Source organism: Vulpes vulpes, chromosome 13 (assembly GCF_048418805.1).
Source record: "Vulpes vulpes isolate BD-2025 chromosome 13, VulVul3, whole genome shotgun sequence".
Lineage (NCBI taxonomy): Eukaryota > Metazoa > Chordata > Mammalia > Carnivora > Canidae > Vulpes > Vulpes vulpes.
The window spans coordinates 82,758,334-83,046,691 of NC_132792.1; the positions used below are offsets into that span (position 1 = coordinate 82,758,334).

A 288,358-nucleotide genomic window follows, 5' to 3' on the forward strand; every position below is an offset into this window, starting at 1 on the left:
TCAGTTTTAATTGTTCCTCAAAAAATGGTGTTTTATTTTGTTTTGTTTTTTGTTAAGTATTATATGGGTTAGTATACATGTGTTTGGCAGTTTTGTGTTTGCTACTATTATTAATGACTGACTTATTCGTGTACCCTGAAGTGATCAGCATATTGCTTGGCACGTAATAGGTGTTTAATAATTATGTGTTAATCATTCAATATTGAAATCAGCTTTGTCTAACAGATCATCCAAGTTTCTCATGCTTTACTGACAATCCTCCATGGAAACAACATAGTTCTTCACCATGATGACCTGTATGCTAGTCTGGTTGTTATCTCTTTCAGAGGCCCTGGGAAATCACGTTTGCTTTGGTAAGCCCCTAGAATACAGTGTTCTGTCTTGAAAAACTACTTCTTCACTGTCCCATATACCCCACCCTGAGGGTACAGCCTCAGTGGGCACTCTGGTCACCAGGAGGTGGAATGTAAGGTGACTGCACAGGGGGCCAAAGAAGAGAGGGTGGGGTCGGAGGCAGTGAGAAGGTAGAAGGGCATTAAGGACAGATTGTTTCCTTTTTGCCTTGCCCTTTATATCCTTATTAATCTGGGAGTCCCTTCTCATGTCCTTTCTGGAAAAAGCAAAGTCTAAATAAATTGTCAACAAAGTTTTTCTATTCTACCCACTTTTCTAGCTTCCCAGATTACCCTGAAATCTGATCTTATTCTCCAGGGCCAAGACTCACTGATTGGGACATTTGAAGAGCTTTGTTGTTTCATCTCATCTGAATCCCTATAAGTAGGCCCCAGGTAACATTTGACCATTCTTAGCCTCAGGTGTGGAAAGTTGGTCTTATGGGCTGAATTCTGTTGCCCTTAAAGTTCATATGTTGAAGTCCTAACTTCTAGACCTCAGAATGTGACTGTAACCAGAGATAGAGCCTTTAAATAGGTAATTATGCTAAAATGAGGTTCTTAGGGTGAGCCTTAATCGAATATGACTGATGTCTTTTTAAGAAAAGGGAATTTGGGGGTGCCTGGGTGACTCAGCTGAGCGTCTGACTTGGTTTTGGCTCAGATCATGATCTCAGGGTCATGAGATGGAGCCTCAGGGCTCAGTGCTCAGTGGGCAGTCTATTTGAGATTCTCTCCCTCCCCTCTCCTCTTGTGCACACACACTCTCTCTCAAATAAATAAATCTTAAAAAAGAAAGAAAAAGAGAAAAGGAATTTGGGCACACGCATAAAGAGGGAGAAGGTCAGCTACAAGGAAAGAAGAGAGGCCTCACAGGAAACCAAACTTTTGGACACCTTGACCTTTGATTTCTTGCCTCCAGAACTGTGAGAAAATACATTTCTGTTTTTAAGCCACCCGGTCTGGGGTACTTTATCATAGCAGCTTTGGCAAACTGCTACAGTTGGGAGCCAAAGAGGGTTGCCTGTGCATCACTACACTTAGGGTTATAAGGAGCTTTTCTCAGCTAAGAGGCCTTGTAGCAGGCAGTAGGGAGCCTGGGTCTCCAGGATGGAACAACAGAGCCAACCCTTCTGCCCACCACCCAGCTCCCTGCCAAGCTGTGTGTGGGGGGGGGAGGGGGATCAATTATGCAATAATCAGAGTCAGACATCACCACATTCTCACTAAATTAAGTCAGACAGGTGATTACCAAAAAATGCTCTGTATTTAAAGATCACCCAACAAACAACAATTCTAGGAGTCCTTGCAAAGCTCTGCTCCAGTGGAATTCTCTATAAAAAAATTCTCCAAAGGTTATTTCTCCTCATTTACTTCCACTGTAAAACTAGAGATGCTTTTTCCTACTCTGGAAAAACCTCCCAAGTCGTTATTCTCATTGAGGAAGGGGTTAATGCAAAGTGGTGGGCATTATGCCTCCTGCTGAGTATGACCTTGTACCAGATAATTCCCTAGAATTCACCTGGTGTGCTTTCAGAATTTTTTTAAAAGATTTTATTTATTTATTCATGAGAGATGCTGAGAGAGAGAGAGAGAGAGAGAGAGAGAGAGAAGCAGAGAGAGACACAGGCAGAGGGAGAAGCAGGCTCCTCTCAGGGAGTATGATGAGGGACTGAGAGACATCCGGGACCCTGGGATCACGCCCTGAACCAAAGACAAGAGGCTCAACCGCTGAGCCACCCAGGCATCCCTGGCATTAGGAATTTTTCAAAGTTCTCCTGGGACTCTATTTCTTTTTTCCTATTTTCTTCACTCACTGCTTACCTGGATTCTATGTCTGTGGATTCCACCATCGTAGATCCTGGAGACAATGAAATTATACTTCAATCATTGATGATTCATTCTGTTAACCTAACCTGCAAGATCTCAGTCCTGTAAAATAAATTCCCAATATTTCTAGTCCCATGCATCAGAAATTCTTCATGAGGAAGGTCATGAAATTAATGATACTAGCAGAGCAGAGCATATTTTGCAATCCATAGACTCTGAGGTACTACTTGCAACTCTCTCTATTTCCCCATAACTGGATTCTCTTTCTAGCTTCCCCTCCTGCCAGTGGCAGAAAACTTCCTTCTAGGACAACTCAGATGTGTCAGTGAGTTTTCAGACTTTTCAGGTTCAAAATTCAATTAATTTGGCTTTGGGTTGTCGCCCTTTTCCCTAGGTAGGTCCAATCAAAGGGAGCTCAGCCCGGGGGAAGACACCTGCCCCTTGAACCTTGGTCTGTCTTATACCTGCAGGATGCTGACGTGGGACCTGCCCCGTCCAGGCCACTATGGTCATTCCTTCCTTTGACAGCCTTGGCCATCCTGATATGGAGTACTAATAGGCCCTGCTGGCTTTCACCTTAACCCCTAGGCCCCTTCGGGGCTCAGGCACCCCCTCTCTGGGGCACTGCAGATAGTGAATGCTCCCCAGGGGAGGTTCCCAGCCTGGTCTTTCAAGCTTGGGCGTTTTCTCCTTTGCTGGCTCACCCTCCCCCAAGCTGGTGTCCTATGGAAGGAAATCAGGTCGTGCTTGCTTCCCAGGTCCTGCCAGGAAGAGGCCCAAGCTTCCTAAAGTTTTCCAGGAAAAGACCTCCTCTCCAACTACCCCCAGCTCCGCCTTTCTGCAGGAGGGGGCAGAGTGGGTGGCCTTAAAACATTAACTCTTTCTTTACAGCGCTCCTCCCCCATCTCCATCTACTGGGCTTGGGAGGGACACAGCCTTGGCCTTATCATATCTTTTTCAAAATTTTTATTTATTTTTTGTCCTCACTGACCAAATGGGTAAGCTTTGTTCTGAGCTCTCCTGAGAGTACCCCCCACCCTTGGCTTAGGGTAATTCACCCTCAGATCTCACTGCTGGATGGGGGAGGAGGTTCTTGGGGTTGAAAATGAATGGAGAGGAGACCTTACTAAAAACTCTTCCATCTGCCTATATTTTAAAACTGGATTGTTTTCAGGGAAACGTTTCTCTGCCTTTTTATTGAAAGCTTATGTTCCATTTGCAAAGTTTTTTTTTTAGACCTAAGAAAGCATTGTTACATTATGGTGGAGAAAGTTTGTTTGTTGGTTCACACAAAATGCTACAAAGTTATTAATAGCATTTGAGAGGAAGATACAGTGAGATTCTGCTGCCTTTAATTCAATTATTGAGACACTTGACATTTTGAAGTGGATGGAACAATGACCAGCCCCGAATGAAGGAAATTCATCTTGAAGCTTTATGTCTTCATTACACAGATAGTGGCTTTTGAAAGTGTTGATACTTGCACTTTCTTTTTCAGGTTGTTTTGATAACTGCAGAAAGGGGGAAGTCAATGAATGTGCTCAGTCCTCCCAGACCTTTCTTCACCTGACAGTTCTCCATTTTTTCACATATCCTTCTTTGTTTATTTTTAAAAAAGATTTTATTTATTTACTCCTGAGAGACACAGAGACATAGGCAGAGGGAGAAGCAGGCTCCCCGTGGGGAGCCTGAGCAGGACTGGATCCCAGGACCCCAGGATCACGACCTGAGCGAAAGGCAGAGGCTCAACCATGAGCCACCCAGGTGCCCCTTCTTCTTCGTTTAAAATACTCCCTCTTTAGTCCTAATAGTCTGCATCAACTCCCATCCTTAGAGTTAAGTAAACAATAAACAAACAAGCTTCCTGAACCAGCTCTGTTGCAGGAGCCCTTTAAGAAGTTCACAAGCCTTTGGAAACCAGATGATGGAGTTTCTGGCAATTATCAAAATCAGTCATGTTTTCATTAAGGCAATGTTTTATTTTAAGCTTTAAGAAATCTATTCGGAGAAAAAGAAGTCTATTTGGAACTTAAACATAGAAAGCACTTTTTAGTATAGATACATATATGTGTGTGTTTATATGTGTTTGTGTATACACACATGAAGACAGAGAGAGCACATCACCTTTGGGGAATAATATATAGCTAACAGAAGAAAGCTAGCTAATATAGCATTGCAGGGATCCCTGGGTGGCGCAGTGGTTTGGCGCCTGCCTTTGGCCCAGCGCGCGATCCTGGAGACCCGGGATCGAATCCCACATCAGCCTCCCAGTGCATGGAGCCTGCTTGTGTCTCTGCCCCTCTCTCTCTCTGTGACTATCATAAATAAATAAAAATTTTAAAAAAAGAATTTCCATTTCTAAGGCAGCCACTGCTACTAAACTAGAATATTTTTAACCTGGAAGGATGAATATGGGATCTAAATAAGACACATGCATTCTACTTGTCTGTCACAAAAAGGAAATTTTTTGATCAGCATTAACATTTGAATCTTTTCTGCCAAGAGAGGAAACCAATTTAAGGGGGAAGCAAAACAAAGGTAAATTTCATATTTTTCCGTGGATTTATTCTCATATACATTTGTTTATTCATCCATGCATTCATTTATTCAACAGGCATTTCTGCATTGCGTATGGGCTCTTGAGGGTTGGGGCAACGAGAAGAGAGGGTGATTTAGGGTTCTGTATTACCAGTTATTTCAGTTGGTGGCCTTGCACATGGAAGGCAGCACATGGAAGGTTCTAGACTCCCTAGACCGGGGGTCTAGAACAGACTGAGGGTCTAGAACTGAGTTGGGAATGTCTTTACATGGGGGAAAATACATTAAGGAGGGTTCAAGAGAAACAGGATGGCAGGACTGGTGGATGAATGTAGCAACAGATTGTCATTAGATTGTCTTTGGAACTTGGTTTGTAGCATCAGACAAAAATCCAGGAGGCAGATGCAGAATTGAATCAGCTGTCATTGTCACTGTCAATCAGTGAGAGCTGTGGTCCCAGCAATAGGAAGAATGTGAAAATGATGCAGAATTCCATCAGGTTCAAAAGCCTGAAGTGGACACCTTGTCTTCCTGGAGTTGGGTTGAGAATTGTTCCTCAGTGGATGAACATCTATTAGCTGTAGCAGGATGTAGAATCAAGTGAAGAAATACTCAAGAGAACCAAACTCCTAACAGCAGTATCTCCATACTAAGGGATTATCTGTGAATATGAGTGTATTGTATGCATAAATGTAATCTAATATGACTAAATGCACTTAATAAAACAACAATATTATAATAAAAAGCTCTTTTAAAAGTGTTTAAATTTGCTAAACAGAAAATGAATTATGCTGAACTAGAAACTTCATAATAAATATTAATTCTTAGGACCAAAGCCACCCCTTTCATCTGCACAAATACCATCCTCAAGGACACTAAAGAATTCACTGACTCATATGATTCTCTCTTCCAAGCATATTTCTCTTGGAGGTGGTGATGGTTGTGGGAGGACCATCACTGAGACCAGACACAGAAAACAAAGTAAAACAAAGGGATCCCTGGGTGGTGCAGCGGTTTAGCGCCTGCCTTTGGCCCAGGGCGCGATCCTGGAGACTGGGGATCGAATCCCACATCGGGCTCCCGGTGCATGGAGCCTGCTTCTCCCTCTGCTTGTGTCTCTGCGCCTCTCTCTCTCTCTCTGTGACTATCATAAATAAAGGAACTTTAAAAAATACAACTATTAAAAAAATAAATCTTCGAAAAAAATAAACATTTCTAAATATAATACTCCTCTCCCCACTGTGCAGAAAAAAATATGCAAACATGAACAGATGATTAGAAACATTTGTTTTCAACAGATTTTCAAAATTAAAAGATTTGTGAAGACACTATCAAAAACATAGATTCTAATTAGCTTAAAATGATAAAAAAGAATTCAAATAAGAAATTTTATTTTATTTTATTTTTATTTATTTATGATAGTCACAGAGAGAGAGAGAGAGGCAGAGACACAGGCGGAGGGAGAAGCAGGTTCCATGCACCGGGAGCCTGATGTGGGATTCGATCCCGGGTCTCCAGGATCGCGCCCTGGGCCAAAGGCAGGCGCCAAACCGCTGCGCCACCCAGGGATCCCCAAATAAGAAATTTTAAAAATAATGCAGCATTATTCACAATAGTGCATGAATAACCTAAGCGCTATTGATAGATGAATGGATAAAGAAAATGTCATATATATATATATATATATATATATATATATATATATAGCCACACACAGAATGGAATATTGTTCAGCTTTTAAAATGAAGGAAATCCTGTCATTTCTGATAACACGGATGAACCTGGAGGGTATTATGCTAAGTGAAATAAGCCAGAAAGAGAAAGCATGGTATCACTTATATGAGGAATCTAAAAAATAAAGTTGAACTCATAGAAACAGAGAGTGATAAAGTGGTGCCAGGGGACTGGGGGTTGGGAGAAATAGAGCGACGTTGGTAAAAGGTTACAAGCTTTCAGCTATAAAATGAATAAGATCAGAGGATCTAATATATAAGGTGGTGAATATAGCTAATGAGACTATATTATAGGAATGAAGTTTGTTAAGGGGTGCCTGGGTTCAGTTGGTTGAGCATCTGACTTTTTTTTTTTTAAAGATTTTATTTATTTATTTATGAGAGGCACAGAGAGAGAGAGGCAGAGACACAGGCAGAGGGAGAAGCAGGCCCCATGCAGGGAATCCGATGTGGGACTTGATCCCTGGACTGGAGATCAGGCCCTGAGTCGAAGGCAGAAGCTCAACTGCTGATCCACCCAGGTGTCCCTGAGCATCTGACTCTTGATCTCAGCTCTGATCATGAGTTCAAGCCCCATGTTAGGCTCTACACTGGCCATGAAGCCTACTTAAAAAAAAAAAAAAGAAAAAGAAAAAAGAAAAAAGAAAAAGAAAGAAAGAAATGAAGTTTGTTAAGAGAGTAAAATTTCAATTTTCTCACCAAAAAAAAGGAATGGGACAAGTATATGAGGTGATGTATGTGTTAATTAACTCAATGAGAGGAACTCTTTCACAATGTGTACATGTATCAAACTATCACGTTGTATCCTCTAAATATCCTACAATTTTGTCAATTATACCTCAGTAAACTGAAAAAAAAAATATTAGATGATACATTGTCCAGCAGTGATTTTTTTGTGTAAATGAAATTACCGTTTTGGATTAACTAGTTTTTAACCAAAGTATTCTGGATCAAATGGTGTGCTGCGCAAAATGCAGATGAAGGAAGTATACAAAGCAAGGATAGAGGATAGGATCAGATTTTTTATGAAAGTGTGATCTCAACCTTGCCCTAAGGCTAATGGGACTTCAGGTGGGTTTGCTTACTGTCAGGAGAGGAAGGCAAGAAAGGAAGGTAAATGGGACAGCAGGGTCAACTCAGACTTGCTTATCAACTTCCAGGTACTCAAATCATGATCCAGGCTCTTCATGGCACAAGAGACCCTTTGAGTGATTCCTAGCTCCCCTCAGTGCAGGCAGCTTGTCTTTCTGTTCAGTTGTTGCCACATTGTCTCTGTGGAAAAGGCTGAGGCAGGGAGAGAAAGATTTGCTCAGTACTCAGAACACGGCAGCAGCAAAAATGGTTCATAGCTTCCCTACCTTCTAAGATCACTAAGAATCAAATGTCTTTAGAAGAAATACCCTGTGACGCCTGGGAGGGGGAAGAGAACATAAAGAATCTTTCTAGAGATGTGATTTATCCAGCAAACAGTATTGTTCCTCTTAGAGTGATTCAGGATGTTGACAAATTGGATATGAATGTGATAAATTATTCTAAAACTTCAAAGTATTTGGTTGGGGCTTGGGTAACTTCTCTTTAGTATGTTTGTTCTTAGGTAGAGCAATTAGTGGTAAAAATGGTGCATGTCCATATGAAAGGAAGACAAGGGCGTGGACGAGGTGGTTTGTGTCTGAGCTCCTCACGGTCAGTACTGTCCAAGGCTTAGAGCAGCCCTGAGAGCAAAAACACAGTAGAAGGCTGTTTGCTTTCTGCACTTTGAGCCCATCCTCCTTTCTCACCCCCCACCCCCCATTGCTGATAGGGTACCAGGCTCCCCATACCCACTCCTCTGTTAGATCCCTGGCCCCAACACACACACACTCAACATCTTCACAGAAAGCTCTCCCTCTCTCTTCTGGTCCCAAATGGAACCTGGCTGTCTCTAGCAATAAAGCACCCCTTCTGGAACATCTTCTATATCCCTAGGGCCTGAGGCATGTGAGGATGGAGGGATGGGAGTGGGGAGAAGGAGTTAGTGTTCCCTCATCCCTTCACATTTCACACCTCACTCTTCTGACTTCAGGCCAGACCCCAACTCCTGGGAGATCTTTGCCACACAGCAACTTCACCAACCTTGGAGTGTTCACTTCACTGTCCTCAGAGTCTGTCTCCAGGATGACAGTCATTTAACCCCACCTCTACCTTTCCCAGTTCTCTAGATTTTGCCAACCTTTATTTTTTTTTTACCATTTTATTTATTTATTCATGAGAGACACACACAGAGAGAGACAGAGAGAGGCAGAGAGAGAAGCAGGCTCCCTGTGGGGAGCCTGATGTGGGACTAGATCCTGGGACCCCGGGATCACGCCCTGAGCCAAAGGCAGACCCTCAACTGCTGAGCCACCCAGGTGCCCTGATTTTGTTAATCTTTAAAGAATGACTGCACACCCTAGACTCAGAGGTTCTTGATGTCCTGCCTCCAATGTGTTTTACTGCCCATCCCACCCAGCTCCCCAGGCTCCCGCGCATGCCATCTTGGCCTGGCTCTTAGGCCCCTCTGCAATCCATTCCCATATTCCACTCCCTGTCTCAACTGTCCATACTTCTTTCTCTCCTGCACCTGTTCACACTGCCTTAACTGTCCCGATACCTCCAGGAGTGGAAGACTGGAAAGGATATGACTTTAGACCAACCTGAGTTCAAATTCCAGGTGTGCCACTGGCTAGGACATCAGGGTAGGCTTTTCTTTACCTGACAACCTAACCTCTTTCAGTCTTCACTTGGTCATCTATAAAGTGGATATCATACCAACTTCAGAAGGCAGTCTTGAGAAGTAAATGAAGTAATGTCTAAAAGACCTGGCACATAGTAGGTGCTCAGTAAGTGTTGGCTGCTCCTTTGCATTTCCTCAACATCGGTGTTGCTCAGCAGTGCTTTTCCTCACCCACTTCACTGACATTTCCAAACCTTCTCTGCTCTCTGTTCAAATGCCCTATTGTCTATGTCACTAAGAGGTAATTCACCCTGGTGACACACGACACTCTTCTCCTGTACCTATTCCCTCCTGAGTCAAAGGAAGAGGCACCTCTCCTCTGTTTCCTCCCTGCTGTGCTCTGGACCCGCTCCCTCCATCCTCCCTCTGGATCTCACCTCATCAATTACCTCCTCTGGTATGTTTACTCCCAACATCATTTCCACTGACCATCTCTTGTTTCTTGCCCACCCCAGAGACATCTGATGTCTGTGTCTTCTTCAATGTCTTCTGTTGGCTGTGCACCCTTTCCGGTCACCACTTGAACGTCACCAGTGCCCTCCTGAGTCCCGCATATAAGATACTGCATTTAATCCTTTTCCTACTTCAATTCTCAACAGCATTTCACTCTGGGGGCTACGTCTCCTTGGGACGCTCTTCTCCTTGTTTCCAGGACCTCTGTATCTGCTGGTATGTTTTTTGCATAACTCTGACTACAACTTTTTCAGTCTCCTTTGAAAACTCGTGGTTCCTCTTGTCTAGGTCCACTCTCTCCAGCATTTACTGGGTGCCTGCTGACTGCAAGACCTGTGTGGATGGAGGTGTTGCTGAGAGACCAAGACAAAGAAGCATGTGTGTAGTTCAGAAGTGGTGCAGTGACAGGGCTCACTGTCAATAAGGCAAGAGCGTGGTCTCGGAAGGCTTCACAGAGAGGTAAGAGGAAAAGTAAGTGTCCATAAATAGGAAAGGGGAGAAAGGTTATTTCAGGCAGAGGAAGCATTACTAGGGCAATGCCAAAAAGGTAGGCAGAAGGAGATTTACACAAGTAAGATTCTGAGCTACTTGTGTCTCAAGAGGACTTATGTTCCTCCTTCTCGGTGTTCTCAACAGTGTGATTTGGGCCTTCAGGGGACATCTGGCAAAGTCTGGGAACAGGTTTGGTTGTCACAATGTGGGGAGTGCTACCAGGATCTAGCAGATAGGGGCCAAGGATACTGCCCATGATGCACAAGACAGCACCCCCCGCCCCCCAACAAAGAATTTTCCAGCCCAAAATGTTAATAATGCTGAGGCTGAGAAATCATGTTTTATTTTAACTTTAGTCTGAGGAGTCTGGCTCTGGGCCAAACTTCTATTGCGATTTTTCAGACGAGACCAGAGGCAATTACAAAGGCATACCTGGCAGGTCTCTCGAGGGGTGGGCTCTGTGCCCCGTGTGCTAGACCTGGTGCTCCGCCAGGGCACTGCAGAGTCCATGGAGCACGGAGGGACTCAGAGGTAAGCTCTCCCACCTCCAGCCATGCTCCCAGGTACATCTGCAAGCCTGGCCTAAGCACCTCCACCTCCATTCCCTGGCCTCCTTTTGTGGGGGAGGTGCTTCCGATGAGGCCTTTCTCAGGACGCTGCCAAGACCACCTGGTCTGGGGGGCCTTGAAGACACTTCTCTCCACTGGACTCAGCATTCAGTACTTTCCCACTCTTAGCCTTGCCTGTTTTCCCTCCCCACGGAACCAGGTCCTGGCAGCTCAAGTCTCTCTGCGCTGGCAGTAGACCTAGTCACATTACGAAAATGTTTGGCTTTTTTTGTCTTTGAATCCAGTAGGCACTTAATGATTTTAGAACTGAATGAACAATGGCAAACCTAAGAGAGGCAATTCACAGCAGATGATAGAAAAAGGCTTCAAGGAATTTCATGGACAGCTTGGCAAAGGAAAGTTTAACTGAGACCAGAAATAGAAACTCCTCTATTTAGGTCTCAAATTGTAACTGCAAATGTGGAGTGAGAGCCTAGGGTCACCTAGCGGCTGGAGGGACAGCATGTGGGAGTGTGAGGCTTTCCTGATGTTTAGAGCCTTGCACGTTAGCATCCAATTATACTCTGGCTGAGTAGGTCATCCAGGAGAATCTTGTGCAGTTTTTGGCATGCTCTAAAAGGTTTTCTGCTGAAATTCACTATTAAAGGCATTTCAGTGTGCAGCCAGGCATGTACAGGACACAAAAACTTCATGAACGCAGGTACTAACAGCTCTCCTTTCGTCGGGGGCACCTGCCTCCCACTTTCCTTCTCCAAAGGCAAGTACTGTTTACACGCCGTTCTTTAGAAGGGTTATGACAAACCTAAATATGTCCAAGGAACCAATTGGGTAAATTCAGGATGCTTATCTTGGGGAAAGAAAAACTTTTCAACATGGTGGAGAATAAGGTGACGTGAAGAATCCTCAAGAAAAGAGAACAGAAGTGTATTTGCTATGGCTCCTTTGGGACAGAAGCTCCTGGGCTTCTTGCACTGGCTTCTCTGAAGCCTTCAACCTAATATCATGTGCATAGTTGTTAGTCTTTTTTCCTGAAAGAGAGCTCCCCTCAGCCCCTAAATTGAACAAGATTAGCTCCACTAATTCTGGATCCACCCCTGAACTAGAATTAGTCTAATGTGATTCCTTGGGACAAAACTAGGATTAATAGTAGAAAGTTACAGTGAGGCAAACATTGCTCAAGATCTGGAAATTCTCCCAGTTAGAGCTATTAAAAATTGGGATGGGCTGCAGAAAGCCAGAGAGTGCGTCACTGGATGCTTTGGGTAGAGGTGAATGAGGCAGGAGTGTTGTAAGCCGGGCTGATGATCTCTTCCAATTCTAGGAATCAAAATCTCTGAGATAAGCTACTGAGCACTGAGAAAGCATTTGTTTGGCTGTGTATTAATAGCAGGTATCCCAAGTCCAGACACGTATTCGTTTGCTAGCTTTAAGTCGCTGTATTATAATAAAGTAATAAAAATATTCAAAAGCATTCAGTATTTCAGGATGGACTTTCTCAAACATATTCAAACCAGGAAAGGTTACTGAATTTAGTTTGCAATAGACTCCTAATCTATGGCTCCTAGTCTCCGGCTCCTCTAGCCATGCTCTCAGATCCTGGATTCCTTGTTCAGAATCAGCTAGAAACATGGTCATCTTCTTTTTGAAAGCTCTCCAGTGCAGAGAGAAGTAGCAAGCACCTCGCCATCCCAATAATGTTTGTTGCTGCTGAACATTCAAGTGCAGTGGCCCCTGGTCCTTCAAGGCACATCAGTAGACACTCCTCACAATGAACCACTGGCCATAATTTCACTAATAGTGACACCACCACGTGCTGTGGCTTACTAGTGTCCCATTTTCATCAGGAAAAAGCTTGGCACTGCATTCCAAGCCAAACACATCTGTATCAATCCCAATTCTGGTCTTTAAAATTCTGTTTTCTTGGACCCCCCACACCCAGTATGATCATGGTTCTCAGAACAACAGACGCAACCCTAGGCATTTCAGTAGGAAGAACCGAATGCAAGAAATTGGCTAAACAGGTGAAAAGGCAAAAACAAAACTGTTTAGTCAGCAAAGATAGTAGGGGCAGGAAGCAGCGCCCAACCTTAGGGCTAGTTAGGGAAACAAGGCAGAGGCTGGGATGGGCTGGAACCTGCCAGCTGGGAGGAGTGCCCTGGGGCTGGGAGCTGGGCCTCCTCAGAAGGCTGCTAAGCAGGCAGGACAGAGGCTTCGACAAGGAGCCTTGAGGCAGGGCTGCTGCTTAGTGGTGCTGCCCCTCTGCAGGATGGCCTGGTGTGGGGTCTGGAAGAAAGCTGGGAGTTTGCCAGTGTGATGGTGACAAGAATAGCAGGTGAGCAGGTGCCCTTTGCCTCCTCCAGCCTCCCAGTTTCCTCTCCGCACTCCCACTGGTAGATCCTACTGGGAGCCAGCTGGCAAAGGGAAATGTATTTGAAGAGGCTTCGCTTTGGCATCTAAGTGCAGAGCAGAGAAGGGTGGTGCTGAGCCAGGAGGCAATAGCTTAATAACCAGCACCCCCTCCCCTACCTGCAGGAGAGCACCCAGACCCTCATCAACCGGCCCGCTGGGCAGACCTGCCTTCTCTCTGGCTCCTTCCCACCCTGACGCAGGGTTGCTGTCCCTCCTGGCCATTTCTCCGGGAGAACCGTTGAGGCCCACCTCCCTTATGCTCCACTGTACCTGCCCAGGTCATTGAGAAAGCCCTCGGAACGCCTCCCATGTATTGGTCAACATGCCTGATTCTCCCTATTAAAATTCCTGAGCCCCTTGATGGAAAAGGATGAGTTTTCATTATTGCATCTCCAAAGCCAAAGCTATGGTTGGCACAAGGTTGGTACTTTAAAAACATTTGTTGAGTCAATGACTAGGTCTCAGATGTTTGCCTAATCGTGGCATGGATATTCTAATTGGAAGAGGTCATATACAACATTAATATACAGATTGGAAGTCTTTGAAGGAAAGGGAAGCATACTGGACTTTAAAAATCATTTTTAAATTTTTCTTAGCTTATAGAAAACTCTAATATAACGTCCATTTAGTAATTACATGTATTAGGTAGCTTTTCAGGAGCCTCTAAAACTCTAATATAACTTCTTTTAGTAATCAAACGTATTAGGAGCTTTTTGGAAAGCGTTTAAAATCCTTCATCTCTGCATGAGATGGGTAACACACATGGACAATACTTGTGGTCTGAGGTGTTTTCATATATGGTGTTTTTTTCTTTTTCCATCTTCTTTGGGAAAAATGGTTGGTTATTCTTTTACGGAAGACGGTAGAAACAGCAAAACAATCCTAAATTTCCTCCCAGGAAAGCACATTGGCCCTAGGAGGAGCTTCTGGGTTCTGAGGCCTGCGACAGTCCCGCAGGGTCCCCACCCCAGAAGGAGGGGCACCATCGGCCAGGTGACAGCTTTGGAGGCTCAAATAACGCTGACAATAACTCATTAATCAGGGAGCACCGACACTTTCAAGTGTCCAGTAAGAGGAAGTAAAGGCCCTGGAGCTCAGAATCAGACCCACAGGCCCCCCAGCCGGTCCTTGCCATGCGTGATGGGGGGGGACGGGATGCGGGGGGAGGGGTGTGGGGGGAGGGGTGCGGGAGGTGGTGGGGGCGGGGGAGGGAGATGTGGGGGGGAAGGGGATGTGGGGGGGAGGCGTGGGGGATGGGGGGAGGTGTGTGTTGGGGGAAGAGGTGTGTGGGAGGTGGTGTGGGGGGGAGGGGGGCCCAGCCGGCTCAGCCTATTCTCTGGGCTGTGATTCCCAGGTGGGCCCCATCCACCTCTGGTGACAGTTATAGCCACAGAAGAGTGACAGGGACAGCCCCGTGAGATTTCCATTCAACTAAGTGTATTTCGTGTGAAAAAATTGTCTTTGGCCCAAGTCAAGTCCTTTCTGCATTTGGGTGTTAAAATGTCGTTTCTGTTATAAAATGTTGTGATGGGAAATGGCAGGGTTTTATTTCTGCTTTTCCTTCTCACTTGGCCACATAAATGACTGACTGATCTATGTAGGTCACCAAAAAAAATTTTTTTTGAGACATTGCTGGTGTGGAATCTAGGAGTCTGGGAACCATAATAAAAGGCATGCCCCCCCCCTCCAGCGGCACCCCCTCCCCCTCATGAGTCTTAACCAAGAGGGGAAGAGTTGGGGGCAGGGGGTTTCAACAGGGTGGCTCCTGGAAGAGCAGAGAAATAAATCCTTGGTAAGAATACCCAAAACTGGGACACCTGGGTGGCTCAGTGGTTGAGCGTCTGCCTTTGGCTCAGGACATGATCCTGGAGACCTGGGATCAAGTCCCACATCGGGCTCCTTGCATGGAGGCTGCTTCTCCTCTCTCTGCCTGTGTCTCTGCCTTTCTTTCTGTGTCTCTCATGAATAAATAAATAAAATCTTTACAAAAAAAAAAAAAAACCTAAAACTTCCCAGGCTGAGAAGTACCAAATAGGAATCTCTCTTTCTCTCTTTCTTTCTCTCTCTCCTCTCCCTCCCTTCCTCTCTCTCTGGCTTTCTCTATCTTTCACAAAATGCCCTTTCAGGGAAAAAATAAAATAAAGATAGCCCACTGGAAAACACCATTGTTATATAAATATTCCAAAAATTGTATTAATCTGAGGAAAAAAATCATGTGATTGTTAGGAGAAAAGAGACTTGTCCTTCTCTGTGGCATGGGCAACTGCATGTCTTCTCCTTTTCTAAACTGTGGTAGAGCTGTCAGGTGAGTTGTTTGATGGGGAGGTAGCATTATTCTTCAAAAAGAAAAGAAGAATGTGTTTTTTATCAATAATGAACTAAAATCATAAAATTGAAAACTAAATGTTCTTCAAACTTTACCGTCTGTGGATAAGTCTTGCTCAGCTATTCACCTAATAATGTTACAAAGTCAAAAGACAACTTTTCCTTGTTTTTTAATCAATGCTCAATTTGTATATAAATTTGACAGATTAAATCCCCTAGGGGCACCTGGGGGGCTCAGTGGTTGAGTGGCTGCCTTCGGCTCAGGGGGTGATCCCAGGGTCCCGGGATCGAGTTCTGCATGCATGGAGCCTGCTTCTCCCTCTGCCTGTGTCTCTGCCTATCTGTGTATCTCATGGATAAATAAATAAATAAATAAATAAATAAATAAAATATTTGATATAAATAAATAAGTAAATTCCCCTAAACAACAGCATTTCCAAACTTGACTAAATTATCTTAGTTCAAGTTATAATTATGAATATAATATCTAATTCGTTCAACCACTTCAACTGAGAGTTTTTATATTTCTCAGGGGCAAAAATCACCCTGCGTACTTAAGTGTGCTCGTCCATCTAATAAATCAGACTTCAGAACCCTATAAATCAGGTTCCCTAACCCTATAAAACATCCTAACCGCAGTCTAAGTACAAGTAAAATAGTGTCATGATTCCCAAACTTACTACTGCAAGTGTATAAACACCACTTAAACAAGTCCCATATAATATGGGCTTGATTTCCTTCTTTATCCCAGTTAAAAATATGCTTCTCAGCTAAGGGATGGGATCCCATATCCCAGGCAGGAGAATAGGTGTGAGGTCTCAGGACCAGAGCAGAGGCCCAGCGAGTCGGGCTGCTACCCTCACTCCCAAGGACCCCCGTGCCACCTGGTAATTCGTTTCTTTGCCTTTATGGATTTTTTTTTACTCTGAATGTTTTTTCCTCTGATTACAGTTAACCCCTGCCTGGTCCCTACCACCTTCTCCCTCATCCCCTGTCCCCTCACCCCCATCAGAGGAGCCCAGAGTCAGTCCTGCACCTGCAGATCGACTCTCCATGCCTTGATTCACACGGCCTGATATTAGCTGTCAAACAAAATACAAACCTGGTATATAATTAGGGGTTATCAATACATACCATTTTCTGAACCTGGTATTAGAAATGTACATACAGCTTTCCTGAAGCACACCACATACTGTTTGCTTCTTTTGAGGTCGCAGTGGGCTCATGGTTTTTTACAGAATGATCATTTTCTTTAATTTTTTTTTAAGATTTTTATTTATTCATGACAGATAAAGGGAGGCAGAGACACAGATAGAGGGAGAAGCGAGCTCCCGGGAGCTGGATGTGGGACTCCATCCCTGGAACCTGGATCACACCCTGAGCCAAAGGCAGACACTCAACCACTGAGCCACCCAGGCGACCTGATCATTTTCTTTTTAATGCTCAAATTGTCACACTGTAGCCCACGGGAGCCCCTTATTTAAACCGGCTCCTTGGTTGTCTTGAAATCCCCTGTATCTTTGAGAGCAAGCAAGTTGTGTCGGGTGGGGTTTTATTTTCCCTCTCTCACAACAGAGTCAGCTGCTCTGAGTGAAAGCAGCTGTGGAGCCCTGGGGAAATGACACTGATTTAGGCCACTTTAGTAAATGTCATGAGTTCACATTTTGTTTCTAATTTTACCACCATCTTTACTGAGTTCTCTTTTTATTTAAAGCATTCTGAGGTAAAATAGTATTTTCAATGTGTCCTTCCCTGAGCCACCCACTTCTCTCATCTGACATATCCTTATCCTCTCGCCCACTTTTTTTTTCTTAAAGTAGGCTCCATGGTAAGTGTGGAGCTCAAAACAGGGCTTGAAGTCACGACCCTGAGATCAAGACGCTGAGATCAAGACCTGAGCTGAGATCAAGAGCCTGACACTCAACAGACTGAATCACCCAGGCTTTGCTCCTCTTGCTTCTCTTGCCAACTTTAATGCATCATACTATAAGTTATTTTCCCCCACCACTTGATTAAATCACACCATCTAACCTTTCTGTTACACAAATGTGTACCTATTTAGATCCTGGAGCCCTTTTGTGGACTGCTTGCTCTTTTAAAATCCTGCTCTATCTCCTTGGCCATTGTTCTGGATTTGTTAGACAATCACCATACTCTATTTGGAGCCAGAGCCCAGGAGGTTAGAGATAGAAGACTGAGATGTAAATATGCTTTAATATCTCTCCCAACATCAAAACCAGTAAGATGCTTTGTGACTATCAGGCATTGATATTAAACTGTTTACAAATGAACGACTCATATTTATATACCAAACTACACTTTGATTTTTTAAAGGTTTTTTTTTTAAGATTTTATTTATTTATTCATGAGACACACACACACACACACACACAGAGAGAGAGAGAGAGAGAGAGGCAGAGACACAGGCAGAGGGAGAAGCAGGCTCCATGCAGGGAGCCCGACGTGGGATTCGATCCCAGGTCTCCAGGATCATGCCCTGGGCCGAAGGCCCACGGAGCCACCCGGGGCTGCTCTTTTTTAAAGGTTTTATTTATTTATTCCTGAGAGACACAGAGAGAGAGAGAGAGGCAGAGACACACACACACAGAGGCAGAGACACAGGCAGAGGGAGAAGCAGGCTCCGTGTGGGGAGCCCCATGCGGGACTTGATCCTAGGACCCTTGGATCATGCCCTGAGCCGAACCGAAGGCAGTCAACCACTGAGCCACCCAGGCATCCCCACACTTCGATTTTTGACTGCATTTTGTTACCTTAGTGTCTGTGCCTGGGAGTGGCAGAAGCAGAGAAAAGAGAGGGGACAGGCTCTTTCAGTTACTTTGGGCTCAGTTCACTTACAAATATTAATCCAACAAGCATGTGATTTCCTACTATGTGCGGTACCCTGTTCTAAGTCCCAGGATCCCTGCCTTTGTGGGAATTACATTCTATTACCAGCAAATTCTCTATATTGAGTAAAGCATATTTGCTTTTGAAACCTGATTTAAGCATGCTATGACTCCCAACATATGCTCTCTCTAATTGAAGTGCTATAGCATGGAACGTTTTTAACAGAGAACAATGCCTTCTGACTACAAGGCAGGAATCTGGGACACAGTTACATTTTGAGTCCCTGAATTGCTAGGAATGATTTTCCATTGAAATATAAATGTTAGGGATGATGCCTGGGTGTCTCAGCGGTTGAGTGTCTGCCTTGCTCAGGGTGTGATCCCGGGGTCCTGGGGTCCAGTCCTGAATCCGGCTCCCTGCAGGGAGCCTGCTTCTCCCTCTGCCTGTGTCTTTGCCTCTCTCTGTGTCTTTCATGAATAAATAAATACATCTTAAAAAAATATATAAATGTTAACATTCCAGCCATCGCTGGCTTCGTGGAGAGATTAGAAAGTAGGAATGTACTGAGAATGTGCACACAGGAGGACTTCAAGATTGAGAGAAGGCAGACAACAAAGAGGAGGGGCAGAGGGGGCCAGGAGCTGGTCTGTGTCCAAACACATCTAGATAGCTTCCCAAGTACACACAGGCCTGAGGGACAAGGTGGTCTGTGCTCTGCTCTTTGCCTACAGATTTTATTTGTTTTTTAAAACCTTTTTATTGAGGTATATGTATATATATTCAAAAAATACATCTCTCTTAAACATAGAACTCACTGAATTTTCACCCACTGAACATACCTTTGCAACCAGCTGCATTTAAAAAGTAAGGTTTTATTTTAATAATATAAACAATTTTGCAGATGAATAAAATTCCAAAGATCAAAAGGGATATGTAGGAAATGAGCCTCCCTCCCACCCCAGTTCTCCTTCCTAGAGAAAAAGCATTGTTAGTAGTTTCTTATCAATGCTTTTTGTCTATCTTTAAAACATTTTAATTCCATCTGAAAAAAAAATAAAACATTTTAATTCCAGTATAGTTAACATACAGTATTATATTAGTTGCAGGTGTACAATATAACGATTCAATAATTCTATATATTGCCCAGTGCTCATCCTAAGTGTCCTCTTAATCACCTTCACCAATTTCACACATTTACACCCCCCCCCATCTCTCCTCTGACAACCATCAGTATGTTCTCTATAGTTAAGAGTCTGTTTTTATGAGTTTTGGGTTTTTTTTCTTTAGTATTTTATGTATTTGAGAGAAAGTATGAGAGTATGAGCAGGGAGGAGGGGCAGAGGGAGAGGAAGGAGCAGTCTTCCCACTGAGCAGGGAGCTCCACCAGCCAGGACACTAGGATCATGATCTGAGTGGAAGGCAGAGGCTTAACCCACTGAACTACCCTAACCAATGAGTTTTCAATCAGACTTTCTGACGTCTGTATGATGGCTGGGTGGGGGGAGGGAGGGAGAGGTGCTGGAAGGTTCTGTATGTGAGCCAAAAAAGGCCCCTAACCCTGTCTGGCCTTCCCCCTGGCCTAGGCTGCCCCGGTTCAGTAGCCAGGGAGAAGGGTCCAGACCCCAGGTTCAAGCCAGCGGCCACACTAAAGCCCGCACCCCTACTCCCTGCATGACAGGTTGGGGGAAGGGGAGCCCAGGAGCCAGAGGGTGGGGTGGGGAACCTGAGACGCAAGTCTTATGGGCCCTCAGCTACCAAGAGGAAGCCTCCAGGCGGATCCCGGCACAGAGGAGGGCAGAGGGCCATTGGCAGTCCTGGGCAAGGGTGCAGCAGGGAGGCCGAGGGGGGACCTTTCCTTGAGGTGAACACGGAAGGAAGGCAGCGGCGAGAGAGCAGGGGGTGGGGTGGGGGGGGGTGGGCACCAACGCTGGGGGGGGTTCTGGGGGCGATCCCGGGGTTCAGGAACGGTGCTCTTCCAGGGTGCCTGGGGACGGTCCTCCCTCCGGGGCCTGGGGCGATCCTCCCTCCGAGGCTGGGGACGGTCTTCCCGCTGGCCAGGCCAGGCCAGGCTGCAGCACCGAGGCGGAGGCGGAGGCGGCAGGACAGGCCCAGAGACACTTTTAGTTGGGGATCTCCAGGAGGGATTTTTAAAAATAGCCTGGCTGACAGGTGAAGTGTGAAGAGACTCTGGAGAGTGCTGAGTGCCTCCCCAGGCTAGCCTGAGGCCTGAGCCGAGGAAGAGGAGGAGGAGGAGGAGGAGGAGGAAGGGGAGGAGAGGGGAGGAGGCAGGTGCTGGCCTCAGGATCCTGTGGCTGCGCAGGGGACTGTCCCTCCACAGCCCGGCGCTGCGCTTCCTGTGCCTGACCCTGAGTGAACGCATTCTCATTTTCGAGATAACAGGGAAAGCAGAATTTTCATAAAAGAATTGTCATAAACGGATTTTTCTCTCTTGAGGAGGGTACACTTACTGAGTCATCCTTAGGCCTTCTCTTTCTCAATGAAGCAACCATCTCTTTCCCGAATTCCTGTGGGTGCTGACCACAGAGTCTACTCAGGATTCGTTCTTCTCCGTGTGGCTTCCTTCGCGCAGAGTGTGAGACTCCGGGTCCACTCGGCACAGCTGTAGTTCATGCCTTGTCGCTGCTATTTAGGAGCACTCCATCGAGGCACACGCCACCATGGTCTCCAAACACTGCTGGTAGACTTTCAGGTCGTGCTATTTTATGATGCTGTTGTGAATATTCTTTTTTTAACAAAGATTTTATTTATTTATTCATGAGACACACACACACACACACACACACACACACACACAGAGGCAGAGACACAGGCAGAGGGAGAAGCAGGCTCCATGCAGGAAGCCGGATGCGGGACTCGATCCCAGGACCCCTGGACCATGCCCTGGGCCAAAGGCAGACAGCCGCTGAGCCATCCAGGTGCTCTTTTGTGAATATTCTTGCACGTGCGTTTTGATGCCTCATGTACGTATGTGTGTCCTAGAAGTGGACTTGTGTGATAGGGTGTGTTATCTAGTCAACTTTAGTAGATCATTCACATGGTTTTCCAGAATGGTTGTACCAGTGACACACCCACCAGCAGAAGCGCAATGGGAATTCTCTTTCTGGACATTGTAACCAATTTTCCATATATCAAACTTTAAAATTTTAGTGATTCTGGTGTATGTGTGGTGGTATCCTATTGTATACATCATCTACATGACATATTACCCTCAAATTTGGTGGCTTAAAAAGTTCATCACCTCCTGTTTCTGTGGGTCACTGTTTCTTTGGGAGTTACTTAGAGGGCAGGCTAAGGGCCTTTAGTCAGGCTAGAGGCCCCAGTTCCTCAGCACTTTGGCCTCTCTAGGGCTCTTTGAGCAACCAGCCCCCTGACATGAAGCCAGTTGCCCCCTCTGAATGATTCATGAGGGGGTAAGGGGGAAGCCACACACTTCCATCTGCTTTATTCTCTCTGTTGGAAACCAGTGTTTACTCCTACACTGCCCTCAAGAGAACTAGTCCCAGTGTCTTGAAGGGAGAGGTAGCAAAGAATCTGTGGACTTGTTTTAAAACCCTCACACATGTCCATGGTTTTAATTTACGGGTGGTTACCAGCAAAATTGAAACTGTCCATTTGAGTATCCTCTTTGGTAAAATGTCTGTTCACATCTGTTGCTCATTTTCCCCTTTATTGTTTTTTAAAATTGATTTGTAGGAGTTCTTCATATAATCTGGACACAAGCTCCTGTTGGAAGCATGTGTTGCCAGTATCTACTCAGTCATGGGAAATTCCTCTTTTATTGTCTTTCAGTGTTTTCAAATTCTTGTGGGACACATGCATTACTTTTATATTTTAAAATATCTTTAGGGGATCCCTGGGTTTAGCATGTGCCTTCAGCCCAGGGCGTGATCCTGGAGTCCCGGGATTGAATCCCACATCGGGCTCTCTCCAGGGAGCCTGCTTCCCCTCTGCCTGTGTCTCTGCCTCTCTCTCTCTCTATGTGTATCTCTCATGAATAAATAAAATCTTTAAAATAAATAAATAAATAATAAATAAATAAAATATCTTTAAAAAGTAAAGTCCTAGTGGCAGATGGACAGGGAAGCAGATTGTGGGGAGTTAAAATATCAGTGGATGTGAGGGAATGAAGGCAGTAGGTGCTGGCAGGACAGCTATTCACTGGAAATTAGTCACTGACCTGAACATTCCAAACCCTTGTTTCTTTGGAAACATGTGAGGGCAGATATTTAAGAAGCCTTAATTAATGAAATTCTGTTTTTCGGTCCCAGATTTTTGAAGGTGATTCCAAGGATAACATACTATGTTTCCTGCCTTCCCAAAGAGGGTTACCTTGTCCCCAGGGATGCAAATGTTTTCAGTTCTGTTTGCTTGCTCACAAAAAAATGCATAGCCCTGAGCTCCAAATGTGAGCAAAAACACTGTATTTATTTGTAAGAAACTAGTGAAGCAGCAGAAACATTGGCTGATCTCAACAATCTCTAATCAACGTCCCCTTTCCCAAAGTTTCCTTGGGAATTGACTTATCTTTAATTTGTTATGGGAAAACCATCTCCTTTATAAGCTCTTCATCATAATACAAATATTTTCAGGTATCATAATTCTTAGTACTTTGTTGTCCTTTGGCCCTTAATGTAAAACTCTGTCCTGAAATAATTCTTAACTATTCAGAGCCTAAAATGATATGAATGGAACAAAAGTATTTGTGAGGTCATTGCGTGGTTTTAAGCAGTTTAACAAGAGAAATAAAATTAAAAGCCTCCAGATTTTGTCTTCCCTACTTAGTGTCTCTTGGGATCCTGCGGACTGATTTCTTTCCCAACCCAGCTCCTCCCCTGGTTTGGGATAATCTGCTGTTTGAAAATCATCATATGAAGAAGAAACCTACTTTAATAATAGATGAATCACCAGGAGGTGTCTCATCACAGCAGAGGGCCGCTTGCGCCACCTGCTGGGGACAGCCATAGTTCCTGTATTCCCTCCTGAGGCCAGTTAGTTCACAGCCTGGCTACTTTTAGTATTTCCAACTGGCAAGTATTTGTCTTGTGACCCTCTGTCTTTAAGATTATGTTTCAGAGAAAACTAGAATATAATTTACCCTAGAGATAAAAATAAATGTAAACTAAAATATGTAGAGTTATCCAAGCCATTATTTGCTCTTACCTCAAAGGATGTTCTTTTTTTTTTTTTTTTTTTAAAGATTTTATTTATTCATTCATGAGAGACACACAGAGAGAGGCAGAGACACAAGCAGAGGGAGGAGCAGGCTCCTTCTCGCAGGGAGCCTGATGGGGGACTCAATCCCAGGCCCGGGTCAACCTTTGGACCAGAGCCAAAGGTAGACACTCAACCACTAGCCAAAGAGGTGCCCCCCACAAAGGATGCTTTAAAGAAGGGTAAGGTAATAGGTACAGCCAGAATATAGCTAATTTTTTTTTAGGGCAATCGCAGTGGTGTGTGTGTGTGTGTGTGTGTGTGTGTGTGCGTGTGCGCGTGTGCGCATGCGCATGTGTTTGAGCCCATGCGTATGTATGTTCCCCCAAACTGATGTCCCTCCATCTCTTCCTTTCCTTCCTTTCTTTTTCATTTTTCTTTCTCTCTTTTCTTTACCTCTTTCCTTCCTTTGACCCTTCCACCCATATTCATCTTCTTCCTCCTTTTTTCTCTCCCTCTCTCTCCCTCTCTACTAAACAAAAATGGTTTATTGAGAATCTAGTATGCATTCAGAACAAGAACCGCAAATGAAATAGCTTCAAAGTCCTGCGGAATTCTGTGCTGTGCACTGAGGAAACTGGCCCAATGCTCAGTGTTTGTGTGCTTCTTGGGCACTGCACTCAGAATACCCTGTCACTAACCAGTCTGTTGGGGCCTCTGTTCACTAAAGAGACAAGAAAGAGTGCAATCAAAGACTTGGGCTTGGAGGTTCAAAACTTGGCCCTCATGATTTGTGAGTATCAATTGCTTCTTTGACCACCATCTAGTCTGCAGAAATGCTGAGTCCCTGAACTCTCTACCATCTGCTGGATTCCTACCACCTCATCCCTCCCCTTTGCTCCACACCTGCACTCCGCTCTGCCTCCCACCCCTGTCCTGGGAGAATCCCTACTCTGTGATGGTCTGGACTCCTGGCCTTCTTAGCCTGGTCTTCCTTGCTCCCACTCTTGGGTCCCAGCCAGACTTCATGAGCTCAGGACTCCTCTAGGAAGGATTTAACAATGAGTTGATTCCTTGTGAATGCCTGGTCCACTGCTTTCTTTGCTTGGTTACAACTGGTTGCTATTTCGCACTCCATCCAGCTGATCCAGCTGTGATACCTTAAGGCCTTATTTTCCTCTGAATGTAACGACTATTTTTCCACATTGATGATTCTAGTAGGTTTTACTTACAGAGATTTAAGAAAATTGGTTTGTCTAATATGAATTGGAAACCCAGTGAACTAATTCCATAAGCTCTGGTTCTTTATCAGATGGGATAGAATGAGTCATTGGAGATGATGGGTCTTGGGGTCATAAGTAGGATTTATTTGTACTTACTTTGTGCTCACAGAGCAGTCTAAAACTTGTATTACTTTTTCTTTTTATTGTTACAGAATTTTGGGGGAGTGTAAGCATGTCTACTCTTGACAGGTGTTTGAGATAATTGGTATTCGAACATCTCTATGTTAGAATAAAAAGCAGTCTCTTTTTGTCTTATATTTCTTTTGTAAAGTTATGAAAATTATTTTAAATACTATCTTCTGAGACAATTATGTCTTCAGAGAATATTGTTCAGATTTTCTCAAAAGTCTGCACTTTATTCTTCTCTCCCATCTTTCAGAATGATACCTACTATTGTGCGAGTCAAGGGTTTTGGCAGGCAGTTTTGCTCATTTCATTTGTGAAGCTATAGATAGCACCAGAGCTAACCTCCATCACACTCAATTTTTAAAACTGTAAATAATTAACATAACAAATTAAATAAGCTAAAGCTTTAAAAGTGTCACAAAACAATGGAGTACTTTCTTATGGACTGGTGATGGGAATAGTCAAGAAAATGTAAAGAATCTTGGAGACTCTCAAATTATCTAATTTGATAATGGGATTTCATTGTTGACATAGTCAATAATACACACTGAAGCAAAGGCTGGGTAGCATTTTAGTGAAAAGATTAGAAGTCCCAGCCCTCACTCTGATTAGCTGGTGACCTTGGATAGGTTACTTACCCTTTCTAAGCTTTAGTTTCCACACCTGTAAAGAGAGAGAGAGGGGGAGAGAGAAAGAGAGATAATAATAGGGTTCATCTCAGAGGATTGTTCTCATTTAATTCTTTTAAATGAGTTACCAGTATTTAGTATGGGGCAAGGTATGTAGTAAGTGCTCAATAAATGTTGCCTAAAGAAGCAGATTAGTTTCAGGTTCCTTTTGGTAATATGTGCTATGGTAACCAGCCTCTTGATTGGTGCCTTTGTAGAATTCTTGTCCGTGTTGTACCAGAGGTAGTCTGTGGACCAATAGAACATGGGAGAAGCCAGTGTGCATTGCTTCTGTGATCGGCCTATTACAGGCTGTGGCTTCCTTTCCCCATCTTGGACTCTCCTCGCTCCAGGGCAGACACTCAGGCTGCTGACAGTTTGGCCACTTAGTAAGGAACCGGCGTATTTGGCCAACAGCCAGGGAGGAACTGAAAGCTTCCAACAAACATGTGAGTGAGCCTGGAGGTGGATTCTCTAGCCCCAGAAGATGGCAGTCCCGGCTGATAGCTAAACTGCAAATCTCACGAGAGACCCTGCACCAGATCCCCAGAGCCTTAAGGTGCATCTCACAGTTGACGATGTCTCAGATTTCAAGAAATATTCTCATTTCTCTAAATCATATATCATAGTTACATGATAAATCTTTTTTTCAATCTTCTTTTCCCCCTCCGAATCATACTTCTTAAACTGCCACAATCTTTATTTTTGGAATAAATGAGGATATCTGAAACAAAGGTGCCTGGGCACATTTGCCATCTAGAGGGATTTGGGCAATTATTGACCAGCTGTGAAACTAACTTATCATTATGCAATTGTTTTACATTAAAGGTGCTGCTCTGGGTGTTGGCAGGAGTTAAGAGGAGCTGATGACTTAGAAACCTATAAAGATATTCTCGGCAGGCACCTAGAGAAAAACTGTTGATTGTGAATCACTTAGGGATGTGGAGACTTTATTCTGTGGCTTATCAGTCTTGCCCACAAGTCACTGGTAAGTTGGTCATTGATATCATGCGATAGGATGAAGCCGGGGGGGGGGGGGGGGGGGGGGGGGGGGGAGGGCAGCAGGGAGGGTGTCTCACATCCACATTAGCCAGTGTTGGAAGTAGTGTGAGATGAGGGGAGGGAGGGGGAGGTAAGGAATACAAATGAGGTGCTTCAGAATTTCTCCATGGTAACAAGAAGGTAGTTTGTCAGCAGAAGAAATTTAGGTCCCTAGGTTTAGATTCTTAAGTGTTTATTCAAAACTAACGTAGGTAGATTGCTGACATTCTCATAATGCATTTACTAGGTCATCAGAGAACTGATGTATTAATTGTATTAATTGTAGGGCATGATCTAACAGAACTATCATAAGCTTCATATTTGTTACATAAGTATTATTTCTGCTTTGTCAATGCCCTGCAGACTCCTTGCTTTCTATTTTCTCTCCATCACCTAATACAGTACTTGGGCTGTAATCTTTTGCTAACCCTCGGTCCATGCACCAAAATGCTAGCACATTGAGTTTCCTAAAGTACCACAGTGCTCGCAAAGTGCAATAGATGCTGTGATCAGTGGAATAACGCCCCCTCCTCTGCCTAAGATGTTCACATTCTCGTCCCTAGAACCTGTGAATATGTTACCTTATGTGGCAAAGGGGAATTAAAGTTGCTGTGGTAAGAGCAGAAAGATTTTTGGTCTTTGCCCCTAGTTCCTGAAACAGAGCTTCTAAAGCCCTTAGAATTTCTAGAGTGATGAGGTGTCCCAGTGACATGACTCTTGCTATCCTAGATAGCATCAGAATAGGGGCCAGTTGCCAGAAAGGTCAAGAGTTGATTAGAATCTTGGAATTTTCAGCTTTACCCACCCCAACCTCTGGGGAGGGGGGAAGAGCTGGAGACTGAGTTCATTGCCAATGGCCACAATCATGCTTACCTAATGAAACTTCCATAAAACACCTAAATGACGGCATTTGAAGAGATTCTGAGTTGGCAAATACACCCATGTGCTGGGAGGGAGGCACACCTCCATTCCATAAGTTGGAGGCTCCTGCACTTGGGGCACTTCTGGTCCTTGCCCTATGTACTTCTTCATCTGCGTGTATTTGTATCCTTTAAAATAAACTCTAATAGCAAGTACAGCACTTTCCTCAGTTCTTTGAGTCATTGTAGTAATAGTTGAATGTTGGTGGGGGTGTGTGTGGGAACCTGAGACTTTCCAAGTCAAAGAGAAGTGAAGCTATCCTGGGGACCCGATGGAACTGGTGTATGAAATGAGGACAGTCTTGTGGGACCAACACTTAAACCTGTGGAATTTGACAATAACTATGGGTAGTTACTGTTAGAACTGAATTGATTTATAAGACACCCAGTTGGTACTAGAAAGTTGGTGAAGTAGTTTTGGGAAAGACACTGTATTTGGTGTCAGGAGGAATGAAGTTCCTCAACTGTCAATTAGTTGACCTTGAAAAAGGGAAATTGTTCTGGATCATCCAAGTAGGTCCAATATAATCATATGCAATCCTTAAAAGTAGACAGGGAGGTGGAAAAGGAAGTCAGTAGTGTCATGGGAAAAGGATTTGATCCATCATTGCTGGCTTTAAAGATAGAAGAAATGGGCAGCCCTGGTGGCGCAGCGGTTTAGCGCCACCTGCAGCCCAGGGTGTGATCCTGGAGACCTGGGATCGGGTCCCACGTCGCGCTCCCTGCATGGAGCCTGCTTCTCCCTCTGCCTGTGTCTCTGCCTCTCTCTCTCTCTCTCTCTGTGCCTCTCATGAATAAATAAATAAAATCTTAAAAAAAAAATGGAAGAAGTGACCATGAGCCAAAGAATATGGATGGCCTCTTGATGCTGAAAAGGCAAAGAGAGGGATTCCTCCCTAGAGCCTTCAGAGTCTTGCTGACATCTTGATTTTAGCCCAGTGAGACTCAGGTAGGGCTCATAACCTACAGAACTGTAAAATAATAAATCTGCTTTTTAAGCCACTGTATATGTTGAGAATTTGTTGCCGTAGTAATAGGAAACTGATACAGATACTATTTCAATCTTGGTCTTAGGTTGCTCTAGACAGTACCCTGCTTCCTCTCTATCTTAACCAAAGTCTACCTACCTTAACACTTAAATTGTTTGTTTTTGTCTTTCTTTAGAGCTAGAGTTAACATTTCTTGAACATGTATTTATAATTGATCTTCATTATCCATGGATTCTGTGTTTGTGAATTTGCTTACTTCCTAAAGTTTATCTGTAAACCCCAACATTATTCACAGAAGCATGAGAGTGACAAAAAAGGTGACTTTCCTAACATGCCTGTTTCCAGTTGAGGTCCAGCAAGACCCTCTCTGCAGCCTTGTCTCAGCTCTCATGCTGTAAACAAGTATCCTTTTACATTCTATTTAGTGCCATGCATTTTGGATTTTGGTGCTTTGTGTTGACTATTTTGTTTATAATCCCACCAAATGTAATGCTGAAGTGTGGCCCAGTGTCCCTAAGCTTAGCAAGAAGGCTGTGATGTGCCTTGGGGAGAAAGTGCCTGTGTTAGATAAGCTTTGTTCAGCATGAGTTGTAGGCTGTGATTTCAAGGATAATGAATCACCGGTATGTATTAAAGAAGGTGTCTTAAAACAGAAACACACATCAAACAATTTGTGACCAGTGGCCTGCAGGAACCTGACCTAGCATTTCTTTGAGGAACAATGGCTCAGTGCTCACTAACTCAGTAATAACTCAGGAAAAGAGAAATGATTGTATTCATTCATACAAGCTAACACATTATTATTATTATTATTGTTTTAAGATTTTATTTATTTATTCATGAGAGACATACAGAGAGAGGCAGAGACACAGGCAGAGGGAGAAGCAGGCTCCATGCAGGGAGCCCGATGTGGGACTCAATCCCGGAACCCCGGGATCATGCCCCGAGCCAAAGGCAGCCGCCCAACCATGGAACCACCCAGTCATCCCTAAGATAACACATTATTTTTTTTTTAAGTAATCTCTATGCCCAACACGGGCCTCAAACTCATGAGAGATCAACAGTATCGTGAACCTTCTCTACCTACTGAGCCAGCCAGGTGCCTCAAACATTATTGTCAAATAAAAGGCACTTAATAACTGCCTGCTGACTGATTGTGGGAGGGAAACAGAGCAGATAACTTTTTGTGTAGTGAAGTTGTCTTATGTGTTTTTGTAGTTTGCGTGGTACATTTTGATTTATTTTAAATTAAAAAAGATTTTACTTACCTAATTGAGAGATTGAGAGAGAGCAGGAACTGGGGGAGGCAGATGGAGGGGGAGAAGCAGACCCCCACTGAGCAGGGATCCCAATGTGGGACTCCATCCCAGGACCCTGAGATCATGACCTGAGCCCAAGGCAGACACTTACCTGACTGAGCCACCCAGGCGCCCTCACATTTTTATTTGTTATTTTTATTTTATTTGTTGTATATAAATATCTTTCCATGTCTGGCTCAACTAAGTCTGGGAATGCAGTATTCCCAAATATGTCATTGTTCCCTAATAATTGTATAGTTTATATAAGCTGTATTTGTGTGAATAAAACTAGAACATGTCTATGTTAAAAGTTCAAGGGCTCAACCTTCTCATTTTGAGTGGGGAAGATATTTCTTCTCATCTAGCTCAGTAACTTTCAGCTTTTCAAATGTCTAACCTTAAAGGAATTTTGAAAAAATGTGTACCCTTTCACCCACAGTAAGTGAATATTTTCTTCACAGGTTTAAATAGTTGCAAAGGATTTACTTGCTAGTCTAATATAAATTATCAACACATTTAAATGAAACTGTTACATCTGTCTTTTAAATGTATCCAAGGGAATATAAATGCCATAGTGATTTATATCTACCTCTATGCATTTAAAAATAATGAACAAGCTCTTTTAAAGTCTTTGAGGAACAATGGCTCAGTGCTCACTAACTCAGTAATAACTCAGGAAAAGGGAAATTATTGTATTCATTCATACAAGCTAACACATTATTATTATTATTATTGTTTTAAGATTTTATTTATTTATTCATGAGAGACATACAGAGAGAGGCAGAGACACAGGCAGAGGGAGAAGCAGGCTCCATGCAGGGAGCCTGATGTGGGACTTGATCCTGGGACTCCAGGATTACGCCCTGGGCTGAAGGCAGACGTTCAACCACTAAGAATGGAATGTTGGGATGGGTTAAGAGTATAGAGTAAAGGCTGATGGCTGCTCTAAAGGATATGTCCATTGGTGTGTTTGCTTGTGTGTGGGTACTAACAGGAGCACTGGGGAGATGCTTGTGCTTAGCATTTGCTAGAAGCTGAGTGGGGTGATGGGTGTGGAGGGGCCAGGGTCACAGGAATGGTGGTCTACAGTTGGCCTGCTCCCGACCTTCCCCTACCCCTTGCCCCACCACAGAAGTTTGCTCTCTAGCTCTGGAGAGTAGAGGCACACGCAGACAAGGTTGGCCTCCATGCCATTATTCGCACAGCGTGGGACACCCACACCAGTTTATGGTCATCTCAGCTAATGCCAACTGAGCACTTACCATGTGCCAGGTACTATTCTAACATTTTATATCTAGTAAAGTGTGTAATCCTCACAGGAATATTGTGAAGTACTTATTGTTATCACTCTCACTTCATAGATGCAGAATTTGTGAAGACCACACAGTTAATGAGTGGTAGAGTTGGGACTTAAATCCAGGAAGTTCGTCCCACAGTTGGAATGTCTAACTACTACACCTTACAGAAGGTTACCTAGAGTCATAGCCATGCACCCAGTTATATCCAGTTCAAAGTCGTCACATGGCACCTGTTTCAGGTCATTTTAAGAACTTTGTAAGCTCCAGGCTCATTTCAAATTAAAAGCTCCACTGCACATATTAAGCATTAAAATTCACCCACATCCATATTAAAAACTATATGTATTTCTGTTTTTGCTGTGAAGCAGTTGAAAGGATTTCAAAAGGAACGATTTTGCTTTTGACATGATTTAATCTTGAATAATATTTTGTATTATTTTGTATTCTATTCATTTCATTTTTTTTAAAGATTTTATTTATTTATTCATGAGAGACACAGAGAGAGACAGAGCCACAGGCAGAGGGAGAAGCAGGCTCCATGCCGGAAGCCCGATGTGGGACTCAATCCGGGGACCCCGGGATCACGCCCTGAGCTGAAGGCAGATGCTCCACCACGGAGCCACCCAGGCTTCCCTGTAATTAGTATCTTTATTAAGGTTCAAACATCTTGAGTTTTGACCTGAGCCTTTCCAGGTTGCCTTTAAATCCTTTAGACATCACTCTAGTAATCTTGGCTAGGCTTTTTCAGGGACAGAGTTAGGAAATAAACAAAGACACACAAATGCACACAGGCACACGTGTGCACACACATGACAAAAAATACCTCATAAATTAATACTTCTAATTGAGTATTCCAGGGCTTTTAATTTCACCTTTTTAATGTTACATGTATATCCAGTGGTGCGTTGATATATCCTTGATAACTTAAAATCCAAAGCCCTGATCCAAATCCAAAGCTCTTATAAATTTAGGAGAAGAAAAAACTTCCTCTGCTCTCTTATGTTTAGTGACGGGGCATGTGAATTAAAGTCACAAAAGATGGATTAACAAGAGAAAAAGTTTATTTTGCATGTGTACAGAGACTTCTCAGAAAAGAAGAGAAACCCAGGAGGTGCAGTTGGTCTGAGGATTTTATTTGCCATTTTAAAAAGGATGATGAATTGAGAAGAAGAAACTAGGCAAAGGAAAAGGGGAATTAGTAAATTGTTGGAAAGTGAATAGAAAATTATGGTAAATAGAGGTTGTTTTATAAGGTTTTTATGCAGTTTCAAGTCATCCCAGGTGAGGAGATTGTCTCTGTAGTTCTCTTGTTCTGCGCACAGGAGAGGGAGACACCTTTGCAAGTGGAAATTTCCTTGAAAAATTGAAGGCCACCTAAGTTAGGCTTGTACAGGGTATGAGCAATCAGGCATTTAATGACAGTCATTTCTAAGGAAACAATATAAAATCCAAAAAATAATGGTTCTAGTAAGTAGACCATATACCACCAGTTCAGAAGGCTGTCAGTTGAGGTTTCTAGGTGTTGGGTTTGAAGCATCTTTAGATGGTAGAGTGAGGACTGCAGTGAGAATGATGACTTTCCTGCCTCTGTGGCATAAGAATTTCTTGATCTGAAGTAAAAAAAAAAGAAAGAATAAACATAGGAGGAGCTTTCTCCCCCCCCCATCTGCCTAAAATAGTGACATACTTTGGGGTGACGTATGCTGATCTCCTTTCTTTTCTCCATCTGAAACTTTACACAAAGTCTCACACATTGAAAGTTGCATTGGTAGTTGTGGAGAGAGGTTTAGGTCAGTAAGGCAAGAGATCTGCACAAAAAGAATATAGACTGAAACAAGAATAAGGAGAAAAGAACAAATCTAAGGATATCGCCCCATATCTCGTTGAATCAGTCTCTCAGTCTGGGGAAGAGTTCAGTCCAGTTAAACAGTCATGTCTCATTTCAGGACGGGTGGTACAGATGGGAGTAGGGCACCCACCTAAGTCAGGCTTGTAGAGAGTGTGAGCAATCAGGCATTTGATGAGGGTCATGTCTATGGAAACAAAAGAAAAGCAAGAAGTAATGATTAGAGCAGACATACACATGCTTTCTGAATTCAGAGGGATGTCAGTTGAGAAGGTTTCTAGATGGTAGGCTTGAAGCATCTTTAGCTGGTGGAGTAAAGGCCGGCAGGGCAGGGGCAGTCTGATTTTCCTGGTTTGCAGTTTGAACATCTTTGGTGATGGTACAGATTCAGTGTCACAGCATAGTTATTTCTCTAGTGGATCATTGAAACATTCAGCTTCAGATTGCAGGGCTTCTTTACATAGTCCCAGTTAGGATCTGGGTTGTCAGGTTTCACTTCTCAGAGGCACCAAGTCAGGAGGATGAGAGGAAAAAATGGAAGCACTGATCACTGAGAAAATGCATAATATAGCAGCATCCAGTTTACAAAGGAATAAAAAATAACTTAAAGACAATGAACACTCACAAGGGTGGGTTATAGTTTCCCAATGAAACACAAACTTTCTCAGGACAATCATGCCCATTTCTGTCAAAGATAAAGCAAGACTACTGTGGTTGCAAAATAAGTCTAGTCTCATTAAATGTAGCTTGATTATTCATGTAAATGCAGTAAGAGTAGTAAGTGACCTTATGGATCTTTTAAAGTTTGTTTTACTAGAATTTTTTGTAAAAAGATTTTATTTATTTGTTTATTTATTTAAAGAGCATGAGCTGGGGGGGGGAGGGGCAGAAAGAGGGGGAGAGAGCATCTCAAGCAGACTCCATGCTGAACACAGAGTTGGATGGTGAAGGGGCCCTTGATCTCATAACCCTGAGATCATGACCTGAGCTGAAATCAAGAGTCAGACATTCAACCGGCTGAGCCACCCAGGTGCCCCTTGTTGGAAGTGTTATAAGGAATCTCAAATTAGACTTTTAAAAGGATCTGGAGGCTAAGATGCCAAGTCAAGAACTCACCGACAGACTTTTCCTGCAACACCTATAGATTTGGGTAAATCTCTTTCTTGAGGCCCCCCCAAATCCTGAGTTTCCTGGGTCTGCCAGGAAGGGACCTTCCTTACTCACTCATAAGATTAGGAACCACATAAACCAGATTCCAGGCTGATTTTTCTAAGGATCTTTATAAACATTGGTTCCATAAAGTCAACCTTAGTTCCTTGACTCTCTGGAATATTTGATTCTATGCACAGCATCCTCAAATATGACATTCCAGTCAAAGCCTTTGTAATATAATCAGTCTTTCCAGTTGTGTCCTGTTAGGAGACAGATTCACTGAACTTCTGCAAATAACTATCTTGCCATAAAATAAGAATATTTCATAAGAATTAATTCTGGAGGTGTCAGGTAAGGAGAAAAATAAATGTTTTGTTTCTGTTTAAAAGAAGCATAACCTACCAAGTTGCTATAAGTTATGCATAGCTTAAAAGAAAACATTTCCCTGAATCTGGAAAATAAAACCTTAAAGAATCAGTCATATCCTGGTCAAAGCCATGAAAAAAATCATAATAATTTTTTTATAGTTCATTCAGTTCCATGTAATTCTTCTTCTTCTTTTTTAAAATATTTTATTTATTTATTCATGAGAGACGCAGATTGAGGCAGAGACACAGGCAGAGGGAGAAGTAGGCTCCCTGCGGGGAGCCCCATGTGGGACTTGATCCCTGCACCGGGGATCATGCCCTGAACCAAAGGCAGATGCTGAACTGCTGAGCCACCCAGGCATCCCCATGTACTTAATTCTTGTTTTGCTTGATCTTGAGTTAACAGTTTCATGAGCTTATCAGCTTCTCTGCTAAAGTTTTAGAATTCCCTTTTTATTTTTTAGGATGAAGTACTCCAAATTCATTAAAGGAAGAACTCCAGTTTCTCCCTTTCTCCCTCTGTCCCTCCCTCTCTCTCTTTCTTTCCCCCCACTCCAAGCCTGCTGTGTGGCCCCATGTACACACCCTGCTGTATTTTCCATGACTTATGAGTAATAAAACTTGTTTTCTCAAAGTTCTCTAATGGTTGTTGCTGAGGTGAGTCTTGTGCTCATGGTAACAAAAACTGGTCTAGCCACAACGCTGGCTCTGAAAGGGAAAATGTCTGTGGGGGCTGCCACAAGTGGGACGGCCCAGGTGAGTGCCCCTAGGCATTCTAGCCAAAACCATCTCTGCGGATAGGCTGAGCCCAGCTCAAAGAACACCATTTTATAATTTTTATTTTTTTTAAGATTTATTCATTTATGAGAGAGAACTATATACCTCGATAAAACCATACCTCAATAAAAAAAGAAAAGAGTGTTTGAGCAAAAGTCTACTCAGACAGGTTAGTGCCAAACCGGAAGTGGTTAGAAGTGCTCTAGGGACAGGAGCTTAGGGAACCACTCAGGGGAGGTGTGGAAGCCAAGTGAGAAAATTATTGTCTACAGCTTAAAGCCTAGGTGGCTGTTTGTGTTTGGTTGCCCTTGGGTTTCAGTTTCACCACCTTGAGGTATTTATAGGCTTTGGTTTTGATTTGCTTGGGTAGGCTGCCAAGAGCATTAGAGCCACTTGAATGTGATGGCTTCTTGTTTAATTAATTCAACAGTCTTCAATGTCTAGTAGAAATAACAGAAGCTTTTTTGAGTGGTAAACCCACGTAGAATAAAAATGGCATGTCTGCATTATCCTAAATGCTGGCAACTTTGAAGATATATCTGTTTTTATTAAACCAGCAATATTATTATTTTTTAAATTTTCATTATTTTTTAAAAGATTTTATTTATTTATGATAGACCTAGAGAGAGAGAGAGAGAGAGAGAGAGAGAGGCAGAGACACAGGCAGAGGGAGAGGCAGGCTCCATGCCGGGAGCCTGATGTGGGACTCCATTCCGGGGTCTGGGCCAAAGGCAGGTACCAAACCGCTGAGCCACCCAGGGATTCCCTAAACCAGCAATATTAAATTAGTTTTATTTACCAAAGATTATTTCAGCTCATGTGAATTTGAAAGCTGCTTAGATGAGTTCCTGAAAGTTTTAGAAGTAATCATTTTATATATGTGCTTGTGTTTTTCTAAACCAATTAGAATAGATCCTATTTTTTCATAAAGAGGTAGATTTTTTAAAAAGATTTATTTATTTATTCATTCATTCATTCATTCAAGACACGGAGGGAGAGAGAGAGAGATAGAGAGAGGGGCAGAGACACAGGCAGAGGGAAAAGCAGGCTCCATACAAGGAGCCCAATGTGGGACTCGATCCGGGGTCTCCAGGATCACACCATGGGCCGAAGGCAGGCGCTTAACCACTGAGCCACCCAGGGATCCCCCAAGAAGCAGATTTTAAAGATTTTATTTTTCAGATATATATATAGAGAGACAGAGGGAGAGGGAGGGGGAGAGTGGGGGGAGGAGCAGAGGGAGAGGGACAAGCAGATTCTGTGATGAACACAGAGCCTGACATAGGGCTCAATCCCACAACCCTGAGATCATGACCTGAGCCAAAATCTAAAGTTGGACACTTAAGCAACTGAGCCACTCAGGGGCCCCCAAATGGATCTCTTACATGGGATTTTCTGGATTAATTCTGGCAATGCTATCTGGAGGAATTAAACACCACATATACATATCCTAAAATACCAACATACAAACATGCAGCCAGACACAAACAAGAATCTTAAAGCTTCCATCCTAAAAGTTTAGCCCTGTGTCAGGCAAACATGGAATTCAAACCCCACAAATTTATATGAAACAGTTGGATTCAAATTGTGTTTCTGGCAGATGGAACAGGTTTAGGCTACCTACTCAGTTTTACGAATATTTGTGGAGAAGACTTTTAAGATTTTCCTTCGCTCCGATATGTAATGTTATAGAGGTACGGATTGAATTTTGGGCAAGAGACCTTTTGGAAACACCAACAGGGGGTCCGAGGATATGAAAAACTCCTATGAATGGATAAAACCTCCAGTTCATTTTCACAAAGTTTGAGAAGATGCCCTTCAGTTGGGGAAGTTCCACCTCCTTGGAAGTTTGCATTTCAAAGAAAGGACAGTTCCTATTATCAGACGCTTGGGGCAATTAATATTTTTAAATTTCCTTTTTTCCCCGTAAGTGCTACATCCTGCTGTTTACAGCATCTGCCAGGCTTGTCAGATGAACAAGGGACACGTGAGAATGGGTAAGAAGGATGGGTGGGCTTTGAGTTACTTCTAGGGTCTCAGTTTCTGTCTTTGTAAAGATTCAATTAGTAAGATAGGGACAGTTGTTTTTACTTTTGACCTCAAACAATTTGGTCACCTCAATGATAATATCAAGGGGCTGACTCACCTGTCCAACAACATTGTCTTGAATTTGTTTCTTGGGGCACCTGGGTAGTTCAGTGTTTGAGCACCTGCCTTCAGCTCAGAGCATGATCCTGGGGTCCTGGGATCGAGTCCTGTATCAGGCTCCCCGCAGGGAGCCTGCTTCTCCCTCTGCCTGAGTCTCTGCCTCTCTCTGTGTCTCTCATGAGTAAATAAAAAAAACCTTAAAAAAAAAAAAAGAATTTGTTTATTTCAGGAAGATTTTCAACTAAGATGAAAATCTAAGGATTCCTAAATCGTGGATTTAGGTATGTGCCTTTGGGATGTTTTTTTTTATGTCATTGCACAAAGGCTTGAGTTTGTGCTAGGAAAGGGTTTCTTTCCCTCTGAGTACATAGTTCCATTTTAGCCCAATTACTTATAGGTGAGGGGCCTTAAAAACAGCTCCTGGGATCCCTGGGTGGCGCAGCGGTTTGGCGCCTGCCTTTGGCCCAGGGCACGATCCTGGAGACCCGGGATCGAATCCCACGTCGGGCTCCCAGTGCATGGAGCCTGCTTCTCCCTCTGCCTGTGTCTCTGCTTCTCTATCTCTCTGTGACTATCATAAATAAATAAAAATTAAAAAAAAAAAAACAGCTCCTCTCAGGCCCTAAATGCTGGCTTCCAGTTGGGCAACTTCTGACCATAGAGGTCTTTTTAAAAAATCCTTTCGAATGTATCATTATCAGGTTTAGTAAGACAAGCAGTGAATTCTCCTGGCAGTATTAAACCTCTCACTCTTTTTCTTTCCAAAGGTATAACTACTACAAATGTGACTCAAAACCCAAATCAATAAGCCTTTGTATAGCTTAACAGGGACGCAAGAGGCATTTCCTGAGAGGGTGCAAAAGATGCAGCGTCCATGCTCTAGAGCCACTCCCAAAGAAGCCAAAAGAAAGACTTAAGTGAACTTCCTGAGGGCTGGCAACAGTCAGTAGGGTGTCAGCATCAGTGGGGTGCAACCCCCATCTCTGTCTGGTCAACGACAATTTCTTGGGGCTCCCCACCCTGAAGGTTGGCTGCCTGCAGATGCAGGTCCTGCATCTGACACAAGATGAGACAGGAAGGAAAGCAATGACTGTCCCTGGGAGATCAAGGATCAGTCACCAATGAGTTCTCAAACCAAGAGTCACTCAAAAGTAATACCCAAAGAACCAGTTCTTCCAAGTGTTTCCTCCTGCTAATCTACATTTAGATTATTTGATCAGAAGCTGGAGAAGCTGACTTGGTATGAATTTTTACTTTTTCCAGGTTTGTCGAACATCCTGAGTTCTCAGCTACAACCTCCAAAATGATTGAGGGGCACACCTGTCCTTTTGTGAGAGTCAAAACTCTAATGGAGTAAAAATGCCACATATTTTCCTCTACTCTCTGAGGTTCTGTGCCTGGGGCCTGTGAATTAAAGCCAGAGAGACAAATTAACAGAAGAAAAGGTTTATTTTGCATGCACACAGAGCCTTCTTGGAAAAGAAGAAAAAACTCAGAGAAGGAGTTAGGTTTCGGGCTTACATACCATTTTAAAAAAGGATGATGATTGCGGAGAAGAAGCCAGACAAAGGAAACTGGGGATTTGGTAAATTGTGGAAAGGCGACTAGGAAATGTATGGTAAACAAGGGTTATTTAGTAAGGTTTGTTAGGCAGTCTCAGGTGCTACGAGACTTGTCTCCTTAGTTCTCTTTTCAATACAGGACAGGGGGACATCTTGACAAATAGAAATTTCCATTACAAATGGAAGCAAAGGTATTTTCTGCTTTTAGTCAAATGGTTGGGGGCTGGTGGTGCAGAGAGGTCTTGCTGTGTTTGTTGTTCCTCAGTGCCTTCAGATCAAGATAATCATTATGCCAAAGTGGGTACAGGTCCACTTAAAATGTACCCTTTGGCATGTGGGGTACCTTGACCTGAAGGCAACGGAGACCCTGTAAGCTCAAGGGAAACTTTGCTCCTCACTTTTTAAAAAATTTTATTTATTTATTCCTGAGAGACACACAGAGAGAAGCAGAGACACAGGCAGAGGGAGAAGCAGGCTCCCTGCGGGGAGCCTGATGTAGCACTCGATCGCGGGACCCTGGGATCATACCCTGGGCCAAAGGCAGATGCTCAACCGCTGAGCCACCCAGGCGTCCCTGTCCCTCCCTTAACTACACAGAAAAATCTAAGCTGGGTGGGGGGGTGGGGGTGGAGGCTTTCTGAGAATAAGAATAATTACCAGAGAAACATTTTATAGTGGCCGGTCTGTATGGTGGGGCAAACATCTAACTACTGAACATCTGTGCTTCCCCCGATGGGCCTGTGGATTGCACTCCTTCCCTCCGAAGTCCCAGGCCCCACCACCTGCTTCTTCGGTGGGGATGACATATATACCTCATTCTGCCCGCTGTCTTTGGAATTTCCATGTCTGTGTGGATCCCCCAAATGTACGACATTAAGTTTGATTTTCTTTTGTTGACGTGTTTCAGGTCAATTTGAGTCTTAGTCCAGCCGGAGAGACCTTGAAGGGCGCAGAATCTTCTTGCTGCCTGACAACAGTGTACACACCCCCGGCAAGGCTGATTTCAAGACATGTTACCAGTGTGATGCCACTGCTGGTGGGTTTGGGTGCACACAACAAAGAATGCTGCTACCAATATGCTTACTGTTCTCTCATTGTGCTCGCCATCCTTCTCCCATTAAAAACAAGAAAAAGGGGCACCTGAGGGGCTCAGAGGTTGAGTGTCTGCCTTTGGCTCAGGGTGTGACCCCAGGGTCCTGGGATCGAGTCCTGTGTTGGGCTCCCCGCAGGAAGCATGCTTCTCCCTCTGCCTCTCTCTCTCTGTGTGTCTCTCATGAATAAATAAATAAAATCTTTAAAAAAATTTTAAAAATGAGAATAAGTTGTACTACGCCTATTTTGTCAGGGTGTCTAGCTATTACATACCACATGCTCTCTTTTAAGGCGAACTTGGTCTGAGTTCAAAAGAATCTGCATCTCTGATGTTCACCACTGGTCTTTATATCAATGTCTCTTCCTGGTCGTTTTGACTGTCTGAAGCTTGTTTTCTGGAAGAAATCATGGGAACTCAATTCTCAGAATTCCGTATGTTAATATGTTAACAGTTGTCTACCACCCTTACCCTCGAAATTCACTTCTGTTGCATATAAAATGGTCCCATCGCATTTTCTTTCCTCATGAAATCCTAAGTATGTGTACTGTTTTCTTTGGGCGTAAAGCCTACTGTCTGAGTCTGATGATAATCTTGTCTGGGAGCAAGATTCCTGTCCCCATCAAGATCTTTCTAGCTGGACTGAAAACCAAATTGACATGAGACAGATTAACAGGAGAGAATCAGATTTAACAGCATCCTTACACGGAATCCACATAGACATGGAAATTCCAAAGACAGTCGGAGGGAATGAGGTGTACGTGGATCCTGAACTAAGGGGAAGTGGGTAGTGGTCTGGGGCTTCGAAGAGAAGGAATACAATCAGGAAAAATGAAAAAGAGTGAATGTCTGGTAAACAACTGTTCACTGGCTACTCAGAAGCCATGGGGCATAGAGAACTTGGGTCAAGCAGACCTCACTAGGTTCCTGCCTGTCCACCGCACAGAGTATCATGTGGTGAGCCAGGGTGATAGCTCCCTTCCCAGCTGGGTCCTCTATCTGAACTCTTTTTAGGCAGCTGTAGGGTAGACAAAGAGCTTTTCCTGCATCTACTGAGTTTGGATTTTTGTTTTTGAGTTGATTTTTTTTTTTTAAGATTGTATTTATTTATTTGACAGAGAGAGCAAGGGAGCACACACGGGGCAGGGCAGAGGGAGAGGGAGAGGCAGGCTCCCTGCGGAGCAGAGCCTGACAAGGGGCTCCATCAGGATCTCGGGATCATGACCTGAGCTGAAGGCAGATGCTTCATTGACCGAGCCACTCACTGGGTGTCTCCTTCTTAAAAATTAATTAATTAATCGAGTTTTTGGATTTTTTTTAAAGATTTTATTTATTTATTCATGAGAGAGAGAGAGAGAGAGAGAGAGAGAGAGAGGCAGAGACACAGGCAGAGGGAGAAGCAGGCTCCACGCAGAGAGCCCGACATGGGACTCGATTCCAGGTCTCCAGGATCATGTTCTGGGCTGAAGACGGCGCTAAACCGCTGAGCCACCCGGGCTGCCCTGGATGGTTTTTTTTTTTAAACTCAAAACAATTTTCATGCCAAAGTGGCCCATCTTGTGGCAGCCTGCCCTGGGCTCCTACAATCTCAATCTCACTCCCTCATAAATCACTTTGTGTTCTCTTTGCCTAGATGCCTGAATATATGTTCTTTACATTTTTCTTTAAAGTCTCATTATTTTACTGGAATATGGCTTAATGCTCAGCATTCCAAATTGATATTCTGAGGAATGTAGGGTGTGCTTTCAATATGTTTCAAACATGTGAATTTTTTTTTTTTTATTTCAGAAGAGTTTTCTTGAAGTACAGGTTTTAGAATTGTTCTCTCCTATTACTTTCCATCTCCAGGGACTCCTATTATCTGTATGATATTCTCATGTTCTCTTCATTTCTCATTGATTTTAAGGTGTCATTGGTTGTTTATTTTCTCTCACAGTCATTTCAATTCAGTTTCTATTTCTCACATTTTCTTCTCTTATTTCTAATTCTTTCCTGAGTTGTCACTCCATTTTTGAGTTTCCCTTATTCTGATTTTGTCTTCCCTCATTCTCTTGATGTCTCTAGCTTGTTTTGAAATAATGGGTTCCAGCTTGGCAGTTTGGCAGGCATGACTTTGTAGCATAACATTCCTCCACACTTTCGTTGCCTGTAGAAATGTTACTCTACTTGTTCTTTTTTTTTTTGGACAGTAACTTTGATAGCTTTCAATCACAATTCTTTTCTTTTTTTTAAGTTTTTATTTGTTTATTTGAGAGAGAAAGAGAGAGCATAATCAAGGAAAGGGCAGAGGGAAAAGCAGGCTCCCCACTGAGCAGAGAGCCTTGACAACTCTGGGAGGATCCCAGGACTCTGGGATCATGACCTGAGCTGAAAGCAGATGTTAAACCCACTGAGCCACCCAGGCCTCACAGTCACAATTCTTTTCTAATGCTCACTCTTACTTGCATTTACTTCTGAGCATCCAAAGGGAGTGGAGTTCAGGAGCAGTTTTACAAGTTCACTTAGCAATGCTTTTTCTTTTTTAAAAAATATTTTATCTATTTATTTGAGAGAGCAAGAGAGAGCGAGTGAGAGAACACAAGCAAGGCAGAGGGAGAAGCAGACTCCCCATTGAGCAGGGAGCCTGATGCAGGGCTCAATCCTAGGACCCTGGGATCATGACCTGAGCAGAAGTCAGATGTTAGAGAGAGCCCCCTAAGCCGCCCTGCCTTTTATTTTTTTTTCTGCCTTTTATTTTTTATGAGTGTAATAAACTATGCAAGTTTGCCTTCTGAAATTTCTCCTTTCCCACTCTTATATGTTCTTTCTTTTCCCCACATTTCTCTTGCCCAGGTCCTGCAAAATTCTTATTCTATCCTGGGAGTTTCTTCTCCTCTGTGCAGGGTCTCATCTTTATCCGTGGGGGGAGAAAGGGTTGTAGCCCTGGTCTATAAACAGGCTCCTGGTACTTGCTGCTATTGGCTGGATGACCTTCCTGTTTTCTGCTGATGTTCTCTCCTTCTTTCCTGGGGAAACTCAAGGCTGTTTCCCCAGCGCTTCCCTGTTTCTATCTGCACATATGCTGATAGCACCACGTTTAGCAGCTATCTGTAGTCAGCCTCACTGCCTTTACATTTTGGGGTGTGTGGGGATACCTCATCAACTAGCTTTGTCCCAAGCATTGTCCAGAAGTTTTGGTTTTGTTATCTATTTAGATAGATAGACTCAGTTTATAGCACCTAATAGATAAATGGCCCCTGATCCATATTAAAGAAGAGAGGAAAATTTTAATGAATCAGTCTAAATAATTTGCACTCAGGACTCTGACTTGAAATAAATCAATGCAGAAAAAAAATCAAAGTAACCTTCTCAGGAAAGCCCTAATCAAGCTTTTAAAAGCAATTATCCTTAAAAGTAAATAAATGGACACCTGGGTGGCTCAGCGGTTGGGCACCTGCCTTCGGCTCAGGGTGTGATCCTGGGATCTGGGATCGAGTCCTACATCGGGCTCCCTGCGAGGAGCCTGCTTCTCCCTCTGCCTGTGTCTCTGCCTCTATCTGTCTCAGTCTGTGTCTCTCATGAGTAAATAAATAAATCTTAAAAAAAAAAAAGTAAAGTTCCCTAAACTAGAATCTCTGACAATAACTTAACATGTCTTATTAAATGTTTTCAATTTATCCAATATACGGTAGTCTCCCCTTATCTCAGCTTTGCTTTCCATAGTTTCCGTTACTTGTGGTCAATAGTCAACCACTGTTGGGAAGCTAACAATTCTCCTTCTGATGTATGATCAGATCAGAAGGTCAGTAGAAGCCTCATGCTACATCACAACACTAACTGTAGTGACTCACCTTCCTTCATCTCATCACGTAAGCATTTATCACCTCACTAGGAGAAAGATGAGTATAGTACAACTAGATATTTTGAGAGAGAGAGAGAGAGACATTCACATAACTTTTATTACAGTTTATCATTATAAATGTCCTGTTTTATCATTAGTTATTGCTATTAATCTCTTACCATGGCTAAATTTAGAAATTAAACTTTGTTATATGTATGTACGTAGAGGAAAAAACAGTACATCTAGGGCACAGGACTATCTGCCATTTCAGGCATTCCCTGGGGGTCTTGAATGTGAATTAGGGCACTGCTATATACTTTTTTTTTTATTAGGAATCAATTCTGTATTGTGTATTCTATTAGAAGCTATTCTGGATATGAATAGGTATGAAGTGTAGCCTTTCTCCTCACGGAGATTTTAATTTAGTTGGGATTATACTGGATACATGAAATAGGAAGGTAGTCTGTAAACTGCAATGATATTAAACTCTACCAATTATTTAGCCTCTTGCTGTAGGTGGACCATAATGTCTCATGTAAAAACTTGCCTTTTTAACAATGAAAAAGAACAATCTTTGCAATTTATTAAGATCACACTGCAGGCACTACTTGGAGGGAAGGCAAATGGATACATTAGCTTTTTTGTTTGTTTGTTTCTTACCTTAGACATCAAAATCTAAATCAGGACACTGAAAGGGAGTAGATTCTGTGACCCCAAGATGTCTTTTTTGGAGTTAAAGGCAATTGAAACCCATCAGATTCAGGAAAAGCACTTTTCTGCTTCCCCAATTGCCTAAACTTACCTTGGGAAGGCAGCCTGGATCCAAGAGTTATTATAGATTTACCTTTTTACCTAAGAAACTTTTCTGTATCACAGGGTGACCTTTTTTCCCCAAACATCTTCTCTTGCTTTCCCATGAATGGCTTTCCTTCCCTTTGCAACTCCAGAACCCTACTCCTTTCTTTAGCTCAGGGTGCTATATAAGCCTCAGTAACCAGGCTGCCCTTCAGATCTTATATTTTTATGGGGCTCTTGTACATACTGTTAAAAAGAAAACCACAAGCCTCAAATGGAGTCACTTGTGCTAGACCGTGTCACAAACCAGGGCTTAATACCTAACCTAATGGGGCACCTGGGTAGTTGAGCATCTGCCTTGGCTCAGGTCATCGTCCTGGGGTCCTGGGATCGAGCCCCACATCGGGTTCCCTGCTCAGTGGGGAGCCTGCTTCTCCCTCTCCCTCTGCTACTCCCCCTGTTTGTGCACTCTCTCTGTCAAATAAATAAATAAAATCTTTACAAAAATAAAAATAAATACCTAATCTATCCTGGTTGCAGCCTTCCCCAGAAAGGTAGTCTTAACTGAGCAGTCAGGAATTTTCTGGTAGCACCAATAAGATCGCCTGTCACATAGGCCCTCTCCATCCCCTAAAGGAAGATGAGAAACTCCACCTAGTAAGAGCCTTTTGTCCCCAAATTAAGGTGACCTCACTTGAAATAATTTTTTTTTCTGTTTATGACTTTCTTGTCCTGCTTTCAAAACTTTCCCTTTCTGTAGCTCCCTTCTTGCTAGATGGGATACTGATTCACAAATTGATTAATAAAGCCAATTAAATTTTAAAAATTTACTCAGTTAAATTTTTGTTATTTAACAGTATGAATTTTTTTTTAAGTAGGCTTCATACCCAATGTGGGGCCAGAACTCATGACCCTAAGATCAAGAGTTGCATGTTCCACCAAATGAGCCAGCCAGGAACCCTGAAATTTGTTTGATTCTATCTATTAATTTGTTCTTATCAATTTAATTAGACCAATGAAAGAACCTACAATAGAAGAAGGGAAAATGTTTCCATCTTCTCAATAGAGAGGATGTTTACCTTAAGAAAATTAAATTGCAATGGTTAAAGAAGTAAATCTAAATTGCAAATGAATAACTGAGGTAGGAAATGGCTCCTTTAGGTTCTTTCACTATCTTAAGAAAGAACTCAGTGTGTCAAATTAAGATTTATAAACCAGATAAATTGAGGATAGTAATTTACATTAAAACAATTCTCTGATTTGTAAGATTGTTAGTGAGCTCTCATTCTGCTTTTGTATTTGATTTGTCTTTTTTTTTTCCGTTTGCATAATTACACCCCCGCTCCACCCCCCCACCCCACTCTCACCCCTGCCCCCCTTCACAGCTTGGTTTGATGTCTTGTTAGCTTTTCTGGTGATTGTCTATAGAATCCAGTACACTGTACAGCTGAGTCAGGAGCCCACTCTGTCAGAGACCCTGGGACCCCTGGACTTTGGCTCTTCTCCTGAAATGAGGGTGGAATACCACATGTGGTAGATAGAATACTGCATTGTCCCTAACATGTATGTATGTCTCCCAGTGTATACACCTTGTCGAGTGCTCCCTTGGAGTGAAGATGGGACCTATGAATATGGCGGGATATCACTCCTGTGAGTAGGGTATGGTATATGGCAAAAGTGAAAGAATATTGTAAAGGTATTTAGTTTTTTTTTTTTTTTAAGATTTTATTTATTTATTCATGAGAGACACACACACACACACACACAGAGGCAGAGACACAGGCAGAGGGAGAAGCAGGCTTCTTGCAGGGAGCCTGATGTGGGACTCCATCTGATCCCGGGACTCCAGGATCACGCCCTGGGCCAAAGGCAGGTGCTAAACCGCTGAGCCACCCAGGGATCCCCTGTAAAGGTGTTTAGGGTCTCTAATAAGTTGACATTAAGTTTATCAAAACAGAGATGATTTTAGGTGGATCTGATTTATCTAGATCTTAAGGTCTAGAGAAGAAACAGAAGAAGTCAGGATAAATGTTTTCCCATCTCTTCACTTATTAATTACACTCTTAATGAGATTTAGATTTGAACCAACAGCAGCAGATGTTCTCTGGTTGGCATTGAGGGAGTGACTGCCAGGTTGTGGGGAAGGCCTTGCATGGCGGGGCACGAGCGGGAGCCCCTGAGAGCTGAGGGCTCAGTCTACAATCACATGGAACTGATTTCTGCCAACAACCATGAGCCAGAAGAGGACTGGGAGCAGAATGTCATAAATTACAAAGTTTGTGGTAATTTGCTACCCAGCATAGAAAGTTAATACATTGTCCTCACAAAAGTCCTTCTCCTGAATGTCAGGATTCCTACTCTCTCTTTCCCCAGCTTCATTCCTATCTCATGGCACAATCCCTAGAATGATCTTTGAAGACTTAGCTTAGGACCAAAGTCTCAGTGCATATCTCCTGAGTGAATGAAGTAAAAAACGCAAACATCTGGATACTCTGGAGTATTCTGCTTCACATATTTCACTTCACTCCGGTGTGTTCATGAATAGGATGCGGCTAAATGTTTTTCTATGGGGCAATTATGGTTAAAATGCAAATGAGTGCTAAACTTTGTCTCTGAGGCTGTCTGGTCCTGGACTTTTATGTGTTGGGAGTTTTGTGATTACTGATTCAGGTTCATTGCTGTTAACTGATCTGTTTAAAATTCTTATGTCTTCCTGACTCAGTTTTGGGAGGTTATTATGTTCCTGGGAGTTTATCCATTTCTTCTAGGTTGTCCAATTTGTTGGCATATAATTTATCATAATATACTCTTAAAATCCTTTGTATTTCTGGGGTGTTGGTTGTTATTCATTCCTAATTTTGTTTGAGTCCTTTTTTTTTTTTTTTTGAAAAAGGTTTATCAGTTTTGTTCATCTTTCCAAAGAACCAGCTCCTGGTTTCACTTATCTGTTCTACTGCTGTTTTTGGTTTCTATTTGATTTATTTTTGCTCTAAACTTTATTATTTCCTTCCACTGGTTTCATTTTTCACTTTTCTTCTTTTTCTAGTCCTGGCAGGTATAAGGTTAGGTTGTTTCTTTGAGATTTTTCTTAATTCTTGAGGTAGGTCTGTTGTGCTATAAATTTCCCCCTTAAAATAGTTTTTGCTGCACCCCAAAGATTTTGGACCATTGTGTTTTCATTTTCATTTGTCTCCATATATTGTTTGGTTTCCTTGGTATTAAAGTCTCCTGCTATCATTGTATTACTACCAATTACTTCCTTTATGTTTGTTATTAGCTGCTTTATGTATTTGGGTGCTTCCATATTGGGTGCATAAATATTTACAATTGTTCTATCTTCTTGTTGCATTATTCCTTTATGATTATATAGTGTCTTTGTCTCCTGTTACAGTCTTTGTTTTATTTTTTAAGCCTTTAAAATTTTGTAAAAAAGGTTTTATTTATTTGAGAGAGAGCATGAGAGAGAGAGAGAGCACGAGCAGGGGGGAGGAGTCGACCGACAGAGAGGGAGGAGCAGACTCCCCACTGAGTAGGGAGCCCCATGTGGGACTTGATCCCAGAGCCCCGGGATCATGACCTAAGCCAAAGGCATATGCTCAACCACTGAGCTACCCAGGTGTCACAGTCTTTATTTTATTTTTTAAAGATTTTCTTTCTCCTTCCTTTCTTTCTTTCTCTTTCTTTCTTTCTTTCTTTCTTTTCTCTTTCTTTCTTTCTTTCTTTCTTTCTTTTTCTTTCTTTCTTTCTTTTTTTCTTTCTTTCTTCTTTCTTTTCTTTCTTTCTTTCTTTCTTTTCTCTTTCTTTCTTTCTTTCTTTCTTTCTTTCTTTCTTTCTTTCTTTTTTCTTTCTTTCTTTTTTTAAAGATTTTATTTATTCATGAGAGACACAGAGAGAGGCAGAGACACAGGCAGAAGGAGGAAAAGCAGGCTCCATGCAAGGAGCCCGATGCTGGACTGGATCTGGGGCATACGGGATCACGCCCTGAGCCAAAGGCAAACGCTCAAGTGCTGACCCACCCAGGCGCCCCTACAATCTTTGTTTTAAAGTCTATTTTGTCCAAAATAAGTATTGCTATCTTGGCTTTCTTGTCACTTCCATTTGCATGATAAATGTTTTCCCATCCCTTCACTTATTAATTATACTCTTAATGAGACGCTTTAAGAGGACATCATATCACATAGTTCTTTTTCAAGTTAAAATGCATTATAATTTTGTTAGGTTAGATTCTGTTATTTTTTTAAATTTTTTAAAAGATTTATTTATTTATTTATTTATTTATTTATTTATTTATCATAGACATAGAGAGAGGCAGAGACACAGGCAGAGGGAGAAGCAGGCTCCATGCCGGGAGCCCGATGTGGGACTCGATCCCGGGACTCCAGGATCGCGCCCTGGGCCAAAGGCAGGTGCCAAACAGCTGAGCCACCAAGGGATCCCAGTTAGACTCTGTTATGCTTCAGGTATAAATGAAGTACTTCTAAAATGTATTTCTTAGGTGTTATGGACTTAACATGACAACAAGTTTTAACTATACACAAAAGTGGAGAGAAATACAATGAATGGTTGTGTGGATTTTGTATTGCTGCTGCAACATATCACCATCAATTTAGTGACTTAAGCCAACACAAATTTGTTATTGTTCTATAGGTCAGTAATTTCACTGCACTAAAATCAAGGTGGTTCCTTGTCTTTTCCAGCTTCTAGGAGCCACCTGCCCACATTCCTTGCTTGTGTCCCCTTTCTCCATCTTCAACATCATTAACAGCAGGTAGAGTCCTTGTCAGGCTACAGCTCTCTGACCCTCTGCTTTGGACAGAATGCTCATGTCCCTTCAAAATTTTTATGTTGACATACTAATGACTGATGTGATGGTGCTTGAAGATGAGGCTTTTGGGAGGTGTCAAGTGGAGCCTTTACAAATGGGATCAGTGTTCTTATAAGAGAGACTTCTTGGGGCTCCCTCACCCCTTCCACCATGCAAAGACCCCGGGAGAAGATGCGGTGATGAGCTAGGAAGGTGGCTCTCATTTACCCTCTCAGCAACCATGCTGATCGTGTACTTCCAGCCTCCACAGGTTTGAGAAATACATTTGTGTTGTTTCTAAGCCACCCAATGGGTAATGTTTTGTTATAGCTGCTTGAATGGACTGACCCATCCCTGTGTTATCTACCCCTGTCATACAGCGTGGAAAGGTTCTCCACATGTAAGGACCAGTGATTAGATTGGATTCAGTGGGATAACCCAGGAGAAACTCCCATCTCAAGTCCTTAACCTTAATCACACCTGCAAAGTCCCATTTGCCACATAAGGTAGCAATCACAGGTCCAGAGATTGGGCTGTGGATGTCTTGAGGGGGCGGGGGGCGTTGTTTCTTCCAATTGCTATGCTATACACCTATTTCCTTGCTTCAACATAATTAACATCTTGCCAATATTATTTTTTCTCCTACTTCCCTGTTTTCTTATTTCCTGGAATATTAAAGCAAATTCCAGAAATCATACAATTTGGCTGTCAATACTTTCATTTCTCTAATCTTAAAAAAAAAAACCCACAATAGTATTATTACACCAAAATCACCAACAATTCTTTAGGGGCACCTAACATCCATTCTATTTCCAAGTTTCCCAATCTTTAAATATATATTTTTAAAAGCTAGTTTGTCCTGATTATGACCCACACAAAAGCCCACGAACTAGCATTTGGCCAATGTGTCTCTCAAGCCGGTTTTGTAACAAATCTCCCTCTCCTCCTCTTTTTTTTTTTTCTGATGTTATTTGTTAAATAAAGAAGTTAGGTCATGTGGTCTGTAGATCTCCCCATTCTGGATCCAGCTGGCTGCTTCCTGGTGATGGAATTTATCTTGTTCATGGGTCTCTATATTTCCTTAAGCTTGGAGTTAATTACAGGCTATCTTGGATTCAATTTTTTTTTTTTCCTTTCTAGTTAGCAAGAATAGAGACGATGCTGCGTACTTACCACTGCATCGTATTGGTGTGCATATAGGGTAGGTTGTCCCAGTTTTCGTGATGGTAAAATTGTTCATCCAGACATATTCGAAAATATTACAATGCTCTTAATTAATAATAATGTTGCCATTTACTGCTTGCTTATCAGATGCCAGGCATTGTGCTGGTCGCTTTCTATATGATTTCTATTATATCTCTGTATTAACTACACTCACAGATTTGCAAATATATGCTAGAATTGCTTGGTTGGAAGACTTCGTGTGCCATCGCTTCGAGCTTTCGTTTACTTCTTGTAACGCAGGGTAATGATTCTGATTCTTGATTTATAAGCTTATCTTGAGGATTATTTGAAATAATGGATGGGAAAGCCCTTTGAAGAGTAGAGCATGCGGCGCTATACTGTTATAAGTAACGTTAGTTCAAAAAAAAGGGAAAGAAAAAGGAAGCCCCCAGTAATAGTCGCCCCAGTGGTCTCGTGCGCTCATCACACAGCCCTCGAAGGCAACGGGCCACGTCCCGCAGCCCAAGGCGCGGGAGGCCCCGCGTGGGGCCCACCCCGAGCGCCCGGCGGCGAGGGAGGCAGCCAGTGGGCACGGCGCCACCTGCCGGCGGCGCGCGGAGGCCCGGCCACTCGGCTGCCCGCCGCCGGGGCCCGCGGACACGGCTCCGAGCCGCGGCGGAGCAGACGGGGGGCCAGCTCCAGGCCGCCCCGACCCGCACCGGCCCGCGCTGCGGGGGCCCGCGGCTGCGGCGGCAGCAGACGTCGTTCCGGGGGCCCGGCGGGGACTGAGGACTCGAGCGGAGAAGAGAGCTAGGAGACACTGAGGACGACACGCACCCAGTCGTTGAGGAAGAGGCGGCCAAGCGTAGGGCTTTGCTTCTTTGCACCTGCTGTTTGGGGCTGCTAGTGGAGCCCAGGGGTCCCCGGCCGGCGCGGGCGGGGGCGCACCTGGGGGCGGGCCGGGGGCGTGGCCTCCTCGCGGCCCCTCGGCGCTTCTGGGCCGGCCGCACACGGACGGGCTGACGGTGGCCCGCTGGGCCCAGTGCGCGGAGGCGGAAGCGCGGGGACGCTCGGCGGCTGGAGCGCAGGTGAAGGGACCGGGCCGGGCTCCCCGGGAGGCTGAGCGCTCCGCCCCGCTCCGCCCCGCTCCGCCCGGCTCCGCCCCGCCCCGCCCCGCCCCGCTTGCTGCCGGCCGCCCGCCGCGAGCACGATGCTCCGCGTACTCTCAGGGCCGTGCTCTAGGAATTAGGCTTCCGGGTCCATTGCCGTCTCTTGTTCCTGCAAACCGGGACCTTCTTGCTTTCTAAGGATTGCAAGTTAGCTTATTGAAGAAACGGTATTCTGGGCATTAGCCGTTTATTTGCGGGAGAATCACGATTAGTTAAGGCCCATGTATTAAATCGTAGGGGCCTCTCACTTTCTAGTGTACTGATGTAGATTGACCGAAAAAATCTGCCTTACTCAAAAATACCATTTAAGGTGGAACATGTAACATTTGAATAGCCATTGATGACACTGTGTTGATATATTTAAGGTAATGGACAAGTAAGAAAAAAACACAGGTCAGTGCATATTAGACATTTTTGATGCTGTTTTTGGGTGGAGGGAGTTTAGATATTTTAATGATAGCTTTGAAGTAACAAATCAGTAAGTGGATAAAATGTTTTGTTCCCAGTTTTGGATTGTAGCTGCTATTTTTACATATTAGGCAATAGGGAACCATGTGCCGTGCATGTATTATGCTAATATGTTATGCTATAATTTAAGAGGGCTGTTCTTGAGTAATAACATGGCAATCGTTTTTCTTTAGCTGTTTGTTTTCTATGCTCGAAACACCCCTCAGTTTCCTTCTCTATGTGTCACAGGGCAGCGGCTGCTGTGCCCTCTAGGAACTGATGCGTTAATCACTTTAATAAATAGCCAAAGGAAACATTCTTCAGCAACAGCACACACATTTTGCTTTATAAAGGTGATCTGATTTGGGGAACACAAGCCAGCTTAGAGCCTTCCTACCAGTCTCATCTACCAGTAGTGTCCTTAAAAAGGTGAGGTGACTCAGTGATGTTTCCCTAAACCCAGGCTCCCAAAACTTCTTTTTATATATACAGGTGGTATATTTAGATCCAAAAGGAAGCTCTTGCCAGAGGACATCATTAGCTTGCTAGGGTCCTGTGTGTGTGTTGTGTGATTGTGTGCTTCTTCCTTTTTGAAGAAAATTGTGGCAAAACCTGCATAACATAAAATTTAATTAACATTTTGACCATTTTAAGGTTACAGTTCAGTGATGTTAAGTACATTCACATTATTCTTCAGCCATCACCACTATCCATTTCCAGAATTACTAACAGTACACAAGCATTCCAACTTATCCACATCCTCATCAGTGCTTGTTATTTTGTTTTGCTTTTTATAATAACCATCTTGTTTCTCTCCCTTCCCCTCTTTTTTTTTTTTTTTTCCGAGCGACTTGCCTAAGATCACATACTAGGAAAGAGCACAACTGAGATATAGACTTCCCCAGTTGCCTGGATCATGCCAGCCCCAGGGCTTAGGAGAGAACCCAGGAGCTACCAGGCATTTTCATGTACTCCCCTTTTAGAAAGAAGGCTGTTTCTCCAAAACATCTCAGGAAAGACTGTCAGTACTTTCCTCTCATCAGAGGGCCACCCAAGCTTTTCCTTTGTAAGGGTTCCACACAGGGGCTGGTGAGAAAATGTGTTCTGTGCACCTGTTTGGCCGTCTTTAAATCCCTGCCTGGCACTCTGACCAAGGGGAACAGGACATCTTCTCGATCTGTTCTTTCTATGACTGGAGACTGTGAAGTGTTTAAAGACCAAAAGAGTGATAATCTATGTTTGTAATTCTAAAATGTTTGGGGACAATAAGATTACGTGTAGGCCATTGACTCCACAGATGCTTCTTGAGCACTTACTATTCACAGGCTCAAGATGCTTCTTGAGCATTTACTATTCACAGGCACCATTCTGAGCACCAGCAGAGGAGGGCTGTGTGGATGGACAAGGCGAGGTCCCTGACTTAGGGAGCTACAAACCACTGCAGTAGGAAATACATTTTATATTATGACCAGGATACACAGATCCATGTATATAAGGTGGAAACAAGAGTTTAATAAAATTGACAAATTCACCTTGGAGGGGGGAGAAAACAGTAACATTTTAGTAATTTTGCTTTTTGAACCCAAATCTGCTAATGTAAAGGGAAGCATGTAATGTGGATGGAATTCTTCACATGAGCATATTGTCTTTATTGAAGCCACTGATGGCCTAGTTTTACATCTTATGAAATAAGGTGGATAAACACATTTTTTCCACATGTCTTTCTTGAGTAGGTGTGTATGGCTGTGGAGATTTTAAGTCATTGACTTACTATGATTGAACTACAAGGTCAGGTTTACATTTAGTGAAGAAAAGGCATAGGGACTTTGCATGTCAAGTATTAGAAAGTCCAACTCGGTAAATGAGTGGAGAAAGATGGCCACAGCTTCCAGATTGTCTCTGATGTCTCCCCTTATTCTCTGCTGGGTTTCCTTCTCCCTCAGCTGACTATGGCTATCTGAATCAAGTTCCACTTCTTTGAGCCTGTCAGAATTCACCAGATTGGAAGGCTTACTCTCTAATCTAATCCTGACATGCCTGCCTCATGGAAAGATTTACTGTTTAAAAAAAGGGCACATTTGTGAACATTATTTCTATCAATCTCATGACATCAGTGGAGGTAGGTACTGTGACCCCCCCCCTCCCATTATGAGGCTTGGAAAGGGTAGGTGGCTTGCCCAAGGTCACATAACAGAGCTGTGGGTGGGATTTTTACCAGTTCAGCATTGCTGTTTTTTGCTGGTGGGTATTCAGAACCTTGGATAAGATAGTGGAAGAGGAACAAGTGGCTGCTGGTTCCCCCTTGGAGCTTTTTGGTTTTCCTCTGCCTGCTAAGAAGGGTAGCTGTGTGTGCCCCTGTGGTGGAAGTGTCTGTCCTTCCCAATCCCTTAGTGCTCAGCATGCTTGTTTCACAGGTTGGCCGTGTCAGGAAATGAAGCAGTGCTGTCCCTGAGGTCGGCTTAAGTGCGAATTGGCGTGAGCACAAAGAGGAGGTCACGGTATCCCATCTGGAAGCAGCAGTAAGGTAGGAGTGGCATCTCATTACCTGGTGTGCGCCCGGTGTGCTGGCCTTGTTGTGCTATTTCTAGGGGGAGGACAGATCCCAGCCCCGACCCCCATCAGCCCTACAGAGTACTCTGTTCACGTCAGGAGGTCAAAGGGGATGTACTTTGGCCGCAATGTGGGAGACAACACTCGGAGATACTGATTTGATGAGTAATACAATGAGTTTGGATAGAGAAAGAAGTTTTCCAAGATTTGAGCAAAAGGGAATTTGGTTAAGGATTTGTTGTCAGAAGTTGTCAAAAAATGGTTTCCATTCTGAGGAGGAGCTCTTGTTCTTAAAAAGGATCACATTTTACTGGAGAGCGGATTCACATGGTGCTAGGGTTTTCACGAGAAGATGTGTAACAGGATGTGGGAGCTGGGTCGGCAGAGCCAGTGCCGCCCACCCCTGAGTGCAAACCTGGGCCTCATCTCTGTGTCCTGTCGTGCTCCCGTCGGTCAAGGGAAGCCGGGGCCCTTGGTCACCACCGAAACTGGCTTCTTGGATGAAGGCAAGTGGGTGTAGAGCTGTCGTTCTGGTTTTCATTTCGGGGAACTTGGAGCCTTTAAAGAGCAACAGTGTGCAAGGTAGGAGAACCTGGAGGCTGGGCTCCTTCCTCTCAGCTCACCCTCCAACAACTGAGGAAACATGAAGGTTTTAGGAAGTCTCAGCTGCTATCATGAGGATTTCAGAAGACTCTGAGGCCTTCTGAAAGAAAGTGAGATAGTAAGACGGAATGGTTGCTTCTGATACATTTGACTGACTCGAACCAAGGGAAGGTAGATGGTAGTAAGAAATACATTCATGATTCCTTAGAGGCTCTCTCTCTCTCTCCTATGAGCAGCCCCCAGATAGAGGCTCCATGCCTAGTCTCACTGGTGAGTGGCTACTAGCAGCATTTTTACCTCATTCTGGAGTTTGATTGCTGATACGTGGATGACAGCAGGAGCCTCCTTACGTTCTCCTCGTTCTCCTCGACTGCATCAGACTGAGAGTAGCCTCATGGGTGGAGTCAGGCAGCCACACGCCCTGAGTGGCCTGATTTGCACCATGGCCCCGTTCTTATTATCCTCAGTGGCACATTGCACCTCATAGGTGTCTCCTGTTGGAAGAGAAGGTTTATGGTGATTCTAGTTATGTGGCATTCGTGGCTCATCCTTAGATGAACAAGATGGCAGGTGGTTCTAAGTGCCAGGACAGGGTATGGCCGTCAGTCAGTGGTGGTTGGACTGCCTGATATATTCTTTAAATTTTTTATTTATTCAGAGGCAGAGAGAGAGAGAGAGAGAGAGGCAGGCAGAGAGGCAGAGACACAGGCAGAGGGAGAAGCAGGCTCCATGCAGGGAGCCCGATGTGGGACTTGATCCCGGGTCTCCAGGATCACACCCCAGGCTGCAGGCTGTGCCACCAGGGCTGCCCCCGGACTGCCTGATAAAGACAGTGTGGATGCTCAGAGTAGAATTCCAGGCGGAGCAGTAGGTCGCAGATTGCATGCTTTGCCACCTTTGACCTCGGTATGAAAGGACGCATTTAAGCCTGGCATTGGCATCCTGTTCTCTCTTCAATCAAGTATTTACCTAGATGAGGCCATTCGGGAGCAGAGAGAAGGTGAACCCTTGGGTGCAGAGCTAGTCCTGCCCTTCCAATCTTCTCATGTCTCCTTTTCTGAAGAGACACAGACAGGAGTGAGGAGGACTTAGTACAGCAAACAGTTTCCAGAGCTCTGTTTGGAGGAGCATGAAAGGTATCCATCATTTCCGAAGGCTTTCTTTCTTTCTTTCTTTCTTTCTTTCTTTCTTTCTTTCTTTTCTTTCTTTCTTTCTTTCTTTCTTCCTTTCCTTTCCTTTCCTTTCCTTTCCTTTCCTTTCCTTTCCTTTCCTTTCCTTTCCTTTTTCCTTCCTTCCTTCCTTCCTTCCTTCCTTCCTTCCTTCCTTCCTCTTTCTTTCTTTCTTTCTTTCTTTCTTTCTTTCTTTCTTTCTTCCTTTCTTTTCTTTTCTTTTCTTTTCTTTTCTTTTCTTTTCCTTTCTTTTCTTTTCTTTTCTTTTCTTTTTTCTTTTCTTTTCTTCTTTCTTTTTCTTCTTTCCTTTCTTCTTATTCCTGAGAGACACAAAGAGAGAGGCAGAAGACACAGGCAGAGGGAGAAGCAGGCTCCCTGTGGGGAGCCCAGTGTGGGACTCCATCCCAGGACCCCGGGGTCACACCCTGAGCAAAGGCAGATGCTCAACCATGGAGCCCCTCGCCCAGTGAAGGCACTTTCAGTTCTGAGGCTATGTGTTAGCCTCAAACTTTCGATAATGGCTCAAAATGCATGTTTGTCCCCATTTATTTTTCTTTAGGTAAGATTTACAAAATGTAAATCCGTATCTTAATGGTTGGTTGTTAAATAGAATGCCACCATGCAGGAAGCAGGGACTTTTATGGGATTTAGGCTGATGTGCAAATGTGAACAGTTTTGGAAACTGAATTTTGCAGAGATGATCTTAGACCCTATAAGAGTAAGAATGTTCTTGACTCCTTGTTTATCCACCATATGAAGGTTCCTGGATTCATCTCAGAAAATCACCCCCTCAGAAAGGGATTTTCTGTATTTATTGGCTCAGTGGGATCAGTGGTCAGTGGCCCCCAAGCCTCCACCGCGAGACTTCTGGAGTTTCTCCTGTATCTGAGTTCTCTGCAGCCATCATATCACTACCCTTTAAGATCTTTATCTTGAGGGATTCCTGGGTGGCTCAGTGGTTGAGCGTCTGCCTTCGGCTCAGGTCATGATCCTGGGGTTCTGGATGGAGTCCCACATCAGGCTCCCTGCTCAGTGGGGAGCCTGCTTCTCCCTCTTCCTCTGCCCCTCCTCCCTGCTTGTCCTCTCTCTCTTTCTCTCTCTCCCCTTCTCTCAAATAAATAAATAAAACCTTAAAAAAATAGATCCTCATCTTGAGTGTAAGGTGAGGAACTTTAGTAGCATGTCACTTCTTAAAGCCCCATATCAGGTCATCCCTGTACCAGCCTTTCTCTTCAGATGTGTCAAAAGTGGATGCTTTTTTATTTTAAAAAATAAATAGGATACAGACTTCATTTATGGTTCAGGAGAATCCATAAAGATTTTAAAGTTTTCCATAGAGAAACCACTGCACATAAATGTCTCCTAACAGAAGACCATCCAGAATTTTAAGGCTAGTTTGTGGGTGAAAATCCGTATTTGTGAAAACATATGCTGCAAATGCTGTGTTGACAGATGGGTCGCTCTGTGAGACCCTGGCCTCTGAGCGCAGAGTGAAATGTATCGCTCGCATCCCTGAAGTACATTGTCCATGAATATTCACTTCCTTTGTGGAAAAGCGATGTGGAAAAGTGATAAATTCACAGCAGAGGCAACACGATAGGGGCCTTCTGGCCTATTGATTTGTAAAGTCCAGGAGGGGTCGCAAATCCTTTTGGGAGTCAAGTTGCACTTAATATTTATTGACTGTTCCATTATGTCTCCTATCTTAACATCCCCTGGATAGATTCTCGTTTAATGATTTCCAAGATGTTAGTAAAACTTCATCATGTAATTGCGAAGATTATTCTTGTAGCATAATCCAGTGAATTATCCTTGTATGAGTACCGGACACTTCATTTATTCGGGAACATAGGTAGGATTCTGTAACTTAGTTGTTCTTAATGGAAGGAGCTAGTAGTGTTCGTGGCATTACCAAGAAACGCAAACCAGTCCTTTCTCTTCCCCCATAGGTACATGGCTAAGCCCTGGACACCTGCTGTGCCTTACCCAGGATTCCATGGTCTGTCGTGGTGAATTCTTGATGCATTCACTCTTGGATGCTGGTGACTCCCAGGCAGGAGACATGGCTCTGGTCAGGCTGGGGTTTGGAAGGCAGCATCTTTGTCTGTTAAAGAGAAGTTTCCTGCTGTTGAAACTCACCGCTGTCATCTTTGCCGTGCTTCTGTTTTGTGAATTTTTAATCTATTACTTAGTGATCTTTCGGTGTGATTGGCCTGAGGTGAAAACTGCAGCCCATGGCAGTGGACAGAAGACTCTGAAAGCCATGTTTTTGGCTGACACTCACTTGCTTGGGGAAGTACGAGGCCATTGGCTAGACAAATTACGAAGGTAGGAGCTATAATCAGGAATCTTGCTGAAATTCTTCTGGCAAGAAGGTAGATCCTTCTCCCTGTAGGTCAGGGTAGTCATTAGTTACTTTCCTCTCAGAGACACGTGGGGCATTTGACTTTTCCTTGAATGTACTGTTTACAGAGCATCTGTTATGTGTAAGGACCCAGGATTTGGGAGGCAGGTCTGGGATTGAGTCTTAGGACTATGGACAAGCTAACGAGGGCCCCTCCAAACCTGTCTCTGCCTCCTTGTCTGTAATTGGTTGACACCAGAGACTTCACAGGCTGTGCGAGGGAAATGCCCACAGCAAGGTCTGGCACCTGGGTGTGGTTGGCTGAGGTTCCCCTTTGCCCCAGGCAGGGGAGGAAGCAGACCAGGGCTGGGGGGTCCCTTCTCACAGTCACTGGTGTGGAGTTTCGGGCAGGTTTTTGGCTGCTCTGGGTGGCAGGAGCAGAGCCGATCAGTGGCTGTCACCCTGGGGAGATGACCAGGGCCGTCTCTCCAACTTGGACCTGCTAAGTTGTCCACTGGCTTTTCTGTCAGAAGGCTTTTTAGAAACTCTAATTGTGGTAAAACACACAACGTCAAAGTTAATCTTAAGCAATTTTAAGTGTATATTTCAGTCCCATCAAGTACGTTCACACTGTTATGCAACCGTCACCACCAGCCACCTCTAGGACTTTTTCAGATTCCCAAACTGAAACTTGGTCCTCGTTAAAGACCAACTCCCCACTGTTCCTTCTTCCTGCCCCTGCACCCACCGTTCTGCTTTCTGTATCTATGGATTTGACTCCCCGAAGGTCCCTCATGTAAGTGGAGTCATGCAGGATTTGTCCTTTTGTGTCTGGCTTATTTCACTGAGCATCACGTCCTTGTGTCCATCCGTGTTGCGACACGGGTCAGAATTTCCTCTCTCTTTTTTTTTTTTTTTTAAGATTTTATTTATTTATTCATGAGAGACACACAGAGAGAGGCAGAGACACAGGCAGAGGGATAAAGAGGCTCCCTGCGGGGAGCCTGATGTGGGACTTGATCCTCAGAATGGGATTATGCCCTGGGCCAAGGCAGATGCTCACCGCTGAACCACCCAGGTGTCCTGGAATTTGCTTCCTTTGTAAGGCTGGATGATATTGCATTGTATATTTAGACCATATTTTGTTTCTCTGTTCCTCGTTTGATGGCTACTTCCACCTTCTGGCTATTGTGATAATGCCCACCACATGGTGACTGATGGGGCCTTCACCCACCAGGGTAGGCAGCAGAGCCTTCTTCTTGCCCCTGGTCACCCTATACCCTGACTTCTTTTCCTCATCATGACCGCATGGTGCCTGTCTAAATAGATCTTTAGCCTTGCAAGCAGGAATATCATTGGAGTACTCTGGATTTGGATGAACCTTATGTTGAGTGGGAGGGTAAGATGTGTAAGATTTCTAGGGGTGAGGGAAGAAGGCAAGACAAAAGAAGGAAAGATGGGGGGGCTGCCATCCTTTACTCAGAGGGTTTTATTTTTTAAGATTTTATTTATTTATTCATGAGATACACAGAGAGAGAGAGGCAGAGACATAGGCAGAGGGAGGAGCAGGCTCCCTATGGGGAGCCCCATGTGGGACTGGATCCCGGATCCTGGATCTCGGGATCACACCCTGAGCTGAAGGCAGACACTCAACCGCTGAGCCACCCAGGTGCCCCTACTCAAAGTTTTAAACCACATGAGGCATGAGATAAAGAAGGGCCAGGGTGAGATTTCCTTTGGCCTTCCTTGGTCCTTACCATTTGGGCTTTCTTCCCAGCCCTCTTGCTACTGCTGTTTCTAGATGCTTTCTCCTCCAGGGTGAATAATATTCTATCAAGAAAAACTGAGAAATGAATTTTAGAAGGTGTCTTGAGTGAAGATGTGCACCGTGCAGCAGTTTACATGGGGCCTGGATGGTCTTCACTGACCCCAAATTTATGTCTTCCCCTATTTATATGCCGTGGGATGTCACAATTCTCTTTGGTAGGGGAGAAACAGCCCAGAGGATGCCTTAAAAGGGAGGGAAGAATTGGAGTCCTTAGGAAAATGCCACAAGTCATAGCTGTTTGGGGAGAGGGGAGGGTGGTTCCAGAAATCACTGACATGTTTGAGCATCTCCTGTGTGTTGGTGCCGTGCTGGGTATTTTACAAATGCTCTCTCATTTAATTCCATAACTGCCCTGTGAGAGTAGGTTTTATTTTTCCCATTTACTAATGAAGAATAGGAACCAGAGAGAGAAGGCGACCTTCTCAAGGCCAGACAGGTCAGACGACTGGTTATGGGTGGAGCTGGGGTGTTAAGCCATTGCCTGTCAGGTTCTAGATCTCAGGTGTTTTTTTTTTTTTTTTAAGATTTATTTATTTGAGAGAGAGTGAGCAAGAGAGAGAGCATGAGTGGGGATGGGAGGGGCAAGGGGCAAAGGGAGAGCAGGGAGCTCGACTTGGGGCTTCATCCCAGGACCCTGGGATTACAACCTGAGCCAAAGGCAGATGCTTGACCGCCTGAGCCCCCCAGGAGCCCCCCAGGAGCCCCCCAGGCTCTTTTCATTCACTTGTCTTACCTGTGGATGATTACTTGGATGTCTGAAGTACACAGGATCTACAGTTTTGATATCAACTAGTCTGACTCCCATTATTGTCCCCAATCCCAAAGGCACGCAGGAAGTTGAGGTCATTCAAGAAGAAGTGAAACTTCAGCCAGACACTGTCATCTCCTTGATGTGGTCACAGCCCACACCGGGCATCTTTGGGAGCTGCATTGAGCTCTCCCTGACCTCTGTCTGGGGCTATCATGACTGAGGGATGGCTTCCTGGGTGCAGTGTCAGGTCTGATCTGTGCCACTGAGGGGAAGTCAGCTCTTAAGATGTGTGGGCGGGGCAGCCCTACCCTCGCTGGGGCCATTGTTCCCCATATTTACTCCTATGTGGACTCTGAGCCTTGTAAGCATGGAGAAGAATGCAGGCATGGGGCTGTGGAAGGAGAATGGGACCATTCAGTTCAGTTTTTAAATGACCCAGAAGATGGATCTAGGCTCTACGTAGGAAATAGACTAATGCTGTACTTCTTCCTGTTGACCTCAAGGGAGTGGCAAATGGAGAGAGCTTTCCAGACAGCTCTGTGGTTGTTGCAGCCAGAAGTCGTCTTCATTCTAGGGGACATCTTTGATGAAGGGAAGTGGAGCTCCTCCCAGGTAGGACCCTGTGACTCAGGCACCCTCGTCCTGCTTTGGGGGTCCAGGGCAGGCAGTCCAGAAAATCCATGAAGCAGTATCCATGAGGGTGGGAAGTTTTGCTGAGCGCCAATGTTAAAAATATATAGTTTACCTGGAAGATTAATAGGATCTGTATCTCATGCCAGTCTTGAGATAGGCAAGCTAATTATAAACAGTTACCCCTTGCACAATACCGGGTTAGGGATGCTGACCTTGTGCAGTTAAAAATCTGGGTATAACTCTTGATTCTCCCCATACATACCTACTAATAGCCCACTATGGACTGAAAGCCTTGCTGATAACACAGTTAACACCTATTTTGTATGTTATGTATAATCTATTCTGTATTCTTACAATAAAATCAGCTAGAGAAAAGAAAATGCTGCTAAGAAAATCATAAGGACCTTGACGGTACTGTGCTGTCTTTATAAAAAAGGGCCATGTATAAGTTGACCTATGCAGTTCCAACTCTTGGTCAACTGTCAACTGTATTTGTTTATGTAGGAAGTAGATAAGTCAGAACTCATTTTGTAGGAATGCACATTCTCATGAGCCTCTTGGGAAAGGGAAAAAAGGAAAGGAAAAAAGAGGCAAGGTGCATACAATTTCACTTGGCACCAGAATTACAGAATATATAATGAAATATTCTTTGATTTTATATTTGTTTATTTAACCATGAAATTATGAGAATTGTGCTATAAGAGTTACTTGCTACTTCCTTTTTTTAAAGATTTTTTTATTTATTTGAGAGAGAGTTGGAGGAGGAGCAGAGGGAGAGAGAAACTCAAGCAGACTCTGTGCTGAGTGCAGAGCCCAATGTGGGGCTCGATCTCACTACCCTGAGATCATGACCTGAGCTGAAATCAAGGGTTGGACACTTAACCAACCCAGGCACCACTCCTCTTATTTTTTTCTTCTGAGGGAGAGGTGCAGAAGGAGCCATGAGGGGGCCTGGAATGAGGTTCCTGTGCCTTCAGGAGCCTCTGTTTGGGTGTTGAGGGGACATAAGCTTTTCCATAACCAAAGAGATAGGCTATTCTCACCTTAGCTGTCAAAATATTTTGCTTATTACATTCCTGGAATTAATGGAAAAAAATACCTGTTTTGCTGTTTAGTTAAAAATATTTGGTCATGAATGGTTTTTAGGAGGGATTTTGCAGTATAGGATATATTTTTAAAATTTAAATTCAATTTAATTAACATATAGTGTATTATTAGTTTCAGAGGTAGAATTTAGTAATTCATCAATTGCATATAACACCCAGGGCTCATTCCATCATGTGCCCTGCTTAATGCCCATCACCCTGTTACCCTATCCACCCCCCACTCACCTCCCTTCCAGTGACCCTCAGTTTGTTTCCTATAGTTAAGAGTCTCTTATGGTTTATCTCCCTCTCTGTTTTTGTCTTATTTTATTTTTTCTTCTCTTCTCCTATGTTCATCTGTTTTGTTTCTTAAATTATACAGATAAGCGAAATCAAAGGGTATTTTTCTTTCTTTGACTGACTTATTTTACTTAGCATAATACATACCATCTAGTCCCATCCATGTCATTGCAAATGGGAAGATTTCATTCCTTTTGGTGGCCGAGTAATATTCCAGTGTGTGTGTGTATCACATTTTTATCCATTCATCTGTCGATGGACATCTGGGCTCTTTCCATAGTTTGGCTATTGTGGACATTGCTGCTATAAAAATTGGGGTGCATGTGTCCCTTCAAATCTCTATGTTTGTATCCTTTGGATAAATACCTAGTAGTGCAAATGCTGGATCATAAGGTAGCTCTATTTTTAATTGAACCTCCATACTGTTTTCCAGAGTGGCTGTACCAGTTTGTACTGGGGTGGGATATTTTTTTAAAAAGCCATTGGCATTTCCCAGGATAATCCAAAAAGCTTTACAAAGAAAGTCTTGGTCCAGATCTGGTTAGAAACCCCCTGTTTATGGGGTTTTTATGTTTGTTATAATCTAGTCCATAATTAAATATGAGATAAGTGGAAATTCTATATGTAATAATTAGCTAGTTATAAAATGATGCTGGAGGTATATGTTGCTTTTGCAAATTAAGGGCAGCATTTTATGTTTTTGTTTCTTTTTAAAAAGATTTTATTTATTTGAGATAGAGAAGTCACAAACAGGGGAGGAGAGGCAGAGGGAGAGGGAGAAGTAGACTCCCCACTGAGGAGGAATTCCCAACACGGATAGTGGGGGCTCGATCCCAGGACCCTGAGATCTTGACCTGAGCCAAAAGCAGACGCTTAACCAACTAAGCCACCCAGGTGCCCGTTTCTGTTTTTCTAATTTTATGTTATTCTGATTTTATCTTATCCTAACTTTAAATATTATTTGTTAAAGTGAAGTCTTTGTAAATGTATTGAAGGACTCTCCAGCATATTTCTCTAGCTTGGGCCTATTTAAAACTTTTAGGATAAAGTTGGTTATTATCCAACTAAGTATTGTCTTCCCTCATGTTTGTCCAGTTGATGTTTTTAGACTTAATAAGAGACAGAATGATAGAAACATAATCCTCAAGCTTTAATAGTTAAAGCATATGTCAAAATAATGTTGAAATATTGATTGGATTTTATCTTTCTTTTGCCCACATCTTATCCATTCTCATTCTTATTGTAGCCACAGGGAAATGCTAAGATTAGGGATATGCTCATCCCTGTCTTGGTTAGGAGACACGAATTTACTTGACATTCCTAAGAGCCTCTTCTTATAATGTGTCCAAATCTGAAGTGCTTATCAGACCCCAGGGGGGGTCCATGCTCGGGCTTCAGGGGATCTTCTCAGGGAATCTTAAAATGGGTACATGAATCAAATATTTTGGGGACTGCCATCTAATGTTTTAATATGGGGGAATATCATTTAATTAAAAGTTGACATCAAATTAAATAATTAAAATATTAAGTCTTGGTAAAAGAAGTATGACACAGAATTGGAAATTCTAAGTTCTACATTAACTCTGTGAGCACCTGATTTGGACGGGGAAGTGAACTTCTCATTATCTGAGTAGGGAGCATGTTTTTTTAGCCACAGGGAAGAGAGGGTTCTCTGGATCTCAGCAGCGACTCATTTTTCCCACAGGGCTGGGCAGATGATGTGAGGCGATTTGAGAAAATATTCAGACACCCTCAGCACGTGCAGCTAAAGGTGGTTGCTGGCAACCATGACATTGGCTTCCATTATCAGTAAGTAGTTCAGTGAAGTTGCACCCTGAGAGCGCTCGCTAACTATGACTCGAAACCTGCCACCATTCAGGTGAAAGCCTTATTTGTGCTGTGTGTGGGATATCTGTTGTCCTTGAACGATATAAGCCCTGGAACATAAAGTCCACAAGGGCAAAGACTTTTGTTTTGGCACATTGTACACCCTTAACAAATCCCTGTTGAATAAATGACTTGTATGTGCTCTTGTGTGATTCTAACTTGAAACTTCATTTAATAACCAATTATTTTCTTGGGGACGCAGAAAACAAGACCATTTAGCTTTTTGTAAATAGTTTTTACATAGTACTGATGAGATGCCAGCCTGTTTTGAGCACTTCATTGTTTTTTTTTCTCCTTAATGCCCATCCCCCATCTAGCCCGTTCCACACCCCCCCCCCCCCCCATCAAGCCTCAGTTTGTTCTCTATAGTTAAGAGTCTCTTATGGTTTGCTTTCCTCTTTCTCTCTCTTTCCCCCCTTCCCCTATATTCATCTGTTTTGTTTCCTAAATTCCACAGAGGGGTGACAGCATATAGTATTTGTCTTTCTCTGACTTATTTTGCTCAGCATAATACCCCCTAGCTCTATCCATGTCATTGCAAATGGCAAGATTTAATTCTGAGTAATATTCCATGCATACACACATCACATCTTTTTGATCCATTTATCAGTTGATGGGCTCTTTCCATAGTTTGGTTATTGTAGATGATGCTGCTATACAGTGGGACTAAGCACTTTACTTCCATATTTCAACTCATTTAATCTTTCCGACGGTCCTATTTTAACCACTGTGCCAGTGAGGAAACTGAGGGTCTAAGGGGTACTGAGTCCTTATAGTCACTCTGGTAGAGCTGAGATTTCCCCTGATAGCCCGGGCAGCTGGAGCTCTCACCTCACAGAGCTAGTCCGGGACTCCAGTCCTGAGGTATTTCCTGTGTTTATGCTAACTCCTAAGAGGTCCTAAAATGACTTGCTCTGAAAAATGTTTCTTTTTGCAACTGAATACAGGATGAGCACATACAAAATAAAACGATTTGAGAAAGTTTTCAACCCCGAAAGGCTGTTTTCTTGGAAAGGAATTAAGTGAGTATTATTTGTGAATTCTTATGAAGCCCCTTCCGTCCTCAACTTCATTTTCTTTCTTTTTTTCTTTTTTTAAGATTTTATTTATTTATTCGTGAGAGACACACAGAGGCAGAGACACAGGCAGAGGGAGAAGCAGGCTCCTCGCAGGGAGCCCAATGTGGGACTCGATCCACTGACCCGGGATCACGCCCTTGCGCCAAAGGCAGATGCTCAATCACTGAGCCATACAGGCGTCCCTGAACTTCATTTTCTAAGGAAGCTATTGTCCTGAGTCAGAGCCACGCTCTGTGTGGCTTGTTGTACAGTTTCTGATGAAGGCATGCAGGCCTCATCCTCCCTGATGGCCACTGTCAGGGTCACCAGCCTGGTGTTCCTTAACAACCTGCAAGTGGACCAGCCAGTTGATGACTTTGCCTGGCCTGTCTGCAGTGTCTCTGGGTGATAGAGGTTTCATCAGTCCACTTTGTAAGGGAGTGAATTTTTATTTGTTCAAAATGTACTTAACTTGCTCTTGTGGGTATGTGTCCCAGGATTTGGGGGCAGGTATGTTCACCATGCTCTGTAGCTGTGTGCCATCCCCACTCCCATCAGCCTTGATTTGTAGCCCAAAGCATCCCAACCCTTTCGTCTGACCACGTATACCAGTTCCCCTGCTGCATGGCCATTTTCATGCTGTCTCCGGACCCTCTCTGGTCTGTGTGTGCATTTGCAGTGTGGTGGACAAGACCATAGACGTTTTTTTAGTTGCAGACCTAGTGCAGAGAGAAAAGGTGGGAGAGGAAGGCTCTTCCTCTTTAGACCAGGGCCCCTGTGGGTGTCTAGGACTCATGGCTTTGGCTGTGGCAGGTCACCGGATCTGTCACAAGAGATGACCTATGACACTCCCAGAGACCAGGTCAGGGCTTCTCCACAAATGCTCACTCTTTTCCTCTCTTTGCCTGTAGGACTGAGTCTCTGGTAGCTTCCTTCCCTGCGTCATATGAAGACTTGATATAGTTTTATGTCTTCTTTTTCCTTAGGCATAGAGTTTAAGAAACTTGAAACACACCGATCATATTTCAGATCAGTTGGTTAGTCAGCTCCTTATCGCTAAAATTCTTTACATTTCAAGCAGTCTTTACTGATAGGTGCCCTCTTTATGCCCAGTTGACAGGTGTGTAGGAAATCCAAACATATTTGAAATGGGAGTCTGTAACAATATAATTAAGGTAAATAAAGGGCCACCACCAGTGACTATCATCATCCTGATTTGGGATCATGTGCACCAGTTAGCTCTGCCCAGCAACTCCCCCTCACCCCCGCCCTGCCTTGTCTGCTGCGTGTGCGGATGTTAGTGACTGTTGCCCGTGGTTCACTATATGATGATCACAGTATGTCATACATCCTGAGTACTTCCTAGTGGCAGGCGTGGTCGTAGTCTCCCATTCAGCCCTCATGGGTCAGTGGCATGGATGTACTGCACTACCCCCATCTTTCCAGATGAGGCACAGAAGACACATGGTGAGATACTGGGCTCAATGGTGCTGTGACCTCAGAGCTTCTGTAATCTGGGATTTCTCACAAATTCGAGGTTAAAAATCCTTTGACTGCCTCTTAGACCCTCTCCCCCTATAATGCTGTTATTGTGCTTTCTTTGTATCAACTCCTACCTAAGACAGATGAGTCGAGCTGAGGTTTAAAGCCGTTCTGGGGCATGTTTCCTCACACGGTGGGTGCCCGGCTTCTGGCTCAGGGAGCAGGGTCAGGAGACCTACGGGAAGCCAGTGGCCCTCACTCTGTTGCTCCCTCTGCTTCAGTTTCGTGCTGGTCAACAGTGTGGCCCTGGAAGGGGACGGCTGCCACCTCTGCTCTGAGGCGGAAAGGGAACTCATCGAGATTTCTCACAAACTGAACTGCTCCCGAGAGGTAGGAGGGCATCTGAATGTACAGGTGCTCCCGTTCTGGTATCTTCTGTGGGGACGGGCCCTGCACTTCGCGTTGTGTCCATCTGTCAGCTCCCCCTTCCTTTCCTACTGCTCGGGGAGTGCTGGCTTTGCTGGCTTAACTCATCTCTTGCCGGCAGGAACCTGGCTCCAGCCTGTGCAGAGGCCTGCAGCCGCTGCCAGGGTCAGCCCCAGTGCTCCTCCAGGTGAGCCAGGCCCCTCCAGGTGAGTGGGGCCCTCCAGGTGAGTGGGGGCCTCCAGGTGAGCAGGGCCCTCCAGGTGAGCGGGGGGGGGGGGGGGGGCCTCCAGGTGAGTGAGGCCCTCCAGGTGAGCGGGCCCCCTCCGGGTAAGCAGGTGGGTACAGCTCCAGGGACCCTGCTCACACCTGGGCCTCTCTAACCACCCTCCCCCCGCCCCCTCAGCATTTCCCGCTTTACCGGAGCAGCGATGCCAACTGTTCTGGGGAGGACGCTGCACCTCTGGAAGAGCGGGGCATCCCCTTTAAGGAGAGATACGATGTGCTTTCCCAGGAGGCCTCACAGAAGGTTTGCAGTAGGGCGGGAGGCCTGCCCAGGGACAGCCAGACAGATGGCTGTCACAGCCTCCTGAGGGTGGAGGGCAGACTTGGGCAACATTTCAGATTTCCATGCCATCCTTTGATCCTCCCCCTCCCAGCTGTAATTCTGTTTCCTAATACCGAGTTAATGATCTCCTCAGCTCCTCTTTATTCAGAGTTTTTTCACTAACTTAAATGTATTTGAAAATGTGAATGGAACCTAAGAGGTAATTTTGGGGGCAACCCTCTCAGGTCCCCTCCCTCTTCAGGAGCTTTGTACTATCACTTTACTATCACTCAATACCCAGGACTTTGTATTATTGATTTTACTATTGCTCAGTAAACTTTGCTTTGCTGTCCACCCAAAAAAAAAAAGTTAATTTTGAGGGACTTAAGATGTGCTTATTTATATAGGTTTATAGAATGTTTATATTCTATAAATACATATTTGTATAATTATGATATACAATATAATAAAATATAAATATATTTATAAATTTATACAAATATTTCTAAAAATATAAAATCTGAGATAAGAAGGATAGATTCCCCCTAAAAGCCTGAACTTACTTTTGATAATAGGGTCTAAACAAACCAAAGGATCTTAAGAAAAAAATAAAGCCCCCTACCAAGTAGGGATTTTCTATTTTACTTAATGGAATAAGTGAGTGGCCTGGCTCTGGGTCCCGAAGGGGTTCTGTCCAAGCACTGACCCCCTGTTGCTTCCTCCCCTCGGTGTGGTAGCTGCTCTGGTGGCTCCGGCCCCGCCTCATCCTGAGTGGCCACACACACAGTGCCTGCGAGGTGCTCCACGGGGCGGGAGTCCCCGAGATCAGCGTGCCGTCTTTCAGCTGGAGGAACAGAAACAACCCCAGTTTCATCATGGTAATGTGAACGTTTATTTTCATCTGAAAGCTTTCATAGAAGTATTGAAATCAACACAGTAATCAACTATTTAATTGCTGCAACCTGTAAAAAATGTACAGAAGCTGTAAATACAAACTTCCCCTGCTCTGCACGCACACTTAGTTGGATACACTGACCCCTGTCTGAACACCTCTTTGGGGACAGATGAACGTGGCATTACCCCTGGAAGGGGCCAGGGAGGGGTGACTTACGGAGTGCTTCATCTCCACGGATGCCACTGCCCTCAGATAGTAGGCTCTAGGTTTTTAATTTTCTAAGGACACAGGGTCATGTCTTAGCTGTACTCGAATATCTTGTCTTATTTCCAAATGGGCCCATTTGCTCTGACAGGAAAATGCCACGGCTCTTGCGAGTTGCCTGGAGATGTTTCAGTTAGTGGCCACCTGATGTTTTTTTTAAAACCATTTTGTAATGGTTTTATGTAAGGTACTTTTACTTCATGAAAAGTTGGAGAAATCCTCACGTTTTCAAAGTAAATGAAACCATTCCTCAGTGTCATTCCAACATAGCAAAAACAGCTACAAAACAAGCCCACTGAGGTGCCTCTGGCACATGCATTTCTGCATAACAGGTTCCTTATTTTAGCATCAGATGGCATGAGAAATGGCCTTGTACTCCTTGTTTCTCAGTGACCACTGATGTAAATCTCCATGCCTCTTGCATCTGTCATGTGTCCCCACTGCATTTTAGCACACCTGCTGTGCTAGTTTCAATGGAGAGGTCAGATCCACTCAGCATGCTGGGAGCCTTCACTTCGTGTCTCCAGCCAGTGCTTGTGGTTGGTGGGTGGTGACCTGTGGGGGACGAAGGCTGTGCCCCTTAGTCTCAGGAGAAGAGCCACTTCCTGGCCTTACCCGAGTCAACCAAGAAGGCTGCCTTTCTTCCTCTGTCATGTCTAAGACTGTTGTGTGGCGCCGTGGGAAGGCTCTCACTGCAGCATTAATGTTCTCATTTCCTTTTCAGGGCAGTATGACGCCCACAGAGTATGCCCTGGCCAAGTGCTACCTGCCCTATGAGGACACCGTTCTGGTCACGTACTGTGTTGCAGCCGGGTTCCTGGTGGTCCTCATGTTAGTTCACTCTGGGCTTCTAGTCTCACCTTTTCTTTTTGGTTGGAACCTGCTCAGAAAATTTAAGACAACATAAAGAGCAGGAGACTTTTGTATGCTGTAATAAATAAGAAAGCCAAAGAAACTGAACTTGGGGCAGTACTCCTGTGAGATGAGGTCACCAGAGGCTGGCTTTACACGTGTCACAGAAACTATATATCACTGCTGCGAGTTCCTGCAGAATAAATAGTTGATTGTACTGTTCTCATGCTATAAAAATGGGACATGTACTCTACAACAAGTCTTTTTTCTCATTTTATCAAATATATGTATAATCAAAGATCATGTCTGTACAATATGTAAAAGCTATTAAAGTCATCACTTGCATGCACTAGACTGTCCTGCCTTCCCCCAGATGGAGCTGGATGCCTGGGAACACACTTGGGATTGTGTGTGCAAAAACACTGGCTTTGCTTCTATCCCCCTACGAAGTGGTCCTCAAACCCCTATCTATTATAAAGCTGTACACTTAAAATAATAAAAGTACAGATGCCACAAGCAGGAATGGATTGTTCTCACAGACTTTTGTACTTCTGTGCTAATAATGGAATCAGATTTTTAGAGAAGTGTAATTTTCTCTAGCAGACCAGGCTTTTAAATCTGAATTTAATGCCTGTCCACGATCAAAGAAACTGGAAAAAAAGACTGGGAAGTGGCCTTTGACATTTAAAAATACATATGTTTTGATGATTCTAAGCCAGATAAAATATGTTCTTTCTGTGTATTTTCTATGGGTCTAGCCCTGTCTCTGAATAGGAAGCTTAGCTGCGGGGGAACTGCTGAGTGATAACGTACAGAACAGCATACAACTGCACTTTTGTGCACGTGTGGGGGTGTAGCTCTGCCGTTCTTCATGTTGTATGTTGAAAGTGTGATGGAAAGAAAAATAATTTCTACTTTATATGTCTCATTTCAAATCAGAGCTTTATGCAGCAGGGATGAGAGGCACAGGGATTTAGTGATTCTGACATAAATCATGTGTTTATCACACCAATCGTCTATAAAGCTGTCATCCTTTCTTTCTTGGAAAAGTCATATTTAAATCTGGATGCATTTATGAAGGATCATAAAATGCTGCCTTATAGAGTAAACTTTAAAATAGTAAAGACTAAAAGGAAATGAATTAGCGTCAGCCAGGCTGTCACTTCTGGATTCCTATTGTTGAACTATAACTTTGGACATCTTTGCAGATTGTCCTGGACCTAAGAAAACTACCCTCAAAGCCGTGGCTGTGTATAGAATATGAAGCATCGCTGCTGTAGTGATTCTCACTTTCTAGATGTCGTACCATACTATAACTTTTCAGGCTGCATTTGGAAATCTTTCACATGGGAAAAACAGCAGTGTATTTTGACTTTGCATTTCAAATAAAGGTTTTGTAATATTTCTTCTTCAAGAGGCAAATGGAGATGCCATCCTTTGATTCTCTTGGGCCAAACACCGACACCCATCTGTCTTCTTGCTGTTTGTTTACAATGGAAACTGCGGTCAAGTGAGTGATTCAAAAGCTCTGACTAAGGGGATGGTTGACCTGTTTCCCCTCAGAGAACTTGTAAAAGTCTTTAGATTGCAAAATAATCAAAAGACATATTGTCAAAAGGGAAAAAATCCTTGGTTTCTAAAAGAAGCTTGTGATGTGGGTACAAATTATTTGTAAGATGTGAATGATTAATGTGTATAATTTATATATATATATGTGTGTGTGTGTGTGTGTGTGTGTGTGTGTGTGTGTATTTAATCAAGGATATTTTCAAAAGTACTAACCTGATAAAATATCCTAAATTCTACAGATACCATTCTCTTTTCTAGAGCAAGCAGTAGGTAATGTTGACATTTAGCTGTTCAGCACAATAAACACATTACTTTTACAGATATAGCCATAATCAAGGCACAAAGATCTACAAGGATTTTTTTAAGTAGTTATATAAAATAATATTACATCTTGTGGTCTGTACAGTTATAATAAACCAGCAAAAAAAAAAAAAAACAATATATGGAAGGAGACTCTTGTCCAAGCATAGTCAAAGTCTAGAGGATCATTTTTAGACAGGACACACTTTGCAGAGGTGCATGTGGTAGGTTTCTGCCTAAATGTAAAAGGCTCAAAGTAGGTCTAATTTTATGTGTGAGGTTGGTAGCGACTCAAATAGGACTGAGAAAGGGTTTCTCTCCACTCTGTGACTTGAGGTCTATCCCAGCTCTTGGGCCAATGCAGCTCAGAAGGGGCGGCCACTTGTCCGCCCGCAGCTTCATAAAACTAGCAGCGCCAAGCATGTGGCTTACCCCCTGTACCCCTGCCTCTACGATCATGCTTGGTAATTCAGAAAAATGTGCCATTTCTCCCCCATTTATCAAGTTCCTGCTGGATTACTAAAGCACTGAGTGGATAAAGAAAAGGGGCCCCCACCCAGAGAGACCACTGAGGTACCACCCATGTGAGAGAGTGTGGTGGTTTGCAGTGACACAAATTGGTGGGCGTGGGGCTGCAGAAGATTGTGCTCAGTGAAAACAAAAGCTACAAACCAAACCTGAGGGGAACAGAGGTAGCCAGCGGCTTGGTGGTCACACAGGAGCCAACAGAAAACAGGACAGGTGGCAGCCGGATGAAACTGGGAGCTCCCTACCATGGCTTGGGGCTGACAGATGGTCCTGAAATAAATGTTCCACCTGGCAGGGTGGCCAAGGGAGGAGAGGCAGGCGGAGAGAGGTGTGAGAAGGCGCGCCCACCTCCTCCAGGGCTGCCTCACAAGAGTTCGTACTGTTTGAGGTGCATCCTCTGGATGATGTCACGGCAGTCGTTGAACACCCTGCGAATGTTCTCGGTGTCCACGGCACAGGTGAAGTGTGGATAGCAGTAATGTTTGCCATCCCCTGTCGCTGTGCTGATCCTCTGCAAAAAAAAAAAAAAAAAAAAAAAGAAAAGAAAAAAAAGTTGTCTGTGCTGTGGGGTCCTGGCCACCACAGGGTGGGAACGCTGCTGCCACCCCACTCATCCTTGGAGAAGAATTTAGGCAACACTTTGATCAAGGAGGAGGATCTAGTGTTGTGGTTCGTTTGACACAGGAACACTTAGCTGTCGGGGCTGTTTAAATACTGAGCACCGCTGGAAAGTCAGTCTCACACTTACCTCTGCCCACAGCAGCTTAGGGTTCAGCTGAGATAGGACATACATAGCCACTTAGAGAAATGAGGGTAGAATTTTCCAGAAATGAATGTCAGTCCTAAACCAGTGCTATCAAATGGAACTTTCTGCAATAATGGAAATGTTCTATATTCGCCCTGCCAATAGGGGAGCCACTATCACTAGCTGATGCAATGGAGATGGACTTTTAATTTGAATATTAAATTTAAGTATCCACATATGACAGTCGTTCTATGTGGATCGCACATCAGCCATACTGCCTCCTTCTCCACACAGAACATGAGTGTTCTCTGGAGATGTCCTCTGGTTAGCACCGGGAGGTTTGTGGCTTTTCTCCCAGAGGAGAAAAAGCATGATTGGTCATGATTCATAAGGCCATGTTGGAGTGACATGCTCATGTGCACCGGGAAGCTAAGGAGGGCAATGTGGAGAGAGGCTGTCATGGGCCAGACTGTGTCCTCCCCACACCAATTCATATGTTGAAGTCCTAACCCCCAGTGCCTCTGAATGTGACTATTTGGGGGTGGGATCTCTTTTGAAAGAATTAAGTGAAAACGTGGTCATGTGGGTAGCCCTGAACCCAGTAAGTTAGGTGTCCTCACAGGCCAGGAGGAGATTGGGACACACACACAGAGGGAAGGGCACGTGGAGACACAGCGTGAAGGCAGAAGGAGAAGGTGAACACTGACAAGCCAAAGAGAGAGGCCTCAGGAGAAGCCAACCCTGCTGACACCCTGACCTCACCTTCTAGCCTCCAGAACTGTCAGCCTCCACCCCAGCCTGTGGCGCTTTGTTATGGCTGCCCCCTACTGCAGATGCAGAGGTCACGTGGAACTTTCTTCACAGATGCCCACGGGGGTCCCTGGATGTCCTCCTCGTCCCCTTCACCCAACCCCTTTCCCTGCAAAGCATCTTGAGAATCAGCTGTTGGAGAGAAACCGAGACAGACCCCTGCCTCTCTGTCTAAAGATGTTCATCAGGTTAGGAAACTCCTCCCGGCAGGACAGACTCAGTTTTGGCAATAGTTCAGCTTCTCCTGAGCAATTACAAGTTTTAAAAGACTCATGGACATGGGAACGGGCAGGTCAGGTATCTGTAGCCCTAAGCACTGGGTGGAATAACTGGCACACAGGGAGGAAGTGCATCGTGGGTAAGCATTAGGCTTTCTTCTGGAACCATCTGGCCAGTGTGTCCCTGCCTGGAGCAACAAGAACGTAAGGCAGAGTCATTACAAAGGTTGTTGCAGTTTGCTTGTCTTTAAGCACACGAGACATTTTCTACCATTTCTAAACGTTTTCATTTTAAATGACAGAAATAAGCTCGTCGAGGGAAACGCCCGTTTCAGACTAGCTCACGGGGCCGCTGCCCGTCTCTGAGGCTCTCTCTGAGATGATGTTCAAGGTAAAAGAGAATGGAGGGGGTGCTCGTAAAATACCGGGATGAGAAGCCCAGTGAAAACATACAGGCTTCGGTCAGATGCCAGGGCATCAAGACACCGGGTGCCCACCTCCTGCTCTGCTGCTTAAACCTGCTGCTGTGAACGGTCTGGTGACGCTGCCCCGGAGGCCCCTTGGCCGGCTGACGGCCTGGCCCCCTCCTGCTGGCCCCTGGCTCCCTCCATCCTGGGTTCCTCCCGCTCTGGGAATGAGCTGGGGCTCTCCGACGTGGGAGGAAGTGACCCTGACTCGGCGGGCCTGGTGCTCAGTGTCCTCCTCATGTGAGGACAGTCAAGGAGACTGCTCACACAGTCTGTGGCCCTTCCTTACCCGGCGGCTCTTCCCATTACCCCTACCCCTCTCGGCCCAAGCCCCCCTCCACTTCCGGCCAGGCGCCCCCACATCCCCCCCTCTCCATTTACAGCCTTTAATCCCCACCCCATCTCGGGGCCCTCTGTCAGTAAAGATATCTGCTCCTGTCCAGATTCAATACTGATCAATAAGCATTGACCAATATCAGTTACTGATCAAGAACCCACCCTGCTGCCTTCTGAGTCTGGGGTGTGGGGTTCCAGCTCAGAACTCCTCAGACGACACACTGACCCGGGCAAATTCCACCATGAACAATGTAAGGCAGTAACCCCTGACTTGCAAACTGAATATAAACCAGATTTCGTCCACTGTCAGAGCGTAAAAGGTCTCTCCCAGCACCCAAATGGGGGTGGCAGGGCCACTCATTTTGGGAGGGGCAGCTCCGTTTCTGATCTTTAAATACCTAATGTGCACACTTAATTAACTTTCAGTTGTCATTAGAACAGCATTTTTCTGGAACACTTTTTATGTGTTTTTCTATTTTTATGGTTTTGCAAGATGCTCCTCAAAAAAGGAACCTGTTATCACAGGCTAATCTAGACAGGTTCTAGATAGTCGGACAACAGAGAAACCTGCCTCAGTTTACACAGCATTTCCCGGACTTCCTCGCTGCAGAGCCCTTCCCCCTGCTACTGGGTAAACTCCAGGGAAGCGCTGCTCCTCAGAACTCACTCGAGCACTTGATTTTTGTCCCCCTTTAACTTCCTCACTCAGTATAGGATTCAGGCGGCAACCAATAGGGGCCGTGGTAGGAAGAGGGTAGAGAAAGAGGTTCCCCAGCGGAGTCAGGCTGGCACCTGATCCCCATGGAAATGCCTGGCACACTGTGGACCATCCCCACTGCAGATGGGGCTGTCACCTCTCCAGAAGCCCGCAGTCCACGGGTCCCGTGCTGTTTGGGCATTCCTGGGAAAATGCCCTTAGGTGTTGTGGTGTTGTGGCATCGACTAGTTTCAAGCTAGTAAAAACTCACAGTTTTCAAGAGAATATTCTCTTAAAAGGATGGTTATTCAAGAGAAAATGGACGGATGGATTGGTGGATAGATAAAGAAAATTTGGCAAAATTTTACTAACTGGCCAATTTGGGTGAAGAGTATCTGGGAGTTAATTGTATAGGTCTTTCACTCTATGTAAGTTTGAAATCATCTTGAAATAAAAAGTAAAGAGAGATCTGAATTTGTCTAAAGTCTGAATTAGCCTCCTAGTGGTGAATAAAGGGAAAGGTCTGTTCAAAGTCTCTTGGAAAATGCAACAAGTGAATACAGTCTGGCTCATCTCAGCGCCATTCTCAGGGGCCCTGTGCCCAGTGGGAAGAGTGCTGTGCTCCCAGCTTGGAAGCTGTGTGACCTGAGGCGAGAAGCCTAAACTCTCTGAACCTCAGTATGCTCAGCGGTGAGAGGAAGCAACAACACCTTCCCTCATCTCTCGTAATTTGGGGGAGATTAAATGAGATCTCGAAAAGTTAAGTAATATGTAAATTGCAAAGAACAATATAACTCTAAGGTGGTAGAGAAACAAAGAATGAAATTGCTTACCAAAAATAGGTCTCGGATAAAGAATTTAGCTCGGGTAACTTTGGGATCTTCTCCTGCATCTGGTGTTGCTGTAAAAAGTCCAAGTGGAATTTAGTTTAAATAATGTGCAACAAACATACAACTCTATGGAAAATATAAGAGGAATGACAAAGTTGGGATGCCGTACACCCACAGCACTTTATTTCTCTCATTTAGCTCTAATAAAAGTTTTGTTTTTGTTTCTGGTGGTGGAGGATGACTCCCACTCAAATAAAATGAAAGCATGCCCCGGAACTGACCAAGCTCACAGCTGCCATCCCCTTCAGAGCTCTGGTGAGGGAGAAGTTCCAAGAGGCTGTTTTGACACTGGTTGTGCTCATCTGGTCTGCATTCTCTCTACTTAGCCTTGTTCTAGGAGGACCTCCCCTTCATGTTCCTACCACTGACTTGGACATTTGGAGTCCTTACATGAAATCAACTGCAGTGACCTGATTGTCCCATGCAGATTCTAAGTTCATGAGGTCCTTCAATATTTTCTGTGATCCCTGAAATCTACTTTCTTAAAATCTAAGCTTCACTGCATGTTCTTATTACTCTCTTCCTCCTCTGTTGCAACTACTCTGATTATATCATTACTCATGGCTTAGCAGGTGATGGGGATTGCTACAGGTGATGAATGAGGCTTGACCTGGAGACCTGCCATGCTTGGCCCAGGCAGGTGCCTGGGTGGGCTCAGTGCATGGGGAAGGAGGAGCCAGGGGGGAGAGGAGCACAGGATCCACAGAGGGTGTGTGTGGGAAGAGCACAGGATCGATGGAGGGTTATGGTGGGGGAACCTAATTTGTAGTATTTCCTGGTCAGGCAGGTATGGCCTCAGCTTGTGGTGGGATTAAGTCCCTGTTGGTAGAGATCATACCTAGGGTTGTGGTTGTATTTCAGAAAGATTTTGGCAGAAATTCAGAGAATGTTTTGGAACATTGAGGGAGCAGAGTAAGGGAGTCCAAGCAGGGCGCTATCTTGGCCAGATCCAGAGCTGAGAAGAGGGGAACAAGTGCCAGGACCCAGATGGAGAAGGAAAGAAGGACGAACATGTCACAGTGGACACTTGAGTGTTGACTGTCCAGGGTATGGGGCACGGGGGCCTAGCTGGCAGGAAAACAAAGAAGGTCCAGCTCGCTGGAGGCCACAGTCCAGGGAAGAGAGGGCAAGGCAAGTTGAGCATTGCTGACTCCTCTTAGGCTGGGGGCAGGCCACCAGGCTGGCTGAGGTTAGCACGAGGATCACTATGAATTTTCTTCACTTCTTATCTGAGTTTTCCTGAGTTTCTAAGGAAATTCCCTTTCTTTCTACTTTATCTAATTGGAGGTTCAAAATTTAAGAAGTAGTATCATTTTGTTACAAATAAATCCCTCCTATAAGGTGGCCCAGCATGTGCTGAGAACTGAAGAGCAGCAGTTGGAAATGAGGTCTGCCTGGGGCGGGGCCTTCCAGGATTTAGCACTGAGAGCACCCCTCCTCCAGGCTCCCTGAACCTTGGAGATGCTTGGCCACCCTGATGGTAGCCCAAGTCATCGCTAGGGACGAGAGGTAGGCATGGTGGCTGAAAGTGTGGGCCCAAGGGGTTCAGAGGCTGCCTTGTCCTGGCAAGCTCTACCTGAGTGATCTCAAACAAGTGACTACCTCTCTCAGCTCACTTTCCACAGGAAAACATGCAAATAACAGAAAGGTAGTTATTGTTAGGGTTATGGTAAGGGTCAAGGTCGATGTAAAGGGCTGACACAGTGCCCAGTTCACAATAGACCCAACCAAAGCACCAAGAGACACAACTTAATTCAGCCAGTGACCTACTCACACCCAAAAGTGCCCTGTCACCTACTGCTTGAATGGAAGTTTGAATGGAAAGTCAAACCTTGACATTTCTACAAATGGAATCCTAAGTAGGACATTTTAATACTCCCATATTCTAAGGTGGGGCAGTAGACCAGACGGTTGATTCAAATTAACTGAATTCCCTAAAATCATCAGAACTGTTTGAACTATAGTAACAGGCCTATTATAATACAAAATCAATTCTTTTCCTTTATCAGGAAAAACTAGTTCTGAAATCTTACCATCTTCAGGAACAGTATAATTTGCATACTCTGGGAAATAATCTTCAATTTTTGATTTCCCTGCCAAGACTTTTTCTGCCAGCATATCCTGTTTGTTCAAGAACAAGATGATAGAAATGGTCCGTAACCACCTGAAAGGAGAAATAAACATACAAACTTCACATTTGCCGCTACGTGAAAGTACCTGTAACATAGGAGTTACCTGGTGAAAACCACAACATTGACATTTTCCTAAAGTGCATAAGATTTAGAATTATTTGATATACCAATCTCCTGGATACCCACTCCAGTTGCAAGCAAGACATAAGTAAACTTTTTTAAATTTAAATTTTTTAATTTTTAAAAAGATTTTTCTGTTTATTTATTCATGAGAGACACAGAGAGGGAGAGAGAGAGAGAGAGAGAGGGAGAGAGAGAGAGGCAGAGGCACAGGCAGAGGAAGAAGCAGGCTCCATGCAGGGAGCCCGATGTGGGACTCGATCCCGGGTTTCCAGGACCACGACCTGGGCCGAAGGCGGCGCTAAACTGCTGAGCCACCCAGGTGTCCCTATAGTTCAGTATTTTCTAATCTATCTTTGTTGGGAATGCAATTTTACTGGTACCAAAACTAAGATTTATTTATGTAATAAATCACCTGGATTTTTGCAGTGCAGTTTACTAACGAAGGCTGGGAAAACTTGAAGTTAAAGTGTTAATAATAACAACAACAAAACACGAGTCACCAGCTAATCATACAGAATGTCATCTGTAGCTGGTTTGGTTTTTCCTGTGCTGAATCTGAACAGGGTGAGGTTCTCTGGAGTTGGAGCGGGATGTAAATGAGACATGGATCAAGACCACTGTATTGGATACTAAGAAGAGGTGCTCAAGTACAGGGAAAGTGAAGGATGGGAAGCTTCTCTCTCCGTTTTACTAAACAGACACTAAGAATTGGCTTAAGATGAACTCAGGAGGTTGGGATCCCTGGGTGGCTCAGCGGTTTGGCGCCTGCCTTTGGCCCAGGGCATGATCCTGGAGTCCCGGGATCGAGTCCCGCGACGGGCTCCCGGCATGGAGCCTGCTTCTCCCTCTGCCTGTCTCTGCCTCTCTCTCTCTGTCATAAATTAAAAAAAAAAAAAAAAGATGAACTCAGGAGGTACATTGGCAAAGCCTTTGTAAATTCTATTTCAAATGAATCAAGCTGATGATTAGTGCACAGGAATCTTACTATCAAGTAGAAATATAATCCATTCTTCCTTCAAATGGACATAGCTTTAAAAAATATAGAATCTGGGATGCCTGGGTGGCTCAGTGGTTGAGTGTCTGCCTTTGGCTCAGGGCGTGATCCTGGGGTCCTGAGATTGAGTCTCACATTGAGCTCCCTACAGAGAGCCTGCTTCTCTCTCTGCCTCCCTCTCTGTGTTGCGCTCGAATAAATAAATAAAATATTTAAAAATATATAGAATCCTGGTAAAAATGAATTTTTAATCATAGAAAATTTAAATGTAGGAAAAAATCAAATGTAATCACACCCAGAGGCAACTATTAGAACTGTTATGTTTTTACATCCAGGTTTTTTCCTATCCTCAGACATATTTATAAAACCAGATCATGGTGTTTTTAAATCTGCTTTTTCATTTAACAATATTGTGCTCATTTTCTCATGTAACTGTGCTTGTGTTTACATACATATATAAATTTATATATATAGATTTATATGTGTATATTTAAACATATAAAAATTTTAATGACTCTAAAGTGTTCCTCCTATAACCAATATTTCCTGACTCTTTTTCTTTCTCATTAATTGTCTTAGTACTATGTGCCACTGAGAACAGTTGTTAAACACTTACTTGATAGCGAAATACTTTTCTGGTAATCCAAATGTTTTGCAAGGTCAGCTTATGTTTCCTGTCCTCCTTGGTGATATTTCTTATTAAACAGTTCAGAAAACACTTTGATTATTAACTACATATGTGTGTACTGTATGTGTGCTTCTCCTGGATCTTTCTTTCTAAAATAATCACCCCTTTTGCAATAGTAGCTGTTTCAAACATGATTATGCTGTGTTTTCTGACCTGTAAGGGATCTTCTAGAGATCATCTAGTTATTTGTGGATGGTACTTTGTAAATTTTAAAAACCAAACAAGGGGCACTTCGGTGGCTCAGTCAGTTAAGCATCTGCCTTCGGCTCAGGTCATGATCCTGGGGTCCTGGGATCAAGTCATGTGTTGGGCTCCCTGCTCAGTGAGGGGGTCTCCCTCTCTCTCTGCCTCCTCCCCCCCTGCTCATTCTCTCTCTCAAATAAATAAAAAAAAATCCTAAAAAAGATAAAAATAAAAAATAAATTTGAATCCTAGATATAATCTTGAGCTCTTAAAACAGATATTTAAATTTTCTTGACAAAGCACTATCAAAGCTTCATCAAAGAATACTCCCCATATTAAGTGTGTCTATACAGGAGATGACCAAAAGAGATCCTGCTAATGGTTCTGGATTTATCAGTACAGAAAGAATGAATTTATCTGGAGAATAAAAACGAAAGTGAGTTGAGTGGCATTTTTAGTGAAAAAAAATTTGCAATCCAGAGGTGCAAGTGAATTTATTTTTGTAACCTGTTGTTCCAGATGCTTTCGAAAAGGTCCAGGGACTCTCTGAGCCTGTTGGTGTTGTTATCTTCCCGAATCACCATGTTGTAGCTGCTGCAGGCTGCGACATAAATGATAGCTGTGACGTCTGTGTGGGAGAAGAGAGACAAAGGGAAGCACCTCCGTTAGACAGGCAGCCACTGTGCGGGTATGATAACGTCCGCACGCAACTGCTACTCATTTTCCTCCCGTGATTATGAGAATGACTGAAGGAAGCACTGTGCGTGTAACTGGTCCTTTCACTCATGTACCCATACAAGCCAATGATAAATGTAAATTTGGGATGGTTCAGTTCATGATGAGATTCAGATTCACATTTAAGGCATGGAATAGACGATCTCATCCAAAGCTACTTCAGCACATTAGCGGGAATGAGCGTGAGAATTCATCTCTGTTCTTGAGAAAGCATAGGAATCACCGTTAAAGCACTGGATCCATTTTCTTCTTTCATCCCTCTGGCCTCCGACATCAAACATGCTGTGGAGGAGCAAGAGGACACAGTCATTTGAGGCGAGACCCCCTGTACTTCCCTCCTCTGCTCTGGCTCCCGGCCTGCAGCACTGCTCCCTGCACAGCCTGGGCAGACAGCTCCACCGGCTCTGAGATTCTGCACCACTGCCTGGCCCAGGAATCCACACCCAGTTGTTCCTTGGGTCACAGTCCTCACCCTGCAGTCACCAGGTTGGCCTGGGGCCCACCTCTTGGGCAGCCTGCATGGACCATGCACCTGCTTGAGCGGCTGCTCTGTACCTACCCAAATGCCGCTGGATATTTCTCACCTTCTCAGGTGGCTTTGGCTCCCACCTTCCTCCCCGCCCTAAACTTACTGCATGCCCTTTAGGGCTACAGAATCTGTATGGGCTTATTCACAAGGGCAGTGAGGTACATTTGGGATGACAGAACCCCCAGGACCCACAGGTGGACGGCTGGATCCCCAATCCCATTAGGACCCCAGCAGCCAGCCAGGGGGGCATCCTGCCCTGTCTCTGCAGGCCTGCTCTCAACAACTTACTGAAAGTTTACTTTGTCCACTTGGAATCGGGTCTCAAAAATCCCTGATGTCAGTACTCTGCATCTGAGAAGGTCCTGAGAAGAAGACAAACCAAGTGGCATCATTGTTGTCCTTCAGAAGGAGAGCCCTGAATGCAACCACAATAACCCAGTTTTTCAAATAACCATTTTTTCTAAATTGTAAGAGAGACAATAATAGTTAAAAAGTCAGACAAATGCTCTGCCCTCCACCTCCTCCCCCCAAGCAGAAAGTCACAATTAACGTACTGGTTTGGTCTTAGAGACTTAATACCTGTGCTTATATTTTCTTTCGGATTTTTCTTTCTTTCTTTTTTTTTTTTAATCACATCTGCACATGTCCGAGTGCTTCCTATCACAGGTGTGCCTGACACGAGACCCTGGAGAGCCGCCTGCTCTGGGTGCAGACCGTTTGGGTGAGAAGTTAAAGGGTCAATTGCTGTTGGGTAATTTCGAGCTCTTGGGGCCAGTCTCATAGAGAGATGGATTGCAGGGGAGAGAGGACCTCAGGCTTCCAGGGGACGCAAAGAAGAGAGAGCTGCCAGGAGGGGCCCATAGCCAAGGCCCTCCAGGGACACATACACTGGGGGAGTCTTGGAAAGGCAGTTGAGAACGGAGCCCCTAGCTTCCAAGGAGTTCAGTAGCTCTAGAGGTGTCTGGGGGGCTTCTAAGCCGAGCAGTTCAGGGTGATCCAAGTCTCTCCAGATGCCTGATGGCCAAGGTTCCAGGGACATAGGAGGTCCCTCTCTGCTACTTACAAATGTGCAGTGGGGGCGCTTATATCCAGCTCAGCCCACAGGCCACACTTGGAGAGTGTGTCCGTGATGTGGGACCCACACCAGGGCCCAAAGCAGAATGCGCAGAATGCACGAAGCTGGAGAAGCAAAGGTGGGGTTTTCTGTGGACGCCTCTAAGAGGAATGGGAATTGCATGTTCCTATTCCACAGATAAGATTATTTTGGTGTTGGCAGTTCAGAAATCTAGCACATTTTAGCGAGCCACGTCAGGGAGCAAATCACAGGGTATGGTAAACATGCCACATGCCCCTGCAGGGACAGTGGAAACAATTTGCAAGAAGTAGCTATTTATGGATAAATAAAAATTCCCCCCCCCCCATTAAAAATATCATTGAATAAAACCGGCAATTCCTCGAATCTCGCCAAATTCCAACAGGTGGCTGGGGCTCTCTCTAGCTTCACATACCTGGTCTGTGGGTGTGTAGTCCACCAAACTGACACTGTCGATTCTCTCCAGGAAGCTGAAAAGAGACCCACAAATGCTCAGGGGTGCTCTCTGACGGCTTTCTCCTGGGCTGTGGGCACGGGGGTGGGACAGTCGCCCGAGCAGGGCAGGGAAGCTGGGCCAATTCTGCCTTAGGCTAAAGCTGCATTTTCTATCCCCCCCCTGCACCCCCCTAGCACCCCCCCTCGGCCTTCCGTCCCCCTCCTTCTGGGTGGAGCCTGGAGCAGAAGGCCACGTTGCAGTGTAAACACGGCGTGGGAGGCCAGAGGTGGTCCTTCGGGCCAGGGCCCCTCGGGACACCTGCGCGCTGCGGGCCTCGCCGGCTGCGCACCTGCCGCCACGTGCGCTCCCGGGCGGGGCGGGGCGGGGCGGGAGCACGAGGTATCAGCCCTGCGCGGAGGACCACGTGGCGGCTGCGCCGGTTCCTCGGCCCGCGGAGGCCGCCTTGTCGGCCTGAGCTAGAGCGGCGCCTTCCCCTCTCCCTGCCACCCCGGCTTTCCTTTCCCGCAGGCGTTCGCCGGGCCTGCCCCCGTCCACGTTTATTTGTTTACATTCATTATCCCTTTCTTCCCCCAGGGGCGGGGCAGGCCTCGTGTCGCTGGCCCGGAGCCCGAGCAGGTGGCACAGGCCCGGCCCCCAGATCTTTGTTGGAGGAACGAATGTCCGCCCCCCTCCTCCCGCAGCCGGCAGAGGTCTGAGAGGCCCGGCCCACAGTGACACTGCGGAGGTTTTCAAGACACAGGGGACACGGGCCTGGTTACCCGGTGAGCGAGGACTCCTGGCGAGGGGGGCGGGCAGCGAGGCTTCAGAGGGAAGGACACAGACACGGCGACTTTCTTGCCTGTCCAGCTCTGCTGTGGTGGGGGTTCCTTTACCGAAGTAAAGCAATGATGGGCCTTCCTCTAGTGCTCTCGTGCTTGTGGGCATTTTGCACAGTGCAGGACGGGTGTCACCACCCCATCCCTACAAACTCCCTCCACCAGCCTGCATGGCAGGCCCATGAGATGCTTCTTAGCATGGACAAGACAGAGGCCGAAGGTACATGAAGACCACTTAATGCCCTTGGCCATTGTTATCTCCTTCCTACTGGAGAGGTAAAAGTAGTCCTCAGTGGTCCAGGATGGTGGCCTGGTGCTGGGGGGACATATTGGCAGCCCCTCATCCGTGCACCCTCGTGGACAAGGGCCAGCAGCTCCACAAACAAGACCTGCCTTAGAGGCGCCCTTGCCACAGGTAGGTCACAGGTGGAATGTAGGAAGGGGCAAGAATGGGTCCGCTGGTGGAAGGGATTTCCTTTCAGAGACAGGAAGTGGCAGGAGGGCAGCATCAGGAATGAACTCATTTTGGCTAGAAGATAGGGCCGGTCCTACCCCTGGATGGCAACTGTGGTAGCAGTGGGTGGGAGAGCCACCTGCTCCTGGAGAAGGACAACAGAATGATGGCCAGGTGACAAGGCTTCAGAGAAGCCAAAGGGACTGTGATCTGCCCAGGGCCTCTCTGGAGTGGGCAGTGCGGGCCCTGGGAGGTGCTGCTATGTGCCTAACCCGAAGGTGGGAGAACTGCTGGGGCAGAGCTAGTTCCCAAGGGGGAGAGGCTTGGACAGAGTACAGACAGCCCTGCAAGTGCCACAGGAGGAGCTACGGGGAGCTAGGGAAACATGGGAGGTGCCAGGAGGGGCCTGGCTGGCTTGGGGCCTGGTTTGAGAGCCACAGTGTTGTGTGGCTCAGTCCTTGCTGGCTCAAATTTGGTGGAGTGGACAGTCCTGCTGAAGTACACAGTGAATTCCCAATCACCTAGCAGGTAAGGGGCAGAAAGACTCTGTGATGGAGAGTCTTCAGCTCCTGGAAAGGGGGTTCTGGTCTCTCACCCAGACAACTGGGTGGGTCTGAGGGTGGGGTGGGGGCAGATGGGCTGCTGCCCTCACACTGTGTAAAGCTATAATAATTTGATTCAGAGATGGTCTGTCCTCTTGGCAGGAGACATATAATACTAAACATGTGTTACAGAAACCAATCATCTCTGATTAAAGGGGCTAGGAAATGAACCTAAATATGGAGCCTATGGCTATAGTTAGAGTTTAGGAAGCAACTAATTTCAAACAGGATGCAAATAAAGTAGAGGTAGGTGGGAGAATTTATTCAGATGGTAATGACTAGTATAAGTAGAAACGATGAAATGTTAAAAAATACATCAAAAGTTCTTGATAGGTGTGATTAAAGACTGCCTTCCAAAGGAAGCAGTGGGAGTACCTTACTGAGCCCCATTAAAACTAAGTGGTTCGGAGATGCCAGTGACAAAGGCAAAGATGTCAAGCTCGTTCCCATCCCTAATCTCCACGATGGAATTCAAAGTTCCTTCCAGCTCTGATACTTAATGATCTGAGACCCGAAAGGCATCAATAAACATTTCCAAGAGTATCTTCTGTATTGTTACTGATGCTGAATGGTATTGTCAGTTCATACATTTCAAAATTGTGCAATGAAAATGTGAAAATTCCCCCCCTGAATGTGAATGTGTCCCCCAATTCTTTGAAAGACCCTCGAAGGCATAAAGGAATGAAAGAGAAATCTGTAGTAGTAGATTTCTGCCAACCTTAGTCTGGTTCAGTCAATATATTTTCCAGCATGTTGTAGAAACGCTTCAAATTGGAGCTCCTAAGATAGTATCTATAGAGAAATGAGTTTTAAAAGGGTCTTCTAAATCATACATGGAATTTTGTATGACTACATTTTAAAGGGTTAGTAAAATTGTCTTCTTAAATATGCCACTGCCTCTTAAGTGCAAAAATTAACCAGATTTAAGAGCCATTCATTCACACTAGATATAGAGTTGCAAGACAATACCAAACTACGATTATAAAAAGTCACCATGGTGATATGCACTCTCTAAAGAAGTAATTAAAAAGCAATTTACTTTGATTTTTTTTTCACATTATTTCCTGCTAAAGCTGAGGATATTCATGTTTGCAGAAACATTTTCTTGTCATGTATATTCCCCCTCTTGCTTAATACTGGCACCAAATAGCAGCTCATTGTCTGTTTCTCACCCGCTGTTTGCTACCCCAGTAAAATAACTCAGAAGTCACAGAGTTCTTATGAATGCGGAGTTTATCATGAAGAGGGATGAGGGATCACGAAAAGATGAAAACTGTTGTTAAATACCTTTAAACAATGAGATCTGAGAAAAAGCACCAACTAAATTTAATGAGAGTATTCATAATTATTTTGTTTGTGAAAAATGTAGCAAGTTGGAACTCTGCCAAAGGTTGGTAAGAAATTTCTCTCAGTTACAGAAATTTACTTCGTGATGCTAACGTACGTGATATAAAAACACTGTGGAAGAGAACAAGATTACCTACACGGTGACAAGGTACCAGGTGGTTCCCATGTGCAGCAGGTTGAGATCCATGCTACTTAAAAGGTGGTCCTCAGACCAGCAGCAGCAGCAGCCGCAGCAGCCGCAGCAGCACCTGCAGACCTTGGGGATGAGGACTTGCAGCTGAGCCATATCCCAGGTGGTTCTGATGCGTAGTAGCCCCGGGGATTCAGTGACCCCTGTGCACATCACAGTCTGTGGAACGCTTTTTCCTCTCTGTTTTTACTGCCATACTGCTCTAGGCTCTCTCACTTCAATGGGACAATAGTTTTTTTTTTTTTTTTTTAAGATTTTATTTATTCATGGAAGACACACAGAGAGAGACAGAGAGGGGCAGACACAGGCAGAGGGAGGAGCAGGCTCCATGCAGGGAGCCTGATGTGGGACTTGATCCTGGGTCTCCAGGATCACACCCTGGGCTGAAGGCGGCGCTAAACCGCTGAGCCACCTGAGCTGCCCGATACAGTTTTTGATGACTCACACTCCTGCTCCTTTCCTCAGCGTAAAGTCCACATGTTCAGTCAGCCTGGCCTTCGAGCCCCTCCCAGTCTGTCCAGTCTCTTCACTCCTTTTGACGTCTTGACATGGACATCGAATGAACCCTCCACTCCTTTCAAATCCCCGTAAGGCTTTGAGCCTCAGACCTTTGGGTAATTCCCGCTTCCTTTTCTTGCTAGTTCCAGATTCAACCCTACCCAGAGGCAGTTCTAACCACTACCAACATTGTGATTACATTCTCTGCATACTTCATGTTCATGATTTGATTAGCACAGACTACAGCCTTATACTATGACTTACTGCTTTTTTCAAAGTCAAGGTGTAAAACACATAATGTGTGTCAAGTGCACTGATCTTAAGTGTTCATCTTGATGACTTAACATTTTTTAAGATTCTATTTATTTATTCCTGAGAGACACAGAGAGAGAGGCAGAGACACAGGCAGAGGGAGAAGCAGGCTCCCTGCAGGTAGCCTGATGCAGGACTCGATCCCAGGACCCCGGGATCATGACCTGAGCCACAGATGCTCAGCCACTAAGCAACCCAGGTGCCCTGATGACTTAACATTTGTATACACTCATGTCCATTTTTCTCTTTATGTGTATGCTTTGCCTAACTGTACTGAAGACTGTTTAAGGCAGAAGTGGCATTTTTTTTTTCTCTAGAAAGAAGCCCCAAATAACCAACATCTGATATACTTTGGTCTCAATCTTTTATTATATGCAGTCATTCTAAATAAACGCTGCTGAACTGTCTGTCCTGCTACTATTTGAGAGGGAGGGATGATGTATAAACTGTGAAGAGCAGGAACAAACACTGGAATTTGGGGACATGCTTCTGAGGAGACACACGAGGGCTCTGGCCGAGTGCCCACTGCACCCCCTTTATACACTATATTCGTTGTCATTAGAGAGCTCCTGGACGTGATCACAGGTGAGAGCCCTGAGTGAGCCATGCATTCATGCTAGGAACTACTACCAGGTGCCAACTGAGCTGCGTTCCACACCAGGCCCAGTGATTGTGACCAAGACAGACAGTGTCTTATCATCTTGTAGAAAAACAAATCTAGGTAAACCAGGCAGGTATTTTTGCTAATGCCATTTGGTTGATTAAAAGAAAAAGAAATTACAAGTGCCTGTTCATCAGTTTATTTATTTATTATTATTATTATTTTTTAAGATTTTACTTATTTATTCATGAAAGACACAGAGGAGAGAGAGGCAGAGACACAGGCAGAGGGAGAAGCAGGCTCCATGCAGGGAGCCCGATGTGAGACTTGATCCTGGGACCCTAGGATTATGCCCTGGGCCAAAGGCAGGTGCTAAACCACCGAGCCCCTCAGGGATTCCCTGTTCATCAATTTATTCGATGTCCCCTGGCTTGTGGCTTTTTGCCATTAGTATCAAAGACCTTGAACTTTGGATTTTGGCTACAGAAATGCCTCCTAGAGAATGGTGTGCATGATGTGCGTATGAGAGGAAGCATCCAGAACAGAGGTCCCTTACTTCTGCTTTATAATGTGACGTTTATTTGGCTAACCGGAGACCATGTTCAGTTAATAAGGTTATTAGACTGGTGCTTATTTTAGGCGGCTCTTTTCCAAATCAAGGACACAGGTTAGGCACGTAGTGTGTAAGATTCATAGCATGCCTCCGTCTGAAAGGCACACGTACACATGAACACTTCCAGGAGAAACAGGTTTATTAAGAGTTCTCCAAGTGCATATGTATCATTAAACTGAAATAAACTAAATAGTTCATAAAAGTATATTCTAAGTCCATGTTAGAAACTGTGCACTTGGGGGCACCCAGGTGGCTTCTCCCTCTGCCTGTGTCTCTCATGAATAAATAAAATCTTAAAAACAAAACACAAACACACACACACACACACACGTCTGTGCATTTTGAAGGCAGGAAGTAAGAAAGGAGAAATAAGCATAAAAACTGTATTAGTGGCTGTCTGAAAGATTAACTGCATCCTTGGTGTGTTGAGCCTTTTGTAAGTCATACCTATCATTAGCTCACTTAAGTTTCAAGATGAGGAAGAATCTTGTTGCCATGAAGAAACTATTAAAGAAGTAATAGCTAGGGTTTCTAGAAGTATACATGGAAATTCCATGTCAACAAAACAAATTAAGGTAGTAAGGGAGAGTCTAGAAAAATACCATGCTTTTTGAACCAAATCTACCTCTGAATTCTTACTTCGTACATGGTTTTTTAAACAGGATGCGCACTCACATGCAGTAACATGCAGTTTAAAATGATTTATTTGACAAACTTCTGTGGCTTACATTTTAGCATTTCATCAACTGCAAAAGTGAGGAAATAATTCATGGGCCTGGTATGCTTTTGAAAATATTTATGGTTCATAAAAATGTACATTCATATAGTTTGAAATGAACATATTTTAAGAAAGTTCAAGCATATACAAGCATTGTTTAATCTCACAAAATATATTAATTTTGTTGGGAATATTTGCACTATAAAAGGGTCTTTAATTTACCAAAGGATTTGACACTGAGCTTTACTTTAAGTTGTAATTATTTTTTCCAGTCTAAAGAGGGGTACGACTCATGCTATACTCACATAGCTGCTTCTGTGCAACCATATGGATGAGAAGAGACACCAAAAGGGTAAAGTCTTAGTTAGAAAGAAGATGCAGGACAGACAACCGACAGGTGTCCCTTAAGGAAGACTTTGGAACAATATCCAGTCAGATATAAAGACACTTAAATATGAGGGTCAGTCCTCATCTGCATATACCTGTTCTTTTTTTTTTTTTTTTTTCCTTTAACACACTCATTCATACTGGAAAACGTAATGGTGACTATTTGGTCATGAATCTTTCAAAGGGCTTCGAAGAATCCCTAGAAGTATCTTCTGAAACACTGAATTCTTTTATGGGGAAATCTACCAGAGGAGGAAGGGGGGAATTTCAAACATCCTTAAATATTTGACTTCGATTAATATACTCGCCAAGGCAAAAGCAAATTGCTGCTCTCCATGTTTGGAGGCTATGAGAAAGTGGTGGCTACAGGCTTCACTTTGCAGACAGAGAATACAAACTGCTGTCCCAGAAAGAAGAAATGCAGCAAATATGGGCTCTAGCCTTAGAGGGTCAAGCCTGCTGTCCCATTCTGCATCTTTCCTTCTCAGACTTCCAGATGGCTGCATTTAGATTTAAGTTATTTGCATGGCTAAATAAAATATTCCAATTTATATTTCTAAGGTTTTTCAACAAGTTGTTGCTTTAAAGGAAAACAATAAATGCAAATAATTAGAACTTGAAAAGCAGTTCTAATTTTATACCTATTTTTGGTTATTAACATCAAACAAAATCTACAAACACACCACCCCATGGTTTTCTCAAAACTAATCAACAGTTCTTTGGCAATGTTAGAGTAATCATGACTGCCATGCTAGTTAACATACTTTATGACACGTTTAATTGAAGTGTTGAAATAGGAAAAGAACTATAAATGTGTTCAAGATGTTCATATGAAACTGTCATGTTAAACCGTGTCTTTTGAAAAGCTCTTTAGTAAAAGAAAATATAAATGAGTGAACAATTTTTCCTTATAATAAATTATGTGGCATTTTCTCCAGTTATAAAAGGATAACTACCACACAGAAAAATCTGGGGGAACAAAGAGTAAGACAACATTATGCAGAATGTCCTACCATAATTTTAGTGTAAGTTACCAGAACAGATCAATAAAACAGTAGTCTGGATGTGATGGCAAAGGAAAAAAAACAACAACACAGAAATAGACTGTCCATTAAGTCGAATGAGGTGTTGATAGCCCTGTAACCAATCTAAATAATCATTTTCCTTTCTTTAATTTTTATGCACCGCCAATTGAATATCTATGCAATTCTAGATATTACCAATTACACTAAATTTTAAAAAGTTCAATTTTGAGAATTCAGACAGAAAACTGAATATACGGAACGAGAGTTTCGACCAAACTTTTGAGAAAGATTCATACACACCAAATACCTAAGAAGCAGCTATAAAAATACACATCACAAGCTATACGGAACTTTAAAATCCAGTTAAGATGGAGGAAGCCTGGAATTTCTTAGTGTATCTGGAGAGCACTGTAAACCCAAAGATAGAAGCATCTTAAGTAAAGAGCATTTCAGCATTCTGGCATGTTGAGTCCCTACAGTAGAGGATCTCACTAATATACAGAACATTTCGGAAGGCGGCCACGGCCAGGAAACCTCAGGGGGGTTCCGCTGTCACACCTGATCCCGCAGGCGGGCCAGTCTCTGGGACAGTTCATCCTGCTCGGCGGAGGCCACGCTGGTGCCCACGGAGCCGGTCTGGCCCTGCGGCAGCTCCATGTTGAGGTCTAGGCCAGCCTCGTCTGCCATTTCCTGGAGCAGCATATCCACTTGGTTCTGGGGAGTGGTCAGCGTAGTCGTGCTGCTCATCGTGTCTTCCATTTGCTGCGTCTGGACGTCCAGCGTTTCAAACTGGTGCTCAAATTTGTCCATCAAAGCAGAGATCTTCTCCAGATTCATGGTCTTCAACGTTGCGTCCATCGACTTCACCACACCGGCCATCGACTTGGTCACCTTGCCCATCGTCACCGCCGTCTGCACTCTGGCAGCCACCGCATCGACCCGCGCACTCATTCTCAGGAAATTCACCGCCTGGTTCTTCTGGCGAATGGCGTTTTCGGCGTGTATCCTCGCCACTTCCATGTTGCCCTTCTGAATGGCCTTTTTAATCTTGGCCTTTTCGGCCTTTTCTTCCTTGTCGCATTTTTTGGCACTCCTGCTGAGTTCTTTGGCGGCGAACTTTAGGTTGAACAGGTGTTTCTCCATGTTGGACATAGTCGGGCGCCTCCTTGGGGTCGGGGGCCAGGGCCGAAATGAGCTCGAAAGAGAGAGAAAGAGGCAGGTCCGCTCCCGGCCGCCGCTCCTTTGTTTTGGTCCCACTTCCTGTTTCTACCGCGCGCGGCGCAGAGGGTGACGTCAGAGCCCGGCGCCGGGGCGGGGCCCGCGGGACCGGGGGCGGGGCGCCGCGGGACCCAGGGGGCCGGACCACGCAGACGCGGGCGGGGTTTCGCTGGACGCTGCTGGTGTAGGTTGCGGCGCTCTCTCTCTGCGCCCAGTTTAGAAGTATTTAAGCCTCAGAAAGCTCCACGCACACTCGGGAACACAGCTATCGAAGCAGGCAGGCTGTGTCTACAACTACACGTAGAAAAACCTCCGGACTCCCAAACTGGCAGGCCTTCAGCCGGCGGACCGTCAGCTGGGTCTGCAGACCGCAGCTTGCTTTATATGCATGGGTGCCGCTTCCTCAGGGGCACCTGAAACCGTGGGTCATCAGTTCGTGGACAAAACGCGAGGTGCATCGTTGACTTGCCTGGAGTGTTGTGATACCCTCTGGCTGCAGTGGTGAAAAGACCTTCACAACGTGCACCACCGTATTCGTGCCGTAGCTTTAAGTTCAGCCTATAGTGTGTCGCCAGCAACTATCATCCGAAAACCCTTGTGTTTTAGCAATATAAGGACCCATCTTTTGCTGACACAATTCTATCTATTTGATGTTTTATAAATATCCAAGGAACTTCACTCACATTCAAGTTTGACAGGCTACATTGTCATTTTAAATTATGCAGGCAGAGAACGGTGAAGTATTGGGACTCACATCCACTGGCATACATCAAGACTGTCACCATGTATCACACCCTTAAAAAACTCAGGCTTTCAAATGGCAGCAATATGGGCTACGGTTTTTCTGTTTTAGAAAGATTCCCTAGATACAGACAATAACAAAATATCAGAAGGCCCAACCTGCCCTAATGAGCTAGGTTGAGAATAATACTGAGAGTTAATTCTGTTTAGAGAGAATTTTAACCTGGCATCTTGCCATCCCTTTCAGTTACCTGTACCAGTAACTTACAGTCTTGAGCCACAAAGTAAAGGTGTCACATGCATCTTCCTAAAACACTGCTTTGATTATATCACTCATTTGCTCCTAAACCCAGGCATAAACACTGAACTTCTCTAGGAGGCATACTGGGTCCCCATTGTCTTTTCTGCCCTTGCCCTATGTGCCCGTCAAACTGGACTGAAGCTTGGGTGTCTAGGATCTAGTGGAGAATGAGGTACACTCAGTGCTCCTCCCTCTGTGTATACTGTCCCTGCTGCCTGGGCTTACACACCCCATGCATCTCTGCCTCTTGATATCCTACCCCTTCTCAGAAGCCACCCTCTCCATGAAGCCTCCCAGAAGCCCCCTCCTCTGTGCTGACCCTGTACTCTGTACCTCTGCTCTACCACACAGGGCACACCTCCTGATTCATGTTCTGTGGGCTCAGGGCACCGTACTGGATTATGAACTGTGGAAGCAGAAAACAGTCTTATTCCTTTCCCCCTGAGGAACCCAGCCATCTCTCTGCACATAGTAGGCACTGAGTCCAAGAAGGCTTTGCTGACTTGAACTGTGGTTGAGAGGAGCTAGAACATTATCCTATTTAGTAGCTTAGCCAAGGTTACTTTTTTTTTTTTTAATATTTTATTTGTTTATTCATGGAGAGAGGCAGGGATACAGGCAGAGGGAGGAGAAGCAGGCTCCATGAAGGGAACCTGATGTAGGACTGGATCCTGGGACTCCAAGATCACGCCCTGAGCCAAAGGCAGACGCCCAACCACTGAGCCACCCAGGCATTCCCCAAAGTTACTATTTTTTTTCTAAAGTAGTAGAACACTTTCTTCACATGAGACACTTCTAGAAATGATAAGCAAATAAAAGGAAAAAAACCTGTTTGAAGTGAGGATAGAGGGCCCACAACTCCTTCTCTCCCCCCCCCTGCCCCCCAATCCACCCTCCCTTTCTTTTGGGTTCCTCGACATATTCCATAGTTTGCCTAATGACAAACTCTAATTAGGTGAGAGTTTGGAATATAATCACGAGAAACTTTGATAGATGAAGAGGATGATGACAACTAACGTTTATTAAGTGCTGATGTGCCAGGCATTGTTCCAGGCACTTTACATGAATTAGCTCATCTCATCTGCACAAACCCTATGCAGTAATACTACTAACACCTCCAATTTACAGGTCAGGAAACAGAAGCACAGAGAGCTAAGCAACTGGCCCGAGACCACACATCTGCTAAGCGTTAGAAATAAGATTCTATGGATACAGCGAGACCAGTAGAAGAGCAGGGTGGAGTCCAATCAGTTAACAAGAATAAAAGACTGATCATCTTTGGCTTAAAAGAAGAAGGTGACTTAGCTGTTCTTTTGAGCAGACTGAGGACTTGCATTGACTGTAAGGTTAGTGTGACCTAAGTAAGATGCTAAAAGCAATTAACATGCCTTGACACTATAGTCATTAACTGATGGCAAGTCTCCTCTCTGGGCTGTGCAAACAGTCTAGAGCATGGGGTGGAGTTCCAGAAGCCAGATTTTCAGATTATTGGGACAGCCTGGAACACAGAAGAGGACAACCTTGCCCTTGGCCAGTACTCCTCCACCCACCCACCCCCAGGAGCTCGGTAGTAGCAGTCCTCAGGCCCCATCCTCTTCTCTCCTCTATCAATACCCCAGCCATCCCCATTGTGTTCAGATGATCCACAGCTCACATTCTCGCTTTTACATTTCTAGAGCAAATTTTACTTCCAAGCTCCTGTATCCCTGTCTCCTGATACTGGAGAATCTGGGGTGCCAGACGGTTTGGCACCTCCTCCAACTGACTGAATTCCCAGTCCTAACCCCCAAAGCTGATCATCCTACTTATTAAATGTCACCTCTGTTCATCCAGTTATTCAAGCCACATTCTTAGGAATAATCCTGGACAACTCCCTTCACTGCATCTACATTCTATTGGTAAGTTTTTCCATTCTTTACATTCCATCAAGGGTGAAAACCTCCAGGCTCTGTTTCTGACTAGCATGTTTTCTTTTTCATGTATCTAGTGAAGGAGAGATTATCTTGAGTGTATGAAAGATCACCAAGGGAAATTTTGGTCCTGTGGAAATTCTGACTGCACGTGAGAATCTTCTGGACTTAATTCATGGTGCAAAGAAAGAATACAGGCCTTTCTTGATTTACAATATGCTATATCTCAAAAAACCCATTCTTTTTATTTATTTATTTATGATAGTCACACACACACACACAGAGAGAGAGAGAGAGAGAGAGAGAGAGGGAGAGAGAGGCAGAGACATAGGCAGAGGAAGAAGCAGGCTCCATGCACCGGGAGCCCGACGTGGGATTCGATCCCGGGTCTCCAGGATCGCGCCCTGGGCCAAAGGCAGGCGCTAAACCACTGTGCCACTCAGGGATCCAAAAAAACCCATTGTTAAGTTGGAAATATCCTAATCTGAAAGTGCACTGAATACATCTAACCTATTGCCACCATAGCTGAGCTAGCCCACCTTAAACATGCTCAGAACACTTCATTAGCCTACAGCTGGGCCAAATCATCTCACACAAAGCCTGTTTTATGATCAAGCATTGACTGTCTCAAGCATTTACTATCTCATGTAATTGAATGTATGGAAAGTGACAAACACAATAGAAGTACAAAATGGTTGTATGTGTACTATCCTTGTGATCCCGTAGCTGCCTGGGAGCTATGTCACTGCTGCTGCCAGCATTTCTGGAGAGGAACTTACTGAACATTGCTAATCTGGGATAAGATCCAAATTTCAAATTTCAAGTATGATTTCTACTGAATCTGTATTGTTTCCACACCATTATAAAGTTGAAAAGTTGTAGGTAAAATATTGTAAGTACGGTACCCTCTATATACAGTTTACAATCAAGGGGCCAGTCAGAAATTCTGTAGTTATGACACTACTTTATAACACCCATAGCCAAAGTAGAAACTTTCTTCTTAGGGACTGTAAGAAAATTTTGATTAGAGTACAGACATTTCTAGTCAAGCCAGTCAGTTATTTTTATCATAAAATCAGGAAGGAAAATATGTTTTAATTTGGCTTAATATGGCCTAGTCTTTCTTCCTCTGAACCAATACAAATGTTTAAACGTGAGATATTTAAGCAGGATATATGGCTTGATTTCACTGGAGAAGGATCATTTGCTAAATCTGAAGACCTTTCAAAATAAAAGAGGCAACTAAATATATATGAAACACAGTTTTATTATGTGTGTTAAATTATTACTGGCTTCTCACAGGTAGTTTTCCAGTATTTTTGAAATGTTATGCCTTGAATTCTCTTTCAGAGCTCCTCCTTACTCACCACAATTTGTATCTATGTTATATATTTGTGATTTGCTCAGTAGCAGTCTGTTCTTTTAGATCTTTCCATGGTGACAGTTCGGTTCTTGACCTTACACCTGGTACTGATCAAACTCAGACACACAGATATTTAATAAATTTCTGCTGAATGTATGAATGCATCCAAAGGAAATGGCATTGGAGATATATTCACTTGGTGACCATTTCAAGGACTACATCACATACATATATATTACTGGATATATCACATATATAATTGTTTCTATCAACTTTTTATTTCAGAACAAAACTCCAAGAGTCCTCAAACCATGGGAAATGGCAAAGTCATCGTACCTCACATTATGTTAACATGATGTTAAGGTTTTAAAAATGAGAAGGAGAGGGCAGCCTGGGTGGCTCAGCAGTTTAGTGCCTGCCTTCAGCCCAGGGCGTGATCCTGGAGACCCAGGATCGAGTCCCATGTTGGGCTCCCTGCATGGAGCCTGCTTCTCTCTCTGCCTCTCTCTCTCTCTCTCTCTCTCTCTCTCTCTCTGTCTCTCATGAATGGATAAATAAAATCTTTAAAAAAATAAAAATGAGAACAAGAAAGAGTTAGAAACAGTAAAGTTGCATTTGAGTAGGCTTCCACATTGCTGTGTGTGCAGGCTGGTAATGTCTGGGTTCCTAGATCTCATGGTGGTGTAGGGAGTATATGAATTCCCGATGTCCTGACGGTCTAATTCAGCATCTACAACTCCACTAACATAGGGATTTCCCTGTTCCTTTTCTGTACTGAATAATTTACCAATCTGATAACAAGCTGAAAATTAAATCTAGATACTCCTGGCCCTTAAGGACAGTCCAGGGTTTCTTTTGGTGCTGAGTAAAGAAATGATCACTTTGTCCTAGATGTTCACAGAACTGGGGGCTCCATATTCCTTCCTAGTCCTCCTTGTAACAAAGAAAGTTCTGGATTTAGAAAAAAGTCAATGGCAATCATTTTTTTTTTTTTTAAGAAGTCTCGAAATATTACTTTTCCCGCTTGGGGTTTGCTAAAGCATAACTCTAGATTCACTTTAGCTCAGTCTTAGTTTGAGACAATTTGGACTTTCCTGTTACAGGAAGCAGCGTGAAAACAGAGGGAGTGGGTACAGTGTGGTCTTGACGGATGTAGCGCACCGGGCTCTTCTTTTCTGTCCTGGGCAAAGCTGTGTGATTACTTGTGTGACCAAGGCCAAGATAGCTCCTTGCTGGGCATCGTTTCTTCATTTATAAACCTGGAAATGCATCATATGAAACTATGATCTAACATTGGGTAATAATGCCTTCAGCAGGCCTTGGCACTGGGAAGGACTGTTTAAAATCATTAAATCAAAAGAAGTTCCTCAGAATAATTAAGGCAAAGTCCCGAAACAGTGTGTTTTGGCAAAGATGTGAGGCAACAAAGACTCTCATACACTACTAGTGAGAAGGTCAGTAGACACCATTTCTTTGAGAAAAAATTAGCATTATCTAGTAAAGTTAAAATATGCATCCCCTTTGAGCACCAGTTCCATGTCTATTATCCACCCTAGAGAAACTCTTGCACATGTATATCGGGTTACAGAACAAAATGAGCATCGTTATTTGTCACAGCCAAAACCTGGAAGCAACCCAACCGTCCATGAACAGAACGAAAAAATAAATTGTGGTGTATTTTTACAATTGGATACTATGTAGTAATGAAAATAAATAGCTGTAACCATACTCAACACATGAATAAATCTTAAAAACTTAATTTGAGCTAAAAAGACCCCAGACCAAAACGGTATACACTGCATAATTTCATTTGAAGAAACCCTGAGACAATATGAACAGATTTACTATAAAACTTACTATGAGAAAATGTGTATTATCTAAATTGCCCTCTTCCCAGCAATTTGTGATGGATGTTTGCAGATCTCACAGGGAACATATGGAGTAGATTAGGTGAAAAAGAGAAGGCGGACTGTGTATATTTCTATGAGATGCCTCCATTTACAGAATGTTCTATAGAAAGAAAACCTACTCCTTTGATGGGGTTCCTGCCTCAGAGGGAGAGAAAAATATGAGCAGAAAGTAAACTACAGAAGGAAAACAAACACATCAAATAAGCTTATTTCCCTGCATAGAAACATTGGCAGTATCTCACGCTGTCTGGCTGTCTAACGGACATTGGTGGGGCATCCTGCAGACGCAGAGAGCGATTTCACGGCTACAGATCTGGGGCAGATGAGTAGGACTGCACATGGGCTTGTCCAGGCTGCATGTGGGGCAGGGCTACTCTGTGGAACCGGGGAGCTGGCTTGTTCTCACATCACCCTTTTTTTGTTGTTGTTAAAGATTTCATTTATTTATTCATGAGAGACACACACACACACAGAGGCAAAGACACAGGCAGAGGGAGAAGCAGACTTCTGCAGGGAGCCTGATGTGGGCCTCGATCTCAGGACCCCGGGGTCACGCCCTGAGCCAAAGGCAGACACTCAATCGCTGCGCCACCCAGGTGCCACTCACATCACTTCTTTTTTTTATTTTTTTATTTTTTTTTGTTTTTTTAAATTTTTTTTTGTTTTTTTTTTTCACTTTTTTTTCACTTCTTTTTTTTAAACTGGAACATTAAGCTTACAACTTGCGAGTTTAAAAAATTGTTAATGTGCACACAAGACAGTAAATTTCACTGCATATGAGAACCTTTTCTCGTCCTCCTGTTGGTGTACCTTGTGTGTATAATGAAATCAGATGGTCAGAACCTGGAAGCTTCCTCAGGGCTAGTGTGGATAGAGTCCTGGGAGGTGGCAATGGGGGTGGGGGTGTCCTACTGCTGCTCCTGGGAACCTGTGTGAGCTGCTGATGCTCTCATATCCCTAATCAATGCTGCATATGACCTGCCATGAGACACAGCTTATAAGTCACATCATCTCACAGTTAAATTAAGCTTAAGTCAAGTGATTTCAAATACTCATGACCAAAGAATAGAGTGTACTAGTTCTAACGACTGCATATTCTGAGAACCATTAAAAAGTCCTTTCAGTTCTGGTTTAATCCCTACTATGTATAGAAGGGAAGAAGTCATTGACCATTAGTGTTCATGCAAGTCTAAGCATGGTAATCACTCTTGGTCAAGGAAGAGCTGCAATTAAGCTTTTGAGCCTGAACATAAAAATTTGTTAGTTTAAGGTGGTATCTTTAGTTAAGAAGCAAAACCATGTTAGAAACCAAATACAACTTAATTTAGTGAGACTTACTAAAAATTATTTATTTATTTAAAGATTTATCCATTCATTTTAGAGAGAGAGAAAGAGAATGAAAGTGCATGCATGAGCGAGGGGTGGGGAAAGGCCGAGGGAGAGGGAGAGACTCTCAAGCAGACTCAGCGCTGAGTGTGGAGCCCTATAAGGGGCTTGATCCCAGGACTCTGAGATCATGACCTGAGCTGAAACCAAGAGTCAGACACCTAACTGACTGAGCCACCTAGGTGCCCCCAAATAATTTGTTTTAACGCTTCTATTTAGAATGTAAAAAGCCCTGTAACAAAGCAGAATATTTCTTGTCACTTTTATAATGTATTGTAATGTTTTATGATGTAAGATTCAGTTTTCTTTGAGACAGTGAACACTGGTGGCTTAAAGGAGGCCAAAAATCAATATATATATTTTTAAAATGTTAACTTTAAAATGGTTTTGAACTAACTCATCAGGTGCAAGATACTTCAACTAAAATATAGTGGATATGTATTCTTGTTCTATCATCTTTGATGGGGGAGGCTAGAATCTTCCAGTTCATGCCCGTATTCCACAAATATTTACTGAGTTCACAGCTCTGGGATGATAGATAAGTAACGCACAAATGTGATGCTTGTATAATGTTCCATAAAGCAGAGGTATTTAGTTCCCCCAGTGTTTCTTCTCATGGAAGGTTCTGCACAACTGGGGCATCGAGGTGCTGGCTGAGCTTTCCTGATAAATTCATCACTAGGCTGCCTCAGAACATGATTAACCATGTCCTAAATATAGTAAGTCCCAGCCAAGATTAACATCTGCAAAACAATACTTAATGGTGAATCTTAGCATATGACAGAAAAAAGGAATATGTATTTTTTTGAGTAGCGTAGGGGTTAAAGGAGAACTCAAAGATAAATGAATTTCTACTTAAACTACAGCGTGAAACTGTGAATTCTTTGATGTCCTTACATGAAATAGAATAAGGAAACCACCACAAACTGCATTCAACATGGTTCCTGCTCACTAGAAGCATCCTGGCGTTTCCTTTCTGCCACTGGCCCATGACAGTGTCCTACTTGATCTTTACAGACTCTAGGTCTGTACGAGGAAGTCGACCTTTTGATTTGAATTGTGGAAGCATGTGGTTGACCAAGGGTGGAGAAAGAAGTTGTAGGGACTTCTGGATGAGGAGAGCCTTCTGAGGAGGGGTGCCCCCGGGGCTCTCTATTTTCACAGACCAATTATGCAGATTTGTTCAGATCACACCACGTGTCAGAGGAAGAACCAGAAAAAGAAACAGACCTTCCAATCTCCATTTACTTCACGCTGTTTCTTATCTTAAAAGAGATCTGAGATCTCATTAAACATGTCCAGTTGAGGGTAATACAAAATTTTCTTTTTTGCAAAAACGACTTATTAAGTCTCATAGATTTTAGAAGGTATGTCACTGTGTGGATCTTCGCAGACTATAGCAAAGCGATTTCTTTCTTAGCAGTTACCACCTGCCTCAGATAGCTGGTACGAAGATTCTTTCATTCCTTCCTCATAGAAATAATGCATAACATTCATCTTAATGCAAAATATTAATTCCAGATTCACAGTAATATAAAATAGATTGAGAAGCAAGGCATATCATGCACTTCACTGTGGTCATATGAATAAAAGTGCTAGTGAGCAAATGGAAATTCTAATTGTACTTAGATTTCCTTAATCTAAAAACAATAAAAGAATAAACTTGTATTTGAAAGGTGGCTTTTCATTCATCTCACAGATTCTAATTATGTGATCAGTGTGGTCTGGTGTAAGAAAGATAGGTAACTTAGGGCGGCCGGGTGGCCCAGCGGTTTAGCGCCGCCTTCAGCCCAGGGCATAATCCTGGAGACCTGGGATCGAGTCCCGCGTCGGGTTCCCTGCATGGAACCTGCGTCTCCCTCTGCCTGTGTCTGTGTCTCTCTCTGTGTCTCTCTCTGTCTCTGTGTCTCTCATGAATAAATAAATAAAATATTTAAAAAATAAAAATAAACTATGATTCCCATGTGGGAAATATGTCTCAGTATCTCTAAAAAATAATCATCATGGAAGTTAGCGGGTAAATTTATAAGAAGCTATTTCCATGGCATTTTGAGTTCCTCCTCTCCAGGCAGGGCCTGACGTTGTTGACAACTCATTCAATATTTGTTGAATGAGTAATAACCCTAATTAAGTTTTACAACTTTACAGCAAAATTCTGTGTACATGAGAATGGTAGATGATGAATGGTAGAGAACACAGAGAAACAAAAGTTATAAAAGCCCATCCCATTTAACAACTATTTTTTGAACACCTACTATGAGGCAGGCATGGTTTTGGATGCAGCGGTAAGCAGTAATTCCATGCAAGCAGCCAACAATGACTTGTGAACCAACCACTGAAACTATGATTCCCAGGGAACCCAGGAATCATAGTTTAAATCAGTGTTTTCGCTTTTGCATTTCCTTTCTTCTCTTTTCTCTCTTGATTTAGAAAGGAAGAACGTGCAAAATGTGAAATGTTATGTGTCTTCTACTGAATACCTTCCACAGCACAACTACTGTCCCTGCACTCAGATTGTGCACACAGGTGAGCCAGAATGCACTGTATAGGGTAAGGAATAGGAACTTCTATTGAGCAATTGTTCACCCCTTTGGAATAGCATCTCTCCCCCTGCCCTAAAATTAGGAAATCCCAATGATCAGCAGTCTCCAAATTAATTTTACTGAGGTGTCCAAGATCCAACAAGCTAGTTACAACAGGGGATCTCAATTTAAAGTGCATCTGAAGGGCACCATCCAATGGTGGTTTGCTTATTCAGAGCTGCACAGCCGTCTCCATAATCACTGTCAGGACATTTTCATCACTCTGGAAGGAAACCTTGTACCCATTAGGCAGTTGCCCCTCATCTGCCCCCCTCACGCTCCCTCAGCCCAGTGCAACCCCATCTACTTTCTGCCTTTGTACATCTGTGCTGGGCATTCCATAGAAATGGAATCACACAACATGTAGCCTTCTGTGTCTGCCTTCTTTCACTCAGCATCATGTTTTCAGGGTTCTTCCATGTTGTAGCTTATATCAGTGCTTCTTTCCTTTTTATAGCTAGATAATAGTCCATTGTATAGACAGACTACATTTTGGGTATCCATTCAGCAACTGAGGGGCATTGGGTTGTTTCCACTTTTCAACTCTTAGGAATACTGCTACTGTTAATATTTGTCTTGAAGTTTTGGTGTGGATGTGTGTTTTCAATTCTCGTGAATGTATATCTGGGAGTGGAATTGCTGGGTCACATGGTAATTCTGTGATTAACTTTTTGTGGAACTGCCAGACTGTGTTCTGAAGCAGCTGTACCATTCTACATTCCCACCAATAATATATGAGGGTTCCAGTTTCTTCACATGCTTGCCAACATTTGTTCTTATTTGACTTTTCTTATTTATTTATTTATTTATTTGACAAAGAGAGAAAGAACAAGCAGGGGGAGTGGCAGGTAGAGGGAGAGGGAGAAGCAGATTTCCCATTGAGCAGGGAGCCCGACATGAGGCTTCAGCTCAGGACCCTGGGATCATGACCTGAGCTGAAGCCTAACTGAGTTACCCAAGTGCCCTTGACTTTTTGATTATAGCCATCCTAGTGGTTGTGAAGTGGTATCTCATTATGGTTTTGATTTGTGTTTCCCAGTGACTAATGCTGTTGAGCATCTTCTCATGAGTTTATTGGCCATTTAAATATGTAAATTCATACCTTATTGGGGAAATGTCATCTATTCTGATCCTCTGTTCACTCTAAAATTGATAAAAGCATTAATATTGAACTTATTTAACCTTTTATTATTGAGCTGTAGGAGTTATTTATATAATCAGGATCCAAGCCCCTTATAAGATACATGATATGTAAATATTTGCCCCCTTTTGTGAGTTTTTTCACTTTCTTGAACCGTGAGGACCTCTATAAAAAAAAAAAAAATCTATCCTGGCTTTTATTTATTTATTTATTTATTTATTTATTTATTTTATTTTTTTAAAGATTTTCTTTATTTATTCACGAGAGACACAGAGAGAGGCAGAGACACAGGCAGAGGGAGAAGCAGGCTCCCTGTAAGGAGCCTGATGTGGGTCCTGATCCCAGGACCCCGGGACCATGACTTGATCTGAAGGCAGACGCTCAACCACTCAACCACTGAGCCACCCAGGCACCCCATCCTGGCTTTCACCTGCGAACTATGCTTACGATATGAATTGGACAGAAATGGAAGGTAGATGAGAGTGACTTCAGAATCTGAGAAAATGGGTGCCCTTGTGAAAATCCATGTATTTATAAGTGTAAGGCCATGCCTTATCATCTTTACAATCTAGCATCTGGCAGTGCCTGGCACACATTTGAAGCTCATATAATGTTTGTTATAAATCATGTAGTAATATGGCACGGTATAGTCCTTGTAATCTTAGGTGATTTTGTTTCCTCCTCTTTGGGTTAGTGTGAGGATTAATTTGTTAACTTGTGTAATGTGCACAGAAGAGTGCCTCACCTGGTAAGTTTTTACAACTATGAACTATTTTGCAGCTACACTTGGAAGCTTAGAAATACGAGACACACCTGTAAGTCTTTCTGAAACCGTATCCTTTGTTTTTACAAGTATTTAGTGGTTTTCAATCTGAGGTCCTTGGGGTCCTTGGAAATTTTTAGAAGAATTCAGCAAGCACTTCAGAGAATTGTAATAAAAACGCTCCTACAGGCAAATGTCTTATGCGGCATATTATCATTTGTGGAGAACCACTGATGTGTTACCTTGTGCTGCTATGTAACTTATTTTTCTGTAGACTTTTGATCACATCTGTACACATGTATATTCCCCTCCGTACATTTTACTATGAAACATTTCAGACACACAACCTGAAATAATTTTTTGGTGGATACTTGAATACCTATCTAGATTTTGCCATTACCATTTTACCGTACTTTAAAAAAAGGTCACATATCTCTCTAGCTGCCTTATTTTTGATGCATTTCAAAGAAATGGAGATACCAGTTCACTTCCTCCTAAATACTTAAATAAATATTTGTTCACGATATTTTTTGTTGAAGTAAAATTTAAGTCCAAAGAAACAAATCTTGACTGTACACTTGCTGTTTTGACACACGTGAATACCTGTGTACCCCAAACTCCTATCAAGCTGTTATGCACAGATTTTCAACTTCTTGCAGTTGTGCTGCTGTTTGGAAAGAAGGCTGTAAGAGCGCGCTGGCTCCTGTCCAGATGGCACAACACCTGACCAGCAAGCAGTATAGCCTGCTGCATTGAGGCCTGTCCTGGGGGTGAGCCCAGGCTCTCATCACAGAGGAACTGCCACGTCACTACTGGTGAAAATGTGGCACAGAGACTATCTTTGTGCATTTAAAAGTTAAAAATCTGGGGATTCCTGGGTGGCTCAGAGGTTTAGCGCCTGCCATTGGCTCAGGGCGTAATCCTGGAGTCGGGGATTGAGTTCCGCATCGGGCTCCCTGCATGGAGCCTGCTTCTCCCTCTGCCTGTGTCTCTGCCTCTCTCTGTGTCTCTCATGAATAAATAAATAAAATTTTAAAAATAAATAAATAAAAGTTAAAAAGTGAAAAACTTTAAGTGTCTATCAGACTTTGTGTGTATGTTTAGAAATGTGAGGAGGTTGGTTAGGAGTCCAACTTGGAAGAAAATTTCTTACTCTTGTCCTTTTCACATTCTGCATAATTTATCTTAAAATGTTTCTTGTGATTACAAAGCAAATTAAAACAATAACAACAACCCTGTTTTTGCTACTCTTTGCTGTTACTGATATACATAAACCAGAGTATTCCCAAACACCTTCTCCCAGCAGGAAGGAACCAGATGTTGAGCCCCAGTGAAAGGCTCAATGTCATCTGTGAGCACTGAGTTTCAATTCTGTTTTTATGAAAATGGCCACACAGATCTCATAAGTAAATGTGATTCGTGTGACCATCTAAAATAAATCTCTCTCTAATAAAATGTTACTTTGGTTTGATGTATTTATTCTAGTAAAATAGGACTATGGTTTGGTATTTAGTGCAAACTGAATTTGGGCCTGCTACTACAACTTTGGAAACTGGACTTGGTCTCTAAAATGGGCCCCATGGTGCACTCCTTGGCACCAACTGAGCCTCCATAAGGAGCATGGGCCAGGCTAATGGTGACACGCAGGGCTCCTCACTGCTGCTGACCCCTCCTCACTACTGGGGCCCCACACAGGACACTGTTTGACAAGGGTTCTAAGAAATAATTGGGGAACTACAGCTCTAAGGCAGCAAAAACATTATTATTATTTATTATTATAATTCAGAGGCTTGATTTTCACAGCCTTCAGAATGAATCTAACTATATCTAGGGAATGGGAAACAGCAGAAAGTAGTGTCATGTGCTGGAAGGGACAGGACTTGCAGCCCCATCTCAGCATCCTCTCTTTGTAGGAAGCCTGAGGATTCACTGAGGTGATGTATGAGAACCCACCAGGATCCTCCACTCAAGGGAGTCGTTTTCTGAAAGATTTAAAAATTTTGCTTACACATTTGAGATATAGGGGGGAAAATGCCTATTGGTCTCTGATCCTGATTCCTGGCACAGAGCTTCTGAAACCCTTGTAAATTCCTAGGTGGGAAGAGCACTAGGAGCATCTTTTGTTCTAATATTTTGACTTTGACTGCCATTCCTTACACCAAGCTCCTAAATAAATCCCTGTACCTTCCTGTGTGATAGGAGTGTCTCTTATTTTAATGAGGTGACTCTGGGTGGGCTCCTGGATGGGTCTGGTCACTGCAAGGACCAGATCATGATTAGAAGCTTAGAACTTTCAGCTCCATTCCACCCCATCCTCCAGAAAAGGGAGTGGGGCTGGAGTTAAGGACAGATCATGCCTACTAATGAAGCCTCCACAAGCTCTTTGGAGAGCTTCCAGGTTGGTGAACACATGCACCACCAGGAGGCTGACACAGCTCAACTCCATGGGGACAGAAGCTCCTGTGCTCGAGACCTTCCCCGACCTTGCCCACATCTCTTCATGTGGCTGCTTCTCGGTATCCTTTATCATTTCCTTTAATAAGCCAGTAAATGTAAGTGTCCCTGAGTTCTGTGAGTTGTCAACAGTGGGACAGAAGCTGTAGAAAACCTGCAGACCGGGCAGCCCTGGTGGCGCAGCAGTTTGGCGCCGCCTGCAGCCCGGGGTGTGATCCTGGAGACCCGGGATCGAGTCCCGCATCGGGCTTCCTGCGTGGAGCCTGCTTCTCCCTCTGCCTGTGTCTCTGCCTCTCTCTCGCTCTCTCTGAATGAATAAATAAATAAATCTTAAAAAAAAAAAAAAGAAAAGAAAACTTGCAGACCTATTGCTTGAGACTGGCTTCTGAAGTGGAGGCAATCTTGTAGGATTGAGCCCTTAGCCTGTGGCATCGGACATGGTCTCCAGGTAGACCCCCAGAATTGAGTTAAATTGGAGGACACCCAGCTGGTGTGATAGAGAGTTGCTTGGTGTGGGAAAACACCTGAGACACCTGGGGTCAGAAGTGCTGTATGGTCGTAGGTGAGCGTGGACACGGAAGCATCTGTGTTAAGCCAGCCCTCTCAATAAAAATTCCATCTCAGGGCAGGGTTTCCAAATGGGTGTGGAAGAAATGGATATAACCAGGGGCTGACGGGCTTATTCTGAGATATGTGGCCTACCTACCTTACCCTGCCACTAAATTTATTCTTCATACCTAAACAAACTGGACTGTACTGCCCATAAACGGAACATTTTTGATTCTTCAGACCAAGAAAAGTAATCTGACAATAAATTTGGCTAGAAATGAAGATCAAAATGAGATCTTCATTTACGTGCACCCAAGTGGTTGATTATATACTTAATGAATTCAATGTTATATAGTAACATTCACGTTTTAAAATACAGTTTCTTTGATTTTAAAATGACCTGGAAAGAAAACAACTTTGAAGTTGAGACTTAATTTTTGCTAATAATTTCCCAATTGTCCCGAAAGCTTAGATTCAAGGATTTGGGAGCCATGAGAACCTAATAGTGCTGGAGAGTAAATGATAGCAATGTGGTCATCAAGACTCCTGACAGATGGTCAAAGGCAGACAGGGACGCAGCAGAAAAAACACTGTACCTTTCTCGAGACTCTTTTCTCTCTTTTGGCACATTCCCTCTCTTTGAGAGCATTCTAAAGCCAATTATTCAAACCGAAGCACTCTTAGAAGTGCTTATCCTGTAAACAACTGTACAAAGCCTAAGAACCTACTCTGTGAGCAGTAGGGTTTCAAGTTACATTAAGCAAAGTCTGATTTTATAAATCTGTTCTAAAGATCCAATTTTCTCTGATTTTCTTTCTCCCAAAATAGCTGTTTCCATGGCTACATAATCACTTATTATTAGGACTTAAAGGAAATGCATTTTGGGGGATAATGTGGTAGAGACTGTCTCTTAATTTTCACAATGGGAACTGGGCAATTCTGGATAAAATATAATCGCTGGTTATTTGCACAGGCACTCCTTTTTACTCAAAGTACAATACTTAACGCTCAGTTACAGCCCTTGGCCAGGGTGGTCAGTCCTGGCTGGCCCACTTCGCCGCACCCTCTGCTGTGGTGGTGGCCCTTGGCTGAGCCCGCGGGCCCCAGGGACAGCAGGTAAGGCCGTGGCCACATGCAGGCTGCCGGCCTTTAGCAAAACTGATCTGTTTCCTCTGGGATCAGGCCTGCAGATTTCAGCGTGGGCCTGCCTTCAGGATCCAGGGATGAGAAGAGCAGACAAGGAAAGCAAAGTTGAAATGCCCAGAGGGTGGGAACAAAAGAGCTGGTCCTCACAGTGCCTTTGCCTCAATAGTGGTTTTCCAAAGAGACTCAGAACAAATTCCCCTTTTCTTGAAGTAGCCTGAGCAAGTTTCCACTCCTCACATGCCAAATATCATAATAAAGGTCACCACAGCTTGCTTTTCATTTTTATGCCATGGGTGCTTTATAATTTGGGGGCTTCCATTTGTTTGTACATGTTTGCAGAACTAGAGTGGCATGTATTTGTGAGTGATGGAGGCCTTATGAAAAGCAAAAGCAGGCCTTGTAAATGCATGTATAGACTTTCACCTGTGGTTGACAAGAGGTCTCCAGGCTCAGTGAGGAGACTGCCCCCCTGGCCAATCTTGACGAGTGTTCCCATTGTTTTTCCTGCCCTGAATCCCTCCCTCCTCCATAATCTTTTTTTTTTAAGATTGAGATATAATTCACATAACATATTTCACAAAACAAAATTCACCAACCCTGTGATTTTTAGTATAGTCTGTACTATCCTGTTCCAGAATATTCCCATTATCCCCTAGAGAAATCCTACACCCATTAGCAGTCACTCTCCATTTCCCCTGCCCCCAGGCCCCTGGCAATTAGTAATCTATTTTCCATTTCTGTGGATTTGCCGATCCTGGACGTTTCATAAAAACTGGATCATATGATAGGTGGCCTTTTGTGTCTGGCTTCTTTCACTTATTATAATGTTTTTAAGGTACATTTATGTGGTAGCATGAATCAGCGCTTCATTCCTTTTTATTCCAAATAATATTCCATTTGTGTTGGATCCTGTTTTGTGTATCCACTCATCATTTGATGGACATTTGGGTTGTTTGCACTCTTTGGCTCTTGTAAATAATGCTGCCATGAACATTCATGTACGAGATTTTGTGTGGATGTATGTTTTTAATTCTCTTGAGCAAATATCCAGGAGTGGAACTCCCAGGTACCTCTGTAAGCTTTTAAGGAACTGCCAGATGTTCCCAGGCTCTTCACCAGCAGTTCTGCTTTAACAGAATTTCAGCATCACTGAGAAGCACCTCTTCCCCAAAATATTCCCCTGATTTCTGCCATGGAAGGAATTACTTTAATGGAGCTTAGAATTGTTCCCTTCATAATAAGCATTAAGGTTCAAAATGCAAAACCATGGAGCAAGGTAACATAGTGACTAAATTCACACCAAGATGTAAGTCAGGTCTTTTCTCAGAACAATTTTGATGGGAGGAAAAAAGAAAATGTGTCAGAGCACTGGCGACCTACAAGGGGGAAGGAGGAGGCCACAGAGCCTGAATCTAGGGTAGGGTGTGCACTTTTAAAGGGATTTTTATCAGTACCATAGTGAATACCAGGCTCCTGTTTTGCTAGAATTAGCATTTATTTCAAATAGCACCTACGGAGCACCGACTTCATGAAAAAACATTCACCTGAACATTTAAGAAGGAATAAGACATATTTCCTGAGGAATTAAAAATTGAGTGTGTTGGACAAAATGGCCTGAGTATCATGGTCTTAGGGCTTTCCTCTGAGATCATGTCCCTTCATTGGTTTGATGCTGAAACGTCCTTTCTTTTATTGGAGGGATGGTGATGGCTGATGGAGGCAGCTTCTATTTCTTTAACATCTAATTTGGCAACATACACCTTGGTAGCCCTGTGTTAGTCTAACAACTGTTACTGAAATAGTCTTTGTTTTTTAGATCCCTCGACTCCATCTCAAAATCTGAGTTTAGAGGAAAAACAACAGTTATTAAGAGACTAAGATTATTGATCCAACTAGATTCCCACATGTATTAAAATGGATAAAGAAAGCAATGCTGTAGAAGCTAGGATTGACCTAGACAGTGAGGTCTAGGCGGGGAACTGCTTTCTGTGATTCTGCTGGGCCCAGAGTTAAGAAAGTATAACTGAAGCTCTGGTGTCTCATTCCTTCCAAGTCTGGGAGGGAGTCTTGACCTCACACGAGGCAGCTTGTGCCCATGGCTGTCAGTAACCTGAGAGGATGGAACCAAAGGAATGCCAGATCTTGGCTCTGTGCCGTCTACTTTTGTGGGAAACTATGATCTTACGTGCCTTAGTTTACCTCTCTGGACCTCAGCTTCCACACTGGTGACATAACAGCATGAGTTCATCTAGGGGTCACAGGCACTATTCTGAGGACTTTGGAGATATGCTTATTTAATCCTCTGAGAACCGTATGAGAATGGGACCCATAACTGTCCTCATGAGTTTGCCCAGACTCTCACATGACTGTTGGTGACAGAGCCGAGATCTGAATCCTAACTGCCTGTTGCCAAGGCTCATACCACTTCTTTTTCAAACATTTGTATTTGCGTATTCTATGTTAAATTAAGAGTGGTGCTAGATTCTTCTTAAGAAGGAGAAATTCCTAATTCGACACTGAGTAGCACTGTGACGCTCCCTCATGACGTCCCTGCTCAAGAAATACTGGGAAAGGACAATAAAGCACGTATTCACATCAACATTTAAAGATGTCAATGTAGGGATCCCTGGGTGGCTCAGAGGTTTAGCATCTGCCCTCAGCCCAGGGCCTGATCCTGGAGTCTGGGGATCGAGTCTTGCATCGGGCTCCCTGCACGGAGCCTGCTTCTCCCTCTGCCTGTGTCTCTCATGAATAAATAAATAAAATATTTTAAAATAAAAAATAATAAATTCACTTACATTGACATCTTTATTTTTAAAAACTTTTTAAAATTTATTTATTCATGAAAGACACAGAGAGAGGGGCAGAGACATAGGCAAAGCAAAGGGAGAAGGAGGCTCTCTGCGGGGGAACATGATGCGAGACTCAATAATCCCAGGACCCTGGGGTCATGTCCTGAGCCGAAGGCAGACACTTAACCACTGAGCTACCCAGGCGTCCCAATGTAAGTGAATTTAATATTATTATGAGCTGTGCTTGAAATTTCCATTGCTAGCATTAACTTAGGATATTCTTTCAATCTCTACAGCACCACTGGGACATTGAAATAACTGAGATGATATGTTCGAGAAAGAGCTAGTGAGAGCCAGAAAGAAAGATGAAGGCCCTTTGGGAAGTGGTGTGCCTCCTGAGACCTTCCAAGGTGCATCTGAGCTCCCCTGGGAAGCTCGCCCCACTCCACATCCAAATCTAAACCTGCCTGGCTCTTGTGGAAGCAAGTAAGTATGTGTACCAAACGACACGAGACACGAGAGTAATGACTGTAATAGATTCACAAATGTAAATTCCAGGGCATGCTAATTTAAAAAGGGAATATTGATTTCAGGTAAGCCTTGAAGGAATGGTTAAGCATGGCAGGAAATGAGAAATTTAAAATACTTTTCTAGTTTATAAAAATTTTTAAGTAGTAAATAGTTTTTTTCACATATACGGTGGAGGGCCATTAATGCTTTTGGTGCTCATTTCAGGGTGTATGCAGCAGGTGGGTGCTGTCTCTGTTACACTAGCCTGGTCACACCAAAACCGCTTGCTAGACATACCTGCTGCAGACCAGATGCTTGCGGACCAAGTGCTCATGGACTGGGGGGAGGATGAGCCAGTTTTTGCTCATCATCCTAAGGAGGTTAAGTGAATCTTCTTAATATCATCAATCCTCCCTCATCTCAACCCTGAGATCTTCTTCCCTGTTCTGAAGGACCCCCTCTCCACCTACTTCTCAGATACAGTTTTAGGTTTCTCCTCCTCCTGAAACCAACCTCTGAGGGTTGAACTTCCTTTTCCAGGACCATCTCCTCTGTATATCCTGCCAGTCTCAATTCTGAACTCCTACAACCAGCCGTCTGCTTCATCTCTCCCCTTGGGTATCCCTGTAGGTGTTTCAAACTTAACTTCTCCAAATCGGAGTTTGATATTGTCCCCTGTCCTCCCCTACACAATATCTCCCAGGGTCCTCCCTCTCAATGAATGGCACTGTGACCTTCTCTGTTGTCCTCTTGATCCCCACTTTCTTCCACCTCTGGTATTCCAATTCACTGCCTAATTCTGCCCCTTTGGGTCCCAGGGCTCACCTCCATGGCTGCCATCTGACCTGGGCCATCCCGCTAGGACCCTGGTTCCCTTCTTTTAATTCTCCACATGGCAGCCAGGTGACCCTGACAATTTTACTCATTGAGCTGACAGTCATTCACTGCATTTGGAAGAAAATCTAAGGTCCCTGGCAGGACCTTTGGTGCTCAGGAGGGCCTGGCCCCATTGACCTCTCTCTTCTGTTTATGGCCACTCTTCCATTACCCAGCTGGCTTCCTGTCACTGCTGGGGACACATCCAGCACCCCCTCCTCAGGCCCTTGCCCTTGGTTTCTCTCAGTGGCTGTCACAAGACATAGGTGCCTGAACTCCTCTGGATGAGAAAGGGCTGGGTGGCCATGCTACTCTCTCCTTGAAATCAGTATTCTCAGTGTAGCTCCACCAGCGGGTTCCAAATATTGGGAATTCCCAGACATGGGAATGCTTATGGAATCTCTTCTGCAGGTATGAGTTTTTACAGTTTATAGACTTAAAATGAAAAAGTACTCACTTCTTGCTGCCTCAAGAGATCTTTAAAAAAACCTTAAATATAGTTTTTATCATCAAAATAGCAAGCATATCTATAAGTTCTTGATTAACGTTTTTCTTGGGCCCACTTTATCTGAGAGTTATAGAATGAATTGAAAACAGCAAAAGAAAATAGGAAAATGAGCATTTCAGGGAAAAATCATGAGCCAGCCAAGGCACCAGAGTCCTTTCCTTATTTCATATTTCTCTTCATTACATTGTTTTCATCAAAGCTTTACTTATTATATTAATTACTATCTACTTTTAAGGTTCTGGTCTACTTCTAACATTATAGGATGATAACTTATTACTTTAAGTAAGAGATTGGGTTCAATTGCTGATGTTGATAATATTTAAAATTTAATATGGGGGCCTTGCTCCAAAGTCAAAATATAATAATGACTATCTAAAAACATTCTAATTTATGGATATGCCTGTAATTTTATGGAAAGCGAAAAAAAAATGGAACAGGAAACAATGATCATGCTAAAATGAATACACCTGCTTCTGGTTCTTCAAAACACTGAATCCTATTGGATTTTTACTTTTTGTCTATGAAACATGTGACATTTTAAAAGTTGGTTTCTGTAGTAAGATGTCAAAACTTTGTTCCTTGAATTCAAGTGACTTCAGTGACCCTGGGAAGGCAGCATAACTGTGGGTGCAAGGGTAGCTTCAGAGAGGTCAGGCCTCGCTCAGAAGCTGACTTACTATTGTGCGCAGTCAATCAGCTGGTACTCATTGGACCTCTCAAAGCACGCCTTCACGCCTTCATCATCCCAGAGCTTCTTCACATGGTCGAAGAACTCCTAAAATTTGAAAAGAGTTAGAAATAAGAAAGCACATGTTATAATCTTTTAAAAAGTTAAAAGTATAAAGAAATTGCCAAAAAAAATTTGCAGGTAGCACATGAGTTGTTTTCCCTGTAGGAGTCGACTTCACAGTAAAACGCACAGGACTTGAGATCAGCAGAATGAAAAATGGATGCACCTGTGTTATCATCGCTGAATTCAATTTGTCACTCTTGTCATTCCAGAAAGTTCTCCCAAATGAAAATTACTAGTCAAAGATAATTTTGTGGCATTCATCAACTATATATACAACTGCTATTTTAACAATAATTTCATTTTTTTAGATTTTATTTATTCATGAGAGACACAGAGAGAGACAGAGACAGAGACACAGACAGAGGGAGAAACAGGCTCCATGCATGGAGCCTGTTAAATTACCCAGGCGCCCTTAACAATAATTTTAAAGCTCTTAGTATGCAATCACCTGCCTAGTGGTACTGCCCCTTCAGCAATGAAAAGCATGCATATTACAATGGTAAGTTCTGTTTTAGCTATTGTCTTTTAAAGTTTCTGTGAGCCATGATTATGAATAGCCATGATTGAGCAGATGGGTTCAATCTGGCCCAGAAGCATTAGGTACATCAGAAAGAAATTTTTAGGGGAGCCCCGGTGGCTCAGCAGTTTAGCGCCGCCTTCGGCCCAGGGTGTGATCCTGGAGGCCCAGGATGAAGTCCCATGCTGGGCTCCCTGCATGGAGTCTGCTTGTGTCTCTCCCTCTCTCTCTCTCTCTCTCTCTCTGTGTCATCCATGAATAAATAAATAAATAAAATCTTTTTTAAAAAAGGAAACCTTTAAAATTTCCCTCTTTGGGGAATACTAATTCACTTTTTTTTTTGACATTTTTTAAAACTACAAGTGACATGTGAACAGTGATTTTTGGTTCCCTCAAACCCATGCCGCTACAGAGCTCAATTTCATCCATTATGGCAGGCAGCACCCTCCAAACCAAGCCCTTGCCTTCTCTCAAAGAGCTGCCTTTATGAATTCGTATTTCCAAAATTACCCAAATTAAATTAACAGTGCTATGGAAGCAAATGACAACACATCAGTTGCTAAATATAAAAGAAGTTATGTAAATTTTCAGAAACCTGTTCATTAGAGTATTTCTATCTCTTCCCACATCAATCATCTGCCTGACAGCAGCCTCAGGAAATACCCATTCCCATCTCTGATCTGCACCAAAGGGTCTGGGGCTTCCAACACCTGATGTTCACCATGGCTGCCATGCTCCCTAAGAATCAGCATCAATTTTTTGGAGAAAAAAAAAATAAAGGGCTGGTTCTTTTCTTGAAGCTTCACAATTCCATACAAGGGTGGATCTGAGTACTGTGGGGCCCTCTTTGAAAAAAGAAAAATAAAATCATGAGTACACAATTAGGCACAAAGCCTTAGAAGGGACAGTGGGAGCAAGGCACCCAGAGTGTAGCTTCATGAGGTTCCAACATCCTAGCATCACGGATAATCCTTAAAGGCCTGCCATGTCCTGCACCATGTCGGTCTGGCTGCCCATGTCACCCATTGTCACCAACAAATCCAAATTACCACAGCTGACAGTGAAGGAAACTCTCGATATGAGGGAGAGTAGCTGAACCTCCCAGTTTTTGTCCTGCTAGATTTATGGTTCCCTTTTTTTTTTTTTTTTTTAGATTTATGGTTCCTTCTGGAATCTCCCATTGCTGCTCTTGTCACTCCGGTACGAGAGTTTTTATAGGCTTCCTTAAAATTTTTTTTCTCTTAAGAGCCATATGAAGACACACACACTCCCCAAATAAGAAATACTATTTTCTACTGTCAAGATGGTCTTGAAAGACAGTGATAACCTCTGTGTCACGGTGATATTTGGAGTCGAGCCCCATCTCTCTCCCTTCCTGCAAACCCTCAGTGTAGTAGTTTCTTGCATAAAGTTCCTTCCTGTCTTTATCAGGTGTCAGAGTCATTTTTTATCTTCAGCAGTCTGAGCTGAAGCCTCTGAGACAGAATTAGAGAGGAGGGCTTGCATCAAGAGCCAAGATGCATGATTCCGGGGTCAGTGTTGATAGCCATAGTAAAACAGGAATCGTGGGCGCTGTGTTTTTAAAGCAGATGCTTTGGCCAACACCAAAGGAGCACACAAGCAGCAACAATCTCTGCTTCGGCTTTGTGGCTGGTGAACAAAGATGGTGGACCTGGTTAGGTCCCCAGGACTCCCCATGTTTACTTTTAAGGGGTTCTAAACACCTCATGGAAAACTTCAGAGCTGCCACTGCTGGTGCTTCTGCCTTTTATTAGGGGAAATTTCAAACTTACAAAAGTAGAGAGAATTCCCCAGGCCACTCATTACTCAGCTCCACGTTTATCAACACACAGCCAATTCTCTCTCTCCACCTCTCTCTTTTTTTAATAACTCATGCCTTCCCCCACATTTATTATTTTGTGGCAAATCTCTTATATCATTTTATTTCATTGTTATTTCTAAAAGATAAAGGCTCTTAAAAGTCACAGCCCCCATACCACCATCTCAACAAGAAAAATAACAACAAAGAAATGATTCTGTAAAATCATTAACTATTCAGTTAGTCAATGCAGCCTCTGCAGCTGTACTTAACCAGTTGTCCAGACCAGCCTAGAATTCTCAAGCATTTGGTAAACCAACTGGGAGATAAAGATGAGGAGTAATTTTGGTATGCCTCCATTAGCAACTAAGATGAATAATATTAAATAAAACTAATTTTAGTGTAGTGTGTGTGTGTGTGTGTGTGCCTGAAAAAAAAGGATGATTTACAGAGAAATGTAACTTGCTTTTGAAAAGTGAGATATGTAGAAATTGACAGTATGAAAAGAAAATGACATTTCTTAGTTTTTTTCTGTATTACTGAACAAGAATTGCCCTCTGGTCTTAATGTGTTTAGCAACTGAAATACGTAAACATTTCATTTGTTACTCTTATTTAAAGGGCTTTGACATAGGGAGCGCTGGGGTGGCTCAGTGCCTTTGGCTCAGACAGATCATGACCCTGGGGTCCTGGGATTGGCCAGATTTGGGCTCCCTGCCCCAGTCAGACTCCCTTGCTGCCCCACGGGGAATCTGCTTCTCCCTTCCCCATGCCTGTCTGGCACTTTGCCTACCTGTGCACCTGTGCACACACTCCCTCTCTCTCTGTCATATAAATAAATACAATCTAAAAAAGAGAGAAAAAAATAAAGAGTTTTGACATAGCATAACCTATAAATTTACCAAGTAACTGAGCTGTACAGTTATTACACATCGTGTATTAACTCAAATTAAAAAATAATAATAAAAAGAAAGTTTGAGTTGTGTTATAGAAAGTAAAAATTATAATATCAAATTTAAACTTGCTTTTAAAAAGGCAAGGCTTTAACATATTTGTAGGATCATTCTTATTCAATCAAAATTTAAATTAAAATAATAAATAAATGCAACTATCTAACTCCTCCTTTCGTGTTACATTTCCTCTGCCATCTACATCTCCCTTTCCACATGAAGTACAAAGCTAACCTGGGATTCTCAGATGCATAAGTTTTTTCTTTTTCTTTTAAATTCCTCATAACTGCTCTACAATGGAAATCATACAATAGGAAATGTTAAGAATACAATATCCCTGCTGATACAACTTTTCGGTTATATTTTTCATTTTTTGAAAGGCTTTATTTATTAATTTGAAAGGGAGAGCAAGAGAGAGCTTGAGGAGGAGGGAAGAGCAAGGGAGAAGGAGAAGCAGGCTCCCTGCTGAGCAGGGAGCCTGACGTGGGGCTCAATCTCAGAACCCTGAGGTCAAGACCTGAGCTGAAGGCAGACGCTTAACCCACTGATCCACCCAGGTGCCCCTTTTCACTTTTGAAATAAGAACGAAAAGCATATTTCTTGTCTCCTGAAGGGAATGTTGGGCAGTGGTTTGGAGCCAACGCTCTTGATATACACGCAGGTCTTGGGAAGAACTGCTTTCACACGTGGTGCAGGTGGAAGTTCTCACTAGGTTGAGTGTAAAAACATTCTTCCTCATGCTCATTACCTGATATTCCTCCTAAGGTGGCTTATGGAAAATACCTAAAATTTTAGTATCAGGAATACTTTTTTTTTGCATTTCTTAAGCAACTGCTTTTTATATTTTATTGTTATTTTTTAATCTTTGGAGCCCTATGGCTCTTCTACTGTTTTTATTCACATCACTGAGTTGACTGCAGGCAAGCTGACAGGTCCCGTTTTGGAGTCAGTTCTCCTGTGTGTGTAGGGCATGGCCTACACTCCGGATGCTAATTTTACTTCTGGTTCCATATAACTTATCTTCTGTTCCTAATCTCGTTCTGCTGTATTTTCAGTTATTTTATTACTTTGTATTATAACTTTGTGAGCAGCAATAAATCCTTTTTGGAATAAACTGAAGCATAAATAAATGTTTGATAGAACTTTTTTTTGTTAAAGATTTTATTTATTTACTCATGAGAGACACACAGAGAGACAGGCAGAGACACAGGCAGAGGGAGAAGCAGGCTCTACACAGGGAGCCCAATGGTGGGACTCGATCCCAGGACCCTGGGATCACACCCTGAGCCAAAGGCAGACGCTCAACCACTGAGCCACCCAGATGCCCCACTGACGGAACTTTTTATGGGAACGTCGTGGATAACGTCCACCGCCACAATCAAATGCACCTTAAAAACAGTTTCAGGTCAGAAGGCATTTATTTACATGGCATTTTCTAAAGCTCAAGTCTAGGTCTGAACATTTAAAATATGCACACTCAATTTTATCCCTCGGATAACAGAATGATCGAATAGGTTTCTGTCATTTGTTTTTTCAAACATCTGGTGGATATTGAGTCTGTGTGGAAATTGTCACGCTATCTTGTGATTCCTAATCTCTGTCCATCCTTGAATCTGATTTCATACAGAATGTCTAAAATTCTAATTAGAAACAACTTTCAGAAACTATCAAAAACAAAACAAAACTCATGTCTGTGTGTGTCTCTCATAAATAAATAAAATCTTAAAAAAAACCTCCAAACATTAAAATCATTAGCTGACAACCCCGCCCATGTCTTCCCTATGACCACCCCAGTCTACAATCTCAAGTAACCACATATAAGAAAAGGTCACACCTAGCATTTACTGGGGGCCTTGTGTGTTCCAGGCAGTGTCTTAAGGGCCTTATGTACAAGGTCTCATCTGAGACAATCCTGCCTTGTAGGCGATTCAATTCCCACTTGACTGATGACGAGTATGATTAAAGAAACTTTATAGCTGCTCAAGCTCTCCTGGCTAGGACGTGGTCAAACCTGGCTTCAAGAGCATGCTCTGAGGCCGCTACCTGCCTCCTCCTCTGCTGAATGGCTGGCTGCTTCCTGAGCCTGGGAGGCCAGGGAAGACAAAGGCAAATTTACAATATACCCCACACTCGTCTATTTTTTCTGCTTTAGGAAAGCCCACTTGGACTATTCTTAGAATCTTTTTTTTTTTTTTTACGATTTTATTTATTTATTCATGAGAGACACATAGAGAGAGGCAGAGACACAGGCAGAGAAGTCCCGTTGTGGGACTCGATACCCAGACCAAGATCATGCTCTGAGCTAAAGGCAGACATTCAACTGTTGAGCCCCCAGGCGTCCCTCTAAGAATCATTTTTAACAGCTTTTGAGGTATACTATATATACCATAAAATTCACCCATTTATTCATACAGTCGTGCCACCGCCAACACAACTGATTTTTAGAATACCTCCATTATCTCCTTACCCTTCTTTGAAGCCAAGCCCGGCCCCCATCCTGGTCTCAGATGCAGTTATCTAACTTCGGTCCTTACAGTTTTGCCTTTTCCAGAAATTTCATATAAATGAAATCACCTTGTCTTTTGCGTGTCTTTTTTGAAATAGCGTGAATTTTTGAGATTCATCCATTTTGTTATGTATATTAGCAGTCTGTTCTTTAAAAATTGCTGAGTTCTACTCTGTTTATGAATATACCATGTTTTGTTTATTCATTCACCAGTTGATGGACATTTGGGTTACTTCCAGTTCTTAACAGTCGTGAAAACTGCTGTTGGGAATATCTGTGTACGAGACTGGGTTGTTTCCACCCAGGAGAGGAATTGCTGGATTATATGGTTTAACTTTTTTTTTTTAAAATATTTTATTTATTTATTCATGACAGACACACACAGAGAGAGAGAGAGAGAGAGAGAGAGAGAGAGAGAGAGAGAGAGGCAGAGACACAGGCAGAGGGAGAAGCAGGATCCATGCAGGGAGCCCGACATGGGACTCGATCCGGGGACCCCAGGATCACACTCCGGGCCGAAGGCAGCGCTAAACCACTGGACCACTGGGGCTGCCCTATATGGTTTAACTTGAAAAAAACCTGCTGCACTGTTTTCCAAAGTGGCTATTCCCTTTTACATTGTCAAGAGATCACTGTCTAGGGGTTCTTGTTGCACCACATCCTCTTCAATACTTGGTTTATCAGTTATTTTAATTTGAATTACTCTGGTAGATGTGTAGTGGCATCTAATTATCATTTCAGTTTGCATTTCCCTAATGACCAATGATTTTGAACATCTTTCGATGTGATTGTTGGCTACTTGCATATCTTCTTTTTAAGTCTGCTCAAATATTTTGCCCATTTTTTAAAAATTGGGTTGTATGTCTTGTTATTATTATTTCTTTTATGAGAATAAGACATTTAAAAAAATTATCTGGATTTAAGTCCTTTGTCAGTTACAGGTTTTGCAAATATTTTCTCCCAAACTGCAGCTTGCATTTTAATTTTCGTGAGCATCCTTTTTTTTTTTTTTTTAAAAAGATTTTATTTATTGATTTGAGAGAGACACAGAGAGAGTGAGAGAGCAAGCACGAGTTGGGGGAGGGGCAGGGAAAAAGAGAGAAGCAGACACCCCGCTGAACAGAGAGCCAGCCCCAGGCCACTCGGGTCCCAGGATCCTGAGATTGGGACCTGAGTTGAAGGCAGATGCTTAACCCATTCAGCCACACAGGTACCCCCTGAGTGATAATTATGCAAAGTTTTAAATTTTGCTGATGTCCAATTAATGAATTTTATCTTTTTAGCATTTTATCTTTTTAACATTTATGCCTTTTTTTGTGTTCTAAGAAATCTTGGCTTATCCCAAAGTAAAAAAAAAATTCCCCCAAGTTTTCTTCTGAAAGTCTTACAGTTACGGCTTTTACATTTAGGTCTATGATTCATTTAAGTTCCTTTTTGAGTATGGTGTGAGGAAAGGGTCATGTTTCACTTTTTTCCATATGGATAACCAGCTTCTCCAGCCTATTTATTGCAAAGACAACCCTTCCCCACCAAATTACCAAATTACCTGGTACCTTTGTTGAGTTCTGTTCCACTGATCTATAGGTCTACTCTTCTTCTTCTTCTTTTTTTTTTAGGTCTACTCTTCTGTCAACAACACACAATTTGATTTCTGTGGCCTTGTAGTAAGTCTTCAATTTAGTAAGTCTTCAAATTAGGGTTAAGTCCTCCAACTTGGCTTTTCTTTTTCAATGTCATTTTGGCTGTTTGGGGTTTTTCTGCATTTCCACATACATTTTAGAATTAGCTTGTCAATTCCTATAAAAAAGCCTGTTGGTATTTTGATTGAGACTGCACTGAATCTATAGTTCACTGAAGGGAGAGGTACCATTCTAACAATAATGAGTGTTCTAATCCATGAACATGGTGTGTTTATCTACGTCTCATTTAAATGCTCTCAATAACATTTTGTAGTTTACTGTGTATATATCTTTCATATCATTTGTTAATTTTTTTCCTCTGTAGATTTCTTGGGTGTTATTGTAAATGTACAGGTCTTTAAAATTTCGTTTTTGGATTTTTGTCATTGCTAGTACATAGGAATACAGTTGATGTCTGTACTTGATCTTGTATCCTGCAACCTTGTTACTTTCACCTGTTAGTTCTAGAAACTTTAAAGTGTGGCTGTGGACAGAAACTGCCACATTGCTCTGGCCTCTCCCTCTCTCTCTTCCTAAAGCATGACCCACAAGGCCTGGGGCAGAATCAGAATTCTGTGGTTTCAAGTACAGAGCACTGAGCCAAGGGGACTCACTGCCCTCTGTGGCCAGCTTTCATGGCTTCTGCTGCTTTTAAACACTTAAAAAGATTTTTTTAAAAAAATTTATTCATTAGAGGCACAGAGAGAAGCAGAGACACAGGCAGAGGGAGAAGCAGACTCCATGCAGGGAGCCCAACGTGGGACTCGATCCCGGGTCTCTAGGATCACACCCTGAGCTGAAGGCAGGCGCTCAGCCTCTGAGGCACCCAGGTGTCTCAACACTTTTTTTTTTCTAAATAAAAAGCTATACTAAGATTTGTCTAGTGCTCCTATATTTTATTTCCAAATTATAATGTCATAAAACAACTGTGGTCAGTATAGTTTTAGTTACTCAGGTCCCATAACAGAGAATTAAATAAATCGACCTTATAGTGATGAGAACATGATTTTCCTCAAGTATTTTTCTTCCATAATCTCTTTCTTAATTTTTTAGCTTTTGCTTTTCCCTTCACAATACTCCCACTCTTATGCCTAAGAATCTCTCTGTAAAATCTTAATTCTCTGAGAAAATAGTGCATTTGGAGAATACCTAGGAGACTCACCAGAGAAACTTATTTGTGTGGGAGCAGAAATAAAATAACTAGGTATTTTCATTAGGGATAAGAGACTCAAAGAATCACGACTTTAGTCCTTGCTTCCAGACAATTCTCTATCAAGTTTTCTGACAAAAGTTCTCCCTGGAACATCAGGCATGAATTACATAACACTTTAAGGTATTATTCTTGGTCTTCTTAGTCAGTCGGAATCCTTTCTGTTTCATGTGCTGAGAGGCAAAATGAAGTGAGGAACCCTCCTTTTTGAGAAGAACTTAGATTTGAAGGAAATATCTTTAAAAGTGCACTTGCTATATTCCTACTGGCAACAATTATAGAATTAGATACACATTTCTTTGGGAAAATTTTAGTGTAAAACATACCAAAGGTGTGTTGGTATGAGGGATAAGAAAATATTTAAATTTATTAATCTCTTAATATTTATGGCTTGAGCATAGATTTTTATATTTGAGTGCCTGGGTTCAAATCATAGTGACAAGACTCAGTTTCTTCCCCTGCACCACAGGGACATGACAGTCTTCTGGGCAGGGGCTGGCCAGGACAGATCAGTATCTGGAGAACAGGTGGAGGCAGGGGGGTGAGGAGGTACATGTGTGAGGTGTGAGGGCAGGAAGGAGACAAAGAAAGAGTGGCTGGCCAAACCAGAAGTGGGATGGGGCGACTTGCGGGGGGTGAGTCCTGACTCAGGACAGTCAGGAAGTCAAGAGTGTGATGACCGACAGGGTGAAGTGCTGCGAGCGTTGAGCATCCAGGAGAGTCCTTTGGCTTTGGGCACAGGAAGGTACCCAGAAAGTGGTGCTGGAATTTTGGTAAAAATGTGGCAAGCCCTGCAGGATTTCAATAGCCAATAGAGAAACACATGGTGAAGAAACAGAAGTCACGGGTAGGCTCTGAAACTTAGTTCTAGAAACATCTACAGCTCACTTGATGTTGGGTGTGGAAAAGAGAGGGCACATGATTTCGGAGAGTCAGGAGAGGGATGAGCTCCGATGACCAGCAAAAGGCAGGTTACCTATCGTGTGGCTGTGGAGGGAACCAACAATGTGGGCAGCCCTTAACTTCCCACCAAGTGCGTCTGATTCCTGGACTTGCCCTAGGCCTTCAGAACCTTCAGGAAAGTCCCCCCGCAACGTGGCTTGTCTAGATTCATGCACCAAACAGCTGGGGAGGGAGTGAGGCTGGCTGAGTAGATCTGTGGCAGATTACTAGAAGGAAGGGAAGGAAAGGGGGCAGAATAATTCTAGAAGAACGTGTGCTCCGACATGGAAAACCGGCCTGTGTGGCTGGGTGTCGTGAACTGGGCGTCTGTGCAGGGAGAGGGTGCAACGACCTCCCGGGGCCACCCGCTGTCCTCTGCAGCGGCAACAGGGTGCAGCCAGGAGCCAGGACCCTGGCACTAGCTGACGCCGTCCTTGGTGGGAAAGAACAAAATCACACAGTTTTGCTCCATGAAACGTGGGGCCCCACAGCTCTGCGGCACCAAACGCCCAAGAGCCTTCTTAGCAAACAGCCTCCAGAACATTCGCCACCTCGCACTACATCAGAGGCATGAGGTGACTCAAATCTCTGTGTAGACACAAAAGAAAGGATTTCCAAGACAACCCGCTCACTGGGCCCTTTGCGATTTTGCAGTGGCTGCAAATTAGACAACAAACGACTGATATAAAAGGGAAAGAAAACGGTCCCAAACCCCCAACAGCCTGCAATTCTATACTCGTGCACATGTGCAAGACCATCTTTCCGAGTTCTTCCAGTTTGGGGACTCTCTGATTTTAAGTTTTGTATTTTCCCTCTTTATTTTGTAAGCAGCAGTTTCATTGCATTACGAAGCCTATACCGTACAATTCATCCTTTAAAGTTGTACAATTCAATGATTTTCAATGGTTTTCCAAGTATATTCACCGAGTTGTGCAGCCATCTCTACAATCACTTTTGGAACGTGACCCCTCCAAAGATGTCCCCTACTCTCAGCAGTCACCCCCCAGCCGCCTCCCTCTCAGCCTCTGGCAACCACCAATCTATTTCTGTCTCCTTGGATTTGCCTATCCTGGACACTTCATATAAGTGGAATCATATAAGATGTAACCTTTTGTGTCTGGCTTTTTTCACTCGGCATGATGTTTTCAGGTGCATTCGTGTCATAGCATGACTCGGGGCTCCTTTCTTTTTCATTGCCAAATAATATTCCACTGTGTGCTGGATCATGTGTTGTGTATCCACTCATTATTTGGCAGACATTTGGGTTGTTTGCACTCTTTGGCTCTTGTGAGTAATGCTGCCACAAATATCCATATACGAATTTTTGTGTGGAGCTGTGTTAATTCTCCTGGGCCCATACCTAGGAATGAGCTTCCTTTCTTTCTGGAGGGAAACGTCTGATACCATTTACTAGTATACCAAGAGTTACTAGTTGGATTTCTGATTCCACATGTTTGTTTAATTCTTCTCAGCATCTCATAACCTGACTAAAAACTCACTTATGTGTCCTCACGGATGCAGACAGTGTGGCAGATATTACAAAATGGTCGACCTTGTCCAGCTTTTGAATGTAATTTAGGTTTAAATTTGAACACAGACAGACCTGGCATTCTTGAATTCCTGACAACTGCAAAACAGTAGGAAGCCTCAAAGATGACCAAGGGCCCAGCTCCTCCTGCCGGGCCAGACCCACCCATCTGCACTTGTGCTCCAGGGTCATGCAGTCATCTTCTGAGCTCACGTGGGGCCATGCTGTGTGGAAATGGGAGGCAGCATGGAAGAGGCAGGGTCGGTCCTTTTCCTTTGGAGCTTACAGTGACCAAGTGAGTGTCTGGAAGGAGAGGTGTCTGGGGCAGGGGGAGTGATTATTCCTCCACACCCTCCACACATGGACTCACTCAAATAATAGTTCATTCATGAACTCAGCAGATATCTGGAGAGCCTGGGATGGGTAAGATTTGTGAGAGCAAGAAGAACAAAGTTAAAAAAAAAAAAAAAAAAGAAAAGAAAAAAGCGCCCGGTGGGCATGAAAGGGGGATTTCTTGTGCTGGTGATGATTAAGCTCATGACCTCCCTGCTGTTGGATTCGGTGGTGGGTTCTTGGTCTCGTTTTCCTTGGCCTATCAGAAGCAGCCCCTAACACAGCTGACCACTGCCTCTGCACTCCGGGCCTCCAAGACGTCTCCCTTTCTCCTGACTTCCCACCTATCCCGTGATCACTCTTGCTTGGTGTTCTTTGCCCAGTTCCTTCTCCCTTCCCAACTTCCTAGCACTGGACAGGCTCATGGATCCTCTTGGGTCTTCTTCTCTGTCTAAGCTCACTTCCTTGGCAGTTTCTTCCATCTTGTGGCTTCAATACCATGAATGTACTAGTGAGTCTCACACTGACGTCTCCAGTGGGGACCTCTCCTCTGAGTTCTACACTCGCACATCCACCGCCTGCCTGATATCAACACTTGAATTCTGACAGGCAACTGCAATTCAGGAAGCCCAGATGGGGAGGCCTAATTTCCCCCTACAATGTGCTCTACTTGAAGTCTTCCTCAATCAATGGCAATGCCACAATCCACTTGCTCAGTCCAGAACCCCTGGCGTCATTCTTGACCCCTCCTCTCATCTCCTTGGCTGTACTCTCGTAATACACCCAGATTCCTATCATGTCTTAGACCTGCACTGCTGCATTCTTAGTGGAAGGTGTCATCCAGGACTGGGAGATATTGCCACAGAATCCCAACTGGCCTGTTTTCACCCTTTCTTTTTCTTTCTCTCTCTCTCTTTTTTAAAGATTTTACTTATTTGACAGAGAGAGCACAAACGGCAGAGGGAGAAGGAGAAGCAGGCCCCCTGCAGAGCAGGGAGCCCAAGGAGGGACTCCATCCCTGGACCCCGGAATCATGACCTGAGCTGAAGGCAGATGCTCAACTGACTGAGCCACCCAGGCGCCCCTGTTTTCACCCTTTCTTACCACAATCTATTCAACTCTGGAGCCATGGATTATTTGAGAACATAAGTCAGATCACATTTCAACTGGGTTCAAAATAATCCCATGCTAACAACTCAGTGTCCACAGATGGATGAACAAAATGTGGTACAGGCATACAATGGAATTATTCAGGCTTAAAACAGAAGGAAATCCTGCAGTATGTCACAACATGGCTGAACCCTGAGGGAATTATGCTCGGTGAAATAAGCCAGACACAGAAGGACAAATGGTGTACGAGTCCACTTCTGCAAAGCCCCTGGAGTAGTGAAATTCATGGAGAAGAAAGTAGAATAATGGCTTCCAGCAGGTGCGGTGAGGGGAATGAGGAGTCACTGTGTAATGGGGACAGAACTTCGGTTTGGGAAGATGACAAAGCTCTGATATGGATGGCAGCGACGGTCGGACAACAGTGTGAATGTACTTAATGCAACAGAAATCGTACCCTTAAAAATGGCTAACATGGTAAATTCTATGTTTTGTAGATTTTACCACAATAAAAAAAGCGTTTATGAAGAAAACCAAACCAAATCAAACCAACTCAGTGCTTCCCACCTCAAAGTAAAATCCGAAGTCTCCACATTGTCTGACTCTCTTTCTGACCTCACCTCCCTGACCCTCTTCTCCAGACACGCAGGCCCGGCTGCCCCTGGGGGAGGCCCGGTACGCTGCCTCCTCAGGCCTCTGCCCCAACACCATGGGGTCCTAACGACATGGTACAAAACAGCTGCTCTGCCCCCCAGCGTCCTGTGTGCTCGCCTACTCAGTGGCTGTGGTTTTGTCTGCCCCACCAGAGTGTCAGCTCCATGAGGGTCCCCTCTCCTGTCTCTGCTGTCTCCACAGCACCTGGAGTTGTGCAGAACTCCATGGCTATTTTTGGAATCTGTGAATGGCTGGGAAGTCACTGGGGGTTTGGATCAAGAGAACTCCAGAGCTCTGCTTGACGAATGTGAATCCAGGCATGACAGGGATGTTGATCACAGTGATAAGCCACTATCTACAGCAAGACAAGGTGACTTGCCAAGGGGGAGAGGAGTGAGAAAGCAGGGAAGGATGACAAGGACAGGACCTCAGAAATCCCCTAGATTTGGAGGATTAGAGGCCTGGAAGAAGAGGAGAGCCAGGAGAAGAAACTAAAGGTACAGAAAAATGAAAACCAGGACGTACACGTGGGGGCAAGGCTGCTAGCAAAGGGGAAATTCAACTGGATTATCAAGGTAGAAGTGAAAAACTATGCGTAACAGGGAGGTAGAAAGATGGCTTCCTTCCAATCGGCTGAGTTATTCCAATAAGAACTGAAAACAATTTCCAAGGAATCCCACAAACAGAATGGTTCTAGTTCTTACTCCTCAATGAACCTTTTAGGGCCAAAAGATAAAATGAGTGAGCAGCAAGAGGATTTTAGGAGGAAGTACAAAAGAAAGATGGTTTTCATTTTATCAGTTTTTTTTCCTACCTTGACTCTATCAAGAAAATGAGATTTTTCTTGGCAAATGGAATAAATTAAGGCATCTGACAGATTATAGGAAGAAGAAATATTTTTGAAATAATTTTTATCCTAAATCCACCTTTCTTCCCACCACAAGAAAAATGTCCCTCAACTTTCAGGGAAATAGGTAACCAAGTTCATATTTGAGAAAGCTTTGAAAAAACAAAAAAAAATAAACACTATATAAGATGGCTAAGCATCACACTGATCACTGCTGCACCTGTTCTAAGGACCAGCCTGGCATCACTCCTTGTGAGTAACTCTGAATTGATGGGAACCTGGTTTGTGTCTCCAAGTGGGTTTTGTAATTTGACGTTTACAGGCCTGTATGTCCTGAATACATTACAGAGAATTCATGTAACTGATAGCGTAGTGACGCACTGCACGCCAAAGAGCTTCCTTTTCTATGAGGATAGAGAGCTGAGCCTCCCACCCAGCAGCCCTGCCTCACCGCAGCACACCCAGCAAGTCCAAGGCTGCCCAGCCCTTTCCCGGCCCAGCTGTGATGTCAGGTTGTTAGTACAGTCCACTGTTTGCCCTGAGGGTTCTAGCCCCTCCCCCCAGCCCCCTCCCCCAGCTCCCCCGCCCCCCTCCCTGGCCCTGGCCTTGTAATTTGTCAAGGTCAAGTTCTACCCAGGCCTGTGGCTTGAGGGACACAAGCCTCTACTGAGGCAGTTGCCTTTCTCCTTCCTTTGGCTTCTGCCAGGATTTATGTCTCTTCTTACTAAATGTTGTTTCTGCATGGCAGTAAATTGCCCCCTGCCACTTACACACCTCCTTAAGAATGTCCAGCAAGAGCCCTTTATTCCATACTTGTAAAATTCCTAATTATGACCAGCAATGTTCATGGATAACAAACAACCCATGTGTATAGTTATTCCCTCCATTTATACAACTCCATACAGCTGGTCACACAACCCTCACATAATTCCTAAATACTGGGCCTCACCACAAGGGTTGGTAAGACCCTTGCTGTTTGCCTTTTTATACATCCATCCTTCCATCCATCCATTTATTCATCTGTCCAACCATCCATCTATCTAGCCATCTACCTATTATCTGTCTATATTGTATGTTTGCGTTTGAAATAAATATATGGAGATAAGGGTATACATAAATATGTAGTTGTCATTTTTAAAAAAGATTTTATTTATTTACTTAGAGTGAGCAGGGGGAAGGGCAAAGGAGAGGGAGAGAATCTCAAGCAGACTCCCTGCTGAACTCACAGCCGGACTTGGGGCTTGATCTCATTACCGGAGCCAAAATCAAAGAGTCACACACTTAACCAACTGAGCCACCCGGGTGCTCCTCCTATAGTTGTCACTTTTAAGGTTGTTGGTCCACAGGGGGAAAATCAGAACATGGGATATTAGATTCAACTTACAAAATAAAACCAACAATAATAATAATAATGCAGTAATGGCACTTTGGTTTCATGGCCTGTGAACAGGAGAGAGAGAGGGGAGAAAAGGAAAGGAAGGGAACCAAGGAAACAGACACATATCGGGGACAGAAAGCACGAAGTAAAAGGAGGGGAGGATAGGGAGAGGACGAGAGGTAACGAGAAAGACTTGGGGACTGGAAGACAGGGTTCACACACACCTGGCAGCACGGAGACAGTGAGACATTTTATAAATCATGTCATTTTCAGATGTTGCTACTAAAACTTTCAAGCCAGTTCTTAAAAAAGCCACAAGCAGGGCAGCCCCGGGTGGCCCAGCGGTTTAGCGCCGCCTTCAGCCTGGGGCGTGATCCTGGAGTCCTGGGATCGAGTCCCATGTCAGGCTTCCTCTATGGAGCCTGCTTCTCCCTCTGCCTGTCTCTCTCTCTCTCTGTCATAAATAAATAAAATCTTAAAAAAAAAAAAAGCCACAAGCAAAAGTTGTGCTTAGGGTGGGTCAGGTGTGACAAACAGAAGGCCACAGCTGGCCTGGGCTGGAGGGTGACCTGATTATGTCACTGTGTTACTGTAAGAGACCAGTGAAACAGCCTCACTGTGGAAATGTTGGGACATTTGTGTTTAAGACAGGGCAATTAAAAGATGTCACAAGACATTTGAAAAAGATGCTGTAACACCTGTCCTAAGAAGACAGCAAAGCACTCAGAGCACTCCTGTGCCAGAGAGAGAACTCTCCCAAAAGCACAGTCTCAGAGGTACTGGTTGTCTCTGTGCCTAGGGAAACAGGCTTGGGAGCTCAGGGCTCATTAGTTCGAGGTGTAATTTCTAAAGATGTTGTTAGAGAGGGTATATTCATTTAAAATCTGTGAAGCTGCTGAAGTGCTTTGAACTAATGATTTGGCACCCATATTTGATTCTAAACGTTCCATTTTATGATATAAACACTGTTAGTTAATTCCATGAAGATGTCTAACAACAAATATATCAACGTTATAGTCAAAAGATATAATTCTGAATGTGACAGATGTCAGCAAATCATTATATGTATGCATGTTGTAAATACAAACACGATTCATACATCTGAGGGAACTGGATCAGTGTTTGCCTTTTCTTGTAAAGACAGCAGAAGACTGGGGAAGACTTAAATACTAACTACTTTAAAGGCACTAAGAATAAAGAGAATTAGCTATGTAAGGGAAGCTCCCGTTGAGGTCCAATCCATCTGGTTCTGTGTTTTGCCATCACGAAGCTGAACTTCCCTATAGTTGCAAAATGAGAAGTCTCCTGTCATCAACCCCTAAGAACTCAAAGGTTCCACAGTATCTCTCACGTAATGCTAACCCAAGGGCAGGAGTATCACAAGTGTGTTGTACATGTCTGCTGCCAAAGACTGGACATGCGCATTATATATCTGCTATGGGAAAGTATTTGCTAGAATATGTTTCTTGTAGAAAATCTAATTTACCCATTGAGGTTACAATGTTTACACCAGCATTGTGTGACTACTTCGCTAACTCTTCTCTCTCCAACTCCCTGTAATGGCATTAGTTCATGGCTGGTCCAAACCATTGGAACCTCTGTTTTCTCTGTGTGGGTGGGCCTGTTTGCAAAAAATGCATAGCAGATTCTGTTCAATTCATTTCTAAACTCAACTAGAAGCTTATTTCTTTGACAACACTGTCCCCAAAGAATTATAAAAAAGGAATACTAAATAATCAAGTAATTCAAGGGATGGAACCTGGTATACCATAAACAGCGTTTTTTGTTCTGACTGCAAAGAAATTAAAATTAGATTAGTCCCCCAAAGCAGTAAATATTAACAATATAAATCAAAAGCATTAAAGATTGGGGCACTTGGCTAGCTCAGTGACTGAGCGTCTGCTTTTGGCTCAGGTCATGATTCCGGGGTCCTGGGATTGAGTCCTGCATCAGGCTCGCCACAGGGAGTCTGCTTTACCCTCTGCTTGTGTCTCTGCCTCTCTCATGAATAAATAAATGAAATCTTTAAAGAAAGTATTAAAGATGTTGTATCTTTAAGCAGTTTTATTAGGAATTTATCCTAAATAAAAAAAAATCAAGAGTGGTAAAAAGTTACACACAGTATTTTACATATATGATAAATTACACATAATTTATAATAGCAAAAAATTAATTATCTACAATAGGGAGCTCGCTATATAAGTAATGAGATACTAGTATGATGAATACTCTGTAGTCATTAAAAATCAAGTTGTAAAGGCATATTTATTAAATGAAAAATATTTCTAGTCAGTTTAAAAAGCAGGTTTTAAATCAGTAACATGCTAACATCCGAATTTAATACAAAAAATAGGTATGCTTGTCCATAAGATACTGGACGGACGTCACCAAAGGTTTATAATGTTTATCTCTGGGGAATGGGGCTATGAAGGGATTTTATTTTCCTTCATAGTCCTTCTTGTATTAAAAATAAAAAAATCCTACAACAGATATGTACTCTCACCACATTAGTCAGCACATGGTTGGTGTCAGGGTTACCTTGCACCAGCTTTCTGCTTAATGATGTTTGTCTCTGAATCTAAGGCACATCTGCCTGCAAGTAACAGGACAGAATGGGAATGATCACTTTCCTCTAATGCAGTAACAGTCTCCTGGGGGGCGAGGGGAGGGAATGTTCTAGTGTCTCATAGTAGACTGCATCTTTTATAAACCTCATTGCCGGCCTCCATTCCTTCATGAACGAAATGCTACAGTCCCCAGTCACGTGGAGCTGATGAAATGGGCTCACCCCTCCCCCATGGGAAGCCCTTTCTCCTTAGAGAGGGCTGTTCTCCTTATTGGAGTCTGAGGACATCCAGAGAACCCAGGTGAAATCCAGACCTTCAGCACAGGCCTGGTCATCCCAGCCAAGCAACCAAAGTGTATAGGAGACCAGAGGCCTGGCTGGCAGCAGCAGAGTCCTGTTGTCACCAGCTCTTGACACAGCCAGATGGCCCAGACGTATAGACAGAGACCTAAATAACACCACGCTTGAGGTTCAAGGAAATATCTGTCTAAAAAAGGTCTCAGCTCAACTTTTCCCATAATAGAATGTATATAAAGTATAAAGCCTTTTGTGGCATCCTCCCTTTTGTCACTATCCTTAAATCTCTAGTTTAGCATGAACGATGCTTGGAAAAACTGCAATATTTTAAATTATTTTAATCTGTCTTTCACTAAACAGAAATTTAAGAAAGTGAATTTTTCCTGATGATGGACACAAACACCGTTAGGTGACTGTTTATGTACATCTTAAGATTCTTAAAAAATTTAATTGAAATTTGCATAATATAAACTGAACCATTTTAAGGCATGCAATTCGGTGGTATTAGTATATTCACAATGTTGTATACCCACCATCTCTGTTTAAATAAGTTCTAGAACTTTCATCAGTTCAAATGAAAATCTGTGCCCATTACACAATCTCCATTCTTTCTCCCCTCCCCCCAGTACCAGGCAACCACTGAGCTGCTTACTGTCTCTAGGGATTTGCGTGTTCTGGAGATTTCACCTAACTGGAATCATACAGCGGTGGCCATCAGGTCTGGCTTCTTTCATGCAGTATAATGTTTCCCAGGCTTCTCTGTACTGTAGCATGAATCAGCACCTCATTTCTTTGTGGCTGATGTTACCCTGGGTACAGACCCTGTTTTGTTTATCTCTGCATCTGTTGATGGACATTCAGTTTGTCCCACCTTTTGGCTATTGTGAAGAACGCTATCAACATTAGTTTACAATGCCTGTTCGATTCCCTGCCCTCGATGATTTGGAACCTCTGGGTCATGTGGTAGCTCTGTTTAACCTTTTGAGAAACCTCCAAACTGTTTTCCACAGTGGTTGCAGCATCTTCCTTTCCCATTGGTAGAACATGAGCGTTCCAATTTCTCTGCATCCTCACCAATACTTATTATCAGTGTTGTTTTTAACTTTTTATTTTATTTTATTTTTGGGGGGTCAGGAGAAGGAGAGAGAGAACCTTAAGCAGGCTCTGCGCCCAGCACAGAACCCGATGTGGAGCTCAAGCTCACTACCCCAAGATCATGACCTGAGATGAAATCAAAAGTTAGACGCTTAACGGACTGAGCCACCCAGGCGCTCCTCCTCAGTGTTGCTTTTTTTTTTTTTTTTTTTTAAATAATAGCACTCCCAGTAGGTGGGAAGTGGTATCTCATTGTGGTTTTGATGTGTGTTACTCTAACATCCAACAATGTTGAGCATCTTGTAATATGCTTATTGGTCATGTGCATTTTGCCTAGAGAAATGTCTATTTAAATCTTTTCCTTATCTTTTTTGTTATTGAGTTGTAAGAGTTCTTTATATGTTCTGGATATTAGACCTTTATCAGATATATTGATTTGCAAATATTTTTCCTATTCCATGGGTTATTTTTTCCACTTTATTGATAATGCCCTTGGATGCACAAAAATTTTAAGTTTTGATGAAATCCGATTTATTTATTTTGTTGCTCCAGCATTTGATGTCATAACTAAGAAATCATTGCCTAACCCAAAGTCATGAAGATTTATCCCTTTTCTTCTAAGTCCCTTTATAGTTTTAGCTCTCATGTTTAGTCACTGATCCATTTAACTTTTGTATAAGGTGTAAGGCTACCTATATTGTTTAAAGGTATATTATTTCTCAAACCCACATGAATATCTGTTGGAAATGACATATTTTAATACTAAAACAAGTCCATACTACACAAATATATCTAATTTTATTAAAGAATTTTATAATGTCCTCTTTCCCACAAATAGAATATAAAGGGTCTCACACAGAATTTTCATCATCATGTCACAGAGATGGTAGCTTGTCAGACATTTTGAAACTAGGATTACCTTTTCCCTCAAAACTTGTCTTCACTGCCCAGGTACTCCCTAAATGACAACAATCAATCAGTCATTCAACAAACACTGAGTTCCAACTGTGTGCTAGGTACTGTGTTAGGGATTGGGGAGACCAGAGTGATGGAGAGAGTTTGAAATTTTGCAGGTTATGTGCTCGGCACATGGTGAAGTGCTGGGGAGATGGACCACAAGTATAAGTCACCACTCCTGGTCTCAAGAGGTTAACTCTTTAGTTGGGAGACCATGCTCAGATATACCAACTAGTTAGAAAATAATAAAGGGCAATAAAGTACTGAAAATAATATAATGACTGAGGTTATGGTGCCAACTGGGGAAGCCACAGAAAGTGAAAGTGGCAGGAATTTGGAAAAGGGAGAGATCAGATCGGAAAGGTCTCTGAAGAAGGTAGGCTTAACCTCCAAAGAAACAGCAGGGCATGAACATTGAAGGTGGTAATAGTCAGGAGCCTGTGAACAGACTGGCTGAACTTGGTGGGTGGGAGAACTCGATGGCTGGGAGTCCTCAGGGTGAGGCTGGTGGTGCTGCTGTGGAGGCCGTGGGGAGGTCCCTGCACACCTGGATTACTGCAGAGATGGACACAGGAAAGCTGCTCAAGCCCAAAGTCCTTTGTAACATCCTCCTCCAGGTCCTTATCACTAAACACAACAGAGCAGAAAGCTCTTTACATACGTGCTGCTGGTGGGGCTCAGGAGTCCAGGTGACTGCACCCAGAAGCTAAAGTTTTCTCCGCTAATAATGTTTTACCCAAATGTATCACACACACAGTACGGTGATTGTGTGTGTGTGCGTGTGTGTGTGTGTGTGTGTGTGGCTGCCATACAGGCATAGCATCTTATTTAGATAGTGTGGAGTTGGTTATATGTTTTGGGTTTTTTTTTTCATTTTTAAAACTTCTGAAATGTTTTACCAAGAAAAACACCCAGGAGAGAAACCACTTCATTTACTTCAAACAAACAAGCACGATCTCTTGGTAATCAATCCTCTGTTTAGAAGGCAAGTACGAGTCCCCAGTGGCTTCTCTGATCACCTCTCAAGCCTGGGTGTCTCTATCTCGCAACAAGGGAGCTGTGGCTACAGAAAAACACCAAGCTGTTCCTGCTACTGTGGCTGGCAACATAGATACAAATGGACAGGGAATTTAAAAATAACTGTGGCCAGGAGATCTCTTTAGAGTGCCAGCATCACTTTCTTGGACACCTTCATTAGGATGCTGGCAATGGCTAACGAATCCATGCCAGCTTCCCAACACAGAGCTTTCCTTCGGAGAGCCACCAAAGGGACAGCTCTGTGAGGGATCATCAGCCTCCCCAAATCAGGATATTTTGCTCTGCACATTCTGAGTCATAGTATTATTTCTTCTACTAAGCATTGAAATAGTTTTGATAGAAAAATCAACAGGCTGTAAACTACCAAATTTAACATTATGTTAAATGCCAAAGGGGTCTTAGCCACAAAACCCAAACATGTTAACATTCATTTCTACCCCCATCGCGTCCCCTGAGCACCACCATAATGTTAAGAATTGCCAAGTTAAAATAAACATAATAAACTCTTGGTGCATCTGCATGAACAATGAGGTCTCTCTCGAGTGTGAATGCCACACTATCACAAACAACATCTCCCAAGGGAAGCAGTGATGTCAGAGTGTTGGAAGTTGGGGAATCGTGATGCACTAGCGGACGCCCTGGAGAATTCTCCTGTCCCAGCAATGGTGCCTCAAGGTCCCAGGGAGACAAATCATACCCCCACCCACCCAAGACCCAGCACTTAGCTCCTTGTCAGAGGAGTGGCTTGTGTAACTTATATTCAGACTATCAGAAACCAGTCCTCGACTTTAATTATTTACTTTGAATACATCTGGCCTCTCACTACTTTTAACATAAAAGCACCATTCCTGGGCCACTGGAGAGGCTTGGAAAACTGAAGCCTTAAACTTGGGTTTCTAGAATTTTCTTCTTCTTTTCAATACCAATGACCCGAGGCGTTCCCTCTTACGTATTTATTTGACATTTAATTGACATATAATATTATATTGGTTTCAGGTGTATAACATACTGTTCTGATTTTTATATATATATATTGCAAATGAGCCTTTCCTTCTTCAACTCCTGCTAAATATCGCAACTAATCAGATTTGTGAAGTACTTCAGAGAAAATATTCACTTTGAGACTTTCTCTCTGAAATACAGCAAGGTCACTGGGTCACCAAGATGCAAGACTGCATCTTGTTACACTGGCATTTCACAAACAGGGCTTCTTACGGCTCCTGGGTCTAAGCTTTTCATTACTCAAAGTCAGACGAGTATGATTTGCACAAATAGCATGTGAAACTCTGTGTCAGTGTAAGCTTGTTTCCAAATTATGATGGTAAATGCCAAGATAAAAGTGGAGATAAAATGTAAGTGGGATGAAGGAGATACATGGCGTACTTTAGTAAAAAAAAATGCACTTAAAAACGGATGTCTTTGTTTATGTTTTCAATCCATAAGAGCAAAACTGTGTTATGTGATCTGTGGGGAATCTGTCTAGAGTCTTCCCACCAATCTGCTTCACAGGAGCGCTCACCTGGTGCTACCCAGAGTCCCCCAGGCGGGCCCAACGTGGGTCAGCAAACCATCTGGAAGCACCACCGACACGGTGGGAACCTACCACTCAGAGGCTCCACGCCTAGAGACACTTGCTGCTGCCAGAATTTCGACCATCATTTTAAGCTTCTCTGTCAACTCACAGCTTCCAGGCTTGAACACCCGGTGGAAGAACATTTCTGGCCATTGGGTCACAGACTCCAGCGTCGCCTGGGGCTGGTCCTGACTGACTTCTGGGCATTCCAAAGCCACGGCCAAGTCCCTAGGCCTGCAGCCGAGAGTTTCCCAGCAAAGCCTTTCCCAGCTGCCGCTCTGTGTCCAGTGGGCCCAGCTGGGGTGAAGCAGAAGGCTCCAGAAGGCCCAGGGCCTTGACATGGAACTGGAGCCCAGCTGGAGACCCGGGGATGGTGGAGGGCTTGTGGCTTCAAGTCCTCCTTTAAACCATCCTTTACATTTAACATCGATGTTCTGTTTCTGAGCAAAAATACTCTTGATGACTTTGAACGAACCAAGATTTATTCTGAATCGTAAATAGAGAAGGGGTAATAGGGAAGTGCAGTTCTTACTATGGCCATGAACAGTCCCCACAGAGAAAGCAGGGACTGCTTTTTTGGTGTTGTTGTTTTTAAGATTTTATTTATTTCTTCATGAAAGACACAGAGAGAGGCAGAGACAAGGCAGAGGGAGAAGCAGGCTCCATGCCCGATGTAGGACTCGATTCCGGGACCCCGGGGTCACGCCCTAAGCCAGAGGCAGTTGCTCAACCCCTGAGCCCCTCAGGCGCCCCTCCATGGAACATTCTCCAGCACAGCCGGGCCTGACTAAACCCTGGAGAGCCACATCCTGCTCTGCCATCACTACAGCCTGAGGGGGCAGCAAAAACCCCCCCTTTTAAAAGGGGGTGAGCTTTTAATAAATTTTTTTTAAAAATTTTATTTATTTATGATAGTCACACACAGAGAGAGAGAGAGGCAGAGACACAGGCAGAGGGAGAAGCAGGCTCCATGCACCGGGAGCCCGATGTGGGATTCGATCCCAGGTCTCCAGGATCGCACCCTCGGCCAAAGACAGGCGCTAAACTGCTGCGCCACCCAGGGATCCTGGGGGTGAGCTTTTAAAATAGATTCCTCAAACCTTCCCCCAAGAATTCCTGAACCACAATCTCGGAGGGCAGGCTTAGGAATCGCGTGTTCAGAGCTCCCCAGAGGATTCTGAAGTGCAGTATGATTGGGACTAAGGCACTGGCCTCGTGGCTGAGAGGTTGGTAGGGATCCCTAAGGTCTCAAAGGCCTGATTGTGGGAATGGCCGTGGTTTTGATTGAGGATTAATTTAATGGGGACAGAAAGAAATAAAGAAGGGAAATTTGCAGAAGGAAGTGGGAAACTGGCAGTGTCAGAGACCAGGCACTGAAATCCACTCTGTGTCTTTCTTTGTTCTCAAGCCAATCTAGTGCAGGCTGCCCACGATCCACTAAAGACACGTGGAAACTTCATGAGGGAAGTAAAATTCACCCAGGTGGCTAGACCTCAAATACAGGGAATCATCCAACCAGGATGAACACTGATGAGTTAAATGATGGCTGTCAAATGGTGCCAAAGTCTGAAATGTTCTATATCCATATCTTATGTCAATGCTGCAAAAAGTCACTAATGATAAAATTAGATGGTGCGGTAAATGTTGAGAACAGCTTCAGCCCATCTTCCTGAATATCATATCGTTGCTTTCAGGCACAAGAGCTGTTGCCAAAAAAGTGATGTTAATTAGCAGAGACTTTAGTTCTAACATGTATACATCTTAGACATAGAAATGCACTGTTCTGAAGTTTGTACAGAATAGACTTTTGCCACTGTCAGCGTCTATGGTCCTTTTTATTTGGTCATGGGAAGTAGAGCTGATTTAAACTAGGACCTAGTTAAACGCTATGGTCTCTTGGTCTTTAGCTGCTCGTGAATGCTGGTCTTATCTTCCTTATTAGACCACAAGCCCTAGAACAGAGATTATTAAAAAAAAATCTTTTCCATGACCCTCCAAGCCTCTAACTCAATTTCTTGAACTCTGCTGGTGCACAATGAACATAGGATGTATCGTTTTGTTAGCTTGGGATGTAGTAAAGCGGGTTGAATTAACAGAGGAATTAAGAAATGATGTTCTTAAAATATAAAACGATTTAAGTGGAAATTTGTGAACATCTGTCCACTATACTTCCTTAGTCACATGGGAAGAATCATTACAAAAACATGATTTCTCATTCAGAACCCCTTTCCTCCAAATGGATTTCTTTTCGGTGGAAGTTCTAGTGCTCAAAGGGATGGGAAGAGCAAGCTGAGTTTCTACTCCCTTTACAAATCCTTCTCTATATTTCAGTCATCTGAGGTCTGGGCGTGAGCTGCCCTTCGGGGACACAATCTTGCCATCACAGGTATCCCCTCCAGGGGAGCATGTACTCTGTAGCAGAATGGGTCCTAGGCTTTAGGATCCTGAATTATAAGCTAGAAAAGCACACACACGAGCCAGAAGGACTAAGCTTCCCCTTCTCTGATTGCTGAGGGCCAGAATTCTTCACCCTGTTTCTAAGAACATCCTTCACAGGTAAGGAATAATAAGGGAGGGCAGGACCCACTTTGCTTCTCTCTCCTTTTTAGAACAGGGAACAAGTCATTTTCTTTCACTTTAATAATTTTCTCCCTTGAGAGAGGAATTCAAACGTCTTTCACTTGCCAGGGGAGTGGGAGGAAGGTGGGTGGAAATCTTTAAAGATCTTCAATAACAGCTTGACACAGAGCTGAGCTGGCGCTGTAACCCATTGAGAGCCAAGGCCACATTTGAGACTTTGCTGGAGGCTGGGAACAAAACCAGGGCTCTGCTCAGAAGGACCCCTTCGGGCCTCACATACACCCACTCAGACCCAATTCCTAAACTGCGAAAAAACAAAACCCAAACAATGCAGTTCACTTTTAAATTCACCCGCACTGACCTATTTTACTTAAGCTGATGAATTGTATGCTAAAGGGAGAAAAAAACAAAACCCTTAGACAGGCTAGATGGGGTGCTTTCCTGGACGAAGGGTTTTGGAGGGTCATGGCCTGCAGGGGGTCGGTGGGTCCTCGCTCAGAGCCCAGGGAGAAGTGCTCCCTTCTGGGCTATCAGTGCTGGCAATTCTAGAGTGCTCCAGCATCCGGTTTGCTGGGATGACCCACACTGGGAGACCTTTGTGATGTATATTTGCCACTTGTTCCACTTGTGGGTTGGGCCCAGGCCCTCCAGCTCACCGCAGAGCAGCCCTACTCCACCTGCTGTGTGGGCAGCCACCCTGTGTTTCCAGAGTTTCCCAGAGGGCTGGCACCACCGGGGTGGGCAGAAAGCAGGTGCACCTACCTGCCCAAGCTTTGCGTCCGTTTTCATGGACTCTTTCTCCTTTCAGCTTTCTAGACTTAAGGTCCGAATTCCACTGGGGCACGTCTTAGAAAAACTGTCCAGCAGACTTCACTGGCGTGAAGCTGGGGTAAGATTTCAAATGGCTGATAGAGACGGGACCTGAGTGTGGGGCTTGACAAAGAGCATGAATCACAGTAATTCTTGACTTTGGAGGAACTAAAAATGCTACAATATCTGGAACTTTCTCTCCTCAAACATTATTGTGCTGTCTTCTGGTTCTCAGTTTTAAATAGTAGTGACTGAGTAATGCCTCTTGTTTATCCCCCTTTTCTAAACTTGACTTCTTTGTACACCATGAATCATGTTATTTCCTCCCACTTTTCTGACTCCTTCATGTACAGGACACCCAGGCCCGCGCAGCTTCCTCAGAATTCAACAGAACATGCACAGTAAGTTCCTTTAAGGCTCAGAAATCAGGTACTTGCTTTTCTTCCTCTCCCAATTCCACTGAGCTGTAAAAGACTTCCCCACACCCCCGTATATCCCCTTCAGATTCATAATATAGTCCTTTTAAACACAGAGACCAGAACCCAGTTTCTTGGCTCAGATGTAAAATGCTAATCTGTATGTTTTCAGTGAATTACTAAATGCTCTAAAAAAGTGCATGCATCAAAGAAAATGAAAAGAACAAAATTACTCAGTCTGTCTCTGCTCTAGCAATACACAATCATGTGGCTGTTTTTGAGCAAAGGCATTGAGAAGAATATATTGAAAAACACAGCATTAGGCTTATTGCAGCTTTCATTAACTACTGTGTGGTGAGGTAGGGTCTCACGAGAACACGGCTGTTGGCAACACCACCCATGAACGTGGGAAAGGGCCATGTGGTTGGATTCAGTCCCAACGGTGGGCCATGGGAATGGCATAAGAACTGAGAAGCAGCAGCTGGGTGACAGCAGCAGCTGTCATGCCCCTTTGGCTGGACACCTCACCCACTCACCTGAAGAAAGAAAAGTGTTGCAGAGAAAGTTCTACAAGAGTAAGAGGTTCTTGTCAGCACTTGGAGGGTAAAGATGAGTGTGCCTGGCCCCTTGAGAAGGAAGTATGGCTACCAGGCCCAGGTGCCTACTCCTAAGTGAACACCACCCAACATGGGCTACCCTTCACAACACCCTCCATGCTCTGCGGGTACAGTGGGGCTCAGAGAAGCACAACAAACAGCTACAATTGGTGCTTCTCGGGCAGCCCCGGTGGCTTAGTGGTTTAGTGCCACCTTCGGCCCAGGGCATGATCCTGGAGACCCAGGATCAAGTCCCATATCGGGCTCCCTGCATGGAGCCTGCTTCTCCCTCTGCCTGTGTCTCTGCCTCTCTCTCTCTCTCTCTCTGTGTGTCTCTCATGAATAAATAAAATATTTAAAAAAACAAAAAAAACAAATGGTGCTTCTCACCTGGCCCTGTGTCTGTCCATAACTCCAAGGCTGAGGCTAGTTAAGAAGTCCTTATTCTCTTTGCCCACATTTCATTAACAATTTCTAGAAATTGCACATCAAAGTAATATTTTGTATATATTTTAAGTAAAATATATTATTAAATTTCACTTGTTTCTTTTTACATTTTAAAAACATGGCTACTAGAAAATGTAAAATTATGTGGTTTGCATTGATGGCTCACGTGAGATTTCTATTTTCTGTATTTGGTCAGTGTTGGTCTAGAGAATGCATTCATTAAAAAAGGGGTGGCTCCAGTTACGTGTATTGATGGAGTTACTCTGAGATCAGTAGCATATTATGGTTTTGCAAACACATAACAAAAGTTTGACTTAAAAGTTTTTCTTCTGTATAGCTAATATGGCGTACTTAGAACGTGCAAATACTGAGCGTAATCTTTCACGTGTATTAACTCATTTAATCCACACTGCAACTCTGTGAAGTAGGCACTATCATGGCCATTTTCATGAGGAACAGACTGAGGCATACTGAGTGAGATGCAGCCCCTTGGAAGCCTAGCTCCAGGGAACAGCCTTCTCTCCACACCCATTTCTGTTGAATGTTGAAAGTTTAAATTACTTTTAAAATAATTTGGATTATATTCAGTGTGAAAAAGAAATGGGAGAGGCATTCATCTCTGGACTTAGAGTCTGATAAAGTGCAAGAATGACGGCTAGAAGGTGATATGAAATTTACAACAGTTATTTACTAGAACGATAGTTAATTACTTTTACAGGGACCCCTGGGTGACTCAGTAGTTGAGTGTCTGCCTTTGGCTCCAGTTGTGATCCCAGGGTCCTTGGATGGAGTCCGCATTAGGGTCCCCGCGGGGAGCCTGTTTCTCCCTCTACCTATGTCTCTGCCTCTCTCTCTCCGTGTCTCTCATGAATATATAAATAAAAATCTTTAAAAAGTTACTTTTACAAATATTGATTGATTTTCTACTACATCTTCTGCATAATCAGAGTCTGTTCTCATGCAGGTAATACCCTCCATAACTGTGCCAATGCACCTTAAAGCCCTGTCATCTATCACAGTAAATACAAACCTCAAACAAAATTCCTGAGATTTATGATTCTTTTTATTGTGCAGTATGCTCACATAGCCCCTTCAATATCATCTATGTAAAATTTTCTTTTAAGAGAGGATACGAAACACAAAAATGTCAATTAAAAAAACTTTGCATTTCTTTTTAATGTGGACTGCAGATGAATAGCTACTGGTTAATGACACATTATCACTTATCCTCACATGATCTCCTTTTGTTTTATCTTATTATTTATTTTTTTAATAATAAAATGAACACCACGAGCCCCTTCCCATCCCTCACACTAGACATGATCAATAACTGACATTTACCCAGGTGCTCCTCCATATGCCCTTTCTCTGCTTCCTCTCCACTACTCTTAAGAGTGTGATGACCATTCTCTCCTCTTTTAAAAAATGTTAGCCCAAATATATGTATACTGAAACAATATATTTAGTTTTGCTTGTTTCTGAACTTTCCAGAATGGTATTGTATTATATAGAACCTTTCAACACTGCAGTTTTTCATTCAACTTTAAGATACTGAGATCCATCCATCTGTGATGGTGTGGGTGTCATTCATTTGATCTCACTGCCATGTACTCCATTGCGTGGCTATTCCACATATTATGTATTCGTTGTCCTGCTAGTGGGCATTTGGGTTATTTCCAGTCTTTTGTTCTTAAAAACAGCACCACTATGAATATTCTTGAACACGTTTCCTGTTACATATTCCTAATGACAACACTTATTTATTAAAACAAATATGATTTTTGAAATCCATTGAAATCCCTGCCCTCCGGCAGTAGCATTTCCTTAAAAATGGCAGAATAAACAAAGACAAAGTAGCTTAATGATTCTATTTTGTGCAATTCATAATTTCCTATCCATGTTGCTTAACAAATCCCGCTTTTCAGCCCTTTTCTTTTCTTTTTTTTCATTTTTTCAGCCCTTTTCATTACAAGTATAACACATGTAAAGCATATATATAAATGATAAATGATATATAAATCACAAAGTAATTTAGCATCCTCACAAAAGACAAGATTTATCTTCAAAGAACTCAGTAATTTGTTCATTATGTAAAATGATGTTTTTAAAAGAATTATGCAATTAGCCATGGGAATGTTTACAACTGCTCTTTTCTTTTTTTCCGAAGCAATCTGATGTTTAATTTTTCACAAAAAGTAGTATTTTCTTCATTCTTAGTGTTCTACTCTTTTAGTAATAGACTTTTGGGGGCCTGGGGGTGTATGGGAGGAGAATGCTACAACATTTACTGTGGCTATCTATTATAAGATACGTGGCAACTTCGGAAATTCTGCATCTTTAAGAGGTGGACACTAGGCTCTCTCAGCCCCAGGCTGGGCTCTCTGGCTTGGGTGACACAAAGGAATCTGGACGTGTTCACTGCTGTCGTTTAAGGGTTAGGTGTTTCTAAGTCCAATTTTTTATGGATAAGTTGGGGAACGCTTTATTTATAGGGACCACAGATTCACAGATTCGGCATGTTGAAGAGATGCACGTAAGAGTACCTGTCGATAAGGAAAAAGAAAATGCATTTTCCTTACTCTGAAAGCCTTAATTTGAGCACTTGTTTGGAGGTTCTGGCAGAGGAGCACAGCTACTTGTATACTTTTTTTTTTTTTTTAAGATTTTATTTATTTATTCATGAGAGACAGAGAGAGAGAGAGAGAGAGGGACACACACACACACAGGCAGAGGGAGAAGCAGGCTCCATGCAGGGAGCCCGACTCACGACTCAATCACAGGACTCCAGGATCATGCCCTGAGCTAAAGGCAGATGCTCAACCGCTTGAGCCACCCAGGCGTCCCATCTACTTGTATATTCTTGACCAAAGAACAGTCCTCCTCTATCAGGGAAGGTCATCCTCTTTGATGAGGAGGGATGCATGTGGAGCAGTGAGGGAGGAAGGGGACACCACCTGCCCAGCCTGATCAGCAAAATCAACTGTGGCCATCAATGGTGTGACACGTGTCATAGCCAAATGGCCCTCCTACCCAAAGTCTTACTTTGAAATAGCCCTAAAAATCACTCATAAGTTTCAGTCATTCACTGGTTGATATGTAAAATATAACTGTTAGAATATCAATCCTATAGCCACATGTTCTGAGTCGGTTCAGATGCAAAGACAACGTAGGTAGGGAGACTGGTTAGCAGTCCCTTATCAGTCATTCACCCCTCGGAGAAAACTTAGGCTTCTGGTTGGGTGTGGAGCTGTCAGGAATGTGTACTCAAAGTCTCTGTGTTTCCTGCTCAGTTTTATTATAATTCAAGCCCCTTTCTGGTTCTAGCATTTGAACTTGGCCAATGGTAATAAGAGTAATAATTTACACTTATGGTGTTTCTTTTTTTAAGATTTTATTTATTTATTCATGAGAATACACAGAGAGGAGAGAGAGAGGCAGAGACACAGGCAGAGGGAGAAGCAGGCTTCATGCAGGGAGCCCGACGTGGGACTCGATCCCTGGTCTCCAGGATCACACCCTGGGCTGAAGGCAGTGCTAAACCGCTGGGCCACCCGGGCTGCCCCCCACCCTTTTTTTAATTCACCAAGCTTTTTCATGCACGGGATCTAATTCATTTAGATTAACTCCATGAATTAGGTATTATTGTCCCCATTGCACAGATGGAAAAATTCAAAGGCAAGTTGGCTACGAGGCTGTGTCTGGCCAAGATCTGACTTACATCTTTTTAATTTTTAGCTCATTCTATTGTATCACACCTCACTGGGGTTGACTGGAATAATTTTGAAAAACTGTTTGGATACAGGACCTATCTTCTATAGAGCTAAAATATTTTTACTTTAAGGAGCTAAAGAGTTTACTGCAACATAACTGTAAGTATTTATTTTATTATTTTATTTTTTATTTTTAAAGATTTTATTTATTTGATAGAGAGATAGAGAGAGCGAGCAAGAGAGCACAAGCAGGGGAAAGGGTAGAGGGAGAGGGAGAAACAGGCTCTCTGCTGAGCAGGAAGCCTGATGCAGGACTTGATCCCAGGACCCTGGGATCGTGACCTGAGCTGAAGTCAGATGCTTAACCAACTGAGCCACCGAGGCACTCTGTATTTATTTATTTTTTTGAAGGCTTTAAAATACTTGAAAACCCAGAGTTAGCACATATAAAATTTGACAAAAACATATCCTTTTTTAGGTTTAAGGGGCATAATAAAACATTTTAGATATGTGCTCTGAAGGAAGGCCTTATGTGTTAGGACTCAAATAGATAAAAGCAGGTCACCAGGCTAAACCCCTGGACAGAGAGCAGGAATGTGACTAAGCAGAAATCCCTCAACTTCAGGGATGGTTTCAAGTCCCTGTAGATAAACTGTGTGTAACAGCACATGCAAACAAGTGTAAAAAACTAAAAATAGAAACTTTTCAGAGATATTTTTTATGCTACAACCAAGAAATGTAACACAAACCACCTGAGACCCTAAGAAAGAATAAGACTATGCAACCAAACGCTATAAAAAGGCACTAAATGAGCCAATGATCCATGCTCTAGCGGTGCATGTATTCCAACAACAACATTATTAAAGACTTCTCTCAACTGGTGCAGTAAGCTTCAGGATTCTTCAAGTGAGTGGAAAAAGAATCTCTGGTTGATACTTTCCGCTTTGATTTCTGTTCGTGACTGTACAATTAAATGTTTCCAATGGGATGCAGGAAGTGAATAAAACTGTAAAAGCATTCAAGTGAAAATGGCTGACTTTCAGCAAAAGTTTGGTTGATGAACTGTCCTTTGGGCCAGGGGCTGTCCCTAGACTTCACTTAGGGGTGTTCAGGAAATTCTACTTGACGGAATGAATGATCCAGTCATTCGTATGCTTCCATTTTCATCTACTTGGATTTTTGCTCCAAAAATAAACTGAGTGGCTATTAGATCTGATTATTGACAGACTAGCCTGAAAGAATGCCCTATTATTCCAGGTAATTTCCCCTTTTCAGGCTGCTATAGGAAGTTGAGCCCCTGCTACACAGGCTCCTGCCAGCAGGTCATTCCCTGCAAGACAGTTTGCTCACTAATCTCTAGGCACTTCATCAAGTGACTTATTCCATCCAACGTCCACCAATCAATCTCACTGTATATATGTCAAGGGCAATAATAAGTCATCATATGGATACCACACACTTGTAAACCTATGGGAAGAGACCTAATAATGGAAATTTTGGATGTAATGGCAAACTATTAGAAAGGGATGGATTTGGGAAAAAAGAAATTTGCTTCCATCCTAACCATTGCTTGTAATCTCTTGCTACACTTGGCAACACCGTAAGACCCATTCTCCAACCCACAGCATGTCTGTCTCCACTTCACCAATGCCACGGTTACAGGGCTAGGAAGAGTGGGTCCCTCCATGACATCTATACCCTATTTCTAGTTCTTTCAATAGTCACAGTCAATGTATCTCCTGATCCATGATGGGAACTTAAAAATAGGTTCTTGAGAAAAGGGATTTTGACTTCCTACATGAATTTTCACCTGTGTACCCATTGCATTACTTAAACGGGACCTTTGTTATAATTCCACTGGTTCTCTGAGCTGAATCGTCCTTTCAGAGATCACCTTGCTCAGCATCCATTTTTATAGATGATGCAACAAAACCCCCAGCTATTGAGTGATATTTCCCAAGGTTTCATCGCTAGTTCTGAGGGGAAGAGAAGCTAAGTCTCTTCCTACAGTCCCTGTCACATCATCCTGCCTCTGCAGATGTGACTCCAGGCTCCAAAGACTTGCATAATGATATAGGGGATGTTCACTTGGTCTGCAGTTAGCAGCATTTTTGAAGAAATAACTGAAACTAAGAAAACTAAATGGGATTTAATTTGGACACAAAAGGAACCTTGTCTATACAACCACAGAGGATTCAGATATTCTAGAGAATTTAACTCTTCTTTGATATTGATTTATGTTCAACTGTTCCAAGTATGGGTCAGAAAACCATATAATACTTTTCAACTCTGATGGCAGGTAATCAGACAGCCGCTCTTCCCCCTGCCTCACTCACTGGTCACTACTCACTGTGTTATGTCATGGGTGATTGTGAGGGTCCCTTCCCGAATAGCATGTGTTTGGAGGCAACACAGTCAGCTACCTGTGGGAAGCAAGGCAGTAATGGGAATCTTAGGTACCAGACAAGCTGGTAGGCAGGTGTTGACTCTGGAACTCAGAGGCAGCGGTGTGAGGGCATGTAAAGGGTAGACCCCAGAGCCAGACTCTGGACCTGAACCCACCACTGACTAGTTGTGTGGCCTTCATCTCTGCATTGCAGTCCCCTCATGTAGAAGATGAGACACCATGAGTCTCCGCAGCTTGGGTGTTGTGAGGATTATGTGAGCACATGTGTCTGTAGCCCTAACCGGGTGGTGAGTGCTGTGTGAGCGTCTGCCCTTTGGGGAAGGCTGAAATGCTTAGCAGCCTTCACCACATAGGTAGCTGCCCATCTAGCTTGCCTACTGGGTTTTGATTAGACAACTTGCAAAGAAGAGCATGAAGAAAGGCATTCAGTAAAAAAAATTCCAAGTGCTAATTATATTACAGGCAGAACAATAGGTTCTTCTCTTATCTCGTCATCCTTATTAAGATTTGAAGATGCTGGGGATCCCTGGATGGCTCAGCGGTTTAGTGCCTGCCTTCAGCTCAGGGCTGATCCTGGAGTCCCAGGATCGAATCTTACATCAGGCTCCCGGCATGAAGCCTGCTTCTCCATCTGCCTGTGTCTCTGCCTCTCTCTCTCTCTCTCTCTCTCTCTCTCTCTCTGTGTGTCTTTTATGAATAAATAAATAAAATCTTAAAAAAAGATTTGAAGATGCTTTTCATGAGCATATTTTTTGCAATCCAACTGTAGCGTTTAAATGAACACATTGCTTGGATTAATATATCTCTTTATTTACGTTCCTTCCCTCTTGTGACAAAGTTTGCTGTATTCTGAACACATGGTACAAAGAAATGAAATAGTATCAGGTCTTCACAGGCACAGAAGGCACAGTATGAACAGAGCTCCTGAAGCAGGTCGGTTGGGGTAGCAGGGAATTTAATGTGATTTTAAGCTGTATGGTTCACTGTACCTTAAAATGAGAAATTCTCACTGATTCTGTGTCATCTGACAGATGAATAGTAAGAATACTGGTCCCAGAAGGAGGAGCTGTCCTTTCTAGTCGGGCTGTGAATTTGAGCACCTTTGCCCTGGGATCCTTGCTCCTGATCTGCGACGTTACTCCAGCGTTCTCTGAACTTAATGCCCATCATAAACAGTTTTCACAAGAGGACCAAAGGAAAGGAGAGTGTAAAAAATGCATTTGGCCTTCTGATTCCTAATATTGAGGAAAAGTGAGTGGCTTTTTATTTTGACACAATCTTTAGGCTTTTATGATTTATTTAGTTTTGAGGTTTCATTCCTGGAGTGCCCTCCTCTTATGCACAAATGACTATTAGTATAACAGTGAAAGAAATTTGACAAATGACAAAGCAAACCCACAGCACCTGACCCAGTAGCAAATCTTCGTGATGAACAGAAAGTAAATTTTCAAAAAAATTACTTTAAAGTTTTCAAAAAAGCCAAAGAATGAAGAGAAGATTATAGTATTTTTAAGTGTTAAAATCTTATTTAGAAGTTATCTCTCATTGTTACACAAATCAGAAAGATGTATGTGAACCCTTACAAGATTTGAACCCTTTCTTCATTAACATGCTCTTTACATAAAAACTTCTTTTCTCAAGAATACAGAATTCTTTTTTTCTAATGTGCTAATTGAAATAGGGTAGTTATCATCTAAAAATAACATTTTGTATAATCAAAACAAGAGTAGCTGGAGAAACCAAAAGAGCAACATGGGTAGCTGAAATTAAGAACAAGAAAAGTGGCTAATGAGTCAAGTATCAGCAAAAATGTGAATCCTGCAGAATTGTATTGAAAAATGTGCAATATCCTACTGAAAAAAGAGCAATTCTAGAAACTGAAGCTGCTTATTTTTAGGCATCACTGGACCATGACAATGGATGGACAGACTATAAGTCACTTCCCTCCAGACTCTTCTCTCTAGGCATTAACTATCACAGTTAAGTCCTAGGTAAACCAACAGTTAGCAAGATTCTAGAGAGCCTATCAATCTAAATAAAAGATTTCTAGACACTACATGGGTTTAACTTTTTCAGCAAAAATTTTCCCATATCAATGACTTTTGATTAGGAATCTTTCTGAAACAGTCCATACATCCTTGCCTTCTTGAAAATCTGGTATTTCACTTCTTGCTTCTTAAAGACATAGGATATAAATTATGAGCATCAATCACTGTATTTGTGATGTGGACAAGTGACACCCACACAGAATGTGTGGTCCCCACATAGAATGCCTCAGAGGATTGCTTTTTGAGTTCTTGTGCATGTGTTCCACTCATTTCTGTCTTTTTCCTTGTTGTTCATAGTACTTTTGTCTGCCCCTTCTTAATTTTTAATCTGATAAAGGCTTAGTTATTTCACTTGTAGGTAGACCCTTTGGTATTATGGCATAGAGTGTGGGCTAGTTAATCCACCTCTTCATCCACTTCATGGGGTTTGTAATGGGAGCCACTTCATAGGCGTGTGTGTGTGTGTGTGTGTACATGCATTTGTGTGTCTGTGAAATGAGATAATCCATGTAAAACCTTAGAATGGTATGTGTTGCAGAGCTAAGAATTCGATGATACCCAAACCAATGGCTAAAAGGTATTTTCATAAATGAGAGCTTGTATGAGTATAGACAAGCCACAGGGACTTGGAACAAAACCAGCCTGGTCCCCTCTTCACCCTCATGTGCAGTGAGTGCCAGCAGTTGGTTATTCGTCCCTCCCTCAGAGTTGGGCAATGATCCAGGGCAATTCCTTCAAGGCATTAGGTTTGCCTTTAGTGGTTGGGAATCGGAAAGAAGTCACAGTTGAGGGCAGGTTCAGCAGGAACTCTCTGCCTACACTCCGGGCTCTTTTGAGAGATGGCAGCCAGGCCTCTGCTGTGGGAAGAGCTGTCATTTCTCAGATGAGGAACTGAAAGCTGGCCCCAGCCAGGTCAACCCCACTCACCCTCAGGTTGACGATCATATAGCCAGATACGGAACTGCACTCATAGACTGACTATTTATTATCTGAGACATACAAATGAATCAGCAATTTCCACTGACCTGAACCCTAAAAACAAAGATCAAATTGATGATGGTGAGTGACCTGCCCAAGTCACACCCTGCTGCTGAAATCAGGCTTGCTCAGAGTGTGGTATGGACCACTGGTCCCTGAGCCCAGGAAGGCGACATAGCAGGTTCTGGAGTCTGACCCCCTGGGCTCCCGTCCTGAGCCACATGCTTGCCAGCTCCAGGACCCTGGGCACATCAGCTGCTTCTCGGTGCTCGTGCTTCCTCATGTGTGAAATGAGGGCAACAGTGCCCACCCTAGAACGCTGCTGGGAATACCTCCCGCTTGCCCGGGCAGCACTTGGCATGAAGAATTGTGTGAATGTCACCCACTATTTTCATTGCTATCGATTCCATTTACCAACATCGCCAAAAAAACAAACAAAAAAACCCCAAAACCCAGATGAAAACTGAGATTAGTAAAAAAAATGTTTTTGATAGTCTCAAGCATTTTAAAAATTCCAATTTGATTTTTCTTTATATTTTATCTAAATTATATAATTTATGCCAGGTGAAAACACTTTCTGCAGAAGATAGTATTTTTAACTCTTCCCAAGCAACCCCAAGTATTGAAAAGCTACAGAAGAGAGAGGGTCCCTTGCAAACAACAGAGTTTTATTCAGAGCCAGGCTTGCCCCAGGGCCATGCCCCCCAAGTCCTGGGCAGCCTGCACAGCACGGGCATCTGACAGCCGGGAGGCACAGGTGCCATCCCACGTCAGTGGCAGTTCCCAGCTCCCAGCTCCCAAGGGCCCTGATGGTCTCAGGAATTCTGTGAGGATCCCAAGCACTGCACTGCCTCTCTGGGAAGTTGGGGAGTCCTCCCACTGTTGCTCTCCCGTGAGCAACAGTCCTCTGCATGTTTCTGGCACACATGTATCTGACAGCAAAGTCTGTAAGTAAAGTTTCTAGAGCTACAGTACTTGGCAACACCTAAAAAGGCAGTAAATATACATTTAATAGTGTCACAAAAAAGGCATTTAGAAGGATGCCGGGGTAGCTCAGGTCGTGATCCTGGGGTCCTGGGATCAAGTCTCACATTGGGCTCCCAGCAAGGAGCCTGCTTCTCCCTCTGCCTGTGTCTCTGCCTCTCTCTTTCCGTCGCTCATGAATAAATAAATAAGGTCTTTTAAAAAAGAAAGGCACTTAGATAGTAGCTAACATTTATTGGATATTTACAGGGTGCCAGGAACAGTGCCAAGCACTGAGATGCATTAGTGTATTTAATTTCCATCAGGAGATAAGCATTATTATGATTTTATCCCCATTTTGCAGATGAGAAAACTGAGCACAGGGAAGTCTTACCCAAGGTTATATAGTAGATGGCAGAGATGAGGCAAGCATGTCTATAATGTTAAGCAATCTGTCTTCTAGTCACTAAAATGACTCAGATACAACTGTTTTAATATGACTACATATGTAAAGCTATTATTATTAAATTTCTGGCACTATTTTGCTTCCTTTCTTTTCAAAAAAGAGTCTGAAGAAAGGATGCCAACTAAGGGAACTAATTCAGAGACTGGCTGCCCAGAGCACCAACCTTCTTACCTCCCACCTCCAACACACAAGGAGCCTCTTCCAGGTCACCACACACACAGTGCTTTAAAAGGACTGCTTGAGGTTCTCGTTATGACCGGAAACAAGCAAACACCTCATGTCCTTAGCCACCCAGACTGTGTAACTTCGACGCAACAGGCACTGAAGCAGCACGGATTAAACAGCTCAGGATGTGGAAGTGGGACATGCAGGCAAGGGGCTGAGAGGGGCCGGAGAACAGGATTTGCCACCTGTCACCTCGCAGGCGGTGAAACTCTCACAGGAGATGGCTCCTTGGAAGGCTTCTGCCCAGACGTGTGAAGAGGCCAAGGATGTGAGGAGAAGCACCTCAGAGGAAACAGGTGATAAGGAGGGGCACGTAGACGGTTCTGACCAGAGTGAAGCAGAAAGGCAGGGGAGAAGAAGACTTCTGGAACAAGAAGGAAAGAGCCCTGCCCTGCTGCAGCCTGGCCAGCGATGGTGGTCCCCATCCAGGACCTGCTGTGTGAATGCAAGGCTGTCTCCCAGGAACAGGGGCATAAGGGACCGAAGGTGGCAGGTGGTACCCAATCCATAAGGTTAAGCCACATGAAACTGGGTATTGTAGGTAAAAAATGGCCACATCTGAGCAATTTCTCTTTTTATTTAATCTATGTCTTATTTATTTTATAACCGGACATTTGTACCTTTTGATCCCCTTACCCTATTTCCTCCATCCCCCTAGCTCCCTACTCTATACTCTGGCAACCACCAGAATGTCCTCTGTATCTAGGACTCTTATTGCTGTTTTGTTTGTTTTGTCTTTTAGATTCCACATATAAGGGAAATCAGGTGGTATTTATCTTTTCCCTGTCTGATTTATTTCAGCTAACATAGTACCCTCTGGGTCCCTCCATATTGTCACAAGTGGCATGAGATCTTGCCATGCCACTTTTTCATGGCTGAGTAATATTCCACTGCATATCCATTTATCTACTGATGCATGCTTGAGTTGCTCCCATAGCTTCACTATTGTAAATGATGCTGCAAAAATATGGCAATGCATATATTTTTTTGAATTAGTGTTTTTGTTTTCTTTGGATAAATACCCAGAAGTGGAACTGCTAAATAAATAAATAAATAAATAAATAAAATATATATTATATAGAGATATATAATATATATAATATATGTAGAGATAAATAAATAAATATATATATATATATATATAGAGAGAGAGAGAGAGAGAGAGAGAGATCAACTTTTAACTTTTTGAGGACCTTCTACACTGTTTTCCACAGGAGCTGTACCAATTTGTATTCCCGTCAATAGCACATGAGAGTTCCATTTAATCTATATCCTTGCCAACATTTGTTCTCCTTGTCTTTTTGATAATAGCCATTCTGACAGGTGTGAGGTGATACGTCCTTGGGGTTTTTTTTTGTTTTTTTGTTTTTTTTTTTATTTATGATAGTCACAGAGAGAGAGAGAGAGAGAGAGAGAGAGAGAGAGGCAGAGACATAGGCAGAGGGAGAAGCAGGCTCCATGCACCGGGAGCCCGATGTGGGATTCGATCCCAGGTCTCCAGGATCGCACCCTGGGCCAAAGGCAGGCGCTAAACCGCTGCGCCACCCAGGGATCCCCGTCCTTGGGGTTTTGATTTGTATTTTCCTGATGATGAGTCGTATCTAGCATCTTTTCTTGTGTTTTTGGCTATCTGTATGTCTTTGGAGAAATATCTATTCAAAATCTCTGTCCATTTTTTAATTAAATTTTTTTTGTTTGTTGAGTTGTGTGAATTCTTTACATATTCAGGATATTAACCCCTTATCAGTTGTATCAGTTGCAAATATCTTCTTCCCTGCAGTCAGTTGCCTTTTCATTTTGTTGAAATGTTTTGTTTTGTTGATGGTTTCCTTTGCTAAGTAAAACCTTTTTAGTTTGATGTAGTCCCACTGGTAATTTATTATTCAACCTAATAGAAAATAAAAGTTTTCTGTATAAATGCACATCTTTCATTTAATGAAAATCATGAGAAGAGAGCTGAATGAGAAGATGAGAATGAAAATGATAAGATGAGAATGAAAAATATGATAAGGAACTGAATGAGGAATTAGGAGACTGTGTTCTAGTCCTGTCTTGACTTCTGGGTCAAGACATCTGGATGACCATAGATAAGTCTCCTAAAGTTCTGTTGTCACATCTTGCTCATCTATAAAGTAAGTCTACACTTAAGTCTAGACTGGACACACTTAAGTTCACTTGCAACTGAAATGCTATGAATCAAGGAGAAGCCACCACAATAGAGTAGGAAGGAGGCATGGTCAAAATGTGGTGAAGACATCAACTGCATATGACCTGTGATCAACTGGGACAAGAGTAGTGGGGGGAACAGGCAACTACTTGAAGTAGACACTCTGCAGAATTTACTCTCCCAAATTTCTAGGTCATGAAAACCACAAGAAAAGCATGAATAATAATTTGGCTTAGAGACAAAGTAGTTTCAATTTTATCCTCAATGAAATCAACTTTGACCATTTAAAGCCATCCTTTTATTGAAATTCACACATTTTCTAAATTTTCTGTAATTCTTTTCTACTACCTGTATAGCTGTTTTTAATTTGTTTCTACCATAGCATTCATACATTGGAGTAAGTATAAAAGTCTACCTAAAAATTAGCTTCAAGAGAGCCATGACCCTAAGTATGTCTCACCAGGCTTAGATATGTCTGCAGAGTCAGACTCTCTTTCTGAATTCCAGTTGTGAGAAGGGCTCCTTGGATGTATCATAATTTGTACATGGTGCTGCTCTGGCTGCACTGCCCTCCATCCCTGGTCGACCCGCCAAACTCATTCATTCTTCAAAGTCTGTTCTGAGCCTCACCTTCCCTGGGATAGTGCCACCAAATGCTCCCTCACAGGCTAATCCCACCTTGCTCTGCATGGACAACACATCTCAATGTGTCCTACTTATTTATTTAAACCCTGTGCATCCTGTTACTCCTTCTGGGTACACAAAAATTCACCCTGGTATTTCCAATGCTTAACACGGTTCCTGCCACATATCAGGTAATCATTCTTGAAGAATTGAACCGAATGTCTATTCAGATAAAACTGACAATGGTTCATCTGTAAGAAAACTGACAATGGTTCATTTGTAAGATAATATCTTCTAGTAAATTCGAGAAATTCACGTGATGATGGGATGTACTAATTAATGATAACTTTTTAACAGTAAAAATAGGAAACACTAAAAAAAATTTTAAAAAAATAGGAAACACTGATGATAATCTTTATTGATTTAATTCTTTCAAGCAGATGTCAGTTGGTGCCTTTTTGTTTCTTGGGTAGGTGATTATACAGTTTAGCAAAAACAAACAAAAATATAATGGTTTAAGAACTATTTAAAAAAACCTAAAGAAATGCAAAACCTAGTACTTTGAAATGATATGTCATCATTTAAAACGCAAAGCAATAGTACATTTAGATAATGTCAAAATTTAGGAGATTGAGTAAGAAAAGAAAGCTTGAGGGCTCTTCGAATAATTTCTCAAATCAACCATATTCTCACCAAAGGTATGCTTTAGTGTAATGAATACACCGTTGTAGATAAAAATAAATGAAACCTGATAATGACTCCATAAAATTGCTGACATTATTTTTGATAAAAACAAAAACACAAGTAGCAATTTTTGTTTTTCTACAAATACTCATTTGACCAAAATTGCAGATGGTTCTAGGATCCAATCAAGAATCATGGGTGGTAAAACTCATTTTTGAAACCAAACATTGCTCTCTTATCTGATGGACAGATGGTAGTAGGGGAAGAAAAATAAAGAGAAAGTGCCTGTTTTCCTTTTCCAGAAATAAACGTAAAAGTAGTTTTTGCTATGATAGCATCTTTCATTCTTTTTAGATATTGCTGAGGCATAATCATTGAACTAAGTGTAATATGTTTAAAACAATGTTCATAACTTACATAATACTTTCTGCAGTATTCAGCCTCCATGTATGTGTATGCGTGTGTGTGTTTTACAAGTGTATGTGGATAAATACATCAGATAAACAAGATTTTGGTAAGGTTCGTTTCACCTCAATGTGGGATGAGCGAGTTCCAATGGAAGTATTTTTATTTATCTTTTCCTATATTTATGCGCTTTCTAAAATGAAAAAAATACAACTAGCCCAAACATCGTTTTTACTACTAACACTTTTTAAACACTGAATAATTATGTGCCTGTGTAATAAGTGGACCACCACAACTGTGACTTCACTATTTAAGCTAGAGGATGATGGTCTCTTTTTCTGAACACCATGGACCCAAGTCAGTAGACCATGGGTACATTTGGGGTTCAGTCAAGTTCACGGCTCCTAGAGTCCCCAAGGACAGTGGAGCAGCTACTCTGGCAAATGGATCTTGATTTTATGATGGGGATGTGCTTCCTGACCAGGCACGTGCACGTGAGTCCTCAGATCACCATTATCTTCTCCAGCCTGTGTTCTCTTGTTCAGTCGCCCAGTAGCCGTGTTCCAAAGCCGTAGTGTGTCATTTTTTTAAATACAATGGATAAAAAGTGTTCTAATTGGATTGGCACCCTACATCCCGCCTCCCTAACTCTCCATCTCCTTCAACACCCACCTCAACTTCCGTTCAGCTGATTCTTCCCATTATGGTTCTTTGCTCTCACTGCTCCGCTGATGAAAGCACTGCCTTCCCAGGAGCCCCACTGCATCGGTGTGACCACGAAGCCCTGGGTCTGAGCCCTGTTGTCCTTAGGAATCTTCTCCTCTGAGTGACTACACAATTCTCTAGTCTATCCAATGTGAGGTAGCATTACAGTACACTACCCTGTGTTGTTCGTTAATTCTATAGCACATACTCTAGATGGCTGTACATACATCTTGTTTCTTTGCTAAGCCATCGTGTCCTGAGCCTAGAAGTCTTTGTGTAACCGTCTGTAATGCACAGTCCTAAGTACAGTGCTGAGCCCATGGCAATTACCTTCGGATGACTTTAGCACACATTTCTGAGCACACCTCTGGGGCAAATGCCATGGCGAACAAGGAGGAGATGCTTCCTCTCCCCAGTAAATGCATATTTACTGGCAAAACACAACGTGATCACGACAAGAGCTTTAAATAAAAAGGACAGGTAAACATTTGAAATCATGACACAGGATTTGCTTTCTGAGTGAGGTTACGTCTTGTTAATTGGAGGAACTTAAAGGGATCAAATAACTCCTTTCTTTACTTATTTTAACCACTCAGCATTAGCTGAGTGCTTACCAAGAGCTCAAGATGGACCTTTGGCAAATCAGTATTTAGAGAAGGACAAATAGACAGCACCCAACTGTGTTTGGCGAATCTTGGTTGTTCAAGTAGAGGAAGAAAAAGATGGCAGGCAGGTTTTGCAGGTGGTAAACCAAGAACTGGAGGGAAGAAGGGACATCATATAATGTGCAAATGGAGGTCAGCATGTCACATGGGAAGGAACCAGGAGTTTTTCCTTGTGCAGAATTTCCAGGGTTGGAAAGTGTAGGAGAGACAGAGTGTCCTAAAGCTAAGAAGGAATACTACAAGATGGGTAGAGAATGAATGGGAAACTCACATGAGAAAGGGCATGTGGTGCGACTCTAAAGGGTCAGAGAAAGAGCCCCAAAGACCTGCCAAATGCTCTGACAGGTTGTTAGCCACGCAGAACTTGAAGGTCAAATGCCCTCCAGGTGTTCCGCTAGGGTTAACTGTACACTGTAAGGTTCCCCGTAGAGGCATGAAGGCCATAGCTTCTACACTTTAAAACATAGATATTTGATGGATGCCTCATAAAATCTTCATAATCAAGTACTCTGGCATTTTGTCTAAGCACCAAGACAGTTTTCTTACAATTTAATGTTAAATCTTTACTGTTAAATTTTATTTCAAAAACATTTCCTTGGCAATTCAGGCTAGATATTTTCTCCATACTAATAAGATGAACTGCAATTGTGTTTTACAACTGACTACTCACTAGGAGATAAAAAAAAACAAATGTCAAAAGGATTGGTTCCTGAGGGCCCTAAGTCAATTTGATGCCATACGGGTTGTCTCTGGGTGTGAGACTGGGTATCTGGGGGCAGGAGCGAGAGAGAGACTTTTCACTCTTTTATATCTTCTGGATTTTGTGCCGTATACAAATATTTCCTATTCCAAAAGTCCACAAATACAACTTAAAAAATGAAACTGCTTTGTGTAGTGAAAATGTTATGCATAAAGGTGATTTAATTTAATCTAAATGCTATAATAAAGGCAGAAATAAGGTACAGGGTTATTTTAGGAGATGCGGAAAAACCCCCACACATTCTGGATGATGTCCTCATACAAAACTAAAAAAATTTAAAAGCCAGTGTTTTAAAGGAATCTTTTCAGGAGTAAATTCATAGTTCTGCTTCTTAAAACCTCAGTGTACCTTTCTCACAAACCACATTTGTCAACTCATTCAAGTCTTAATGTCACAAAAGAATAGCCTATTTGTCCGCTCCTTCCACCATTTTCTGAGAGAGAGCTGTAAAGTTCAAGATGTTTTCTCTCACACTTACATAAAGTTAGCAATGATAAGGACAACACGCTTTAATGCTAAAGTATTTTTAACATCATATCCTCCTGAAAAGAACAAGTGTCCTTTGAAGTGAACTTTTGCTTTGGTAAGCCAAGTGACAAATTCCCAATATATCAAGATTTGAGGTGAACCTTGACAACAAAAATCTCACACTTTCAAAGGATCTGAAGTTTCAATGACATCTTACTCAAGGAATTAAAAAGGTAAGGTGCCTCACTTGGTGACCTTTAAAATGTATCAGGAATTTAAAAAAACAACAACACGTTGCCTTACTTTGCAGCCCTTAAAATGCATCTTCTGTAAGGAAAAACACTTGAGGGAAGAGTTGCCTTGTGGCTCCAGCCTGGATTTCTTGGTGTGTTGGTGTAGACCAGAGGTCCCTCTACACGCTTTTATGATTAAGAGCAAAGAATGATGCACTTTTCATCATGTGAAAGGCAGCATCATGATCTACATCCTATTTGGTTTTCATTGTAGTATTTAGAAATAGTAAAAAAAAGTTCATAACAGCTTACCATCTTAAATATTTATTGCAGAGAAACTTTATTGGTCTGCTAAAATTAGAGTGTGGAAGTTTTGACAAGAACAAGATATTTATACAATCTCAAAAACATTGCTAGAACATACTTGGGAACTAATTGCAAAGGGGAAAAGGGCAGCAGCCTCCACCTTCACCAAGAGACTCACTGTTAACGTCCATGATGCACTAGGAAGGACACAACTCACTCCTGTGCTTTTGCTGCCAAAGCACTAATGGCATCTGGTTACAACACATCAGGTGAGCCACAGTGAGGGCACTCCACAAAATTAATGTCTGGTCAATGTCATGATAGAAAGGAGGGTCGAGGAATGAGTATACAGTAAAGGAAAAACGGAAATTAAAGGTAGTGCTTGATCCTGGATTGAATTATTGACCAGAGTTATCACTATTATTATTATTATTACTATAATTTCACTATATTATTACTGGGAAAATTGGTGAAGTTTGAGTAATATCTGTAGGTTACAAAACAAGATCATATCAATGTCAATTCTCTTAATTTTGATAACGGTCTTATGGTTATAAAAGTGCACATCCTTGTCCACTGGAAATACCCCGTAGAGTATTTAGAGGTAAAGAAGCACTCTGCCTGCAATCAACTCTGAAATGGTTAATGAAAATGTGTGTTAGTATAGATAGGACGAGGCAGCAAATATGGCCAACTAACTAATGATGAATCTATGTGATGAGTGTCTGGGAGTTCTTTGTACTACTTTTGCATTTTGGCGGTGAGTTTAAAATTGTTTCAAAATCAAAAGTTATTGGGACACCCGGATGACTCCGTGGTTGAGCATCTGCCATTGGCTCAGGTCATGATCCCGGGGTCCTGGGATCAAGTCCTGTATCAGGCTCCCCGCAGGGAGCCTGCTTCTCCCTCTGCTTGTGTCTCTGCCTCTCCCTCTGTGTCTCTCATGAGTGAATAAATAAAATCTTTTAAAAATCCAAAGTTATTATTTGTTAGGAATACCGTTATGATAATGTTTCCAAAAAATGGAGTTTTAAAAAGGCATCCTCATTGAAGCGCTGGTCTACTTGATGGATCTAACTGAAATATTTTATTAAAATAACAGCAATTCCTTTCATTAGCATACCAAATGTGCAGAATGCAGTATGAGGGTTCCATCCCCCCTTATATTTTGGCATAAAAAATGTGAGGCTTGGAAGCAGGTTTCTGGTGGAGGAAATGTCCTTTGCCTAATGACAGATGAACCCTCAGAATGCCATGCCAAGAGCAGATGTACAGGAGTGGCCTCTTAATGAATTCGGGAGAAAGACAACTTGCATTTTTTCATTCCCTGACTAGAATCCCTGGATGATTCTCCACAGCCTTGAGGAGGAGGCCCAAATCCTCTGGCCTCAGCTCAGCCTGAAGCTGGTCAGGTGGGCCTGCTCCCCACTGCTCCCCATAAACACCTCTATTATAGCATTATGCAATATCATCAACTTTGTTTACAGATCCGTATTCCCTCTGGATGATAAACTCTTTGAGGAAAAGTGCTCCTTATTCCTCTTGGGATCCACAGACACTTAAGTTTGTTGACTAAATATTGAAGAAGCCAGAGGAGCTAAGATAACCTCTGGCACATCCCGCACCCCCCCCCCCCCCCGCCCTCAGCAGCATCTTCACACTCCGTTTTGGCAGGAAGTCTTGGGGATCATCAGTGTTACCCCAGTGAAGACTGCCCTTTAGACTACTTTGGTACAAAAGCCCCTCACTGGGAGGCAACAGCCAGGGAATCATGCTCCAACTTTGCCAACTACAGGGCGCTCCACGCCCAGCGGGAAATCACCAAACTGCCCGCCGCCCTGGCGAGTTCTTCCCTTCTGTTGCTGTTTCCTCAGTTGGAGACCTCAGACTAGGTGGTCTGTATGGGCCTCACCAACAGTCTATTTTCAACACCACTATTCTTAAAATATGACTTTGACAATGCCCTATAGATTCAAGAAGGCGGCCTTGCCCTAAGACATAGGCACTGACCACTTCCAGGAAACTTCAGAAAAGGAAAAAACCCAGCTGTGCACATGAAAAAAGGAACCGTGGCTGTTTATTAAAAAAAAAAAAAAAAAAAAAAAAAGATTTTCCAGGACACCTGGGGGGCTCAGCAGTTCAGCATCTGCTGGGGCTCAGGGCATGACCCCAGGGTCCTGGGATCGAGTCCCGCATCGGGCTCCCTGCAGGGAGCCTGCTTCTCCCTCTGCCTGCGTCTCTGCCTCTCTGTGTCTCTCATGAAAAAATAAATAAATAATCTTAAAGAAAAGAATAAAAACATAATCATTTTCCTAGGATTTTTTTTTAAACTAGAGAACACCCTAGGACATTTAAAATATTTTATTTAGAAAAAGTCAAATGCTGATAACTTTCCCGAGGAGACACCTGCTCTTGAAATGTGATGTATTTCAGTGTTAACTCCCCTTGCAGAGGGAGGGGGTGTTTCAGGATACAGCTCATCTTTCTATTATTAGAAAGCCTGTGTTGGGGTGAGCACCAGGTTACAAGAATGAGCCAGAAACTTGCTGGAACTTGTGGCAAAACTGGGGAGAAACTGTAGTCCCAGAGGGAATGGTGAAAAAAATCTAACAGGGATCTGGCAAATTTAGGGCAGTTTCAGGCGGCCTTGGAGAACTGTTGCTGGGGAAGGCCCAAAATGTAAGGGGGAGGACAGAGCCGGGCAGAGCTGGTGGGAAAGGAGGAAGACGGATGTTACTTCAAGAAGATCGGACTGGAAGTGAGGTGAAGGAGGAGGAAAAGCGCTGAGACCCCCCACCAGGGGGGCTCAGGGGACAGAGGCCAGGTGGGAGACTGCCCGGGAGACCTCCCACCTGGACATCTGTGCTGGAAGGAGGCTGCTGGCCAGCGTTCCTGAGCTGTCAGGGCCAGTGTGAGGCCTGATGGCTGTCTGGGGCTAATCAGGGACACCTCCTCCCAGGTATGTTGAGGTGTTGGGCATCAGCTCTTGGCATGGACAGAGCCATGGCGTATAGGTGCTAGCTCAAGGCAGGGCTGCAGTGTGGGGCTGGCTGGTGGGGGAATAGTGGGGGGCTCGGCTGTCTCCTCCCCTGCACCCAGAGAGGAGTGGACAGTGTGCAGGTGGCTGGGTGTTCATCTGACCACCAGGGCTTGGGACGCTGGCCAGGCACGCCGGCACCAAGTCAACTGCAGAGCCCCTGCCCTTTCACACAGCAGCAGTGCTAATTCTGAAGGTGCACCTCCCGGGTGCCATCACTGCTTCAATCCTCAAAACAACCTCACCCAGTAGGTACTGCGGTCACCCCCCCCCCCCCCCATTTAACAGTTGAGAAAAGGCAGAAAGCACTGAAGTGATTTGCTCAAGGTCACGCAGTGGCAGGAATGTCAAAATTTGAGCCCAGGTGGCCTGGCTTCCGTATATTCCCTGGAGACAGGGACACTGTCCAGTCCACAGACTCAGAGGTCCCAGGCTGGCAACTCTGGAGCACTTCCTGCCCCAGGTGGACACTCCTTCCAGGTCCTTCCTTGGCCCTTGAACATGCAGAGGCTGCCTGAGCCCCAGGAGGCTGGTCTCCCCTTGGGCTCTGGTGCAAGGCAGTCAGCTCCCACTCTGGGTGGTTCAGAATGGTGCCAGGGGCCGCTGAGATCTGAGAAGATCTATTCAGAGCATGGCCCCAAAGTGCCCCTACGTAGTAATCCCCATATATTATTTTTTTTTAAGATTTTTTTTTTTCATTCATAGAGACAGAGAGAGAGAGAGGCAGAGACACAGGTAGAGGGAGAAGCAGGCTCCACGCAGGGAGCTCAACATGGGACTCGATCCCGGGTCTCCAGGATCACACTCTGGGCTGCAGGCAGTGCTAAACCACTGCACCAACAGGGCTGCCCAATCTCCATATATTAATGACATCTGAAATTATCCAAGATGACTTTTCTCTTGGATGCCACATATACAAATCCCTAAGGGTTTCAGATTACTGTGGAATACAGTAATAGTTCCCACATTTTACACTTGCTGATATTTCCTTTCTGTCTTTTAAAATGGACACTAAGGGGCACCTGGGTGGCTCAGGGGTTGAGTATCTGCCTTTGGCTCAGGACGTGATCCCGGGGTTCGGGATCGAGTCCCACATCGGGCTCCTTACATGGAGTCTGCTTCTCCCTCTGCCTGTGTCTCTGCCTCTCTCTGTGTGTCTCTCATGAATAAATAAATAAAATCTTAAAAAAAAAATAAAATAAAACGCATACTAATCCTCACTCCTTCAAAAGGCAAAGAACCGAGTGGATGCTTGGGAGGTGGATTTAAATGCCATCTTGAGTGAAAGCTCTGGTTTACTGTACAGAGGGGAACCCTTCCCCTTGTGTAATGCAGTGTGATGTCCCAGTTGGCCAGTCCCCTGACTTGTTACACCACAGTTCCCTAGTGAAGTGGACAAAAGATTCTGTTATATTCTAACACCACTCAGGAATTGTTTTCAGGGTACCCAGCCATGGGGTGTGAGTTGTGAGGGGAAAGGACATGGAGACACCCAGAGAGAAAAAGCCTGTTCCCTGGGAGCTAACAGAACTGGCCTGTCATTTTCCGACAGTGCTGGGGAGCCCAGAGGGCTCTGATGAGGTTTGGGGGCAAATACTGGGACCCAAAGACTGCAGCCTGGGTTCTAGTGGGAAAATTTGCTCCTACTTGATATATATAATTGGGTTTCAAAGACATTTGGGATGGTGGCAGTGGTGGGGGTTGGGGATGAGAGAGTTCAGATGGTTAAAAACACCAGACCACCAACCTGGATAATGTGAGTTCTAGAATTCTGCGTGCATTCTCCAGAGGACACAGGACAAGCACACAGGCAGGAGCAGCTGAGAGTGCCTCAGCATTGGACGGATCCCAGCCCTTCTGTGGACATGCACAGAAATCCTCCCAAGAGCCACTCCAGGAAGCCCTGCTCCCACCGCCATTCTCACTGTGTGGCAGGCCACTTGTTTAGGGTCATGTCTTTGGAGAGTAGCAGATCTAAGACCCACAGTGGCAGTCAGGCTCCCAGAGCCTTACCCCTGTGCACTATGGGGAGCCAACCTATTCCTTATCCAAAGCCTACTGTACTTTTGCCCGGGTAGAGAGGACAGTGTAATTCTTGCTCTCTGGGTTTACGCTGACCCGAAGTTCTGATAAAAGGTCAACTCAGGAAATAGTAGGTGGTAATGATAGAGCACCAATCAACAGATCATAATGCTTTCACATTTATCATCCTCCCTTTAAAAAAACCTAGTAAACCACCATTTTAAAAGAGTTAATAAAATACCCACATTTTAAGAAGGAAAAAACCATATAAACAAGTGAATAATTCAATTTAATTAATTGATCTTTGTTTGGTATTGTGCTATGAGTTTTTTTTGGGAGGTAGAAGGGGATCTGTCATGATCATTACCTATCATCTCATGTGTAGATAAGCTGGATGCAAAGGCATGGTGCCAACTAGTGAAGGAGTTCCTGGATGACCCCAGTCCATAGAAAGACAAGTTTTAGATGTACACACGAGAAAAGAATAACTGAGCATCTATCAATGAATCATGCCACCCCCCACCAAGCTGTCCAATTATTTAGCATCTGGATTGCTACAATAGTTCCCAGATCCTTGCCCCACTGCACCCTTGCCTTCGTAACACCCATTCTCCACCTACACCCAGAGTTATCTTGATAAAACACAAGCATATCATGTTATTGCACTGCTCAGAGCTCTCCAAGGCACCTCCAGATTAGAGCAGACCTGGCCTCTGAGGCCAACATGGTCTGGCCCCTGAATGCTTTCTCCAACTCCCTATAGCTTCTGTTAGCTGGATTCTTCTGTTAGACAGTATTCATTATACACCTCTGCCTTTCTGTTAAAACTTAGGTTTCCTATAATTCAATTGAAATTCAAATGAAAGGCAATATGAATAGCAAAAAAAAAAAAAATAACCCCACAAGACAAAACAAAACAAGGTAAACCAGTGTAATATTTTTAGAATTAATCCTTAAGATACCTCAAGGTAAGATTGGACTTTTCATTATAATCGGCAGTCTCCTGCAATTTTTAAACATATATTCTTCTAATTTTTCCTTTTTAAAGAACTCTGAAATTAGTTTTATTATAAAATTATTTTATAGATACAAGGAAATGAACTTAAGTCTTAAGGAATTGGATTGTGACACTAAAAGACTTTCTCAAGGATTCAATCTCGTAAAGTCCTAGATTTAGTAAAATTGTGTTAAGTTTATAAAGAAAAGGGGGCACCAGGGTGGCTCAGAGGTTGAGCCTCAAGCCTTCGGCTCTAGGTGTGATCCAGGGCCCTGGAATTGAGTCCCACATCGGGCTCCCTGCATGGAGCCTGCTTCTTCCTCTGCCTGTGTCTCTGCCTCTCTCTCTGTGTCTCTCATTAATAAATAAATAAAACCTTAAAAAAATTTGTTATCTTTACTATTAAGATATTTGATTTAGTTCTATTTCTATGACTTCTACAATAATATACATTTTCTTTAAATAAAAGTTAATTTGTCCCCAAAGTACCAAGTGTAATTAATAAATAACTGAGAGATTTGTCTTAATATCTTTTTCAGTGAGGTCATAAAGATGTAAATCCAAGAACCATTCGATTTAGTGATGTAAGTGATGAATATTTCAGGGCATGATAGATAAATATTACTAAAAACTGTGTGCACATAAAAATAAAAATAACATTTTTCAGAAAGTTATAACTTAGGTATTAATTTCCTTATTTATGGAAGTGTAGACTCTATTATAAACATAATCACATTGGACACAGCACAGGCACATAAGACAACAGAATGTTAGGCTTAAAATGTATTAAAAAGAAAAAAAGGTATTATCTCTGAAATTTGTGTCTGCTGGGTCCCAATTCTCTTTTATTTTATTGATAATGAATTATGGTTTCCGATCATCGTTTTTGAGTAATCTTAACATATCCATGTAAAAATGTGTGTGTTCAAAGGAGACAGTTTCTCTTATTTTTTTTTATTAACAATATTCATGATTTAGCTCAACAAACACTTCTGCAAGTTAGGGGCTTTGTATCCCTTAGTAATCTACCTGGGAGTTGCTAACTGCTTCTGTACTTGGGGTTGAGTATGACATCCCATTACATCACATTAACTGCGAGTCTATCACGTGAAGAAAGAAGATATGTGACTAACACATCTCAATTCTAATTTCTCATTACACGGTAAGAATAACTTTTTTTCCTGAAGTCAGAACCATATATGGATGTTTTATGATTACTTTCAAGCAAATATGACAGGACAATTTGAGAATCCAAGTATGTGTCTATAAATGGGTCCATCTGGAGTTGAATGGGAATCATCCGATTTGAGCTAGGATCCTGTAGTTTGGGATGACTTCTTTGGTACATACGACGTCACAGAGTACTGCGGGACGGACACCCCATAGCTCTAGCTGGCTGAATCACTGCTTTAGCCCTACCCCCTACATCCTTGCCCCGTCATCTCCATTACCCACGCCAAGCCATCCAGTTAAATACACAGTATAGTAAAAAAGTGTGCCTGCTGTGCCAAATACCCTAGTCCCCTTTTCTAGCCAGTGTGCCACCTCTAACTCCTTCCTTTTAGAAATTCTAGAGCTCTCACTGGCTACACTGGAATGCTTATCAGAAACAAAAACCTGAGAGGAACTTTAAAAAGGGATAATGCTTATTTGCCATCCTGCTACAAAGCCTATAGGACAAGGTTGCTCTGCTGAAGAGACAAGGTAGGGGCGAGCAGATACACACTCTCTCAGACTTCCGTTAGAGCAGGGCACCACCTGCTTTCTGCATCACCTTCCTTTGGAAGAGAGGACTGTGAGAAAGAAAAATGTCTCAAGAGCACTGTGCCAGGCAATGAAACCTCTGAAATTCTGTTACTGCTGTGCACACACACACACTATGCTCTTTCGGCGCAACCATAAGAAAAAATGATTTCCTGAGCAATCTAACAAATATAATTTCCTTTGAGTCATGCTTAATCAAATGACCAGATAACAATATTTTAAAGATATGTGTGTGTGTGTGTGTGTGTGTGTGTATACATCAGACAAGAGAAAATTACTATTCATTTCGCCCTTTCACATAAGCAATACTGCCATCCAAGGCAATAGGAAAGTGACTGAAAATCCTGCAGATGTGAAGCAAACTACATTTTTTCCCCACCATAGATAAACACTCAGAAGTGATCCATGTGATTTACAGTATGCATTTTCTTCTTGTTGAGCTACAGGATATGCTATGCATCTTAAGAGTGAACTGAATTCTGTTCTACTATTCCCACGGAAGCAATCACCATAAATATTTCTCTCTGCTCATGTAATTTCTATTCTTTGGTTATCTGGGAAACTAAGTAATTGTTAACTTAGAAATACATATAGGAAAAAGTACTACCAATATTTGTTAAACGTAGGCTATTTTCCTGATTACCATTCTCACCAATGCATTCATAAAAGTATTTCTTACAATCCTATTGTCTTTAACATTTTTAACCATCGTTAATATTTTGGTATGAAAGAAAGCATTTCTTCAGAGAGCTAGATTTTGAAGAAAATCAAGAATAAAATAATATTAACATTGATTCTCAAGCAGTCTCATTAAGAATGGTTCTCTCTTCCACCATTTAAAATATTTCAAGAAGGATTTACTTACCTGGGAATATTCAAAGTCGGTGATAGGGGCTATACTCTTGATATAGTCTGATCGAAATTGGTTTTCTGGGTTGGCCAGCGGAACTGGAGGTATGATAGTACTCATCGCTGAAACAATTGTCTAAAATGGAATGAAAAAATATATGAATAAATATAATATTTAGGCTTCATGTATGACAACTGAAATATATAGTTTCTGTCTTATATATTTTTAGGGAGCAGAGTATTTAACCTTTCTACTAAACAGAGATTTAAAAAAATCCTTACCACAATAGCATCTTTAACATTTTTCCGGATGTCCAGAATTTTCTGTTTCTTTTCCCTATATGAAAACAGAATTGTTATTAATTTAATTTGCCTGTAGAACTGACTTGAATCAGCTGAGTGGGATTTAAGCTTCCAGCTGCAGCATGGGGCTAGATTGGTTTTACTAGAGGTCCACACCAACCCCCGTGACAACAGCTGCAAAGTTTTTAACTGGGAAAAGAAAAGATGCCTTTTTTTCCCCCTAATTTGTACACTAAGCAAACTTGCACACATTACAATCTATAGTTTAAACAGCTACACAGGTTACACAAGGCATGGTAAAGGTGGTATGAGTATTGCATATAAAAACTATACAGCTACATTTGTAAATATATTTTATTTGAATTATTTATATGTTGATAGTTACGAATAGAAAGAGAGGCAGACCAAGGATATAGAGAAAAGTATAAAGTGACACGTTGGTTAAGTGTGCTAAGTGCAGTACCAATAATAAAGAGATCAATACCTCAAGAATATCTAATGAATCATGTTTTGTTAAGCAAATTATTTTACGTTTTCATCTAGACTCTACCAAAAGAAGGATTTGCCTCAATTTACCAAATTCGACAACAGGCTCCTATCCACCCACCCCCACCCTCACCCCCACCCCCGCCATGATCAAATTAACTGTTTAGAGAAAGCACTTTTGGGAATGCTGAGGAAAGTGGAAAAGTTTGCATGCAGTTTGGAAGCTAAAGCGAGACTGATCATTCCTTACTCGGGATTAAATCCATTGACATGCAGGATCCTCATCTGTTTGACGATAGTGCTCTTCCCAGACTCACCAGCCCCTGCAAACAAATACAAAGAATGCTGTGGGCTGTGGCCCAACGCCATTGCCACATCTCGTGCCAACCCGGGCAGCAACTACGCTGTCCCAGAGTCGGCCCTTTCCGGTCCGCCCCAGCTCGCGCGTGGAGCAGCGGGCCCTGCCCGCCGGGCCCCCGCGCTCCCCCGCGCTCGCTGCGCCCCGGGCTGTGCGCCCCGGGCTGTGCGCCCCGGGCTGTGCGCCCCGGGCTGTGCGCCCCGCGGGGCCGGGAGTCGCCGCGGGCTGTGCGCTGCGGGCTGTGCGCTGCGGGCTGTGCGCCCAGGGCTGTGCGCTGCGGGCTGTGCGCTGCGGGCTGTGCGCCCCGGGCTGTGCGCCCCGCAGGGCCGGGAGTCGCCGCGGGCTGTGCGCCCAGGGCTGTGCGCTGCGGGCTGTGCGCCCCGGGCTGTGCGCCCCGCAGGGCCGGGAGTCGCCGCGGGCTGTGCGCCCAGGGCTGTGCGCTGCGGGCTGTGCGCCCCGGGCTGTGCGCCCCGCAGGGCCGGGAGTCGCCGCGCGCCCTCCGGCCTTACCCAGTAGCAGCAGCCGGTGGGTCGCTTTGTACGCCAGCCGCTCCTTCTGCAACTGCTTCTCGATCTTCTTGTTGGCCTCGCGTCGTTCTTTTTCATCGACGCCCTGGTCTTCTGCAGTCTTGCTGTTGCCCAAACACCCCATGCCTGGCCGCTCGGGGGACGTCAGGCACAGTTAGGTATTCGCACAGAGAGCAATAGAGGCGGAGATACGCGTGGGTCGTGCGAGGGCTCCTCTTCCCTGCTGCTGAAAGAGATGCTCTGGTCTCTCGGTGCTTTCCTTCACCCTCCCGCTGCCCACCGCAAACTCCCAACTAAAAAGGATGCGAGGAAACGCGCGGAGCCAAATAAATGCTTCTTAAAGACACAGGCTTAGAGTTTCCTGCCGGCGCACAGCACAGAACGGAGGGAGACGGGGCCGCGAGGACCGCGCTCCGCCGCGCCCGCGCTCGCCCCGCGTCCCCGCGCCCGGCCCCGCTCCGCCCGCCCCCGCCTGCGGCGCCCTGCGGGAGCGCCGCGGAGCCCCGGCCCCTCCGGGAGCTGAGCCGCCGCCCCGCGGCCGGACCGACCGCGCCGCCCGGCCCCTCAGGGCTGCTGTGGGCACCTGCCGGCCCGCTCGCGCCCCGCGCGGCCTCCGCCGTCGGACGCGCGCCCCCTCCCGGTTCCGGGCGCCCCCGGGCTCGGCTCGGCAGGAGAGGGGCTGGCCTGCTCGCAGGGTCTCTCTGGGGCGCTAGCGCTGTGGGTGCTGGAGGGGTCGGGAGCTGACCTCTGCGAGCCCGGCCCGCGGGAGGCTCACCCGCGCGGGGTCCGCACCGCGGCCGCGTGCCTCTCTCGCACCGCGCGCCTGGGAGACTGGGTCTGGGCGTGCGCTCCCCGCCGATGGCTCCGACGCCTCCCTGCTCCCAGGCAGGCGAGGACTCGCGCAGGATCATGCATATTCTATCAGGGAGGAGGATCTGCAAGAGGCTCACCAGTCACACCGCCTTTGTTCCGTGCATCTTCTAGACTCTTCCAGCGCACCCACGCCGCCGCCTCCCTTAGCCTCTTGTCTTTATCTGCAGCCCCCGTTTCTCCCTCGCAGTTCTCTGAACAGCCCTCCTATTTTCCTAGGAGACACTGTGGCCTCGAACCCAAGAGGGCGGGGATGGGTCTGGTTCTCCTTCCCCGAGCGGCTGCGAGTTCCCTCCGTTACTGCTACCGCCCGCCCGCGGAGGCGTCCGTCGGCCGCAGCCTTGCACGCGCACCCCTGGGCCTGCGGGAAGGACGGAAAGGAGGCCACGCGGCAGGCACGAGTCCGGGGCTTGTGCGCGGCTGTTAGAGCCCGCCACGGTGTCCGCGCGCTGGGGCCCGAGGCCCTCACACCGATCCTTCACGGGCCTCGTGCGGCTGTCTCCCCGTGGCCCAGAGGCCTCCAAGCCCGCAGTCCTCTCTCCTTCAGCAAGGCCTGACCTTGACAGAGCAGACCCCACCTGGCGGGGCTCCCCAGGCTCCTCTGCCCGGGGCCCTCTGCATGCAGTAAGCGCCCGGGCGCGGCGGGCCTCACCTTGGACAGGTCTCATTCAATCCAACAGCACCTCCTTACATTTCAGGTTCCTTGTTAGCCCCATTACATTCCCTCCTGCCTCAGGCAGCCAAGGGCTTAAAAGGGAACCTGACGCTGGCCTGTCCTTCCTTCCCTCCTGTTCACACCTCAGCTCCCTGGAGCCTGGCTTTGGCCCACCTCGTTACACTGAAAACATTCTCATGAGGATGATCAGGGGCCTTCCAGGTACTAAATTTCATCCATGAACTTGGGTCTTTACTTTTTTGGACCTCTCCATGGAGCTGCCACTGACTCTCTTTTGAGACAATCTTGTTCTTTGGCTTCCATCCTACTCCCCCTCAGGCTGGTGGAGGTGCCTGGGGCCCACCCACCCTTTCTCCCCTGGTGGGGTTGACCCTATCCTCCATAGTCTGCGGGTGCAGATCTGACTATGCCCACATCACATCTCCAGCCCAGTTCACCCTCCTGCCCACGGCCATCCCCAAGCATACCTCCACTTCCATGTTTCCTGGGGATCCTCAGTTCTATCTGCCAAGGGCTGAGCTCACCCCCAACGCCCACCCTCACACCTCCAGTTTGTTCCTCTCTTTTTTCTGTGATATGGACCCTGATTATCTAAACTAGAATGTGGGACTCATTCCTGATTCCTATCCTTTCTTGCAAACCCAACTGTTCCTGTGTCCCATGGAGTCTCTTTCCTAAATATCAAATATCTGTCCTGTCCCTTCTACCCTGTCTTCCATTACCATTGTCTTAGGTCACTAATCTAACGTGGATTTCAGCAATGGCCTCCTGCTCACTTATTCTAGTGTTTGGTGTTGCCACAGTGACAATATGGACCTGCCATGTCCATTCCCACCACTTACAAGGCCATTCCCACCACTTACATGGTACTTCAAGATTGTGTTGGTGTAAATTCTGTGACCTCAGCTCTCAAGTCTCTCCCCTTGCCAGCACTGCCCTGATTCTCCTGCCAGCTCTACTTCCGGAACACCCTAGCGCATCCCCCTGGGATCACAGGCTGCTTCCCTCTGTAATCCTTGGAATATCTTCTTCACTTGGCCACCTCCTAAATATCCTTCTAGCTTCACTACCTGCTCCACATTCAGTGTTAGGCCCCCATCCCCATGCTCTATTGTCTCACCAGCTCCTTGGATTGTATTTACAGCTTTTTCCAAAGTTAGCTACACTGTGGCCTCCGTGGGGCCAGGGCCTGAGTCTGGCTTTTACACCTGCTGCACCTGTGTCTAGTCCAGCAGTGGCCTGGAGAAGCTGCCCCGGGAATCTTTGTCGAATGGATGAATGAATTCCTGAAAGCCAAAGATAACTCCTGCTCGAAGTAGGTGGTCTCATGAAGGGAATTTGTCATTGGATTTTAAGTTCAAGAAGTACTTTGACCAATTTAATACTATACTGAAAATATTCATACATTTAAAAAAAACAAGAGCAATAAATCATTCTTCTTGACGCAGGCAGAAGCAAATATACAGTGCCATGCTATACTCTGAGCTAGGTTAAAAGTTCTAGTTTTGTGGAAGGGGACTATCTATCACCGTTGCCAGGCCTCACATTTTTGAGTTAACACAAATGTTCACACATGGTAATATCAATCTGGCATGTACTGTGGCTGATGGGGCAGGCAGGAGGCAAAAAAGATATTTAAAATTGCATAGTATAGTGGGATGTTCATAAAGATTTGTTAATTTTCTTAATGCCAAGATTTTTTTATGATGCCAGAGACTTTTGGAAGAAAAAGTTTCAAAACAAATCCCATGAAAATTTATAAAGGGGGGATTAAGTTAGCCCACACTTTTAAGGCAGCCTAACAATTTGGTTACCTTAAAAATACAGCAAAAAGTTTCCACTTATTCAGATCTAGGCATTAGGAGGGCCCTTAATGTTGCTTGTCACCAAGCTGAGAATCAATTACACTTTTGATGTCCCTAGAAATGAAATCTTTAATCTGTCAATCTGGAATCGTCTGATCATCACTAGTTAGGAAATCCGCCTCGCACACCCCTGTCCTCCCCTATGGAAAGTAACCTTGAAATAACCAGCCTGCTGTTTATCCTAGTATAGTTTCTTTGCTTCTGCTCCCTACTGGTCCTCAAAGTCTTTCATTTTCTGCAGGTCCTTGCAGCTCCTTTCTCTCAGTTAGATGGGATGCTGTCTGATTCGAATCAAGTTTTGCTCAAATAAACTCTTAAACATTTTAATATGCCTGAGTTTATCATTAAACAGGGTAAAAGATAAATTTTTATGTTTGGAATTCAAATGAAAGTTGGATGATCATATATGATGAATAATATACTCAAGAGGTTAATGTATCAGTATAATAATAATAATATGTTCAGTGTGAAGTAGCTTCTACTGGCTGTTCACTGACTGTTGGCTCTGTGCTAGTCTGTCACACGGAATAATTTGTGTAGTGTTTGCAATAACCCTAAAAGGAACCATTGCCACCATTACTTCACAGAACCTTAGAGGGGCGAGTAAGGTGAACCTGGGATACAAACCCTTGTATCCTGGCTGTCATAGCCATGCTAATTCCACAACACACTGCTAAACATTCTAAAATAGAAAAGTAATGTCTTGTATACAGTGATGCAACTTTTTTTCTTTTTCTTTTCTTTTCTTTTCTTTTCTTTTCTTTTCTTTTCTTTCTTTCTTTCTTTTTTTTTTTTTTTTTACAAGAAATGCAAAGCCAGTTTTACCTAGTCTGTTACCAGGTAGGAGATCAAGACACTGGTTTTCCCCCCCTTAATCCAATCATCTGGCCTTGTCCTAGTGTGGTCTGGGAAACTAAGCCTCATTGGTGTTTTAAACCATGGAATCCGAATCCAGAATCCCAGCCGGCTCACCTGCAGTGGGGGGTGGGGGTAGGGGGTTGGGGGGGCGCGGGGAGCAGCCTGGAGCTGCCGGCACTGCCAGCCTCTGTTGCCAGGCAACGGCTGTGCGGCAGCATCGCCCTCCCCAGGAGGCCGGGAGGCGGGAGGCAAAGCGGAAAGCAGGATGCGGGAAGCGGGAGGCGGGAAGTAGGAGGCGGGAAGCCCGATGCGGGAAAGGGGATGCGGGAAGCAGGATGCAGGAAGCGGGAAGCAGGAGGCGGGACCCTGGAGGCGGGATGCAGCAAGCGGGAAGCGGGAAGCGGATGCGGGAGGTGGAAAGCGAGAGGCGGGACCCTGGAGGCGGGATGCGGGAAGCAGGAGGCCTGAGGCGGAAAGCAGGATTCGGGAGGCCCAATGCAGGAGGCAGGAAGGGGGATGCGGGTAGCGGGATGCGGGAAGCGGGAAGCGGGAAGCGCATGCCCACCTGCCCGCTGCAGGGGCGCCCCGCTGCTGCCCGCATGCGTCGGGGGCAGGTCCGCAAGGGCCTGTGGCTGCCTAGCAGCGGAGGAAGGCCCTGGGCCCACCGGGGAAATTGGGAAGGCCTAGAGTTGGGGGCAGAAGGACGAAGGTCAAACACAGTGGAGTCTTCCTCACTCTTGTTGATATTTAAGATAGATGGGGTGTCTCAAGTGTTAGGCGTTTGGAAATTTATTTAAATTTCTTTTACACTTAGTTTTGTAAATTTTGAATAATGATTTTAAAATTTGGTTTTCTTTCAGACACTCTGATTGAAGTTGGCACATGTCGGGGAAAAAACTCCACCTGTTCCCTGGTTAGTTGGACTCAAGTGCATGACAGCAGTGAGAACAGCGTTTGTTTCTCACTACAAGGGGACTCTCCACAGAAGCTGAATTAACAGCTGGGTGAAAAATTCAAGGAAACTTTCAGTTTATGACAGCCCTAGATCATTATTTAAAAATGTATTAATTGGGGGGTGACTGGGTGGCTCAGTTGGTTAAGCGTCTGCCTTCGGCTCAGGGTCCTGGGATTGAACCTCACATCGGGGCTTCCTGCTCAGTGGGGAGCCTGCTTCGTCCTCTGCCTCTGCCCTTCCCCCTGTTTGTGCTCTCTCTAGCTCTCTCAAATAAGTAAATTCTTTTAAAAAATGTATTAACTGGTCTTGTGGCATTTTATACTTTCAAGGTTACAAAAGCTTAAAACAGCACTCAGATTTTTAGGACCGATAGATCAAAAGTTTTAGAAGAAAAGAACAAAATAGTTTAGGAAAGGTGAATAGTTACTTATTCAATGCAGGGGCAGTTCTCCAAGAAACTACAAACTGCAACCGGTTTTGCCAACCCGAGGGTGGCAGCGTGGCCACAGGCTGAATGGATGGTGTACACAGAGCCCTCATGCCGCTTTGTGTCACTTTAGACAACTTGCTGGTGTTTTCTTGCTTTTCTTTCTTAAGTGTCTTGGTGGAAATAAACTGTGTAGATTATTTCCCTTTAGCAGCAGAGCACAGCTCACCCCATGACCTGATTATCATATACTTTAAAAATACTGTGATAAAAAGTTCTACATTTTTTAAATAGAAAATCAGGGAAACATATTCCATTTACCTTTTCTGTCCATAATAGTCTGTAATCAAATACTCTAGAATTCACTGAAATGATTTTTTTCCTTTCCTTACTCCTACTGCCAAAGTAATATTAAGTAGGTTTTGGAAGGGCCATCCACAACTTTAACCAAAATAGCAGTGAATCACTAGGAAAGGTATGTTAATCATCTTTGACTACCCTGCAGCCAAAAACCCAGGACTGAAATATCCTCATTGGAATACACAGCTCAGTGTCACAGACAGGAGTTTAAGTACAGTATAAAATCATGAGTTGAGAGGCTACTAAATAAGCTAAAATGAAACAACAACAAAAATCCCACAAAGCACAATGTGAAATCTGCACACAGGATGAAACTAGTACAATTTTGCAGCTCAAAATGTCTGTGAAAGCCACCAAACGGGGTCAGGTGATGAGCCGACCTCAGAAGGGCCGTCTGTGGACTGTCAGCATACTGCAAGAGGAAACAGATGTATCAAAGTTGCACTTAATATACGTTTCCTAAACAGAAATCAAATAACGAGCTCAAGGATCAGAAGAGGAGAGAAAAGTAGCCTTGGGCAGCCTAGGTGGCTCAGCGGCTTCGCGCAGCCTTTAGCCCAGGGAGGGCCTGATCCTGGAGACCAGGGATTGAGTCCCACATCAGGCTCCCTGCATGGAGCCTGCTTCTGCCTCTGCCTGTGTCTCTGCCTCCCCCCCACCCCCGCCTCTCATGAATAAATAAATAAATGAATCTTTAAAAAAAAAGTAGCCTTCAAACAGTGAAGATCAGCGTCCCTAGCTATGTAATCCCTATCCTCAAGCTTAACTAGCCTGACAAAATGTGGGACTACAGCAGATTTTCAGACCCCTGTTGTCTAATTTAGAGATTTTGATACTGATGTAAAGTTGCAAGGATAGTTTAAACAGTTTCAAAGATACTTCTTTCTTTACTAATTCACAAACATCAGATATGAAATGTAGAACTTGCAAACAAATCTACCATATGCGAATAAAACTTAATTTTTTAAGCGTTTTTATTTTTAATTCCAGTTAGTTATCATACAGTGTTACATTAGTTTCAGGTGCACAATCCAGTGATTCAACACTTCCATACACTGCGGTATTCATGACAAGTGCGCTCCTTAGTACTCGCACCTGTGTCACCCATCCCCCTCTCCTCCCGTCCCCCCCTCAACCATCAGTTTGTTCTCTGTAGTTAGGAACTGGTTTCCTGAATAAAGCTTAAATCTTAAGGCATTTTTAAAAATGATTAAATTAGTTTTAGCACTTAGTTCTAGGTACCAAGAGTTTTCTATTCCTCAATAACTATATTCACCAAGTTTTTTTTCTTTTTTAAAATTCAATCTCATGCAATCTCTGGGGTTATAAGAATCACTGTCTAATGATTAAGAAAGAGTTCTCTTCAAACCTATTTTTTAAAACAAAGTGTATCACCCTCTTGCCCTGATTTGGAGCAAAAAGAGACAAACAATGCCATGTGCTGTTTAAATGCTTACCCATGTTCTCTCCGGGTCAGTGAGGCGCCCCTGTGCGATGTGAGAGCTTCAGGAGGCAGGGTGCCATGAATCCTTGTTTTAACACACTGATGTAGGGTTGGACTTGAGCAATGCCTACCTACCTCACAACTGTTCTCATAATTTAAGCAAATCCAGTAAACCGTGCTGTAAGGCAAGACAGCTAAGAGAATCCAGTTTTGTATCTATACAATGTAGATTCGTGGCATTGAGCTCATGTTTATCTCTTCCTACATCATCCGCAGAGATGTACCATAAACAGGATAAGAAGACGCTGAGGCCAATTTTTTACCTTCTGGAGCAGGTGGGGACATAAGACTAGCACACTCTCATCATTCAGAGGACAAGTGACGATGCGCAGGAACTCTGGGCTGGAAGGTGTCGTAGAGCCCCTGGGGGGATGGGAGGGTCCACAGGATCCACAAAAGCTTCACCAAACAGGAGGGACCCCAGGCGTGTCTTGAAAGGGGGGTCGGGCCAGGTAGGGAGAAAGAACACCCTTCAGGTGAGGAAAATCTGTGTAATGAAAGCAAAGGAGAGGGAAGAGGTACTGTACAGAAGGCAGAGGGACACAGCACACGTTACATCTCTGAGGTGGGGGATCTCAATAAGCCACAGGAAAATACAGATTCTTGGTATGGCAACTTTTCTTAAGGTAAAAGCTCTCTCGTGACTGTGTGTAGCTTAATGGTTAAGAGCAGGGGCTGCGGAGCAAGAATGGCTGGGCTCACATCCCTCTTCTGCTGTGTGGTTCTGTTTCTTTCTCTATAAATGAGTGAGGACAATGGCATAGAGTTATGGTGAAAATGATATGAATCAATACATCTTACCACAGTGCCTGGCAAATAGCAAGCTCTCAATAAATGCAGTAATGTTATCATTCAACATCAATTAACAAATACATATCCATGTAACTTCCCTACATGAAGCAGCATGTTGTCATCGAGGAACTCCTGATTTTTTTCTACTAGTCGGACACATGAACAATGAGGCATAGAGCAGTCGGCACTGATTTGCTGAGGGGTCTACCTACACTCAGCTGAGCAAAGTACTAACTGCTAGGTGGGAACATAAAGGCAATGAGACATATTGGAAATAGGGAAAAAAACCCCACAGGTAATGGATGAATGGATAAACAAAATGTGGTCTATGTGTATGATAAGATAGTATTCTGCTTTAAAAAGGAGGGACATTTGGAGCATCTGGGTGGCTCAGTTGGTTAAGCGTTGGACTCTTGATTTTGGCTAGGGTCATGATCTCCAGGTCGGGAGACAGAGCTCCATTCTGAGTTAGCAACCTGCTTGAGGACTCTCTCCCTCTCCCTCCACACCTCCCACCCTCCCTCTGCTCACATGCACTCCCTCTCTAAAAAAATAAAATGGAAGGACATTCTAAAAGATGCTGCAACATGGATAAACCTTAAAGACATGCTAGGTGAAAAAAGCCAGGCACAAAAGGACATGTAGGATCCCACTTTGTGAGGGATCTAGAGTGGTCAGATTCAGAGAGACGGAAAGTAGAATGGTGTTGCCTGGGGCTGGGGGCGGGGGAATGGGGATTTGTTGTTTAATGGGCACAGGCTTTCTGTTTGGCAGGATGAAAAAGTTTTGCGGGTGGACGGAGGCAGTGGCTGCACAACAATGGGAATGCAGTTAATGCCACCGAACTATACCCTTAAAAATAGTTAATCTAAAAAAAATAGTTAATCTGGTAAATGTTATGTTCTGCGTATTTTACACAAGAAAAACAGGAAAAAATCCACATGTAGAATCTTCATAATGACAATGGTGCAAATCTTTATTGTGGTTTCAGGATATTTGTTTTCACTTTTCTGATTATAGTTCAAGTAACTTGAAGTCGTTGTTTAGAAACATTTGCTGCAACTATAGTTTCTTACCGGCAGGTGGCAATGTAGAGAGGGAAGGACTGATGGAGGCTGGAAGGATGCTTTCTACCGAGACCAGTGCATTTATTCATTCACCATTAGGGTTTTTTTTTTTTTTTTTTTTTTTTTTTTTTTGGAATGCCTATACACACATAGCCTTGAGATCATAAGGATTAATCAGACATTATCCCCCACCTCAATCAATTTACCAGTCTAGTAGAGAGGAGTAGGCATGCAATCAAGTAAATGCAGTAAAGTTCTCTGAATTCTATAGACATTACTACAGTGGGTGGGACACCTAGGGGGTGTGTGTGGTCAATTATAAAAGTGAAGAAAGAATATCATTTCCTTTCCTGGAGAACTGCATGCTAACCTTTGATAGTCTCTTTTCATCTTAATTTTAAAAAGATACTGAAAAGTGCTTTATTTCTAGCATCTCATCTGATCATCATTGCAGCCTACAAGGTGCACATTATCGTCCACATTTTGCCAATAAGGCTGTTTGTCTGAAGGCCCCACAGGGTCCCGAGAGCGGTGAAGCAGACATCTGATCACAGAGCCTGTGCCTTTTCCAGAAGGAACTCTCCAGTCCTTACAAATTGAAAAAAAATCACATCATTCTTCTTCCACTAATTACTAAAGGAAAAATCAAACAAGCCCACCTTCTAACTCGGTTAGGCAGATTAATCTGCATATAATGAGTGATGAATTAATTAACTCTTTGCCCAGTTGCCTTAGCAACTGGTTTCTTTTAGAATTTGGCTTAGTTACAGAGTTTAAAGCAACAGTATTCCTGTGACAACAGTCAGATTGTATATGAAATGGAAGGGAACATAAACACATTTTACCACAGGTGGGAACTATGTAGCTTTCACAGAAAAGTTGGGATGGCTCTTCCTAAAGCTTGCAGGGCTTTTGACAAAGAAAAAGGGAGACAGAGCCTGATATTGGTCTATATTGGTCTATAAATATAGCCCTTACGTGTTTTGTTTACATTTGTCATTAAGTAGGAACAATTCGACAGATTTAAACTGTAAATAAATGAAAGACTGACATTCAAAAGGGATAAACCCCTTTTACAGATAAATCCTAAACCATGTTAGATATATTGAAGGATTGAGCAAATGCAAAAATATGTTGATGTTGTTACTGACAGCCAGGATTTTCAGAAAGGAAGAATGACGTACAAATACAGAATGAAGGAAGGCAAGGGAAAGCCTGTGAGGATAAACTAGGATTGTAGTGGGCTCTGTGAAATCATGATTCCCAAAACACAGTATATGTTCATAGTCATGGGTACACATGTGCGTACATTTGTATGCTGTATACATATATATGTATATATAGTTAGCCTTGAACACTGCAAGGTTGGGGTGTTGCCCCCTACTCAGCTAAAAATCCATGTACAACTTTTAACTCCTCAAAAACTTAACTATAGGGGTGCTTGGGTGGCTTAGGTGGTTAAGCGTCTGCCTTTGGCTTAGGCCCTCATCTCAGGGTCCTGGTTGGAGCCTTGGGTCAAGTTCCCAACTCAGCAGGGAGTCTGCTTCTCCCTTTTTCTCCCTCTGCCCCTCTCTCTGCCGCTCCTGCTCTCAAACTCTCTTTCAAATAAATAAATAAAATGTTGAAAAACCCAAATCCAAAAAACTTAACTGCTATTAGCCTACTGTTGACTAGAAGACTTAGAGTTAACATAAACAATTGATTAAATACATATTTTGTATGTTATATGTATCATATACATGTATCATATATTGTCTTCTTATAATAAAGTAAGCCAGAGAAAAGAATGCTATGAAGAAAATCACAAAAAAAAAGAAAATCACAAGGAAGAGAAAATATATTTATAGTACTGTATTGAAAAAAATCCACATAAAGGTGGATTCATGCAGTATGAATTTGTGTTGTTCAAGGGTCAGATGTACATACATATATTTCTTTGTTTAGTCTGCTGAAAATGCCAAGGAGTTAAGACGCTCCAGTAGCCATGAGCACATCTCCTGCCTACGTCTGACTTGTCTTGCTTATCACCGCAAGGAACCAGGGCTCCTCAGGGAAATGAGTGATATCAGTCTGGGGGGACAGGGTATCTGCAAGGTAAACCTGGAACACTGTTATGCCGAAAAGCAAGAAAGTGCTTACAAACTGCTGGGGGGGGGGGTGTCATTGGAACACAAGAGCCAGATTGAAGGGGCTCTCATTTAGTCAAATCTCGGATGGTGTGAGCACCCAGATGTTGAGGTACAGAAATGAATTCTAGACCCCTGCGAAATGTAGGAATATTAAGTGTCTGTGCCAGTAACAAATAGATAAATAAATGGGGGAGAAGGGAGGGTTCTTGCTAGCTAGCAATGTCTCTAATTCCCTAGGGAATGTGAACAGAGTCCTGGAAAGGGTGAATCAGCATTTGCCACCAGCATAGCGAAGTCTGGGTCAGGCAAGATCCAGCAATGGAGGGTCAATCTGGGGGAACAATTTTTTTTAACAGAGATTTTTATTTTTAAAGTCATCTCTACACCCAATACGGGGCTTGAACTCATGACCCCCGAGATAGAGAATTGCGTTCTCCACCAACTGAGTCAGCCGCCAGGAACATTTTCACGAGGAACAGAATTTCTGCGTGGCCCCCGACAGACTGCTAACCAGGTGCGGAGTAAAACACGGTAACTCCTCAGTGGAGAAACAAGACAACAAGGAGAAACAAGACGACAATCGGGGTTATTAAAAGTAACACCATCAAAGGAGGAGGCGAGGACGTCCTGTGCTTCCAGATGTGGACCCTGCAAAGGCCACCCATCGTCTAGGGAGCATTCCGGCCCCGGAGGCATAGCCTGGAACCTAAGTCAGGAGGAGACATCAGGCAATGCTGAAATTTAGCAAAAGGGAGGAGGGATTAATTCTTCAAAAATGGCAACATCATAAAAGGCAAAGAAGGAGAGTGGAGATGTTCCAGGTCAAGGGCAACTGAAGAGAGCTGGAAGCCGGCTGCTGCCCAGGCCTGGCCTACGCGCCGGGCCGGGCGGAGGGGAAGGCTACACGGGACAATCGGCTCAACCGATGAACCGGGAACTCAGATGGCAAATGAGAGATATTGTTCAGTGAGTTTCACGTTGACACGGGGTCAGTGTGAAACTCACTGAAGTTGCTGTCTGCACCGCGATGGTGCAAGACAAGTGCACACCGTTCTTGGGGCGTGGGCACAGAAGTCTCCAAGGAGTGGGGGCCTGCGATGTTGACAACTGAGGCTCCGAGGAGTCAGAAAAATTCCTATCTTTGTATCTATAGCAAAGATTCATAGAAAGAATGCAAATGATAAAGCATATGTGGCAAATGCTGGCAACAGGTGAATCTGGGCGACAGGTAGCTGAGAGGTCTTTTTTTGGAGAAGATTTATTTGAGAGAAAGAGAGAGAGAGAGAGAGCACACACATGTGCATGAGTTGGGGGGAGGGGCAGAGGGAGAGAATTTTCAAGCAGACTCTGCACTGAGCACAGAGCTGATGTGGGGCTGGATTCCATGACCCATGACCTGAGCCAAACCCAAGAGTTGACCATGTAGCCAACTGAGTCACCCAGGCACCCCTCTGAGAGTTCTTTGTACTCTTCTTACACCTGAAATTTTTCTAAGTTTGAAATTACTTCCAAATAAAAAGTTAAAGCAACAGCACAGGGATTCTATGCTCCATGAAAGGCTCAAAAATGCATTAAGAGTCAAGTGTCCTGGGGATCCCTGGGTGGCTCAGCAGTTTAGCGCCTGCCTTTTGCCCAGAGCGTGATCCTGGAGACCTGGGATCAAGTCCCACATTGGGCTCCCTGCATAGAGCCTGCTTCTCCTTCTGCCTGTGCCTGTGTCTCTCTCTGTCATGAATAAATAAATAAAATCTTAAAAAAAAAAAAAAGAATCAAGTGTCCCTAGGGCATCTAGGTTTGCACAGACTTCTCTCCAGGCTATGTGCCCTTGTTCAGTCAATAACCTACACATCTGTAATATTTCTGTTCATGTCCTTTGGTGGTGCATCTAGTGCATGGGGTACAATAATAACGTGGTGTGAATGTTGGACAGATAAGAGCATCTGACCCCATCAGCGTCTGTGACTATTAGAATTCCTTTAGCCTTGCAGGTCTTGAGTCCCCCAAAATCACTTGCTGTCCTGCTGCCATCAAACTGGTCCTCAGCTGTTCCACATGGGACTCACAACACAATTTTGCCACGTGGCCTGGAAGGGGCTGTTTCTGATTCCCTACTGGGTTACTGGTCCAAGGGAAAGGGCCCTGAGGCTAGGAGGCAGACAGGCTGGGGGCATTGTCCACCTGGGCTCTGCCCATGGGAGGAGAGACCTTCCAGACACCATCCTCCCCTCTGGAAGACTGGAATCTGGCCCCCCAGGGATTCATAACTGCCCATAACAGAGTTGACAATCCGGGTTATAGGCAATGAAGCCACGGAGGCCACGAGCTGGAGGTCAGGCAGGGCCCAAAGCCTGTCAGAAGGAAGCCCCTGGGGGGAACAGAGAGACCACCAGCCAAGGTTTGTGGGGGTATAGGCTGTGTTCAGGTTGGGGAGCAGTGACCTGGAAGTTTGCAGCCAGGGAGCTGGGAGAGACAACTGTGGAAGGCTCCGTCTGTGGGAAGTTTCAAGTATTCAAGTAAGAAACATAAGTCAGGCCTGTCTCCTTGTAGTGCTGAGGCACCAGCAGGCCCATTAGCACCCAAGTCCACTACCCTATGTGCCGCACAAAGGTATCCCATGCTGGGCATTCTCCTGGTTCTGCAGACCAGGAGGCTGGCCTCTGCAGACTGTCTGGTCTGGGCTCCCAGTTCCCGGGGGGGGGGGGGGGGGTGCAGAGGGGACAGATGGGGGGGTGGGGGTCAGAGTGCTTCCCACAGCCCTGCCAGGCTATGGTCTGGCTGTGGCTTCCTAACTCTACTGGGAGCCGCAGTTCCTGGCCAGAGGCCCTTTACTTGGCTCCAACAACTGCTGTGGGCTCCTGCCCCTTAGGCCTGGGCTGGCGATGGTTCCCTGCTGTTGCCAGCTCTGGGCTGCAGCACCATCCCTTTTTGGTTGCCTGAGCCCTCTGCAAACTTTTATGAATAATACCTTCAGCAAGCCCCCTTAAGTAACCTGGTTTGAATGGATATTTGTTTTCTGCCAGGATCCTGACCCAAACAGGGTCCCTCCTCTGGGCTGGTGTGTCCCTGTGCCAGGCATGGTTTAGGAGCAGAACCATCTGGATTTCAGAGACCACTGCTATGTTTGTCAGGTGCCACCATGGGGTTGAAAATCTGTACAGCTGTATTTGGCCACCTTGGCACACCGTCAGGTTCTGAGTGGGCTGTGACCTGACGTGGCCGTGCTTTCAGAAGGAAGCATGACCTTATGCTGGAAAGATTAGGGAGGGGTTCAGTCTGCACAGAACTGGAGGCCCAGCCAGGGTGGTGAAAGCAACACACATTACAAGGAAGAGTGGAAGGGAGAAAGATTCAGAAAAACTTGCAAGAACTTGGGCAGTCAAGGAGAGGGGGAATGAAAACTTGCTCGAGATCCTTCGAATTGACTGGAAGACTATACATACACGAGGCATTTGCAGGTCATTATCGCAAAGAAGCAAGCTGTTCTTCTACAAGGATGATTAAGATACGTACAAACTAATTCCGATTTCACCACATAAATATTTGGCTATGTGTATGTTTTTCAACATTTAATTCTTAAAAAAACTCTTTAAGAGTAGCATCAAATTTTTCTGCACACCCTTCACCCAGGGCCTTCATTGTTAGCATGTTGCTGCATTTGTTTTATCTTATGCTCTGTGTTTTCATACTTCATAGGCACACACTTTTTCCAGAACTATCTGAGAGTAAGATGCCAACATGTTGTTGTCAATGCATATTTCCTAAGAACATGATTCTCTCATAGAACTATAAACATCACTGCAGTCCTTCTTTTTTTTAAAAAAAAAAAAAAGATTTTATTTATTTATTCATGAGAGACACAGAGAGAGAGGCGGAGACATAGGCAGAGGGAGAAGCAGGCTCCCTGTGGGGAACCCGACACGGGACTCGATCCTAGGACCCCAGGGTCATGCTGTGAATTGAAGGCAGATGCTCCACCCCGAGCCCCCCAGGCGCCCCACTTTGCTGCAGTCCTATCAGCTAATCTACAGTCTATATTCAGAGTCTACCAGTAGAAGGAGTGATGTCCCTTAGAGCCATCCCCGCCATCCCTCTTTCAGGAGCTGACCCTCTGTTACACAGCACTTAGTTGTCATGTCTGTCTCTTTAGTACATCTGGGGAATGTCCACCCTGCGGCTGATGTGGGAAAACTACGAAGGATGCTTTTCATGTGCTGAAGGAGGATGTGATCACCAGCAGCTTCCAAACAACACAGCAAAAGCTCCTTACAGAAACATGCCCGTCCCTAAGGGCCTTTTGCAAATACAGGTTGTAGAATCCTGGTGCAAATCTTTTAGGACAGATGCTCTACAAGGGCGTCGTCAAGGGTGCATGGTGTTTCTTCAAATCCTCATTCAGGAGATTGCCTTTATTATTTAACTTTCAAATTAGTTAAAAATAAAATCAAGGCCTCCACATTAAAAAGAAAGAAAACCGCAGACAAGTATCTTTAATAAAGCAATGTAACCCCACCCGTGGAAAGAAAACGTAATAGATCTTGCGGCACAGTGACATGCTATGTCAGGTCCCCAGTGGCTGCAGAACAACGCTGATGCGCTAGCCTGCTGTCTAAAGTTATTTCTGTCACAGACTCTCCACCGCGCAGAGGGCTTGAGGGCCCCCAGGGACTGTGGCACAGGGGAAGGGGAGGCCTTTGCTTTTGCTTCTGTCCTTCTGCATTCCCTGCCCTTTTTACAATTATTTTGTCTTTTCTTTTTTTAAAAGATGTTATTTATTTATTCATGTGAGACAGAGAGAGAGAGGCAGAAACACAGACAGAAGGAGAAGCAGGCTCCCTGCAGGGAGTCCGATGTGGGACTTGATCCCTGGACCCTGGGATCATGCCCTGAGCCCAAGGCAAATGCCCAACCGCTGAGCCTCCCTGGTGCCCCTATTTTGTATTCTTTCAAATTAAGGAGACCAATGGACACCTGAAATTATGAAATTATCTGTCCCCGGTAGCCCCCTCTTCACTTAGCCCTCCTCCCTTAGCGGCATCTCTGGCTAATACTCTTCCTGGCTGCCAACCCTCACACTGGCCAGCCTCTCCCCTTCCCGCTAGTTCACCTCTCTGTGTCGAAAGGTTGCCAACAGCATCTCTGCATCTATGCAAATCCTCTCCCAAGCCTGGGCCCCTGCCAGTGTCTCCTGCCCAAAGGTGACCCTGGTCCCATGGGGACTCATCTCAGGGAAATCCCACGGAGTTTTAATGCCCTCCCTCATTGCTGTGATTCTATGAATGCCTGGTCTCTCCAGCAGAATAAGCCCCTCCAAATGCTGTTTCCTACAAGGCTTGTCAGATCCATGCTGTTTACTGAGTGAATGAAAGAAGGACTCCAGGGCAGCCTCCCCCAGGGACAGGTGGTGTTCCCCTGGGAACCCAAAGCCAGTGCCAACGAGGTGGTTAAGATCCTAGGCTAGCCCATGACTTCCCCACAGTCCCCAGGATGCCTGTGGCGATCTCTAACCCACTGTGTCTAGTTTTGTTGGGTGTTGTACTTGTCCGCACCAATGTGGACATTAAACTCCTGACACTCAGCTCTTTCAGTTTTATTCATGTTTCACAGTCATTTCTGTCCACTATATCCTAAATGGTGGTCCTATGATATTAGAAATCTGAAGCAATATATTTATGGACATAGATTTTCCATGAACATTATTATCATCTTTTTAAAGTCTATAACCCATAAAGGAAAAGGAGTTTATTACTGCATATGAATTTTTATTTACTGCATATGAATTCCTCCCTCTAATTAATAATAATAGGAAATATTTCAACCTCCATTGGATATATTTCTGAAACATTACTTGGCATTCCTGCTTAACCAAATAAAGTATTTCTAAAGTAACTTACCTTTCCTTGATTTTATAGGATCTTGTAGAAACCAGAAGAAATGATCAAAAGTCTACATTCTCCACTGTTGTTTTCTTTTGTATGATAATGAAATGCTTGCATGCAGGAGACTTTTTTAAAAAAAGGTTTTATTGTGGAAATTTTCAAACATATGCAGAAGTAGACAGAGGAGGCTAGCAAGTCCTATGTAAAATAATTGACAATATTGCTTAAAGTAATAAAATACGCAGTCACAGTCAGTGTGGGAGAAAGCTCTTGACACTCAGGGCCTCAGGTTTCAGCCAGAGTCCCCACGCTCTAGTTCCCAGATCCAGATGTTCCAGGGACCTCTGGTTATCCATCCTTCCACCAATCCCAAACTGAGAATTAGTGCTACAGGATGAGTGGTGAAGTATAGTGAGACAAGGAATGTGACCTTCCTGGCTGCTGCTGGTTTTTGATTTGGTATATTGGAACAGAAATATAAAATACAGCCCTATAGGGATCCCTGGGTGGCGCAGAGGTTTAGCGCCTGCCTTTGCCCCAGGGCGCGATCCTGGAGACCCAGGATCGAATCCCACGTCGGGCTCCCGGTGCATGGAGCCTGCTTCTCCCTCTGCCTGTGTTTCTGCCTCTCTCTCTCTCTCTGTGTGACTATCATAAATTAAAAAAAAAAAATACAGCCCTATACTTACAAAAACCCACACTCAACTCCAGGCACAATTCCTACAATAGAGGAGGAAAGTGATAGAATCCTTACTGATCCCCGATTCACTGCACGTGAGGAGTGTCGTCATTGTTTTGTCACCACCTCTCGTTTTCCTTTAAAAGCTGAGTATAGAAAAGTACATAAAGTATATAGTATATACTATAAAAAGTATATGAACCAAAGTTTGATTCCTTTGAATCTAGTTGATCATATTTTTACTACGTATGTAAATAATCAAGGCACCATCAGGTCCCCCGAGCTGGTTGGAGCCTGAGAGCAATTCCTTTGGGCCATGTCACCTTGCTTTCAGCCCTCAGAGCTCCAGTGATGATGGTTTCAACCCAACCCAGTCTGTGTGATTTGGTCCTTTTGCATAAAGAAAAGGTTACTGCTCTTGCTTCCCCCTCACCTCCACCAAGGAACCACGGAGCCTCGGGGAAGACCGCTGCACCTGTCCCAGAACAGGAGACACCCCACCCTCACTCCCACCCCTTAATCTTTCCTGGTGAGTTGGGAACATGAAAGTCTTGAAAAGTCTTGCAGTCTTGATGTTCTGCAAGTCAGCACTCGTGCAGACCTGCCCACAACGTTGCACAGTACTACTTCAATACATCAGTCAGCACTTCTTCACTGCTAACTCTCCATCAGCTCCTTACCTTCTCACCTGCCTGATATTTGGATTCTGCTTGTGTGGAGTTTATCACTGATCTCCCCAAGTATTTATTGAGTGCCGATGACATGCCAGGTGTCACAAGGAGGAAGGGACTCACACACTGACTAGCTCTGGGTTCTGTTAAGGATTCTATTCTTTACCCTGAGGGCAGCAGAAGTCACAGAGCTGTTGGAAGCAGGGCCGCAACAGGGAAAGTTTGGTCTCAAAATAATTTTAATATGTGGAGCACTGATTACAGGTAGGACAAAACTGGAGTCAGGTGGCAGTTAGCCCACGGTGTGCTTTCTCTGGGATAGAGATGATGGAAGCTCTTTTACAGAATGGATGGGTGCATGATCTGACCAGGAACGTAAGAACCACTTGTGAACACAAGTCTTGGGCTTGAATTTCTTTAGCACAGAAAAAATATTCCCGGAGGATGAAAAAACAGAACATACAAATGAGGGATGGGACCTGCTACTGGCTTTACTGCAGCTCCAGCACGCTGCTGGGTGCCGGGTAAGAGGCTCGGAGGCCTCACCCACGGGGGCCCCGTAAGAGCCCATCTGCTATGCACGCACCAGACAGATCGCTTTAACCTCCCTTTGACACAAGGTAATGGAGAGAATCTCTCAGTGTCATTGTAAGTGCTTAGTACACTAACAGAATGCGCGGTTGGCGGCAGCCACCTCGGGCACCAAGCGCCAGCTCAGAGGGTCGCAGGTGCCCAGGGGGCCGACTGAGAAGCCCCGGCTCGGAGGCCCTCGGCGCTTTCCTGTTCCACAGCGCCACCTGGCGGCCGCGCCTGGGAATAACCCCACCGCGAGCGCACAGCCCCAGCGCCTGCCACAGGTTCAAGCACCAGCGGGACGCCAGGCACCACCTGCTGTTCCTTCCCAGCAGGACGGTGCACAGTTTCATTTCTCCTTTCCCCTCTGCTTGCTATTTCTGTTAATCAAAGCTCAGAAAACGCCTATTTAAAAAATACATAGCATCTCCTTTATCCATCCCTTCTTCCCCGTCTCTTCCTAATATTGCCATCTTCTCGTCTTCTTGAATGTCCCTGAATTTCTGCTTATGTTCTTGCTGTTAGCTGTTATATATTCATGTGGGGAATATAAAAAATAGTGAAAGGGAATAAAGGGGAAGGGAGAAAAAATGAGTGGGGAATATCAGAAAGGGAGACAGAACATGAGAGACTCCTAACTCTGGGAAACGAACAGGGGGTGGTTGGAAGGAGAGGTGGGCGGGGGGTGGGGTGGGGATGACTGGGTGATGGACACTGAGGTGGGCACTTGATGGATGAGCACTGGGTGTTATTCTATATGATGGCAAATTGAACACCAATAAAAAATAAAAAAAGATACAGAATAGAATGAGAAGTTCCAATATACATTTTTTAAAAATAGAAACTGTACTGTGTCTTAGAAATTTGTTCTCCATAATGTAACAACTTCATTATTCAGTAACAATGGGAAATCTTACTGAAAATATTTAAGTACTAATTTGCTTTCAACATTCCTTATTTTTAATGTAGCTCTACCATGATACATAAATGGTTACAATTTTAAAGCTTTTTCTTCCTTTTATAAATTAATACCAAATAACATCATTCATACATAATATCTGGGAAACAAGTGTTAATTAAAATCTACCTCAAAAAATAAATTATTGTGTTCATCATCAGTTATTGGGTTCTGCTGACTTAACACTGACATTGATAAAACAGTGATCCAAAGTATACTGACATCTTAATTTGTTTTGAAAATTCCATATATAACCCCTAAATTTGTAAATGTTAGTAAAGGTCCATATTTAGAAACTTGAAGACTCTTGATATTGGTAACGTACAACGCAATTAAAATTATAACAATAGAGGCTAAAATTGACACTCACTACTGAGCAGATATCCCATGGGCTAGCACATTAAGTGCAGTCATGAGGTGTTTGGGTGGCTCAGTCGGTTGAGTGTTGGACTCTTGGTTTCATCTCAGATCATGATCTCAGGGTTGTGGGATTGAGCCCCGCAGCAGACTCCATGCTCACCGCAAGTCTGTTTAAGATTCTCTCCCTCTGTCCCTCCCCACTTAAGATAAATAAATAAATCTTAAAAAAAAATAATAAAGTGGAGAGTTGCATGTGGTTAAGAATAAAAGACTCTCGAGTCTAGAATATTTAAGGAACTACTACAATACAACAGTAAGAAGACAAATAACCCAATTAAAAATGAACAAAGGATTTGAATTCAGACATTTCTCTACAGAAGACACAAATTTTGGGGGCACCTGGGTGGCTGAGTTGGTTGAGTGCCTGACTCTTGATTTTGGCTTAGGTCCTGGTCACAGGGTCATGGGATTGAGCCAGCAGCAGGCTCCACACTCAGCCTAGAATCTACTTGTCCTTCTCCCTCTGTTCTCCCACTGCTTGTGCATGCTCTCTTTCTCTCCCCAAATAAATAAATAAATAAATAAATAAATAAATAAATAAATAAATAAAATCTTTAAAAAGGACACAAATTGTCAATCAGCATCATGAAAAGATGCTAAACAGTATTGGTTATTAGGAAAATAATAATCAAAAGCACAGTGCAAACAATTTCACACCCACTAGGATGGCAAAATCAGAAAGACAGACAATATCAAGTGGTAGTGAGGATGTGGAAAATCTGGAACCTATTATTGCTGGTGGAAATGTAAAATGATTCAGCTGCTTTGGAAAACTGTTTTACAGTTTGTCAAGAAGTCAGATGGAGTTATCATATGACCCAGCAATCCACTCCTAGATATATACCTAAGAGAAATAAAAACATACATACAGACAATAACTTGTACTTGAATGTTCACACCAGCATTCTTCATAACAGCTAAAAAGTAGAAATAATGTATATGTCCATCACTGAATGGATGGACCAACAATGTGGCATATCCATGCAGTGGACTATTATTAGGTCATGAAAAGAAATAAAATACAGATACACATTACACATGGATGAGATCATGCTAAGCAAAAGAAGCTAAACACCAAGGACCACATATTGTACAATTATTGATGTGACATGCCCAGAATAGACCACTCCAAAAAGACAGAAAAATAGACTAGTGGTTGGCAGGGACTGCAGGAGGTGGAAAATGGGTAGTGGATTTCTTTTGTGGGGAGGGTGAACATGTTTTGGAACTAGATAGTGGTGATGATTCCATAACCTCGTGAATACACAAGAAACCACCGACTTGTACAACTTTAAAAGCAATGGATTTCATGGTATGGGAATTATATTTCAACTAAAAAAAGAAGAACAGGGATCCCTGGGTGGCGCAGCGGTTTGGCGCCTGCCTTTGGCCCAGGGCGCAATCCTGGAGACCCAGGATCGAATCCCACATCGGGCTCCCGGTGCATGGAGCCTGCTTCTCCCTCTGCCTATGTCTCTGCCTCTCTCTCTCTCTCTCTCTCTGTGACTATCATAAACAACAAAAAAAAGAAGAACAGATGATACTCTTTCTGGATGGAAATGAAAACACAGAGTGGGATGTCCATGTTCTTATTTCTGTTTTGTCGATGGTTATTTCTGATTGATTTGGTGTTAGATTTTTCCAGATTATATGGAGGCCACAGAAATGAAACAGAATGGACATGGCTCCCATAGGATGTACACTCTGATTACAGATTTAAGCTAAACTTGTAAATATCTGCAATATAAGGTAAAAGATATTATAAGGGAAGTAAATATAAAGTGAATAGAGATCTCCAACAGAAGGGATCAGGACAGGTTTCAAAGAGGAGGTAACACATGAGATGGCCTTTGAAATATGGGGAGGATCTAGCCATTGATGGGTGTAGGAAAGGGATTCTAGGGGCAAAGGGCAGAGTAAAGCTGAGGAGACACAGCAACCAGAGGGCACAAAGAGGTCTAGTGGGGTGAGTTCACACTGTGGATGAAAGGGGGAGTGGTTCATGAGAAACAGGGGAGGGGCGCCCAAAGACACAAACCTGCAATTATAAAGTCAGTCAGTCCTGGGGATAATATATAGCACGGTGACTAGAGTTAACAATATTGCATTGTGTATTTGAAAGTTGCTAAGAGAGTAGATCTTAAAAGTCCTCATTCCGATAACAAAATTATTTTGTAACTATGTGTGATGACAGATGTTAACTAAATTCATTGTGCTGATCAGTCTGCAATATATACAAATGTTGAATCATTATGTCGTACACCTGAAACGAATATATTATAGGTCCGTTATGCCTCAAGAAATGACTAAAACAGGGACGCCTGCGTGGCTCAGCAGTTGAGCATCTGCCTTTGGCTGAGGGTGTGATCCCAGGATGCAGAATTGAGTACTGCATCTGGCTCCTCACGGGGAGCCTGCTTCTCCCTCTGCCTGTGTCTCTGCCTCTCTCTCTCTGTCGCTCATGAATAAATAAAATCTTTTTTTATTTTTTATTTTTTTAAATTTTTATTTATTTATGATAGTCACAGAGAGAGAGAGAGAGGCAGAGACATAGGCAGAGGGAGAAGCAGGCTCCATGCACTGGGAGCCTGATGTGGGATTCGATCCCGGGTCTCCAGGATCGCGCCCCGGGCCAAAGGCAGGCGCCAAACCGCTGCGCCACCCAGGGATCCCTAAAATCTTTTTTTTAAAAGAAGATACTAAAACAAAGTAACTTAAAAAAAAGTTTGCCATCTTAACTTTGCACTTGTGATCATGCCCATCACAACCACCTGACCAAGGGGAAGGGATGGTCACCCACCAGCCTTTACACTTAGTGCTGAGGATCCTCCTTGCTTACTACCATTCTGATCTTTTTTTTTTTAAAGATTTATTTATTTATTTATGATAGAGAGAGAGAGAGAGAGAGAGAGAGGCAGAGACACAAGAGGAGGGAGAAGCAGGCCCCATGCCAGGAGCCCGACGCGGGACTCGATCCCAGCACTCCAGGATTGCGCCCTGGGCCAAAGGCAGGCGCTAAACCGCTGAGCCACCCAGGGATCCCTACCATTCTGATCTTATTCTGACATTCATTCATTTATTTATTTATTGAAAAACATTCCTGCAGTCATCATGAAGGACACTAGAGACTGAGTAGGAGATGTGAAGGACGGTGTCCCTGGTCCTAGAAGCTCACTGGTGTCAAACACTAAGCAAATATATAATTGAAAATATAATTGCGAAATGTAGTAAGTTCTGTGAAAAAAAAAGAGACAGTTATCCTGGGAAAGACTAAAATGGGCAGCAAGGAAGGCCTCTCTGAAAAGGAAGTGATAATTGAGCTCAGATGTGAAGAATAAGATGGAGTTCATGATTAGGAAAAAAAAGGACTAGTTTTCTAGGGGTGGGAACTGCCAGTGTGGAGAAGTACAAAAGAGAGGGACAGAGGGACAGAGCAAGTCAGTTGTAAAGTACACCTGAAGTGTCAGTTACTGGCGGTATTTCAAAAAAAAAAAAAAAAAAAAAAGCAGGGGTGGGGAGCAGTAAACAATGCCGTTGGGTCATGAAGAGCCTTAAAACAACTTGACTTTAGGCAGGGAAGATTGTTTTCTTTTTAACCTCTCAGGAAAAGATGTTCCATTTCTGTGTGTGAGATGATGCGACAGCCAATAGATGTATCAAGCTTCTATCCCACAAACATCACATTCTGAATGTCATTCCCAGTATTTTAGAGAAATGGCTTAAATATCTGGTCTGCTGCCAAATACAAAATTATAGAAATACAAAGACCAAATCACAAATCAAAAATGTGATACCAGGGCAGCCCTGGTGGTGCAGCAGTTTAGTGCCGCCTGCATCCCGGGGTGTGATCCTGGAGACCCGGGATCGAGTCCCGCATCGGGCTTCCTGCATGGAGCCTGCTTCTCCCTCTGCCTGTGTCTCTGCCTCTCTCGCTCTCTCTCTCTGTGTGTCTCTGTTTGTCTCTATGAATAAATAAATAAATAAAATCTTTAAAAAAAAAAACAAAAATGTGATACCAGAGATCTTTCCCTCCCAATAGTTCTGATGTTTCTCGATGAGACTTTATCTGCTAAGTGGTCCACAACACCAGTGTGTTTAAACCCTCAGAACTTTAAGTGATACCTTACGATTTCTCCCCAGAGAGGAAGCGGTCCTTCATCAGTAGGCTCCCAAGGAAACAATTTGCCTTCAAAGTGCGTGTTTTTAGCTTGCAATACTGATTGGTATCATAAAACTCACTAAAACAGGAATCCAGGAACACTCTCTCCTTATAGTGATGCAGCAAATATCTGTGTTTCTGTTCATTTCACCACTGTAAGGAAATAAAAATGTGGAGAATTCGGTAAGTGTCTGATCAAAGATTAATGGTGAAATTAAGGTCAGAAGTGATTCTAGAAAATATTAAGGGAATCAATCTTAAAAAGCAACTTGGTCCAGTGACAGGTGGTAACTAGACTCAGCGTGGTGGTCATTTCATGATGCGCATGTGTAAACGTGGAATCACTCTGTTGTACACCTGCAATCGGTATATTGTACGCTAATGATACTTTGGTTTGTTAAAAGAAAGCAACCCTGAGGTTTGGGACAAAACCAAATGCCAGTTAGAAATAGCTTTATTTTTTAAATTTAATTAATTAATTTATTATTATTATTTTTTAAGAAACAGTTTTAAACTCTCATTTGTGCTGTTCTGCCCAAAACTGTCAGGTCTCTTTCTGCGGGGTTTTTTTTTTTTTTACGATTTTATTTATTTATTCATGAGAGACACACACACACACAGAGAGAGAGAGAGAGAGAGAGAGGGGGGCAGAGACCCAGGCAGAGGGAGAAGCAGGCCCTATGCAGGGAGCCCCACGTGGGACTTGATTCCGGGACTCCAGAATCACACCCTGGACTGAAGGCGGCGCTAAACCGGTGAGCCACCCAGGGATCCCCTCTGTGGGGTTCTTGAGGCTCTGTGATGGTGGGGTCCCTGGTGGTGAAACAGCAGCCAGAACATGACAGAAGGAGGCCTGGAAGGTAGGGGGCATGCATGACGCTGGCTGGGGACACAGGGACTTCCCGTTGACATGCTCCCCTCTGCCCCTGCCTCCCAGGAGCTAGCATTCTGTCACTGGCGACAGAAAAAGTCTGGATTAAAACAGGACTTGTGCAATCTCTCTACACAGTTGGCCCAATGAATGGCTTCTCATCAGGCTTTCCGCCTTTCAGTTTGGGGATTAGGACTTCAGTTTGGGGTCCTGGCATAGAGAGAAGACAACAGAGCTACAAAGGGAATAGGGTGGCCAATAATTAGTGGTCTGCAGCCCCGTGATGTCTGGCATTGTGTAGGAGCTTGGGGAGTGTCCACGTAGGCAGCTGGCCTGAACCCCAAACTCCTCTTCCAATCCTGACTGTGTGACCGACAGAGTAGCTACACCACCCTTGCCTCCTCCCACTTCAGAGTTTGGGGTTTAATCTTGGATCATTAGAACACATTCCAACACATGGTGGGGATCTTCTTTCTGTGGTAAACATATTACGTTTAGGATGCAGTAAGCCATAACTTATGGTCTCATTATATAATTAGATTCATCCTTATTGAATTTTAATGTAGCTGTCCTTTAAAAAAAAAAAAAACCTTTTTAAAAAAGCAGACATTTATTGACCTTTTACTATGTACATACCAGGTACTACTTTTAAGGGCTTCATGTTTTGTTTTGTTTTTTAAAGATTTTATTTCTTTATTCATGACAGACACACACACACAGAGAGGCAGAGACACAGGCAGAGGGAGAAGCAGGCTCCATGCAGGGAGCCTGACATGGGACTCGATCCCGGGTCTCCAGGATCATACCCCTGGCTGAAGGTGGCGCCAAATCGCTAGGCCATCGGGGCTGCCCAGGGCTTCATGTTTTAAAGAAGTAAATTTTACAGTGAAATACATAGATCTAAAGTGTCTAGTTTGATAAATTTCGACACATGTTTATGCCTCTATAATTACCACTGTAAACAAAATACAGAATATTTCCATGACCCCAGAAGGGTGCCTCATCGCCCCCTCCAAACCACTATTCTGATTTCTAGCCTCGTAGGTTGGTTTTACCTGTTATTGGATTATATACAAATAGCCATAGGTAGATATTCTACTTCAGTACACACTCTTCTGTATACATACATGATATTTTTAAAAAATCATCTGTATTGTTATGCTTTCTATTAATAGCCTATCTTTTGTTTAATATTTCATTGCAGGAATGTACATGATTTGTTTATTCATTCTTTTGGTGAAGATTTGGGTTGTTTTCTGTTTTTGGCTTTTTTTTTTCTTTTCCTTTTTTAAGTAGGTTCAACGCCCAGTGTGGACCCCAATGTAGGGCTCGAATTCACAACCCTGAGATCAAGACCTGAGCTGAGATGGAGAGTCAGACGCTGAACCAAGTGAGCCCCTGAGACACCTCCATTTTTGGACATCTTGAATAAAGTTGATATAAACATTCTGTACAAAACTTTAAGTAAACACATGCTTTCATTTTTCTTGGGTAAATTTCTAGGAGTGGTATTATTGAACCTTAGGATAGGTATATTTTTTACTTCATAAAAAATTACCCACGAATTCTTTGAAGTAATTGTACAATTTTACAAATTGTACCACCAACAAAGGGTGAGATTTTAGGCTCTAGATCAGGGCTCAGCAAACTTCAATTTGCCACTTGTTTGTACATGATTCATGAACTAAAAAGAGTTTAAATGGTTGCAGAAAAATCAAAAGAAAAATAATATTTCATGACACTTAAAAATTCTATGAAATTCAAATTTAAGTGTTTATAAATAAACTTTTATTGGAACACAACCACACTCATGTGTTTCTGTGGGGTCTATGGCTCCTTTCCTGGCATACCTGGCATATTTGGTCACAGTGTTCTGTTTTGAAAATTTAAAAAAAATATTTATTTGTTTGAGAGAGAGAGAGGGTGAGAGAGAGAGAGAGCACGAGGAGTGGGAGGGGCAGAGGGAGAGGCAGACTTCCTGCTGAGCTGGGAGCTCCATATGGGGCTGGATGTGGGGCTGGGTCCCAGGACTCTCAGATCATGACTGGACCTGAAGGCAGATGGTTAACTAACTGACTGGGCCACCCAGACGCCCGTTTTGAGAATTTAAAGTACGTGTGGGAGACACTCAATGACTTGTAGCCCCACCCCTCCCCCAGCCATAACGCTCCTCCTGGAGTCCACCCACCCCTTCTCTCCCACCCACATCCAATTCATTGGCAAACTGTTAATCTGCCTTCAAAATCTAGCTAGAAACTCACCACTGCTCATCACTCCATTGCTACCATCCTACCCTAAGCCTCCACTGGCTTTTTAGTGCCTTATATGCTCACTGGCCAGGCTTATTCCTTGAACACACTAGGCTCACCAACCCTCAGGACCTTTGCACTTGCCTCTCCCTTTCCTGAGATGCTGTTCTCCATATTGTTACCTGGTCCTGTCTTTTATCTCCTTCAGGCCAACCAAATTGGCCTGGGATTTGTTTGTACCAAACAAATACCAATGAAACACTCAATGAAAGCTTTCTGACCAAGTTATTTAAAAGCACAACCCCGCGCTCGTTCAGCAATCCCTGTACTCCTTAGTTGTCCTTTAACTGGCAGCAATGATGGAGTACAGTAGAGAAGCCTCACGCGCAGATCTCTGGAAAGAGAAGTGGGAGGGCGGGAGAAGCTAAAATCCTAGCCTCACTACTTGTTGTGATTCTGTTTAGCTGCTGGCACTTGAAGTGCCCTCAGAAAATCCCATGATTCTGGGCTGTTCCTTTAGATCAAACTTGGGCTTTTCCCCTGGTAAGGTGTAGATGTTCCTAGGAAGGGCAACATATCAGACCTTGCCCTTATACCACAGCGTGAATGGAAGGATGATGGGAATGGGGGCAGGAAGGTATGGTCACCACACTCTGCTCTGTGTCCTGGTGCTTCACCTCAATTTTCAAAATGATCCTTCTGGAAAGTATCCCTGTCTTCATCTTACACTGAAGGAAAGGAAACTCAGAGGTGCTAAGTAACCTTCCAGGGGATGGAGGGCCAGATTTCCAGACAGGTCTACACAGCAGGGGCTCTCCGCTAGCTCACACAGCTGCTCTCTCTATGGAAACGTCCAGAAGACAGAAAATACAACAAAAGGACAACAGCGCTGCCGTATGCAAAGATCAAACTCTGACCCACAGCTTGCAGCACCCAGCCCAGGAGACCAACCCACTCTCGGCAGTAACCAGCCGGGGAGGTGAAGCCATGATGATCTCAAGCACCCTGTCCAAGAAGGCAAACAATAACCCTGTAGCAGCTGGCCCCAAATGGCCAGGACTCGATGAATAACTGAGAGCTTCCTTAATTTTTGCCCCCCACCTGCAACACCTCCAACTTAGGACCACCTGGAGAATAGTAATATGCGCTCTCTTAGACAGGATGCCCAATTTCTAGTCAGCCCACCTGTAGCTTGCCTTCACCAGCAGTCTCCGCTGGGGTTATACCTGAGGCCTTTCCTTTTTTCCCACCAAGGAGCTTTCTGGGTCCTTCGTCTGCCCTCGAGCCAGATGAAGGGATGGTGCCTAAGGCTCCCACTACCACCAGCTCTGAACGAATAGGCCCTGCTTGCTCCCATCTGGGTGGTCTTTCTCTCCCCAGCGTGCCAGCTACAGGTGGCCTATGGAGGCTTGGGGTTGGCGGGAAGGGCTGCCACAGACGGGTGTCTCACAGTGTGTCGCAGGAGGCCGGGACCCCCAGAGAGGGTCCCCCTAGCAACCTGGCGGGGAGGCCCTTCCCTCTCTCTGTCATCCCCGCCGCAGGGAGGTGCGGGGGACACGTCACTCCGTGAACATTGGAGGGAATGGGGTCTCTAAGAGGTGTTGTGGGCAAGTCTGTCCGCCCCCAGCTGGGATCCCGAGGGGGCCTTGCCTCCAGGGAAGCTGGGGCCAGGATAGGGCCCGGGGCGGGAAGCTGGGCATTTCCAACTTTTGGGTTGGAATCTCTACAGCACAAATGACAAACGTCCTTGCACCATCTTTTGGCCCCCAACTGACCTACAAGTCTTTGCTAATAAAATCTTGTTTTTGGTAATGGGCTTAAATCTTTACCTCATTTAATAACTTGGTTGGAATGACCAAAAGGCCCCACGTAAGAGCCAGGTGCTGTAGGGAGAAACTCAGAGGAAAGACTGACCTCTGGGGATCCCTGGCTGGCTCAGCAGTTGGGCTCCTGCCTTCAGCCCAGGACATGATCCTGGAGACCTGGGATCCAGTCCCACATCGGGCTCCCTGCATGGAGCCTGCTTCTCCCTCTGCCTGTGTCTCATGAATAAATAAATAAAATCTTAAAAAAAAAAAAAAAAAAAAAAAGACTGATCTCCAGAAAGAAGAGACAGAAATGCAAGAGGGGAGCCTGAAGACCCCACCACAGGCCACGAGGCTGGTTCCAGGGACTGGGGAGGGCGCTGGTGGGTGGCCAGGCATGGAGCCAGCCCTCGGCATCTGTGGGTTAGCAGGACAGGGGTGGATTCATGCGGGGGAAACTGGCGTCACCACTCGGTCACCGGCCACCCCCTCCCTTTGCCCTGATACCCTGACCCACAGTATTCCTGGGCCCCTACTGGGAGTTCTGCTGGAACTCCGGTGTGTCGTCCCCCTTGGTGTCCCACTGGTTCTCTTTGGCACATTGAATTGCTTTGTATGGTGAAAACCTGTAATAATCCAAAAAAAAAAAAAAAAAAAAGTAACTACGGATACACTGTGTGACCCAGCCTGTGACCCGCTGCAGTCCCCAGTGTTCAGGTTCTCTTGAAGAACAGCTATGCTATTTTTTTTCTTTTTTTTTTCCATGTTGGCTTGCATAACAGGATTTTTGAAATCCACCTTCTGTTTTCCTAAGTGAACGTTCAGCTATACTTGATTTAAATTAGGACACCTGCACTTTGGAATTTTAGGTCAAGGGAGAGAGTGAGGCAGAAACAAAACTTGAGGAGGGGGGGCAGCCAGGGTGGCTCAGCGGTTTAGCGCCGCCTTCAGCCCAGGCCCTGATCCTGGAGACCCGGGATCCGGATCAAGTCCCATGTCAGGCTCCCTGCAGGGAGCCTGCTTCTCCCTCTGCCTGTGTCTCTGCCTCTCTCTCATTCTGTGTGTCTCTCATGAATAAATAAATAAGATCTTTGAAGAAAAAAAAACAAACAAAAAGCTTGGGGGGCAGCAGTGTTCGGGGAAGCACGCCTCTCCGTGTCCACCTTGGTGGCTCGCTGACACCAGATCACCCCTCCCCCTCCATCCACAGGTGACCACAGAGATCCCGGAGCGTCTGTATCCGTGCTCCGTCACTGATCTGTCCCACTGCATCCTGTTACGAGGTGATTATCGTATCTAAGCCCACACGGGAGAGGTTTCTTCTGAGAAAATGCCATTAGATCAGAAGTGGGAAGTGGATCTGAATATTAAATAAGCACTCTCCCTCCATTAGGCACAGCAGAGGGTATCAGACCAACTGCCTCTCTGCCTGCTTTTTTGTTCTATGCAGCACTTAGAAAGAGTTGATGTTCAGCATGCTGCTACATTAAAAAATCATTCTAAAATAAAGTGCCACTTAAAAGAATTTCATAGATAAAGAATTATGTAACTGTCCCTTATGGCCCAGGAAGGAAAGAAATTATTAGTAGATGGCTCTCTTCCCCTCATCGCGACTGATTGGCTCTATTTAACACTTTGAATTTCTTTGTACAACAGAAACTCCTAATAACCATAAAAAGAAGGACATTCCCTCATGTTTCAGGAAGATCACACAAGTCAATTACAGCCTATCTGAACTGGACTTTGGAATTTGCAGCGGATGCAGACTGTAATGCCACTAGGGAAAAAGTGCTGTTTTTTATTTTTTCATTTGTTCTAGGAGGAACCTTAATATTCCGTATTCCAACAAACTGCTCCAAATGGGGGTAAAAAAACAAACAACTCTTAACATTATAAACAGAACTATATTTCACAAGTGGGTTTTTGCTCTTTAGGGAGAAAGCTGTCTGGAAGTCGGACTTGGGTGACGTCCCCCTGGAAGCTCCTTTGTGCTGCCTTGTCCCTCTGTCCTCCGTGATCTGTGGGTGCTGGGTTGTGCTGTGTCATATGGGTGCCTAAGACCCTGGTCTTCCCATGAGGCTACGAGTCACCGAGGATGACCTTGTATGTTACAGAACTGGGCCTGTCGGAGGTGCCACGAACCGTGACTGAATTAGCAACGAATAGCCCAGGACACAGAGCTGACAGTCTTTTGAGCAGACCATTTGCTCTGCCCTCAAACAGCTGATTGATTTGCAACTCATACCCCTTTTTTGATAAGCTGGCTTTGGTCTTGTTCTAGGTTTCCTTCTTGGGGAGCTGTGGGCTTCTGGTCTGTCTACATTGGCCTCTGAGGCTGACCAGCCCCTGGGGGCTCAGGTAAGGTGAGGACCCAGCACTCCCGGGCATCAGCACCCACCTTCCCATTCTGTCCTGTTCCATCTCGTGGGCCCTCATTCACTTTCTGGGTCTTGCTCTGCTCATTCAAAGTGGTGACTTTTGTGTCTACAGATCCTGGTAGCTGGCCTACCTCTGCTTAATGGTCTTTCCTCTAAAGAAGAAATGCAATCTGGGTCTAAGTTCATCTGATGATCCTGACTTGACCTGATGCCTCTTACTGAGAAGCCACTTGTGGGGAAAGAAGAAATTCAGGGCCTGGCCTTCCAGCTGGAGCATGTGTGGAGATGCAAAACTGTACTCTCCTGATGCTCCTAGAAGCTTCTGCAAAACACAGTCGCTTCTCTGAAATTAAGTTAAAGGTTCCATACTGTGGCTTGCCACTTATTTTTACAATGATGTTCTTTCAAACTATAAAACAACAATTCATTAGAATTATACCATCAAAAATTCCTCACCCACTGCTGTGAGGTAAGAATTGCTGATGCCTGGATCCTGGGTAAGCTATTCCCCTCACCTCCATGTTTTAAAACCACTTTAATCAAAACTTAAAAAAAAAAATCTGATGCTGCCCTTATAACTGTGAGAAATAAACAGTGTCCATTGTTTTAATGTGGACAGTTTTTGGCAGTCAAATGACAGCTCCTAAGTTTCATGATGAATATACTTCTTTTAAAAAAAGACAAACTTTTGTTTTCTTCATGCCTCTTTACAGTCTCCCATGATGGCATAATTCATAAAATGCAGCTTCTAGTATTGACTTATGAAGCACTTTGATGGTTGGACATAAAAGGAACAATCTTCTTCCCATCCCACACTGCTATATCCTGCCACGTAAACTTTCTTTATGTTCTCAAACCATCAGTCCTGTCTGGTAAGCACCCCAGGTCTCTGCTACATCCTGGGGCTGTACTGTGAGTACTTCTGGGCTCTTTCTGTGGCTCTATGACGAACAGGGAAACCGAGTTGCCAAGTGTGAACTCCAAGCAGGTTGCAGGATGCTTCGGCAGGTGGTCTGCATCCAGGATCTAGAGTAGCATTACGCATTTATGTGCAAACACATGACACCCTCTAAGCAATTAAGTTCCTACCTTCCCTGTGCTCTCACTAATAACACATCCTAAGGAAGGGGGATGCCCATCATCTTGCTAGCCTTCTGTGTGAACTCTAATTATGGTATTATGAACCCTTGCTGTGACCATTCACCACATAGCACACGCACACTCACACTGCTGTTTCTTTTGGAGACTTATGTCCTTTTCTTTGATCACACTGTGAATTTCTCCTGGGCTGAGACGATCTCCTTCTACCCCTTGGAGTCTCCGTATTACCCAGAGAAACACCTGCCACATAGTAGGCTCTCAAGGAAATGTTTATGGTTGGTGAGAAGTAGATGTGATTCAATGAATAAAGCAACCTTTTCCCTTGTAGCTCAGGGTATGGGTAGAATTGCTTTTGTTTTCCTCTTATGCCAGATATCCTCTTCCTGAGTTTTTCCTGGGAGACTTTTAGGTCATATTTCATTTCCTGGGAGAGAAAACTCACTTTTCAGCTGTAGAAAAAAAATACACTGAGTGAATGCCAATCCAAGTTATAGGGACGCAGGCCTTCTCTAGGTCTCTTCTGCTAGGATTATAGAGGGGCAGCCCCGGTGGCGCAGCGCTTTAGCGCCGCCTGCAGCCCAGGATGTGATCCCGGAGACCCGGGATTGAGTCCCATGTTGGGCTCCCTGCATGGAGCCTACTTCTCTCTCTGCCTGTGTCTCTGCCTCTCTCTCTCTCTCTCTCTCTCTCTCTCTCTCTGAATAAATAAATAAATAAATCTTAAAAAAAAAAAAGAGGAGCTGGTGGGATGCTTGCACTGTCACTTGCCCTTCTGGGGGCAGGGTTGATGGGGGGAGGAGGGCAACATCCTGTCTTGCTTCGGTGGCATCAGGTGTGGCACCTTTGACAGCAGCAGTGTCATGATGCTACGGCTGGTTCTGAGCAAGACACAGAGACCAGGCAGCCCTACAGAGCAGATGCAGAGCGGCCTGGAGGTAGAGGGCATACAAGCCGCTCCATGGCACTGGGAGGTACTGGACTGCAATGTGAGTCCAACATCCTTCTTAGTAGGGAAAACGTTACCCCCTAGTACTGCAGAGGGAAATATCTTCAAGTGGTCCTTTCTAATTCATAAACCACAGTTTTCAATAACAAGACACTATCTTTCCTGCTTTGGACTTGAGGTCTGATGCTCGTGGCCCTGAGCTCCTCCTCTTGGGATCCTAATTCAGGGGTAAGAATCTCTCTCTTTTTCTATTATGGGAATTTTAAAAAAAGATTTAATTTTTTAGAACAGTTTTAGATTGACAGCAAAGTTGACTGGAGAGCACAGAGATTTCCCATGTACCCACTACCTACCCCGCAGCACCCCCACTACCAGCATTCCGCACTGTTAGCAACGCAGCCACACATGTTACAGCTGATGAGCCAACACTGATGCGTCTTTACTCCCCAAAGTCCATAGTTTGTATTAGGGCTTACCCTTGGTGTTGTACAGTCCATGGGCTTGGACAAATGGATAAGGATGTGCAGCCACCATTACAGTATCATACAGAGTCATTTAACTGCCTCAAAATTCCTCTGAGCTTTACGTGCTCATCCTCAGTAACGGGATTTTAAAACACTAGGGGGCAGTTTTCACCAGATCCCCAAACACAATTAGAGTCACTGCTTTAGCTGACAACCTGATTCTCTCTTTTTCAGTTAAAGAGTTTGTCTCGGTTTGAAACCAACTAAACAAAGTAACTAAGTATTAATAAATTGAGACATGCAGTAAAGTATTCTGGGTGCTGTGGGGTAAAGAACAATCATTCAGGGTTCTTTGTTTATTCTAATTGCTTTATGTCGTGGGGTTTTGACAATCTTCCTGTTATCTTTCAAGGTCAAGAGTGGATTTTAGGTCCTAATAGTTTGGTCTTACTTTTGAAGATGCTTATGCTTGGAAACTTTTCTTTTTAAAAAAGATTTTATTTATTTATTCATGATAGACAGAGAGAGAGAGAGAGAGAGAGAGAGAGAGGCAGAGACACAGGCAGAGGGAGAAGCAGGCTCCCTGTGGGAAGCTGGATTCAGAACTCCATCCCGGGACCCAGGATCACGACCTGAGCCAAAGGCAGACGCTCAACCACTGAGCCACCCGTGCGTCCCTGCTTGGAAACTTTTCATAGACTGAACTAGCTGGAGAATTTGCTTGATCTCTTGGTCTCAACTCAATTGAACCATCTGCTTGCTAGTGAAGATTCACTATAAATTGCACACATGTCTGACAGTGTGTCAGAGGACACTGTGTCAGAGGACAGTTATGGAGGTAGAGGGTAGGGAGGCTGGCCCACACACCTGGACGCTGGACGGCAGACTCATGGCCAGTGCCAAGCCAGCCAGTGCACTCTCAGGAACCCTTGTGAATGGAAAGATCTGGTAATTCCTCTCTTGTCCTCTTTCTCTTCACCTGCAGGAATCAACCACCTGTATACTTTCTGCTGTTTCATTTGGATCCTTCCCAACTGTTTCTTTAGGAGCCACTCTGAAAGGTGTGGTCTCCCCTCTTCTGGCCTCCCCAGAATGGGTTCTGTGACAGCTTCACGATTCCCATGTCCGGTGCTCTTCAGCCTCCGGTGCCACCTTTGCACAAACTGGCAAACACCGTCCTTATCCTGGAACTCCCAGCTGAAACTCCTGGCTCTTTCCCTCTTTGTGAAACTCCTTCTTTCTTGGCTTCTCCCAGAGGTCTTTGTTGCTCTTTATACCTTTCCTTCTGCAGCACTCTTCTGGGAGATGGGGGCTCTGTGTTCTTCTGTCCTGGGCCCTCTTCTTACTGAGCACATTCTCCTGGGGTGGCCTGTCCCCTCCTCCAGGGCCTGTTGCCAGCGGGTTAGTCCTGCGTGTCTATCTCCAGCTCAGTATGCACTGTGGTTTCCAGACCCTCAGTAAGTGCCCATCTGTTTCCCTGACGATGCCCAAGGCTTCTCATGGGTGGCTCACCTTCAACACAGCCAAAATGGAACTCCTTGTTCTTTTACTCCACCTGCCCTTCTTCTTCTAAATCCCTCATTGTGGGGATGTTATTGCCTTCTTGCCCAAGAGAGAAAAGAGTTCATTGAGACTCCTTTTCCCTCTACTTTGCACCATTTTCTCAGTCACCAGATCCAGTGGACTCCATTCTGCCTTTCTTCTTTGTCATTACTACATCGGCCTGCATTCACCTCTTCACGTCTCTTGATTGGACCACTGCAACTGTTTCCAGCTGGCCATTTGCCAGGTTGGTGCAGCAAAGCCAGACTGCCTGGGTTTGAATCCTGGCTCCATCCGAGGGTAACTGCGTGAGCCTGGAATGGGATTAACTTTTTTAGGTTGGGTGATATCACGTTACCATTTAGTTTACAATTCAGAGTATGGGTGTCACAGAGAGAAATGGTTCAGCTGCGTATAGAGTTGAGAGACTGTGCCAATTTATGGAGTGTTCACCATGTGCTATGCTCTACATCAAGTAAGTTTACATATAACTTTTTCAATTAATTTCACTTAATCTTCTTAGTAAGCATGTGGCCTCAGGATTACTATTGATAAGGAGACTGAAGCCCCAATCTAAGGTTGCAGAGTTGGTAAATGGGTATGCTGGAATTTCAAACAAAGTCTGTCTGATTCCAATGCTTTGTTCTTCACCAGTACGCGTCTTCTAGCGGATCATAAGTATATCCTCACGTTGTGAGAGGACTCATAAAAACAGTTATATGTTCTACCGACACACTTAGCCACGGTAGATGACATTCAGTTTGAGTCATTTTCAGGGCCAGTACTAATCATCCATATGAACACGAGTGGGTTTGCAAGTTGTTAAGGACCAAACCGTGTCCCATCAAAAGTCGGATGTTGAAGCCATGATCCCCAGTGTGACTATTTGGAGATAGGGTCCGTAGGAGGTAATTAAGGTTAAATGAGTCCATAAGGGTGGAGCCCTAATCCAATAGGGTTGGTGTCCTGATAAGAAGAGGAAGGGAGACCTCCTGCTATGAGAGGACACATGAGAAGCTGGCCATCTGCAAGCCAGCAACAGCCTTCAACAGATAATGAATCCTGCTGGACCTCCATCCTGGCCTTTCCAGTCTCTGTAAAGTGTGAGAAAATCAATTTCTGTGGCTTGAGCCACCCCGTCTGTAGTACTATCACGGCCAGAACTAACTAAGACCCAAGTCAAAGGAAACAGCTTTGACCGAGTGTTCTGACCTTCCAGTGTTTTGACGGGTCAAAGAACAGCTTGAATTCTGGGGATGAAATGCAGCTTCGCATAAACAATGGCAGCATCAGGCCTGTAAGACTGTAGGTAATAGATAATACAATAAAATGACACAGAACTTGTGACTAAAATGCCACAGAGGCACAGCCTCCCCTTCCAAGGCTGTAAGGAAGCACGACACTTTTGTGACTTCAGGAATGTAAAGCCACAGCCAGAGTATCTGGGACTCCCACTGACTTTAAGAGCCACAGTGCTATAGGAGGCGGGGGCAAAATGAAGGTGGCGAGTTGATGAGGATGTGACCCACTTGTCCACACAGATGGAGTGAACTGCACAACTCAAAAACTGCTGTCTTGGCCACTGTATACATTACCACGAATTAAGAAGAAGAAGAAAAAAGACATTTATTTGAAAAAAACAAACGATGAAAACATCACAGGGAAGAACATTCCATGTTTTGTCAGTGCACCAAACACTTCCTCTTGCAGCATCTACAGACACAGACTGAGGTCATTCTGGTTTATACTAACAGCCAAATGCAAAAGAAAAACAGCAAATGTCCCAAAGAGATTGCTTCCGTCTTGAAAGATGTATTCCTGGCAGGGAAGTATCAATCACACAAAAATACAACAGGAAATAGTTTTTGTTTTTCTAGCCAACCAACACTTTATTTTTCCAGTCAACACTTGCACAGATGTTACTGTCCACGTCCTGACCCTAGTGGGGGGAGGGGGATCCCACCACACTAGGATCATCCATGGCCCCTAGAGAGCAGTCTCTTTAAACCTTCCTAGGATAGGAGAAAGCCCTTCACCCCAACAGGATGGCGCTGCTGCTCACTAATGCAGTGCTGGTGCACGTGCTGTGGGATTCCTGCTCTCCTCCCTTCTCAGGGAAGGTTGGGATGAAGTAGGGCAAGGATGCAGTGGAGTTTTTGTGAACTACAGTGACCTAAGCGCATAACCACTGGCCCGACCTACCACCCCAGGTTTAGTCTGCACCACCCAGGCAAGAGCCTCCTTAAAGCTTAGCCATGACCTGCTAGGAAGGAGGAGCTGGCAAAGAGCTCAGAGTGAGCTGCAAAGGACAGGACATAGCCAGGAAATAAAGCAGAGAGGGACATGGGACAGGAGAGGAAAAGGATAAAGTACCCAACCACCAGTGGGACATGAGGACAGAGCAGCACAGGTCCTGGAGGATAGGAGGAAAATAGAAAGGGCCAGACCACCAGGGCTTGAGGCATAGTGGAATGAGAAGAGAGATGAGGCAGGGAGGCAAGTGCAGGGTGGGAAGGACTTCCCTTAGCCCTGTTCACATCCACTAACCCAAGTGTAAAATTATTTACAAATAGTTGAATAAAGTAAAAAACATTTTTTACTTTATTCCAACCCACAATTGAAAATTTTAAAATTGAATAATAATCTGGGAAAATAATAATATCAAATGAATAGGTGGTAGATGACAGTGCTTCCCCAGTAGGAATGTGGTGAATTCACATTGAGGGAATTAAGATCACAGTCCATAGAAGTCGTGGAAGTCAAGGACATCTGCTATATAATAACCCCGTGAGCTCAGTGGTAGACAAATTCACTCAAAAGAATGGTGAATGTAGCTTTGCCTGCTGTGAGATGAAATATTTTGATCCTACACCCAGTTTTGTCAACTGTGCTTCTACAGGCTGCCCCTGGAGCCCAGAGAGGTCTGTGTCACTGGGGATAGAGATTAGAAATAATACTGGTGGCCTGTGGACTGCATCGGGCACAGAGAGTGTGTTTTAGTAATTTGAGCCAATGCTTTAAAAATAAGTTGGTGTCAGATGAAAATCGGCATTTCCTTTTTTTTTTTTTTGTAAAGATTTCCTTTATTTATTTGAGAGCGAGTGTGAGAGAGAGTACAAGCATGCAGAGGGAGCTGGAGAAGCAGGCTCCCCGCTGAGCAGGAAGCTGGCTGGGACTCTATCCAGGATGAGCAGGATCACGACCTGCACTGAAGGCTGGCTCTTGACCCCAAAAATGGGCATTTCCATCTTGTTCTGGAAATTCAGAAGGGCAACACTGGGCTTGCATACTTGCAAGGCAACAATGAGCTGAAGCTAGGACACAACTGTTCCTTTAGATAATAGCTCTCTCTCTGAAACCTCAACCTAAATTGTGCTCCCCTGTCCCCCATTCATAAGCTGAAGCCCTAACTCCCAAAGTGGCTGTATTTGGAGACAGGGCCCTCAGGGGGGCTCTTCAGGTTAAGTGGGGTTATAATGGGGGATCCTAACCTGATGTGTCCCTCCTCCCCTGGGCACAGGTGTACAGAGGAAAGGCCATGTGAGGACCTGGAAGAAGGTGGCTGTCTGCAAGCCAGGAGAAGAGGTCTCAGGGAAACCAATCCTGCTGGGCCTCACGCTTGTACTTCCAGCCTCCAGAACCGTGAGCAAATCAATGGCTGTTGTTTCATCCGCTCAGTCTGTGGCACTCTGCGAGGGCAGGTCAAGCCTACTATTATACAGCTCATGCTCTGGAGGAGAGAGTTCTCTGGGAGTTCCTCCCCATGACCCACCCTACAGACCTGTCATCTGACCACTTCTCTGACACCATTCCCTCCCCATTCCTACTACACTGCTCTAGCTTGGACTTCTGGATCCCTCCAGGATCTGCAGCCTTTTAACTGGGGCTTCAGTCTTATCTCCACCCTATCTCTGCACCCCTTTAAAATCCAGCCACCCTGAGCTAGAAAGAATGTTCCATCTAAAAGTTAAAACAGAACCACATCATTCTGGCCATTAAGCCCTCACGGCCACAGTGGCTCCCACCAGACTCTTTTGCTTCTAGCACCAATAGCACTAAGTCCAGCACAGGAAACAAAGTTCAGGTCATCCGGATGGACCCATGGGGGTGCTGGCATGCATCAAAGCACCCATGAAGCCGTGTGGACTGTAACAAAGTGCCAAACAAGAGATGCAAATAGAATTCAATATGGAGATAAGGGAGTTAGACATTTATTCCCACAGGAGGACTCTGTGCGTGTCTCCTAGAGAAGATACTGTCATGGAAGATGGGACAGCCTTGGACAAGTGGACACGGAGTACGGAACGGCCGTAAAGTGCATGCATCCTTCTTGAGCCTGTGAGTTCTCCAATGTACATTCCAGAATAAATAAGTGAATGGGGTCAGTGAGCAAGACAAATGCCTACTCAACATAATGGCAGCCGAAGCAAACATTTGAAGACATGAATGGTCAGTAAATTCAAAGATTTCCAGCTAAATCCATTCTAAATCCTAACAAAACCAAGAACCTTTCTCAGTTTAATTCAAATCTATACAAAATCCGATAAACAATGTCAACCTGACACAACAGTATGTGTTTTAATGTTGATGTCATCGGGCGAAAGATACCATATACTTTTCCCCTAAAGAGTGAGTCAATGTCATTTCCAATATGATGTTGCTATACAAGCTATATTAGGCTATGAGATAATGTCTTTAAAGAGGGTAGTCATTTAACATGTGTCACCAGGAGTCTGCTCTTTGGAGCACAACATTCCCTTCTTTAGATATTATCTCCCAGTTCCTTTTTAAAAACCACAAGTTTATTAATTTTTACATATGTCAAACATGTTCTGCTTCACATATTCTTTTTTTTTTTTTAAGAGTTTATTTATTTGTGAGAGAGCAAGCATGAGCAGGCAAAAAGGGCAGAGGGAGAGGGACAAGCAGGCTCCCCACCCAGCGGGGAGCCCATTTGAGACTCCATCCCAGGACCCTGAGACTGTGGCCTGAACTGAAGGCAGATGCTCAACCAACTGAGCCACCCAGGTGCCCCTTCACATATTCATTTTTTCAAAGATTTATTTATTCATGATAGGCATAGAGAGAGAGAGAGAGAGAGAGAGAGAGAGGCAGAGACACAGGAGGAGGGAGAAGCAGGCTCCATGCCAGGAGCCCAATGTGGGACTCAATCCCGGGACTCCAGGATTGTGCCCTGGGCCAAAGGCAGGCGCTAAACCGCTGAGCCACCCAGAGATCCCTCTTTTTTTTTGCTTTTTTTTTTTTAAATTCTGTTCAACACTATCACATTAAAACAGCACCATGTTGCCACAACTCTAGACCTTATTCATTTTATTTGTCTTTCATTTCTTGAGACCACAATCCTTCCCTTTTCAAGTTATTTTTGTCTGATGTACTTAAAAATTTTGGCTTGAGTAATTGCAAATTAATTTCTTTCCAGAAAAATAAGTGGGTAGGAGCATACTCTGAGCACCTGCATTTTTGAAGAACTGTTTTACCCTATATATAATAGTTTGAGGTATGACATCGTAAGATTATACTTCTGTATTTTCACACCTCTGAAAACACTGCTCTGTCATACTGTAGGAGTTGGCACTGTAGATGAGAACTCTGCTTCTCATCTCGTCCTCTTCCCTTTTTGGGCGACCTGCTTGCTTATTAATCTTTTTCTGCTTTGCTCCCCCCCCCCCAACTCCCCTTTCCCTTTCCAACTGAAGACTTAATTGGTTCTCTAAATGTTATATACAAGCTCCCTTCGTTTATAACCAGGTATCTTACTCAGGTCATGGAATGGGTTCTTTTCCTATGCATAACAGAGCACGGAGGTAAACTGTAATTTTCCTTATATCTCACAAAATCTGGGTCAAAGCCCACATATTAAATTTTGTTGTTGTTTGCCTTAAAATTTAAAAGGCAACAAGCAGCGTCAGGAACTCATGATTTTTTATTTTTTTTTTTATTTTTGCTTTTTTTAATCCTACAGTAGAGTGCATAGAAAATGCTTTCCGGGTGTTAACTCGGAGACGCACTGCTCTGCTTGCTACAGCGAAAGCCCTGAGGAAATCCTCGCAAACCAAGCGGCCGCCGGTGACTCGGTGCCCCCTTCCCGCAGGCAGCCAGCACCGCGCACAGCTCTCGGGAGCCGCCACGCTCTGCCGCCTCTGCTGCCGCACGAGGAGCTACTCAGTGGAACGGAGCCGCCGCCCTACAGCCGCTGAGGTCACCGCCCTAAAGCGAACACGCCACACCCACCGCCAGCTCGGCCCTAATCTGCGATGGGAACCAGAGCTTTGGGGTCGCGCTGAAAGGTCGCACCGTCTCCTGCCATTTGTGCCTAAAACAAAGTGCAGGGCGCCTGCAGCTGCCGGAGACGGGGACGAGGCGCTGGCGTTTGCCGTCCCTGCGGACGCAGCCTGGGGACGCAAGTCAACTGAGGCCGACGTTCCCAGAGAAGCTCATTCATTACTAATAAATGGGCAATTGGCGCGGAAAGCGGCAAGATCACCCGGGAATGTGTCGTCGGCCACGTCACGGCAGTCAGTGTCGTCGGCGGAGCGACCGTCGCAGCCTCGGCTCCGGCCTGCCCTCCCCCAGGGGCCCGCGCCCCGGCGCCCCGCGCCCCGCGCCCCGCACCTACCCAGCAGCAGGAGCCGGTGCGTCTGCTGCAGGTCGCGCTTCTGCTGGCGCAGCATGCGGTCGATGCTCCTGCTGACCTTCCTGGCCTCGCGCTCCGCCTCGCGCTCCGCCTCGCGCTCCTCCGCCCGCTGCTGCTCCGGACGCCGTCGCCGCTCCTGCTTCGGGGCGGCCCGGGCCCGCGCGCACGCCGGGCTCCCGCCGGCGCCCCGAGGCAGCGGGGTCTGCGCCGCGACTCCCCCCAGCGCCGCCGGGCTCCGGGCGGGGGCCGGGGCCGGGGCCGGGGCCGGGGCCGGGGCCGGGGTCAGGCGGGGCCGCGCGTCCTCCGCAGGCGCTTCCGCGGCGGCGCGGGCCCCGTCCTCCGGGTCGCCGAAGAGCAGCGGCCGCAGGCTGTAGCACAGACCCATGTGGACGCGGGGCTCAGGCCGGGGCCCAGGCGGAGGGGCGGGAGGGGGCTGCACCCGGACCCCGCGCGGCGCTGCCGCTCACACGTTGCGGGCTGGGGGCGCGGCGGGCCTGGGCGGGGGTCCTCGGCCCCTCACTGTCCCGGAGGGCCATTTTGCATTTTCCGCCGGGTGCAGGGGGTGGTGGCCGCCTGGGCAGCAGATCACCTGATAACGCGGCGAGCCGGCCGCGCCGACGGCCTCCGCGAGTCCGGCCCACCGCTACCGTAAATACCGTCTCCGCGAGCCCGGCCCCGTTACCGTAAATACCGCCCCTGGGGCCGGCTCCCGGTACCGTAAATACCGTCTCTGCGAGCCCGACCCCGTTACCGTAAATACCGTCTCCGCAAGCCCGGCCCCGGTACCGTAAATACCGCCCCTGGGGCCGGCTCCCGGTACCGTAAATACCGTCTCTGCGAGCCCGGCCCCGTTACCGTAAATACCGCCCCTGGGGCCGGCTCCGGGTACCGTAAATACCGTCTCCGCGAGCCGGGCCCCCGTTACCGTAAATACCGCCGCGAGGTCCATCCCCTGTTACCGTAAATACCGCCCCTCGGTGGTTCCCGGTGATGGCACCGCCGGGTCCACGCTAGTTATGGTAAAGATCGCCGCGTGGCCCAGCCTCCAAGGCGGTGGGTACCGCCTCGCGACCGGGTCTTCCATACCGTAAATACGGTTGCCCGAGCCCACTCGCAGCTGCGGGCAGTGCCGCAGTGGCGGTGCTGCTGCCGTCACCACCCAGAGCTGCCATTGCAGCACTTAAAAAAACCACCGTGGCTTCGATCTGGGGTAGTGGTAAATATGAACGGGAAACCTAATAAAGGGGTAGAGATGGTAGCTTGCAGATCTTGAATTGCCGGATCTATTACCTGCAGAGAGCACCGCACCTTGCCTCTCCTTTTTCACTTACACACTGGACACGTCTGCACGCTTTTGATCCTTAATGCTATTATGGCTTTGATCTTGACAAAATCTCCAGGGGGCCCATGACATCATTTTTAACAATTACAATTATTAAACATTGCAAAGAAGAACATGTAATTGTCATACACTTTTTTATTTGCTAAAACAAATACATGAAATTGCACTCTGTATCCTGTTTTTTTTTTAATCCACAGTATAGGGCAGAGAGGAGCAGAGGCATATTTCTCCAGGCCTCCTATGCATACAGACCCACCAGAGATCTCCACCATCTCCATTATTTCCCACTTAACATCCTTCATCTTTGATAGCTTTTAAGAACTGTGTTATAAACACGTTCCTTAATTTCTAGCACAATGACATGAAATATTACAACTGTTTAATATATCTAATATAAATCTGACTAATAGCATCACATTGGTCTGTTTAATGCAACACCGCACGTAATAAGGGTACACTGTACCAGTTGGCACTTGGTTTTTATATTACATTTGATTACATTTTTATTTTATTATTTTTAAAATCTATTTTGAAAGATAACTTATTTCTTTTATGTACAGAAAATTCAACAGCATCCACTCAGCCCAGTTTCCCGGCCAGTTGTTTAGCCTTTACCTTTTCCAACTTGGCAATGTGAGCCAGACCCGGGACATTGCCTCCCCAGTGATGGTGGATCTCATCGTATCTGTCGTTGTAATTGGTCCTGATGGCTGCCATCAGCTCAGTCAGAGCTTCTTTGTCTTCTTGTGTGGAGGCAGCAGTGGTGCAGGTCTTCCTGTGGAGCAGGCCCCGAGAGCCTGGCTTTCCCCCTGTTAATGCAGTAGAGAACCCCCAGGGCAGGCCGGAAGACAGTGGGATCCACATCATGTGGACTCACTACCATCGGAGCCTTCTTGTTTTCCACAGAGATGGTGGCAGTATTAACCCCAGCTTGAAGGACAGGCGGCCTCTTAGTGGGGACATTCCCTTTGCCAGCAGCTTTCTTCTCAGCCCAAATCAATCTCTGCTTCTTCTCTCGCTTCCTCTCTGGTCTGTACTTGTGAGCCTGCTTAAGCAGGTGACTAGCTTTTTGGCAGCCCTGGTGAACTAGTTAACCGTGGGAAGCATTTTTAGACATTTATAGAGAATAGCCCTTTGCCACCGCAGCCAGATGTAGCAGGGCCATTTCACAAAGCAGATGAGGTCCCTTTTGGGCTGGATGTCCTGTCTGATGCCAGAGTTCTTGGGCATTTTCTCAAATGGGACTGATCACCTTCTTGGCCCCTTGCTGCTTCACAACAGCAGGAGCTGGGGCCACCTTCTTCCCCTTCCCCTTCTTTCCTTTTGGCATCTTGGATGTCTGGAGGAGAAAGATACATTTTGATTACATTTTTAAAAAAATATTTGAGAGAGAGAGAGAGAAAGATCAGGAGGGGAAGGGCAGGGGGAGAAGCAGACACTGAGCAGGGAGCCTGAGGGGGCTCAATCCCAGGACTCTGGGATCAGGACATGAGCCGAAGGTAGACACTTAACTGAGACACCCAGGCTTCTGATTACATTTTAAGAAGGAAATTGGAGATCTAGATTACATTTATTTTAGGGCCCTGTTAATAACAAATACCATGTAATGTTTTGAACCTAACATTATCCCCCAAGTTTGCCAAAATTAGCTGCACTTGTAGGTTTTTGAGGAGTAGAATGAAGGAGGACTATAGGAAATCTAACTTGAGAAAACAGAAAAAGCTATTAAGCATCACTGTGATTTTCAGTATTCATTCGCCTGCCCATCCTCCATTTATCCATTCACTTATTTAGTATTTATCAAGCACCAACAAAATGCTAAGCATTCTGGTTGGTATCCATTGAAGCAAAAGACAGGAGTCTTTGTGGTATTCATATACTAGTGAAGTAGAAATATGTTCAATCAAATACAAAGATGCCTGGGTAGCTCAGTGGTTGAGCGTCTGCCTTTGGCTCGGGGTGTGATCCTGGGGTTCTGGAATGAGGTCCTACAGTGGGCTCCCTGCACAGAGCCTGCTTTTCCCTTTGCCTGTGTCTCTGCCTCTCTCTCTCTCTCTGTGAGATATATATATCTCACAAATGAATAAATAATATCTTTTAAAAAGTCATATGTACACAAATTAATACATTTATTATGTATTTCAAATTATGCAAATGCTGTGAAGAGAAGGAACAGGGTTCTCTAAGAAGGCCCAACTTAAATTGGGGAGGGAGGCAAAGAAAAGGGAAACACTAATTCAAAGGGATACACACACCTCTAAGTTTATAGTTAGCATTAGTTACAATGGCTGAGATATGGAAGCAACCCAAGTGTTCATTGTTAGATGGATAAGGAAGCTGTAATATATATGTGTATATACATATATATATAAAATACATACATGTATATTATAATTTATACACACAATATGTATATATATTACAATAGTATTAATACTATATAATACAATTATATTGTTAATATATAGTATTATATATATACACACACACACATACCCAATGAAATATTACAACAAGGATGGACCTAGAGGGTATTATGCTAAGTGAAATAAATCAAAGAAAGACAAATACCATGCAATTTCACTCATGTGGAATTTAAGAAACAAAACAAATGAACAAAGAAGAGACACAGGCAAAAAACCAGACTCTTAAATACAGAGAACTGGTGTTTGCTAGAAGAGAGATGGGTATGAAGGGATAGGTGAAATAGGTGATGAAAATTAAAGAGTACACTTATCATGATAAGCACTGAGTAATGTATAGAATTGTTAAGTCATTATATTGTACACCTGAAACTAGTATGACACTGTATGTTAATTACACTTCAATAAAAAAAAATTGGTAGGGGAAGAAGTTTGTGTGTGATACAGGGAAGACCATTCAGAGGAAGGGATATTTGAACTGGGAAGAATATATACCAATTCCTTTCCTGTTATAACTTATTAAACTTCAAGAAATGGATGACATTTTATATATTAAAGCCTGGTGAATATAGAAACAAATATAGTATAGATTTTATTTTTTTAATTAACTAATAGTATAGTATTAATATAGTATTAATTTTATTTTTAATTAATTAATTTGAGAGTGAGACTGCTAGAACAACTGGGGTAAGGGGTAGAGGGGGAGGGAGAGGAAGATGGAAAGGGAAAGGGAAAGGGAGAGAGAGAGAGAGAGAGAGAATCTCTCAAGAACACTCCAGGCAGAGCATGGAGACTGACTGGGGTGCAGTCTCACAACCCTGAGATCATGACTTGAGCTGAAATCAAAAGTTGGATGCTTAACTGACTGAGCCACCCAGGTGCCCCTATTATAGATTTTTTAAAGTATGTAAATTACTATGTATCTAGATGAGAATTCACTCACCTTTACTTAAAAGTTACTTAAAAGAGTTTACTTAAAAGAGATAGAAGACAATGTTTTTATTAGTACCCAATATTATAAACTGAAAATAATTCTTAAAATCCTATTAAAAGAATCCAAGGTTTGTTGTGCTCATTTTGCAAATATTTCAATTTCTTTCAACACTTTCAATTACAAATTATACAAAATTGGACTATGTCTTCTTTGGGTAGGATAAATTAGAATAAAATATTTAATATTTATATATCACTTTAGTTAAATTTAGAGTTTTCTCTTTAACCAGTATGATTTTTAATTCATGAAAATTGGGTCATGTAAGCAAGCAATTTATAAAGTCAAAGAATGATTATGAACTGGAAAACAGAAATCATGAGGGGACTCTAAAGTAAATGTAAACTTATAGCATGTTAATTTAAGGTATAATTTTGTATTTAATTGTAACTGATGTCAATAGGATTATGTCAGTCTAAATCCATTTTCCTTTGAACTTCGTAAAAGCAATCAGAATTGGATATAGTGAAAGGTTTTGCATGGAAATCCTGGTCAGTTGATGAAAGTGGCATTTTATTATTGCACATTTTTGCAAATTTTCATATTGTTTAATTGGAAACTTAAGTAAAAATTGTAGAAATGAGTTAAGACCAATTTAGCTTCTTTCTCTTCAGTTGGAACTATATTTGAATAGTATGATGTGTAGTTAAAGAGAATTGATTAAACAATGATACATTCTCAAGAATGCAATAATAATGTATCCATTAAAAATGAAAGAGGGCTAATTTTATATAATGCAGGATTTCTCAACCTTGACACTATTGACTTTTGTGGCTAGATAATTTGTTGTGGTGGGGAGGTGTCCTGTGTATTGTAAGATGTTTAGCAGCATCCTTGGCCTCTACCCAGTGGCACTCTTACTCAATAATGACAACAACAACAAAATATCTCCAGATATGCCAAAAATGCCCCTATGCAAAATGGCCCCTAGTTCAAAATCATGGTTGAGCAGGGTAGCTCAGTTGGACTAATCAATTAAAAAATATATTTGTATCTCCTGTTTTAATGTACTGGAGAGTAACAAGAGCAAGTCTACCCTGGAAAAATACATGCTGTGGGTAAGATTTGTGACTTTAAGACTTTTTGCTTGAGGACACTCTCCAATTTGTAATCAGTGGGCAGCAGAAAGCCACAATATTACCGGCAAGACCAGCTACACTATTTGTGAGGACCAGTGCAAAATAAAAGTCCAGTGTCCATTGTTGAAAATTTAGGAATTTCAAGACAATGATAACAGAATATTAAAACAGGCATGAAGTCATGTATGACTTTGCAAGTAATATGGCCATGAAGCTGGGCCTACTTATTGGCTTGAGATATCAGAGAATAGAATTTGGAGCTGGGGAAACAGCCAAAAAATTACTAGTGGAATCATAGAAGGGAGAGAACATTAGAAATGTGAGCCACACAAATCTGTCTGTAAAATCCACTCAAATCTTTGCTAATGTGAAAAAAATCTTTGGCTAAAAGTGAAACTAATAACAACAACAACAACAACAACAACAAAAACCAACTAACAACAATGCAGGAGGAGATTGGGGGCCTGACCAAAACACCTAAAAAATATAAAGGGACAGAACAAAGATTTCATGGTTTCTTTCTTTAAGACAGATTTTGAGTTCAGCTACCTAAGTGGTTTATAGAACAACAACAACAACAACAACAACAACAACAAAAAGCATTCATTAGAGTGATATAACAGACAATAAAGTAATATAAATTGATGCCTAGATAAACCAGATGTAGCAATTAGCAGACAAGGGCTTTAAAGTAGTGATCACAAATATGTTTAGAGTTAAAAGAAGGTAGATACATAAGGAATGAACCCATGGATAATCTTTTTTTTTAAAGATTTATTCATTTATTCATTCATTATTTATTTATTCATTCAGAGAGAGCGAGAGAGAGGCAGAGACACAGGCAGAGGGAGAAGCAGGCTCCATGCAGGAAGCCGGACATGGGACTCGATCCCGGGTCTCCAGAATCACACCCCAGGCTGCAGGCAGCGCTAAACCGCTGTGCCACTAGGGCTGCCCAAACCCATGGATAATATAAACAGATAATTTGAAACAGTAAAAGAGAAGCAAATGGAAATATTAAAACTCAGAAGTATAACTGAAATTAAAAAAATCACTGTATGTGCTTACCAGTGGGTTGAAGATAGAAAAAGAACAAGTTGGTGAAATTAAAAATAGATCAATAGAAATGATCCAATGTGAAGAACAGAAAGGAAAAAACTGAAGAAAAATTAACAGATTCTCTGAGGCCTGTTGATCAATATTATGTGGTCTAAACCAAGTGCAATTAGAGTCCTAGAAATTGATGAGAAAAAAATTGGCATAGAAACAATAATCAAAGAAGTAATGGCTCCAAACTTGTGATATTTGATGAGACAATGTTAACTTACAAATCCAAAGAACCCAGTGGACCACAAGCAAGATTAATATAAAGATGAACACACATAAGCACATATGATGAAAGTGCTGAACTTCAAATACAAAGAGAATTGTAGAAGTAGACAAAGAAAACAGAGACATTATGTATACATAGGGAAGCAAGATGTGAAAAATGCTGACTTTTCATCAGGAACATTGGATGCTGAAAGGCAGCAGAACAGCACAGTGGAGGTGCTGAAATACAGAAAAACGTCACCAATCCAGAATTCTATATCTTGCAAAGCTATACTTCAAGAATAAAAGTGAAAAAAGTAAAATTAAAATATAAGAAGATGGGCATCAGCTGATCTGTACTATGAAAAATGCTAAATGGAAGTCTTCAGGGCTTCCTGAAGGGAAGGGATATGACACCAGATGGTAACTTAGATCCAGAGGAAATACAAAGATCAGCATAAATGGCAAATATGCCGGTGAGTATGAAGACTATGTGTATTTTTCTTTTTAAGATTTCTTTTAAAAAATATGCCTATTTAAGGAAAAATATGAACAGTGTATTGTGGGTTTATAGTGTGTGCAGATATCATCTATGGAAATGTTACAAAGGGTGTGGTGGGCAAAGGGACTATACTCTCTCACAAAGTTCCAGTGTTTTGTGGAAAATAGTACAATATTAACCATAAGTAGATTGTGATAAGTTACTAATAGAATTTTCTGCCCTGATGAACATGTTATATATCTGTATTGTTCTCTAAAGTAGCCATTAACCCTCAACTTTATGGTCAACTAATATTTGACAAAGGAAGAAAGACTATCCACTGGAAGAAAGACAGTCTCTTCAATAAATGGTGCTGGGAAAATTGGACATCCACATGCAGAAGAATGAAACTAGACCACTCTCTTGCACCATACACAAAGATAAACTCAAAATGGATGAAAGATCTAAATGTGAGACAAGATTCCATCAAAATCCTAGAGAAGAACACAGGCAACACCCTTTTTGAACTCGGCCACAGTAACTTCTTGCAAGATACATCCATGAAGGCAAAAGAAACAAAAGCAAAAATGAACTATTGGGACTTCATCAAGATAAGAAGCTTTTGCAGAGCAAAGGATACAGTCAACAAAACTAAAAGACAACCTACAGAATGGGAGAAGATATTTGCAAATGACGTATCAGATAAAGGGCTAGTTTCCAAGATCTATAAAGAACGTATTCAACTCAACAGCAAAGAAACAAACAATCCAATCATGAAATGGGCAAAAGACATGAACAGAAATCTCACAGAGGAAGACACAGACATGGCCAACGTGCACATGAGAAAATGCTCTGCATCACTTGCCATCAGGGAAATACAAATCAAAACCACAATGAGATACCACCTCACACCAGTGAGAAATGGGAAAATTAACAAGGCAGGAAACCACAAATGTTGGAGAGGATGAGGAGAAAAGGGAACCCTCTTGCACTGTTGGTGGGAATGTGAACTGGTGCAGCCACTCTGGAAAACTGTGTGGAGGTTCCTCAAAGAGTTAAAAATAGTTCTGCCCTACAACCCAGCAATTGCACTGCTGGAGATTTACCCCAAAGATACAGATGCAATGAAATACCGGGACACCTGCACCCCGATGTTTCTAGCAGCAATGTCCACAATAGCCAAACTGTGGAAGGAGCCTCAGTGTCCATTGAAAGATGAATGGATAAAGAAGATGTGGTTTATGTATACAATGGAATATTACTCAGCCATTAGAAATGACAAATACCCACCATTTGCTTCAACGTGGATGGAACTGGAGGGTATTATGCTGAGTGAAATAAGTCAATCGGAGAAGGACAAACATTATATGGTCTCATTCATTTGGGGAATATAAATAATAGTGAAAGGGAATAGAAGGGAAGGGAGAAGAAATGGGTAGGAAATATCAGAAAGGGAGACAGAACATTAAGACTCCTAACTCTGGGAAATGAACTAGGGGTGGTAGAAGAGGAGGGGGGGGGGTGAATGGGTGACAGGCACTGAGGGGAGCACTTGATGGGATGAGCACTGGGTGTTATTCTGTATGTTGGCAAGTTGAACACCAATAAAAAATACATTTATTATTAAAAAAAAAGAAGTTGGTTGCTTAATTTCCAAATATGTGGGAATTTTCTCGATATTGTCCTGCTGACTTAATTCCATCATGGTCAGAAAGCATGCTTTATGAGACTTCTTAGTGTTGTATGATTCGCTGATGTTTTTCTGGCCAAGTTTTGATGTATGCCAGTGAATATTTATTTCACTTGAACTTGGGAAGAGCATTTTGCAAATGTTGGATATAATGTTTATATTTGTTATGTCTTCCTGATATATCGATCCTTTCATCATAATGAAGTAGTGATCTTTACTTTTTTATTTTTTTATTTTTTTATTTATGACAGTCACAGAGAGAGAGAGAGAGAGAGAGGCAGAGACACAGGCAGAGGGAGAAGCAGGCTCCATGCACCGGGAGCCCGACATAGGATTCGATCCCTGGTCTCCAGGATCGCGCCCTGGGCCAAAGGCAGGCGCCAAACCGCTGCGCCACCCAGGGATCCCAGTAGTGATCTTTACTTTCAGTAAATTTCCTTATCATGTTGCCTGATATTAATGTAGCCATTCCAGGTTTCTTGTGATTAATATTTCGATATATAGTAAGTTCTTTATAGATCTTGGTAACTAGCCCTTAATCTGATGCGTCATTAAGCAACCAACTTCTTAAGGATCCATGGTTCTTAGAAAAGTTTAATAAAATTAATAAATTCCTAGTAAGAAGTAAAGAAAATGCAAATTATCAATACTAGCTATAAAAGACAGCAACTGTTAGAGCAACTATATATATCAAAATGATAAATAGGAGTATTATGGACAAATTTATATCAACACATTAGACAATTTAGGTGGAATGGACAAATTCTTTGGAAAATACAATTTAACAAAACTAATACAAGAAGAAATAGTAGTGTATGTAGCAAATAAATGGAAATTGTTACTGAATGTGTCCCCAGAAAGAAAACTCCAGGTATTGATTACTTTACTGGTGAATTCTAGAAAAATTTTAAAGAAGATAAATTACAGTATTAAATAAACTCAGAATAAAGAGGAAGAAAAAGTTTTAAAACTCAGACTTGTTTAAAGCCAGCACAACCTCAATACAAAGACTTGACCAATACAATATAAAACCAGGACATCTTAGGCCAATATTGCTCATGAATATAGATTCAAAAAAGCTTTTAAAATATTATCCAGCAATGTATAAAAATAATTATATGTCACAATCAAGTGGGATTTATCCCCATGGTACAAGATTGATTTAACATATTCTCTGGATTTTTAAAAGGACATAGCTGTTAATATAGAAAATACTAAGGAATAATCTTAAAAGCATTCTAGAGCTAATATTTGGGTTTAGCCAGGTCTCAGGATAACAGGTCAGCATACAAAAATAAATTATGTTACTATATACTAACAAAAACACTGCTACCACCACAATTGGAACATGAAATTTTAAAATTCCATCTATAGTTGAACCCCAAATTACAAAATAGGAATACATTTGATAAACGATGTGAAAAGCTGCTACACTGAGAGCTACACAACATTGCTGAGAGAAATTAAAGGCCTGAGAGAATGAAGGAGAAGTATAACATGAAAGACTCAGTATTGTTCTTTCCCTCAAATTAATCTATAGGTTCAATGTAATATCAATTATAATCCAGGAGCCATTTTCATAGATGTTGAGAAGCTGATTATAAAATTGATGTGGAGATGCTAATGGCCTAGAACATCCATAGGAATCTTGGTAAAGAGGACCAAAGTTGGAGGACTTAACACTACTTTTTTTCAAAACTCACTGTAAAAGGACAGTAATCAAGATAGTGTGGGACAGAAGGACAGACAAATGTATCAGTGAAATAGGATGCTCAGAGAAGAAATAGACCCACACCTACATGGTCTATTGGGCTTCAACAAAGATGCCAAAGTAATTTAATGAGAGAAAGGTTTTTCAACAAATTGTAGCACAACTGGATGTTCACATTAGAATAAAATGGGCCTTGTCCCCGACCTCACATCATACCTCACATCATACAGTAATGAATATTGAACATAGACTTAACTATAAAATCTGAAATTATAAAGGTTTTAAAAGAAAACATAAGTGATATCTTTGTGACATGGGGATAGACAGATTTCTTGTTAGGACACAGAGAAATTAATCATAAATAAAAACTGGGGGCACCTGGGTGGCTCAGTGGAGTGTCTGCCTTTGGCTCAGGTCATGATCCCTGGGTCCTGGGATGAAGTCCCACATCAGGCTCCCTACAGGGAGCCTGCTTCTCCATCTGCCTGTGTCTCTGTCTCTGTGTCTCTTTCATGATTTAATAAATAAAATCTTAAAAAAATTGGACTTCATAAAATTAAAAACTGTTTACCAAGAGATGATATTAACATGAGTAGACTGAAGGTATTTGCAATGCACATATTAACAATGAGCTTCCACAAATCAACAAAAATAAGACAACTAAAAAATGTGTGAAATACTAGAACACTCTATGAAGGAAGATATGATTCGCCAATAAGCAAATGAAAAAGTGATCAACATCTTTAGTCATCAGCAAAATGCAAATGTGACCTATTACATCAACTAAAATTGAAAACATACTCAGCCCAAGTGTTGGTGAAGATGTAGAGAAACCAGAACACTACTGCTTTTCTAGTGGGAAAATACAATGGTCCCATTATTTTAGAAAAACAATTTTGCAGTTTTATTTTATAAACTTATACATTTACTTATCCTTTAAGCCAGGAATTCCATTCCTAGATATTTATCCAAAAGAAATTTAAATATGTGACCACAGAAAGACTTGTAGAAAAAAACATAGCTGCTCTATTGACAACTGCCCCAAACTGGAAACAACACAAATACCCATTGTCAGAACAATGACTTGAGGGGCATTTTTATGCAATGGGATGTTACTCCTGAATAGAAAGAAACTACTAATGGATTTTACAACATAGATTAATCTCATTGACATTTTGCTAAGTGAAAAAAGTCAACACAAAAGACCACATACTCTGCTTACTTGAAGTTCTGGAACAGAACTAATTGAGGTTGAAAAAAATTGTAACTGGTTCTCTGTTAGATAGCATTGAGTGAATTTTCAGGGAAGCTTAAAGAAGCCTCAATATGATTAGGGTGTGGGCTATCCATTTATCAAAATCACACAACTAAGATGTGGGAGCACATTGTAAATTTTACATAAAAAAACTAAAATCTGGTGGAGTGTGGGAAGTGGGTGGAGTTCCAGATGATACAAGAGTAGCAGAATGTTTAGAAATCATTAAAGCTGGGTGATGAATACATTTGGGTTCATATACCCTTTTGTTTGCTTTGTTTATGTTTGAAATTTCCATAATAGAATGTGTAAAAATCATTAACAGAAACTAATTATGCAACATTATGATAATAAAAAATGGTGACAAGGACATACAAAATATTCCTCATAAATGAAAAAAGGAACTTCTACAATAGCATATTTTGAAAAGAAACATCTCAATGTGTAGAAAGTCACTGAAAAACGTCATTCTGAAGTGTAAGCAATGTTGTCTCTTAGTTGAGATATGGCTGGCTGATTTTTTTCTTCTTTATGCTCTTTTCCATCCCTCGCCCCCCCCACCCCCTCCATGAATACATATAGCTTCATCATTCTATTTGATATCTTTCTTGCGATTTATGCGGGTTGTTGATACCTAGTTTGATCCAAACTTGGTCTGGGCATTTGTTTGCTTATTTGGTACCTCCATCGGTGCAGAAAAGAGCCCTCAGGCCTAGGAGGGATGTATTTGCTTCTCCTAAGCAGATTCCAGGTAGCTGGGAGATTCAGGCACAGGCCGACCTCAGAGATACTGCAGATTCTTTTTCAGACCACCACAACAAAGCAAATACAGCAAAAATTTGAGTTAAAGAAATGTTTTGGTTTGCCAGTGCATATAAAAGTTACATTTACTACATTGTAGTTTATTAAGTGTGCATTTGCATTATGTTTAAAAGAATACTATACATACTTTAATTTAAAAATACTTTATTTTGAAAAAATATTACCTGAACTTTTAGTGAGTGATAATCACTGATCACAGATCACCATAACAAATATAATAATGAAAAAGTTTGAAATATTGACAGAATTACCAAAATATGACACAGAGACATGAAGTCAGCCAATGCTGTTGGAAAAACAGTGCAGATAGACTTACTTGATACAGGGTTGCTGCAAATCTTCAATATGTGGAAAAACCCAATACTCGTAAAGCACAATAAAATGAAGGACAATAACATGAGGTATGACTATAGTGGGGTAATACACTCATGGGGTGTGCACAGTGTTTCACTAGAATTCCAGTATAAAAACTTTTATATCTAGATTCTTTTAATATGTTTTATGTCTCATAATAATCATGATATTATTAGTATGACTGATAACATGCGCATGTTGAAGTTTTGAGTTAAAATATTTTCTCATTGACTGGGTGAACAAAACAATTGGAAGGCACTGATTTAGAGGATATTTGACCAGCTACACTATTTGGGGGATCTCCTTGCAAGGCATGCTGGGAGTGCTGGTGTGGGACCTTCTTGGGCTGTTGTAGTGGGTTTCTGGTGGGGAGCTGGAATGGCATGTGGTTCTGGTTGTTGGTCTCTGAGCAGAGACTAGCCTGCTGCTCACAGTCACAGTCAAACTGATGTCATGAGGACTGTCCCCAACCTGATGGAGGTAGAAGAGAAATCGGGGCAGCTTTTACTCTATGTTCTCTTAAATCCACATGTTCAATGGCATGTATCTTTCTAGTTGTTTTCAAGGTTTTATTTAAATTCTAGTTAGTTAACATATAGTGTAATATTGGTCTTAGGAGCAAAATTTTGTGATTCATCACTTACATGTAACACCCAGTGTTTATCACAGTAACATCCATTACCCATTTGGCCCAACCCATCCCCCACCTCCCTTGCAGGAACCCTCAGTTTGTTCTCTATAGTGAAGAGTCTCTGAAGGTACTCTGCCTCTCTGTCTTCCTCTTCCCCTACATTCATCTGTTTTTTTTTTTTTTTTCTTAAATTCTACATATAAGCTCCTCAGTGTTTATAGCAGCATTATCAACAATAGTTAAATATGGAAAGAGCCCAGGGGTGCCTGGGTGGCACCGTTGGTTAAGTGTCTGACTCTTGGTTTCCACTCAGGTTGTGATCTTGGGGTCGTGAGATCCAGCCCCACATTATGCTTGGTGCTCAGTGTGGAGTCTGCTTAGAGATTCTCTCTAGCTCTCTCCTCTGTGCCTCCTGCTCATACTCTGTCTCTCTAAATTAAATAAATCTTTAAAAAATATGGAAAGAGTCCAAATGTCCATTGATTGATGAATGGATAAAGAAAATGTGGTATAACTATATAATGGAATACTACTCAGCCATAGGAATGAAATCTTGCCATTTGCAATGGATGGAGTTAGAGTGTATTATGCTGAGCAGAATAACTTGTATCTTACAAGCAATTTTGAGCCTTCTTAAAAAAACCTGCATGTAGCCAATTTAATTTCTAATTTTAAAGCCAGCAATATTTCCTATACAAAATAACTTTTTTCCCTAAAATAGTACTCCAAATGGTTCAACAATCTTCTGCAGTTGGGGAATGAATGGATAAAGTGAGGCACAAAGTGAGGCATAAAGAAGTGAAATCACTAATATCAAAGGACACTCATGGAAATGGGCTTATATTCTTTATATTTAGACTCTGCTGAGAAAGCAACAATTAGCAAACTGAAAATGACCAAAATCTAGAGCTCTAAGAAGAAGGAAATCAGGAAAATAAATTACCATAATTACCATACTTTCCTTTAATGATTGATAAAACATTATAACAATACAATCTAAAATCAGATGTTTTCCTGCAGTTTCATTTGCCTCTTTCAAGGATATCATGTTGAATTGTGCATGAACACACTACTTCAGCACAGTACTCAAAAATGATGTTAGATGATTACCAGTCTTCATCTGTAACCACATGTGACATTAAGCTATGAATATCCTGGGTATGATTAAAATAATCATTTAACAATGAAACAGAAAGCATTTTTACAACTAATGAAACCTGGAATGCTACACAACTTTCAAATCTCTCAGCTTTCGTAAACCAGGCCAGTCATCCTGCATCTCAGACTGTTTCTGTTGTCAACCAATAAAACGCCAGGCCAAATTAACAACTGGCTCCTCATCCACAGTGTGAACATATTGGATAATACGTGTATGTATATGTGTTTTGGAGGAGTGTGTGTCTGATTGCTTCCTGCATCTAGAGCAACACCTGGCACATAGTGAGCACTCAGGAAGCATTTGTTGCTCATCAGCTACAGTGCCATCTGTGTGTGACACATCATCTTTCAGAAACTTCTCTGTTTAGTTTTATTTTTATCAAAGTCCATGCACGTACTTTAGAGGCAAATTGTTCTCTCATTTATGGAAAACAGATTTCCTTTGCCAATCTTCCCACCCATCTCAGCCAATTTCAACTTTCTTAGCACTTTTTTTTTTTTAATATTTATCTTATTGCTGTAATTTACATGTTTTCACTGTTACTGCTTGACTGTTCCATTTCAGGCCCAACTGATGGGTTCCCATTAAGGAAGCTGGGACTTCAGCTCTCATCAATATCCCTTGCTTGCTCTCTTCATCCTTTGCATTGACTCTTTTTTTTTTTTTTAAATGAGGTGTAATTGACATGTAACATTCATTATGTGTATAAAATAATGATTTGAAATTTGTATGTGTACTATGAAATGATCACGGCAATAAATCTGGTTAATATCTGTCATCACACACAGTTAATTATTTCCTTGTAATGAGAACTTTTGAGATTTACTCTCTTATCAACTTTCAAATATGCAATACAGTATCATTAACTATAGTCACCATGCTGCTCATTACATCTTGAGGACTTTTGTACCTTTTGACCCTTCACCCATTTTGCCCACCCTCCAACCCCCACCTCTGACAACCACCGATCTGTCTCCTGAATGTATAAGTTGCATTTCTTTTTTTTTTTTTTTTCAGATTCCACTATAAGTGAGGTCATACCGTGTTTGTCTTTCTCTGTCTAACCTATTTCATTTAGCACAATGCCCTCAAAATCCACCCATATTGTCGCAAATGGTAGGATTTGCTTTTTTTAATGGTGGAATACTATTCCATTGTGCATATATTTTCTTGATCCATACATCCATCTATGGACACTTAGGCTGTTTCCATGTCTTGGTTACTGTTAATAATGTGGCAATAGACATGGGGGTGCAAATATATTTTCACCACTCTTCATGTGCTCTCAAAAATCCCGTTGTGTTTTATTAAAGTGTAGGGTCAGTATTTAGCGTTTACATCATTATGACTAAGTAAATTCTCTTTACAGTTGGGCCACTTAACTGTATTAGAATCACTTTTCCATTTCTGGATGGTGTTATACTTCCTCTAGAGTGAGTAATCCTCTCTCTACTCTGGTTTTCTACATTCTCATCACTAATTCAACTCTACACTCCACCCCCCTCCTCCCACCATTGTAGGAATCATCTCTCAACATATTCAAACATTAGTATAATCAATTCTGTTGTCTGCTTCCACCTGCACTGGTTGCTTTCTCTCTCGGCCTGGTACATAGGTATTGCTGGGGCTCTCCCTTCACTAGGAAATTCCTCAACCTAGTGATTGTTTTCACGTATTTTCTTTTGGACTCCCTCTTCCCCTATTTTATTATGTTTACAAACAAAAATCAAATTGTTAACATTTCACCATTTATAAATACATTATTTTTCTTAATCATTCTGATTTTTTTCATAAGAAATGTTGCTAGAAGCAGTATTACTGGTTGAAATGAATTAACTTTTAACTTCTTTTTTTAAGACTATGTTTTAGAGCAGTTTTGAGTTCAAAGCAAAATTGAGCAGATAGTACACAGATTTCTCATGTGTCCCCTGCTGCATGCATGCATAGCCTCCCGTTACCGAAATCTTAGCTAGAGTGATGCATTTGTTTCAACTGGTGCACCTACTTTGACACATTATCATCACCTAAATTTCATAGTTTACATTATGGCTTATTTTTGGTGGTGTACTTTCTGTGGACTTTGACAGATATATAACACATGTACTCATCATTAAATATCATATAGAATAGTTTCACTGTCCTAAACATTCTCTGTGCTTGCCTATTGATTTCTTCTTTCCCTTAATTGCTGGCAACCATGGTCCTTTTACTGACTGTAGTTTTTGTCTTTGTCAAAATGCCATATAGATGGAATCATAACAATGTGTAGTCTTTTCAGATTGGCTTCTTGACTTAGTAGTGAACACATTTAAGTTTCCTCCATGTCTTTTCATGACCTGTTAGCTCATTTCTTTTTAGTACTGAATAATATTCCCTTGTCTGGAGGTGTCACAGTTTATTTATCCATACACCTATTTGCTTCCAAATTTTGGCCGTTATAAATATAGCAGCTATAAACATTTGTGTGCAAGGTAATACATTTTCAACTCCTTTGGGTAAAAATACCAAGGAGAATGATTGCTGAATTGTATGTTATCACCTCTCCTTTATGTGGCATTCCCTACTTTCTGGCTGCTATGAATTTCTCTTTCTTGCTTTTATTCCCTCTATTTTGTAGAAAACAGCTGCTATGTACTTTTTTTTTTTTTTTTTAGAAAGGTACATTGGAAGTAAACTTGCTGAGAACTTGCCTATATGAAAAATGCCTCCCTCACCATGCTTCATTGCTAGTTTGGCTGAATATAGAATTTTGCATTCAAAATATTTGTCTCCGAATGTTTAAGGCATGCAGTTGATTTTTAGTTTTCAGAGTCACTTTAAAAAATTTCATTGCTGTTCTGGAATTTATGGGCTTTTTTTTTAATTTTTAGGGTTCTAAAATTTCACAATGTGAGTCTTGATGCTGTGGGTCTAATTGCATCTGTGTGCTAAATTGTTGTGCCTCTTCTTTTCTGTCATTTTTTTTTTATTGGCTTCCCTCAGTGCAGACACTCAGTGTTTCAGTCTTGAGAAAATTTATTTACTTGATATTTTTTATTCCTTTCTTTTCGTTGGTCTTTCTATGAAATCTGATCATTCAGATGTTGGACTTCATGATTTTATTTTTCCTCTTTTATTTTCCAATTCTTTGTCCTTTTGTTTGATTTTTTCTGTGATTTTTCTTAACTTTATAATCCAAACATTCATTGTTTAAAAAAAAAACCACAATACATATATTGAGATATAACTCACATGTCATAAGATTTACCCTTTAAAATTGTACAGTTCAGTGTTCTTTTCCTAGTATATTCACAAAATTGTAAAACCATCACCTCTTTCTAATTCCTAAACATTTTCATCATCCCCAAAAGAAACCCTGTGTCCATTAGAAAGCACTCCCTGCTCCTCTCTCCTCCCAGCTTCTGGCAATCACTACTAATCTTTTTGTCTTCATGGATTTGCCTATTCTGGACATTTCATATGAACAGAATTATATAATACATGGCCTTTTATGTCAGTTTCTTTTACTTAACATAATGTTTTTAAGGTTCATCCATGTATCAGCACTTCATTTCTTTTGTCGCATATCATTTTATTTATCCATTCATCAGTTATGGACACATGGATTATTTTGTGAAAAATGTTGCTATGAATATTTCTGTACACATTTTGTGCAGACATATGTTTTTATTTCTCTTGGAAATTGCTGGGTCATATGGTGACTCCATGTTTAAAGTTTTGAGGAACTGCAGTGGCTGTACCATTTTGCATTCTTACCAGTAATATATAAAAGTCCCAATTTCTCCACATTCTCACCTACACTTGTTATTTTGTCTTTTTGATTATAACCATCCTAGTGTGTGCGTAGTGGTATTTCATTGTGGTTTTGGTTTGCATTTCCCTAATGACTAATGATGTCAAGTCAAACTAATAAAGTTTATTGATTTTTTAAATAAGTTTTTTTTTTTTTTTGAGAGAGAGAGAAAAAGCATGATTGGGGGGGAAGGCTAGAGGGAGAGGGAGAAACAGATTCCCTGCTGAGCAGGGAGCCTGAGGGCTTCATTATAGGACCTTGAGATCATGACCTGAGCCAAAGGCAGGTGCTTAATCTACTAAACCATCCAAGCATCCTTGATGTTGATTTTTAAAGTCTATTGTCAAACTCTTACTAACAGTTTTTTTCTTTGGTTGTCCTTTAGATATGTATATAAAATATGAAGCCATCCACCCTTGCTTATTGAAGACATATCTTTTCTTGCCTCTATGAGCATACTAATGAGAATATTTTGAATTTTCTTATTCTTGAATTTATTTTTTCCAAGTTTCTTTCATATGTTTTTTTAAATTAATTTTTATTGGTGTTCAATTTACCAACATACAGAAAAACACCCAGTGCTCATCCCGTCAAGTGTCCGCCTCAGTGCCCGTCACCCATTCCCCTCCACCCCCGCCCTCCTCCCCTTCCACCACCCCTAGTTCGTTTCCCAGAGTTAGGAGTCTTTATGTTCTGTCTCCCTTCCTGATATTTCCCAACATTTCTTTTCCCTTCCTTTATATTCCCTTTCACTATTTTTTATATTCCCCAAATGAATGAGAACATACACTGTCTTTCTCCGATTGACTTATTTCACTCAGCATAATACCCTCCAGTTCCATCCACGTTGAAGCAAATGGTGGGTATTTGTCGTTTCTAATTGCTGAGTAATATTCCATTGTATACATAAACCACATCTTCTTTATCCATTCATCTCTCGATGGACACCGAGGCTCCTTCCACAGTTTGGCTATTGTGGACATTGCTGCTAGAAACGTTTAAAGAAGAAATCATACCTATTCTACTAAAGCTGTTTGGAAAGATAGAAAGAGATGGAGTACTTCCAAATTCGTTCTATGAGGCCAGCATCACCTTAATTCCGAAACCAGACAAAGACCCCACCAAAAAGGAGAATTACAGACCAATATCCCTGATGAACATGGATGCAAAAATTCTCAACAAGATACTAGCCAATAGGATCCAACATAACATTAAGAAAATTATTCACCATGACCAAGTAGGATTTATCCCCGGGACACAAGGCTGGTTCAACACTCATAAAACCATCAATGTGATTCATCATATCAGCAAGAGAAAAACCAAGAACCATATGATCCTCTCATTAGATGCAGAGAAAGCATTTGACAAAATACAGCATCCATTCCTGATCAAAACCCTTCAGAGTGTTGGGATAGAGGGAACATTCCTCGACATCTTAAAAGCCATCTACGAAAAGCCCACAGCAAATATCATTCTCAATGGGGAAGCACTGGGAGCCTTTCCCCTAAGATCAGGAACAAGACAAGGATGTCCACTCTCACCACTGCTATTCAACATAGTACTGGAAGTCCTCGCCTCAGCAATCAGACAACAAAAAGACATTAAAGGCATTCAAATTGGCAAAGAAGAAGTCAAACTCTCCCTCTTCGCCGATGACATGATACTCTTTTCATATGTTTTAGTGTCTTTCACTCTATACATTTTTTTCCGTCATGTTGTCCAGTCATCCTTTGAACTTAAAAGTGTACTGGGACCTCTGTGCATTACTGTTCAACTGTACAGTCTTCCCTGTAGGGGCATGTGGCTGGAATGTTTCAAGGTGGGGGAGGGGGATTCCTAATTAAGTATCTCTAGGTCTTTTCTTCTGGATAATTAAGATTCTTCAGTAGTTTCTTTCATGTTTTGTCCTAGAGCATCTAAGCTTGAGCATGGCTCCTAGTATTGTGATAGCTGAGTGGGGAATCTCATCATTTGGTTTGTCAACTTTTGGTTAATCTCCCTATTTTCAGTTCCACAATCGCTTCTTCAGCTGGGCCCAGTTCAGACATCCTGATTTATCCTCTGCAAAGAGCAAGGCTTGGGACCTCTGTCAGGATGGGTGAGGGGCAGTTGTTCAGCTCTGGAGAGTGCAGAAGGGGATGTAGAGGGTTAACTACCTTTTAAAACCTTTTTAGCACTAAGGTTACCCTCTTTTCTAGATTATGTTCAGGTCTATTATGTTCCTGAGCCTTTGAGAGTCTACTGGCACAAATAGAGTGCTTTTTATGATTTGCCTACTGTTTCCTTATGATATAGCTTTCTTCGAGCTGCTACATCAACTACAATTGATCCATCTGTTCTGGCTTCCAAATTTTTCCCTTCACTCCTATTATCTTTTTTAGTTTTATTTCAGTCTAGTGGGATTTAGGGATGCAGCAGAAGTTGAGCACTCTTGGTCAAATTCAAAATGTAGATAAAAATGAACAAGTGTCAAATTCTCTGTGCACCTTGGGATCACAAAATACACATATATAATGCTTTGATATTAAAGGAAGTCTTTGGGGATCCCTGGGTGGCTCAGCGGTTTGGCTCCTGCCTTTGGCCCAGGGCTTGATCCTGGAGTCCCTGGATCGAGTCCCATGTCGGGCTTCTTTTATGGAGCCTGCTTCTCCCTCTGCCTGTCTCTCTCTCTCTCTCTCTCTCATGAATAAATGAATAAAGTCTTTTTTTTTTTTTAAAAGGAAGTCTTCCTGTGGCTCCGTTTCTAAAAACAGCTTTCTCGTCTGGCAAAATCAGTCAGACCTGGCCTACTCTTTTTGGATACCGAAATTTGTGATGTGGAAAACTCAATTGATGATAGCTTTTGTCTTGATGCCAAAATCATGGCTACAGGGCCAGCTTGGTTCATCTAGAAATAGTAGGATAATCATGTGTAAATGATATTCAGATTTATGAAACAGTGATCTTAGGCCCTCCTACAAATATATATATTCTCTGGATTAACACAGGGGCAGTGTCTTCAATAAATATTTACTGTTGACTGCTCTGCATGAGGTCTTGAATTAGGCACTAATGGTGGTGGGCAAGTACAGAGGGGAGAAGTACTCTCCCACTCTTAAGATAGTCCTTAATAGTCCTTTGTGTAAGAATGACTAAGTGTGGGATCTTGCTTCATCTCACCAATAAGATAGCAGAAAATGAACAGAAGTCTCATCTTCTCATGGCCAAAGAGAGAAACCCATTTTCATCAATACCTCTGTTTTCTATCTTCTTCTTGGGAGAGGTATCTGCTTCTATTGAAGGTGGTCCCTCTGCATCTCTCTCTCCTGGGAGTCATCCCTTCTCACCGCACTACACACTTCTTGTTTTCTAGTCAAGCATTCCCAGTAGGAATTCAGGTCCAATTCATTCTTTGACTGCACTCTTTCTGACACTTGTGCCCACAGTCCACTGAAGCCAGCTCTGGTCAAAGTCAGCAGGGACTTGCCTGCTGCCACAGCCATCGGGCACTTCTGTGTCAACATTGAGCTCAGCTACATTTGATATAGCTCTTAGAAGTGGCCTTTTTGGGGATCCCTGGGTGGCACAGCGGTTTGGCGCCTGCCTTTGGCCCAGGGCACGATCCTGGAGACCCGGGATCGAATCCCACGTCGGGCTCCCGGTATATGGAGCCTGCTTCTCCATCTGCCTGTGTCTCTGCCTCTGTCTCTCTCTCTCTCTGTGACTATCATAAATAAATAGAAATTAAAAAAAAAAAGAACTGGTCTTTTTCATCTTTTGTGATTCCTCTCTCCTGAGTGTTCTCTAGTTGCTCCATCTCACTGTGCTTTGCTTTTCCCACTTTTACTTAGTTTCTAAGGGTGTGAATGCTCAAGCTCAGTCCTTTCTCTCCAGGTCATGGTTAAAATCTATCCTATGGTTTGAATCCTTCCTCCATGTTGGTGACCCCAGATTTCTGCCTCTAGCTCACACCTCTTACTGAGTTCCAGGTTCCAATAGTTAGGAAGCTAATTGAAAGTTCCATTTGCATGTCTAATAGTCATCTTATTTTAACATGTGCAAAATGGAACTCATCCTCCTTCCACCACATGGATTCCTTTTTCCATCTTCCCCAGCTCAGATAAGGGGACCACAGACTTTGCTCAGATAAGCTCAGATAAGCTCAGATAAGGGGACCATTGCTTAAGACAGAAACTTAGGAGGCCTCCTCTGTTCTGCTACTTTAGGCTCCACATCAGTCTGTGATCAAGTCCTGTCACTTCTACCTTCATCTGTACCTCGAATACTCAAATATTTATGTCCCTACTGGTTGTATCCTGGGTCAAATGATTGCCTTCTTTTAGTTGGTTTTCTGCAGGAGCCTAATCTAAATGATTTCCTGGCTTCCACTACAAAGTGGCTACAGTAAATCTTTTAAAAACGTAAATCCAATCATGTCATTTTATTTCTTATAAGCCTTCAGTGGTTTCCCTTTGCATTGGGAATAAGACTCCTACCTCCTTGCCCTGACTTATGTGCTCTGCGTGATCTGGTTTCTGCCTACTTCTCCGAGTCTTCTACTACTTCCCCATAACATGCACCACTGTCTCTGGCTTTCTCTCTGTTCCTCAAACACCAAATTCATTCCTGCTCCAGGGCCTTTTTGCAACTGCCTTTTCCTCTGCCAAGACAGCATCCCCAGAATCTAACATGACTGAATGGCTAGGTGGAAGAAGAGGAAGTGAATGTAGAGGCTCCATGGGAGGAGGAAGCCAGTTTTCCTAATTCCTTGTATCCCCTGTCTAGCTTAGAGAATGAATGAACTAAAGTTGTTTTATTCACAGTGTCCCAAAGAAAGAAGAGATGGGGCAAAGCTTTGAGAAGTATTTGGAAACAAAGTGGGGTTCCCTTGTTCCCACCCTATCTCACTTCCCATCTTCAGACTAGATTATCCACGCCTAGAGAAGGAGAGACAGAAGAGTAAGGAGAAGCATCCTCCTTCCTGGCTACAACTCTGGGACTCCAGTAAAACTCAGAGGGAGAGAATTATGAGGTCATGCTGCAGGTTAAAAACAGGGCCACAGACAGCCTTGTATGTCAGGGAAGTTGCAGAATCAGCAGGTCTGAGAGAAGAGGCAGCCATCCATGAGAAAAGTCTCTGATGGGACTTGGGAGTAGGTAGTCACTGCACCAGAAGTCACAGTGTCACATTTGTTCACTGTAACATGGACAAAATCCTAGGAGTGGGATCAGGGATTGGAAGGTGGCATGAGGCTGGGTCTCCTGGCTTATGAGAGCACTTTGTGTCAGCCTCCATTCAGTGACATCATATTGGGAGTTTGAGATTGGCCTTGGTGGGAGTATTTGTATCATGAAAAATAGCAAATGCTAGAAATCAGTACTTTTTCTTTTTCTTTTCCTTGAACATCCTGGTTTACCAGTACACCACTGGAACAAACCAGTAATTGACTAAGGAATTCACTCAATCTGGATAAAATGAGGTCTCCAAGTGGAAATTTGGTTGGGTTATAGGAAAATACCTGTTAATCTTGGCATGCATGTGATAGCAATTAATTTTTCATTTTTTTTTCATGCTGAGAATTGTCTTAGGTGATGTTCCCCAGGGGCAGACAGAGATTTGGATATAAGTGATTTGTTAAGGCAGTTCTCCCAGGAGAAGCTAGTTAGAGAGTAGGGGAAGTAAGATAGGAAGGACCCAAGCCAGGTGGGATTTTAAGTGACCAATCTCAAGGGAGGCCCTGAAGCCTACGTTACACTGCAGTTTTGATCCTGCCTCAAGGCATGGGTGGGAGGGCTTTCCCTGCACCTCTGTGATCAACCACTGGCCACAGGCTGCTCAAAGGACCACAAACTCCCAGTTACTTCCAGCAATCAGCACATCTAGTTGAAGCCATTCCAGTAGCCCAAAGGTCATCATCTGAAGAAGGCTGCAAAAGTAGAAGCTTGGGGTGGGTTTGTGTGCTAAGGATGTAGTCAGAGCAACAGAGCACTTCATCCAAGGTAGCACCCAGAGGATGTGACTGATTTATTCATACTCTTTGGTTCTTGGCCCATTATCATTACTCGTCTGTGTAAGGTTTCTATCTTATTTTATTTTTCCTGCTTTATCCCTAGTCCCCACTTCCATGTACCCCTATAGGTACCGACATTAATGTGTTGGGTGAAGATTGATACCAATTACAACATGTGGACATGTAGGCATGTTTGGAGATTACAGGTTTACCCAAAGCACCTGTGTGTGTGCATGCGTGTGTGTGTGTGTTTGCTGGGGGCAGGGGAGTTGCAGTAGTTCAGGTAGGCTTTGGTTTAAGGAAGAGACCACATTGGCCCAGAGGAGAGAAGGAGAAAGGCAGAGACCCGCTCCCTAGGGATATAGGAAACACATCCTCCTGCAAAGGTTGGCTCAGGTGACTCCAGGGTGAGCCTGGGCAGTCTGCATCATGGTGGATCCACAGGGTATGGCATGCTTTGGCAGAATTTTGGCAGCTGTTGAGAGCAGAGTCCCCAGCCAATGTGGGCATGGTAGAGGTAGATTCATGGCAGTGCTCTCTGCGGATGCCAGGATAGCTCTGATCCATACTAGAATCACTGTTCATAGTGGCAGCTATGTAGGGAAGTAGGGTTGGAAAGACACTGGAAAAGTTCCCAGTCCTGAGCACCACAGCCCTACTGCCTGAGTGACTACACAGTCCCAGGAATCAAGTCAGACTCCCAGGAGGAGTTTGGGAAGAACTGGGCCCCAGGAATCAAACAGATATTCTGCTCACTCCTAGAATAGTGGTTCCCAGGATGACTGGTGGCAAAGAAGACTCAAGAGCGAGAGGGGGTGCCACATATGGGAGCTTAATTCTATTCCTTAAGAGATAGTTTATCAGGTTAGCAAGAAGACTCATTCAAAACCTGCTCAGTGGTAGCCCCAGTCTACCATCCACCTCTGATGGGTGGGCTTGGCTCCCTGTCTGCCCTTGTTTATGGGCCAGGGTGCCCCATCCACCTGGGGGGCTCTGACTGGCACATCTTTACAATGTGACTCCTTCCCTCTGCGTGCCTAATTGGGTGGGATGGAGCCTTAACTTTGGAAAGTCAAGAATTAGCATCAAGAGAGTTGGTCATGGGATCCCTGGGTGGCGCAGTGGTTTAGCGCCTGCCTTTGGCCGAGGGCGCGATCCTGGAGACCCAGGATCGAATCCCACGTCAGGCTCCCGGTGCATGGAGCCTGCTTCTCCCTCTGTCTGTGTCTCTGCCTCTCTCTCTCTCTATCATGAATAAATAAATAAAATCTTTAAAAAAAAAAAAAAAGAGAGTTGGTCATTCTCTGTTTTGATATGTAACATGCTGCCTCAGGGCAGCCAAGGCACCCATATGCGGAGGAGACCAGTCTGCAGAGAGAAAAGAACATAATGGATGTTCAGAGAGGACCACGGGTAAAACCAGAGAATGATGAAGGCTTCTCAGGTTGTTTTCAGGACCGGTTGGAGGCCCAGCTGTGATTTTTGACTTGGGAGCCTAGGAGACAGACCACTGGCAATGAAAGCCCTCATTCCTGCCTCTCCCATTTTCTCTATTTGGGGACTTCCTCCTTAGTCTTTGGAAAAGCCTCCCAGACCTTTCTAGGTTGGGCCTGGTGCTCCCATTCTGTATTCCCCAAAACAGTCTGCATTTTCCACCAGACTCGGAACTCCTTAAAGGGGCCTCAATACATCTTTTTAGCCCAAGTATGTATTCTTGAGCTTGGTAATACCAAGAGCTCAGAGTTTTAAAACAGAGTGCTCGACAGAAGAAGTGGCCCTAGGGATGTCTCAGGATGAAGACAAAATGTACCCATAGTTTTTGAAAATGAGTAGCTCACTGGTGCCTTTGACAGAAGACACTCTTGGCTGCAGGTAAGGGAAGCCAGAATGCAGTGGATTAAAGAGTGGTCAGGAGGAGTGCAAGGAAAGGGAGAACAAACTGAGGAAAATTTTCAAGATATTTGGTTGTGTTGGGAAGAGAACATAGTACCGGGTGAGGATGCAGGATGAATGACACAGAGATAGGCCTGAGGTGAGCCTGGCTGGAGGAAAAGGTGGGCCTCCAGGGCAGAGGCTGGCTGCGTAGCAGCCCCAGTTATGACTGTGCAAAATTTGGGATCCCTGAGTGGCGCAGCGGTTTAGCGCCTGCCTTTGGCCCAGGGCGCGATCCTGGAGACCCAGGATCGAGTCCCACGTCGGGCTCCCGGTGCATGGAGCCTGTTTCTGTCTCTGCCTCTCTCTCTCTCTCTCTCTCTCTGTCTGTGACTATAATAAATAAATAATAAAAAAATAAAAAAAAAACAAATGACTGTGCAAAATTTGAAATGATAGGTTTCTGGAAACTAAGTCTGGATGTCACAACCTTGGCATTGAGGCAGAAGGGAATGGCTGACCCAGGACTAGACTTCAGACACACGGGTAGTTGACCCAGCCAGAACAATGCTCTACAGCACTAGATTATTATTATTATTTTTATTTTTTAGATTTTATTCATGAGAGACACACAGAGAGAGACAGAGACAGAGAGAGAGAGAGACAGACAGACAGACAGGCAGAGATACAGGCAGAGGGAGAAGCAGGCTCCATGCATGGAGCCCGATATGGGACTAGATCCCGGGACTCCAGGATCATGCCCTGGGCCGAAGGCAGGCACTAAACCGCTAAGCCACCCAGGGATCCCCAAGCACTAGATTCTTTTTTAACAAATAGTTTTTGTGTGATTCTGAGTCTTTGACAAAGTATTTCAGTGTGTCTTCAAAAGGCTTGAGGCTCTGAGGGAGACGATCACCAGTGATTGGCACCACTGGGACTCTCAGGAACTGAGCTCGTTCTGGGGGTAGCATGGGGCAGGCAAAGAAGCAAAGCAAAGACAGTGGAGGAAATGAGGGGCTAGTCCAGGGTGGGGGGCAAGGACCCAGAGGTGGTTTTGAGTGAGTGGCAGTTGCTTGAAAGCGGTTGATAGGTGGGGCAGCAGTTGGAACCCCATGGCAGTTGGAATAAGCAGGTTCCACAACAGGCTGTGCCTTGCAGAGGCTGTGGGCCATCAGCTCACAGTGTTGACTTCCCTCCGTGTGCTTTTACAGTCTTTGGGCTACAGTTTGGTGTCGCAAGGCCCTGAGAAAGAGCAGGACTCTGGGGAGCCAGAGTGCTCCCGCTGCAGTCCCAGTCTTGAGAGGAAGTTTGTCCTAGTAGGGCAGTGAGCAGGGTAAGGGTGGGGTGAAGGCCTTGGAGGACAAGTTGCCCCTCTTCTCTCACTTCTCATGGTCAGGCTGGCCCTCTGTGACTAGAGCACCACTTGCCAGTGGTGCAAATGGGCAGATAAGCTGGTCCTAGAGAGATTCTTGGCTTGGACTGCAGCATCTGTTGGGTGTGTTGGACCATAGCATTGGCCTCTATTTCCTAGGAGGCTGGCCGAAAGGACAAAAGAGCAAAGGGTGGGAAGGTGGAATTCAAACCCACTATTCCCCAATTCCCACAGACATCACCAGGCCCTCAGCATTTCTCAACAGGGGTATAGTTACTGCCTTCCTTGGTTGTTTTCTGACTCCAATCTACTCTCCACAAAGCAATTTTAAAACTTAAAAAAAAAAAAACACACACAACAACATTTAAACTTAAAAAAACAAAACAAAACAAAACAAAAAAAACAAAAAGCAGTCCTGGCTTTCCTTATCAAATCTCTGTAATGCTCTCTTAGGCTTATGGGGCCCTGTCCCCAGCCGTGGTATGTTGGTATGTTGCCCTGTGGTCTGGGGTTGTCATCCACTGACTGAGCCACTCCATTGCTCCTGCCTCAGACCTCACAGTCTGCTGCCACCTCGTCCTGGAAACTTTCCTACCTCCATCTGGGGCTCCTCACCCTTCATCTGGGTCCAACAAAACTTCCGCTTCCTTATAGGTTTTCCTCCCTGGCTGGCAGTGCCTACCTGTGAGGCTCTGTCTCCGCATCCTGTTAATTCATTCACTGGCCTGGAACACTGCAGAATGTGCTCAGGGCCTGTCTCTCCAGAGGTGGTGGCCATCATAGCGGGTTTCTCATCCAGCACCCAACACTCAGCACACAGTGTGCATGATACATGTCTGATGAATGAACGTGTGGACTCTCTGATTTCTCCTACTTACAACATATGCGCTCTGCCTAGAGGAGGTCTCCACTGTGTGTGCTTATAATTTTTGGTAGCTTTGATTTTTACAGTCTGAATCTGCAGCATTTCAGTCAGGCTTTCAAGGAGTTCAGGTGTTTCTTCCCACTCTGGCCCAGGTGGGTGGCATCTTCCCCATCTTCTGAACAAGCTAGCTATTCAGGATCATGTCTTCTGGCTGTGTCTTTTCCATATAGAACCCCTCTTTCTCTCTTCCCTTGACAAGCCTGTTGATTTCAAAATTTGCTCTCTGATATCTTCTCCTCTGAATTTTTTTCAGGATTTATTTTGAGACTTATTTTGTCACTCCATCACGTATCATGTATTGATAACTGTTTCTGCGATTGTGTGCCTCATCTATCCTCCCCCTCTTTTAAAATGCAAAGACTATGAATTTTATGCTTCTCACAGTGGCTTGAAAGCACATAAATAATATATGCTTCCTATTAGAACTTAAGAGCATGTGGCTGCATGAAGGCAGTGATTTTTTCTATAAATTTATTTTTTTATTGGTGTTCAATTTGCCAACATAAAGAATAGGACCCAGTGCTCATTCTATCAAGTGCCCCCCTCAGTAAGGCAGTGATTTTTAACAGCGTTTGGACCACTCAGATCTTTGGGGCTTTGAGTGGTGCCTGGTGCACTAATATTAGTTGAATGAATTAATCTTTTAAAGTGTGGTGGGGACAATATCCTTATTCCATAAACATTCACATTTTATGATAAAAAATCAACATAATTTTGAGTTCTTTTGAGTATTACTTCAATGCATCAGCTAATTTCTATCATACTGAATCCAACTGCTAACAGGGTTGATTTGCCATTTCCATCAAAGAGGTGAATGGGAAAGTAGCATTTTGGTTACAGAAATTTGCTTTATAGCATTTTAGAGACACAATGCACAGTAACAGAATTTGGAAGAGGGGAAAAGTGGGATCCATGAGGAAGTGCTCTAGTCTGTGATTCAGGACACATGACCCAGACTGAGTTTCATGATTAACCAGCTGGATGACTTTGGACCAAGAACTTAACTTCTCTGGCACTCGCTTGCCTCATAGAGATGAGGGGGTTATATAGGTTCTATCTAGTTTTTTTTTTTTTAACATTGGGGGGTTTATTTCTGGATCATATAAGCTGCTTCTGAGGGTCACTCTGATGTAGTGGAAAGGGTTCTGGACAGGGCTGCAGGACCCTTGAGACCTGGGGGTAATAATAAGACATACCAGGACCTGAAGTTTAACTTCAGGTACTTAGAGGTATATAACGAACACACAGATAAGACAGGAAGTTAGCCCTGGCTAACCTTAAAATTGAGTTCCTAGGCCTATAAGGTTGATAAGCAGGAAGCTTAGACCCTGAGGTCAGGCCAGGGCCTCCCAAGATTGCAGGGACATGATCCATGCACAGAATGGCATACAGTTAATTAAAACAATCTACAAGGGACGCCTGTGTGGCTCAGCTGAGCATCTGCCTTTGGCTCAGGGCGTGATCCCGGAGTCCCAGGATCAAGTCCCACATCAGGTTTCTTGCATGGAGCCTTCTTCTGCCTATGTCTCTGTCTCTGTCTCTGTCTCTCTCTCTCTCTCCCCATCTCTCATGAATAAATAAAATCTCTTAAAGAAGCACAATCTACAAAAGAAGGGCAATGGGAAATATGAGGAATATGGTATTTTAAATTCTTTACACTATGACAGGCTACACCCCAATTTCAACATTAAGTTTATGGTATTGGAGTAGTTACTTGCCCAATTCACTCCAACACGCCTGAAACTCTGTATAATAAAACTTCTGTAAAGTTGAAATAGATGGTCCTTGGGCTCCCTTTCAACTCTACCAAAACTGTGATCTAATTTTGCCTCCCTGAAATCATAGGTAGCAGATCCATTTTGACTTCATCCTTCTCTCTTTGGTGTGGCGACCTGATACATTTGTTGGTGGGTCTGTGGAGCGTGAGGCCACAACCACTACAGAGCTCCTGGTTGCATGAACGCTGTTGGATGGAGGGGCTCTCTGCTCTCTCAGCCTGGGGCTTCCTCTATCAGGGACAGTTCAGAGAGATAGCCTTGTGCTCCCACAGTGCTTGTCTCGTTACTGATAGAACACACTGGCAGATCTGATGCCCAAAAGGTTCCTACCAAAGCTTGCTTTGTCCACGAATACCCATCTCATGCACACTGAAAGTATCCTCATACAGTATCGGTCCTTTCCCCTGAAGGACCAACTCCAGATTCTGCCTCTGTTCCTTCCTTCCTCTGGTGAGATTAAAGAATGTCACAACAGCGTGAGCTTTTTTTCTTTGCACAACCAAGACTGAGGCATGATTTACATAATTTACCAATACAACATTTCTATTAGCAATTTAGTAGTGGTGATTAAGGCCATTGATAATCACCATAACATGGGGTGGGGAGTGAGGGCACACATCCTCCACAAAAAAGGGGGTGGGGGGAAGGCTCAGCCACTCCAAAGGCACAAGGACTATAAATGGGAAAGGAGCAGGTCCCCAAATGGGAGTTGGGCAAAGTGGTACATTCCTAGCTATGGAATGAATGAAGCTGACACCTCTTCACAAGCTCCCCCGCCCCCTCAGGAATGAGGATGCTATGTTACCATTACTATAGATTATAGATGCTTTGATGTTTGCCGAGGGAGGCAGAGGTGCTCAAGGTTTTTAGGCATCAGTGCTTGTGGGCCCTTGTGTATCTTCCTATGAGTTCCTTCAGGTGCTGATTTTGTTCTCTCAGCTCCCAAAGTGTTTGTTGAGATGCAACAAACCATGCGACAGAACGTCCTTTGCAACTGGGGTCAATGTATTTTCTTGTAAATGTTTAAGAACAGGTTTGGTGTCATTTTTGTGTCCAAAGACTGCCCAGTGAAGCGGGGAAGGCCTGAGCTCTCAAGTCGGAGACTCAGGGCTCTAATTCAGTTCTCTATTTTCACAGTTGGGTAACTGAGGCTTAGGCATTTCACCTATTTCCCGACTGGTAGGATGAGGGTGATCCCATCAGTCTCTTCTATCTTAGAGGGTTTTGTGGGGATCAGATGAGATTATTTGAGATTATTTGATCAAATGAGATTATTACGGGAAAGTGCTTTCATAAAAGCAAATGTTATTGGTTACATGGGTAAAGATCATATATTTAACAATTTAAACTGATATATAAATGGTATGCTCTAAAATGTGTGAATCAATGAACTTGTCTAAGTGTTTTTAATGTTTTGTCCACTTTATAAGGCTCGCATTTATGTTCAGTCAAGATATCACTCCATATTTTCACTGCCTTCATGAAGTTACCACATCATGATTCTGTGCAAGGCACAGAGTAGCCCACGTAGGGGAGGGAGCCCTGGGGATTATTGGGGGCCCTCCGAAGCTTCTCATCTGGGGGAACTGGAGTGTAAAGACATGCTTGGGTCTAGGCACCCAACAAGATCTAGAATGTGACAAGCCAAGAGGTCACACATCTCTCTGGTTTTTGATCTCCTCACTCATTGCTGGGGTCTTGCTGAGGTGAATACACCACTTCCAAAGAGAGATGCGCAATCCAGAAACCTCAACTTCCCCATTTTGAGTGACTATTTTAAAAAGTTGTTTTCTAGAAGCAAGAAATTGACAGTTCATCTTGGTAAGGAACTCTAAAGGATCCCACAGCACCAGTCTGACATGAGGTCGGGTCATGGTTGGATAAGTCAGAGGTTGTGACTCTGTGAGCTTCCCTGGGATGGAGGCAGTCTTGGGACACAGACTCCTGGGGCCTGTGCTAGTAAGAGCAGAGTCAATATTCCTTGAACTGAACTGAAAAGGACAGTTTAAAAAAATCTTACCTTTCATCCTTCATCTTACAGTCATCATATTACATGAATTTTGTGGTCATAAAGTACCTATATTTTGGGAGCTCTAAGTTAGAAATAAAGCAAATTTACCCCTTTCCCCATCCTGCTCCCCATTCTAAAAAACAAAGGGGGAAATTCTCAACTTTCTAAGGAAGACATTACTTAAAACGTTAGTCTGAATAATAATCAGATCCATAGCCAATTTCAGGAAAATCCTTCAATGTTTCTTAAAAGAGAGACAGAATATTTCCATATTTCAACTGCATATTTCTGTGCAAATGGACTCCCACAATTCCTACTGTAGGAAGGTCACTATCCCCCGAAGGGTGTGGTGCGGAAGTGTGTGGGTACTTGAACAACCTAAACCACAGGCAATGTGAGGAGCTTCAGGTTTTTAGCCACAGATTATAAGCTGGTGCCTCATCCGTCCACTCTGACCAGCAGAGATGATTTGGTTGGTTCACATAATATTTTATGAAAGGTTGAATTGGTTAAAGACATTTAAACATTGGGGCAATCTACACAAAAATTTGTGTTTCTGGCTTCCCTTGAAAAATCTAGAAGACCAGGCAGTCTTGGGCACGTATGCACACAGGGCAAAAAGAGGGCTTTGCTGGGTGATGACTGCCATGGTATGCTGCTGATGAGGCCAGGTTGGACTCCTTTAATGCCCCTTGCCTGGCTCTGCGTTTATCTGAACTTGTGACTTTTGCTGCTAGAGTGTTTGCAGGAAGAAGGGAGGGTAAACCCAGGGCAAGTCATTAAAGATGTTAAAAACTGAACTTTTTGGTGGAGAGTCCAAGCAAAAAGCAATAACTAGCTATCACCCCTACAGGGTAGGAAACCTAAGCTTTGCAAACTTGACTTTTCTTTGTTGATTTTCCACATTCACTCATGTTATTAAAGTCCTTTAGAAGATCTCAGCTTTTTCAGATGGGCTGAGGGTGAAAAAAAAGATAGACTGTGCTGAGTTGGAGGGGAGGAAAGCTGTCCTTTACTGTGGACATCCAGGCCTGGCATGCTTGGTTCAGAAAGGATCCATGAACCAGCCAGGCAGTGGTGCCACACACGACCTCCTTGCTCCCTGGCATCTGGAGACATTAAGATCCTCTTCATTTATTTTCTTGGATCAGTTTTGCTTTATTCACATTTGTCAGAGAGAAAAGCCGGTTGGTGGAGACAAGGGCAGAGAGGGGTATAAAAGGAAGAAATCCCTATGGAGGAAAGGAAAGCTCATATGAATGGAAACAAGAAGTTCCTTTTTTCTTCTTAGCAAGATTTTGAGGGGTTTTGGGGGAGAGGTGCTGGGGTGGGAGCACTAAAAGGTTATTCAAAACTTTATAGAAGAGAAGAGATTCACAATATGACTTGGGGATTCACTTCTCCCTAGGAAGAAGCTTGAAATAATTTTATAGGTCATGATTTGGCTTAGGCCCAGAAGGGCATTTGGTGGATATATATTGTATTCTAGCTCAGTGCTTGTGCCAGTTAATGGGTGTTAGTGCCCATCCCAGGCAAACGCCACCCATGTGCTGGTTCCAACCTCTCACTCAGGGACGTTTCCTGTGAGGGAAGTCCAAGCAAGGCCTCACCCTCCGTCCCCTCCACTTTGCACCTGCTGCCCCCCTCAGGTCAGACCTGGCATGTTCTTGTTTCTGAAGAACAAACATCTATTGAGCTTTGCAATGATGAACAATCTTGACTCTTCAAGGCTCTGAGGAGATACGAAGCAACTCCAGCAGTTTTGACATCCCTTTATCTTGCTCTTTCTTAATTTCCTGTTTACGCCTCTTCTAGGTCTTCTTCTCTCTGAATGTTTTCTCTGAAGTCTCTTCAAGACCACTGTCTTTCCTGACTTTTTGAAACCTCCTTAGCTTGCCTTCTTGTCAGGAGAAACAATAGAAAAATTTACGAAACCCTGACTACCTGGTCTCTTCAGCAGATGCCGTGGGTTTGGAGTTGGAAGGGCTTAGTTCCTCCTGGTTAGGAGAAGCAACAGTTAATTATTACTTGCTAAGTGATGACCTAACCGCTAGCTTTCGAGTGTCGTCCTTCAGGCACGAAGCCAATGGGGTCCTTGCTTTTTGAGCAAAAATAAACCCTGTATTTCTGTGTATATCCAGAAGTAAAAATAGGACAATAACAATAAAAAAAGTAAAAAAAAAAAAAAAAGGCCTTATTTGTAATGTAAGACCACAATTGCCTTGTGTGGAAGCAACCCTGGTGTATCTTGCATGGACCGCGGTGGAGTTTTGTGTGCATGGCCCTGGGCTGAGGGAATAGGAAGGCAAGAAGGTTCTGCATTAGGAATGCAGAGGGCAGACTCTGGAGCCTACCAGGTTGGGTGCTGAGGGGATGGGAAGGGACCTAGAACAAAGGCCAGGCTTACTGGGCTGCCAGGTGGAGTGTCAGGATTGGGACAGATACTCATATTTCATGTTTGTGGCTGAATAATTTGTAGAATCCATATTGCTCACCAATGCTTTTGTGCAAGTTGGTTCTTTGGGGGAAACCTGGAGAAAATGTTAAGTTTCATGACTTAGGTTGGTGGGATGTGGGGGGCGTGTGGCAGTGACCCTGGGGAGTGGGGACTACCGAGGACAAGAGAGCATGAGCACCTACAAAGTAGAGACTTGTCTGAGAGTCTCCACAGGTGTTAGGAGGCTTAGGTTTCCCATGGCCCATTTGAGGGGATGGCAGGAGCTGGGGTGAGGTTCCAGGTCCTTCCAGGGGTGGTGGTGGGGGAGTCCAGGCCTTAGAGGGGGCTCTGCAGATCTAAGAAATTACCTTTTGTTAATGCCTCTCAGTTGCTCTAGATTTCCAGGGGTTGAAAGAACAAGGAAGTCAGGGCTGTTGTCAGGGGGGAGGCTGGGGAAGGGGGCTGCAGGCAGTCCAGCGTCCCTGCCGCCATCCATGTTTTGGTGTATGAAACCCTGTGGCAACACCAGCAGTTTTTTAGAGGCATCTTTCCCTCCCAGCTTCAAAGTTTCCCTCAGTTCGTCCCACCGACCGCAGTTCTGCCTGTCTTTCCCCAGCTGGGGTGGGTCAGAAAGCGGCCGGTGGGTGGTCTCGGGCCCTGCTGCCTGGTGGTCCTCCTGGGGCTGCCAACCCGCAGTGAGAACAGGGTCTGTCTACCCCACAGGGTTGTTGTGAACAGCAAAGGAGACCGTGCAAGCAACGTGTCGCTCTAAAAAGAGTCCCAAGTGGCTATGCAAAGAGTACTAGTTGTGTGCGGGACCCACGTGAGAGAGTAGTGTGATATTGAGGTGGTTTAGGGCGCCCCCGGCCACTTCCCTGCCAGCCGCCAGCTCAGAGGTCCTTGGCTGAATGGGGCGCAGCCTCCCCGGGAGCCCCGCTGCCTGCATCCTCCTCAGTCGGGCCTCCAGGGCCCCTGAACACTCACTCACTGCTTCCACTCAGGCGGATACCTCAGTGGAAACCTGGCTGTGGACTCCAGGCAGGGGCAGGGCCTCCCCCCTCGGGTTCCCCTGGGCCCTCCGGGGCCACCCTGCCCCCCCCCCCCCCCCCCCCCCCCCCCCCCCCCCGCCCGTGAGTGCCTTTGCACTTGCTCTCCTCACATTTTGGAAGGCGGTTTCTCCTCTTCCCAAAGGAGCGGCCTCTCCCGGGTGCTGCCACGTTTCTAACAAAAAGTGAAAGTAAATGTTCCGCCTGGGTATTTAGGTCCTGTCCACAGAATTGACTCGGGATCTTAAAAGGCTGCCTGTCCCCACCGAGACCAGTCATAAATGTGCGTGGTACATTTCAGAAGTCACACAGGCACGCGCTTTACTTCTGACACTTCCCGCTCTGCTCCCTTTGGCAGGAATGCCAGCTCCCTCACCCCCAATCTCTGTCACCTCCACGCAGTCCCTTCCCTGGACGGGCATGAGCATTTGTCACAGCACGTATGCTGATTTCTATTCGGTCAGCTCTGTGAGTATAGGGTCAGATGATGCCCTTCCCCTACACAAAATCCAAATCCCTCACCTGGGCTTAAGAGCTCTGCATGGTCTGGTTTGTGCCTGACTCTTTGAGCTCAACTCAGACTCTTCTTCTCCTGGGTTACCTGCTCCTTTGGCCTTTGGCCTGTACATGGGGATACCAGCCAACCTGTGCCTCCTTGTCTCTCTGCCTGGGAAGCCCATTCTCTAGGGCCGTGCCCCTTGTGGTTACGAGACTCATCAGCTCACATATCACACCTCAGAGGAGAGATGGTGGCCAGCCCGCTCTCCTCCGTCTTTGAGAGTGGTACAGACACTGCCAGCCACATCACCCTTCATCATTTCCACTTTGACTCATCTTATTTGTCTGCTTTTGCCATGTCTCCCCCATTGGGTGGGAAGCTCAGTGAGGCTTAGTTTTCGTTCAGTCTAGTGGTGCCTGCAGTGGTGCCTGGCACGTGGTCACTCAGTAAAGACTATCGGACAAATGTCTTGTTTCTCCAACTAGATTGTAAGCTCTTGAGCACCGGAACAGCTTGCCCTTCCTTTGACCCCCTTCTCCAAAGTGCCTGGTACACAGGAAGTGCCAGGCGAGCATTCACTCATAGGTGATTGAATGTGGTCGACTATCATTTAGGAGACACCGACTGGAGAGGACGGCATCTGGAGTAACAAGCTTCCACGTGGCACTGTGAATTGGCTCTTACATGCTATGTAAAAATTGGGAGCATGTGACATGAGGCCAGCTTTGATTTGGATTCTAGTTCCATTGCTGCCACTAAGCAGCTGTGCATCCTTGGGCAAGTATTTTTATGTATCCTCTAAGGGAGCAAGTCCCCTAGACACCCTCTGCTCTCGTACCTGTGACTACAGAATGAGGTAGGGGCTACGTAAGGCTCCCTCTCAGCTCCAAATTTGGACTGCCGTCCTTTGAGGCCAGCACTGTCCCCAACATCAGGTGGCTTCCACTTGGTTTTCTGAACATTTACTGACATTGGTAGCTCATCCTTTGCCGTAAGAGGTGTCATTCTTTCCAGGACAGAGAAAAGGTGCAAAGGTGAGAGGTATAGAGATGTCACTGAGAAGTTGGGTCAGGAGGTGTGGGTGAAGAGGGGCCCCGTAGCTGGAGAGCAGAGGCATAAGGCTGGGTTCCACCTGCTGTTCCCTGCTGGTTGCTCATGTGAATGCTCCAAATGCAGGGCATCATTCATCTGTGAGAACTGGCCTGGAAAAGCAATCTAGTGACAGAGGTGAGGAGGGCAATGAGCGAGCAGAAGTTTAATTCTGCAAAAAAGTTTAATTTCAGGCCATATTGGGTACAATTTCAACATGCAGTCCACAGAAGAAATGGAAGAGCTGATTCACAAAATTGTTTCAGTGAGTGCTTGTGCTGATACCCACCCTCCTGTGTCCCCCCCCAAGCAAGAATTATATGCTTCACAGGGGTGTCGAAGCGGGGGCTTTCTGGATGGATGTAGGACACATTCCCTGTGAATGGCAAATGTATACATGAATAAAAATAAGAGGGAAGCACATGCCCCAAGCCCCTGGGGCGGACGTGGGGTGGGAGGGTAGTGCCAATGCATCTTCCTCAGCTGCTCCCACTGGCACCTCTGCTGGTTCCCACCCACACATTTCTCTTCCCTCCTTTGGGAGCTAATCATAACTGGGGCCCAGTGAGTCAGATGGTCTCAGGCCACCTCAGGGGGCTCAGAAAGGGTCATTGTGAGCCTTCTATCCAGGGTCTGGGTGCCCATGTGCCCACCAAGGGCATCAGGGCATGCATCTGCCCCCCACCCCTTCTTTTTCCCTGTCAAGTCATTGCAGCTTGCTTGAGCAGGGCTCTGCCTGGCCTTCTCGGTCCAGCCCCACAGGCCCCCAGGGACACTGGTGCTGGCAAGCCGAGGATCCTGGGCCCCGGCCTCACTTCTTGGTCCCCTTGGCAGAAATGTGCGGGCCCTGCCTCCCGTCGTGGTGGGAGTAGGGCCTCACCTGAATGGCCGCTGCCCCACCCTTGCAGCATGCAGCTTCTACACTGGGTGGTCCCGGGGTCCCCCAACCGTGGCGTCTCTCTTTGTAGACTTACCAGGTGGTTGTGTGTGCTTGCCTGGGCGGGCGCTCGCGGGCTGGGGGCCGCTCCCCGGTCACAGTCACGGTCACCGTGCTGAGGCCACGAGGCTTTGATGCTCTGGGCCCATGGGGCTTTGCAAGGCTTCCCTGAGAAAGGGCAGTTCCCCACGTTCAAAAACAACCCCCAAACTCCGTCTCACTAGTACGGGAGGCTGATGTGACCTTTATCTTTGAACGTCTGGAGCTTTCAGAAAATTAAAATTAAAAATAAAATGGACCACTGTAGAATTGTTAACTTGAAAAAAAAAAAAACCAACCCCACAGTCAGTGGGGTCTTCGAGAAAGTATTTTTTAGATGGATGGTGTGTGTTTATGACAACTAGGGATGTTTGGGGGAGCTATCTGTGTTTTGTCATTTTTTTGTGTGTGTGTGTTTTGTCATTATGAAGCCTGGATCTTTTTGCTACTAGACCTTCATTTGGGCACACGGTGAGCCAAAATTTTTGTGGAAAAACGGCTCTCTGGACAAGGTTGGTAAACCCAATAGCTGTTTGTCCACATGCCAGTTATTTTCTCCAACCACAGTAGCATGTGAGATTACTTTTCCCCCATGTAGAGCTGTGGGAACCTCAGGTCCGAAGACAAGTAGAAGTCTGCCCAGGCCTGTCTGGTGTTAGAACCCTCTTCACGGTGCTCTGCTGAGAGTATATATAGCCTCAGTCTCAGCACTTCTGGTGACAGAGAACTCATTACCTCTGAAGAGGGACGAGCTCGTACTTAGTGCTAGGCAGGTCTTTTACTGACCCAAGTGCGCCGTCTCATACTTGCTCTCTTCCACTCTTTATATTCAATTCTTCCCTTTGGGGTCCCATGGAAGTGAGTCCTGGTTTTAGCCTGCATTCTCTAGAAATCAAAGCTGGAGGCAGAAGGAAGGAGGGGACAGGGATAAAGAGGAATGAGGCAGAGGAGTCCATAGCAGTGGACTTGCTATTATTAATCACGATTGACGTTCCCAATCCATGGGACTGTGCCTCTGACAGGCCATGACAGCCAAGCCCTGTGATATCCCCTTAGCAATGAGAAAGGGGAAGAATCCACATATTGGCTCTGGTCTCACGCTGGGGTCCAGCTCTCTACACTCCAGGCTCCACCCACTCATATGTCAGTGTGGACACCTGGTGATGTTAACCAATGACCTCCCTGGGGTTGAGGACAAGAGGCATGTTGGCAGCATTGTCATGCTGTGCCTGTATCAAGGTGGTTGGAGTACTGGTGACTGTGGTTTTAAAGTTCAAACCAGGACCCCTTTGAGAGCGAAAGGAGACACACTAATTATGTCTGAAAAACAGGTGTAAACTGGGGCTGTTCTGGGCAAACTGGGCTGTGTGGCTGCCATCCTCAGAATCTATGAAGAAGAGCAGGATCCAGGACTCATGAGGCCTCAAGCTTTGAAGAGGTGCCTGAGAGGCTCTCCTCAACTCTCATCCACATGATCATCTGAGTTGAGGGTTCATTCATTCATTCATTCAACAAATATTTATTGAGTGTCTGCTAATACCAGCACTGCAGTGGGTTCTAGGAAGGCACAGGTTTCTGCTTTCCTGGAGTCTGTAGTTTAGGAGAGCAGATATCCACTTAGCAATAATTAAATAACTAATTACCAGTGTGGTGCTATGAAGAAATGCTGTAAATACCTAGAAGTATATAACCCCCTCTGGGGCTGGGGCAATTGGGAATACATCCCAGTGGGAGTGATGTTAAAGGTGAGATTCTGATGTGTGAGCAGAATTGGCCAGGCTGGGCTGGGCGGCAGAGGAAAGCGTGAGGGGAGGAAGAACGGAAGAGGCAGGGGAGGAGAGGGGAGTGTCTCGGGCCAGGCAGATCTCATGGCAGAAGACTCCTGACTGGGAGGAATTTGGTGCCCAAGATGATAGGAAATGCAGCCATGCACAGATCTGGAGCCCAGCAGCCAAGGGGAGGACTGGGTGGAGGCGAGACCCCGTGGAGGCTGGGGCCCGGTTGCTGCAACCTGCCACACCATGCTAAGGATCCCAACTTCAGGGATTTAAGTTGAAGCTGGGTTCCCACTATCATCTGCTGCATGGTGGCAAGGACAGAGGGGGAACATCCTTAAGATGTTTTGGGGAGTGTCACACAGTGAAAGTTACAGGTGCTTTGGGTAGGATGGAGGGATTGGAGATGGACAAGAGTAGGTGGGGTGGGGACATATTTAGGAGACAGGATTGGCAGAGCTCAACACCATCAGATGCAAGTGGGGAAGTACAGGGAAGGGCCAAGGATTAGCTCTAGGTTTTAGCATGAAGGGCTTCATTCATCATGGAGGCGTCATTTCATGAAGGATTGAGAGGGAGGGAGGAGCTGTTTGTGTGAGAGGAAGAGACCTAGCATGCATTCATTTTGGATTTGTAGAGGCTGGGGCCATGTGAAACCTTCCCGTGGAGATACGAAGTAGGTAACTCATGTGGAGGACTGCAACTAGAGCAGAGATTTGGCCTGGAGATAGGGATTGGGCCTTTATTAATCTCTGTGGAGCCACTGGAGCAGTTAAATCTTTGAGGGAGAACTCAAGAGAAGGGAGTCCAGGACAGAGTCTTGGTTTAACTCCACTGTTTAAAGATTTGGAGAAGGAAGAGCTCTCAAAGGAAATTCAGAAAAAGTGGTCAGAGAATCAGAAGGTAAACAGAGTGTTTTGGCCACTTGGGTGGCCGACGGAAGTGTGTTTCTAGAAGGAACAAAATGGTTAACTGTGCCCAAGGCACAGAAAGGTCCAAAAGATCCAGACCGACAGGCAGCAGATTTATCAATGTGCCAAGCCATTGTTGACCCGAAGGAGAGTTGTAGCAGGGCAGGCAGATCCGAGGGGCTTGGGAAGTAGTGGGAACTGAGGAAAAGCCAAGAGCGAGTGTGGACGAATGTGAGCGAGGCTGAGACAATGAGAGGTGTGGTGCAGTTGGCAGGGGTCACCGGGGAGGGCTCACTGTGGGCGACAGGAGAGAATGTCCAGAGGTGGCTGGCAAGGAGGCTTGCAAGGAGAGGCTGAGGTTACACGGGAAGGTGAGGAAGTGAAATGCCTGAGAGGGCCGGCGGGCAGGGGACCAGGCCGCATCTGCAGCCAACTCGCCCTTTGTTGGATGGAAAGGAGGTGGAGTGAGTGCAAGAGAGCTGCACACAGTCCGCGTGAGGCGGTGGCAGGTGGCCGGGTAGGACAGATTTCCTGACCCGTGACTTTGTATTCTCTTTGAAACCTTTGAGCTTAAGTTCACCTGCTACATGGCTGCAAGAAAAGCTGGGGGTCTGAGGGAACATTTGGAGGTATTGACTTCCAGGATGCGAAGATGAATTAGAAGAGGGAGCCAAGCCAGCTCCTCAGAATCGGCTGGCTGAGAAGCTGGCCAGCCCACCCTGCAGCACGGAGGTGGCAGTCACTTTCCTGAGAGCTTCTGGTGGTGGTTGAGGCACCAGTCATTCTGGACCCAGCCTATTCAAGAGCACCTAAGATGCCCTTCCCACCTTTTTAGCTTTCCATCCAAAACATTTTCACAAACTAGTTTTCTCCGCTCCTTGTCTAGAGATCTGAAATTTGGCTTAAAAAATCAGTTTATGGGTATGCCTTTGATCTCATAGCTAAAGTGACAAAAAGCCTATATATACACTTTGGAACAAAGTACATTTTGTTCTTCTGCAGTTGTTCATTGGGATGGGGGTGGGGCCGGGTGGGTACAGTCTATTTCATTGGCACGGGACGGCCGCAAATGTGTGCGGGTCAGAGGTGGCAATGTCCCTATCTCTTGTCTGTGCTGCTTTGTTGTAGAAATGATGGTCATGTTCTGAGGGTCACGTGAGAAGGCTTGAGGTTGCTAAATGTGCTCTATACATAGAAAAATCACAGATGCTTTTTTTCCTCCCAATTTTTATTTAAATCCGTTAATGTAGAGTGTAATATTAGTTTCAGGTATCAAATTCAGTGATTCCACATTTCCGTACATCACCTGATGCTCATCATAGCAAGCACACTCCTTAATCTCTATTACCTGTTTCACCCATCTCCCTACCCACAGCCCCTCCAGTCACCATTAGTTTGTCTTCTATAGTTAGGAGTCTGTTTCTTGGTTTCTCTCTCTCTCTTTTTTCCACCCCCCACCCCCACATTTGTTTGGTTTCTTAAATGCAACGATGATGTGGCAAACACACACACACACACACACACACACACACACACACACACACACACAGGAATATTACTCAGCCATAAAAATGAAAGAAATCTTGCCACTCACAATTTTTATGAGAAGCTGTTTAAGGGACACTATCCTTCCTAGGAATGCCACAGAGATCCAAGGCTTTAAAAGTCTAGAATAAAATAAAATCTGTTGCGAACCTTACTATATTGGTGAACAGCCTAATTTTGAGTTCTCTGGCTGAGGTGCCCCTATTCCCAGGAGGGAGTAGTGATGATCTGGAAGCTATGGTTTAGTGTGAAGTCGCGTCCCGTGAATTCCTTTAGGAGGAGTATAAGCTTTTTGCCCTGGAGTTAAGATTTTGGACTAGAAGGATAACAGCTCTTCACAAACATGATCACTGCTGCATGCTTGCTCTTGACTTCCTACTCTTCACAACCTGGTCAGGCCAACCTCTGATTCCCTGCGGGAGCTATCTGCCCTAGCTATGCAGGTGAGACGAGACTAAGTCCCTCGAACTGCCCACAGAGTACGCTGGACTCTGTACCTTCTTTCACCTCAGCATCCTCAGGTCCTCGAAGGCAGGGAGGAAGCCTCCTAGGTGTGTGCGTTCCTAGGGTTTCACATTTGGTACTTTTTGGATGTACTTACCTCCTCGAGTTTTCAAGAGTTGCTCAAATGTAAAGACTAGATTTGAATTTGTTGATAGATTTTTTTTTTTTAAGATTTTATTTATTCATGAGAAACACACACAGAGAGAGGCAAGAGACACAGGCAGAGGGAGAAGCAGGCTCCATGCAGGGAGCCGGATGGGGGACTTGATCCCAGGTCTCCAGGATCACACCCTGGGCCAAAGGCATACACTAAACCACTGAGCCACTGGGGCTGCCCTTGTTGATAGATTTCTAAAGCCGGAGCAAAAGCTCCCCTTCACTGTGATATCAGCAAATTCTATTTCCTCTCTGTTTTTAGTAGACAAATAGGATTCTCATGATTTTCCCATTTTCTAGACCCAGCTCGCCCACTCTCCTCCCTTCCTCTCCGTTACCTCTCTATTGCTGAATTAATGAGAGGTGAGCCCGTCAAGTGTCCCCCTCAGTGCCACCTGACGGGATGAGCACTGGGTGTTTTTTTGTATGTTGGTAAATTGAACACCAATAAAAATTTATTTAAAAAAAATTAGAGGTGAGCCAAGAAGTGCGAGTTGTAGAGTTAAAGGTGACTGATGCCACGTGAATTTCAGCCTCAATGGCAACGGGGCAGCCCGGTGTAATACACGGCAGTGTAGACTGTCCCCTGCTGGCTTCATTCAGAACTGCAGAAAGCCTTGGTCTAACCCGCTCTGTGTCACATTAACAGAAGAAACAGCTTTTCACAAACCTAGAAGCTGAGCCCCTTGGAAATCCAAAGACTTAGAATGTTAATGTCCCCCTCTCCAGAGCTGTACGTTTTATTTTGGTAAATCGCTTAGAATCACCGGGGTTGGTTGTGTTGCTTTAGAAATTGAATGGTATTTCTGCTTTACAACTGTGCCAAATCCAAGGCACTTGGTGAAGCTGTCCTTTGAAAAGTCACACTTACTCTAGAAGCCAGAGCAGGGGTGCCGTGCGCACTGAGAGAGACAGGGGTGGCCTGTGCTGGGGAAAGGGCGCTGGGCTTAGCTAGGGGAGGACAGCCTTGGATTCCTGGCTTCTTCCTCAGCCTGGGTTTAACTTGTGAAAAATAGGGTAGTTTGACTAGATGATTTCTAAGGACCCTTCCAGCTTTGTGTCTGTTGTAGGCAGCATCATCCCTGCCTTCTAGGAGTGTATAATCCAGGTAGCACGTTTACCTGAACCACCAGTGGTCATGGTAGTAAAGCACGTGCATGGCCTGGAGGGGCTGGTTGCATGAAGTGGTCTGACATGATGGATGGCTGACCATCTCTGTGACTGGACTTGAGTGCTTGCATGGGGGCGTACACACACACACACGTACACACACCACATGCTTCCTCTCAGATCACTGTCCCTATAGAGTCATCTTTGTTGAGGTCACCTGGGCACCCAGCACTTCTTGGCAATTCCTGTGTTTATTCTTGGCAATTCCTGTGTTTATTCCTACACAGCTTTCCTGTCTATTGAGCACAAGAGATTTTTCAAAGCTTCCCTCCCCTAGTCCTGTGAATCTGCCACCTGTTACCATACTCCTAGTGGACGAATTTGCCTCCCTCCTGCTTCACAGAGAAAGACAGAAGCTATTGGTAAAGAGCTCCCTTGCCCTGCCAGCCTCTCATGGCTAGCCTGCTCCTGTTAGTATTTAACTTACTCATGCTGCAAAAAAAAAAAAAAAAAAAAAAAAACAAAAAAACAAAAAAAACCAAAAAACAAAAAACAAAATGAAAACCAAGCCTCTCCCAGGATGCCACATTCCCATTCTGTATCTTCTGGTTCTCCTCTTTCACAGCCAAATTTCTTGAAAGCAGCATCTACATTCACTGTCTCTTCCCCCTTCCCCCCAGTCACCCCCTGCTCCACTGAGTCTGGCTTCTTCCTTCCTCTCCACTCCACTGGAACTGTCACAACTAACGTCCATGTTGCTAAAGCCAGTGGACAATTTATCATGTCTTATCTTCTCGGGACTAGATGGTTCTGCTGTCCCTCAGTGAACCTCTCTCTTCCCTCGACTACCACTACACTGGATGCTTCTGGTTTCTCTTCTCCCTCTTTGGATGCTTATTTCCAGTGTTTGGGTCCCTGCCAATTTTGTTTTTCCTTTGGGTTCTGTCCTAGATACTTTTCTGTTTTGTTCCATGCACTCTCCTGTTAAAAGGCGATGGGAACAGAGTGAGGGAAGAAAGAGCAGAGAGGGAAGTGTCTTGGATAGGTTGACTATATAAAGAAAAAGTGGAGGGAACTTGGTCCTGCTTCCAGTTCAGAACTGTAGGTGGAGTAGTGGTGGTAGTTGCAGGGGACCTTTAGTGGGTTGGATGGAACAGTGTAAGAATAGAGAAAAGCACTGGTTGGCATGTCTGAGTCCCATCAGCTCCTGTGTGGCATGGGGAGCTGGGGCTCAGACATGCATGGACATCCTCGGGGGCATGTAGGCTGAATCTTCTAGATGGCTGCCAAGGTGGGGGTGGTGATGGGACCCTGTAGATGAACATGGCTAGGGTGAGCTGCCTGGAGAAGGGATGGGGTGGGAATTGCATTGTAATTGTGACAAGGGAGCCCCAAGAGGCTGGGCCCATAGCACCAGCAAGGACTGAGCTGGGGTGTATCAGAAAGAGCAGGTCAATCGAAATGCCTTTCAAGAGAAATGCCTATGCTAGAGGGAATGTCTCATTTTCCAGCTGGATACAAGGGGCAGAGCCAGACCACCTTGCTACATGAAACAAAGGGATGCACTGTCAGTGCCCAATCCAAGGTGGAGATCAGTTGAAGGATGGCAAGGCCTCCACTCTCTCTATGGGTGTTTGCATGTTTTCATGGCATGGTCATTGGCTTCCCCCAAAATGGGTGATCCAGGAGAGATCAAGGGAAATCCCACATGTGTCTGATGACCTAATCTTGGACGTCATATACTGTGATTTCTATTGGTTGCACGCACAGGCCCTGCTTGCTGTGAAATGGGAGTACAGAAGGGCATCAGTGCCTCTCCATGCCCTGACACCCTCTTGGATAGGGGTAAGGGAGTGGGAGAACATAGGAAATCTTATACATCCCCAGAAATCATCCAAAAGAGCTCATTTAATTGGACAGAGATTGCTGTAACATAGATCATCGAATTGAAAGTTTACTTGTCCCTATTCTCAGGGAAGTGTGGGGTCATGACAATATCCAAGTAGTTACAAAGGATGAACAACTCACGTTTTCTTTGCATACTTGAGTATGAAGTGAGAAATTTATAAATTTTACAAGAAACTTGAAGGGGTCTCTAAAATACTTGAAAATGAACTCATAATAGTGATAAACATAGTCTGTGAAAAACCCCTATAAAATGTGATATTGAATACACTTTGTGTGTTTGATTTCAACCACTGAAAACTATATGAAGTTGGGTAAAAACCAAGATAAAAAAGCACAAGGAGCTGAAGCTACCTTTGTGATATGCACATGGGTAGACTTTTACAAAGTTTGTATTTATTATTAATAAAATGAATTTATTCATTTGTCAATTATGATTTGTTTTAAGTGATAAGTAAAAATCATGTTTTTTATTTTGTTTTCTGGTGGGGCATCCCACTGAGCGTTGCCTTTTTCTTTCACTGGAATGAGTGTTTCCATTGGAAAACCACCCAGAATATAATTTTCTGTAGCCATTGCTTTAAAAATATATTTCTTAAAAAACATACAACTGACATACCATTTCCTTCTGCTCTGAAAAATCGTAGAAGTTTTAGGTGCACCTCAGGCACCTAAATAGAAAGTATAGTATGATGTCATTTGTGTACAATAGTCAGATGTCTCCACCCTACCTGTCCCCTCTCTGTTCCCAATTTCCTATGTTCTACACTCCCTTGTGTCTCAGTAAACTTATTTCTTTTGTAAAATGTTTACTATGAAATGTATTATTTATCTATTGCTGCATACAAAATTACCCTGATGCTTAGTGGCTTTAAACAATGGCCATGTATGTACTGTCTGACACTGATTTGGGGGAAGGTAGGAGGTGTCAGGGATTTGGGAGTGGTTTAACTTGAAATTGCTCTTGAGGTTGTAATCAAGGCCTGGGTCAGTTCTGTAGTTGTCAGAAAGCTTTGTGCAGGCGGCGAAAGACCCAGCCTCTGTCCCCTGCCAAATCCATGGCTTTTCCCACATTTTAGATTTTTGTTACAGTAGCGTCCCACTACCAAGTTCCGCAGTCTATTAGTTATCTATGGCTGCATGACTGCATAACAAGTCACCGCCAAAAGTTAGATGCTTAAAACAACAATTTCAAGATGCCTCACTTGAACTGTTTGTTGGGTGGAGTCCTTAGTTGCTTGCTCTATGGAAACCCCTCTAGGGATGTTTGCATGGCATAGTCATTGGCTTCCCCTCAAATAAGTGATGCAGGAGAGCTCAAGGGAAATCTCAAATGTCTTTGATGACCTAGTCTTGGAAGTCATATGCTGTGATTTCTATTGGTTACACACACAGGCCGTGCTCGCTGTGACATGGGAGTACACTAGGGCATGAGTACACAGACTAGTACACCAGGAAGTGAGGAGCATTGGGGCCATCTTGGAGACTGGCCACCACAGTTCACCCTCTGGCCTCCAATGACTCATGTCCTTCCCACATGCAAACTATACTCATCTCTTCTCAGGGTCCCCTAAGTGTTTCGTCCCATTGAAGTATCTCAAAAACACCCCAGAATCTCATTATCCAAATTAGGCCCAAGTGTGGGGCTCCTCAGGTCCAGTTCCTCACAATCTGAAGATCTGTGAAGTAAAGAGAAAAGTTATTTGCCTCTCACACACCCAACATTCAATGGTGGGGCAGCAGGCACAAGATAACTGCTACATTCCTGTCCAACAAGCAAGGGGAAGGGGGCTATATAGGGGTCACTGGTCCACAGCAATTCTGGAATCCATCAGGATACATTTTAAAAATTACTTTAAAAGGACTCAGTCCTACTCCTGCCTTGGAATGAGTCTCTTTGCCTTTTGGCTTTGCTGTCTGGCCCTTATTTCTACCTGAATCATCCTTCCTTTCCCATGAGAGGCAGCCTATGCTTGCAACCAAGTAGTTTCCCAGTCTTCCTGTCTGTAGATGTTTGAGGTCCAAAGTCTACTTTTCATTTTGAACTGTCTCTGCCCCTTTCAGTCCAAGCTGGTGGTGTTTCTGCCAAGGTGATTCTCTCAAGGTTTTTGTGGGTGTCCTGCCATAGTGGGTTTGTTCCTTTGAACGAAAGCCACACCCACAAATCTCTTCCAGATAAGACTTTATCTCTACTTAGGCTGCCAGTGATGGAGACATCTGAAAGGCAACATCTTCAAAGTCCTTTGAAGTCTCAGACTGTGCGGGGCTGAAGAGTTCTTTGAGGTCATAACAAAGGATTTTTCGGTTCCACTATCAGCTTCATCCTTAGACCACATTTTCTTGAAAGGGCCCTGGATTTGATCTTTGCCTAGAAGCCATTTCTTAATTTTAGTATGCTTTGTCATTAGGGGAGACTGGAGATTTTCAAATGCAACCATTTCTGGATCTTTCCTGTTTAATAGTCCCTCCTCTGGCTTATCTCTGCCCTGTTGCATCTTAGTATGAGCAGTTAGAAAGAAGCCAATGCACCTTCAGAATTCAGTTGTCACCCAGCTCGTGAGGTACATTTATGTGCTACATGCTCTGTAGATTACAGTGTTGATAAACTTTCTGCCACTACACAACCTCTTGTTTCCAATAATAGCCTCCTCTACTTCCTTGAAGCCCTCACAGGCAGCCTCCTCAGATGTCACAGTTTTTGGTAATAGTTTTCTCCAAGTCTTCTAGGCTCTCTTTAGCCCTCCTCAAAGTCCTCCCGGCTGCTGTGAGCTGCCAAGCACACAGCTTAGCAGGGTTCTGTTTTAGTAGCACTTCACTTCCACTGTCCCAGATCTATTAGTTATCCACTGCTGCATAACAAACCACCCCAACACTTAGATGTTTAAGGCGACAATGACCATTTATTATCTCCACCCATTTTCTGTGGGTTGGGAATGAGGGGATGACTTAGCTGGTGGTCCTGCCTCAGGGTCTCTCATCTCGTGGAGTGGCAGGTAAAATGTCAGCTGGACTTGCAGTCATTTGAAGGCTTTCCCAGGACCAGCAGACCCAATTGCAAGATGTCTCACTCACATGGCTGGCAAGTTGTTGCTGGCAGTAGGCAGGAGGCCTTGATTCCTTACTGCGTGGATCCCTCGGTAAGGCTGTTTGAGGTTCCTTACAACATGACTGCTGGCTTCTCTCAGAATGGGTGAGAATTTACTTTTTATGGCCAACAATTGGAAACCACACACTGTCATTTCTGCATTGATAGCTGGCTGTGCTTATTGTGGGAGGCGACATGCAGGGGGTCACGAATGCTGATACCAAGACTGGGGTGGGGTGGGGTGGGAAGTGATCTTGGATACATGCTATTAAACCATTGGTGGCACTGTTACTTCTCATGCAATATTATTTCATTGTACTCTTTTTCCCTAGGGTTAATTGCCGTAATATTCTTTTATTTTTTAAATATACTTGTCAAAAATTCTTCCTCCAAACACGGATATAGAATTATAAAATTCCTCTTAACAGAGGAAAAATACATTTGATAATCTTTCAGATGTATATTTTTTCTCTTTTTATGTCATCTTTTCTGGAGCCCTTTATCTTTTTTTTCTAATATGGGCTAATTTCTCTTTAGGGCAGCTAGCCATTTTTCACCATTATCTTCAGAATTTTTATTATTTTTTTCCAGTGTTGGATTCCTTGTGTACTTAATTCCAATATTCTTAGCTTCCTTCCTCAGTTTCGTGAAACAAACCTTCTCATGAGAAATGCATGCATAGTAAGTTATATATTTAAAAACTTAGATGTCTGAAATGTAATCTTCCTTTCTTGGAATTGCTAGCTTGGAGAGAGCTATAAAATTGTAATTTGGAAGAACACTTTCCTAAGATTTTTTTCATTGCTGCATTTCCTTCTAGATGTTTTTGTTCAGAAGTTGGAAAAATACTGATTTTTGATAATTTTTTCCCTTAAGAATGATTTTAGAATATTTCCCCAAAGATTCTGAAATTTTATGGTCATGTGATTTTGCATAGGTTATTTTTCATTATTATTTGCTGTGCACTTCCACCATTCAAAGTGGAGTATATATATATACCAGTGTGTCATGGTGTATAATTCTTTTTATTATACATTGTTGGATGACTTGCTAATATTTTTTCTCTTTTCACAACTTGTTGATTTTAATAGTTATGATTGGTATACTCTGAAGGTGTAGGATTTGGTCTTTGCAAGGTTGACCATTTTTTTTTAGGCTCCTCAGGAAATGCAGGAGTTAGTTCTAGTTCTCTGGGCTCACTATGCATAGGGTATTACTTGGATTGGGAAGTTCACAGGATCCCATGTTTCTGATTCTGTTTCCTTTTTAGCATGTGAAAATAAATGTGTTGTTGGCCTTATTTCTCTCTTATGCTTCTTGAATGGGTGCTAGATGTTAGGAATTTTCTTGCCTACATATGCTGCAAGGGATATTTTTACCCTCTTGGCTGTCTTCAGCATCCAGTCATGGTCTCCAGGCTGGCATTGACAGGGTGTCACTCTCTTCTTCCTTTCCTAAGTGCTGGAGACTGGTTGTTCTCCTGTTTTGCTAAAGATTTTTGGGCCTATGTTCATGAGAAATATCTGTTGTTTTCCTTCTTTTTAATGACTTTGGCTATTTTTAGTATTAGGGTAATGCTGTCCTCATAAAATGAATTAGGAAATATTCCTTCTGCATCCATTTTCTGGAAGAGATTGTAGGGAATTGGTATAACCTCTTAAATGTTTGGTAGAATTTTCCAGTGGACTTGGTGCTTTCTGTTTTGAAAGGTTATTAATTATTGAGTCAATTTCTTTAATAGATCTGTCTATTCAGCTCATCTATTTTTTCTTGTATGAGTCTTGCTAGATTGTATCTTTGAGGGAATTGGTCCATTTCATCTATTTTATCAAATTTGTGGCCATAAGATTGCTTATTATGTATCTTTATTATCCTTAGAAGTGATGTCTTTTCTTTCATTTCTGACATTATAAATTTGTATTTTCTTTTTTAGCTTACCTGGCTAGAGGTTCATCAATTTTATTTTTTTTTTCAAGAAGCTCAGCTTTTTATTTTTCTAATTTATTGTTTTCAATTTCATTAATTCAATATTTTTTTTCTCTTTTCCTCCTTATTTGGATTTAATTTATTCTCCTTTTTCTAGTTTCCTAAGGTGGAAGTGTAGATTACTGATTTTAGATTTTTCTTCTTTTCTAAAATGCAATACTACAAATTTCCTTCTACTGCTTTTGCTGCATCAACCAATTTTGATAAATTGTATTTTCATTTTCGTTTAGTTCTAAGTGAAGAACTTCATTAATATTTCTTGCAAGGCAGGTCTACTGGCAATAAAGTCCTCAATTTTTGTTTGTCTGAGAAAGTCTTTATTTTTCCTTAACTTTTTAATAGTAATTTTGTGTAAAAAATTCAAGGTTGGTGTTTTTTTTTTCTTTCTTTTTTTTTGGTGTTTTTTTTTTCTTTTTCAGCACTTTAGATATTTCACTCCACTCTTCTTGCTTCTATGGTTTCTGAAGAGAAGTCCAATGTGTAATTCTTATCCTTACTCTTCTATAGTTAACTGAGGAACCCTCCCTCTGTTCCCCCTGCCCCCAGCTTATTATAAGATTTCCTCTGTGCTTGAGTTCCTGCAGTTTGATATGATATGCCTAAGTTTTTTGTTGGGGACAGATTATTTATCCTGCTTGGAGTTTTCTAAGCTTCCTGGATTTGTGGTTTGGTGTCATTAATTTTGGAAAATTCTCATTTTTTACTTTAAATTCTTCTGTTCCTTTTTCTTTTCTTTCCTCCTTCTGGTATTCCTACTTTGCATATGTTACACTGTTACATCTTCCCATGATTCTTGGATATTTCTTTTCATACTTTTTCTTTTGCATTCCAGTTTTGGAAATTTTTATTGACATTTCTACAAGCTTACTGATTCTTTCCTTGCTTTGTCCAGTCTACTGATGAGCCCATCAAAGACATTCTTCATTTCTTTTTCAATGTTTCTGATTCAAGCCTTTCCTTTTTATTCTTTTTTTTTAAAAGATTTTATTTATTCATGAGAGACACATAGAGAGAGGCAGAGACATAGAAGGAGAAGCAGGCTCCATGTGGGGGGCCAGATGTGGGACTTGATCCCAGGATCTTGGGATCATGACCTGAGCTGAAGGCAGACGCTAAACCACTGAGCCACCTGGGTGCTCCCTTTTTAATTCTTTCATAGATTTCTCTCTCTTCACTTACATTATCTACCTTGCATGTTTTCTGCTTTTAAAAAAAAGGTTTCTTATGATATTCAGAATTTTAAATTCTTAATCAAATAGTTTCAAAATCTCTGCTATGTAATAAGTTTGGCTCTGATGGTCTGTAGCTTCAAAATGTGTTTTTTTTTTTAATCTTCTAGTATGCCTTATGATTTTTTTTTTTTTTGGTTGAAAGTCAGACATCATGCATTGGGTAAAAGGAGCTGGGGTAAATAGGCCTTTAGTGTGAGGTTTTATATTTATCTGGCTAGGAGTTTGACTATGTTCACTGTTTGCTGTAGGTGTCAGAGGCTAAAATTTATTCTGATGTTTTTATTCCCATTTCCTCTATTGTCTTTGGGGTTTCCATTAGATGCTTTTTAAATATGGTCTGAGACATGCAGTGCTTTTAGTGTAATCTTCTGTTATTATACAAGAGTCTTACTGATGTGTTGGCAAAGTGTGTGTTGCGGGGTAGGGGGAAGAAGCAGCCTATAATCCTGTGATTGGGTCTCAGTCATTTAATGACCATGTGTCCCTGGGTTGTGACCTTCACAGATGCTTTTCAATTCTTCCTTTCCCCTTAGGGGAGACAGAAAGGTTAGAAGGAATTGAGTGAAATTTCCCTTTCCCCTTGTCAATGAGGCTCTGATGAAACCCTAGTTTTTGGGCTCTGATAAAATAGTGTCTCTTGAATGTATACTTCAAAATTTCTACTTTTCCTTTCTTCTTGCTGGAAGCAAGGAGCAGATTTTCTCTGATGAGAACCTGGCTGCTGGAAGTAAAATTTATTTAAGTATGTGGCCCCCTCTGGGTCTAGCCCTCTCTGGAGTTTTAACACTAAAGCTTTCCACACTGAGCAGTTCATCAACTAGGCAACTGCACTTTTGTTTTCCCTGCCTTAGTGCTGGTTCAGTGGTGGGTTTCTCCTCTTGAGCTTCTGCTCCTGTAGGTTGTGATTTTCTGGACCTGCTTGCTTGTTTGGGTAGTGTTTGCCTGGGATCTCAATTCTCTGATGGAACCTAGAAGAGTTGTTAATTTTCAGTTTGTTCAGCTTCCCTTCTTCCCTTAATTGTTATAATCATGAGAGTGAAGACATCTATACTCCTTATATGCTGGGCCAGAAGCAGCAAGTCATTATTATTATTTTTGTAAACCATTTTGAGTTTTTGTGTTTGTTACTACAGCATAAAGTAAAAGGGGACTAATAAAAAATGTCCCTTAATCCACAACTATCCATTCATATTACAGAGCATGATAGTAAAAAGCTAATTGGAAGCTGTACATGTATGGTTTGTTAGTGGAACTCACGTGGGATTTTTGACTGGAGACCAAATTATTTCATTGAGAGACTCAAAGCACCAGTATCTGTTAGTCTTTTATAACTTTTAGTTTCTCTGAGGACTAGACAGTCCTCTGTCTTTGGGTTGTAAGATGGCCTCCAACCTTTTGAAGTGAGCAGGATTTGCAGTCTAAAGGACTCAATTTGTACTAAATGCTTCTAATTTTTTGGTGGCTTACAGCAGTTTGTGTTGCTCCTGCCTTCTTCTGTACCTGATGTCCTGAGGTTCAGAGTCCCTATGCTTCATTTTTCCTCGTAAAATAAATCTCTTATCTTCTGGAGGAGGTGATTTAACAGCCCTTTGTACATACCTTCAACTACTTTTTGCTGTTTTTAGCCTACCCCTCTTTTATATCTTCAAAGTTGCCTGTTGCCGTTACTGTCCCAGATTTTCTGGGATGTCATTTTACTTCTCTTTGGTTTTCCTTCTCTAGATATGTAAGTTTCATCTTTCTTCATTTGCTAATCACTTGCACCTGTCCCTTTGCTTTCCATATTTCAACTATATATATACTGACACATTATATTAGTTTTGGTGTACAACATAGCAATTTGATATTTGTATATGTTGTAAAATAATCACCAGCATAATCTAGTTACACCACAATAAATCTAGTTAACATCCATCACCTCACTTGGTTACAAATATTTTTTCTTGTAATGAAAACTTTTAGAATTTACTGTCTTAGCAATTTTCAAATATGAAAAAAAGTATTAACTTCAGTCACCATGCTGTATATTACATCCCCAGAACTCATTTATTTTATAGTTGGAAGTTTTTACCTTTTGACCTCCATCCCTTGTGTTTGGTAACTATCAACCTGGTCTTTTTCCTATGAGTTGAGTGTTTTGATTTTAGTTTGTGTTGGTTTGGTTTCTACATATAAGTGAGATCATACAGTATTTGTCTTTCTCTGTTTGACTTATTTCACTTAACATAATGCCCTCAAGTTCCATCTATGTTTTTGCAAAAGGCAGGATTTACTTTTTTATGGCTAAATAATATTCCATTGTGTCTGTGTCTATCACATTTTCTTTATCCATTCAACATTTTATCTCTTATCAGATGTCATCCTCTCTCATTCTTTCCATCCTTGTGTTTTTTTTTAAACCATTTTAAGTGTTAATTTAATGAAAGCAGAGAGATAAGTTTTCAACATGACATATTCAAGCAGTTTCTTTTTTCCTTATTCCAACCAAGGTCTTTCTGATTCATATACTGGATTAATCTCTGAACAATTTCTTAGAAAAATCCTGGATTTGGTTGATAATTTTCCAAAAAATGATGCTAATCTTTCCTTCCCTCTTCCTTTTAATACTAATATTTACTGAAAATTTACTATGTGCTAGATGTTGGGCTGAACTATTACATGTGTTATACTACTGAAAACCCATCGAAATCTTAGTGGAGTGAAACTATTGTTATGCTGATTTCACATATGAGGAAAATAAAGCTTAGAGAGGTTAAGCAAAACAAAGTCACACACCTAGTAAGCAGAAGAGCCTTGACTGAAGCAGAGCTCAATATGTATAGGATAAAAATCTCTAATTCTACAAAGTAACTAATATATTTAAGCTTAATATAAAATCAAAACTAGAATGAAGTAGGAAACTTTTGAATTTTATGGTCTTCTTATCTTTATTTAAGGGTATGATATTCTTTTCCAGAAGTCAGAATATTCTGTGTTTGTGCAATGGGTCCCCTGTCAATAAAAACATTTTAGAAACAGAATATGGAGCTGCCAATACTGAAAATGGCTGAGAACGTAGTACAAAACAATGCTACCAATGAAAAAATGCAAAATACCTGTTTGAAGGAATCAGAGTTTACAGAATAGTAAAATGTCATCCCAAATACACACAGTAAGCCAAAGGATCAAGAGACCTTGTCCGATTCCAGGAGTCATATTCTTACTGGTTCACTGCACTTCTTTTAGATGGCAACTAATGTCTTCAGAATAGAACAGCCTCCTATTGCTAAGGACCCAGAAAATGGGGGTAAGACTTATTTATTATCAATCATAGGAATTTTCCATAACACAATTTTTGATATATGGCTTTGGCTGTTGAAGATGCTGCCATACTAACCCATTAGTTGGTGAAAAGAATGAGAAAAAATTATTGGTTAAGGATCACAAAGAAAACCTCTGCTTTTGACCTTTTGTAAGAGGGGCTGTTTGATGATGGAAAGGGGACAGACATAGAGTCAAATTGAAAGGATGGTGTAATGTTTTGTAATGTTTAAACTGCAAAGCTTTCTCTCTTAATTAGGCACGAGCAATGGCTTTCACTGAAGCCCATAGCCTGGAAACCTCCATTTGGCAAATGAAATCTTCCAAATATCTATCAGGCAGGTGTATCTTCACCTTCTATTCAGTGACTTCAGGGCCATGGCTTCTGGATAGAATGTTCCTGTTCCAGTATGAAAATTGAGCTTGAGTCCGTACAAGTGCATTTTTTGGGGAAATCAGGAATTTTAAAAGTATTATTCTGCTTCTGAAGGATAAATTTCAGTGTGTTCAAATGTTCTGTTAAATCAGTAATAGTGAAGCAGCTGGTGAAGCACTGGGGAGAGAGCTATAATTCTAAAGTTCCTTGACGTGAGACAATAGATTAGTAGATATCTGTCTAGTTTCCCTTGTTTAGCCATATGGCCAAAGTAAAGAAAATCGAATACCTTTTCTAGGCCTCAGAGTCTTATATTACTCAACCCAGTAAGACTGAAGTAGACAGCTTCCTCCATTACATCATTCAATAAACCTGACTTATAGACTTCACAGTACAAACTTACAATAAATGATGCAATGGAATCCTAGGATGTTATGACCCCTGACACGTTTCCCCTCATTCATTGAAGGCACTAGTTTTCCTTGCTGACTAACTCAGCTTTTCCATGTTTTGACTAAACTTCTTAAATTCTTTACAGAGAGATGGCTCAGCTCTGGAAGTTCATAGTGCAGGCTAATTCGATAAAAACATTCTTACTATAAAATGGCAGATGATGTGCAATCAAGAGTAGGCAGGCTACCACAGATCCGTAGATCACCTACGGGATGCCTGTTGGTGATTTGAGTTTTAGAGCATCCCTGAATGGTTGCTTTTAAACTACTTTCTAATGGATGTGAGGGAAGGAAAGAAGACTTTCTACAATCCTTGAACATCCTTCTCACTGATGTAGTAAGGCATTCTTCTAGTTAAAAGACCAAACCCCCCAAATCAAAGAAGCCAAGAAGAGACAAGAGATGGCCAGATGTAGATAGAGAACATCCAGGAAAGACTCCCTGAAAAATGAATATACAAACCCCAGCTTTATCATGGAGCAAGTAAATGTGAGTTCCTTGAAGAAAGGGTAGGAAAGGAGACAGAGAACAGAAAATAAAGATAGGGTTTGGGTAATATAAGAAAGGCATTTGCTTCGTTCATGTTTTAGGAACAGAAATGACCATGTAAGATTGACTTAGAAATATGTATCCTCATCTTGGGCCACTCTCTTTTTCATGCATTATTATCTCTTAAAGTTTTTTCATTAACCTCACCTTTCCTCCACTAAGGCTTCCACAGGGGCTGTCTCTTCTGCCTAAAATGTTCTTTCCCACATCCTTTTCATTGTTTGGTTCATTCTCAACTTTCTGGTTTGTCTGGTGCAGACAAAATATTGTGGGCAATAATCAGAGGGCAGGGTCCTGGCTGAGACTTCTCTAAGCTATCACTCTGCAGTTTGCGTTATTCATCTGTACATGCACCAAATGCCCGCCCTTGGCTTTCCCCTCACTTCCAGTCTGCTGGTGTTTTTCCTATAGCATCTTCTGCAGATCATAGTCGCTGTTTCTCCATTGTACCTTGGCTTGTCCTGGGAACTGATGAGTCCAGGTTTCCTACAGAGAGCAGTGAGATGGGCCCTGAGTATGATGAAGCAGAAGAAGAGCCTTCCAGAGCCTGGCCTCTGCCTATCTTGCCCCATAGAGGTCTTTGATTAGCAGGGTTTTCAGTTGAAGAAGTAACATTAGTCCTTTATTTAAAAAGCTGAGGAATGTACTTGAGATGTTTAAGAGAAAACAATTTTAAAGCATCCAACTTATTGAACTTCTGGCACAGAAATACTCATTGGCTTTGCTCTGAACATTTTCATTCAGCATTGCTTTCATTCAGTATACAGTGGGCATATTTTCATGCACTTGAAGCTTTTGCTTTTCAGTAATTTTCCTGAGATTAAATAGGCATTTTAACCTCAGTAAAATCTCTTTACTTAATATAAGTGGCTTAATTTTTTCATCTAGCAGATGTTGTGGGCCTGCCAGGTGCCAGTCATTCATGTTTGGGCAAGAAGAACATACAGTGAACTTCATGGAGGTGCTGTCTATCATCTCCTAGACATGGGAAACTGGGCCTTTCTCCAAGTTCATCCAGGTGTTTTCAGTCAAATATCCCATAAAAGTGGTTGGAGAAATTAGTTGTGATTGGAAAACAAGATGAGTTCATTAGAAACTTGTCAGGGGAGAAAGCCTTCACCAAATGAATTTAATGGCTTGAGCTCTTCGGTTTCTTGGAGAGGAGTTTGACTTGGTGTAGTTTTAGGTGGGACATGGTAAGTAAGGTTTGGCAACAATTGGTTGGAAGTTAGAAACTAGGGAATAGCTTATTGGGTTGGTATGTGAAGCAAGATTATTATTGAAACTGGTTATATATATATATATATATATATTTATATAGTTGGAAACAACTCTTGAGCTTAATGGGTTTGTGTTTTAAATGTGATATCTATACAGTTTCTCTGTTTTGCAAGTTATGGTTACTTTGCAGTTTGTCTATTTTGCATGTTGTGGTTTTAAAAGTAATTTTTTTTCCCTCAGCCCTGCCTTTTGGCTATACTTAAGCCAATACTATAGAGTAGACCACATTCTCAGGATGGTGATCATTCTACATCTACACTGCTGGTCAAAGTATCTGAGGCTATGCTGGAGGTCACTTGAGTCTTTTTTTAAATTTTTAAAAAATTTTAAAAAAGATTTTATTTATTCATGAGAGACTCAGAGAGAAAGGCAGAGACACAGGCAGAGGGAAAAGCAGGCTCCATGCAGGGAGCCAATGTGGGACTCAATCCCAGATCTCCGGGATCAGGCCCTGGGCTGAAGGTGGCGCTAAACCGCTGAGCCACTCGGGCTGCCCAAGAGGTCACTTGAGTCTTAACACTCTTGGTAATGTTTTGTTTCTGTTGAACAGTCATTGGTGAGACAGTGGCTGAGTAACAGCCTTTTAGACATGGAGAATCATATGTTTGCTGCAAAGATGCAAATACTAAGAGGATTATAATCATAGTATGTAGCCCACTGTGAATCTAGAAGCCATGAGCAGTCAAACCAGAGAACATATTTTGTCCCAATCTGTAGAGCCTGTCATAGCAGACCTAGGGATATCAGACAGATTACCTAATGTTGTAATTTCTTTGTGTGTTTTTCAGATATTTGTAGGAACAATAGAGAGTCTGGAAAAGTTTGTGAGCAGTAGGCACATTATTCCCATAAAATGGCACACATTCTGCTTTGAAAGCTGCATATGACTAGGGCTCCTCAATTTTGAACCACTTTGTTGATCTTGTGAAATTCTTTGGTGGGAGATCTATAGCCTTAGTGGTATTGTCTAGTCCTTCTGTAGTTCTTAGAATCATAATGTGCAAAATGTATCTACCTTTTAGGTATACTTTGAAACTTGAAATGAGGAGTTGTGAATAAAGAAAAAAAGTAGTCCAGAATAGTTGTTAAGTTCACAAACCGCTGCGGATCAATTTTTCTTCTTCATGAATTGGCTAAAGAGCTTTTTTGTTTTTCTTTCTGGTAGATATCTGAAGATCAAAGAAAATATGGATAAAATGGAGTTTTTGAATGAGTGGTGAGATTTTTCAGCTTCCTGATGACAGTTTCAGTGACATAAGTTCCTTTAGCACTGGACACATATGGGATTTGAATTTTCTAGGTAGGATGATGGTAACTGTATGAAATTTGTTTGGGTCTAAGGGGGCCTTGAGATCTGGTCTCTTATCCATGTCTTAACCTTTATACTTTTCAGAGGTGATGTTGGTGAGAGATGGGATATGCACCATGTACTTGCTCAGCAGTTATAGTAAAATTTCCCCACCAGAGTTAAGTGCTTTTTATTCTGATGGGAATTTTATGGAAATTATTTTGCAAGGTTACATTTTTGAAGTTCTCTGGCATCACTGGAAGGCTAGTATAAGAGTGGGAAAGATTATCATCATGCAGTACATATCCAGACCATTACCAATATCTTCTTATCTGATTCTGGAGCTACTTTTTGTTGTCATAGAATAGTATCTTTGGAATTGCCTAAGAATTTTTTTTAATAATAAATTTATTTTTTATTGGTGTTCAATTTGCCAACATACAGAATAACACCCAGTGCTCATCCTGTCAAGTGCCCACCTCAGTGCCTGCCACCCAGTCACCCCCCCTTCCCCTTCCATCACCCTTAGTTCGTTTCCCAGAGTTAGGAGTCTTCCATGTTCTGTCTCCCTTTCTGATATTTCCCACTTATTTTTTTCTCCTTTCCCCTTTATTTCCTTTCACTATTATTTATATTCCCCAAATAAATTTGACCATGTATAGTATCAGAAGGCCTTGATTGTAGTAAAGGCTGCCCGTGTGGCAGAGTGTTCAGCTAGAACATGTTTTTAGCATCCAAATTATGCTTTTTTGTGTATGCTTTTATCTTTATAATAGCATCAAGGTATTAGGAATTCCTTAACCTGATGATTTTGAGCCCCACATCATGCTCCATTATTTTATTTATTTTATTTATTATTTTTTCTTATTTTTTCCATTTTCTAAAGATTTTATTTAAATTCAAGTTAGTTAGCATATAGTGTATTATTAGTTTCAGAGGTAGAATTTAGTGATTCACCAGCTGCAAATAACACCCAGTGCTCATTACATCAAGTACCCTACTTGATGCCCATCATCCAGTTACCTCATCCTACCACCCATCTCCCCTCCCCTGACCCTCAGTTTGTTTCCTATAGTTAATAGTCTCTTATGGTTTGTCCCTCTCTCTGATTTCCTCTTATTTAATTTTTCTTTCCTTTTCCCTATGTTCATCTGTTTTCTTAAATTCTTTTTTTAAGATTTTATTTATTCATTCATGAGAGGCACACAGAGAGGCAGAGCTACAGGCAGAGGGAGAAGCAGGCTCCATGCAGGAAGCTGGACGTGGGACTCGATCCAGGGTCTCCAGGGTCACATCCTGGGCCAAGGGCGGCGCTAAAGCGCTGAGCCAGCTGGGCTGCCCATGTTTCTTAAATTCTACACATGAGTGAAATCATATAGTATTTGTATTTCTCTGATTGGCTTAATTTACTTGGCATAATATCATTGGATCATTTTATTTTATTTTTTTTAAGATTTTATTTATTCATGAGACACACACACACACACAGGAAGAGACACAGGCAGAAGGAGAAGCAGGCTCCACAGAAAACCCGGAGAACCCGACATGGGACTCGATCCCGGGTCGCCAGGATCACGCCCTGGGCTGCAGGCAGCGCTAAACCGCTGCGCCACAGAGGCTGCCCTCATTGGATCATTTTAGGTTGGGCTGCTTACTGATCTTATTTTCAGAGCACTCTCAAATCATGCACATCCCCACAAGGTATATATTAATCCTTTTATCCTGAGCTCATTAACAAGCTTTAAAGAGTACATTGAGCTCTTCCACTTGAACTGATTTGCCTCTGCTAAGAGCTCATGATCTAGAGATAATAGTTCTTATGAAGTGTCCAGCCTGGAGAACCTAGACAAATTGGTACCGTCATTGGTTTTTTAAAACTGAAAGGTCTATTAAGATGTGATTCATCAACAAATGATATTAAATGTGGATTTTCTATGAACATCTCTAACATTCATTTGAGGCAGGGAGAGTTCCCAAGATGCTAGCAGTTGTGATCCCTCTTCTTCAGATGGTAGAAGTGTAGCAGGTTTCAAGATAATATAAGGGTGGATGGAAAAATGAAGATTGAAAATAGCAAGAATTTCTTTGAGGTGGTTCCGCTTGTTGAGAAATGTTAAGTTTTTCCAGTGAGTGACAAAGTCTATATACCATGAAAGACCTTACACTCAAAGGGGTAAGATTTAAGTTGGTTAATGCTTCCACACACTTAAGTGATGCTGCTACTGCTCTGAAACAAGGCAGACTTGCCTATGCCACCAGTGAAAAGTTATAAGTTGTTGGTCTCTACAGTGCCCATGGAGCTGAGTCAAAACTCCAAGGGTTTGTCTAGAATTTTTCTGCACCAACAAGTGGACGTATTATAATAACCAGGTAGGTTAGTTATGGGAGGCTTTTGGAAGATGAATTTATTTTCTTTTAAAAAATATTTTATGTATTTGAGAGGGAGAGAGAGAGGGAATGAGTGCTGGGGGGTGCGGAGGGCAGAAGAAGGAGAAGGAAAAGCAGGCTTCCTGCTGAGCAAGGAGCATGACGTGGGGCTCAATCTTAGGACCTCAGGATCATGACCAGAGCCAAAGGCAGATGCTTAACTGACTGAAGCACTCAGACAACCCTAGGCCAATTTCAAATCACAAAATGCCTGCTTATGATTGGGTTTCCAGTGAGGACTTAGTTACATCATGTAGAAATGAAATTTTCAGGAAAATTAAGAACCTGTTGTCTGTAGTAATTCTTCTTAGAAGAGTTAAGGCCTTTAAGATCTTGGTTAAGAATTTATAAAAAGTAATACAAGGCTTCTGTAAAATTCTGAGGTGTGATGTCCAAGCATAATGTAGGCCTTCCTAGAAAGAAATGAACAAGTATTGGGTATCCTAATCTAGAGGAATCTGGTCTGCTGGAGAAAGAGTGAGATGTGAAATATGAGGGCTTAGGTGGTACCTAGGATAGGATGACATCGGAGTTTGATACCATATGAAAAAGAGGTAAGGCTATTGTATTTATAGTTCTGATGTCCTGGATAAATAATGCCCTCATTTTCTGGATGTCATAACTATGAGGAAAAGAATATTACAAGGCCTGGTACAAAGTATGGTAAGATTTCTTCCCAATCCATCTCTGTTTTTCAGTTCCTCTATGAATTTTGGTTTTAAAGCATTTGTAGGGGTCGTTGAGAGAATTAGAGGGACCAATTAAACCATAATGGGTGTGGTTCCATTACTTCTTCCAGTCAGTGGAGCCCTTTACTCATGAGTCTAGTTCCTTCTAGAGCTGTTCAATTTGGGTTTCATTTAAATATAAATCGGTTTATAAGTAAAAATTAACTGGCAAGTGAATGTCCAAATTAGTTATGATTTGAGTCTTCAGAAATTTCTAAAAGACCTTTCAGAAGTACAAGACTTTGGAAATTCCATTAACACAGGGAAGCTCTATTTAGCAGGTGTGGTGACAGAAGGAAGAAATGTCCAAAAGTGACAGAAGCCTAGACTTGGGACCTATTTGGGGACTGTTAGAGATATACACAGCATTGGTAGTCCTCAGGGAAAGCTTGGGCGCAAGATGGGGAAGAGCACCTGCATTGTTTGGTCATCGTATTTTTCTACTTAAATTTACTATCATATTTTTTATTCCCCCTTTTGCCTCTATTACTTGCAAGAGTCCTCATCTGGGAATTCCCCCTGTGGGTTTAAGCAATTGTGTTGGGGCATGTAATTGTTTAATTTGGAGACTTCAAAGTTTCCTCTGAATATTATTTTTTAATCTATTACTCTTTTTTTCTCCCTTCAAGTTTTTATTTAAAATCTAGCTAGTTAACATATATGGTAAAATTGGTTTTAGGTGTAGAATTTAGTGATTTATCACTTACATATAATAGCCAGTGCTTATCACAAGTGCCCTCCTTAATGCCCATCACCCATTTAGCCCACCTCCCACCCGTCCTCCTCTATCAACCCTCAGTTTGTTCTCTATGGTTAACAGTCTCTTATGATTTGCTTCTCTCTTTTTTCCCTCCTCCCTATTTCATCTGTTTTGTTTCTTAAATTCCATATATGAGTGAAATCATATGGTGTTTTTCTCTGACAAACCTATTTTTCTTGGCATAATACTCTGGCTCCAGCCACATCATTGCAAATGGCAAGATTTAATTCTTTTTGATGACTAATATTCTATTGTACATATATACCACTTCTTTATCCATTCATCAGTTCATTTTCTTTTACCATTTCAAAATTCTTTCAAATGCTATAGTTCAAACAAAAGAGCTCTTTACCATTCTAACTTGTTTAATTAAATCTCCAATTTCAGGTTTTGTCTTTTTGACAGCTGAGTCTGAGCGGTGGTCACATTGGCATTGGAGTCTGTGCCCAGTGCTTTAGAAATATGCTGAACAATCTGTTTTGGAATTTTCTAGGTGCTTCATCAGTTCTCTGCTTACAAGAGTAAAGTCAATCTTTACAGGTTCATGGTCACGCACTACCCATAAGAAAGATTGTCTATTTTGACAGCCCTATTGAACTAATTAGCCATTCCACGGAACCACTGTCCTAGATCACTTCAACAGCATGATCACTGTCAGCTTTTCCCATGGAGGAGTTTATCTTTCAGGGACCTGCCAGCATGAGACTACTTGATATGTGTGGCAATCAGGGTTTTAATGCTAGGACTATTCTGGATTTCTCAATATATTCTTTATCTTCTTTATGCTTAGGAAAGTCTTTCATGATGCCTCTTAATTTTGACCTAGCCCGTGGGTTAAAATCTACTTGTAAAGACTCCCTGTCCAGTGGTTTGGCTCTAAGAGACAGTGACTCAAGAGACTTAAGGCATGTTGAGGTAGAAAGGGGAGACAGAGCAGAAGGTAGAGGAAGGTACAGAGGAAAGAAAGGGGTTTGGGCAGACAAAATGAGCAAGAGCAGTACCTGACCTAATCAAGGAATCTCTTGTTTAGGAATAACAGGTGTTTTTTGTTGTTGTTGTTGGTGGTGGTGGTGGGTTTTTCTTTTTTTAAAGTAGGCTCCCTGCCCAGTGGGGAGCCCAGTGTGGGGCCTGAACTCAAACCTGAGATCAAAACCTGAGGTCAAGAATCAGATACTTAACTGATTGAGCCACCCAGGTGGCCCAAAGATATAGGTTTTGATACTAATTCCAAGGGATACACACACCATTATGTTTATAGCAGCATTATCTATAATAGCTAAGATATGGAAGCAGCCCAAGCGTCCATTGATTGATGAATGGATAAAGAAGAGGTGGCAATATATGTACACACTCACACACACACACACACACACACACACACACACTAGAATATTACTCAGCCATAAAAAGAATGAAACCTTGTCATTTGCAAGGACATGGATGAAGTTAGTATTATGCTAAGTGAAAGTAGTCAATCTGAGAAAGACAAATACCATATGATTTCACTTATATGTGGAATTTAAGAAACAAGACAAACGAGCAAAGGGGAAAAATGAGAGAAATCAAGAAATGTACTCTATAGAGAGCAAACTGATGGTTACTACAGGGGAGGGGAGTGGAGGATGAGTTAAATAGGTGATGGGGATTGAGGTGTGCACTTGTGATGAGCACCTGGTGTTACGGAATCGTTGAATCACTGTATTGTACACTTGAAACTAATATAACACTGTTAACAGTATACTGGATTAAAATTTTTAAAAAGAATTTATGAATCAATTTCTTTTTGAAGTCTCTCATGTCAAAGCACGGTAACTCTTGAATGTTAAGAGATTCCATTCCCCTTCTGTTCTAAAGTGTCTCTTACATGATTTTCAAAATTTTTTCTCAAGTAGTCACTGAAATTCTAACATATTCTTGGTGAAATTGTGTTATTTACAAAGATAAACATGAGAATCAGGATGTTAATGGGAAATGTGAACAGTGGCAAGCAAACTGGTGCAGCCACTCTGGAGAACAGTATGAAAGTTCTTCAAAAAATCAAAATAGAACTACCTTATACTCAAGCAATTTTACTGCTAGGTATTTACCCAAAGGATACAAAAAAAAAACAGATTTGAAGGGATATATGCACACTGATGTTTATAGCAGTCTTACCAACAATAGCCCATATATCCATCAACTAATGAATGGGTAAGGAAGATGTGGTATAAATATATACAATGGAATATTACTCTGCCATAAAAATAGTGAAATCTTGCTCTTTGCAAGGACATGGATAGAGCTAGAGAGTATTATGCTTAGTGAAGTAAGAGAAAGACAAATACTATGTGATCCTACTCCTATGTGGAATTAAGAAAGAAATAACATGGGGGAAAAACACAAGCAAACCAAGAAACAGACTCAACTATAGAGAACAAACTGATCATCACCAGAGGGGAGGGAAGTGGGGAGATGGGTTGGTTGATGGAGACTAAGGAGTTCACTTGTGATAAGCACCAGGTATTGAAGTGTCAAATCACTAAATTCTACACCTGAAACTAATAAAAACTTGAAGAAAATAAAGAACAGTGGCAAACACCTACTCATGATGAACAAGTCATGGGCAGGCCAGAGATATTGTCCATGTCACCTGGGCTCAGGTTCCTCACTGGAGTGTTTGGCCTTCTTTGTCATTAATCTGACAGCCAGTGACTCAAGGCAGGTATACTGACGGTGAGCAGGTCTTTTCCAGAGTCAATGCCTCAATCATGAGATAGAATAGAATGGAGGCACATCACTGACATTTGGTTGGAGGACACAAGTTTATCTTTGGAAGGGCATCAGTCTCAAGAGCACTTTTACTCCTGGGTCCTCAGGCCAACTTGGATCTATGTTTGCATCTTGTTCTATGAGCCTCTGTGGTAAACAGACTTTTTTCCCCCCCAAGACTTGAGAGAGAGCTCACAAGCTAGGGGAGAGAGAGAGGGAGAGTAGCAGACTCCCTACTGGGTGGGGACCTGAGCTGAAGACAGACGCTTAACCAACTGAGCCACCCAGATGCCCCTAGATACCATCTCTGATGCACAAGTAGATAGGGAAATTAATAAAGAAAACCATTGGCATATTTTCATCAAGAGATGAAAACACAATCTTGATCAAATGAATATTTAGGAGGCTGAAAACAGTTCCCTAAAAGGACCTGAATCCTTGGAGTCAAAATAAGCTCAGTGAGGGATGGAGCTCATAAAGTGGGATTAGAGCTGAGACATGGTCTAAGGCTGAGTCACTGTGACTAGTAAGGGCCTCCTGTCCAGGCACTTGAGGGGCCTCTGTCCATACTGCTACTGAGGCATCTATGACTACTGACTTGATACTTACACTGGCTGGTCTCAGTGTCTGTGATGGGGGCATATGGTTGCATTGTGCTGTAGTAAAAATATTATCTGTTGAGAGAGTTGCAATTTGCTGTGCACTGGGGATAAGTGAGCAGAAGTTCAAACTTCAGTGCTCAACATAATCCTCTGGAAAGCTTATTAGAGCACTAATCTCTACGCCTCCCCCCTACTGCTTCTGATTCAGTAAGTCTGGGGATATGCTTGAGAATTTCCATTTTTTACAATCTCCCAGGTGATATTGATGCTGCTGATTTGGGGCTCCTACTTTGAGGATCACTGCAATGGAAAATCAAATACTCAACAGAGATAGGCCAGAACTGACAAGGAGAGATGTTCTTTATTTACATTATGGCTTGTTGAAATTCCCTGTTGAAGATGCTATCTACTGTGGCAGGGCCTGGGAAGGTTTATCTTGGGCCAGTTCTATCCATTGAATGAGGGATGGAGACGGAATAATTCCCAGGAAGGCTTCCCCTTAATCCAGTGCTGCCTTCTAAATTTTACCCAAAGTATCTTAAGTTTCTATGTTGTATTCTCTGTCTACATTCTTGGAGTTGACATTGCTCACTTTTATCCTTTTTCAGGAGGTGATAAAAGCTCAGTTTTGGAGGCACACTGTCGTGAGTTTGAATCCTGGCTTTTCCCCTCACTGGCTGCTTGATCTTCAGAAAACTATCTAAATCCTCATCTGAATAACGAGAATAGTCACCCCTGCCTCATAATGTTGTTGTGAAAATTAAATTAGCTAATGCCAGATTAGCCAACAATGTTACCTCCTCTTCTGTTGTTTTTTGTGTTTGAGGCCTGATTCTGAATGGCAGACGATCTTAAGAAAAAAATCACCTCCATTCTGGATCAAGATACAATTTTTTCAAAATCAGATTTCTCTCATTCTGAAAACCAAATTTTAAGATTCAGCATATAATATAAAGTTTTTTTTTTTTAAATGGTTTTCATTTTGGCTCTCTTCTGTCAGGAACATATAACACTGTAGCATTTCATCTACAAGGGGATCTCCTGGGGCTAGCAGAATATATTTGAGGAATATCTTTAGGCAAACAACCACCATGTTATATACCTGGATCTGCCACTCCAAGATTCTTGTCAATAATGCTGTGAGATGTTTGAATCTTAGCATGTGGAGCCTGGGAAAGTTCTAAGAATCAGCAGATGGCTCCTATTCAGGGACGAATGAAGTACTCTGGCTGGTGGCTTGCTGGCAGGCCAGAGGCATGATATAGTCCTTTAAATTTCTTCCCTGCTTCTCTTCCTGTTTAGGCTCTTCCCCCAGGCCAGTCTACAAGGGCAGGTCCTGGTATTTCATTATTTTTCATCTGTTCAGTTTCATAAACTGAACATCCTCCAAAGGACACCATAAAGGACTTATCTTTCATTCTGATTCTGAAACTAGAAATTGGCCTTTGGGTAATGATTTCTACTAGATGGATAAGGACATAAAAGTACACTGAAGTAAGAGGAAAAGAATATGAGCAGTTCTCAGCTGCATGGCCTTGCCAACCGGCTGAACTGGCCCTCGGCAGCCCCTCTGCCTGCCTCCACTGTCCTTTTGATCCCCTTTTAACCTCCATTAGGTTTTGCTATTACAAAGCTGTGGGAGACTGAAGCAGTGACTCATCACTCAAAACTGTTTTTCCAAAATAATTGCTAAGAGATTTAAAAAATATTACCAGATGCCCCGAGGTAGGGGTGTGTGTGTGTGTGTGTGTGTGTGTGTGTGTGTGTGTTTGTGAATATTTGTGTTGGAGAAAGGTTATGATACAGAGGTAAAATTAGATATTATCTCTCATTAGTTTAGCTCTAAATGTTGTGCCCAAGATCGCAAATCCGAGAAACCACCAAGGAGCCGACACCGATGCAAACACACGAGGGTTTATTTACAAGCTGGAGCCTGGGTCAAGTATACCCAACGCAGCAGAGCAGGGACTTGGACCCCGAGACTAAGAGGCTTAGCAACTTTATAGGGGCCAGTGGCCAATGGGATACGCAGAAAGTTGCACAGTCATGCTGGTCCATTTCCAGTTAGGGTGTGCCCTGGTCTTTGACTAGGGCAGGGCAGTGCCCTAAGTAATAAGCAGGTCAGCACAAGGCAGGTGCAGCCCAAAATAGAGTTAGTCCTCTCTGCTTGCCCAGGGGTAGGGGATTTTGTTAAATTTCCTGGGTCCCACACTAAAAAATGAAAATATTTACTATTTCTAGAAGCAGTTGAGCAGCATGGGTAGTGTTTAAGACAAGAGGCCCAGGAGTTTGACAGAACCAGGTTTGAATTCTGCGTCCCTGTCACACCTGTGTTTCTTGTTATTTACCTTTGTATGTGTTTTTAACCTTTGTGAGCTTAAATAACCTTTCAAGGTTAAATAATGTGTATTCATCTTTGTGAGTTTCATTTGTAAAATGGGAGCAGCTCCAGTTACCATTAAGGAGTGTAGGAGGAACGTATGCACAATACCAAGCAGAGTGCCTGGGGCCTGATGAGCACTTATTATCATGGATGCAGGAGAATCCTTACCAAGGTGGGGAACAGGGCCCATGTGTGAGTTAGGACTTTGTCAGCCAGCTGAGGACATAGACTGAAGAGACGGGTGAGGCTGTGGGCTCCAGATGTTTTATTTTCATTTTTTAATTTTTAAAATTTAAATTTATTTTAAAGATTTATTATTTGAGAGAGAGAGAAAGGAGGGGCAGTAGGAGAGAGAGAGAGAGAATCTCCAGCAGACACCCTGCTGAGCGCTGAGCCTGCACAAGGGTCTCATGACCCTAAAATCAGGACCAAAATCAAGAGTCAGAGGCTTAACGGACTGCACTACCCAGGGGCCCCAACTCCAGACATTTTAGAGAATTGGTCCATAAGCCATCTATTAGTTGAGTGTGGTAGGCTTCAAAAGTGATGACCCCATCAAGAGATAGAGTTTACCCCACAGTGCCTCATTGGCCCCTCCCAATGAATTTGGGGTTGGCTTTGTTGCCAATAGCCACTAATGAGAGTAATGTTATGGAAGTTATATGCTATACATGTTAGAAGCCCAGGCCTCAAAAGTTTTGTAGTCTTGCTGCTTTGGAACTGGTTGTTATGTAAGAAGCTCTGGCTATCCTGCTGGATGGTGCTAGACAAAGGTCCAGTCATTCTGGGCACTCCTGCCACCAGCCAGACACCAGAGAGAGGCCCAGGCCCAGCCAGCCCACACCTACATTTCCATGCAGGCAGTAAGCAAGAGCAGTGGGCCAGCCTGGGCCAGCCCATCCATCTAGTAGGACTGTGAACCCAAGAACTTGTTTTAATCTAGAAAATGTCAGCTGTAGAATCTAGGTAAGCAAGCATGCAGATGTACACTCTACAATGCTTTCATTTTTTCTAAAAGTTTGGAAAATTTCAAAATAAGAGGGAGAAAAGAAGACCATTGAAGATCATCTGCTCTTAGGGAGAACAGGTAATGGATATCATTCTTTTTAGTATCTAAATATCTACATTTATAGTCTGTTATCATTTGTCAAACATATTATTTTGGACATTTAAAGATAACCATAAAATATATTTAAAAACAGAACTAGTTGTTTGAAGTCTGTAATTCTTGGAGTGGTTTGTTATGCTTCACAAGCTCATTGATAAACTGACATTCCCTATTCCTCTTCCTGATTGCCAAGGGGAAAAAAGAGAGAAGAAAATCTCATGCAAGGCTGTGCTTTTATTTACTGATTGATTAACTTGTATTTTATTTACTCATTCATTCACTTATTTGTTTATTCATTTATGTATAGTTGACATACAATGTTACATTAGTTCCAGGTGTACATCTTTGGGATTTGACAAGTTTATACATTACACTATGTTCACCACAAGTGTAGCTACCGTCTGTCCCATTGTGTGGCTATATTACAGGGTCACTGACTCTACGGCTATGCTTTTCTTGAGCTGTTTTAAGCTATAACTTACACTGAATATATTTCAACCATATAAAGTGTGCCATTTGATGAATTATGATGATTGTTTATACCTGTGAAACCACCACCACCACTATCATGAAGAGAACATTTCACTCACTCCAGATGATGCCCATTTGCAGTCAGCCATCTTTAGGCCCTAGGCAATCAGTGCTCTAGTTCCTGGCACTGCACATTAGTTTGCACTTTCTACAATTTTATGTAAATGAAATCACATATGTACGTACTTTGACATATCTGGCTCTTTCCATCGGAGTAATGATTTTGAGATTCACCCCTACTGTTGCATATCATTTTCCTTTTTTGCTGTGTAGGAGCCCATTGTATGGATAAGTATGCCACAGCTTGTTTGCCCAGCCACCTGTTAATGAGCATTTGTATTGTTTCCACTTATGGGGTATCACAAATAATGCTCTTATGAAATTTGTGTACAAGTATTTGTTTGACATATTATCAATCCTGTTGGGTAAATGTGCAGGTATATGTTCAATATAGTATGATAGGTATATGCTTAGTTTTAAAAGAAACTGCCCAACACTTTTCCAGTGGTACCAATTTATTTTTCTACCCTGAGTGTTCCATTGTTCTGCATTCTCCCCAGCACTCACTACGGCCAGTCTTTTTGACGTTAGCTATTTTAATGGGTGTGTAGTAATATTTCACTGTGAATTTAATTTTCATTTCCTTGGTGATAAGTTATGTGGAGTACATTTCATGTGCTTATTGGTAATTCATACATCATTTTTGATTAAATGTCTGTTTGATTCTTTTGTTCACACCTAACTGAGTTGTTTGAATTCTTCTTATTGAATTACAAAAGTTTCTGTATGTATTCTGGGTACGAGTCCATTATCAGAGATATTTTTTTAAAGATTTTATTTATTTATTCATGAAAGACACACAGAGGGAGACAGAGACATAGGCAGAGGGAGAAGCCGGCTCCTGGAGGGGAGCCTGATGTGGAATTGATCCCAGGACCCGGGATCACAACCTGAGCTGAAGGCAGATGCTGAACCACTGAGCCACCCAGGAGTCGCAATTATCAGATATTTGGATTGTGAATATTTTCTCTCATTTTGTGACTTGCTTTTTAGTTTTCTTGATGGTATTTTTCAAAGACCAGAAACTTATAATTTTCATAACTTCCAATTAATCTTTGCTTTTTTCTTTTATAGTTTTTGTGTGTTCTTAAAAAATTTCCTAAGAAATCTTTGTTTACCACCAGGTCACAGAAATTTTTCTCCTCTGCCTCTAATTTTTGCTTTTAGGTTAGATATATGATCCATTTCTAATAAATATATGTGTAACTGTGAATTTTGTGCCAATTTGGCTAGGCCAGGTATGTGCCAAACATCAGTATGGATGTTTCTGTGAAGATATTTTTTAGGTGAGATGAACATTTAAATAAGTAGACTTTGAGGAAAGCATATTACTATCCATATGGCGGTGAGCCTCATCCAATTAAAGGCCTTTAGAGAAACTGACTGACTCCCTTTCATCCTCCCAAAGAAGAGGAAATTCTCATTGAAGACTGTTTTGGCTTTAGGCGACAATATCAACTCTTGCCTGAGGTTCTAGGCCCTGCAGATTTCAGACTTGCCAACCTCCCCAATTTGGGAAAAACAGGCATCATAAAGTTTTGATTCTTCTACATCATAAACACCATATAACCCTCCATTTATTTAGGTCTTTTTCAGTGAAGACATCTTGCGTAACTTGGTTAAACCATCTCTGCTTTTATTTCTTGGAGATATATATTTCCCTACAGATACATATTTTAAAATTTCATTTCCGATTCTTTGTTGCTATTATATAAAAATACAGTTGACTTTTGTATATAAACCTTATAGTCAGACCTTCCTTAATTCACTCATTAGTTGTTTTGTAGATTTATCAGAATTTTTCTATGCAAACGATCATGGTGACCCTAAAGAGGGCCAGCTTTACTCCTTTTTTTTTTTTTCAATCTTACTTCTTTATTTCTGAACTTTATGCGTTTTATTTTCCTTTTCTTTGTCCGACTGAAATGACTAGCACCTACAGGACAACATTGAATAGAAGTGGTGAGAGTGGAAATTCTTGACTCATTCTCAGCTTTAGGGGGAAGTGTTCAAAATGTCACCATCAAGTGTGCTAATGGTAGATTTCTTTTTTTCATGTCTTTAATGAAATCAAAGAGATTCCCTGTTATTCTGAGTTTGGTGAATATCACGAGTCTTGACTTTTGGCAAATGTCTTTCCTGTTTCTGTTAGACGATCTTAATTTTTTTTCTTTGTTATATTAACATTGTGAATTATCTCTATTAATTTTAGGATTAAACCTATCTTGCTTTCCAGGGAAAAGCCCTATGTGGTCATTAGTATTCTTTTTGTGATTTGTTAGATTGCTTTGCTAACATTTGTTAAGAAAATTTATGTCTATGTTTATGAGATATATTAGTCTAGAATTTTCTTTTTCTGAAATATCTGTTGAGTTTCTTTAAAATTAGTGTTATACTGGTAATAAAACACAGTTGAAAGTGTTCCCTTCTCTATTTTCTGAAAAAGTTCATGTATCATTTATTTTTTTTTGAAAGTTTGATAGAATTCACTGATTATACTCTCTGGGGCTTGAGTTTTCCTCGTGGGAAGGTTTTAAGTAACACACTAATTTTGTACTTATAGGGTGTTCAGATTTCCTTTTTAATCTTCTGTCAATTGTGTGTTTCTGTCAAGTGTATTTTTCAAAGAATTTGTTCATTCTATGATGTCAACATTTTTTTTGGCATTAAGTTATTCAATATTCTTTTATTATTCCTTTAATGTATGTAGAATCTTTTTTA

General features: G+C 43.4%; 3 protein-coding genes and 1 pseudogene across 18 annotated transcripts; 1 reads left to right on the forward strand and 3 right to left on the reverse strand.

Moving 5' to 3' along the window:
• Window positions 1-51,301: 51,301 nt before the first annotated feature.
• Window positions 51,302-71,471, forward strand: MPPE1 (metallophosphoesterase 1). Of its 8 annotated transcripts, none has more exons than XM_026005966.2 (12): window positions 51,842-52,223; window positions 52,527-52,706; window positions 54,692-54,801; window positions 58,549-58,927; window positions 62,026-62,134; window positions 65,246-65,349; window positions 66,375-66,449; window positions 68,249-68,357; window positions 68,515-68,580; window positions 68,797-68,919; window positions 69,675-69,815; window positions 70,821-71,471. In XM_026005966.2, exons 4-12 carry the CDS (start codon window positions 58,596-58,598, stop codon window positions 71,001-71,003), a joined length of 1,242 nt encoding a protein of 413 aa, XP_025861751.2. In that variant the 5' UTR covers window positions 51,842-52,223; window positions 52,527-52,706; window positions 54,692-54,801; window positions 58,549-58,595; the 3' UTR covers window positions 71,004-71,471. The 8 variants fall into 8 exon arrangements, with proteins under 8 accessions (XP_025861748.2, XP_025861754.2, XP_072590970.1 ...); XM_026005965.2 differs by having other exon boundaries at window positions 51,863-51,997; XM_026005968.2 differs by lacking the exon at window positions 51,842-52,223 and adding an exon at window positions 54,221-54,396.
• On the reverse strand, window positions 69,806-214,321 carry GNAL (G protein subunit alpha L). Of its 9 annotated transcripts, none has more exons than XM_072734867.1 (13): window positions 213,781-213,941; window positions 170,931-171,174; window positions 170,314-170,386; window positions 169,557-169,611; window positions 169,291-169,410; window positions 114,832-114,929; window positions 84,401-84,455; window positions 83,181-83,254; window positions 82,587-82,645; window positions 82,136-82,256; window positions 79,542-79,672; window positions 77,452-77,519; window positions 69,806-73,856 (listed from the first exon to the last, which is right to left on the reverse strand). In XM_072734867.1, the coding sequence occupies exons 2-13, from the start codon at window positions 171,070-171,072 to the stop codon at window positions 73,710-73,712; spliced, it is 1,143 nt and encodes a 380-aa protein (XP_072590968.1). In that variant the 5' UTR covers window positions 171,073-171,174; window positions 213,781-213,941; the 3' UTR covers window positions 69,806-73,709. The 9 variants fall into 9 exon arrangements, with proteins under 9 accessions (XP_072590968.1, XP_025861762.1, XP_072590967.1 ...); XM_026005977.2 differs by having other exon boundaries at window positions 170,931-171,171; window positions 213,781-213,924; XM_072734866.1 differs by lacking the exon at window positions 213,781-213,941 and adding an exon at window positions 178,417-178,950.
• On the reverse strand, window positions 90,561-93,306 carry CHMP1B (charged multivesicular body protein 1B). The gene has a single exon (XM_026005980.2). It carries the CDS (start codon window positions 93,154-93,156, stop codon window positions 92,557-92,559), a length of 600 nt encoding a protein of 199 aa, XP_025861765.1. The 5' UTR covers window positions 93,157-93,306; the 3' UTR covers window positions 90,561-92,556.
• Window positions 214,322-215,719: 1,398 nt separating the features above from the next.
• On the reverse strand, window positions 215,720-216,470 carry LOC112925330 (large ribosomal subunit protein eL8 pseudogene; annotated as a pseudogene).
• Window positions 216,471-288,358: the final 71,888 nt, after the last annotated feature.

Bases quoted from the DNA above. Each gene is read 5' to 3' on its own strand.
- MPPE1 (XM_026005963.2), top strand. From the start codon at position 58,596: ATGGTCTGTCGTGGTGAATTCTTGATGCATTCACTCTTGGATGCTGGT. The intron at 65,350-66,374 runs GTAAGTAGTTCA...AACTGAATACAG, and splicing joins GACATTGGCTTCCATTATCA to GATGAGCACATACAAAATAA. The intron at 68,358-68,514 runs GTAGGAGGGCAT...TCTTGCCGGCAG, and splicing joins AACTGAACTGCTCCCGAGAG to GAACCTGGCTCCAGCCTGTG.
- CHMP1B (XM_026005980.2), bottom strand. From the start codon at position 93,156: ATGTCCAACATGGAGAAACACCTGTTCAACCTAAAGTTCGCCGCCAAA.
- GNAL (XM_026005979.2), bottom strand. From the start codon at position 214,183: ATGGGTCTGTGCTACAGCCTGCGGCCGCTGCTCTTCGGCGACCCGGAG. The intron at 83,255-84,400 runs GTATGTGAAGCT...TCTTCTTCTCAG, and splicing joins ACTACACACCCACAGACCAG to GACCTTCTCAGATGCAGAGT. The intron at 77,520-79,541 runs GTAAGATTTCAG...GACTTTTTACAG, and splicing joins TTATACTGTTCCTGAAGATG to CAACACCAGATGCAGGAGAA.